The sequence below is a fragment of the Dermochelys coriacea genome, chromosome 12, assembly GCF_009764565.3.
Source record: "Dermochelys coriacea isolate rDerCor1 chromosome 12, rDerCor1.pri.v4, whole genome shotgun sequence".
NCBI lineage: Eukaryota > Metazoa > Chordata > Testudines > Dermochelyidae > Dermochelys > Dermochelys coriacea.
The window spans coordinates 38,112,109-38,381,809 of NC_050079.1; the positions used below are offsets into that span (position 1 = coordinate 38,112,109).

Sequence of the window (269,701 nt, forward strand, 5' to 3'; positions counted from 1 at the left end):
AGTGAGCAGGGGGGGCCTGGGAGGGGGTTAGTGATGGGGGGGAACGATGGGACACGTGGGGGGGCCTGGAGGGGATTAGTGGGGGGGGAGAGATGACAGGACACGCGGGGGGGCCTGGAGGGGGTTAGTGGGGGGTAGATGACGAGACAGGCGGGGGCCCGGGAGGGGGTTATTGAGCGGGGGGGGGGGAGATGACGGGACAGGCGGGGCCCGGGAGGGGGTTAGTGAGCGGGGGGGGGGGGGGGGAGAGATGACGGGACAGGCGGGGCCCGGGAGGGGGTTAGTGAGCGGGGGGGGGGGGGAGAGATGACGGGACAGGCGGGGGCCCGGGAGGGGGTTAGTGAGCGGGGGGTGGGGGGGAGATGACGGGACAGGCGGGGCCCGGGAGAGGGTTAGTGAGCGGGGGGTGGGGGGGGAGATGACGGGACAGGCGGGGCCCGGGAGAGGGTTAGTGAGCGGGGGGTGGGGGGGGAGATGACGGGACAGGCGGGGCCCGGGAGAGGGTTAGTGAGCGGGGGGTGGGGGGGGAGATGACGGGACAGGCAGGGGCCCGGGAGGGGGTTAGTGAGCGGGGGGTGGGGGGGGAGATGACGGGACAGGCGGGGCCCGGGAGAGGGTTAGTGAGCGGGGGGTGGGGGGGGAGATGACGGGACAGGCAGGGGCCCGGGAGGGGGTTAGTGAGCGGGGGGTGGGGGGGGGAGATGACGGGACAGGCGGGGGCCCGGGAGAGGGTTAGTGAGCGGGGGGGGGAGATGACGGGACAGGCGGGGGCCCGGGAGGGGGTTAGTGAGCGGGGGGGGGGGAGATGACGGGACAGGCGGGGGCCCGGGAGGGGGTTAGTGAGCGGGGGGGGGAAGATGACGGGACAGGCGGGGGCCCGGGAGGGGGTTAGTGAGCGGGGGGTGGGGGGGGGGAGATGACGGGACAGGCGGGGGCCCGGGAGAGGGTTAGTGAGCGGGGGGTGGGGGGGGGGAGATGACGGGACAGGCGGGGGCCCGGGAGAGGGTTAGTGAGCGGGGGGGGAAGATGACGGGACAGGCGGGGGCCCGGGAGGGGGTTAGTGAGCGGGGGGTGGGGGGGGAGATGACGGGACAGGCGGGGGCCCGGGAGGGGGTTAGTGAGCGGGGGGGGGGAGATGACGGGACAGGCGGGGGCCCGGGAGGGGGTTAGTGAGCGGGGGGGGGGAAGATGACGGGACAGGCGGGGGCCCGGGAGGGGGTTAGTGAGCGGGGGGTGGGGGGGGGGGAGATGACGGGACAGGCGGGGGCCCGGGAGAGGGTTAGTGAGCGGGGGGTGGGGGAGGAGATGCCGGGAGACGCGGGGGGGCCTGGAGGGGGATCAGTGGGGGGGGGGTGACAGGCGTCCGGGGCGACGCGGCACCAGGGACCCCGCGACCCCAGGGCGCCGGCAGCCGGGGGAGGCCGGGCTCCGCGGGCCGAGCAAGCGGGGCACGCCGCCCTCTCGCTCCCCGCGGCCGGGCGGGGGAGCAGGCCCGAGGGGCCGGGGAGCTGCGGGGGGCAGGCCGGGGACGCCGGTCCAGGCCCCCGGGTATCAACGGACGGAGGGCAGCGCCGCGTCCCTGCCCCGGGCGGCTCGGCAGAACCAGGCCTCTGGGCCGCTCCCCTCACGGGGCGGCTCCTTCCCTCCGCCTCAGCCCCGCTCGCTCCATCCTCCGAGGGGCCCCGCGCCCCCTCCGCGAGCCTGGTCCTCCGGCCGAGCCCCGCGCCGGCTCGCCTCCCGCTGGCTCTCCGCGGCTGACGAGCGCCGCCCGAGCCCGGCCGCCCCCGCCGGCCTCAAGCGCCCCCGGCGAGCCCGAGCCGCCACCACCGCGACAAATAATCCCCGCCGGCGGCAGCAAGCGGAGCGGAGGCACAGGGCACTGTGCGTGCAAGTGAGCGGCCGGCGGAGGAATCCCAAGCCCGGATCGGGAAGGGAGGAGGCCGGAACTCACTCCCCCCTCCCCACTCACTCGCGGCCCAACCCTACGCGGTGCCCCGCCCTCTTTCCCCTCCCTCCGCCCACGGACTGGCCGAGTCGGCCTGGCTGCGATTGGCTTCTCCCTCCGGGCGGCCAACCTCCCGAGGGCGGGGGATGTCAATCATGCGTCTTAGTCCCGCCCACCTCCGGATGACTGGCCAAGAGCGACAGGGGCGGGGCGAAGTAGGAGGCAATCGCGGGTGGCTGCTTCTTTGACTGCCCCGCACGTGCAGCCTGGGAGCGGTGCGGGGCCGGGGCCGGGCTGCGGGGGATGGGGGCAGGCTGGCTGGGGGGGGGGGCTGCTGGGCCTGGGGGGGGCAGGCTGGCTGGGGGGGGGGGCTGCTGGGCCTGGGGGGGGCAGGCTGGCTGGGGGGGGGGCTGCTGGGCCTGGGGGGGGCAGGCTGGCTGGGGGGGGGGCTGCTGGGCCTGGGGGGGGCAGGCTGGCTGGGGGGGGGCTGCTGGGCCTGGGGGGGCAGGCTGGCTGGGGGGGGGCTGCTGGGCCTGGGGGGGGCAGGCTGGCTGGGGGGGGGGGCTGCTGGGCCTGGGGGGGGCAGGCTGGCTGGGGGGGGGGCTGCTGGGCCGGGGGGGGCAGGCTGGCTGGGGGGGGGCTGCTGGGCCTGGGGGGGCAGGCTGGCTGGGGGGGGGCTGCTGGGCCTGGGGGGGGCAGGCTGGCTGGGGGGGGGGCTGCTGGGCCTGGGGGGGCAGGCTGGCTGGGGGGGGGCTGCTGGGCCTGGGGGGGGGCAGGCTGGCTGGGGGGGGGCTGCTGGGCCCGGGGCGGGCAAGGCTGGCTCTGGGGGGGGGTGGGCTGCTGGGCCCGGGGGGTTTGCTGCGGCCGAGGGGGCCAGGCTGGCTGGGGGGGGGGCTGCTGGGCCCGGGGCGGGCCAGGCTGGCTCGGGGGGGTGGGCTGCTGGGCCCGGGGGGGTTTGCTGCGGCCGAGGGGGCCAGGCTGGCTGGGGGGGGGCTGCTGGGCCCGGGGCGGGCCACGCTGGCTCTGGGGGGGTGGGCTGCTGGGCCCGGGGGGTTTGCTGCGGCCGAGGGGGCCAGGCTGGCTGGGGGGGGCTGCTGGGCCTGGGGCGGGCCAGGCTGGCTCTGGGGGGGTGGGCTGCTGGGCCCGGGGGGGTTTGCTGCGGCCGAGGGGGCCAGGCTGGCTGGGGGGGGGGGGGCTGCTGGGCCCGGGGCGGGCCAGGCTGGCTCGGGGGGGTTGCTGCGGCCGGCGGAGGCCAGGCGGGTTCGGGGTGGGGGAGGAATTTGGGCTTGCGGAAGGCAGCCCTGTCTGGATCCCTGCCTCTCTTGGGGATCTGGGGCAAGAGGCTGCCCCGCTGCAGGGCCTGGCTCTGGGCTGGTGCTGCACAGCAGAAGCCCGTTATCTGGGGGAGGCGGCGAGGCAAGGAGCCCTGGCTGGCCCCGCTCTGCAGGCTGACGGTGGAGCTGGGAGCGTGTGGCTTTTCACAGGTGGCTGCTCCCCTTCAATAAATGCTAACGAAACAGGGCTGCTGCTGCGTCCAAGTCAAATCTCGTGCAGTCCAGCAGGCTCAGGAGAGGGTTTGCTGCAGGAGTGGATTTTCATGGCATGGAGCTGTTCAATATTAGGGCTGTCTTTTTAATCTAGTGTCAGCTGGCCCTGTAGTGGGCTTTATAACTCCTGCTGTACATCATCTCCCAAAACGATGCCTCCTTTTCTTTCTTTGCTTTTTGAGGGGATTCTTCCCTGATTGTCAGTGAAGTTGAAAAAGCCTCTTTCTGACATTTCCTTATCCCCTGAACATTGGAGTAGATGTTGCATCTTTCAGTTTCAATATTTTCTGTGGCGTATGGATTGGGAAGTCATTCCCTGGGTTTCTAACATGTCTTATCTCCTCTTATTTCTGACAAGGGGGGCATTCAGCAGCATGGAAAATAGTTCTTATAGATTATGATCTCCTTGGATCAGGGACCTTGTCTTTATTTGTCTCTTAATGGAAGAGTAAGAACTACCATACTGATGGGGAGCTCCGTAGAAAAGAGATGAAGTGCTGTCTTCCCTGAGGAAGGTGTGTGCTGCTTCTGTAGCATTTCTAATTCCTAGAACAAGGAGAGGAGTACTTGCCCTTGGACTGACACACTTAAACCTTTTAAGCACCTAATAGATGATGGAGAAAAGCCTCGCGCCTGATCTAAAGTCAATGAAAGTCTTCTTTGACTTTCAGAGTAGCAGCTGTGTTAGTCTGTATCCACAAAAAGAAAAGGAGGACTTGTGGCACCTTAGAGACTAACAAATTTATTTGAGCATAAGCTTTCGTGAGCTACAGCTCACTTCATCGGTTGCTTAGTCTCTAAGGTGCCACAAGTATTCCTTTTCTTTTTATGGATACAGACTAACACAGGTGCTACTCTGAAACCTATTGCAATAAAACCATCCAAGCTGTGCTTTCCAAATGTGCACACTCATCATCCAGATAATTAACATTGGGCAAGAGAGAGAATGCAGGAAATAGGACAGTCTGGAAAAATATAGTTTTGGCGTCTAGTGAACTCAGCTTTCTCAAAGAAACCCTCTCCCACCCCCCATGCATACACACACCATTCGCTCCTCTGAATGACCTTTAGCTGCCGCCTGTTCTCTTGTGCAAGTTGTAATATGAGCTGTTATAACTATGATTTCTCTCTCTGTGTGGTTCTTTGCATTTTCTCATAGGCCTGCCGTGGATTCTTGGTACCATGTTTCTGCTACAACATAATTCCTCTTGGTTTTTTAGGGCCTCATCCAAAGCCCTAAAGTCAAAGAAGAAAAGGAGTACTTGTGGCACCTTAGAGACTAACAAATTTATTTATTTGAGCATAAGCTTTCGGTTGCATCCGATGAAGTGAGCTGTAGCTCCGGAAAGCTTATGCTCAAATAAATTTGTTAGTCTCTAAGGTGCCACAAGTACTCTTCTTTTTATTGGAGTAGTCAATAAACAGTAACTAAACTAAAAGATGGTTCTCTCTCATCTTGTTGTCGTCATACTCATAATCTGTGACTATATTTATATTAAAATAGCACAAACAGGATTGGGGTCCCATGGTGCCTGGTGCTGTACAAACATATGAAAACATGGTCCCTATGAGCCGGTACCAGTTCCTGCCAAGGCCCCAGTCCTGACTCTGCACTGACAAGCACATAGCTGGGAACCAGTTTGGCTCACCAGTGTGTTAGTATTGTTAAAATAGATATTAGAGTTATAAGAATGTGTTTACACTTTATGGGACGCTTGTAGGATGCTGCATGTATTAATCCTACTTAAAATATCTGTATCCTGTGTTATAAGGTAATGCCTAAATGTATGCTCTGTACCTATAAAAATGTTTGCTAAGACTCCCTCCTGATGCCTAGTTCCAATCACCCAATTCCAAATACCGCTCCCAACTGGCAGAGCCGGATTTCCAATTAGGCACTGTAGGCATGTGCTTGGGGCACCATACCTCTTTAAAACTGTGTGTAACACAAAGGTCAGCTGTAGGCAGGGGGCCACTGAAGATGCTGTGCCTAGGGGCACGTAAGGTGTAAATCAGGCACCGCCAATTGGCCAGCTAACACTGCATTACCCCAGGCCCCCCAATTCCAACCTGCCCTGATTCCCAGCTCCCCAGTTCCAGCAGCTATTCCCAACTGCCCAATCCTAACTGCTCTGAAATCCTTTGATGCTAGCATTTTCCCTCACACAAATTCCCTTTTGTATTCTATTCAGGGATGTTCAATAATAATTAAAATAGGCATCACTGTACAATCTAAGCGGTTAAAATCACTGTAGAGAGGAAATTAATGTTATACTATGTTTGCCTCATTATTCATACATACACTGGTTATTTATTGTAGGACTGCTCATGGATGCAGGGCTGTTTTTAAAAAAAAAAAAAAAAGCTTTGAAGCACATGCAAAAAAACTAAAGGATTTTACAAAGAAAGTTAGGCCAAATATTGGGCCTCTAGTTGTGACAGTGTCCCTTTAAGATTTAAAAAACTCCATTTGAGCCAGAGTTGATGTGGCAGAAGGAGCAGTTACAGTGTGTGCAGTTTTACAATATAAAACACCAGTCTGAAGCTGAAAAAGGCTAATTAACAGTACTTTTTTGTGTTGGGGTTTGAGTGCATGTGTGCTACTGCCCTCCAGTGGATGGACAATGTCAGACCTGCTCATGTCTTTAAACTTTTGGATTCCTTTTAATTTGCTTTAGGTAAATGTGTCATGCACAGAAGTGCTTTTCACTGGCAGAAGCAGCTTCAACACACAGCTCCATCTCATCCATCTCCCTCCTCGATTCAGAGTGTTAACCCTAAACTCTCCCCCTCCCAGATTTCCTATGTCAACAAAGCTCCTCATCCCCACTTTCACAACTCTGCCCCGCTTCTGCTGAAATCATCTATTGCTTCTTGCCTTGACTATACTCTTCCTTTTTCTTTGTCCTGTGCAGAATGTCAGTTGCATCTTGCCTTAGTGTAAAGAAACGGCCACATCAACACCAACTTCAAATGCTTCCACGAGTTCCCTTTCCCAATACAATTTTCTCAGGATCCAATCCAAAAGGTCCTCCATAATGTTCATGGCCTTGCTCCAGCCTACCTATGGACCTCATCTATACCCTGCTCTGGCCTCTGTCCTTTAACACAGTGTCATCAGTATTGGTGCAAAAACCTTCTCCTCTGCAGTTACTGCCGCTGGAAAAAGTCTTCCTCTATCTCATTGTCCCATCCTGTGTGTTCCAAATTTTATTACCGTTTCAGCTCTGAATTTCTCTCTACTTCACTGCCTTTTATCAATCTAACTCTGGGAAATATTTTAGGTGACACTATACGATATGCAGTTGTTTTGTAAGAGTTCGTAGCACCCTTCTCCTCTTGTTGAGCTAGTGCAGCTGTTCTCTGAGTAGAGATGCCAGTTATTTTTGGAGCCAAAAGTTGCAAATTCTATGCCACATGTGTCTGGTTAGCTGACAGCTGTAATAGGTGTGTGCGCGCACGCACCTAGGCAGAGGTACCAGGGTCTTTTATTCAGGTACTGAGTCCAAATCCCCACATTAACTTACACAAATATCTCACCATTCTAGATTCATTTACCTTCCACTAGAACTAAAGAATTCCTAGTGCTGGAAACAAGTTCTTCTGCAAATGTTTATTTGAATATTTAAATGAGCTTGCTTTGACTGTGTTCACATCCCTACTGTCTCTGCTTTCTGCTGATTTTTAACAAACATGCTTAATTAGTTTAAATGCTCAAGAAGAGTGAATTCTATGCTCAAATATTTGCCAAAGATGAATGAAAAGTTCTCTTTTCCATTGCAACACTTGAAATTTCTGCTGCATTACTTAGTTACATAAACCATCCAATCTGGAAACTGAAACAATCCCATATGATTTACACCTTCTAACCAAACATTGCAATTATTGCAGCACAAACATCCAACATTTTTCCTGACAGAGTTCACAAAGGAATCGACAGCTACATGACAAAACACCTCACATCTCCTGCTGTTTACTCTCAGTGCATAGCAGTACAAAACACAAAAGGAAACTAAGATGTGCATTGGAATCATAAAAATATTACCAAAATGCCCCACATTCATCATACATGCTTAAGTCAGAAAGCACCCAGCTTGATTCTCAGATCTCAGGTTGAGTCTGTGGTCATAACAACTAGATAAATCATCTCTTCTGATATGAGCACAATTGATCTGATGTCAATGAGACACAATAAACATGGAACTTCATAATGCTTAATGTACAGATCACATCACATAATAGAATTGTATTTCACGGTAATTTAGTGTTGGTAAAAGGTGCTGGATTGACTTTTCTGAAGAGTGAGGTCCTCTGTTTACTCAGAGAAGATGGGACAGCAGAACACAGAAAGCAGCAGAGCAAGCTTCCACATGTTTCCTTCCTAGCTCTTCTCCACACCAAATTTTCAGCACACCAAATTGCTCACAAGGGTGTACAAACACTGTTTGGCGCAGTCTTGGTTCAAGCAAGGCTAAATACGAGGTCATCCTTCACCATGCCTGTCTCCACTGATCCAGTGCCAGTGTAGCTGGTAAGTACTGATAGAATAGCTCCAGTAATATAAGTAGTTTTTCCACTACCATTCGGTAGTGCTTGTCACTCCCAAGTTAGCCTGCCTTGTAAGAACATAAGAACGGCCATACTGGGTCAGACCAAAGGTCTATCTAGCTCAGTATCCTGTCTTCTAACAGTGGCCAATGCCAGATACTTCAGCAGGAATGAACAGAACAGGGCATTTATCAAATGATGCATCCCCCGTCATCCAGTCCCAGCATCTGGCAGTCAGAGGCTTAGCCATCTTGGCTAATGGTTGACTGCCTCTGTTCTACAGGTTCAGGGTCAAGTATTCCAGAAATCACTTACTGACAGATAGCACTTCCCACACCATGGAACTTATTGGCTTACTATTATTCAGCACTAACTTCTTCCCCAGCAATCAACTATTTTATCAGTGTGTCTCAGAAAGCTTCCTGTATGAGTGGGCCAAGCCCAGGAAGATCATAAAATCACAGAATATCAGGGTTGGAAGGGACCTCAGAAGGTCATCTAGTCCAACCCCCTGCTCAAAGCAGGACCAATCCCCAAATAAATCATCCCAGCCACCGCTTTGTCAAGCCTGACCTTAAAAACTTCTAAGGAAGGAGATTCCATCACCTCCCTAGGTAATCCATTCCAGTGCTTCACCGTCCTCCTAGTGAAAATGTTTTTCCTAATATCCAATCTAAACCTACCCCACTGCAACTTGAGACCATTACTCCTTGTTCTGTCATCTGCTACCACTGAGAACAGTCTAGATCCATCCTCTTTGGAACCCCCCTTCAGGTAGTTGAAAGCAGCTATCAAATCCCCCCTCTCATTCTTCTCTTCCGAAGACTAAACAATCCCAGTTTCCTCAGCCTCTCCTCATAAGTCATATGTTCCAGTCCCCTAATCATTTTTGTTGCCCTCCGCTGGACTCTTTCCAGTTTTTCCACATGCTTCTTGTAGTGTGGGGCCCAAAACTGGACACAGTACTCCGGATGAGGCCTCACCAATGTCGAATAGAGGGGAACGATCATGTCCCTCGATCTGCTGGCAATGCCCCTATTTATACATCCCACAATGCCATTGGCCTTGGCAACAAGGGCACACTGTTTACTCATATCCTGCTTCTCGTCCACTGTAACCCCTACATCCTTTTCTGCAGAACTGCTGCCAAGCCATTCAGTCCCTAGTCTGTAGCGGTGCATGGGATTCTTCCGTCCTAAGTGCAGGACTCTGCACTTGTCCTTGTTGAACCTCATCAGATTTCTTTTGGCCCAATCCTCTAATTTGTCTAGGGCCCTCTGTATCCTATCCCTCCCCTCTAGCGTATCTACCTCTCCTCCCAGGTTAGTGTCATCTGCAAACTTGCTGAGGGTGTAATCCACACCATCCTCCAGATCATTTATGAAGATATTGAACATGTGTGTGGACAGTGGGGGCCCATCTACCTTGACAAGAAGATCCAGTGGGAGCTGTGCCCTCAATCCTGAGCAGGAGGAATCACTGCTATGGAATGAATTCATTGCCCATGGCCCATTCATTCCTGAACGCCTCTGTACAGACTGCCAATAACTAGTATCAACAACTGTGGTGCTGCTTTTGTAACATGGACCCCTTAGCCACTAGGATCAGGTCCACAGAGGAGCCACAGGATGGAACTTATTTTCATTCTAAGACCATCATTAAAAAACAAACAAACAAAAGAAAACTGATTGCATGAAAAAGTGTACTTTGAATAATATAGAGCTTCTCTTTTTAAAGGTGGAAACTGCAAATAACTTCTTGATACGTGTTTCAGTTTCTTTTCTTTCCTCTCTCACCACTGTATACAAATCTATGTCAGAACCTTGAAAATAACATTTATTTCTTTCCTGCCAAGTCTGATCTTTTTCCATATGGCAGTCATTTATTTCCCCTTTGTTTCTAATGCAGTTAATATTAATCTGCCCTGTTTCGATTGCATCTTTCTTTGTGTTCTGGTGTCATGGGCAACATCAACACATCTCTAGATACCATGGGCCAAATTTTAGTATCCTGACACACTGAATAGTATCTTCCTACAGAAGTGGGCCCATTGAAGTTAGTGATCCCAATTCAGAAAAGCAGTTGGAATTTAAATTCACTTAAAGTTAGCATGCACTTTAGGGATAGGGATACTGTGCTGAATCAGACCCAGTGGGGGCCACTCATGAAGCAATAGGAGTAAGTGTTTTGAAATCTAGCTCATTGTTAGCTAGTTAACTGCTTTTCCACAAGCAGCAAGCGTTCACACAGTGTTTGTAAGTGAGTTCCACAAAAATGGCTATTTTTAAAAAAGAAAACCATTTACATAAACAACCACAGAGTAACATGTTTAAAATATACAAAGCCTAATCAGAGATTTCACTCAAATTAATAAAATAACCAAAACTTTTCATGGGTAGTGTAAAGCCGCTCATTATGTAATATAGTAACACCCTGTTAAATAGAGAGATCTGGTGACTATAAGACTGTATAATGTATAGCTAAACAAAAGCTCCCTGTTGTAATGATTATTATTTTGTCTGATATTTGCATGGCCAGGTATCTGTAAACCTGTTAAAACTTACTAAATAAATAACTAGTTAAAATACACAGAAAGGGAGAGAGAGATTTACACTGCAGTCCATAATTTCCAAAAATTATAATTAAAATCAATATAAAATTATCCTAATTAAGATGCAGGATCTTATTAGGTATTGTGCATTATTTTTCAGTTGTTCTTTTTCAGGCTACAATCTGAACCAAGTTGTGAACCTCATCTAATTTGTTTCCGTTCAGTACTGATCTTTTTACTTCATTACCACATGCAATTTTGTAATCGTCATAGCTAATATCACAACTATAGCTCTAGAATGTATTTATAGACCCCAGACTCTGCAGAGAGTGCTGGGTCTGTTGTTGCTGTGGCAACGGGGATTCTAAACGTAAAAGGTTTCCAATCAGAGTTTTAAAGGGACATGCTGGATTAATGCACTAGTCTTCCACTTCCAGAGATCTGGGTGCAACTGTGCCTTAAGGTTTCCCGTGAAATGAGGCTGGTGGTCTCAACCAAGTCCCTAGGGGACACTGGTCTACAACCCAAAACCACTTCATGCATTCTGGCACATTGATTTCAGCATGGTTGTCACTCTCTGCTCTGAGACTGGAATAGCAGGGGTACCTGCTGGCCAATCTTGACATGTGGGAGGGGGAAATGGATGCTAACTGAGATGACAAATGTGTGTGGAGCTGGGGAGGGGAAGATGCTGACACTGCAAATCTCTATCTTGCAGTGTTTGCTTTGGATCAGTAGCTGCCTTTGGACTCAGGAAGAGGCTAGAATAGAAATCTCAACACAGCTTGAAACTGGAACACTGGCCTGAATACAAAAGCAGAGCAAAAGCCACATTCAGGATGGAATGGGGACAACAAAAGAAACAGACAGTCAGTGGTAAGGAGCAGAAATCACGATGGTGACTAACACCATTCCCACTTTCATGATTTTGCTGTTGGATGAAGCACAGAAGCCCAAGGGGACAGTGAGACCCATGGTTGGTTCTTCTCATTACTACTGAATATTTATATTGTGGCATCACCGATAGGCCAAGCTGGGCCTCGTTGTGCTTGGCACTGTACAAACACACAATAACTGGCACGCCTTGCCCCAAAGAGCTTCCAGTCTAAAAGAGAAGATGTAACAGGCTGGTGACACAAACAAGCACAGTGAGATTGAGGGGAGCTGTCAGGGACCAGGACGTGGGCTGTCTGGCTTAGTGGTTGGAGCAGGAGTCGGTAGCCAGCAATAGGAGCTCATGATCAGAGCCAGCGTCAGGGGCCAGAGCTGGAGTCAGGAATCAGAGCCAAGGGTCAAAACTAGGTTTACTTGGGGTGAGGCAAGTCTGGGGCAAGGCTGGGACCAAGGCAGGAGCAGACTGTAACAAGGTGGAAGCAGCAGCAATCACAGCAATGGGCAAATGCTTTGAACAGCCACCAAACAGCTGCTGCCAAAGCATCGGCTGCCCAGTGTTCCTAAAACCTCAGCAAAAGCCATATTTTCCCCACCTTTTCTATCCTGTCTCTCCACCACCTTGTGTCTGTTTGTTAAAAACAGGAGAAGTGAATACCCTTCATGCATCAGGACAGGCAGTAAAATTAAACCTTGTCTTTGATTCAAAGAAAGGTGGTTAATAAAAATAAGACACTTTGATATATTGCCTCCAAAATGAAAGAGACTTTAATAAGTTTTAATTAACTTTGTTTTGTATCATCACTCAATTGCAGTATAAATGCTTGTTTTAATTTCTTGGTTCTTGCTCGTGTTTGATCAATAACCTTTCAACTTTAGAATGAATGCTTTGGAGTGTTTGCCAAAACGCCAGGCCCTCTGTAAAAAAAAATTCCAAACCTAAGTATCACTGTTTTAATGTTCAACACTGAACACTGAAACAGTGAAAGAGTTTATAACCACCTTTAATTCTTTTGGTCCTTGAGATCAGTACAACCATACTCCATACGTTATGGAAGGGATGGATTCTGAGGAGAGACTTGGAGGAGAACAAGGCTGAATTGCACTGACAGAACTAGTATGACAAATATTTGCCTGCAAATACCTGGATTAAGTTGGAGTTATTGAACTCCCAGTTTCAACACAATACATTTGCCAAATTGACATTTTTATTTACTTATTTTTTGTTAAATGAAATGTCCCATTCATTGCAATTCAGACTGCAAACTCCTGGATACTGCGACAAATCCACAGGCACCTAGAATTTTGTAATTATCATGATAACGCATTTGTAGCCCCTTGGAACTTCACAGTGGTCAGAAGGCTATGACTCTGAACCTTCTCCTCTAAATGCACATAATTCTACCACCTGAGCTGAAGGAGAATCTCCCTTTGCTGTTGGCAATATAGAGCCTATGACACATACGTTCAAAAATTCTGTCCATCAGAGAAAAGTAGTGTTCACGCACACACACACACACACACACACACACACTAGCCAGTTCATTACAATATTGAATTGTTAAATGCCTTAGAGGACTCATTGAAATTCTTCACTACCTTTTTATGTTCCCCTGTATCAAATCAGAGTTACTCACAGCAAGATGTAATGGAGGATAGCACCAAACTGCAGTCAGCTACTAGAATAGCCCTAGTCATTCTCTGCTTTGACAATATTTTCTACAATGCCAAGTGCTTATTGTGCTAGCTCTGGCTGCAATGCAGCAATGAAGAGACTGTCTAATATAACTTATTAGATCATACATCTAATACATTATATTAGACAGCTCAGTCATCACATGATTATTGTATATGCCACCAGCCCAGTTTTTCTGTGTCTCTCTGAATGCCCTGTATAATCCCTGGTAACAAATGTTAGACAGCTATATGGTGCAAAGGTCTGTGTGCAGAACTTCTTTGCTGATAGCATTAGTTTCCTATGAACAATGAGCTAAATCAGCTGCACAAAGCATTTCATAATTAAAGTGGCATCTCTTCTTAAAACAAACTGCTGTATCTACAGGAACAACCCAAATACAGCAGAATCACCAACAAAGACTGAGATTTTTTTAAAATAGGAGACTAAATTTGGGCTCCTAAATAAGTGACCTGTTTTTTCAACAATGAATTCATTAGTAGCTGCTTGGTACCCTGCACTTTTGAAAAAACAGCCTTCTTTTTTAAAGAGCCTAAATATGAGCTTCAGCGCATAGCTTTCAGCTCTTGTGTTTGAAACCGTTGGTTATAAGTACAGCGTTTGGGCCACATCCACAGAATACTTTCATATTCATTTGTGCAAAGAATAAGGAAAGAAAAGAGCTGCATTAAAGACAAATGTTCCACAGTTAGTCCCTTGCGTATGTATTTAATTCATGATTAAGACACAAAAGGCAGAGCTGATTTAGTTTTTTTTTCATTTAACTCAAGGCAGCAATCTGTTTATGTGCTAATTTCCAGAGCTGAGCAAGTCTGGCCAGACATCCTCCAGTTCTCCAATGGGGCCTTGACATTGGTTCAGCACATTCTTTTGGGCGTGTGTTGGCACTGGGCATCCCTCATCCACCTGGAAGTTATTACTGTGATAGTTAATTAAAAATAGAAATGCAGAAATGAAAAGTTGTCCGTGAAGTGGGGGGGTTCAGTGACTCTTTTTTTCCATTAGAGGGTGCCAGGAAGCTGCTGTTGCAGAGAAGTTGCTACAGAGCCCAGAGTTCACAAGAACTTAAATAAGGGCTTGTCTACACTGCAGGGTATGTCAGTATAACTCATGTCGCTCTGGGGTGTGAATAAGCTACCCCCGGAGTGATGTAAGGTACACAGACCTAAGTGCCAAAGTGGACAGCGCTATGTTGGTGGGAGAGCTTCTCCCACCGACATAGCTACCACTGCTCAGAAAGGTGGTTTTATTATGCCAACGGGAGAGCTCTCTCCTGTCGGCATCGAGTATCTTCACCAGACTGCGCTACAGCAGTCTACGGCATGGGTGCAGCTGCATCACTGTAGTGCTCCTAGTGTAGACTAGCCAAGTGTATTCCAGGGGCTGACTGGGGCTGCTTCATTTCATGTACACCCCACACACACACACACACACACACACACACCAGGCCCAACTTGCTACTAAGTACAACTCCACTGCCAGTATCTTTTTTCACCTTTTGGTCTTAGCCTATAAGCTCTTTAGGGCCTGGACTGTGTTTTCGATATGTACCATGCGTAGTGGAATGGGTCCCTCATCCTGACTGGGTCTCTGGATACTGTTTTAACATAAATCTGAAATAATAATAAAATACTACTGTTCACAACAACAGTAAATAATGGGCTAGTAACTACTGCATGCAATGCATTCTGGGCATTGAAGTTCACAAGGTAACTACTTCTCTGAGCGTTTGGACTAGACTAGAGAGCTTAGAGCAGGGGATGTGAAAGCAGGACTCGTGTGTTCTATCCATGGCTCTGCCAATGACTCGCTGTGAGATCTTGGGGAAATCTCTTAACCACAGTATACCTTAGATTACCCTTGTGCAAAATGAGTCTAATAATGCTTCCCTGCCACACAGAGTGTTAATTCATGTTTGTAAAAAGACCCCAAGGCCCATGGATGAAAAGACTTCTCATATAAGTGCAAAGAATTATTTTAACATTACTTCTTCAGATCTACTGTCAGACATGTCCAAGGTGTGACCTGAGGGCCACACGCAGTTTTCCAGCTCTCTGAATACTACCACAGCCTACCTCCGTCTTATTTCTTTCACCACCCAGAGCCCTCTATGCTCCCTGTCCATCAAATCCCCTCCATGATGGAGTGGCAGCTGTGACTAAGTTGAGAGAGAGGTGTTGTGACCTGGCGCATGGGGTCACAATGCCATTCAAATTTGTGGCAACAATAACAAATTGCGGTGTGTGTTATAACTTGCGGTCTCCGAACAGTCTGAATTGTAATTCATCCTTGTTTTGTGCTACTGTGGACTCAGGCAGGAAACGGCCCTAGCCCAAAGCAGAAATAACAGAACGCTGTGTGCCAAAAGCAAGTGAGAGGGATCACACAGTGTGCAAGAGGCAGGCAAGCTACAGGCCAGCTGTCTACAATGTGTTAGTGAGAAGGAACAGCAGCAGCTCACAGCCTCAGATTGGAAAGGCTGTGAAGCCCAAAAGCCTAAAGTGTTCCCCACCCCCTCAGTGCCTGGGGAGACTGTTGTTTTTTATTGACATTGAGGATTAGATTCTGGGTAGTGAGAATTATCCCTACTTTACAGATGAGAAAACTGAGGAACAGAGGGGCAAGTGAGTTGCCCAAGGTCACAACACAATTCTGCAACCAAGCCAGCAATAAAACCCAGCTCCCCTGACTCCTGGGGCTATATGTTAAGCACAACGCCATCCTTCTTCTCTCTGGCACTTTCACCGGGATCTAACTACTCCAGACCTTCTGCTGTGGGTTTTGCATAGCGAGAACACTCTGTATTGATGAAATGTTACTTCTGTTCAGTTTGCATCTGATCCAAATGGAGCAGTTCCATTGACACCATAATGTCTCTTGGTGTTATCTCGTTGCCCTACTTTGGGGACAAGAAGAAGCTATGCTCTAATCTGAGTCTCCAATTCACATCATATCTTCTGAGCCCTCTGATTTCATATGACAGAAATAGAAAATTGCCAGGTTGTCGTCCTATCCTTATGCAAACTGCTACTGACATGACTGATGGTGTCATCTTACCATTCTGAATCGCCCTCTCATCCCAAAGGATCCCAAAGCGTGTTATGAACGATATATAAACTGGGGTCATTTTTCCCACTGGAGGGGTGGAACGTGACAGCTGGTCAATGGTACACAACAGCACAGCGCCACCATTTAGGACAGGAAATGAAAAAGAATATTACAGTTCGTCCAATTGAAACTGCTGGGGGAATTTAGGTCAGCAGAGTACACTGTACAATAATTAACAAATCTGGGGCTTTCCCAGGAAACTAAAAAAACTTAAATACTCAAGACTGATGAAAGCTATGGCCAATATGCAACAGCCTGTTCTGCTTAGGACAATGAAACAAGACATCTTGTCACTGACAGTCTAGGGGGTGAAATCCTAACCTCAGTGAAATCAATGATAAAACTCTCATTGACTTCAATAAGCCCAGGATTTCATCCCAGATATTTTGTTTTTCCACCTCGCTAGATTAACCCTTTATGGGGCACATTCCTTGTTCCTCCCTCCCCATAACGAAAGACAGCCTATTGAAGCTGTGCTTTGGAGCTTGAATTATAGACTTAGGGCCAGATCCTGAGAGGCGCTGAGTGCCTCCAGCGAGTGTTAAGGATGCTCTGCACAGTGGAGGAGGTGCTCAGAAGCATGGACAATTACTGGGCTCAGAGCTATGGGCCTGCATGGGAGTGTCTGGGTGCTCAGCAATTTTGAAAATCAGGCAGGTGCCTAAACAGAGCTTTAGGGATTAACTTTAGGCTCCTCTATTTTATTTTAAAAATCTTGAGCCAAACGTGCTGTTCCTGTAATTATAAGCCTGTGATGACATATCATTAATATTACACTATAGCCAAAAGATTCAACTGGCCATTCATTCTGAATGCCTCTGATTTGGGGGCACCCTATCTGAGATGCCTGGTGTCTCACGTTGGGCTTCCCCAAATACAAGGCACTCGTAATTGGGGGGGGGGGCACTTACAAATTTTTTGGCCTTAGTCACTATGCTTAGTCGCAGACTATGTTAGCTACACTACAAACAACAGCCAATAAAGAAAACGTTCTCTCTACAGTGGGGGTTAAGAGTAGTCAGAGATTTGTGCAGGCCTGGAGAGGAGCATTTCAAAGAGTGTGGGAGACCAATAGACTCATAGACTAAGGCCAAAAGGGACCATCGTAATCATCTAGTCTGCTCTCCTGCACCTCGCAGGCCACAGGACCTCACCCACCCACTACTGTAATAGGCCCATAACCTCTGGCTGAGTTACTGAAGTCCTCAAATCTTGGTTTCAAGTGACGGAGAATCCACTATTTACACTAGTTCAAACCAGTAAGTGACCCGCCTCCCTCTGCAGCATGCGGCATGAAAACCCCCCAGAGTCTCTGCCAATTTGACCCAGGGGAAAATTCCTTCTCTACCTCAAATATGGTGATCTGTAAGACCCTGAGCATGTGGGCAAGACCCACCAGCCAGACACCTGGGAAAGAATTCTCTGTAGTAATTCAGAGCCCTCCCATCTAGTGTCCCATGTCCGGTCACTGGAGAAATTTGCTAATAGCACTTGCAGATGGGTAAATGAGAGCCTAGATCCTGTACACCAGGCTGGAAATGAAGGAGGGATTAAAAAAAGAACAGGAAAGAGGAAGAGACAAGGAACAGAGAAGGGAAAAATGATGTCTGTGTCCCATCACGCCCAGGGATGGGCCTGAGCAGCAAAGTTTGGATCCAGATCCAAATTTTCCCCAAAGTTCTGGGATGTTCAGATCAAGGTTTTAGTTTGGATCCAACTCTAATACTGTCCAACATTTCCAGGGTCAGTGTCCCACTGCAGCATTGGGAAACAGAGAGGTCTGGGCTTAGGCACACAAATACCCCCCAAGCTTAATCCTCTCCAAACAACCACTCTTCCTCATCCCCAATGTCTAATAAGCTCCATACATGTGGTTTCAGGTGTCTGTAGTAGCTAATAGAAGCTAATGATTTAGGATTCCCATACTTTGATTTCTAGATAGTGTGCTGTTCTATGATTGTGCCCTCTTACTTCCACAGGTGAGCAAAACATGGTATTGTGTTGGCACTTATACAAGGCTAATACTTGTATAAGAGCCTACACAATACCATGTTTTGCGAGCCTCTTCCGGCTTGCTGATTCTGAAATTGTTTTGAATGCAAACTCTAGAATGTGCACTACAGCTCTTCCACTAAAACTTCTTGGAAGCAAAGGGTTTTAATATGTCCATACAGTCCAGACAACTCCTGTGTTGTGATAGTACAGAGTTTTAATACTGCATCTACAGACAGCTGAAGAATGCCTTCCCGCGGTCCAAAGACTTATGACAACTCTTGAAAACACAAACAACATGTACAGAGGAGACACTGTTATGGGAAGCAGCCTTCTTATTTTATCTACCTGAAAGTAATAAATTCAGGGCCAGATTCTGACTTCACAGGACAACTTGTGTAAGTATTACCCAAGTGAATAACATTGCACAATCTGGCCCTCATTTATGCCTCTCCCCTCCCCACCCAAAAAATAAATAAATAAGGGGATTCTGCTGAATAGTTTACATCCTACATTTAGGTTTTGTTTGAAAAACAAAACAAAAAAGAGCTTGGTTGATAAAATCTAATACAAAGAGAATTAATATTTTCAGTGAAACAACTTATATATCTCTATATTTAGGTGTATGTAATAGGGTTTGCAAAACAGGAAGTAAAACTGAATATAAACAAAAGTGAAACTGACCAGTCAAGTTTCATACTCTGAGCTGATGGAAGTGCAAAATAGTAAAGAAAGCAGCATAAATAGTGAAAAATACAGTTTTGGGGTTTTTTTTAAATTACATTTTCATATCTTAGGTATCATTAGCAGAGGTAAGGATTTTATTTCCAGTGTTTGACTTAACTTGATGATGCCCCCTTTAAAAGGAAGACCAGTGCAGAAAGGAAAGAGAGTGGATATAACACAATAAATCCCTTGTAAAAGAGTTGTCAGCAGTGAGGCACAGGTGAAGATCTCTTAGGATGTGCTGATGGGATGACTAGCCCGCTGTGCCCCTATTATACAAAGCCTCTTTCTAAAACTGGAAGAGTACAGCAACTTAAACAAAATGGGGGGGGGGATATGAGTTATTAAAAAAATTAGCTAGACTTCTATAAAAGCAGAGTATTTACTACTAAGCATGTTCATCTAAGGATCTTAAAAGTTCTTTACTAGCACTAACGGGTTAACCCTCCCAGTCCCCTCTGCCACCGTGATGTTTAGGGGATCACCTAGACCACTAAGGGCATCTGTCATGGCCTGCCTTGTAGCTTTGGGTGCCTTAATGCTATGCTGCTGCTCAGAGCTGTGACACCACTAACCTGCCTACAAGCATCAAGGTCTCACCCTGGCTTCCACCAGCCTAGTGACTCCTTGTTGCGTGACCTCAACAGCCCTTCCTGTCCTGAGTCTCCCCAAATCCATCTGCCCTGACACTCGGAATTTTCCCTCTGGTTCATTAACCCCAAAGGAGTGAAACCTGCCCCCAGTTAATGCCAGTGGAGCGACAGTGGTGAGGAATTATGTGTTATGGTTTTCCGTGGGTAAAGCCTTGTTCATGTTTTGCAGAGACAGCACAGAAGCCCGGAGAATGACAGATTTTTTAGATAAAGGAAATGCAGTGGATCTAATTTACCTAGATTTCAATAAGGCATTTGATACCATGCCACATGGGGAACTATTAGTTAAATGGGAGAAGATGGGGATCAATAAGAACATCAAAAGGTGGATAAGGAATTGGTTAAAGGGGAGACTGCAACGGGTCCTACTGAAAGGCGAACTGTCAGGCTGGAGGCAGGTTACCAGTGGAGTTCCTCAGGGATCGGTTTTGGGACCAATCTTATTTAATCTTTTTATTACTGACTTTGGCACAAAAAGTGGGAGTGTGCTAATAAAGTTTGCAGATGATACAAAGCTGGGAGGTATTGCCAATTCAGAGAAGGATCGGGATATTATACAGGAGGATCTGGATGACCTTGTAAACTGGAGTAATAGCAATAGGATGAAATTTAATAGTGAGAAGTGTAAGGTTATGCATTTAGGGATTAATAACAAGAATTTTAGTTATAAATTGGGGACGCATTAATTAGAAGTAACGGAAGAGGAGAAGGACCTTGGAGTATTGGTTGATCATAGGATGACTATGAGCTGCCAATGTGATACGGCTGTGAAAAAAGCTAATGCGGTTTTGGGATGCATCAGGAGAGGCATTTCCAGTAGGGATAAGGAGGTTTTAGTACCGTTATACAAGGCACTGGTGAGACCTCACCTAGAATACTGTGTGCAGTTCTGGTCTCCCATGTTTAAAAAGGATGAATTCAAACTGGAGCAGGTACAGAGAAGGGCTACTAGGATGATCCGAGGAATGGAAAACTTGTCTTATGAAAGGAGACTTAAGGAGCTTGGCTTGTTTAGCCTAACTAAAAGAATATTGAGGGGAGATATGATTGCTCTTTATAAATATATCAGAGGGATAAATACAGGAGAGGGAGAGGAATTATTTAAGCTCAACACCAATGTGGACACAAGAACAAATGGGTATAAACTGGCCACCAGGAAGTTTAGACTTGAAATTAGATGAAGGTTTCTAACCATCAGAGGAGTGAAGTTTTGGAATAGCAAAAGGAAGCAGTGGGGGCAAAAGATCTATCTGGTTTTAAGATTCTACTTGATAAGTTTATGGAGGAGATGGTATGATGGGATAATGTGATTTTGGTAAGTAATTGATCTTTAAATATTCAGGGTAAATAGGCCTAATCCCCTAAAATGGGATATTAGATGGATGGGATCTGAGTTACCCAGGAAAGAATTTTCTGTAGTATCTGGCTGATGAATCTTGCCCATATGCTCAGGGTTTAGCTGATTGCCATATATGGGGTCAGGAAGGAATTTTCCTCCAGGGCAGTTTGGAGAGGCCCTGGAGGTTTTTTGCCTTCCTCTGTAGCATGGGGCACGGGTCACTTGAGGGAGGCTTCTCCGCTCCCTGAAGTCTTTAAACCATGATTTGAGGACTTCAATAGCTCAGACATAGGTGAGGTTTTTCATAGGAGTGGGTGGGTGAGATTCTGTGGCCTGCGCTGTGCAGGAGGTCGGACTAGATGATCAGAATGGTCCCTTCTGACCTTAGTATCTATGAATCTATGAATGTGTTTGCAGAACAGTTTAATTTCATACCTGACCCCAGTGTCGGACTAGAGGAGAGGAGCAGAGGGATGTCCGTTCTCCTCCATCCCCACATGAGTAGGTCCAGCATTAGCTGTAGTATCCAAACCTAAAAAAGGGGGTGGAGGTGGAGGTAGAGGAAGGGAAATAGAAGCTAATAAGTTAGCCACACCAGGTCAGGGAAACGTGCTTTATGGTGCATATCATCTCACACAACATACTTGAAGCAGCAATGCCTGAGACAAAAGGTATCAGCAGTAGAGAGAGCAGGGCTTGACAACTGTTTTGCTTGCGTCCAACAACAATCCTGAAACAGAGCAGATGGGAAAAATGCAAAAAATGTGACCAATCTCTTTGCAAAAGTGAATCAAATAAAAAGCGCTCTTGGCCTAGGGTTTTCAGTGCCTCCTTTAGCTAAGCATGAACACTACTGGCAGCCATTGGATTATTTTCAGTTTGCAGAGTCAGGCCGTATTGCATCGTGTACAGCAATATCCTCATACGTGGCAAGCCTCTATTTGTAGTTTTGGGCCCTGGGACTGCCATTCCTTGTCTGCAGAGTAAATTTCATACTATTTTGCTTTGTTTGTTTCTGTAGAGGTATGTTTGTTTTCTGAAATGGAAATTCTAGTCCACATGGCATCTCCTCTGCAAATGTGCAGTTATTCTATGCAGATCATTGTCACACACCAGTCAAAATTATTTAAAGAGATTATATTACATTTATCTTACAGTCCAGCCCAGATGCCCCAATCGAAATGGGGCCCCCATTGTGGCACTGTACAAACACGGAGTAAGAAGTCCCTGCTCCAAAGGGCTTACGATCTAACCAGACAAGAGAGAGAATGGGTGGGAAGGAAAACTGGGGTGTGTAGAAGCCAAGTGTGCCCAAGATCACACAGCAGGACAAGGGCAGAGCTGGGCTTACAACTCAGACCTGTGCAGTATCCACCACGCCATACTGCCTCTTGCCAAAAGGTGCAACAGAAATAGCAATTTCCTGCAATATCCGGGACAAATTTAGATGAATTAAGATTAAGTGATTTTAGGAGTTCATTGCTTTAAAAATGCAAATGTTTCTGTATTGTTGTGGGATTGTATGTAATGTCTAACATTGGGAAGTGTTATGAGCTTTAAAGGGCTATTTGAAACAGTCAAGGCAAGAATGAACTTTTAAAGTAAAGAAGGTTTCCTAGGAAATCTCTAGGAGGAGAGGTATGGAATTTGGGATCAGGAAGGAATTTTCCCATGGGTCAGATTGGCAGAGACCCTGGGGGGCTTTCATCTTCCTCTGCAACATGAGACACAGGTCACTTGCAGGTTTAAACTAGTGTAAATGGTGAATTCTCTGTAACTTGCACTAAACCATGATTTGAGGACTTCAGTAATTCAGCCAGAGGTTAGGGGTCTATTACAGGAGTGGGTGGGTGAGGTTTGTGGCCTGTAATGTGCAGGAGGTCAGACTAGATAATCACGATGGTCCCTTCTTCCCTTAAAGTCTATGAGTCTATGAGAATACAGTCTTTTGAAGCTTTGCCCTGATGGGTGTGGAGAGGACCTTTTATCTGCTGATCATCTCTTTCATGAGGACAGATCAAAAAAACAAAAGGAAGGCACTCACAGATTCATGGGGGTGCTTGTTCTGAGCTAATAGCTGTTACGAATTTCTAACCACAGAAAACCCTCTTGGTGAGGCTAGGACTGTTCATTGGGTCACTGAGTCCGTGCTGGAGTTGGGATGATCTCTGGTAAACTTATCAGCATAAGCGTAAGGTTTCTAATATGATTTCTCTGTAATGCTTTTACCTTAAAAACGAATGTGGTTGCTGAAAAGGAGCTACATGGTAAGCCAACTGTGGGCAATTACACAGATGGTACACCATCTCTGAGAAGAAAATGAAAGCAGGCCTGCTTAGACAGTCTGTCTTATGTAGGGAATTTACAGCATAGGCAGGGAGCTGTGTAGGCTGGAAATACCCTGCTCAGGAGGAAGAGAGACGCACGTCTCTGCCTAAGAGAGGTGATGGGTGGGGAGCCAGAAGCCTAGAGTAGGTGCCCTTGCTAGACATAGAAGGGGAATATAGGTATAGTTGCTCTGAATTGTGACATAAAGCATAAGCTTCAGGATTTATTTGCCTAACAAATCAGTATTCGGGCCACTATTATTTATGTGAGTCATCCTTCACTCTGAGGGTAGTCCCATTGGGGCTACTACCTAAGGGTGACAAAATCTAGCCAAGAGCGATTTTTGCTGTTCCCTCAAACCTTATTCCCCAAACACATCTGACGTGTAGATTTCCAAATCTTACCAGAGCTCATCTCTCTGGTTGCTGTTTATTCTATTGAACAGCAAGTGATCATGATGATAATTTGATACTGAATTTGTGGTAAACTTTGAAGAAACATTTTTGACAGATTAAGGGAAACCAGCAAAGTATTGGGTTTCTTGCGGCTGTTCTCTGCTCCCATTTTTTTAAATGCAAGATATCTTAAACAGATTTCATATAGACTAAGGGTCAGTCAAATTTATCTTAGTTATCAAATGCTCTGATTCTGTAGGGCATTTATGCACATGCTTAAATGTAAGCATGTGAATAGTCACATTGACCTCAGTGGGATTACTCATATGCTTAATATTAAGCACACGCTTAAATTCCTTCTGAACTGGGGCCTTAAAAAATAAAACTTTGTTTGGGAAAGTACATCAAGGTATGGAAGAAATCTCCATACAGCCATTGATCTGTTTAGAAAAAAAGATTTTTGATTGTTCTTGCTTGATATAATTTCATAGAAATAGCTAGTAAACCTAGTGTAAGTGTAATTTATTGTAATAAATGTGTTTATTCAGTGACATCTTGAGATCAGAATCCAGATTATGGGTACACAGTTGTGCATTTAAATAATAAACCCAATCATATTAGTAATGACAAGTTAATATACTTTTTCAGTTTTCCAATTGCTCAAACAAATAAGTAAAAAGACAGTGCTGAGTTATACAGTCACTTTGCCACTGTCCAAACAATTCTGGGAAACTCCTGGCACCGGTTTTATGAACTCTGTAAAATGTTACAAGAACAGCACTTGGCACTTTCCCTCCTCAAAACACTTTCCAAAAGTCAATCGATTGACTGGACAGAGATAGTTACAGTAGGATCCCAATTAAATGAACCTGCAATCCTCTCTTTCTAACCGAGTGTCAGCATGCCTTGTTGGTCTATTGACACCTGATTATCCATGTTCCTGATTTTCTGAACACACGTAGTGTTGCCTGTGTGTGGTTTTGGGAATTGGACTTTTAAGTGGTTTAGCTTCAGAGACAGGAAGTCACAGGAAAAGGTGCTGCAGTAGCTCTTTTTTCATGAGTTATGTAGAAGCAGTTGGAACTACTCACTGACTAAAGAGAATCTCTCGCAAGTACGTTGGCCCCAGGACGGTTCCCGGACACCACACACTTTGCAATAAGCGAGAGACATCCCTTCAATGTAGGAGATTCCAATTTGGGTTGGAACACTTATTACAAACATTATAGTATGCTACAGTAACAAAACGTAGTTACTCTATTGCAAGTAATACTGCAGGATTTTTTTTCTAACTAAGGGAACCTATTTTCTCAGTCTCCTGTTAAGAGAACTAAACAAAACATTGAGAAGCAGTGAGAACTGAGTGAGAGGCATGGTCTATCAGTTTGGACATGGGAGCGGGAATCAGCAATGCTGGAGTTCTGATCCCAGCACTGAAAAGCTGCCTCCACACATAGGTCTCCGTGGGCCTGGTTGTGCTATAGATGGGGAAACTGAAGCAGAGAGGTTAATACCTACATTGCTGTGCTGTTCTGAGGATTAATTAGATAGTGTCTGTATAGCACCTTGAACAAGAAAAGCACCCTATAATTAGCAGGCATTATGAAAGCGAGTAGCAAAATTGATTTAAACCCCTTTGAACAGATACTCACAGTGCGTCGGTAAATATGCAGATTTTAATTGCTGCAGAGACCTAATATGCTGCCCATGCACCAGTCTGTCCATCAAAACAACTATCTTCCTACTTAGCCAGTGTGGATGTGCCATGCCCCAGTCAAAGTCACAAATGCCAATGTCCTTAGCAAAGCCATACACGGAGACAAATGGTGTTTAACAAATAGAATTTACCGTCAATTCTCTTGTTGTATTTTCTTCACTTGGTGGAAACAAGCAGACTTTGATTTTCACATAATTATTGTGAACTGAGAATAACAGCCCTTATATCGTTTCCAAGGAGGGGGGAAGGTACAAGCAGCTAAACACACAAACGTTCTGTAACAGTCTGGACATTGTGATAGAGAACTACAACTTGACATGCAGAGTAACTACAGGTAGCAGCACATAAAATAGATTGATGCCACTCCAATATATAAAAAGACCTTTTGGAAGTTCATTTAGAGGAAGGCTGGCTGGTGGTTAAAGCACAGTGTTGGGAAGCAGATGTGGCTTCTTGTCCCAGTGCTGCCTTTGACCTTGATCAAGTTACTCCAGTTCTCTGTGCCTCAGTTTCCCCATATGTAACGTGGGGATAATAATAGTGACCCACCTCATAGTTACTTCATGATTGTAAAGCACTTTGAGATCCTCCTATGGAAAGCACCAGAGGGAGCGCCAGACTCATACTAAAGACTTGTAATAACATCACAATGCTGGGTATGCAACCTGCTGAAAGATTTCACTACAGCACATCCTGCTGCTGTGGGATGCTGGCGTAGACTGCTATGCTTTACATCTGCTCAGCAATCTTTCAGATGGCTGATGGGTCAGTGAATCGCTAAAAGTTAAAGCTGCAGTTTCAGACCTGTTTCTCCCAAAGGCCACAGTTCAAATCCTTACGCTGCTAATTGGTCTTGCAGTTCGGTCCTGGGGTCAACTGTCTAGGCCCGAGATTGTGCTAAGGTTCTTTTCCAGAATGTGACAAAAATATAGCTTTTAATGTTCTATGCCCTCCCTCCAAGAGAGGCCATGTGAATCATTATAAAGCAGCAGTCCCCAAACTTTTTCCTGGGGTGACCCGCCAATTGCTTTTTGTCTTTTTTGGTGACCCCCCATTACATATATGTACCCTCCACCCTGGCCCCACAACCATAATCCCAGCCTGGTATGGTGAGGAGGCTCCAGGGTGGGAGGGAGGGGGTTGGAGAGTGAGCCCACCACACACTCACCCCAAAGTGGCAGCTTCTGTCCCATGGGGCTGGGTCCAGCACCTGCTCCAGGCACTGCAACCTGGTGCACAACATTGCTGTGCCAATTGGGTTAGGCCCGGCCCAGTCAGGAATGGAAGCATCAACCCAGGAGAAGTGTCTGTTTGCCTACGCCAGGGCTCCGTGATGGGTTAATCTGGCCCTGAATGTGGCAACCAATCTAAAACCACCCTCTGGGAAACACTGTTATAAAGGTTGCCATATGGGGAGACATAACACTTATAAATTGCCTCCTTTTTTATTTTTAACCATGACGTTAATTGCAGGGCATCATGAGAAGTTAGCGCAGTCAAAGTATGTTATTTGGAACAAATAGACAACATGGATGGCTGAAAACGCCTGGTCCTCCTTGGGACAGTGTTTTGTTATTTTTAATAAATCTTGGAATATTGGAGAATTCCAAAAGACTGGAAAAATGCTAATATTCTGCTAATATTCACAATGGACAAGTGGGATGATCCAGGTAACTATAGGCTGGTTAGCCGGACATCAATCCTAGGCAAAAATAACTGATACGGGATTCAACCAATGTGGAATTAAAGGATGGGGATGTAATTAAATGCCAGTAGCATGGTTTTATGGAAAATAGGTCTTGTCAATGAACATGAGTTCATTCTTTGAGGAGATTACAAGTTCAGCTGATATAGGTAACTACCTAGATGCAATATAGACTTTTACAAGGTGTTTGGCTTAGTACCGCACAACAGTCTGATTTTAAAAAAAATAGCTCTATACAGTACAACTCAATACCAATCTCCATCATTTTAAGAGCAGGTTAGAGAAACACCTGTCAGGGATGGTCTAGCGAATACTTAGTACTGACTTGAGTGCAGGGGACTGGACTAGAAGACCTCTCGAGGTCTCTTCCAGTCCTGTGATTCTAATCATAGAGCACATGTTAAATGGATATAACTGTGTTACATTTTCAAACAATCATCTTTGTGTTTTCTCCTGACCTGCCCCTCACACTTCAGCAGAGCTCCCTGTAAACATCTGAGAAGCTACCTCATTATCCACCTGCTGATCCCTCCTTCAGACTGTCCTTTCCCACGATGCCTGCCATGATGCCTGAACAGGGAGTTTCTAGTGGGTTTCCACAGGGATCAGTACTAGCAAGTCATTATTCAACATTTTAATCAATGATCTGGAGATAAATATACAATCACTGCTGATAAAATTTGCAGATGACTCAAAGATTGGCAGAGTGTTAAATAATGAGGAGGACAGGGCTGTTATACAGAGCAATCCGGATCACTTTGTCAGCTGGGCCCATTCAAACAAAATGTGTTTTATTATGATGTAAAATGGAATACTAATACTGGCCCACCTGACATCTTCAGGTGAAGGATATTAAAAAAAAATCAGCATTGCCAATTCTCACAATTTTATTGAGTGTCATGATTTCTGCTGTTTTTCTTAAAGCCCCAGCTCTGGGATTCATGGGGTTATGAGAGAATTTCAGCTTTTGATATATTAAATAAAAAAAAAGTAAGTTTCTTGCAAACTTGACCACTAAAGGCTAAAAAAACCCAAAGGTAAAGAAAGAGAACTCAAAATGTATTAATTTATTAAAAAAAAAACACCTCATGATTTTAGAGGCCTGACACATGATTTTTGATCACATGGGATTGACAAAGTGGTAAAATGCTAAATATTATAATACAATAAAGTTGCTTATGCTGGGTTTACCATTTGTTGGTACTTTCTACTATAGAATCATAGGACTGGAAGGGACCTCAAGAGGTCTTCTAAGTCAGTCCCCTGCACTCAAGTCAGGACTAAGGGCATGGCTACACTTGCAGATGTAGAGCACTTTGAGTTAAATCAGCCTTTGGAGAGTGCAGTAGGGAAAGCGCTGCAGTCTGTCCACACTGACAGCTTCAAGCGCACTGGCGTGGCTACATTTGTGGCACTTGCAGTGGCATTGGGAGCAGTGCATTATGGGCAGCTATCCCAGCATGCAAGTGACTGCAACGTGCTTTTCAAATGGGGAGGGGGGAGGTGGAATGTGACAGGGAGTGTGTTGTGTTTATGTGGGGGAGAGAGAGAGTGGGTTTTTGGGGGGCTGAGTGCATGTCAGCATGTGGCCTTGTAAATTCAGACAGCAGCAGACCCCCCTCCTCGCCTCTCTCTCTCACACACAGCATTCCACAAAAAGAAAAGGAGTACTTGTGGCACCTTAGAGACTAACAAATTTATTAGAGCATAAGCTTTCGTGAGCTACAGCTCACTTCATCGGATGCATTCCACAGTAATGGTTACTTTATCTCTGAGCAGATAAGCAGCCGGGTGTCAGAAACGGAGCTTTCAAAGGGCATATCCGCATTCCTACAGTGATTCAAAAAACAATGACAACAGTGGCCACTTGACTTAAGGGGATTATGGGACATTTCCGGAGGCTGATCAGAGTGCAGTAATGCAACACCTCGTTCACACTGACACCTGGGCATTTCAGTCAAGAGGCAGCAAGTGTTAATCTTCTTGCCGAGGTGGAGTACCAGCAGCACTGTAGCCACAGAGTCAGAGCGCTCTAAGTGCTGTGCCAGTGTGGGTGGGTAGTGAGCTAGGGTGCCCAGGGCTACTTTAATGCACTGTAACTCGCAAGTGTAGCCAAGCCCTGAGTAGCTCTGGTTGTGAACAGGTTTTGTTCATGTAACCGATGAAGCCCAAGTACATTTTCCAGAGAAGGATTCTTCTCTTCACACGTGGTCAGCCACATAGCCTCACATACAAGTGACAGATGTCACCCTTAATTATCCAAGCATTCCCTCTCCTGGGTCTCAGACAAACACAAAGGAGAATGTCAAGGCTTGACATGCAGGCCATGTTCCATTTGGCTAAGACTGGATACCTGGATATTATTTCCTGGAATCTCTCATCTACAGAGAAATATTACTCTTGCTTTTTGTAGCATCAGGATACAAGTAAAACCTTCACAAGCTGAGAACAGGAAGGAGCAGCAGGTAAAGTGTCTTGGGGGGAAATGGTAGTACTTTCCCAAGACCCTATACTCCTTTCCCCTGTCTTTATTTGTAGGGCTTACAAAATGAGAGGTCTGAGAGCAGTATGGGCAGGGGCTGCCCTCTCCCTTCAGCATCTGGGCTTTGCATGGGGAAGGATGAAAGGAGGGTGTGGGCATCACCAGTTGCTTGTGAGGGGTGTGAACTGACCCCATTTCTCTTCATTGGGCATTAACTCTGAAGCCTAATGGTGCTGCAGCTGGCAACATTGTTTAACCCCTGATCATTTTAGCAGAAATGACCAGCTCCTCTGGGATTATGGGGATAATGACGCTTATTTTACCAAACTTGAGTACAGAAACACCACTTCCCCTACAATCTGACACCTAACTCCTTCACCCCTCCAGAAAACCTCTTCAGGAAGGGTTGCAGCCCTCTAACAGGACAACAAGAGGGGACGGGAGAGGAATTTGCATGTCCATTACTTGTTTCAGACCTGTTGCAGTTTCCAGGCCTGTTAAGCTGACACCTTTCACCAGTATGGAATTCAGTCAGTCATTTTTATTTTTTAAATGTGTACCTGCTACATTCAGCAGCACGGAGGGTGCATCCTACCTGGGTGCACTTTACCAGGTACATTCAGCACCAGTTAAGGCACTCAGATTCTGTAGTGACGTGGGTGGGTGGATAGGCAGATATAGATAAGAGTCTACAACTGTATTTTCACCCCCACAACTTATTAAGGTGGAGGAGGAGGAGAACAATGGCATAAGGAAAATAGCAGAAAGTTTCACCAGCTGCAAAGTTTCAGAGTAGCAGCTGTGTTAGTCTGTATTCGCAAAAAGAAAAGGAGTACTTGTGGCACTTAGAGACTAACAAATTTATTTGAGCATAAGTTTTCGTGAGCTACAGCTCACTTCATCGGATGCATTCGGTGGAAAATACAGTGGGAAGATTTATATACACACACAGAGAATATGAAACAATGGGTTTTATCATACACACTTGTAAGGAGAGTGATCACTTAGATGAGCCATCACCAGCAGGAGGGGGGGAAAGAAGGAAAATCTTTCATGGTGGCAAGCAAGGTGGGCCATTTCCAGCAGTTAACAAAAATGTCTGATGAACAGTGGGGGGGGGGGGGAGAGAAATAACATGGGGAAATAGTTTTACTTTGTGTAATGACTCATCCACTCCCAGTCTCTATTCAAGCCTAAGTTAATTGTATCCAGTTTGCAAATTAATTCCAATTCACCAGTCTCTCGCTGAAGTCTGTTTTTGAAGATTTTTTGTTGAAGGATAGCCACTCTCAGGTCTGTAAATCGAGTGACTGGAGAGATTGAAGTGTTCTCCGACTGGATTTTGAATGTTATAATTCTTGACGTCTGATTTGAGTCCATTTATTCTTTTATGTAGAGACTGTCCAGTTTGACCAATGTACATGGCAGAGGGGCATTGCTGGCACATGATGGCATATATCACATTGGTAGATGCGCAGGTGAATGAGCCTCTGAAAATGTGGCTGATGTGATTAGGCCCTATGATGGTGTCCCCTGAATAGATATGTGGACAGAGTTGGCAATGGGCTTTGTTGCAAGGATAGGTTCCTGGGTTAGTGGTTCTGTTGTATGGTGTGTGGTTGCTGGTGAGTATTTGCTTCAGGTTGGGGGGCTGTCTGTAAGCAAGGACTGGCCTGTCTCCCAAGATCTGTGACAGTGATGGGTCGTCCTTCAGGATAGGTTGTAGATCCTTGATGATGCATTGGAGAGGTTTTAGTTGGGGGCTGAAGGTGATGGCTAGTGGCGTTCTGTTATTTTCTTTGTTGGGCCTGTCCTGTAGTAGGTGACTTCTGGGTACTCTTCTGGCTCTGTCAATCTGTTTCTTCACTTCAGCAGGTGGGTATTGTAGTTGTAAGAATGCTTGATCGAGATCTTGTAGGTGTTTGTCTCTGTCTGAGGGGTTGGAGCAAATGTGGTTATATCGTAGAGCTTGGCTGTAGATAATGGATCGTGTGGTGTGATCTGGATGAAAGCTAGAAGCATATAGGTAGGAATAGCAGTCAGTAGGTTTCCGATATAGGGTGATGTTTATGTGACCATCGCTTATTGGCACCGTAGTGTCCAGGAAGTGGATCTCTTGTGTGGACTGGTCCAGGCTGAGATTGATGGTGAGATGGAAATTGTTGCAAAGAAACCTCTTATCTGTGCAAACATATTTTCCTTTGGCATTACAATTGCTGCAGCTAATACTGTGAAGGATTTTGCAAATCCCAGTCTTTTCCCCCTCACACATCTTTCAACTGCCCTAAATAATATGATGATCATTTTTGCCACTTGAAGGGGCTGTGATATTCTGCCCTGAGTAAGATTTTCAACTCTTCCCCTCTTTTCCTGCTGATTTAGTGACCTGCCAAAACCAGGTAATGACTCATTAAATGCTTGTAGCAGTTATGTGCTTTTTACTCACTTCTATTTTAGACACCAGTCTCAAAGCCCACAATCAGGGGAAAGCCTGGGAGCAGAGATAAAAACATTTCAGGCCACAAGATTTCAGGAAGCTGATGCATCTCTTCAGCACGCTGAAGCCCAGAGGCATGTGAAACAGATGCTGCTTGTTTGCTTTCTGATCTGGTGAGCCAGAGGGAGTGTTTGGAAGATAAAGCTGTGACACAGAAGCTGGGTGGTGGTTCACCTCCCTGTGTCAGCCACTCTTGTCAGCCTAACAAACTCATTACACCTAACACATTGCTGTAATAGTGTTTATCTGTAAGGAATGTTGTGCGAGATATCACATGAAAGCTGGTGACAAACTGGTCATTAATATTGTCATGGAATGGATGTATTAACAGGATCTGAGGAATTAGGGATACTCACTAATATTACTCTTTAAAGACTGTAACCAAACAAAAGAAGAAACAAAGTTTTCTTCCAGACAAGAGGGCAGACGGTTATTCCCCTAGTCTCTAATGTAAATTGAGCCTGGTGATGCCAGGGACAAGGGCCAGTTCATCTGCACTGGGGGTAAACAGGAGCAGCAAATTAGCATGAGGATGTGAAATCAGCATGGGAAGAAACAGGAGCATGAATGTGAGGGGGTCATCCTGACTCTGGTGACAGACAATAAACTTTGGGGAATATAAGGAGAAGCAAGAGATGTTTTGGTTATCCACCCCTAAGGGAACAGAGAAGTCAGCACTCTTTGCATCTATGAATGGTAGATCCCCAGCCATGTGGGTTGGTGACACTAAGAAGCGGCTGTAGGTGAGAAAACTGCTTTAGACAAAGCTTGGAGCCTGCTAAATTTCTGTGTGGATTCTTGGGATTGTTATTCTTTTGTTTTATTTGTAACCATTTTTGCCTTCTGTTGTCTCTGCTTGGTATCATTTAAATCTCTGTTCTTTATTAATAAACATCATCTTGTTTTATTATCAATTCATCTCCATGCGGATATATGAAACAGTTAGTGGTTCCTCCTCCTGGCCATCCTGGGGATTAGCTCTGCGAGGTGTTGCCCTCCTTTGGCAGTGTCGCTACCCATTGTCCTTTCTCACCCACGGGCCCCTCTCTCTCTCCAGGAACTGCAGCCTCCTCTTTGTGACTTGGCCCTCTGGCTGGGTCTCGATGTTGTTCCCCCTTCCCGGGGGGGAGAGGGGAAGGGAAATAAAGTCTTTCTGGAACAAATCATCCCAAGCAGTCCTCTGTGTGGTCTATGCCGTGTCCTCAATAGCTGGCAGGGGAACCCAGGCCCTCGTCTACTCCAGGTTCCAGCTCACGGGCCCTCCCATCATCAGCCAAGGCCTGCACTGTCCTAGCTTGCTGCTGTCCCCCTGACCCTTTCCTACCTTTCTGACTCTCTCCCACTCTCTGGGTTTGCCAGCCTCCCAACTCCCTCCTCTCAGGGAGTAACTGTGGACTACCCTCCATAGTTCCAAACACACCTCCCTCCTTTCTGCTAGCAGCTCCCTGGCTTTACAGAAGCTGCACCTGTTCCTGTATAGGTGAGCTTCCCCTAATTATGACTTTCCTCTCAGCCTTCAGCCTAATAGGTTATTTGGCCCATCTGGCCTCTGGTAACCCCTTCAGGGTGAGGGTGGGGTGGACAGTCCATCACATACACCAAGAATTAATCTGCAAGGCAAAGTCAAGACTGGAAGAATTCTAAGGGGTTTGTTTGGCTGGCAGGGAGCTGCCACACAGTATAGCACCAAGACACCCCTCTTGTGCTAAGGCGTGACTTATGGTTCTGGATGCCCCAAGGAAGTGTCACAAAAGAGGGAAGCAGGGATATAAAGCTGGTGACAGCCCTTCGTTGCAGGCTTTCAAGGCCTGCCCCCACAACCTGTGGCATGAACTCTGGGCCCTAAGTCTGTCCAGATGGGCCCTGAAGGGACAATTCCTAGCAAAGGTCATGAGGGGTGGAAGAGAGACAGGTACTGTAACAGATCTCCCCCTGACCAGCCATATCCACACCTCCCAAGACATTCTACACCTTGGAGCTAATTCCCAGGCCATGCCCTGTTGTACTGCACCTGAATCCCATCTTGGGCTCCTCTCCCTGTTCTGCCCATGTGGTGGGCCAGACCGGGGATGGTGGCCTGGATCAGGAGAGAAATAGATCCAGCATTGTAGGATCAGCAGAAGTAACATTTCTCCATCACAGACAGGAGAGGGGAAGCGAAAGGGAGAGAAATGATGCCCTATATCCCAAGGGGTGGTGATGCCTGGCTTGAGGGGAAAGAGAGGGGGCATATGCTCCCATTTAGTGCTGGGAGTCTGATATCCACATAAACTAAACCAGCTCAAGGGTACTGGAGAAAGATGGTGGCTGCAGTAGGTTAGTATTTCAGATGGTGACTTGAATGTAACCAACCCCCACACCTTTTCAGTTTTTCCTCCCCAAGATGCAAAGCAGTTCAGTAATACCCTGATCAGCTTTGGAAGTGTGACACCCATGTCCAACACGCAGGCATCAGTGAGCACTTTGGGAGCCAGTCCTAAATGCACGTCTCCATCCTACATTCTCAGGGAACATTTCCCATGCAAAGACTGCAGAATCAGTCACTTAATATGGGAGTATAGGGTTTGCTGTGAATGCTTTGATCAGGGAAGGTTTGAGGGAGGGGTGGCTTCCTTAAAAAAAAAATCCACCTGGGACCTGCAAAAAATCGTAGATCTGGCTCACATAATCAGGCATTAAGCTTTCCTCCAGTTCTCTCCTGCTCATGCAGTCCTTGTGTTCTATCCCCTCCCCTACTAGATGCTGTCGGTATCTGATGCTTTACTCCTGAATGGTGAAAAGGCATCGTTGTCTGGGATCAATGCATTGATCAGCAACTGCTATAAGAGCAATGCTGCTCTCTCTCCACAGACCATGGGAACCTCTGCCCCCAATATTCCCAGCCTGACTGCTGGCAGCCAAGAGAGAGAAGTGGTTTGGTCTCATGGTTAGAGCAGGGGGAACATGAGTCTGGACACCCAGGCACTTGGTGTCTTGCATTAGCACTGTTCTGATGGGTTGAAGATCAATGCTGCAAGAGAGCATTCAAATAAATATGAAAAATATGGACATAGTTTGGGGGGAAAGAGGGTGTTGCCCCCACAAACTACAAGCCTCAGACAGGTGTGAAATTTGGCCCCCCCACGCTTGGCCTATTAGCCTGACTGGAGCACCTCCCCACACAGATAGAAGTCAAACAACACCTATGAAAAACTGTCCTTTAAAACCCACTCTCTTTAAAGTCATTCCAATCTCTCTTTAGATTTGAGTTTTGTGAAAGAAGACCTGAATTTTTGCTTTAAACAACTTGACTATGGTCCTTTAAGTCTCTCTCCAGTGATGGTGGCATACAATTCATATGAATCACTTCACATTCAGGAGCTGCTTGGTAAATTGAACAGGAGTACTTGTGGCAGAGACTAACAAATTTATTTGAGCATAAGCTTTCGTGGGCTACAGCCCACTTCATCAGATGCATAGAATGGAACATATAGTAAGAAGATTATATATATATATATATATATATATATATATATATATATATATATATATATATATAAAAAAAACTTTTGTAGTAATAATCAAGATGGCCCATTTCAGACAGTTGACAAGATGTGAGGATACTTAACATGGGGAAATAGATTAAATTTGTTTGATGACCCAGCCACTCCCAGGCTCTGTTTTTTTTTCTCCTGAGGATAATAGCTCATCCTAATTAATTAGCCTCTTAGAGTTGGTATGGCAACTTCCACTTTTTCATGTTCTCTGTATGTATATATATCTTCTTACTATATATTCCATTCTGTGCATCTGATGAAGTGGGCTGTAGCCCATGAAAGCTTATGCTCAAATAAATTTGTTAGTCTCTAAGGTGTCCCAAGTACTCCTGTTCTTTTTGCAGATACAGACTAACAGGGCTGCTACTCTGAAACCTGTTGCTTAGTAAATTATTGGCCGCACAAAATAAGAGTCATTGCAAATACTGCCCCTCAAACCTTTTGGCTGGTTCATACAGTTCAATGCAATAGCTAGGAGCTGAAAGGGCATTCTGGGTATCACTATACAAATGCACCCACCATACCTCCTACTTTCCTTACAATACACCGCTGCCCATCTTGGTATTTATAGGGAGCCCATCAACAGAGCATATGGGCACCTCCTAGTCTACAATGAATTTATCTTCACCCCATCCCTATGAGGCAGGAAATTGCTATTATTCCCAGTCTACAGAGTAAGGAACTGAGTCACAGAGAGATTAACTAATTTGCCCAAGGTCACACAGTGAGTTTGTGGAAGAGCTAGGAATTGAATATAGATCTCTTGAGTCCCAGTCTAGTGCCTTAACCTCAAGGATATGCTTCCTCTTACAACTAATACAGTCACTAGCTTTTTATACTGGCCTGGCATTTACCCAGGGCAGGCGCTTGCAGTGAAGTGAGGCACTTCTGAAAGTGCATGAAACATAAGCGCCCAGATGAGGTCTCTACTGCTCCGTATTCCATTCCCAACCCTCTCCTACTCAATTTATCAAAGTGTTCCTGAAGGGTACTGGATTGAGCAAAGACCTAAGGAAAAACCAATTCATTCTCTCATATGTTAAAAAAAACAGAAAACAACCTTATAAAATACTTCCAATTACCAGCAGAAAGCTTCCTGCCCTCTCTGCACTCAGCTGATCAGGATCAGCTTCTTTGCTGCTGTTTTTGTGCCTCTTGATTTCTACATGGAAACTGGCTCTATTTTTACCCGGATAAAGCAGATCAGATTTGAAGTAATTGGCTGGATAAACAGACACACACTGTACACAGCAAGTTAATGGGATACATTCAGTGACCAGCAAATGCATTTAGCTCAGGCACAACACAAAGAAAACAATCAAGCTAATTTATTGCACACATGTAGCATGGCCATTAACCCTCTATCCCCACACATATTTCCCTGCGGGAGGGGGACACAAGGAGTGTAAAACATTCCCCCATTTTCTGTAAAGCTCATAGAAAAGCAGTATTAAACCCAAATACATGCAAGAGTTTCTCTTTCTGGTTAACCTAGGTCTTGACCTGGGGAGAGAGTACTAGCACTGAAGTGGTTACACATTAAGACAGAAAAATGCTACTTATGACTCACAGGTGGACCTCCTTCAAGTAATAAAATGTCCAACCATTTCAAATGACTTTCCTAACCTGTAATCTACTGGGAGATTAGCAACAATCCTTCTTGTTACAATATCATCCTGTTGTCTTTTGGGTAGATTAGTTAGAGACCAGAGAGATAAGGGAAAGCTTGGGGACAATTGCAACTGACTTTATTCTAATGAAACACGATCAACTGGGGACAGGAAAAGAGGGGAGAAAGTTAAAATGAAAAGTAATCAAGTCTCTGGAGAGGTATTTTTCATTCTGATGTCATTAGAACTGGTAAAATGTAGGCAATTCAGATTGATCAACACATTCTAGCCAGGGTTTGGATATGTAGCCTGAGCAGTCCTCAAAAGGATGCACACAGAGGCCAGAGGCCCCACTGAGATCTGTTTGACACTGGTGTAGCTTCATTGGCCTCACTAGTGTTACTCCTGATTATGGCGTAAATGAAAGGAGTCAGGCCTGTATGCTGCTAAGTAACTTTAATAGACATCTGTCTTGTGAGTGGCAGCAGTCCACACATGGACCCCCCCCATGCAGACAGGGGTCTGCACAATCTGTCTGCGATTGCGTGCAAGTGCATAAACACACATGTCCTCCCTTATCTCATTCCAGAATGCTTCCCCATAGCTCCTATGGCTGAAGGTCAACAGAACAACCTCCCTGAAGATCTGGGGTGAGCAGAAGAGGGGCAACTAACCTCTACTCTGTGTCCCTGCTGCTGGGGAAGGTTGGGTTTGGGTTTTTGTTTTTAAACAGAGAGTGCCCATGGACAGAACTTTGCCTTGAATGTAAAGAGCAAAATTCTCCGCCCCTTCCCTCATGGATAGCTCTGATCCACAGTGTGTATATCTAATGCCCGTTCCATGCACTTGGGTCGTAGACATTAGTGGGAACTTCACATGCAGAGCAAGGGCTTAATATACTATAGAGATCTGCACACTATGGCTCAAAAAGCAGTAAACGTAAAGGGTTACCAAATCAGAGTCAGTCTATACTGCAGTGATAGGGTGTGGCTGCAGCTCAAGTAGCCATACCCATGCTAACTTTAACTTAGCTAGCACAGCTACCTGAACAGCAAAGCCGCAGCAGCGCGCTTCAGTGTGGGCCTGTCCCACAGATCATCACCTAGGGTTCCAGGTAGGCTTGTACAGCCCAGGCTGGAGTATGCATTGCAATGGCTTCTCTGTTCCAGTACCTGAGCTAGTTGGATGAAAGCTAGCTCAGGTATGACTACTTGAGCTGCAAGCACACCTCACTGTTCCCACATAAACATACCCTGAAAGTGAATGAGGACCTTGCTTACAATTAGTTACAACTGTGTAACCCCACTAAATATACTGGTGTTGCACACACATAGCAGAGGGTGCAATCTGAAGACAATGGAGTTCCACAGGGATAATTGAGAACAGAGTTTGGCTCACAGAATCTTTATTTCAGGGGATGATAAGGAAAGACCCCATCTTGACTTTCAGATCCAAGCAGGAGCCTAAAGTTGGAAAAAACACTTTCACTTTTAAGGGCAGCAAATCTGATCTAAAGCATTTGAGACACAACCAACATGGATCCTCACAATACTGTCTTTACAGAGTCACTTTTAAGTGTAGGATCACATGCTAAAGATTTCACAGTTACAGGGAACACAAGAAAACACAGAAAATATAATACATCTGAGGATCTGTTTCTAAAACATGTCTTCTAATATTTTCCATAAGGCACAAATGATGCTAATGGTTTGAAGATACCAGTGAAGAAACAGATATTAGAAAGATTCTCCGGCATTTTTGGTGATTTGAAAATCTAGATTAGACGTCCTTCTGAAAGATCTGCTCTAGTTAAATTTGAGGAAGTTCTACAGCTAGTGTTATGCAGGAGTCAGAATAGATTTTTTCAGTGGTCCCTTCTGGCTTTAGAATTTATGAGTCTGAATAAAATACTAAAACTGCTAAAAAAAACCCAAAAACCCCCCCAGTATTCAGTCAATACAACATCACACTGGCTATTGCTCACATGATATTAAATTAATTTAAAGGTATTTCCCCATTTGCAAAGGTGTAACTGCATTACCTTGAACTGATTGTAACAGAAAGCTAGTAATGACAGATGAGCCCCAACTCCCATGCCATAAAACCTGTTTGCCAAAAGTAAGAGCAAACTGCAGAGTGACTTCTTCTCTGTTCACATGTTGTTATTTACACAGGCCATGCTGGCTCCAGACACACAAAGAACAGCACTGAAATGATGTGAAACATGTCTCGTCCCAGCACAATAGGAACCCCTGGTCATCTGTAAACATGGCACAACAGAAGCAGGCGATCCTTTACCACTGTGGGTTTTGCTTTTTGCATTTCATATCCTGCCTGAGCGTTGGGTAGTCTCCCCTTACCCCTGCTCAGCTGGTTGAGCCATTGGAAGCTGGTTATCACATACTTGTTGGCTTTTTGTTGTATTGTATTATGCTATTTCATTTTTTTTATTTATCTATTTAGTATTTAATTAATCCAAGACAAGATGATTAGTTTCAGAGTAGCAGCCGTGTTAGTCTGTATTCGCAAAAAGAAAAGGAGTACTTGTGGCACCTTAGAGACTAACAAATTTATTAGAGCATAAGCTTTCGTGAGCTACAACTCACTTCATCGGACATCCGATGAAGTGAGCTGTAGCTCACGAAAGCTTATGCTCTAATAAATTTGTTAGTCTCTAAGGTGCCACAAGATGATTAGTGTAAGTGGAAACCCAATACCTTGAGTTAATAACTGTCCCCTTTAATATACTGGGGAAATATGTCAAGATTTGACCAAATGAATGCCAAAATAATTCCTGTTTGCAGTGTTGCTGCAGCTCTGTTGGTCCCAGAGACACAAGGTGAGTGAGGTAATATTTTTTATTGGACCAACTTCTGTTGGTGAAAGAGACAAGCTTTCAAGTTACACTCTGAGTACCTTTCCCAGACCTAAAGAAAAGCTCTGTGGAGTTCAAAAGCATGTCTCTCTCACAAACAGAAGTTGATCCAATAAATAATTCCTGGTATTCCAGAAATATACCCATTCTGGGCCTGATACTGCAGCATTTAGGCAGGTGAAATGGACGTTGACTTCAGCCTGCAGTGTAGTTACAGCTGTGTCGGTCCCAGGATATTAGAGAGACAAGGTGGGTGAAGTAATATATTTTATTGGACCAACTTCTGTTGGTGAGAGAGACAGTTTTTGAGCTTACACAGAGCTATGACTTGAAAGCTTCTCTCTCTCACCAGAAGTTGGGCCAATAAAAGATATTACCTCACTCACCTTGTCTCTCTAATTAACTTCATTGGTAGTTTTGCTACCCCCCCCGGCAAAATGGCTGGATCAGTCATCATCTTACACGGCCTGTGGATTGCTGGGAGTAGGAAGTGATCTAACAGAAAGAGGCTTCAGTGACTTTTCCCAGGTCACAGAGACTCAGGGCCACAAACAGCATCTGTGCCCTGCCCTCATGTGTTTTCGGCCAACGGACCCATGCAGTACCGCTCCCACACCAGCCACGTCTCCCCAGCTCCTCGGGCAGAGCTGTGAAGAAAGTCACCAGAGAATACTGCTCCACAACAAATTTGCAAAGAGGCCATCTCCCCATTGGTGGAACCCCTGCCTTCCAACCAATGGCCCCTGCTCCCATGATTACACTGCCTTCCAGGCTTTCTGCTGCTCTTCTGCTAGCTTCAGGATAAGACTGGTGATGGATTAAGGAAGCCTCCACAGATCAGGGCCTGGTACCGAGATGGGGGCACTGAGACCCATTGAATCAAAGGAGGGGAAGCCAGAGGCAGCATGCACAGGATAGGGAGTCAGGAGGGTTGCAAGCAATTTAGCAAGGGGCATTGGTTGCAAGGGGGCAAGCTTTCCATGGACTGGACTTCATTTAGTCTAAATCCCTCACGGGATTAATGAGCAAGAGAAGTTTTGTTGTGTAGATGTGTCACTGATCTTCACCAGCTACAGAGTGATGTGCTAGCAGATGAGGGGCAGAAACAGCCATGAAGAGAGCATTCATCATTCTTTAATGATGCCTCGCCCCAAAAGAAACTACAGTGCACCATGTGCTGCTCATCTAACGGCACCAACAACAAGTAAAAACAATGACCAGTGATGTCAAAATATGGAAATAAAACATTTACCCAATGCCCTTCCCATTGGCCTCATCTTCTGCAACTATAGATTGAGAATGACAGGGAAATAAATGAAGGTAGAAACTGCCCCTAGCACTGAGGCCACTGAGGTTCATAGATTCATAGATTCATAGATACTAAGGTCAGAAGGGACCACTCTGATCATCTAGTCCGACCTCCTGCACAGCGCAGGCCACAGAATGTCACCCACCACTCCTATGAAAAACCTCACCCATGTCTGAGCTATTGAAGTCCTCAAATCATGGTTCAAAACTTCAAGGAGCAGAGAAGCCTCCCTCCAGTCAACCATGCCCCATGCTACAGAGGAAGGCAAAAAAACCTCCAGGGTCTCTCCAATCTGCCCTGGAGGAAAACTCCCTCCCGACCCCAAACATGGCAATCAGCCAAACCCTGAGCACATGGGCAAGATTCACCAGCCAGATACCCAGGAAAGAATTTTCTATAGTAAATCAGATCCCATCCATCTAATATCCCATCTCAGGGGATTTGGCCTATTTACCCTGAATATTTAAAGATCAATTACTTACCAAAATCCCATTATCCCATCATACCATCTCCTCCATAAACTTATCGAGTAGAATCTTAAAACCAGATAGATCTTTTGCCCCCACTGCTTCCCTTGGAAGGTTATTCCAAAACTTCACTCCTCTGATGGTTAAAAACCTTCGTCTGATTTCAAGTCTAAACTTCCTGGTGGCCAGTTTATACCCATTTGTTCTTGTGTCCACATTGGTGCTGAGCTTAAATAATTCCTCTCCCTCTCCTATATTTATCCCTCTGATATATTTATAGAGAGCAATCATATCTCCCCTCAACCTTCTTTTAGTTAGGCTAAACAAGCCAAGCTCCTTAAGTCTCCTTTCATAAGACAAGTTTTCCATTCCTCGGATCATCCTAGTAGCCCTTCTCTGTACCTGCTCCAGTTTGAATTCATCCTTTTTAAACATGGGAGACCAGAACTGCACACAGTATTCTAGGTGAGGTCTCACCAGTGCCTTGTATAACGGTACTAAAACCTCCTTATCCCTACTGGAAATGCCTCTCCTGATGCATCCCAAAACCGCATTAGCTTTTTTCACAGCCATATCACATTGGCAGCTCATAGTCATCCTTAGGTGCTGCACCTAAAATAATATTCAGTTTTAAAATCAGAAAGCATGCCAAATGGCCTAGCTACAGAAACAACCCCATCACTAAGCCTTGCACCTATAAACTCCCTGCAATATTTATTTGGCCTAAATTTGTCTGAGTGCAGTATTAATAGATTACTGATTGCTTTTGAAAAGCAATTCCATCTTGATTTTTTTAAACAAGGTTTCATTAAATGTTTTTTAATCCCAACTATACATATAAAATGATGGGGTCTAAATTAGCTGTTAGCTGATTAGCTGATCTTCAAGAAAGATCTTGGAGTCATTGTGGAGAGTTCTCTGAAAACATCAATTCAATGTGCAGCAGCAGTCAAAAAAGCCAACAGAATGTTGGGAATCATTAGGAAAGGGATAGATATTAGGACAGAAAATATCATATTGCCATTATATAAATCCATGGTATGCCCACATCTTGAATACTGCGTGCAGATGTGGTCACCCCATCTCAAAAAAAGATCTATTTGAATTGGAAAAGGTTCAGAAAAGGGCAACAAAAATTATTAGGGGTATGGAACGGCTGCCATATAATGAGAGTTTAATAAGACTGGGACTTTTCAGCTTAGAAAATAAACAACTAAAGGGAGATATGATAGAGGTCTATAAAATCATGATTGGTGTGGAGAAAGTAAATAAGGAAGTGTTATTTACTCCTTCTTGTAACACAAGAACTGGGGTCACCAAATGAAATTAATAGGCAGCAGGTTTAAAAACAAACAAAAGGAAGTATTTTTTCCACACAATGCAGTCAACCTGTGGAACTCCTTGCCAGAGGATCATAGAATATCAGGGTTGGAAGGGACCTCAGGAGGTCATCTAGTCCAACCCCCTGCTCAAAGCAGGACCAATCCCCAATGTTTGTCCTGATCCCTAAATGGCCCCCTCAGAAATTGAACTCGCAACCCTGGGTTTAAGCAGGCCAAAGCTCAAACCACTGAGCTATCCCTCCCCACATGTTGTGAAGGCCAAGACTACAACAAGGTTTAAAAAAAAAATGAACTAGATAAGTTAATGGAGGATAGGTCCATCAATGGCTTTTAGCCAGGATGGGCAGGGATGGTGTTCCTAGCCTCTGTTTGCCAGAAGCTGGGAATGGACGATGGGGGACGGATCACTTGATGATTACCTGTTCTGTTCATTCCCTCTGGGGCACATGGCATTGACCACTGTTGGAAGACAGGATACTGGGCTAGATGGACCGACCTAGTATGGCCATTCTTATGTACATGTTATTTAGAGTGAATGTATCCAGTGATTGTGCTATGCATGGCTTTTGGTGTAGATGAGCATACACACTGGTAGGTGATTTCTACAGAGTATGGGACTCCTTAGAATTAGCTGGTGGAATAGAATGGTGGCTGCTCACATTTAAAAAGTAGGTGGCTAACATGAAAATACACACAGGATACTTTAAAGTGGCTGAGGGAAAAATGGAAGTGATGTGATGCATGCTGGGCATCACTCTGATCTCTCTGCTTTTATATTGTATCTGGAGCTGGCAAGGAAATTCCTTTTTCCCCTTGAAAATTTGTGACAAAGTCTAAACCAATTTCATTTTCTTCAAAAATTGTCTTGGAATTGTTTTGGGGTTTTTGTTGGAAATAAAACAAAAAGTTTGATCTTTTGGTTGCCAAAAAACTGAAAAATTTTCCAGGTTCTGTGTTTTTGATGGAAACCCAAAAAGTGTTGATGAAAATAGGCACTTCTTTTGTGAAAATTTCCACTTTGCTGAACTTTTTCTATTGAAAAACTGTTTCAGTGGAAACTGTTCAATCTGCACTGGTTGCATCTCTTTCTCCTTTGTCTATTTAGGTTCCAAGTTCTTTGCCCCTGGGACTGTCTCTAGCTGTGTGTCTGTACAGTGCCCAACACAATGGGCCTTGATCTTAGTTGGGGCCTCTAAATGCTATTCTTATACAAAGAAGTAATTTAGAATAATTAGGAATGAGAGGCTAAAGGTTACCAAACAAATATATTCTTACAGACTAGAATGTAATAAACATTAAAATATATTACTGTACTGGATAGGATGCAAAATTACTAATAGAGATGGACCCGAATGGGAATTCTACATCTGAAACCTCCCCTTGGGCAAATATAGACTCAGGTCTCAGTTCAGCAATCTATCTCTGTTCAGCAGAGCACTTAAGCATTTATTTGTCTTTGAGCATGTGCCCCTTAATTTTATGGATTTGAATGGGGCTTAAGCATTTGCTTAAAGTTAAGCAGATGCTTAAATTTTTTGCTGAACTGGGGCCTCAGATCTGAGTCCAGATCAAAACATAATCTTGCCTCGAGTCCATCACTAATTAACAATAAATAAATAAATAAATAATAAAAGTGGAAAGACTATGCAGTTACCCAAACATGTGGCTAGCAGTCAAAATCTCAAACATTTCCTGAAGGAGGCTGATCCCCTCCCTCCCAGCCCCCGGATTCTGCTTTACCAGGGTCCAGCTCATGTGAACGATATTAAAAAAAATATTTTTTTTTGAAATTCAAAGCCCCACTTTTAATCCATGAAAACATAAACCTTGATCCTGCCAAGAGCTTCAACACATATCTCCAGTGGGAATACTCAGGTGCTTAAATTAAGCACATGCTTTTTCAGGAGTGGAGCCTTATGTAGTCTGAATTCACTGCTGCTGTGACTACAGCTCCACGGAGCATCCTCTTGAGTAGCTACAGTATGTTTATCATTTTCTAGCCGGTAAAATGATTTCAGGAGTGCCTGTAGCATCCTGGTGTGTGTTTGTTGCTGGCTCTTTGCCCTCTTTCACCTTTTTGTGGGGGAAGGATGGTCATGAAGTAAAATGGGGTTTAGGAGTGAGACAGCTTTAATAGGAATTGGACAGAATGGCAAATGGTTTATGAACACAGCTCAAGTTTCAGAGTAGCAGCCGTGTTAGTCTGTATTCGCAAAAAGAAAGGGAGTACTTGTGGCACCTTAGAGACTAACAAATTTATTAGTGCATAAGCTTTCGTAATGCATCCGATGAAGTGAGCTGTAGCTCACGAAAGCTTATGCACTAACAAATTTGTTAGTCTCTAAGGTGCCACAAGTCCTCCTTTTCTTTTTGCGAACACAGCTCAGACTCTGGTGTATGCATTCAACAACCACCACCACCTATAGTTAATTAATAATGTCTTTTTGCACCATCAGTGTGCTTGGCCCTGTACAAAAGGCAGTTTTTGCCCCAAGGCTTGGCAGTGGGGGGGGGTTAACAATATGTTTGGCCCCATAACATTAAGATAAATCGACTCTCCTTTCTTTCAAGCAGGGTCCAGAAGCACAGACTAGCCAGCAATTAAATATGGGGAGGGGGTAGGTGAGGAATGTAGAGGCAGCAATAAATAAAGGAGACAAGGCAGAGGGTTTGTTTTTCCTCTAGGTTCTGTGCTGACAGAGCGCAGCCTGCCATTAATCATCACCCTGCTGCAGGCTAACCCCGCAGCCTGTTTTGTCTGAGATAAGCCCGCTGTGTCCAAGGAGGTAGTGGGTTGAGCATCTGGTGGGAGAGCTCTCTTCTGGGAGTCTCCACATTACGCAGTTCCTGTCTCTTTAAATCCGGGCTGAGCATGGAATCGAGAGCAGGAGCTGTTCTCCTTAATAAGCAAGATTTATAACCACTAGGAAGACAGGAAGAAGGGAAGGGGGGACCGAAGGGAGAAGGGGGAAGCAAGACGACCCCTCTTCCCCCCCCAGACTGGAGATACAAAAAAAGAGACCCCCCCCTCCCTCCAGATCCTTCTCCCCCCACCCCACCCATCCTTCACATTGCTGAAAGCGTCTTTGCACCCAGATGCGGGGCTTATTCCAAAAACCGAGCGGAGGCCGAATGGAGTGAGGTTTGCAGGGGGAAGGAATCAGAGCAGCTCCCGTTGTTTTCTAGGGTGAGGAGTGTGTGAAGTGTGTGTGTGTGAGCGAGAGCGAGCGAGCGAGCGAGCGAGCGTGAGACGGGGAGACACAGACACTGCATTGCTGCTGAGCCACGAGTCTCCAATATGCTGGTGCCGCTTCTGCCAGGGCTGGGGCGTGCTAGTCAGTATCAGCAGCGGGCAGCCCCCGGTGGAGGTCGCGGACGTGGGGCTGAGACCCTGGATTTCTTCTGATGTGAGAAGAATTATTTAAAAAAAAAATTGTTGGCTGTTGGTCTCCCTTCCCCCCACCACCACTTTCTTCTCCCCCTCCCCCTTTATTTCCCTTTCCTGGGCTCTCTGCCTTGGATGATTTTTAGGTGGAGTCGTTTGCACCAAAACCCTATAGCTGCTGCTGTTCTTGCTGCTATTTCCCCCCCCCCCCTTTTTTTGGTGTGATACTGTTTCCACAGCAGGAGAAGAAGGGACTGATCCTGAGGATCCTCCTAAAGAATGAATAACCCCAAGAAATTGACTTAAGCAGCACGCTGGATCTGGTGCACGATTCAGATTTGATTAAATAATTCAGGTTTTTTTGCCATTTTCTTTTTTTCACCTTTTGGGGGATTTGCAAACCGAATTACATGCATGTCCAGTGGGGGAAGGTTTAATTTTGACGATGGAGGCTCCTACTGTGGAGGCTGGGAGGACGGAAAGGCTCACGGCCATGGAATTTGTACCGGCCCGAAGGGTCAAGGCGAGTATACAGGCTCCTGGAGTCACGGCTTTGAGGTGCTGGGAGTCTACACCTGGCCCAGTGGCAACACTTACCAGGGCACTTGGGCACAGGGCAAGCGCCATGGCATCGGTGTGGAGAGCAAGGGGAAGTGGGTGTACAAAGGAGAGTGGACTCATGGATTTAAGGGACGGTACGGGGTCCGCGAATGCACTGGCAATGGGGCCAAATATGAAGGCACCTGGAGCAATGGATTACAGGACGGCTACGGGACAGAGACCTACTCAGATGGAGGTAGGTGATGTGTTAGTATCTTCTGAGCCAGCTCAAGCCGTGATAAAAGGAAATAAGAGGTTAGAAGAAATCTCCCCTGCCTCCCCCATAAGAGGGACCCTTTGCTTAGGCTGAACTCTCAGAGTTCGCAGCCTGCTAGTTGGGAGCGAGTGATGATCATACCAGTTTCCTACAGGATACAGGAAAACCAGCCCAGCACGGCATTATCCCAGCGTTTGCCACAAGCTGCCTCGTATGTTCAATGGGGCTCTAAGCTTTTTCTCCCTACTTAGATGACTAAAGCTTTTCAGAGGAGGGTATGGGAGCAAGAGGGACACAGATCTAATGCGGGGAAGCAGGAGGCAGCGTAGCCAAGTTGAAAGGAGATAGGCCAAGTTGGATTCAGAGTCATTACTGCACCACCATAACCTGTAGGATCTCCACCAAGCCTGCAAAGCAGCCATGGATAGAATGGACATTGCACTGCTGCAAGATTTTGTACGGATATTTGAAACTCTAGCTATAAGAAATAGATGGCAAATGCTCTCAGCAAGGGTCAGATCTTTACATCCAGGTATCGCCTTCCTGTCCCCTCCAAATGCAAACCTACACTTGATAATACCGGGCAAGATAATTTCATTCAAACAGGGTTCTTATGCTCCTATTTCACTACAGCTTAATGCATTTTGTAGGAGCTCAGAGGGATAGAAAGAGCTCTTTTCTCAGCATGGCTAATAAAATGTTGAGGGGAAATGAGGATTAAATAAAAACAAGAAAACTCAGTGAGGGTGACCAAAAATTGTCAGACTAACAGGCTTTAAGGCAGAACAGCTGCATTTCTGCTGCAAGTGACTGTATCATTCCATCTAATCTAAACTGCCACCATAAGAAGAATCAGGCCTATCTGCTAGAAGCCAATGGAATTAACAAGGTTGGCCTGTTGTTTTTTTTGGGTGTGTGTCTATCAAAACTGGGCTTTCCAATGGTGTTCTTTTCCAGAACTCTCAGACTGAGATAGGTCTCATAAACATTGCAATTTTCTGTCTTCCTGGAAGCTGGGAAAAAGCTCTTCTTGGAGGACATGTCTCTGGAAAACAGAGCTCACTGCTTTGTGATAAGATAAGAAGGCAACATTAAATGTTACCTGAAAAAAGCTTTTAGTTTTTCCAAAAGGAAACAGAATGATCTATTTAAAAGTAATAATTTTGCACTGCTTGGGTTTTCCCCAAAAGAAAATACAATTGCAGCCTTCTGCTTCACATAGCTGGAAAAGAATCAGGAGCCCATTTTAAATCTGTTTGGTTTGTGTTGTGAAGCAATCTTTAAATACTGACAATCTTCTGTGCAGAGGTAATCTAGGTTTGGAAATGATTTTTTTCTTATGCACTTGAAATGCTAGGATAGGATCTGGACAGATTCTGTATGCGCCTGACCACGGTACTGCCTTTCCATGGCCCTCATGACATCTAGGCTCTGTTAAACAACATTTTCAGTAGAGACAGACAGAAGTCAGGCTGTAAAAGTCTCAAACTACATGGCTCTGTGAACTGCATGTCACCAGACTGGCCGAGTGTGCATGCATTTAGAACACACAGTCACCAGCGATGCATGCCCGTGACTAATTGCAGCAGAACAGTTCTTTGAGAAGTAAGGGCACCAGACCCAAATTGGGGGCAGACTAGGAGCAATTCTTAGTTCTCAAAAAATCTGCCAGAAATGAAGCTTTCATCCCCATCTAGTCTGTGCTTGGGATTTAAAAAAAAAAAGTGTCATTTTAGGAAGGGTTAAGAAAATTGCTAGGTTAAAAAAAAAGGATGGCATCTGTACCAAAATTATTTCAATTATAAGGGTAGGGAAAAGGATGTGATAGATAACTACATAAAGTGGTACCTATGGTTAGGCCTGCAATTACCAAGAGAAAATACAAAGCACAAAATGTATACTCCAGTGAACTGGTTGTACTCTTTTCAAAGCATAGCTCCTCGTAACATCTCATTCTGATGCTCACCTTGGGACGACTGAAGCCAATAGAAATCACATTTAGGTGAACTCTGCTCCAGCGTCCCTGGGTACCAAGCAGCCATGGTCCCTTCCTGAATGGATGTCGCCACTCTGTCTGGGCAAAAAGGCCAGATCTGGCATCTCCCGGCTTCCTGGCGCTAAATCTAAATGATCATCATGCATTTGGATAATTGGGTTCAGATGTGTGCAGTCATTATATTGAAAGAGTAATTGTCTGGCTAACATAAGAAAGAGGCGGCTATTGGAAATTATGTGCATCTCATTAATCTAGCCAAATTATTAGTTTAGTCGCTTTCAGGTGCATTGCAATCATTGTCCCAGCATCTGTTGCTTGCCACCAATGCTAAACATCAGTCCCTTGCATTGTATGGTAAATCAACTGGTGCTAAATGAGGGATCAGCGAATGGGTAGCAGAGGTTGGAAAACAGGATGCTAGTGAATGAGGGGTTTTGACTTGAAATTTTACTTCTTGAACAGTAGATAGAAAAGAAGCAAAGAATCAGCAAAAGTCTCACAACTACAGTGACCCCTGCCAGTGCTGACTTTGGGAAGCCGTATTTTGCATGGAATAATGCACTAATGTATTGTGCATTTTGCTTGGATTTAGGATATGGCATGCAAAGAATTCAGTTTTGTTTCCACCAGCCACTCTTCCTGTCCTGCTCACAGACATGTGTGTCTTTCCCCTGCCCAACACACACATTGTTCTCACACCTGTCTCTCACACACATCCCCCGTATGCAGATCACAGACTCTCACACCTCCCACAGACACACTCATCACCAGGCACATGCTCAGTCTTGCCATACATACCCACATAGTCCCTCAGCCCCATACAGATGCTCACAGTCTCCCTGACACATCCACTCAGACCACATAATTACATCCCACAAACAAAGAACCACATGCATGTAACATGCACCCACCATGTGCATTTCAAACACACCCTTCCCCATATCACACTGACATTTACACACACACCCCTGCTGCATACAGATACACTCACTTCAATGCACAATCCCATAGATATAACTCCCACACAAACCATATTTTGCAAAGATATCAGACCCCAACTCCTCTGAATCCAAACCCTTCCTGCCCTCTAGCCTGGACTCCTACTTATGCCCATTCATAAATAGGCTTCAAATGAATGATTTACTGTTTGCTTTATGTCGAATTCTGGGCCTGATTTACCACTGGGTTACTCCAGTTTTACACCAGTGTCACTTCATTGAGTTATACTACCATAAAACTGGATTAATGCAGATGTGAATCAGATCTGCTGTTTATGGAGCTACTGATCAGAAATCTTTTGGATAGGCCCTGATTCATCAAGGAACGTTACTGTAGGCATAACTTTAAGCAAGTGAATTGTCCCATTGAGTTCATTACTGAATTGAAACCTCAGTACAGCTTGGTTAAAATGTTAAACAATTTCCCCAAGCTGAACTGGGGGGGGGGGAGAAGGGAAAGAAATTATAAAAAAAAAAACCCCACAAATCAAATAGAAAATATAGTACAGAAATCCTTTAAAAACAAACAAACACCAACTAGCAGGAAAAGCTTTGTATTTTGAAGCACATTCTTTCTTAGTTGCTAAAACAATGGTTACTAAGAGGTGGGGTTGGGGAAATTAAGCAAATATCAAATTAAATGTTGCCAATCTCAGGCCTAAAAATGGCTGCTGAAAAAAATAGCCTTAAAAGCTATTTTCTTTCCTACCCATCTCGATTTTAGCTGCTTCATATTTGGAAATTGAGGCACGTTGGGTAAAGAATACCAAGAACCAGCACCCTCTTAAAATAGCTAAGTGACACAGTAGTGACTAGGCCTGACTGATGTTCACAATTTGAATTACCCTCTCCAAACCTCAAGGGGGGAAATACCCACAGCTCCATCAATCTAGTCTCTGAAGACTGGCTTGTCTCTCTTCAGGACCTTGGAGAGAGACAGTAGCACTGTGCTGAATGGGCATGTCTCACCAAGCCCATGCTGAGAATATCTACTCCTCCGTTCTTAGCGGGACACTTACAAAGGGTCCATGTAGCTCTTCCAGGTCTCTCTTTAACAAACCTCATACAAGTCAACAACCTGGGGGTGAACAGTTTGCATAAATCAAGTGAGCATTCTTTTAACTCCAGAGAACGTGCTCCATCATAAACTCAGCATAGGATGCTTCATGCAATAAGAAATGTTTCTCAGTGTATTCTCTCTCCATCTGTTATCATACCACAAACAACACTAGGGCAGGATAAATGACCAAAAGGAGACCAAAGGCTAACTGCAAGAATGCTTATGTGCCATATGTAGGTGATTTTAGCAGGATTTGTATGGGAGTCTGGTATTTGAAGTCTCGGGGCAAACATCTGAGGTTGTTTGGGCCCCAATAATTTGTATGCCTTATAAACCGCTTACATCCACACAGCCATCCCAAACCAAAAGGATTATCATCAATATCAGTCTTGCAAAGTTCTCCTTGTCCACATGCCTGGGGTGAATAATTTATTTGATATATAAGTGCAATATCATTTGTATTTTCACTAAGCACGGGTGAGCAATTTGATTTTGTGCCTGGGCTAGCAAATTTTCATGACGGTTTTGGAAGACTGCCATAGAGGTGTAGAGTGCTTTGCAACCAGTAAGAAAAAAGATGGAGGTGTCGGAAACTGTCCTGGGCATGGTCAGGCCTAGTGGTCGAAGCCAGACTCAGGAGGCCAGGGTGGGGCTGATGCAAGGCTGGAGCAGGACTAAGGTTTGGGGAGTCTGTTGCCACTATAAGGCAGGAATGAGTTCCAAGCCCCAGAGTGGTGTTGAGCAGACTGAGCTGCTGTTGCCCCGTGAGGCTTCAGTACCTGGTCTGGGAGTCACAAGACCAGTTCCTAGCTTTTGGATTGGCTGGAGCCTAGCACAGGAGTGACTCATCACCACCCCAAGGGGCAGATTGGTTCAGTGGATGGGAGATGAGGTTTGAGGCTGGGAGTCAGGAGGCCTGGGTTCCATACTTGACTCTGCCATGTTTAGCCTGGCTTAAGACCCTTAACATCTCCATGACTCAGTTTCCTCATCTATGAAATGGAGATAGTGATACTTATAATGCTGCTTTGGTTGAATGCTCGGAGATCTACAAACAAAAGGCTTTAAGTGTTGTTATAAGAAAATTCAAAATGTCTACCCTCCCCCACCCAAAAGCCAGAGAATGAAATTAAGTCCTTGCCCTGTAAATCCTATGAACTAAAGGTGTAAATGGATGGGTGCATTAGAGATGGAACAGGAATGTTGGGTGGAGGGCCCACATTTATCTTGTATGTCTACAAATTTAGGGCCAATTTCTGCTCTCAGTTACGTCCATTCAAACCCTCCTGAAGTTAATGTAACAGAGAAGAGGATGTGACCCATTTTCCTTAATGTAGAGGCAATCTAGTTTAAATTAACGCTGCATATAGCCATTAAGGGTGCTTGCAGAATCTAGTGTCTGTGTTGTATTGCTATTTGCGTTGATATTTTTCCACAGGTTTTCTTAATGATGCAAGGAGCCAAACACCCACAAGGACAAATTTACATGAGAACTGTTCATATCCTGGATGGCAGAAGTGCCATGGAAGTGTCAGCTCTCAAGTTATTTTGTTCCCATAAATGGCTTGTTGTAGCATTTTAAAAAGGCAGTGGGAAACAAACACAAATACTGAGGGTTCTTTAAATATTCAGGTTCCTACAGAATCCAAAGGTGAAGACCTAATTGCTGCTAATAAGCTGATTTTAAAATAATTATTGTTAATTTCATTACAATAATAGCTTTATTTATAAAGCACCTAGCTGCCTAGAAGTTTACTGGGTATGGTACATGCTTAAAATACAATAATGATAAGAAGTGAACAATAATTAAAACAGAACAGAAAAATGATCAAAATACTAAATGACAAACATAACATTCTACAGGTTTCAGAGTAGCAGCCGTGTTAGTCTGTATTCGCAAAAAAGAAAAGGAGTACTTGTGGCACCTTAGAGACTAACAAATTTATTTGAGCATAAGCTTTCGTGAGCTACAGCTGTAGCTCACGAAAGCTTATGCTCAAATAAATTTGTTAGTCTCTAAGGTGCCACAAGTACTCCTTTTCTTTTTTATAACATTCTACTTCATTCAAGGCACAGAGAGGTACTCAAGTAGTAGGAGTCTGGCCCAGGTAATAACAAACAAACACAGTAACCCAGGAATTTGCAGACAAGATCAGACTAGTCCAGTGTCCTGTCTCTGATGAGGAGTAACCCCAGATGCTTAAGAGGAAGGTATAAGAATCCTGCATTAGGCAGACGTGGGATAATTTGCCCCACACAGAGACCACAATGAGACCTAACAGTCAGAGACAAACTTGGGGCCTGAAGCACACTGTTTAATATTGCTTCCAAAATCTGTCCTTGTTAATTGTTTAACTCTGGATATTCTAGATATCCACAGAAGTATCCAATCCCTTTTTGAATATTTATTATTATTATAGCAGAGACTGAAGCTTTTATTCAGAAGATCTCAGAGTCAGAGTTCAAGGCCGGAAGGAACCACCAGATCACCTGGTCTGATCTCCTGTATAACACAGGCCAGCACCCCCACACTAAACCCAGCATTTGAAACTAGAGCCAAGTATTACAGCCCAAAGGAAACTAGACTTTTGTGTGCCATAGGCAGAGAATGGGCAGGATAGAGGCACCTGAGACCCCTACAATAGCAGGGAAATGGTGAAGTAAGATACACCTAGATAATCCTGGCAAGTGACCCTGCACCACACGCTGCAGAGGAAGGCAAAAATCAAACTCATGCTCACTGCCAATCTGACATGGGGGGAAATTCCTTTCCGACCCCACACATGGTGATTGGTTAGACTCTGTATGTGAGCAAGAGCCAGGCAGCCAAGCACCCGAGAGAAAGAATGCACAGTGCCACCTCACAATCCAATGACCCATCTGTGGCCATGGCCATCCCTGATGCTTCAGTGGAAGGAGATTAAAAAAAATTACAGCAACACCACAAGACATGGGGGGGGGGAAACCCTTGCTGACCCCCTGCAGGAGCTCAGCTGGAACCCTGCAGCATGACCATTTAGAAACAGAAGACAAAGGGCTTTACCAAGGTTAGAAATTATTTCTATTTTACCAGGGGTGGTGGAAACAAAGTCACAAATAGATGAGGAGTGAATTGCCTAAGGTCACAGAGACCCCAGGCTATAGTGGGACTAGTCACATTTCAGTGGTCCAGGATTGGAGCCATAATGAGCTGGTATCAGAGTCAAGACTGTAGCATAAAACTAGAAGGCAGGTTTCTTGTGCTAAAAGTACTAGCCAGACCACCTCCCTGTCTGCAATATCAGGGCCAAGGAGTGCTGCCATCTCATACAGCATCACAGCTATTAGAGACAGAAAAAGACCTATTAGATCATTGAGCCTGTGCTCTTGCAAGGGCAGGAGACAGTCCCCTGACACAGACTTCTCAGATGTTAAACTGATGCTGCACTTGCTCTCAGCCAAAACTCAGAAGCAAGGAGGAGATTACAGGCATATTAGAGAAGCTGGTACTCTCATTTCCATGGTGCTTCCAAGTATTTTTTGTCAATTTCATTCAGGGATTTTAGATTTTAAAAGGACCAGATATGTTTACCTTAGGGCACATTTTCCAGCAGAATATCAGGCCTCATCCTGCCTCATTTAAGTCAGTGGAAGCTTTGCCATTGTCCTCTAAGGGCCCAGCCCTGCTCCTATTGTACATATATCATTAGTGGGGCTTCGTGGCTCCTTTTTTAGGAGAGGCTTTTCACAAGGATAGAAGAGAACTGGAAACGGAACTCACCTCTTACTCCTAGAGGTTATCCCTTCAAATCAGGGTCAAAACACATGAGCACAGGGTGTTCTGCAGAAGCAGGATGTTGCTAGAGCTACCACATGCAGTGCTGTACCCAGAGAGACCTTCACTGTCTAGGGCTGTTATCTGGCACCTCCCGCCAGCACCAAAACTCACACAAAAAATAATTATCATAGGAACAACTGAAATGGGAAGATTGGAACATCCTTATAAAACAGCCTTGCCATCACTTGTTTATTGTGACTCTTGTGATCTTTGGTGTTTTTCCTCAAAGTCCCAACTTTTGGAATCATGTGATTATGTGAGATTCTCAGCTTCATTTGTTTTTTTTCTAAAGTAAGTTTGTAGAGAAATGCTTGAAAAGGTGACCCTTAAAGGCTCAGAAACCAACTAAAAAGAACCCAATATTTATTATTTTAAAAAATGGTACGGTTTTTAATTCAATCTCATGATTTGGCAGGGGTGGGGAAGAAGAAAGCAGAAACCCATCTCATGATTTTTGAATGTTTGGGATTGGCATCAGTGATAAACTTTTATGTTCTGCTTTACCCTTGACATGACTGAAGAAAAATACCAGAATGGTGTAAACACCAGGGAGGGAGAGGAATTATTCAGGATTGGACAATAGAATAATGGGAGGAAACTAAGAAAGAGGAAATGGTAACTGACTACTGGGGGAAAATAATACTTCCTGACACTGACATATATTAATGTGTAGAATTATTATTAGTTAATTGAATGCTGACATGCTTGGAATTGTACAAACCACAAAAATAAGGAGATGGAGCCTATTCCACAGCTGACTCCAATAGTGTTATGTAAATTTACACCAGCTAAGGGTCTGGCTCAGTCTGGAGGAGCTTACAGCATAACGATGAGATGTAGATAAGATGAGACCCAGACGTTATGTGTTTATAGTGTCCATGCTGTGCTGGAGAGGGTATTACACTGAGGTGTGTATAAGAACTGGGGGTCTCTGTAGGTGGAATTGAATGGGGAGTGAGGGGTTTGATGCACTGGAATGAGAAAGTCAGTCCATGCCTGCAGGACAGCGTAAAAGAGATGACGATGATGGAGAGGGATTCATAGATCCCAAGGCCAGAAGGGACCACTGTGATCATCGACTCCAACTCCTGCATAGCACAGGCCAGAGACCGGCCCCCCAAATCGTTCTTGGAGCAGAACTTTATGAAAAACATCCACTCTTGATTTAAGAATTGCCAGCGATGGAAAATCCATCAAGACCCTTCATAAATTGTTCCAGTGTTCATTTACTCACTACCTGCTAAAAAAATTACGTCTCATTTCCAGTCTAAAAATGTCTAGTTTCAATTTCCAGCCACTGGATCCAGCAAGGATAAGCAGGAAGTTTTGAGGCTGGAAGTGGTGGAAGCTCCTGTCTCTTGGTTTATTTAAAGCTGGACCAAAATAAGCCCTAGCAAATGTGGACACAGACAACGGCCCTAGACACTGGCAAGGAGATGGACGAAGGGGGTTAGTTTCATCCCCAGAGTCTAGGATTTTATTAGTGTGCTTTCTCTCCCCAGCAACTCTCTTTTTCAGCCCTGGGCAGTAGGCATAAATCAGGAGGTAGAAGGCCCAGATCCTGCAAAGGCTTAAGGATGTTCTTAGCTTTAAAACAGGAGTAGACCCATTCAGTTAAGCATGTTCTTAAGTCTTCAGGATTGCCAACCCCCAAGTTAAAAACAACAAATTGCTCCTCCAAAAAGTCATGGGATTGGCCCCAAAATAATGAGTTTAAAAAAAGGGAGATTGTGGGGTTTGGTCTGTCTTTTGATTGAACTCCCTCGCCCCACCCCCACATGGAGTGGTGTGCCAATTGGTGTCGCCAGCTCTCCCAAATGCGCTGAGTGAGTCTGGTCCTCGCTGCAGAATCTCGTGGCTGCTTGAGGGTGCAGAGCTCCCAGCTTCTCCCCAAGCGTCTCGTTAATTAATTGCTGCCCCCATCACCACACACACCTGCCCTTTCTCCAGCCCCAGCCATTCATTATTCAGCCTCTACATCTGTTCTAGCCTTCCCCCCAGGTGCCCCGCTGCAGTTCCCAGGGTTCTTAACCCCACTCCCCCTTCCCAGGCCTGGTAAGAGCAGGAAGCAGACGGATCCATTGTTCACAGCGGGGCAAAGGAAAGCAGAGCTGCTGCGTTCTTTCTGCTCCCTCCTTCCTTGCCCCTGCAAAATCCTCTCAGCTCCTGAGGGGAGAGCTCTGCCTGTCTCCTGATTGGCTGCTCTTTTCCAGGAGGTGAGCAGGTAGGGATGGCAGCCAATTGCTCCCCCCACCCCGCAAGCAATGCTGAAATTAGTGGGAAGATTGGCATTTCTGGCCCTAATGCAGTGGTCCCCAAACTTTTCAGGGTTGGAGTCCCCCTTTGTCTCATTCATGCCACCGAGCTGGGGCCAAGAACAGGGCTGCAGTTTGGAGGAAGGGGAGACAGGGGTAAGGGGGCTGAGGCCATGGCCAGGGCCAGAAGCCATGCTAGGTAGCACCCCCTCTCCATCCCTGTGGGGGTTAGCCCAGATCCAAGCTGCACCCCTCCAAATGGTCCTCCTCACCCCCCAGGGGGAGGCATGCCCCACAGTTTGGGGACCCCTGCTATACTTAAAGCACGTAAAGCACCTTTATTTTGATATATCTGCATCCATACTAAGAAGGAGTGTGCCAGTATAGTTAAAGCAGTACCACCTTTGCATTTAGACAAGCCCTTAGCAACCTGAGACTTTACTACAATAATCTGCTGTGAAAGCTTTGCTGCAAAGTGCGGCAAGATCACAGAGTTCTGAGGAAGATTATAGGGTTGGAGGATTAGCAGAGTGAGAATTAGCCAGATTCTACTGTATTTTGTGAGAGAAGCATATTAGAAATATTAAGGAGACAATGTATTTTAATGCAGTTAGCATCTTACATGCTAAAGCCTAATATGTCGTCCTCCTCCCTGCCCCCCCCCCATCATGCAGACAAGTCCATGAGGGTTCACCCGCATAGCTCTGATTGTAGGCTTGTTGCTTTGCTTTGTTAGGAAGCCTGGACTGGAGCATGCATGCGAGCTCCCTCCAGAGCAGTCAGTCTGTTCCTGGGGACAGTAATGGGTCTTATTTCTACAAGCTGCCTAACTCGCTCAATTCCCACTAGCTTCACATGGAGTTAGCACAACTGAGCAGTCCAGTACTGTCACCCTAAGCATTCAACAATCATTGCAAACCCCGGTCAGGCCCCCAGAATTGTGAGATTGGATTTAAAATCATGATCGTTCCCCTCTCCCCATAAATAGGCTTGATTTGCCTTTAGGGGGATCATTTTCCTCCACCTTTGCTTTGCAAATAGAGGGCTAGAGATTTCCTTTTATAAAATGAAAGCTGAGATTCTCATGACTCCAGGAACTGAGACTTTAAGAAACGCAGCAACGCACTAGAGTTAACAGCCACAATTTTTTTTGAAGGTATTCTCCTCTAAACACTGGCTGGAAAAGGAAGTTACTAATGAAACACACACAAGATTCATGGGGGAGGATGGGATATAGATACAGGGTTATTGGGGTAGGCAGAAAGGCTAAGAATATATTTGTATTTTACGGTACACGGTGGCAAGCAAATTGAGTTTTTGCCTCTCAAAGCATGTAGCCTAAATGCCTTAGAAGCCATTGTCAGGCATGGTCTAAAATGTATATATTAGCATGCAGGGATTCCTCCATCACAGATGTGAGCCTAGCTAAACGTGTGTGTCATTTTCTGGTGTGGCTTCTGCCAAATATTCCTGGGGGGGAATATACCCAACCTGGTTAGCCCACATGGATAGTGGCTTAATACCATGAAGTGCTGGGAAATCTCTTCCCAACTGTGGCCCTATTTAGTATAATCTAGTCATGGTCTGAACACATATAATCAAAGGAAGGGCTGGGAGGAGGTTAGTCTGCAGCTGGCTCCATGTCTACTTGGCATTGCAAAAGCTGTACTGTCACTGAACCTCATCCAGTGCCTCAAGCATCACTTGCGGCTCTTCCTAGACCTCTATGCGACTCCAGTGATAGGTTTAGGTCACCATTTTAGGTGGAGCTCTGCAGCCCTCCTTAGCTGCCCATGTGTTGTTAGCCACAGGCAGTTCAGAGGCATCCCATTAGTCTGATGTTGCAGCTACTGGGCTGTTTATCGCAGGTCAGGTTCTCCATTGGTAGAATGTGTAGTGCAGTTTCAGGCACTGGAGTGACTGCTCCCTAAGTGGATCTATTAGCAGAAAGATCAAAGATCTTGGTGTCAAATCAACAGCTGTGGTTGGTGCAGATATTGGGCGGAAGGTACAAGCAATTGACTGGTGTAATTTTCCTCACTTTTTAGAGTGGAGCAAAGCTCCCTGTGCCCTGTAGGCAGAAGTGACACAGGGAAACTCTTCTTGGGTTTAAGTGACAGTGGTGGGACCACAAGGGGAAGGGTGCCCCTGGGGGCAAACTGCAGCTTAAACACAAAAGCCAAATACCCCCTCACACACACAAAGATGAATGGGGAATCACACTATTTGAGCCACAGTTCAAATTAGATGGCCACTTGATGCTTTCTGCTTCTGGCATATATACATACATATACACACACACAACCACACACACACACACACCCCCCCCCCCACACACACATATATATGTGCACATCCATGGATGAGTAATTACATGTGTGTGTGTATGACTATGAAGACAATTAAAAACTATCCAAAATAGACAACATTTCAAAATGCTTCCCCTCTCTGTTTACCTGCCCATCAACATTAGTCCTGCAACTCAGAACCCAGTTCCCATTTTTGTATTTAACAAACACTGGTACTCTGTCTAAAAACATAATACTTCTGCCCAGCCATGGGGGAGGCTGCTACATGACCACCCCAGTTTGGGGTGCCCCTTGCAATCTTGGGAAAAGTCAGCATTTACTTTTTCCAAAGAAAATGGGTCTAAACTTCAGAAGGGCCAGGCACCCACAGCTCCCGGTCCAGCACCTTGACAATCAGACCCAGTCATCTTAGTGCAGTGCCTAACGCCCGCATCAGCTGGCACCTTGGTCAGCAGCGTTAGCAGAGACCGGACCCGATGGGTGGATGTGGTGACTGAACTACCCCTTTTGCCTGTAGGTGATCACCGAGTCAGTGCTGAGACATGGTGCTGAGGACGTGGAGCAAGGAACCATCATTCTGCCACTGCCTGTGATGTCCTTGTTCTCTAGTGCTGTCTGGGAGTTGACTCACTGCTGATGCACCCCCTCAGGGCTGGAAATGGTCAGCTTTCCTTTGCTAGCATCCTCAGCTGACAGCTGCTCCTGCCCTGCAATTCTCTGCTTGTGACTTACCTCTCTAGCCAGGTCACATTCAGTCCCCGCCACTTCTGGAGCAAACAAAGAGCCCAATGAAGTAAATTCAAGCAATCTTAACTCTTCCCCCCTACTCTGACTCATTCCTCCTGGGCTCTGCAGGGTGGTTGTTCTGCTGTTGCGCAGAGGGATGCCTCCCAGGGCTTTCTTCCTGGTGGCCCAGCGCCAAACTCAACAGTTCTCTCTCCCCTTGTGTCAGCATGGTTCCACACCACGTGAGGGAACCCAGGCCCTTCTTCTCTGGGCTCCAATCCAGGGACCCTGTGGCAGGCAGCTAAGGTCTGCTCCCTCATATGCTTTGCTGCTTCCCTAGACTTCTTCCTAGCTTGGCCTTCCTTCAGACCTTTACCAACAGCCCCTCCCTGAGCTTCCAGTACCTCTGCCCCCTCTAGGCTTTTTTTCCCACTCTAGTCTCCTGAGAGAACTACAAGAGTTTTTCCCTTTCCCAGTTGCTTTTCCTCTGAGCTTCCTCCCTTTAGGGTCACCACCCAGCACCTCCCTGGCCTGAGCTTCATCTTCATTTGGGCCTGGCCGACCCTCCAGGTGCAACCAGGAGCACTCGTTCCTCTATCTCCAGTTAACTCTTTCATTACACACCCTGTCACAAGCTCCTTTTTAAAAAGAAAATCTCACCACCTGCTTGCAAGCACATTGGGAATCTCTGGGCCTGGTTTCCCTCTCCCTGGCACTGCTTTTGGCCTGAGAAGTTCTATCACCTTCCTGATTCATGTCTCCATGAGTAAGAGAAGAATCAGCCCAAGTGTTTCCCACCAGTGATGAACAGAGGCATCTATTGGGATGTTTGAATTGTATATTAAAATGGAGATGATGCTCATGAAAGCTGTTGGGCTGGCAGCACGGGAGAGCAGGGGCCTGTATGTAGCCACAACCTGGGTAGCATCCGTGCAACCTCAGCCCCACTGCCAGCTGCTCTAGAGGAGCCACTTTCAAGGGTGAGGGGAATGCAATCTCCATGGCTCAGTCACTCCTTGGCCCCTCTGCTGAGACTGCCAATATGGAGACGAATTAATGCCAGTTATAAATAATGAGGTGGGTTCTGTGACAAGGCCACCAGCACCTGAGCTGAGACATCCCCCCCTGCTCCCCATCTCACATAAGTCACCCAACCATCAGCAAGTAATGTTTTCTGTTTACTGTCAGCCTGAGCTGAATTTGAACTAATGAATGAGGGGCAAAAGGCTCTGGGTCCTGAAACTGGGCCATGCAGTCTCCTTTTTCTTCTCACACTTCAATTTCCTTGGGATATATTTTCTGAGATGCTAAATATGCTTTTTAAACAACTACATGAATATTACCATAGATACAGCTCCCCAGGCCTCTCTGATATTGAATTGCTGGCCAGTGATATCTGTACAACATGCTTTCTTGTGTCATAATTCAGAAGATCTCTTAGAAGAAGATATGGCAGAGAGATCGTCCTAATTATTGTCGTTAGACTCCTTTAATTAGTATACTACAGAATCTACAGATAAGAGAGAAGGTGAACTCACCAGCTGGATTAATAATGAGATAAACTAATGATTTGCAAGGTACTATTCATTCCATTTGGTTTTGCAATGTGGACAGGCAGTTTGGGCCCTTCAGACCTAATTGCAAAGCCCCACTGAGTGCAATAGCAAGGTGTCCACATTTTGGATTGCTGCATTGGTCTGATATTGTCTTCATACCATGCAAATCTGGACATGCTTCAAATAGCAAATGGAACAACAAAGAAACTGAGTTTTTGAAGCCTGCCACTCACAACCTCTGCAAAGGCCCAAGTACCTATATCTGTCTATCTATTTTAGGCAACCTGAAAAACAGCCAGAATTGTAGTACCTTGCACAGATATAGCCTTGTTAACCTGGCATGCACTGTTACAGTATAGGCCTTCTCTGCACCCCCTCTTAGCCTGGGGTGACACTACAGCACCCTGCCTCAGTTTCCCCTTGTCTCAGAGCCACTTAAGAATTCCACACAGTCCAAAAGCTATGTGAAAAAATTCCCAAGCTGGGGGTTCTACTCTCATACATCCAAAAAAACCCTTAAAAATCTCTTCCCCCCCCCCAACTTTCAGTTGGACCCAGTTCCTCCTACCTCAGGATCTGTTGTTCTCCATCAGCTCTCCTTACCAAGAAACACCACAGTTCTTCTCCCCTGGACTGTGCAAATCCTTGTAACACCCTTCTCATAGAAGGGGAACTTTCACCCCATTCTCAGGCTGGGCCCAACCCCTCCTCCCTAACCAACTGTCTCTTTCTGCTCTCCGATAACTGGGGAACAGGCCAGGCCTGATCTCTCACTGCACCAACTCCTGGCTGTCCCTTCTTTCCTACAGCTCTTTTTGGGGGAGCACCTGCCCACTTCTCAGCTTTATCTAAATAGTGAACACAGCTGGCTGGCCCCGGGTCCTTAAAGGGGCAGGCCACCCTATTACATGCACTAAAAAACAACTGGCACTTAACTGGGGGCTGTTTTTATTTATTTCTTCAACTCAATTTTTGTAACATAGGGAAGGAATATTTTTCTAAATGCAAGATTCTTTTGACCTGACCGTGTCAGAACACCACCACTTAGGACTCGGGTGCCACTCTGCAGCCATACACTTCAAAGCACTTTACAAAGGTATCTATCTCCATTTTAGAGATCTGGAGACTGGCAGAGCTAGGCTAAGGACCTTTGAGTGCAAGTGCTAGGTCCACAAACCAATCAGTGGTGGTTTTTTTTTTTTTTTTCCCCTATCTGAGTGTTTCAGACTCAATCCCTGGAAGGTGTGGAACATGCTGGCCTCAAACCAGGACAAGCACTTATATGCTTAAAGTTAAGTATGCATGTAAGTAGCCCCATGTGCTTAAAGTACAACATGCACTTAAGTGCTCTGCTCACTGGATCAAGGCCAATAAGCTCGGCAACTTGCAAGCTTTTAGAGATGTTTGATGAGCCCGTTTCATAGAAGGAAAAATTTGATGGAAGAAAGGTTCAGCCATTCAAAAAACCCCTGCTCTTTTGTCTATCTGATGGTGTAGACGGGAAGTGCCAGATTTTATAGTCAAATAAATGACACTGCATTTGGTGAATGAAATCCACAAGAATTGTGTATGCTAAGGGATAGAAAGGCTGGGTCTAAACATTTGATTGGGTATAATAGATGAGCAATGCTAGTGCATCAATTTAATGTGCCAGATCTGACATTTTGCTCTTCTACTCTCTATAATAAAGAGCCTGCTGGGCGCTGTTTATTTATTTGAAACTCAGGCTCACCGGGATATCCTCCAGGGAGCAAGAACTTGTTTTTGTGAATTTCCCAGGGGATGCCATTCATACAATCTTACTCCAGTACAAAAACAAACAATAGAAAGCAGGCCACTCAACCTGAAGTAGCAGACAGCAACACTGAACAGTCATTGCAGCATTGCATGTCACATGGCTATAGTTTCATTCATGTGCTGAGTATGGTATCAGTTATTATAAATAAATCTGTTATGTCTCTTCAGCTGGAGGCTGGGAGGGAGAAGAGGAGATGCATTTTTTTTTTTGAATAGTCGAACCTCTTTTCCAAAATGTTCTCCCTCCCTCTCAGTTGATAAAATGGGCCTAGAGTACATCTCTTTACACTCATTTACAGGATCAACTGAATCAATTCAAAATCAATTGAATAACTTTTTAAACTGTGCCTCAGATTTTTAAAGTTGTATACATGATATGGAGCTTGTAATTTACACATGTAGTTCCTATTGATGTGTGCACAGCCATGAGAATGTTTTTGGCTAGTTAGATATTCAACTTCCCCTACACCTTCCCTGTATGTTGTCTGCTTATATGCCAAGCTCTTTGGGGTAGGCACCTTAAGCCACAATTTTAAAGGTAAGGGTGTTTAGATGCTTTCAAAAATCCCACTAGGCACCTAACTGCATCTTTAGGTACCTAAATACCTTTGAAAAATCTGGCCCCTTGTCTTCATATCTGCCTGTAAACTGCTTAGTGAACATTATACCAATAATTAGTGCCCCATTTGGAACCTGGCCAGGGCTTTTAACTTCCCTTCACTTACTAAGTTGTGATGGGATCTTCCATAAAACCTGAGGTCTAGACCACATGTAGTTAAGTCTCACCTGAAAGGCAGTACAGCACCTCCTAGCACCAAGCTAGGGCACTGGTGCAGGACTGGTTCTGGGAGAAACGCACCATCACTAAGTCACCGTTACCACTTCCCATAGTTTGAGCCTTTGGAGGTCAAAGGAGTACAATCTCTAGGTAGCAGGGCTGAAGGAGGGGCATTTGAGAAGGTTGCTTCTCCCATCCACTCAAGTGGAAGGAGGAATGTATGGTTCGGATAAGTGGGACGGAAGGGCAGGGATGGTTTCTGAAATGAGAGGCACGAGGACAGAAAGCAGGTGCCTTTTATTTCCCTGCTGTCACACTGCCTTGGGATAAGCTGTAAAAATACCTTTCCTAAAGCCAGATCTACCCTACAGATTTATATCGGTATAACAATGTCGCTCATGAGTGTGAAAAATTCACACCCCTAAGTGAAGCAGTTATACTGACCTAACCCCGTAGTGCAGATAGCACTATGTCCATGACAGCGTCTCCCTTCAACACAGCTACAGCCTCTCTGGAATGTGGATTAACTATGCTGATGAAAGAAGCTCCCCCATCGACATAAGAGCACCTTCACTTGAGCACTAAGTAAAACAAAACGAATAGAACATTATTCTTATAAAGTCCATAACACGTCAAATCTTTCAAGCACTTTCGAAATAGGAGCTAATCAATCTTCCCAACACCTGTATGAATTGCTCAGGTATTCACAATATTATCCCCACTTTTCAGATGGGAAAGTTGGGGCACAGAGAGATTGTTCCCCCATGACTGGCACAAGGCAGCAGAATAATTATAATAATGCCTAACTCTTCATCAGGAGATCTCATCACTTTAAAGAGGAGGTCAATATTGGTCCCTTTCCAGTTTCCCTTAGCCTTAGTTTCCCTAGCTGTAAAATGGGGATAAGTGACTTGTCCAGGGTCACCCAGCTGGCCAGTGGCAGAACTGGGAATGGAACCCAGATCTCTAGTGTTGCAATCTAGTGCTCGGTTCACTAGGCCACACTGCCTCCCCAAGGATTAGTGCTCTAGAGCCCAGGTTTACGCTCACTTCTATAACCAGCTCTGTGCAAGGTGACCCCTGCACCCATGGGGATCTGCTGGCAGGATCATCACCTAGAGATACATTCTGATCCCTGCTTTCAGAACCATGCTCAATGGATGTGACACTTCAGGGGTCAGACTGGACCCCAGCTCTTCGCTTGGGTGGGTCAGTTCCAAAGCAGCCAACTCTGCCTCTGTTCCCAGCTCCTCACAAGGGGGTGCTGGAAATGTTTGTAGTAGAGAACACATAAGAGGCTGTGGCAGAGGAATGAGACAAAACTATTCACCAGCCTTCAGCCCACCAGACATCTCTGCCCATTAGTGTCGCAATGGGCCCCACCATGTTATTGCTCTCAATACAGCTCACACTTAACTTCCAGCTTCACCCACGGTCAAACCCATCAGCTAGGCTAAACTTGCTGCTAGACCCCCCCACCAGCACCCAACTGATTTATTACGGCCATCAACAGTTATGTCAGGGGTAAATCCTCTGCCCCAGGCCAGCTCTGGGCCTGCATTCAGGAGCGTCCGGTGGTGCTGGAGGTAAAAGAATCCTCCCCCTTCACCAGCAGGCAGTATGGAGCCATTCTGTGCCCACTACGGCAGTATGCATCACCAGTATCTTCCCCATCAAGGATTTGGGGCTCCCCCCCCGGAAACACTTATTGCTCTCCCTCTCTTGGCCATTTTGAATAATTGTGTAACTGGGGTCAACAGCCTCCCATGCAACCCCTCACAGCCTAGGGCCATGCTACAGGCAGTCTACCTCAGTTTCCCCACTTGGACTGTTCAAATAAAGTGTCCCTTCAGGCCTTTTCTTGGTCAACAATACCCCTCTGAGGACTAGGGTTATTAATATAAAATGAACAGCAAATGAAACTCAACATCCCAAAACAAGTCCATCCCTAAGTCTGCACAACACAAGATTTCTCTTCCTCCTCCCAGACCTTCCTGTCTAGGGTCTCTGCAATCCCTCTCCTGGCTGGGCAGGGCCTTTCCCAGGCATCCTTGCTTGGTCTCAGGGTCTTCCTTACAGGAGCCTTTCCTACCTCTGCAAACTCTGCTATGGATTCTAAAGCTTCTCCTACCGCATGGCAGCTTTTTATAGGAGGATCACCTGAGCCCTTTAAGGTGTAGTGCATTCTGTAATCAGGGTTGGCAAGCTCGAGCTCATAGGAGACAAGCCCCACACACACCCTAACGAGCAGGGCCTGCAGTTTGGCATGTGATTTATTTAGTATTTGCTGTTCTGACAGGTAGGCCAACTCAGGGAAGAGGGTTTTGCATTTTGCTTGGAAGGTGATGGGCCAAGTGCATTGAAATCTTTCAAAATTTTGATGAAAGGTGGGGAAAAAAGTGAATGGAATTTTTTCTGACAATAGTTTTTGTCCTTTTTCCATCTAGCTCTAGTGCAGGAGTTGTGGCCTCACAAATATCTCTTCCAGGGGTGAGTTCCCGATTAGCAGGCCAGGTCAGGTGCCAGGAAAGAGATGAATAATGAGGCCCAGCGATGTTACCTTTGCAACTTTCCAGTTCTCAGGAACGTGGAACCTTTTATCCTAGAACTTCAACCAAAAATGATCTGTCAGACTCCACTCATTTCTTTCCTCTTAGCTGCCTGCAAAGAGACACTGTCCATTCAAATTTGGATTTGTGTGAAAAGATTTTACAAAACCTAAAGGCCAATAGAAATGTTTCTAGAGTTCAAAAAAAACCCAACAACTCTGAAACCAGTTGTGAAATAAATAAAACTTTCCCCTAAGGGTTTGGCAACCCAAACAACCAAAGACTATAAACGACAATGAAACTGACCTCATTGACTGTAACAGCTGAAGCTGAGAGAATAGAGCACAAATGGAGGGAAGTCATTTGACTTTTTATGATTCTCCCCATTGCTGTTTTTGTTAATAATGTGGGAAGAGCATTTGTTCACAGTGTGTGATTACTAAGGGTTTGCTCCCAGGTTTCACTAGATTAAAAAATTTTGCCTGACTCTGGAGCAGATCCCAAGGTGACAGTGCCTCTTTAACCTTTGGCAAAGGCTGTTATCTGGTCTTTGCCTTGGGAACTGCTGATCTCTGTTGTTTCCTGTATCTTCGATGCACACCGTCTAATTCTTTCCTTCCCAGAGCAGGAATTAGGATCCCTGCTGCGGGTAGTTCACCATCCTTCCCCTCCTTGATAAAAAGAAAAGCAAAAGAATCAGCCATTTTCTTCTCTCCCCCCACCCCGTGGCCCACAATCTTTTCTTTTTTTACTTCGGGTGAGTCAGTTTCCTCTCTTGCACTCCATCTGGTACGGATGCAGCTGAAGATTTTGCTATCGTCAGGAGGAATATTCTCAGCAATCCATCTTTCAGCATGTCAATTTTTCCCCCACCTCCAATTACCTTCCCAAATTATTTTGGTTCATGTATGTGTGTGCGCACATGTGAGATCTCCTTGTCGGCTAGTTTGTGATTCTCAGAAGCCTGTTGCTTGTTGACACAGGAACAGAGATTGCACAAGCCAGGATTACTCAGCCGTCAGAGGGAAAGAGTTAGAGGGCACTGCAGACAGGGGATATACGGTTATGTTGATCTAGTGGGAAACAAATGACCCCTTCCTCCGTTTTGATGCCATTAGCCAGGGTAATGTTCACCCCAGTGCAGAGACCCCGCACCAACTTTCTGACACTCCAGTCATGTCAAGAAGCAGGGCACTGGGAGGGGCGGCAACCAAGAAGTGGAATGCAAAAGCTTTTACACACATACACACTCTCCTGGAAAACCAGCATGTGTGAAATTAGAATCAGGCCCACTTATTTATTCATTCTGGCCCTGCATCTGCTCCCCCTGAAGTGAGTGGCAAAACTCCCATTGACTTCCATGGCTCTTTTTACAAGGGTGGTGGTTGGGATTCCTTGGCTTGGATTCCCAACTTTCACCTTCTTTCCATGCATTTATTCTTTCAGCAACTGCCATCAAGCATTAGCCCCAACCACATGGCCCTGGTGTCCATGTCCACGGCAGCCTGTGGGATGCTGCTGACCGCATAATGGACACTGCATTTTCCTAAATGCACTCACACCATTACTCTCATGTCGTTCATGCTTCGGGTAGCACTTTGTGTTGCTTGATTATGCAGAAAGTGCTACACAGCAAATGGCTGTTGCTCTAGTTGTATTATCAAAGTAAGTACTGGACTTTTGACAAAAAATGTAGCAAGAGAGCATTTCCTTTCAGCATTCTAGCCCACGGGGCTGGCTCATGGTTGCTCCATTGCCCTTTTGCACTGGATATGCCAGTGCAAAGAGACCACAAAGCAGCCACCTGGAACCCCCAGCGAATGAATAATTCCTGGCACAAGGGCATGTCTGTGGGAACCACAGTGCTGGCAGAGCAACCCCTGTACCCCTCTAGCAGGAGACCCCAGTGCAAGACAGCTGGGGCATTCTTGCTCTCTGGTTAGTCTGTGCCAATGGCATGTCCAATAGCCTGCTAGCAGTGTTGGTTCAGAACTGTTTCCCATACTGCCTTGGGTTGTAATCATGTCAGTTCTCATGAAACATGAGCAGGATTAGGCTAGGTCAATGAAAGACCATCACAAATAACCTGGGAGCTGCAGGAACAGTTGCCAGTAATTCAGTGGGTGGTGATTTATCCTTTATCAATACTGAGCCATTATCTCAGCATGGCAATAGGGGGCTCTACAGGGCCCTGAAATAATCCCGTGGCACATTTTGCAATAGTGGGATATAGGGATCATCCCAGGTGTCCTGCCTTTATTCCAGTCTTGGGTAACGACAGCACATTCGGCATACCTAAAATTCCCCGTGCAGTTTTATTTGGATATAGGATTCTCAGTCCTGCCAACTTCAAGAGATCAAAAATCAGGAGCTGGACTCTCAAAAATCATAAGGGTATTTTTTTTAAAGACCATGTTGTGTTTTTTGGTCTGTCATTTGATTTTCGAACTGTCCCTGCCCATCCCCAGCGCGAGAGACAAGTGTATGAGACAATCCGTGTTTCCCACTCTCCCAGATTTATTGAATAAGGTGATTCTGGCCCCAGCGGATGGAGCTCTCACCCTCATATCTGCCAGTCCCCTGCCCAGCTATTAATTCTGCTCCTCCTTTGCCCCCATACCCATCAGTTCAACCCCCCCACCAGTTCATCTCCCCCAATCCCCACCCCATTAATTCTGCTCCCATCAGTTCAGCCCCCTACCTCCCCTCTGCTCTTTCTGGGGCTCTCCACCCCCATTTCCAGGCTGGGGGGGCAGCAGGGTCCCCTCACCCCCTCCAGGCTCAGGGGGCAGCTCCAGGGGTTCTTCATCTCCCTCTGCCCCTTCCCAGGCCAGGTGCTGCAGGGAGGGAGATGGGAGGAGTAGAGGGAATGTCCTGACCTCCTTGCCCACAGGAGGGCAGAGGGGAGGAGGGGGCAGACCCATGCTAAGCTGTTGGGCTCTTTACTTCCCCCTCCCCTCCTGGGAGCTATGGGGAGGGAGAGGGGGAGAGAGCTCTGCCTGCAACAGCTCCAATTGGCCTTTCTGCCCCAGAAGTCAGGCACGTTGGGTGGGCAGCATGGACCCAAATTCTCTAGAGGGATGGAGCATCTCACATTATTGCGAGAGTGGGTCCAGCCCCGGCCCAAATCCTGCTGGCTTCTTCTCCGCTTCCTGCCCTAATCTACTGGGCAGCATTGCTATGCGCTGTCTGATGGAGGGCACATTCCACCCTAGAGGGGACTGCATGGCAGCAGGAATGATCTGGCATCTTATACATAGGGTGTAGAAGCCCTGACTCACTGATGACGCTCCCGCTTAGTACTGGGCGTGGCACAGCAGCTTTTTCCTCTGTTCGTGCCCAGATGTTGGAATGTTTAGCTGTTCTAAAAGGCTTAGAATCTGAACAAAGAAATGAATGTTCATTTAGAGGGGCAGCTCAGCTCCCCCAAAACATACTCCCGGCCTCAGTTGATTTGTTGGCTCTTTTTCATTAGTGCCATTACATGTTCCCACCCACCAGGCTGATTGAGATGCTGGCAGCTGTGCTTTCCAGCCAATCCCCAGGAGCAAAATCCAGGGTGTCTGTGTCTGTCGGGAAAGGAAACAACCATGGAACAATATATATTTAAGCTACCCTCCGGGGGAAGGGTGATACGGCTTGTGTTTTACTCTCTGTTGCACCAGGAATGGCACGACAGAAGGAAACCATGGGTGGGAAAGCTGGCCTTGTGTCTTCCCATTCTCTTGGGCAGTGTTTCCCAAACTTGGGACGCCGCTTGTTCAGGGAAAACCCCTGGTGGGCTGGGCCGGTTTGTTTACCTGGCGTGTCCGCAGTTTCGGCCGATCGTGGCACCCACTGGCCATGGTTTGCCGCTTCAGGCCAATGGGGGCTGCGGGAAGCGGTGGCCAGTACGTCCCTTGGCCCGCACCGCTTCCCACAGCCCCCATTGGCCGGGCACAGTGAACTGCGGCCAGTGGGAGCTGTAATCAGCCGAACCTGCGGACGCGGCAGGTAAACAAACTGGCCCGGCCTACTAGGGGCTTTCCCTGCAAAAGTGGCGGCCCTAGTTTGGGACACACTGATCTAGCAGTTTGGTTAAAAATGCTGAACCAAACCCAATAAGGAGCAGAGAACAATTGTTCCTGGCCACATGCAGTTCTGGAAATGGGTTTTAAGGGCACACATTGGCTAGGTCATCTCTGGCAAAAGAGGCTGCAGTCTCACTGGGTCCTTCATGTCGATAAAGAAATACACAGACAATTGCTTCTGCTATAACTTGGGACAACCAATTTGCTCCCTGAGGGGCCTCAGAGATTTGCTCTGTCTTTCCCTGATAGTTTTTCATTCTGCTCTTCAATGCAGCCTCTGGTTTTCAGCAAAGACCTGGATTTCTTTATTATTATCTGGCTTAATCCAATTTTTCAGCTGGGGATTGACTGAGATACAGAGAGGTCAAGTGACTTGTGTGGGGTTTGAAACTGAGTCAAGTGACTCAGATGGGAGGGGGAGAGTTCAGAACTTGAGCAGAGAAGCCTACAGCTTGTGTAGCTGTGCCAGGCAATGCCTTATTCCTCCATCCGCCTCTCCGCACTGACAGTGTGTCTGTCCTCCTCTGCACCTGCTCCTGCAGTTGAGAATGTAGGAAGGAAGCAAAGATGGGTCTAGACCAGCACCCGGAAGCCAGGCAGCCTGGAATGTGGAGAAATTAGGATTTCATTTTGCTCTCAATCCTGCTTCTAAGAGGAAGCAGGGACCAGAGGCTATGTGACTGGGTTATGATCCTTAGGGTTGAAAGAAGGGAGTTTGAGGCTTGGGGAAGAGGGCTCGGGAGAGTTGAATCCTTTTTCCTTAGGGTGTTCGCTGATCATGTTCCCCAAAGTTTTCTCTCACAGGGGACAACCCCAGGGAGGAATTCACTGGCAAGACAGCTATGCAGGAGAGAGAGCAACTGCGCAGTACCTGTTCAGCTGTAACTATGAACAGAATTCATATTAGGCTTCTTGGATATACCACTGATACTGAAGTAAGGAGCATTCCTTGATAGCAAGGATGTTCCGGAGGCAGTGTGGTCCTCTGGATGTGGCCGAGGGCTAGCAGTAAGAGGTAGGGTCTTTTCCTGACTCTGCTACTGACCTACTGACCCCAAGAGGCCAATCTCTGTTGTGCTAAGGCCCCTTTACATAATGCTGGTGCCATAAAGGCACCTGTAAAGGGCAGACAGGCCCCAAGAATGCTCCCTGCATGAGGGACCTTTCCCATCAGTGGTGAACAGCCAAAATGAACTGGGGCCTGAGGCTCCTAATCTCCTGCTCAGAGCACTGGCCTTCTTTTCTTCAGCTGTTTCCTGGGGTATGTCTACACTGCTATAAAAAGCCTGCAGCAGTGCATCTCAGAGCCCGACTGAGGGGATTCAGATCTAGACCCCCCATGAGGGGGGAAAGGTCTACACTGCAGTTTTATAGCCCTGCAGCCTGAGTCCTGGAAGCCCAAGTCAGCTGACATGTCACAGTTCTTTTATGGCAGTGTCAACATACCCATGGTGTTGGCCCTGACATGCAGCTTCTCTCTCTGTTCATTGAACCCCCCCAGCCCCAAACACCAACATGAGTCCCTGACCTTTCCACTTTCTCCCTCCCACCTCTCCCCGCACCCATAATCCTGACTCTCCTCCCTCCTGTCCTATACTAATCCAATAAACCCTCAGTAAATCCTCTGTCTGCCGCTGGCTCTTTCCCTGTTCCTTCTTGGAGTAAGTCTGGGCGGGATCCTTTCTCTTGGACTCCAGTGCAGCTGGTGAGGGACTGCTACTTGCATTGCTTCAGTTTTGCTCCTGGCTCAGGCATGCCTCTGCAACAACTAATGTTTGAGCCCCTGGAGCAGCCCATGTGCCCCAGTGGGGGCCTTCTGAAAATGCCATTTGGGTGCACATCCCCCCAGATCACACTGCCTTGGTGCCCTGACAACTTGGGTGCAACCAGATACTAGCTTTGAAAAGCCCTTGCAGGCTCATCTCCAATTGAAACCTCTAACTGGAGGCACAAATGGCTGGAGCAGCTTGTCAGTGTTGGAAAAAAATTAGCATTAACCTTGTATTCAGTTGTTGGCTGTGTGTGTGTTCTCTCTGCGTGCTGCGCTAGCTTTGGCCAGAGAGCCTGTACAGCAGGCTCTGATCGAACTGCCCCAAAGACCACAGACTCGGTTTGTATAGTGAAGGCACTCGGCCAGGTTTATTGACCACGAAGCATGGTCCTAGCTCCTCGGATCAATGTCTACAGTTACGCTAGCACATGCTTGTGACAATGGATGTGGTTCAGTGAATGACGGGACTTTCTATTCTCCACCTTGGGTGGACAAAGACACCTGTGACCCCTCTTTTATATACTGATACAAACAAGTTATGTATTGCCTCTCTGACATGGTTAGTTACCACCCTTTATCTTGTATAAGTAGGTTCGATCAAAACATCTCTATCCAGCACCCTGTCATCCTGACCTTAACTTTCAGAGGGGACAGCGTGTCCCTGAACCATCTTCAGAGAGCGTGTTTATACCATAATCTTGTATCGGGGTGCTCTGCAATGGGTTTACGTGAGTGTCCTGTGCCTAGCACTTCTTAGGAAGGTTTGCATTTTTGCAATACTAGCCCTGTTCTTGCCAAGTTCTGTGAACTTGCAAGTAGGTATGCTTTGTAACAGGGCCTGACTTTAGCTTGACTCTCACTAACTTTGCTTTATATCAGCAGAGCCTGACTACTTCCGTTCAGGCCTTTGGCCTCATACCAGGCCCCTTATACCTGGCCTCTTGTCTCAGGCTCTTTCTTTCTATTACAAATCTATTTGTGCCTTAGTCCAGGGATCAAATGCTTTGAAATCCTTAGATAGAAGGTACCAATTATTATTATTACATATTATTTAGTTATTATATAGAAAATAGATAGCACTGGCTCTAAGGGAAGGACTAGATAGAACTGACCAGACTTTCCCATCTTGAAGTTCTATGTGGCAAATAGCCTAGTAAGGTCTTTTAGAAAGGATGAGCAATATGAAATTACAAGGACTGTTGATCCTCACATGTCAGGGTAATAATACCACCTAGCCCTTCTCTCGCATTTTTCAACGGTAGATCTCAAAGCGCTTTAAAAAGCACGTCAGAATCATTAGCCCCATTGTACAGATGGGGAAACTGAGGCACAGAGCAGGGTAGTGACCCAACAGGCCAGCAACAGAGCCGGGACTAGAATCCAGATCTCCCAAGTCCCAGTTGTTTCAGATAAATCAGCCTGTGGAAGCTCAGAGCACAAACCTGTTACCTTTGGCTCAGGAAAGCAGAAGCAGAAAGTGCATCCAACTTCTCTGGTGACTTTGAGACATACCACAGGGTGCACTACTGTCATCCTTCTTCCTCAGTGTCCTTATGGGCTCTTAAGGAAAGTAAGATCCTGATCCAGCTTTAAGTCAAGTCAATGGGACTACTCAGGTATTTAAAGTTACACACATGTTTAAGTGCTCTGCTGGCTTGGGGCTTTAGCAAGAGATATGGACGACTGCAATGCTTTTAGTGTGCCGACGATATTCAGCCTAATATCTCTGTCTCGTCCAGCTCACAGAGTGCTGCTGAGAATCGAGATAAAAGGGAGGTGATGATGATATGCTGGGAGGAAGCAAGCAGAGAATTTGGCTGAGGTTTATGTCCCTCGCTTGTAACTGACATTCACAGTCTGGGGGGCTGGTTACATTCCCAGCGGCTCCCAGATGAACAAATAGCATCAGTAGCCACGGTAGCTGTTTCCCGTTTGTATCTGGTTACAGCACTGTGTTCTTTTCTTTCATATGTGGGAATCTCATTGCTGAAATCCACTCATCGCCTCTGGATTGGACTACTGCAATGTGCTCTAATTAGGGCTACCCCTGAAATCCACTCACAGGCTAATGCTAGTGCAGAACACATCAGCTCATTTGTTAAATGCCATAGCTCATCCCGATGCCATAGCTCATCCCAATCACACCACACCAGTGCTCTGTGATTGTCACTGGCTGCCGTTTAAGGTATTGGTTTTGTCCTATCAAGCCCTAAATTGCCTGGGACCGTCTGACCTGAGACATCTCTCTCTCTGTGTCACATTGCCCCAATTGTGACCAGCGTAGAGGTGCTCATATTGGAGCCCCACTTTGGTTTATGGGCTTGTCTACATGGGGACATGCAGGAAAATTAATCTGAATTAACTACAGGTGTGAATTTGAAGGGGTTTAATTAAACCGCATTCAATTCCTGTGTGGATGCAGCTATTCAGAATTAAAGCGGACTTAATTTGGAAGTGAATTAAGATAAACTGAATTAAGGCCACTTTAATTCTGAATAAAGGTTGTTCACACTGTGGTTAATGTGGTTAACTAATTCACTTCAAATTCGCACCTTCACTTAATTCAGATTAATTTTCCTGGATGTTCCCATGTAGACAAGCCTTGTAAGGGAGGGGACTGCTGGCAGGTTGTTTCTTATGCGGGCCCCTCCATTTTGGCATTCACTTCCTCTCAGTCCCAAGTAGCCCCGGATCTGCAGCCTTTCTGAATGTGTTTGAAGAGAACTGAGGCGCTCGTGAGAGCGTGGGGGCATTCATTTGGGAGACTTAGGTGTGGGGACGTGACTGGCAGTTATTTTGTGTTCTCCTATTTTGTTTTTTGTTATTCATTTGGATTGTATTTTTGATTAGCTGGAAAGGCCTAAGCAGGTTAGGTGTCTAACTCCCATTGATGTCAATGGGAGTTAGACACTTAACATACTGAGGTGCTTTGAAAATCCCTGTAGGTGCCTAGCAGCATCCTTAGGTGCCTCAATCCCTTGGACAGTCTGGCCCCTAGAGCCCAGGACAGGAGTTTTTCACAATCTGAATGTGCCACAAATTAATAATACCATCCAGAAGACCAAAATGAAAGGATTTTGGTTTGAATTGTTTGAGGCAGGCTGGGCTTTTTGTTTTCCTCGTCTAAAACACACCAAGTAGGCAATGCAAATAAGAGACCTGGCTTCCCCACTCCATTTTCCAACTCAGGCGAACAAATACAGTAGGACAGGACTATTTAAAAAACAATGATGTAACCGATGGCAAACAATATTCAGACTGTAAGGCTTGGCCAAAAGATGAGCAAGAGAAGGTGATAACCATAACTGCACAGACATGTTTGACCAGCGTAGATTTCAAGGAGGGAGCAGGATTATGTACTGAATTTCCAAAAACAGGGAATAAAGGGAAATTTAGATTGCATTTTAGGAAATATGTCCTAGTGGTGTGAGCTGGGGGAAGTTCTATGGCCTGTGATATGCAGAAGGTCAGATTAGATTCTCCTAATTAGCTCTTCTGGCCTTAACAGCTATGACCTATCAGGCTGTACAAGAGTCTTGCATAGGAAGCAGTAGAAGCCCTATTGCTCAGGACACTTAGCACTGGAAAACACTGCAGGAACAACCTTCCACCAGGCACAGGGATGGGCTAGGAAAAACCTAACAGGTCACTAATTTCTGCATGATTATTAGCAAGGGCAAAGAACGTGTCATGCTGTACGTAGAGAGGATAGAAAGACTTTATCAGACTAAGTCCGAGGTCATAATCTGGGCTTTACCGTTTAGTTTCATTTTGGTTCAGAGAGGGGTCACTGTTCCAGCAAGTCTATTTTCTGAAGCCCTTGTGGTGTAGGAGTCAGTATGGTACAAAGGAAGGGCCCAATTTTGGAAGGTGCTGAGTGTACCCAGGGTAGTGCTAGGCAGAGCCCGTTGATGTTAGAAGGACTGCAGGGAGCAGAGCACTTTGCAGGAGACCGTCAGCATATTGATGGATCAGGGCCTGAGAGAAGGGATTTGCCCAGGGAGGTCGTGGAATCTCCATCATTGGAGATTTTTAAGAGCAGGTTAGACAAACACCTGTCAGGGATGGTCTAGATAATACTTAGTCCTGCCATGAGTACAGGGGACTGGACTAGAGACCTCTTGAGGTCCTTTCAAGTCATAATTCAAATTTCTATGAAATAAAAGGTAGATGGCTTCTCAGCAAAATCTTAACTCCTGCCCTACGCACATTATCACTTCATGGCTGGCAAAGCAAGGAGTGTTTACTCATGTTCATAAATACCTCATTGTGCACTCAGTCAGCTTGGAAACTCTGGGCCCTCTGGGCCCAGAAAAGATTAAGCCACTAAGAATTAAGACCAAGATCTGCAGTTAAAATGCCTGAGATAAAATTACAAAGGATGTTGATCCCAGTGGTTCAGGACACGAATGAACATCAGCTCAGGGCGGGAAGACAGTCCTTTCCCCACTAAGTACTGCACACTTACAAATGTAATAAGGATGTTATGCCTTCCCAAGGACTGTTACTTATAGCCCTCAAAACTGCACATACCTTTGCACCCACAATTACTGCAAGCGCCCATGGATACATGTAGACTCCTAAATACCTGTAAAGTAACCCAGGTAAATGCCCATGCAAATGTAGGAGTGCAGGTGGGTGCACATTTCTGAATGTAATATCCAGAGGGGTCCCTAGGCATGTGGCCTTTATTTCTCTATTGCTGCTTCCTTCCACTGCTCTTTGGATGGAAGGTGCTATGGGTATAAGTAAATCTTTTGTAATGTGCCAGCCAGCTTTGATCACTGTCGGAGGCCGGTGACCAAAATAGATGGGATTTCAGTCTGCTCTAGGATAAGAGTTCCTGGGCTCTGTCTCCCTGCTCTCTTTCCTTTCAGTTTAGGGCATGGGTGTGATAGGCAATTCCTGGAGGGATAGGCCCATGTGATGTGGTGCCTTGGCTGTTTCCTATTATTTCCAGGCTGACTCCCAAGGGAGCTGAAATGCATTCCTGAAATCTTGCTAAGATATTTCTTCCTCCTTCCCCCACCAACACACTGGCTGCCCCCAGAAATGAGATGGGCCTGGACTAAGGACACCTCCAGGCTGGGGGGGGGGAGGGGTTGGATCTGGATCTGCCCTTTACTGGGTTCCCATCCTCCCAGTAATGAATCACTCAGAAATTGCTATGCTCCCGTATACAACCCGCCAGGCAGGGCTTTGTGCAGTGCGTAAATCAAGCTCTCTCTGTTTTTCTTCTCCGGCATCTCTGTTCACAGGGACGTACCAGGGCCAGTGGGCTGGTGGCATGCGCCAAGGCTATGGCGTCCGGCAGAGCGTCCCCTATGGCATGGCTGCTGTTATCAGGTCGCCCCTGAGGACATCCATTAACTCGCTGCGCAGTGAGCACACCAACGGCACGGCGCTGCACCCTGACTCCTCGCCCGCCGTGGCCGGCAGCCCCGCTGTCTCCAGGGGCGGCTTCGTCCTCATGGCCCACAGCGATGCCGAGATCCTCAAAAGCAAGAAGAAGGGGCTCTTCCGGCGGTCCCTGCTGAGCGGGCTCAAGCTGCGCAAGTCTGAGTCCAAGAGCTCCCTTGCCAGCCAGCGCAGCAAGCAGAGCTCCTTCCGGAGTGAGGCAGGCATGAGCACCGTCAGCTCCACCGCCAGCGACATCAACTCCACCATCAGCTTGGGTGAGGGGGAGGCCGAGCTGACCGTCGTCGAGGATGACATTGATGCCACCACCACTGAGATCTACGTGGGTGAGTGGAAGAATGACAAGCGCTCAGGCTTCGGGGTCAGCCAGCGCTCAGATGGGCTGAAGTACGAGGGAGAGTGGGCCAACAACAAGCGCCACGGCTATGGCTGCATGACCTTCCCGGACGGCACCAAGGAGGAGGGGAAGTACAAACAGAATGTCCTGGTGAGCGGCAAGCGGAAGAACCTCATCCCACTGAGGGCCAGCAAGATCCGCGAGAAGGTGGATCGGGCCACCGAGGCGGCAGAGAGGGCAGCCACCATTGCCAAGCAGAAAGCGGAGATTGCGGCTTCCAGGTAAGGCATCCCCGTTCTTATGTCTGGTCATTACAGAGAGGAGGGGAGGTCGGGGGAGATGTCGGCTGGCAGAGTAGCAGAGAGCCCATCACATTGCTGTGACTCTGATCTCTATGGTATTCTGTGTGACCTGTGGTGTCCCTCATGGTGGAGGAGAGACAAGGTTTGGCCTTAATGAACAGAACAGGGATCCTTTATTGGGGTTGATGGACACAGACAGAGCCTGTGGTTCTCTCTGGCTCTCCAGCTCTCACGGGCTGATAGTCACAACCTGAGCTGCTCAGTGTCACCCAGGGCTCCTTGTGTCCTGGGCTGGACTTTGCAATAATGGAATTGACTGTTTGACTGCGCTACCTTATTCTAAGCAACAAATGAGGGCCCCCCACCCACCCATCTGAACCAGCACGTTTGCCGAGTGGTCTCCCTTCCCCAGCACAATGCTTTGTAACTGGGAGCCTTTAATTTGCACAAAAAGGGCTCAGTTCTTCAATCCAAATGCAGGTAACGCTCATCTGGATGTCAGGGCTTAGGTGCTGCAGGGTTAGGCCACAAAGCTCAATGTACCTGATTTTCAGGCCTTGGCTTCCCACTGCAATTTTGCACCACCACACTGATATGTGCAGTTTGCTGCACCAGTATGGCACCTGCATGCATTGGTGACAGATTCTAGCAGCCTGTACAAAACTGTCTGTGCCAGGTGGACAGGTTGGGGTGTGACTGCAAATCTGGGCCAGTATTATCAAGGTAAAGAAGTAATAGTTTTATTGGCCATATGCAGCCAGCTTGGAAACTTAACATATGTTCCCAGATATCCTGTACCTGCATAAACTGGGTCTCATATAAAACCAGAGATGGATTCTTCAAGGGCTGTCTCAACATTACTTGTTCCAAAGTCCCGGTCAGGGGTAGGGAGAGGAACTTTCAGGGCACTAAAGCTATAAAGGTGAACAAATGTGATAAGCTAGTTGCATTAAATCAGCCTACATTTTGGCTCTGCATAGATCTCAACATCCCTGTTTGCTAAGGGTGGCAATTGTTTGTGCTGAACTCACGGGATAGATGATTCTCATCTGAAGCCAACTCTGCCCTGAGGTGAAAGGTCAAAGTCACAGCAGCTCAGCCACACCAGAGGCACGTTCAAAGGATGTTCTCAGATCCAGAAAACTGGTGCTGGGTGTCGAATTAAGTGAAGAAAGCAAAACAAAATCTCAGTTAATATGTGAACCCCGGGCAGCATGTGCTACTGTTCTCCCATGTGATGCAGGTGGCACCATCATCCCCTGTGGCAGCCAGGTTCATTTGGTGGCGACGTCACGCCAATACCCAATGAGGCAATATCTATAGCAATACCTACACAGGGGGTCAAAGCTCATGACCCTGTTTTGCAGCATTGCATCGCCTGCTGCAGGACAAAGGCTGAGAAGCTGCAGCTCTGTTTGCAAGCATCTGATGAAGTGAGCTGTAGCTCACGAAAGCTTATGCTCAAATAAATTTGTTAGTCTCTAAGGTGCAACAAGTCCTCCTTTTCTTTTTGCGAATACAGACTAACACGGCTGCTACTCTGAAAACTGGGCATCAGCTGTGATTCACGGTTTCCTGGCTCAGCACCCTCTTAGCCGGTGACTCTTTCAGTCTGGTATGCAGAGATTTAGCTGTGCAACTACCATTAAAGCTAGCAGGAGCCAAGCAGCTTGGTCTCCATGTACTGCATGTGAAATATGCCCCTCACTGTCAATATTGTGACATGGTCTTGGTGTTTAATTTCCTCTCCCTATTTCTTTACCGGTGGCACCACTTGTATGGGACACAGTGACAACACAGCTGTCACTTAGGAGGTGCTGTGTGTCATTAACCCCTCTGCATCCTGTTTTGAAGCCCTGCATTAATGGGGACCATATCGATAATGCCAGACAGAAAGGTTCTCTACAGATTACTCCCCTAGTATTTTCTTGCTGGTCTAAAGCTCAGAGAAACCTCGTGGGTCCGAGCCGGTGCTTATAAATAATAAACAAGATTTCAAAAGGAAGAAGAAACAGATCCCTAATTACAGCTGCAGCTCCGGGAAGGGTTTGCCCTTTGCTAGGCTCTTTTATTCTTCTCTGCTTAGAGAGCAGGGGCTCCATGTACCCAGTGGTGAGCTGGAGCCGGTTCGCACTGGTTCGCTAAAACCAGTTGTTAAATTTAGAAGACCTTTTAGAACTGGTTGTTCCAGAGCTGGAGCACCCACAGGGAAAATTTGATGGGTGCAGAGCACCCATCAGCAGCTCCCCGCCCCGCCTGGCCCCAGCTCACCTCCACTCCGCCTCCACCTCCTCCCCTGAATGTGCTGCCCCACTCTGCTTCTCCACCCCACCCCCGGCTTCCCGCAAATCAGCTGATTCACCCACGGAGTCGGCACCTAAGGTGCCACTTTTGATGTGATCAGTGGGGGGAGCGCCCGCTCCCCTTGCTCCCCCCCAGCTACACTCCCCCGCCCCTAGGAGCCAGAGGCACCTGCCAGATGCTTCCTGGGAGCTGCCCCAGGTAAGCACCACCAGGACTCCCCACCTCACCCCCCGGCAGGTCCCTCTGGCTCTTAGGGGCGAGGTGGGCACCCACTATGGTGGCCCACGAGACCCTCCTGCCCAGTTCTGGGGGCAGTCAGGGGAGGGGGGTGGATGGGGCAGGAGTCTGGGGGGGTCAAGGAACGTGGGGTGTTGGATGGGGCAGGAGTCCTTGGGGGGCGGGGGTGGGCCACGACCCCCTCGTGGGAACCGGCTGTTAAGATTTTGGCAGCTCATCACTGCGTGTACCCAAGGAATTCCTGCATGTCCCAGGAAACCAGCCACTCAGCCTAGAGACTGTCTTCCTGAAGCTCTTCTTATTAACCACAGAGCAGCAAAAGGGACCTGAGGGAAAGACCCAGTTTTAGTTTTTAATTACACTTGGAAATTTTTCTCTCTTTGGGCCTGTGTTTATTCTCTCTAATCTATCTATCCATCCATCCTTTTCCACTCTTTCTCTCTGGGCCTTTGTGTGTGTGTCTCTCTCTCTTGGACTTCCTTTTCCTGTTCTCTCTCTCTTTCCCAATGCTGACCTGCTCTTGGGTACATATTGGCAGATGCTTGCTTGGCCGTGTGATTAAATGCAGAGCCCCTGGACGACCGGCATGCTATGCCAATCACTGATGGTCACAATGCTTTCCATGATTCAGCGGCAGGACATTTCCATCAAAGCTAGGGCAGGAGGGCTGCGCAGGGGGAAGGCCTCACTGTGACCCACTTTCCCTCCTACCCACTCTCATCCTATTTCCCTCTGCATGGCTCACCTGGGTGGCTTAGTGCTGGCCTCTCAGGTACGGGAGCTGCGTGTGCCTTATCTCACGCTTCTCGTAGTGCTGCTATGCTCTGTGCCTGTTCTGTACCACCCACGAGACTTTTAGCAAGATCCAGAGAATTCCTGTCAGTCAAGGGAAAACCCATTCATCAGGGTGAGGCGGAAATGCAGCGTCGCCCACTTGAGAGGCTGCTGGAATGCAGGGACGATGGTCTTGCAGTCACTTGGCTGAGGAAATCTCATCTGGGCCTATGTGCCTCCCCCATGTTCCCCTAGAGCCCCCACCTGGAAAATATCCATCCCAGGGCTAGAATAAGAGATACACATGTTGCCAAAAAACAAACCAAACAAAAAACACTTCAGCTTTATATGAAAAAAATGATCCTATTTTCAGATCTCTGTAAAAGCCTTGGGAATGCTGGGGTTGGGGAAAAAAAGAGTCCTCTCTCTCCCTCTTTCTTTAAATATTTAGAGCCAAATTCTGTTATTATTATTATTATTATTACTATTATTATAAACTGCTTGTATTAAAGTAGCACATAGAGGCTCCAGCTGAAATCTGGGCTCCACTGTGCAAGGCGCTGTCCATACACATAGGAAGAGTCAGTTCCCGCGATCAAAGGGTTTACCGTCTAAATGCAGTCAAAGGGCAGGAGAATCGAAGGATCATTATACCCATTTTACAGCTGGGGAACTGAAAAACAGAGAGGAAGTGACAAGGTCACACAGGAAGTCTGCGGGGTGAATTTTAGAGCTCTTGGCAGTGAGCATGGGGGTGGTAGAGCTGGCTGGAGATGAGCAGTGCTGTACGGGTATTATGCAAGCATGCCCACCCAGCTCTGCTAATGTCCCACAATCCAGACCGATGTAGCACCTGTGCTCTTCCAGCTCCAACACACAGCTGTGCTAATGAACCCTAGTTCTGACCTGCAGCCCCCTTGCTATTCCAGATGTGGGATCCCCTAAAGATCCTCCAATGCCCCTCATTCCTGACCCACTCCACCCCCCTGCTGTTCCAGTCCCGAGCTCTCCTGTGCCTCTCAGTCCCGATCTGCCACTCCCCATACTATTCTAGTCTTTTGGGCTCTCTCCATTTTCTCTGCTGATATTTCTGCATCCTGACCTGCCACCCCTTCTGATATTCTAGTGCCAGCTTTCCTTTCAATGGACACTCAAATTTAAATAAAGTAATAATGGCATTGATTCCCAGCTCATTCAGCAGCCCAGTGACCAGGTAAAAGCATTGGGGAGTGTTATCCAACACCTCCCCTTACCCAGGCTCCTCACTGTTTGAAAAGCCTTGCTAAGTAGCCACTGTTCTAACCCTATGTTTGTCTCATGAGAAGTTCCATTTATTCCTTTCCTTGTGCTAATATCCTCTCTCCCATTCCATTCGTAATAGAAATCTTTAGACTTATGGAAGCTTGGTTGTGGAGCGGAGGTGGGGAATAGGAAGGGATATGTGCTAATGATGTGTTCAGAACAATGTGATCCAGAGATAGATTAAACTATTCTCTCTCTATAGCCAGCTAGCTAGATTTATACAAACGCGCATGACAGATATACACAGCTAACTCACTGCTTCCCAAAATCTACCTGAGAGCCTAATGACTCAGAACCTTCTCCAGGCAAAAGAGAGGAGAACTGGGGAGAAAAGGCTCTTCCGTTGATTAAATGTCCCGTAAAATTACTGCTCAGTTCCTTAAGGCTGCAGTGTAGAGATTGTTTATTACAGCATAGCGTTTCCTCTCCATTTTCTGAGTGAGATTAAATTAATTAGAAAGGAAAGGGGGGAGAAAAAGAAAAGAAGTCTGGTGCCACCCAGCTCTAACCGGATAAGAAACTGTAAGTTTCAATCATTCGTATTCAAAGTGACACTTAAAAACCTTTATCAGAAAGTGGGCTGGATCTCTTATCTGAGTATGAATGAGCTTCCTGGGTTTAATTTTTGGGCATATTTGCATTGGATGATAGTTTCTAACTGGTGTTGTATCAAATTATTGTCAAAGTTTAGAAAAGTAAAGAGAAAATAACTGTAGAACACAAGCAAGTCCAGATCAGTCAACGTGGTTTTGGGGGCCTGGCTGATTTGATCCACCCCCAGGTTTCCAGCAATATCATGTACTATTGCCACAAGTATCGGCTGTAGTACAAAAGCTGTGCCTTTTGTTCTGATAGGAGGTGCCTTATCTGAGCACCAGTGAATTCTTCATCCCTTGGTGATAACTCACTCATAATAGTGGATCGGGGTGTGTGATTGATCTGTCCTGAAAGACCAATAACGCAGGAGTGCTGGAGGAGACATAATTCAGAACTGGCGATGCTTCAGTTAGCTTGTGACATTTAAAGTTATAGCTTTTTTTTTTTTTTTAAAGGAAGGAAGTATCAAACTGGACAAGTGTGCTTGTGTTTGTAATTAGCTCTCCCCCACCCCAAAACACTCAATGCAGCAGAAGTCCAGGGCCAAGAAAATGGGGGATGGAAGGAAGCTTGCACTGAGCTCTGCCCCCGAGGAGCAAGCCCCTCTGGGGAACAAGCCAACCCTTGTGAATGCATGGGATCTGAAGCTGTAGTACCCACAGGTGATTCTCTCATCAGATCTTGCAAAATGAGCTGAATTAGCCCTGGTCAGTGCTCAGCTTGGAGGCTTGCAAGGGAAACCCAGGGCAGTGGAGGAAGGGCTGATGGTAACTCCATAGGTGATCCCATCTCCTAGTACTGAACCAACGCCCCTCACTGTGGGGGCCCTGTATCTTTCAGACAGAGGTGAAAGTAAGTTGGTATGGTCTGGTATGACATACCGGCAAGAGCCAGTACGCTGTGCCAGACTGGACCGGCTTCCCTAGGCTGGTGATTTAAGGGCCAGGGGCTCCGGGCGCTGCAGAGAGCACCGGGCCCTTTAAAGCGCCGCCTGAACCCTGCTGCCGGAGCCCTGGGCTAGCAGCGGTAGGGCTCTGGTGGTGATTTAAAGGCCCTGGAGCTCTGCTGCGGTAGTGGCGGCCAGAGCCCTGGGCCCTTTAAATGGCCCCAGGGCTCCCAGCCACCTCTGCTGCTGGTAGCTCCAGAGGTGATTTAAAGGCCCCGGGCCTCCCAGCTGCAGCTGGAGCCCTGGGGCCTTTAAATCTTGATTTAAAGGGCCCAGGTACTTAAAGGCCACACCTCTTCTGACTGAGGCCACACACCCCTGCTCAGGACTAGGAAGTACTGGTAAATCCTTTAATTTACTTTCACCCCTGCTTTCAGATGAGATGCAAAATTGAGTTTCTGACTTGTCTTGGTCATTAATAGATCCCATAGTATTTCCCCAACAGGAGGGGGGTTACTCTAGCATCCTGGCCAAATCCCAATTTAGGTAACCACATTCTGTCTCCCAACTTCGGTATGGTACTTATTTTTTGTGCAGAACTGTGTTGTTGTTGCTGTGTATTGTTAAATGGCTGATGCATGCCATCCCAGAGGTGGCTGCATTTCAGTAATGGGTTAAGGGAACCCAGTATATACTACAGCTTCTGTAAACACTCCACTTGTAAAGTTTGTTATGCATACTGAGATCTTTGGAGGACAGTGGCTATATATCTTTTAGCTATTTAAAGAGACACCATTAACTTAAAAATCATTTTCTCATCTGAAAATCTTGTACCCATTATTGTTGCACTTAATGCCTAGGATTTCTATAACTGAAAGGGATGAAGGAAAACACTGTTTTCTCTATTTCTGGTTTACTTTGTGCATTTGACAGCACTTTGCATGCAGTCAGTTTCACTATTTATTTGATATTGCGTGCCCTTTCCCATGCTCTGCAAAAGGGGCAGCATCAAACTCAAAACTGAAACTGAACGGGCAGCCAGCAAGTATGCACACAGACAGAGAGAAAGGAGCCAGAATATTTCTGGGAGTGTTGCTTTTGAGTGCACCCCAAAAGACACTTCCAACCATCACAAAAAGGAGTAAACACAAGCCTTTGCATTTATAAAGGAATTTTAACAAATCAGGACACGCCAAGGTCTATCAGAAACTGGTATAGTCAATTTTTTTTAAGAGATTCCAGTTGACAGTACTTTTAATGACAGCTTACTCCCCCTACTCCCTTTAGAGCCAGCAACAGTATCACTACCAGGAGGCCCTGGATAGTCTGATCTCTGCATTCTGAAGGACTGCTCCCTATACCTTTCCCATTCAGCTGTTATCAAGCCTTCTCTTCAATAGGCCCCTAAGAAAGAAAGAGAGCATGGCCTCACTCAGAATTGAAAGCTGTGTTTTTTATTTTGCAAACACTGTTTCTGGCGTGTGAAGACGGCTTGTCTATTGAAGACCCTTGGAGATTATTTAGCCCAGTGTACATTCATTCCCTTGTAAGCAGATAGTACTTTGAAATGTTATGGGCTAAATTCTCAGCTCCATGTAAATCAGTGTCATTCCACTGAAGTATGCTGGAGCTATGCCAATTTTCACCAGCTAAGAATCTAGCCCTGTATGATTTCATTTCTGAATGTTATGATTCTCAGCTTCTACAGTCTTTAAAAGGCCACTCAACTCCAAGATGGTCCAAATTTTAGAGTCTGCGAACAGTTTACAAAACCTAGAGCAATCAGAAATGTTTTCATGTTTTTATCTATTTAAATGTCTATATTTATTACAATTTTGTTAAAATCATCAGCATTCCCCTGCAGCATCTGCAGCTCAGACACTGCAATGTTAGTAAGTGGAACCTGAAAGGGAAACCAACTGTCACCAAAAATGAAAATCTCTTCACTGAATTTCACTGTCCAAATGGAGAGAAATTAAAAAAAAAAAAAAAAAAAAAAGGTAAAAATGCAGCATAACTAGTGACAGGTCAATTGGATTCTCAACATTGTTTCAGTTTTAACAAATCGGAGTTAGTGGTAACATAGGAAAGGAATCAGAGTAGCAGCCGTGTTAGTCTGTATTCGCAAAAAGAAAAGGAGTACTTGTGGCACCTTAGAGACTAACAAATTTATTAGAGCATAAGCTTTCGTGAGTTACAGCTCACTTCTCGGAAGTGAGCTGTAACTCACGAAAGCTTATGCTCTAATAAATTTGTTAGTCTCTAAGGTGCCACAAGTACTCCTTTTCTTTTTATAGGAAAGGAAGTTTGTTTAAAATGTTTTTAACTCAAACTTTGGATAAATAAGAATTAGGGATGGAGTTTTTCCAGATTTCCTTTAATGCAATTAAAATGAAAGAATATGGTTCTAATTCGCCACTTTCTTACATCTATTATATGCTGGTGTAGCTCCAGTGAAGTCAATGGGGTACCAGAGGAAGGGATCAGGTCTTATGTGTTTGGAAATTAACACTGACATTATCCATTGAATTTCATTTTTAAAAAAATAAACATGGAATCCCTCCAAGCCTACTTAGAATGTATTTCCATGGTGCCCAGAAGAACCTTCTGTTTGTATTATGGGATTTTTCATTCACATTTCACTACTTAGCTTTACTCCACAATTCCATAGCCTAGAAGGAAGCAGAACTAGACACCAGACCCTCTGTCACCTAGTGATGGATGGACTCCAATAGGTTAAGTGTACAGGTGGGCCCAAGCAAACAAGATTTAGAGCTGGGTCATGTAGTATCCCTCATTGCTGAAAAGATACAGGACCTGATTATAATGGGTGGGAATTCTTTGCTGGAGTTACTGCATGCCCACAGGCCCTGTAGTTCTCCTTGACTATCTTGTAGCATGAACAACACACCCTTTGCTGCCCACTGTCACCAATCAGGGTCTCTCTAATTCCTGGAATGGACTAGGCAGTCATGGAAGGGACCACTGACTACACTACAGGTCCTAATCCCTTCAAAGACTGGAGATATCCAGCATATAAACTGGTCACATGTCAGGACATGTCTTACGGAAATAATTTTGTCAATACCTTAACCAACTGCTCCTTGGAGCAACAGCTTCTAAACCACTTAATGGGTGATGCTTCTCCCAGGTTAGTCCCAAGTACGGCACAGGAATTGGTTCAAGATGAATTACAGTTGAGCCACTAAGAAAATGACGAGAAAAATATAATTAAGTTTGCCATCCACAGTGGATGAATTGGGCCAAAATCTGTAATAGTGACATACAACTTTAGAAAGCAGAACTTGAAAATAATTTTTTTTTAAAAAGAGCAAGATAGTCAAAAAGAACCGGACAAAGATGAGAATATTAAAATCCTTAGATTCGGCATGACTGCTACTTCAGGGTGCCATAACAGAGTCAAAGAAGGCCTGCATGCTCCAACACAAAGAAGGAAGCCGGAAGGCAAGAAAAATCTCTCTATAGTGTGACGGGGCAAGGCCAGATGGCTATAGAAAAGTAGTGGGAGATAGATATATTAGCTCCAGGCTAAACAAATTCCTGGTACCAGGTTAAGTGAAATGGAAGCTGCTCCAGGTCAATTAAGACACCTGGGGCCAATCAAGAACTTTCCAGCGGGCAGGGAGAAGGCTAGGTTGATTGGGACACCTGAAGCCAATCAGGGGCTGGCTGAAACTAGTTAAAAGCCTCCCAGTCAGTCAGGTGGGGGTGCATGTCAGGAGCTGCGGGAAGAAGTTGCGTTGTTGGAGAGGCTGAGTAGTACACACCATATCAGGCACAAGGAAGGAGGCCCTGAGGTAAGGGTGAAGTGGAGCTTGAGAAAGTGAGGGCTGCTGTGGGGGAAGTAGCCCAGGGAATTGTACCTGTCATGTTTCTAAAAGGTCAGCTATCATAGCTGATACTATTAGGGTCCCTGGGCTGGAGCCTGGAGTAGAGGGTGGGCCTGGGCTCCCCCCCACCCACACCTTTGCCCCCTGATTAATCACTGAGACTGGGAGACAACAGAGACAGCAAGGAAGGATAACCTCTCCTCACCTCCCTCGCTGGCTTATGATGAAAATGGCTCAGTAGACTGTGACCCTAGTCTCTAGAGAAAGAAGGGTTACGGGGAGGGTCACAGTGAGCCTCTGAGGCTAGCGAAATCTGCCAGGAAACATGGGACCCACAGAGGCAAGGACAGAGGTTTGTCACAACTGGTGTGAGAAGTGGGATCCCTGGCAGGCAAGTCAAAGTAGGCCTTTTGGGCCTCTCCACACAAAAAAGGGGTGAGAATGCTGGCCCATTGCTCCTGGGGCCACGCCTCATGCTGAGCAGTGCTTTCGAATGAGAGGAGATATGCCTCTACGTCATCTCCTGATGTCATCTTTGGCAGACAACCATGGCCCTCAGGGTTTGCATCCCGTCGGACTCCCGGGCCTGGGTGGTCAGGATCTTCAGCTGGTCCACCACCTCTCTCAAGAGGGCACGATTTTGGGTCACCTGGCTCATCAATAATTGATTGGTTTCCTGCTATAGCCGCATAGACTCCTGTTGTGCCATTGCCTGAACCCAGGTGGCCTCTTGCTGGGATGCCGTGGCTTGTACCAGAGCTCTTACCACCTCCTCCATTGTGGTACAAAGCAAACAAACAAAAACCAAAACAAACAAACACAAATCCAAAACCCCAGTGCACTTTTTTTTTAAAACCTCTTTCTTCCGCCATGCTGTGAACGAAATCCCACTCATGACACCAGTTGTGACAAAGCTCTGTCCTTGCCTCCATGGATCCCGCGTTTCCTGGCGGATTTCGCTAGCCTCAGAGGCTCACTGTGACCCTCTGCGTAATCCTTCTTTCTCTAGGGACAAGGGTCACAGTCTACTGAGCCATTTTCATCATAAGCCAGTGAGGGAGGTGAGGAGAAGTTATCCTTCCTTGCTGTCTCTGTTGTCTCCCAGTCTCAGTGATTAATCAGGGGGCAAAGGTGTGTGGGGGGGAGCCCAGGCCCACCCTTTATCCGGGCTCCAGCCCAGGGACCCTAATAGTATCAGCTATGGTAGCTGACCTTTTAGAAACATGACAGGTACAATTCCCTGGGCTACTTCCCCCACAGCAGCCCTCACTTTCTCAAGCTCCACTTCACCCTTACCTCAGGGCCTCCTTCCTTGTGCCTGATATGGTGTGTACTACTCAGCCTCTCCAACAGCGCAACTTCTTCCCGCAGCTCCTGACATGCACCCCCACCTGAATGACTGGGAGGCTTTTAACTAGTTTCAGCCAGCCCCTGATTGGCTTCAGGTGTCCCAATCAACTTAGCTTTCTCCCTGCCCTCTGGAAAGTTCTTAATTGGCCCCAGGTGTCTTAATTGACCTGGAGCAGCTTCCATTTCACTTAACCTGGTACCAGGAATTTGTTTAGCCTGGAGCTAATATATCTATCTCCCACTACTTCTCTATAGCCATCTGGCCTTTCCCCGTCACAGTAGTAAAATGGCAAGGTGCAAAAGGTTATTTGAGCCATTCAGGTCTCCTTCAAAAATCCAGCCCGAATGAAACCAACGGAACAGAACACTTACAGTCCAAAACATTCTAAAGCTACAATAAAGTTACTACAGGCAGTACACTGAGTTATAACAATGCTACTTTAGTTCTTTGTAAAGCTTATGCACAGCATCTTATATTTGTACTTATCTGTGCTTACACTTGCACTTAAGGTTTCTGCTGGCTTTTTTGATGCCTCAGGGAGCTATCTATGGGGCTCTTTCTTGAATTTATTCCTACTCCCTTGTGTGTGTGACATCAGAAGTGTCTTTGTAACAGATGATGGCAGAGCAGTGAGGAATCTGAACTGGTGGTAGGAAGCAATGGTCCACGTACAGCTGCGTTTCCTGCTTCCTGTCTTCGGTGAGGAACCATTTGGGGCCAGGGTGGAGGGGAATTTGTTGCTAACAGATTTAAGCTGAAATGGGTCATGGTTAAATATGATGTTGGAAGCTGACTGAGCGTGAAAGTTCAACTTTGAGGAGCAGCAGCAGTGAGCCGTGTCCCGCGCTGACCTATTTTAAATAGTGAGAGCAGCTATTACCTAAAGCAATGAGCACGAGAAATGTGGCCATTCATTATTCATGCTGTAATTGTCTCCTGAGCTTGGGAATAGTGGTGGGAGGGGCACAAACTGGAGGGCATGGCATTGTCCTGGGAAATGACCTGAGTGGACATACATATGTTAATGGAACACAGCCTGTGGAAAGGGACTGGGAGCCACCTGACACTGGGACAGAGCCTGAGTGAGTAGGGGAGAGGTGCGTTCTTAGAGAATGGGGCCTGAGCAGTGAGGGAACTATGTGCCTGTGAGAGGGGGCTAACCATGTGATGCTGTATAGGGATGCCCGTGGAAAGCACGCAGGGAGCCAGGTGTTCCTAAGGATGTGTCCTGTGCAAGGGGGAGTGTCACAGGGTTTGCTCACCACTAGTGCGCCTCCTGCTGGTCGCTCTTGCGGTTAGCTGATTCCAGGTCCGACGCCACCTTTCTGCCCCTCATCACATGCCCTGTCTTCCCTCCCGGCTGTCAGCGAGACAAGATGCACCGTGTTCATAGCTTAGCCCTCTCACCAAGTCACACGTGTCCTCCCTTTCTGGCGTATCCAAATCTCTTCTTACAAACAGGCTCAGGCAGTCTTCCCATTCACTGCCCAGCCAGTGCCACCTCCCCAATGGCTGGCAGGTAGGGATGCCAGTTTTGGTTGGATGTATTCCTGGAGGTTTCTTCACATGGCGTAATCTTTAATTAAAGATTAATCTTTAATTCCTGGAGACTCCAGGCCAATCCTGGAGGCTTGGCAACCCTCCTGGTAGGAGAAGCCAGCCCCACCTTCTACTCCAGGTTCCAGCTCAGGGACCCTCTAATCAGCAGGCAAAGTCTGCACCATTTTAAACCTTGCTGCCTTTTCCCTGAGCCTTTCCTCACCTTCTGGCTCTCCCCCTTCTCTGGGTTTGCCAGCCCCAAAACTCCCTCCTCCCAGGAAGTAACTGCAGGCTACTTGGGCCCTGTAACCCCCAAACACCCCTCTCTTTTCCCAGGAAGTGACTGCAGACTGCTTCCCTGCAGCCCCTTCTCTGCTGCCCAGTTCCTGCCCTTATAAACCCAGCCCAGCTAGCTCCTTCCTCAGCTGGGTTCCCACATTATTCAGTCAGAGGATTACTTAAGCCACCTATTCCCCTCAGCTTTGGCCTGGTTAATTGGCCCTCTCCTTAGCGTTCGTTAACCCCTTCAAGGCAAGTGAGGGGTGGACACCCCAGCAAAGGGAGCCGTGTAATCCTGGGGGTGGGCCCTGTGCCAGGAGAGTGGGAATTATGCCACCTTTCCCCCACTCTGCAGCAGCCCTGGAAATGGTCATTTTGGGGGCAGGTTTCTGAGGCAGAGCCTGGCTTTTTCCTCAGCCAGTAGTGCTTCTATCCACTGCTGATTGGGGCTCTAGGATTCAAGGAGCCGCTCAGTTAGAGGGGAAGGAAATGTCCATGGTGGGGGACAACCTCCTCCCCCAAGCCTGCCGTGGTGACAGCTCACTTGGGCCCCACTATATCAGAAAGGGCCTGCTCCTTGCTCCAGTTTGGGCCTTCTGCCCACCCACTCACTTGCCTTAGGGAATCAGTCAGGGGTTTTCATCTTAAGGGCAGCTTTGTCTTCCACGTTGTTCTAAAACCACAGCTGCTTCTCTGTCCCAAGGATCTCTCCAGTCCAAAAGCTCAGGGGAAATGGCTTTGGGTTCCAAACCCTCATAGGAGACCCATTTCCCTCTCTCTTCAGTCAGCACCCAAAAGGCCCAGAACATGAGGAGCAGGTACAGAGAAGGGCTACTAGGATGATCCGAGGAATGGAAAACTTGTCTTATGGAAGGAGACTTAAGGAGCTTGGCTTGTTTAGCCTAACTAAAAGAAGATTGAGGGGAGATATGATTGCTCTCTATAAATATATCAGAGGGATAAATACAGGAGAGGGAGAGGAATTATTTAAACTCAGCACCAATGTGGACACAAGAACAAATGGGTATAAACTGGCCACCAGGAAGTTTAGACTTGAAATTAGACGAAGGTTTCTAACCATCAGAGGAGTGACGTTTTGGAATAGCCTCCCAAGGGAAGCAGTGGGGGCAAAAGATCTATCTGGTTTTAAGATTCTACTCGATAAGTTTATGGAGGAGATGGTATGATGGGATAATGGGATTTTGGTAAGTAATTGATCTTTAAATATTCAGGGTAAATAGGCCAAATCCCCTGACATGGAATATTAGATGGATGGGATCTGAGTTACCCAGGAAAGAATTTTCTGTAGTATGTGGCTGGTGAATCTTGCCCATATGCTCAGGGTTTAGCTGATTGCCATATTTGGAGTCGGGAAGGAATTTTCCTCCAGGGCAGATTGGAGAGGCCCTGGAGGTTTTTCACCTTCCTCTGTAGCATGGGGCATGGTTGACTTGAGGGAGGCTTCTCTGCTCCTTGAAGTCTTTGAACCATGATTTAAGGACTTCAATAGCTCAGAAATGGGTGAGGTTTTTCATAGGAGTGGGTGGGTGAGATTCTGTGGCCTGCGCTGTGCAGGAGGTCGGACTAGATGATCAGAATGGTCCCTTCTGACCTTAGTATCTATGAATCTATGAATCTATGAGGGCATGTGTGATCCCAGTTCCTTCTCATTTCCTCAAATACCTCAAGGTTTCCAGCCCTCCGCAGCCTCTGTCCAGCCCTCACGAAGTCTGAGATACTGCAGGAGTCTCCAGAGAGATTCCAAGAGGAAGTAAAGAGCCAACAAAGTAGCACCATTGTGGGGAGTTTTTTGTCTGATGCTTCCTGTGGCATTCTCAACTTCTCAGCTAAATCCTTCCTTTGCAGCCTCTTAGTGCAGGGGAGAAAAGAGAGTAAAACCACCAATCAGCCATCTTCCCAAAGAGGGGTCCGACTCCAGGCCAGTCCCCAGGGGGGGAAAGGGAGGGAGTGCCACCCAGTCCTCAGCTCCACTTTGGCCCAGCCCCAGCTGTGGCCCCACTCCCGGCCGTGGCTCGGTTCCTGGCTCGGCCATGGTTCTCAGGCCCCGGCCTTAGCCCTGCTCCCGGCTTCAGCCCCACTCCCAGCCACAGCTCCTGACCATGGCTCCTGGGGGGTAGGGGGGAGACACGGACTGGTTCCATTACAGGTAAGGGGGAGCATGACGGAAAAAGTTTGGGGACCACTGCTCCAGTTCCCTTACTCTTGGTGAATCTCACTCACTGCACCCAAACAGTAACATCCCCTCCCCACCAGTTCCTTCCAGCCCCACGCCCCTTTTAAGATGACGTGTAGGGAGAAGGCTAAAGAGGCTTTCCTGATGGATGACTCCCTGGAGAAGATCACAGAGGGGGCTGGAGGAGATGGAAGGCAGATGCAGGATTCCGTAAGGCCTTGCAGGCAAGCCTGAAAAGCTCAAACTAAACACAGAAGGACAGAGGCACCAGGGGAAGGATCAGACAAGAGAAGCGACATGATGGCCCAAGTGACAGGGAAATCAGGAATTTTTGTTGCAGCACTTTGGAGGGGAATGGGAAGTAGGGTGCTTGGAGAGGAAGGCTATGTTTAGTTGGGGGAGGGAAGAATGGTTCTCTGCACCTTACTATCTTACATTTTAACTGCCACCCTCCATCCAGAACAATGAGCATTTACTGCAGACAGCAATACTTATCGTGCTTTCAGATCCGGTCCCCATGCTGCTTGTCAGTTTCAGGTGAGGGGGTCACTGTGTGTGTGTTTGGTTACAAATGGAAGAGCTGTGTTCGGGCAAATGCCAAGCACAGGAAGTCCTTCAGCGCTGTCTCATTTCTATACTCCGCTATCTTTCTCTCCTCCCTCCCCGCATCACAGCCCACCTCCTACTGACAGGGGGTCAGAAGATACCGCAGTCGGATGTGATTAGGATCAGCTGTTATTCCTCTCTTGTCCTTATAACAAACTGTGTAGCTGTCAGGCTGGATAACATGGGTGCCTTCTGACCCATTGTGCAGCCAGCATGTCCACCTCCGGGCCAGAAAGTTGGATGAATGGCACAGAAAGGCAAAGATCCCCAGCTGGATTCCATGAGCATTTAAGGGATCTCTGATGGAACAATTACATAATCAGCGATTGTTGGCACTCAAGGTCTGCCCTCTCTGGTCAGCATCTGTTTAAGTTCCTCTGCACGGCAAGGCTTATAACTTCCTGCTCAGACCAGACTTAGAGACTATTCTGTGTGGGATCTTAGCGGAAATGCTCAGATTCCGTGGTGATGGGCTCTGTGTACAAGGACCTATCAGAACAGAGCAGCATTGTACTAGCTGTCGCTCTTATGCAGGGATACAGGCATCCTCCTACCCTAAGCCCTTGTGTTTACAAGCCATCTACATAGAATACAGAATTACTGCTGCAGAACACCCCCATCAGTTGCATGGTGAGGTCCAGACTGGCCATCTTGAGTCATGGCCCCTCGGACTCCCATGCACTTAGCCATCTGCATAAGGGCTGAGTTTTATTCCACCTTCTTGGTGGGGATGGAGTGCAGGGCAATACATTTTGATGACTGCACAATACAAAATTTCTTTGCTTATATGCTCAGAAATGAATCTGCTGGAAAATCCTCAGGAACTTTTATATCAAATGATTTTGTTAAAAAAAAACAACCTCCAACAGGAAGCTAAATGCCTCCAGTTCTCTTTGGCTATATCTTATTTAACTTGGCTGTTTAAACAGCTATTATCTTGTTCCTTGTGGTATCTTTCTTTTTTTCTTTTATGGTTATCATGTCTTTCTACAGCTAAACTCCTCTTCTTCTGACTTGGCATTTTCTACCTGTGAAATGTTTTCCACCCACTAAGTAGAACGTGAACTTACACACTCAAGATACGTAGCATTGGTTTATAATAAACAGGTGTTTGTCCGATCATTTACGTCAATTGCTCATTGAAATAACATTGTGAGATCAGAAATCACTATCCTATTGAATCAGGCACTGCCACTGTCCCATTCAGTATCCTGTATATTGATGTGTCTGTGTGCCTCGTCCTTTCCTTTTTCAAGCTGACTTGTCCTATGTTATTCAGTGGAACCATCATTCCAGTCACCCTTTCAATGTTTTTTACTGTGCCAGTGATATATAAATAAAGGAAGTGGGTTGATTACCTCCTATCACAGTTATCTGGTACCAGTATCTCCTAACATAGGCACCAGTTTGGAGTACATGAGCTCTGAGGAGGCCTTGTGCTGTTATATCTCAGCATGCCTGACAGTGATACATACTGGAAATGCCATTTTCACCTTACAGCCAAGCAGCAGAGGTGTAATGAAAGCACAGTAAGGAGTTAAAAGCCCCGGAGGGTCTTTTGTGAGAGTGAAGCTAATGCAAGGGTGGAGACTGGTTAGTGGTGCATGTAGTCAGGGATCGCAGAATGGATGTGTGGGCAAGGCCTGGTTGGTGAAGAAGGAACAGTCAGAAGCTGAACGTTCTGTCCCTGTGCGGCAGTCTTCTTTACACTGGGGCCAGCTGGGAACAGGCAGAAATGACACAGCACGGTAGTGAGACAGGAAGAATCTGAGGGTGATTCATTCCTGGCACTTACCACTTTCAAGGAACTAGGAAACAACATGAGGAGATGGGCAGCATGTGGGATTCAGTTGCCAGCTTTTAGAGAGAAATATAATACCTTATCCTGCACGAAAAGCTGCTGGAGCCAGCTGTATCGTCCTCACCATGTCCTTCCACCTCATCACCACCTGCTGCTCTTGCCTGACAGAGACACTGCAGTCTATCCCAGACCAGATGCTATGTCTGATTTCTAATCCGAGCCCGTGACAGGCTTACAGCACGTATTGAGCTAATAATACCACTGTTCTGCTGGGGACCAGCTCCATTGCAGAATCGACCCTTCCAATTGGAATTTGCAAAATCACTGTAGCCTCGTCCTCTCACCCAGTGGGGCAGCCTGACAGGTTATCACCGCCGTGGCGTGGCTACATGGCTTGGCATGATAAGTCAAGGAGTGCAGGGAAGGCATTAGAAACACAATAACTTCCAGCCTACTTGGACAAACACCTCCCTAATGTTACTCCATTGATGTCAGTGGGCTTACACCAGAGATGAATTTGGCCCACTCAGTATATAGACAACACGGATCAGTGATAGCTCAGAAGTTCCCATCCTGCAACCCTCAGTCCCCAACTGCAGTCAGTGGGACTACCTGTATGAGTGAGCGTCACTCCCATGAGTAAGGGACCACAGATGTCGCCAGCTGTCCTCTCCTTGTTCCTTTAAAACAGTAACTCTCCCTGTCACCACATGGCAGCTACTTGGAGACATTTTACAGTGGCCTTTGCGGCTCCCCTGCTGGTGTGGAGGGAAAAGGAGGCAGGGTGTGTGTGATACAAGCATGTCTCCTCTAACTCCAGGCTGTGCCTCACCAACACACAACTGACTTCCAACGTGGCCAAAACTGGGCAAATAGCAGCCACCTCGCCCCGCCTCTCCTGGGAAGTTTTCAACTTCTCAGGCATCCTTGAGACAGGGATCATCTCTGCTCACCTCACCTGAGGTCTCCAGCTTCCCCCCAGTCTCTGCAGAGCAGGTTTCATATACACCCTTCTGGGGCAATGAGTGAGGCTCTAATGGCTTGTGGAGTTAGGCACACTCCAGGGGAAAGATGCATAGAGAGGGTGATCCAGGACCTCCTTGTGGGACATATTGGTCCTCAGACCTGCCATTGTTGGAGTGTGAATCTTCTCTTCCACAGCTCCTGGAAAAGCCTCTTTTTCTTTCTGCCTTATCGACTCACTGATTTTCTCTCTCTGGACCATGCCTCAGTGCTGGGACTGCCTGTTTTTTCTGCACGTGCTTTATCTACCTCTCTAAAGCATTTTGAGCTATGGGCATTATGTGACAGAAGGACCAGTTCCTCCTCCTGTGGGAGCAAGATCAGGCACCGCAGCTGCATTGTGCTGTGTTCCTTGGCGCACTGCTCGTATCTCTCAGGTGGCTTCTTGTAGCAGAAGTTCCTCACATGACTCCCCAGCTTCCCACTGCTAAAGGTTTTCCTGTGCAAAGGACAGAGACTGCAGAGCTGCTTTTCTTTGTGATCTAGAGGAGAGACAGAGAGAACCTCCCACACCCAGTGCTGTTGGCTTTCGGGCCTCCTGGCAATGGTGTATATGCCTTCACGTCCGACTGTCCCCATTCTTCCTCTTCACAACAGGTTCAGGGAAAGAGCCTACTTTGAAGTACTAGAAACCGGGGATGGGGGTGGGGGCACGCTGGTCTCATTGAGGACCTTATCTCTTTTGTGCATTAAAAATCCCAGACAAGACACTTTTCATGATCGTAGGCATATTAACCTCAGTGTCCTGGCCAATTTCCAACTGGAGCAACCATATTCAGACACCCTAAATTCCCCCTGCAGTTTCCGGTAGATGCAGGATTCCTGTTCTCAGCTGTGTTGCTGAGTGCTGTCAAACAGCTGCCACACTACACCCCAGAAAAAGATGCATTTGGGTGGTGAGAGGTGGGAGTCACTGACAGTTGGTGAAGAACTTTGTGGGGGGATAGGGTACAGAAGGCTATTATGATTTACTCTGCCCTCCCATCCTAAGAGATGCTTCTTTTTTTCCTGCTTCCTTTCTTATTCCCTGCCATGTTTTGCTTTCTGCGGTACTGTTCCCCTCCCTAAATCCCCCACCCACCTTCTTTCCTACAGTAACAACCCAAATACACTGATGACTCTGGACCCGCTTGATTTATTTCACACCCAGAGAGGAGGAGAAGGAATATAAGAAGCACAATATAGATGAAAATGCAGGGGTGTTTTCACAGTGTCTGGGCAAAAATATTTTGCTTGCCAGGAATACTGATAGTTATAGATTTCTAGATCTTCAAGCCAGAAGGGACCATTTTCATAGCCTTGTCTGGCCTCCTGCATTATTATTGGTGGATTTTTGTAGGGCTTGGAGGGAGGTGGAATCTAAGCAGCTCCCATTTCTCCAGTGCTTTGTCTTGTTTAATTTTAAATGGCTTGAGTGATGAGACTTCTGCCATCTCCTTAAAAGACAAACAACCAGTCGATGTGACTTCATAATCCAGGAAATGAAAGATTTTGTCTATAGACCCAGCTCAACAAATCCCCCAGAAAATCCCACATGAATTTACCCATGGATCTGACTGATTATCCCTCTAATGTTGTGACTAAGAAAAGTCCCAAGGTGCTGAGCACCCTCAATTCCCATTGAAGTCAGGGCAGAAGCAACGTTCAAAACCTTGCATGTGGACAGATGAGGTCTCATCCCCTAATCCTTATCATGGGGTATCCAGCAATCAGAAGTACTCACCTGCTGCCAGTTAGGATGTGAGCTTCTTATTGTAACAAAAGTCGAAATCTTTTCCATCCTGAATATAAATTGGCCTTTCTCCCTGTCCAAATGATCAGATCTGACCACAGCTCCCAGGCTTTTAGGAGTTTCTAGTTCTGGACTGGAAAGGTCATTTCATGGCCAAGTCTCATGTGCAGCCTCTGTCTTCAGTGTTAATGTTTCCACACAGGCACCACATCCGTGTTTGTGTTTTGGGCTAGAATGTTATTAATGTACTCAGTTGTTTTACACCCACTTTGCACTCATGTCAGTGACTGTCTGTTGTGGAGAATCAAGCCTATTGCACTAACCAGCTCACTCAAATTTGAGAAGCTGAACTTCACTGGTGTCTGTTTTCACAGGTTATGCCTAGTTTGCAGATGCACAAACAAATATTGCTTGTCCTGTTTGTGTCTGCAAACTAACATCTACTGGGTAGAATCAGAACAGCTAAATTATGAGTTATAAGCCCTTTACCACTAATTGCTATTGCAGCTTCTTCTTTGGTTCCAGTCATAGATGTGCTATTGGAGCAGGAAGATCATGGTTCTCTCTTGGTTGAAGTTCCAAGTGGCCATGGATTTTGTAGAACATTATCAATCCAGAGTCTAACCTGATGGGATTTTCTTTCTAGCATGTGAAATAACATTGGCATTGTCAGGTCAGAACCTAGCATCCGGGCTACTGTTCACTTTCTTTTGAAAGATAGTTTCACGCTTTTTATCTTTAGAAAATTAGTTTCTTTGGTGCAATTAGTGAGACCAGGATGATCATTATGTTTTTTCTCTGCTCTTCGTTATTATTGTCCTGTTGAGAGGCTATTTATTTACTAGAAGTTGGTGGAAACCATGTCAGAATTCTTCAAAAAAAGCGTTGTTTGAAAGGCTTGATTTTAGGGGTTGTGAATACAAATCAGATGTGCAAAATTGCCAAAAATAGACCAAATTCAGCCCTAGCATATGGGGGGGAATAAACTCCTTTGACTGACACTCGTGGTTCTTAAAATTTTTTGTACTGTCACCTGTTGTATTAATTTAGATTATGGAATATGTGGGCTCAAAGAGTCAAAGGTCTTTACATGACCCTGTAACTTGTGCAACACTAAACAGTTTTTTGGAATTTGATTTATAGAGACCCCAGCCCATGGCAAATATATAATTAAAAATCCTTTTAACCTCTTATTAAAGATACAGGAGAAAAATAGGAAAAGCAGTTAAAGCATTTGAAAGCAAAAGTATGAAATAAGGCTGTCCTTCAAATAAGGCTTTTCTGTTTCCCTTTAACAGGTGAGTTTTTAGAAAGAAAATCTCACTTGTTGACAGTCTCTTAGCGGGTCATAACTGCCCTTTTGGGAGAAAGAGAAGTTAGTTGAGAGGCGCTGGAGCTGTTGTTGTTGCGATTGTTAAAGTTTGATCCTGTTTCCTAGAAAGCAAAACAAGACAAACAAAAGGGGAAGGAAAAGAACAGCAAAGATAGAAAATGCAGCTTCTGTCTCTGGTGGAAAAAACACAGGCCCATCACAGGGTCTTATTTAGCTACTCTGGGCACGTCTACACTGCAATCAAAAACAAGCGGCTGGCCTGTGCCAGCTGGCTCGGGCTAAGGGGCCGTTTAATTGCAGTGCAGACGTTTGGGCTCAGGCTGGAGCCCAGGCTCTAGGGCCCTGCAAGGAGGGAGGGTTGTAGAGTTCGGGCTGCAGCCGGAGCCAGAATGTCTACACTGCAATTAAGCAGACCCACAGCCCGAGCTCTGGGAGTCCGAGTCAGCTGGCACAGGCCAGCTACAGTGCAGGTGTCTAATTGCAGTGTAGACGTACCCTCCGAGACCCGGCAAACTTGTACCAGCATCGGGCTATGTAGAGCATTGCTTTTAGTTGTCTTTCTGGCCACAGGCTCACAGCAGTGTTGCAAAATACAGTCTTGGCTGGCTAAGTCAGACTCTTATTAAACAGAAGGAAAAAGGAGAGAGTTAGGAAAGTAAGAAATAAAGTAGGGAAGGAAAAGGACACATTAGAGGGTGGGAGACTATAGATCTCACATCCCACGTGGTATTTGGGATTTAGCTGGAGCTGGTGGTGAGGTCATTTGGCTCCCACTTGCTGGCCCAGTCTGGTCAGGACATCTCTCAGGATTAGCATGAAGAAGGTCTGAGGTCCCAGGAGATGGTGGGGGTAGCAGCCACGAGAATGATGCTTGCTCCTTCCCCTTCTCTTGCCTGTCAGCTATATTCACATCCATCTGTCCATCCATCTTTTCCCCTCCACAGTCTGTTTTTTTTAAGTGCCACAAAAGAGAGTAATGGGAAGAATAGCCCATCCCTTTGTTATTTTGTCCACTGATTAGGCCTCATTTCTAGCACACCAATTTTGGTTGTCCGGTTCCACACGTCTCTTGTTTACCAGGCATGATCTTAACACAGTCTTTGAATTATATCCGGAGACCCTTTTGTTTGTACTAAGTCAGGGTGACCATACGTCCCGTTTTGGCCGGGACAGTCTCTTTTTTAAGCCCTGTCCCCGACGTCCTGACTCCCCCTTCCCCCCCCGCCGCAAAACTGGGCATTTGATCCCCAGTTGGCAAAAACAAACTGGACAAATGCAGTTTTGCCAAAAAAAAAGGGGTGCGACCCCTAGTGGTGCACGGAGGAACATGGGGGGGGCAAGCAGCAACGCCTGCCCTGCATAGGAGGAAAGGCCAGGAGAGCAGCTTGGTCTGGAACAGCCCCGCGCAGGCAGGCGGTGGGGGGGGGGGAGGGCCTCGGGCCGATCCTGCACATGGGGAGGAAGAGGGGAACCTCTGGCCAGCCCTGGGTGGGCAGGAGGCAGGGAGGGCTGGGGGACTTGCGTGGGGGGTGGGAGGCAAGGCCTTGTGCCAGCCCCATGCAGTGTCCCGTTTTCCCTTTGGGAAAATAAGGTCATCCTACTTCACCTTTTCCCACCTACATCCATTGTTATAGGTTTTTGTGACAGACTGAGAACTTTCACTCTCTCCTCACAGCAGAGCTCGCAATCAGGGTAAATTTCTAGGCCCAGTTATCACAACACACACCATGTTGCAAAAGAAAATATGGTTGGGACCCCGTGACAAAGTGACTTAAGAGCCATTGCACTGCCTGGGTGGAGTGCTGCAGGGCTTCCCACGCTGAAACCCCATTGACAGACTGTACAGGTCTGGTGGAGGTCCCTTCATCTTGTGACTGGATTCTCCGGCCAGCTCACATTTTATACTCACCCCTTTTGGGGTACATCAGAGTCCAGTCCAGCCCAGTTACAGTCTAGCAGCCTGGTCATTAGCCTAACCCTAGGCCTGCTAGTCCTTATGACCATTGTCCGGGGCTTTCTCCAGACTGTTCCCTGGTGGCCTGCAGGGGAACCCAACACCTCTCTCTACCCTGGGTTCCAGCCCAGGGCCTCTGTAGCAGGTGATAAAGGTCGGTTTCTTCTTCTGCTTCTTCCCGGGCCTATGTCCTACTGCAGCCTGCCTTAGGCCTTCTTTCCCAGACCCCTGCAGGCTTTGGAGGAAAGGCACCAAAGGAAAAGCACAATCTCAAGATAGTTCAAACATGTCCTTTCTTGAGCTTCTCCTGTTGGGAGATACGAGACGAGCCGTAGCCCAGCTCAAGTGTCTCAGGGCTATTGTGCAGAACCCCCAGGCAGCTCTGCCCTCCGCAGCACTCCTGTCTGGGAGCTAACAGGGAGAGGTTTGTCCACCTCCCAGGCTGGGCCCTTCTGGATTTAGCTTCTCCCTTTTAAGGTTCCTCCTTCAAGACTGGAATGCCTAGTAGGTGTGGCAGGGCGGGTCTGCCACAGCCCAAAGCTGTTTTAACCTTTCCTTGCCTGGTTGGGGGTTTCTACATCCTGTCACATGCCAACCTCCCTTCTAGCCATAAGAAAAGAGAGGGTGGTCATGATCCACCTTGGACCTATTTGTAACCCTCAGGCTGAGCACGCATGATTTACGCAAGTGAGACACTGAAGGTGTTTGCACTGGCAGCAGAATGCCTCATTTTGCTGGAGTCTGCCCCTGAATCAGGTTGTTTTGAAGTGGGTTATTAGATTAGCAAATTAGTTAATTGCCATGGTTCCCCCAAGAAGTTCTTAGCTGCCAGAATAAAGTGCTTTGTGGGACAGGTATGTGGATTCAGAATGCTCACGTAGTGGCTGAACCAAGTAATTGCAGATCAGTACTCACTAGTGAACATACAGAATCATAGAACTGTAGGACTGAAAGGGATCGCAAGAGGTCATCTAGTCCAATCCCCTGCACTCAAGGCAGGACTAAATATTATCTAGACCATCCCTGACAGACCATTGTCTAACCTGCTCTTAAAAATCTCCAGTGATGGAGATTCCACAGCCTCCCTGGGCAATTTGTTCCAGTGCTTAACCACCCTGACAGTCAGGAAATTTTTCCTAATGTCCAACCTAAACTGCTGCAATTTAAGCCCATTGCTTCTTGCCCAGAGGTTAAAGAGAACAATTTTTCTGCCTCCTCCTTGTAACAACCTTTTATGTACTTAAAAACTGTTATTGTGTCCTCCTCCCCCCCAGTCTTCTCTTTCCCAGCCTAAACAAACCACATTTTTTCAATCTTCCCTCATAGGTAAGGTGCGAATCATTCACGGAGGTCACAGCTTCCGTGACTTTCTGTGACCTCCATGAATTTTGCAGCGTTGATGCGGCTGACCCCAGGACCACCCTAGCAGCTGGGGAAGCCTCATGGTCAGCCACACTGACCGCTGCTCCGGCAGCCCCAGGCAGCTAGTCCCTGGCACTGTCCTGGAGCAGTGGTCGGGGCCAGTGGTGATGGGGCCCTGGGCCGCCCCACACCTGGAGTGGCAGTGGTGGCAGGGTCCCGGGCCGTTCCCCGCTCCAGTGGCAGGGGGCCTAAGGCTGTCCCCGCAGCAGAAGCGTCACCTGCACTCCCCTCCCGCCCCCAGCAGCAGTCTTCAGGAGCACTCCCCTCCCAGCAGGTAAGATTTAGTCACAGGTATTTTTAGTAAAAGTCATGGACAGGTCACAGGGCCGTGACTTTTTGTTTATTGCCCTTGACCTGTTCGTGACTTTTACTAAAAATATCCGTGACTAAAACTTAGCCTTACTCATAGGTCATGTTTTCTAGACCTTTAATCATTTAATCATATCCTCAATCCCTATCAAAATCAAAATAGTGCTGTCATGCAGTGTGCATCTCCTTTAAATCGGTTTGAATCTGGTACAGGAGGGAAGCATGCCCTCTGAGGAAGAGTCAACATGGTTTTAGTAAAGGGACATCGTGTCTCACCAATCTACTAGGGGGTCAACAAGCATGTGGACCAAGGGGATCCAGTGGGTATAGTGTACTTAGATTTTCAGAAAGCTTTTGACGAGGTCCCTCACCAAAGGCTCTTACACAAAGTAAGCTGCCACGGGATAAGAGGGAAGGCGCTCTCATGGATTGGTAACTGGTTAAAAGATAGGAAAAAGGTAGGTATTCAGAATGGAGAGAGGTAAATAGTGGTGTCCCCTAGGGGTCTGTTCTTGGACCAGTCATATTCAACATGTTCATAAACGATCTGGAAAAAGGGGTAAACAGTGAGGTGACAAAATATGCAGATGATACAAAATTACTAAAGATAGTTAAGACCCAGGCAGACTGTGAAGACCTACAAAAGGATCTCTCAAAACACGGTGACTGGGCAACAAAATGGCAGATGAAATTTAATGTTCATAAATGCAAAGTAATGCACATTGGAAAGCATAATCCCAACTATATATATAAAATCATGGGGTCTAAATTCGCTGTTACCACTCAAGCAAGAGATCTTGGAGTCACTGTGGGTAGGTTTCTGAAAACATCTACTCAATGTGCAGCAGCAGTCAAAAAAGTAAACAGAACCCTGGGAATCATTAAGAAAGGGATAGATAATAGGACAGAAAATATCATGTTGCCTCTATATAAATCCATGGTACACCCACATCTTGACTACCATGTGCAAATGTGGTCGCCCATCTCAAAAAAGATATATTGGAATTGGAAAAGGTTCAGAAAATGGCAACAAAAATGATTGGGGTATGGAACGGTTTCCGTATGAGAGACATTAATAAGACTGGGACTTTTCAGCTTGGAAAAGAGATGGCTAAGGGGAGATATGATTGAGGTCTATAAAATCATGCCTGGTGTAGAGAAAGCAGATAAGGAAATGTCATTTACTACTTCTCATAACACAAGAACTAGGGGTCACTAAATGAAATTAATAGGCAGCGGGTTTAAAACAAACAAAAGGAAGTATTTCTTCACACAATGCACGGTCAACCTGTGGAACTCCTTGCCTGAAGATGTTGTGAAGGCCAAGACCATTACAGGTTTCAAAAAAGAACTAGATAAATTCATGGAGGATAGGTCCATCAATCGCTACGAGCCAGGTTGGGCTGAGATGGTGTCCCTAGCCTCTGTTTGCCAGCAGCTGGGAATGAGCAACAGGGGATGGTTCACTTGATGATTACCTGTTTTGTTCATTCCCTCTGGGGCACCTAGCATTGGCCACTGTTGGCAGACAGGATACTAGGCTAGATGGCCCTTTGGTCTGACCCAGTAGGGCCATTCTTATGTTCTTATGTTCTCTAAACTCCATATTCTTTTAATCTACCATTTTGTTGCCAAGACTGGAAATATATATGTGTGTGTTTATATAGACCCTACTGCGTTTCAGTGTTTTCTGCTCTGCTCCTGCAGAGCCAGCTGGCAAAAGAAGCACACGTGAACCATCAGTCTCCTTTCCCAGAGCTGTGCTGCTATCATTAGTGATGCTGTTACACAGACAAGAAAGTAAGAAAGCTGAAGGCAGCCAGGCGCCATCAAAAACATAGGCAAAGAAATTAACATTTGCCATAGGGAGAGCAAGAACATTTGGTAGAGGAAGAAATGTTATTTTCAAGCTCCTGAGAGGTTGCTTCAAATACAAGAAGTAATGAGCCAACATGAAAAGTTCTAAAACTGGAATTTGACAGTGTGGTGTTTGGATTTAGATTCATAGATTAAAAGACCAGACGGGATCACCCAGCCTGACCCCCTGCATAACACAAACCACAAGACATCCTTGAATTAATTCCTGTTTGAACTAGAGCATATCTTTTAGAAGAATATTAAACATTTCCAGGGATAGAGAATCTGACACCACCCTTGGTAAACTGTTCCAGTGGTTACTCACCCTCACTCTTAAAAATTTGTGCCTTACTTCTAGTCTGAATTTGTCTAATTTCAACTTCCTGCCATTGGATCTTGTTATACCGTTGTCTGCTAGACTGAAGATCCCGCTGTTATTAAATTTCCGTTCCCAGACAGATATAGACTGTGATCAAGTCACCTCTCAATCCTCTCTTTGTTCAGCTCAGTAGATTGCACTTATAGACTGTGATCAAGTCACCTCTCGATCATCTCTTTGTTCAGCTCAGTAGATTGCACTCCTTCAATCTGTCACTATAAGGCACATCTTCCAATCCTTTAATCATTCTCCCGACTTCTCTGAATCAGTTTTTCAAGATTCTTCTTGAATTCTTGACCAAAACTAGACACAGCACTCCAGCAGTGGTCACACCAGTGCCAAATAGAGGGGTAATATAACCTCTCTTCTAAGCTGGATGAAGCACTGAGCATATGGAAGCCCTTCTCTACTTTGGTCGGGGGCAGTGTCAATGTGATTGCCTTGGCAGTGGTAGACCCAGCCAGTGGCAGGGGCCTGTGCCCAGAGAGCAGGGGGATCTAAGTTGTTACCCCTAAAATCACTGTGGGGTTCAAGTGGCCGTGGCTGGTAACATAAGGGCATGCGCGGAAGCTAGGTAGCCATGGATGGGTTACCCTGTTAATATTAAGAACAGGGGAAAGAGGACAGAAAACAACATAATGACACCTGCCCTGGCGACACTGTTTATCTGAATGTGCAGAAAGGCTTTTTTCCAGCAGTTCCACCTGCTAGGCTTCTGCCTCGGGGAGTGGCAGCAGGAAGAACCAGAGGGGAAAGCTGAAGCAGAAGGTTTGGACCAAGGATGGAAAGCAGGGAGCCCTGGCAAGGAGGATCCATATGATGGGACACATGCTGAGGCGGTATCTCTGTGGCCTGAGTTGCATAAATGACCGCCCTAGGGAGACAGGCTGCAGGCTTCTTCCATTATCTGTCAGTCTGTCTGTCAGCCACTGCTCTCTGATCTGTCTCTCATCAGCATAGCACGGGGGTGAAAGGATCCCTAATTAAAAGCACAGATTTTCTCTGGAAGGACCAGATTCCGCACCTCTCCTTTGCTGAGGGGCCTGCTCTCTGCATGGAAGTTTTTCTTGGTTCTGCCTCAGCGGGCAGAGCAGCCTCTGCCACACTGCAGCCATTGTCACTATGCAAGGTGATAGGTTTTGCGTGGAATTGGAAAAGTGGCACCCAAAAATCAGTGGCCAGTGGGAAGACTTGGGCTCAGCCTGGTCAGTTCTGGCTGTTCTGCAGCCAGAGAGTTCTGCAGCCAAGGGGCCTTCTGCTGAAAACATTGTGCCTCCAACACTGCATTTCCCTTGGGATCATAGTGTCAGAGAGCAGCTGCTGGGCCAGTTTAGTAGGAAGGGTCCACCCCTTAGGTATCCAGAGCCTTGTTCATTGAAGGCTTTAAACAGTGCCCTGATTCTGTTGAGAACAAGTGACAGATGCTGGACTCTGGCATGAGGGTCACCGAGAACATTAACTGGAGATTAGGCATCGAGGGCTGCTTTCCCACTTCTCTGCGCCTGTCTTCCATACCAGGCTTCTGAAAGAATGCTTCTTGAGGCTTTGAATGCTGGAAACAGCATGGGAAAGACTCTGGGGTGTAAAGAACCAGTTCCAGCACCAACATCCTATCCACTGAACCTGTTCCTGGAGCCTCTGGGAAATACAGCAGCGGTGATGCAATCTTATTCAATTTCCTTTCGCCTGGATTTAAGGAATGACCCAGTCTTTCCCCCCGCTCTTCCTTGCCTCCCTTCTCACCTTTTACACATGACAGACAGTGTTTGCCAGGCCAGAAGGGGCTGCCTTCCAGTTACACGCTGGTTGAACAGTCAGAATGCCAGGATTGTTTTTGTAAGAGGGCGTTTGGGGCTATGTTTGGGCTGATGGGGTCTGCCCCCTGCCGCCTCTGTTTTAAACGCAGCGGGAAGGGAAGGACCCAGATAAACAGATATGGGAAAACTGACTCCTTCTGGAGGGGGCCTGAAGTTTTAAGCAGCCAGTGAGCCTGTTGGTTGCCATGGCAACAGCGATGATCTTCCACACTGAGGCTGGCTATGGACCAGCACTTTAACTCAAAGGAGCTCTGGCCAACCCTGTCTCCATGCCTAGGAGAGATCACAGCATGGGAGCCAAAAGGTACAGACCAGCCTTTGTCTTAGGGCCTGTGGGAACCGCATGCTGATTCCCTGCTCCCTCTTCCTCCTGCTGAATCCAGCTGGGAATATTTGTGTCTCTGACAATGATATGGCAGTTTGCCCCCGGGGCTGGCTCAGCCTTCAATTGGGGCTCAGAAAGTTAGGCAAACCTGAGAACAGCAATCCACGCTTCCCGCAAGGAGCTGCCTTCCTTGCATCAGGAGCTGCAAAGACAAGTGGCAGGTGCATCAGTGCCTGCATTAGAATGTAATGCTATACAAACAGAGGATGTTTAGTGACTGTTGCTGTTGCTTGGGGTTGCTGTGATTCTTTGGATGTTGTTTTCCACTGAGATCTCCTTACAGGTTCAGGTTTGAAAGAATTAAAAAAAAAAAAAACAGGAAGTCAAGGCCTGTCTAGATTAGGGCTATTTGTACCTCTGCTTTCAAATTGGGGAATGCTGCATGTTCCACTGGTGCAATGTATCTACGCTGGCTTAGCTCTGTGGGTGTCAATATCCCCTGCATGGGGACTTCAGTCAAAAGAGCGACAGTTCAGCTGGTTTTGTTACAAAATTGTAAAGATGAAGCTATGCACTTTGTGTGTTTTTGATGTGAAAGCACACGCAGGGCCATGGGCTCATTCAAAGCCTACACCAGGCTTGCTTGGAGCCAGTGGGAGTTTTGGAATGTGAAAAGAACTCAGGATCCAACCCTAAATCATTAAAATCGGCAGCATATGCAGCCAAACTAAATGCTACACATGTCCAAACAGGCTGAGTTATGACTGCTCTGGGAACTATAACTCCGTCTTTTTGTGCATTTAAAATCTCTACCGTAATGCTGCACTGATGTGTGGGGAGGGGAGGTGTATTTAATATAGACTATGTAGATCTTCAGTGGATGGCACATTCTCCACTGCTCAGGCTCCTCTTTTTTAGGATTGCTTGGGATTCCTTGGTCAACGTTTTGCCTCCTGCTTACGGGTGCTTTGTAACATGCTGCCTTTGCACGTAGTTGTGGAAGCACGTATGGAAGGGGTGTATTTGAAAGCGGTGTGCATGCAAGCGGTATGCGTGTGTAGGGCTCTCCACACCCCTCTGCAAAAGGCAGTGAGTAGGAAGCAGGTGGAATGCCTGTATTTCACATTTACTCTTTAAGTATCCGAGCCGACCATTGTATGCACAACAAATAGCCAGTAGTGTCACGGAAACCTGCTCTCCCCAAACCACAAGAGCGAGTCAGAAAGTAAGACACAGGCCACCTCTTTTCAGTTCCTGTTCAGACTTCCAAACAAAGCACCGGGGCACTGCTGTCTGGTGCACTGAATCTGCAGCACGGAAGGGTGTGTTTGTTGCACTGTTCCAATGCAGTCCCCACACTGTCGTTGTGAATAATAATACTTACTGCTCCGGGTAAGGCTGTACATTGCCAGCCCTTGCTTTACAGACTCACCACACTCCCATGTGAGTTGGGTATTTTCACCCCTCCACTGCCTGGACGGTGCCTGCTAAACCTTTTCTCTTTATATCCCCAGACACACCCCTCTATCTACCTTACGGTTCTATCCTGCCACCCATCTCTGTGGTATCTGAGCACCTTTCCGGTGAAATCAACAGCAAAGTCTCCGGTGCATTTCATGACACCACTGGCACTTCTCCCTCTTCGGGGTCTAACCTCTGCTCGCAGGGCAGATATTTTGGTGAGCAGGGGTTTAGGGGTGAAAAGGAGTAGCATGCTGTTGAGAACAAAGGCTCTCCCCATCTTCCTCTCCTGTTTATTCTGTGGGGGCTTTGGGGAGCATACAGAGGAGGCTGCTTTCCAGATACAACAGCCTCTCCTTAAAGTGCTCTGTTAACACTACACAGCATTCTGGGCTGCTGCCATGAGCATAGGCGCCTCCCCTTCCCCCTCCCTGTAACAAGCTGCCACTTCTGCTACATAGAGGCTGCAGCCTGCTGGAGTTGTTATGCTGCTAATTGTGGGGGTGGCGGGCAGGGTTGGCATCTCTGGCTCCTTCCAATCAATTACAGCCTCCTGGGAGTGAAACCAAAGCCCATCCAGGAGCTGCGCAGATGCCATGGACTCCATAATCCAATGCCCAGCTCTCTGTAACCCTTTGGCTGCTGGCACCGCCCCCAAGGTGCCCATCCGGTCATGTGCTGTTGGGATTTGCTGTAACCTCTGGGGTCAGTGCATGTGGGGGTCACATCTCTTATTAGCCAGGGAGACTCTGGGTGCATGGGTGAGCAACAGAGCAGCTAGCGAAGGCACCTTGCAGCAGACTGCATTGCCTGCAAGAGCCCATCTGGAAGCACAGGGTTTTCTCTTCCCCTCAGAGCTCTAGCTGTTGCACTGTTAATTGTGCTGTCTGTGGGATGAAGGAGGAGGAGAGGAGTGTGTGCAAAGGGATATTCTAGTAGTGCATGCCACCCCCACCTTATCAGCAGTTCTTTGTGGCTTGTAATACTCCTGCAAGTCAACTGGGGGATGGGGAGGAGACAGAAGGAACTTGGATATAGGCTAAGCACCTTGATTTCCTGTAGCCAAGTATTTCCTGTCTGCGTTGTCTTAGAGAGACAAGGCAGGTGACACAAGGTGTCTTAATCAGTTGGTTGCTTGCCTGGTGCCCTCAATAGCTTCATTAGAAGTGACAGGTGGCTGGAAACACGTCTCTCTCTTCAGACGTTAATTACGTTGCAGTTGGTACATAACATTCCAGTGCTGCTTACCTCCATCCTCTTTGCACTAAGGGGGAAGAGAAATGAAACCCCTGGGAGAGGAGATCAGCATTGTTTCATGAGCAAAGAGGGAAGCTGAATGCAGGTTAAGTTGAACAAGTGGAACTTTAGTAAATCCTGTGGACTGCTCTGTCCACATGCCAGAGTTGCTTCCCGCCCAATTCTCCACATTCCCTGTTTTGCTGCTGTCCCCTCAATAACAGACCTTCCAGGGAACATGGGCCCTCTGATTCCAGTTCCACTGATTGTGATATGTTGCCCCTATTTTTCAAACATTAAAAACAAAGAATTGGCAGCCAGACCCCCATCCTGAGTTCCTTCGGCCTGAGGTTGCTAGATATCTGAGTTGGAAGCTCATCTTTACCACAGACTCAGCTGGTCACATAGTCTTTGAGCTAGATTGGTCTCCTCAACAGGCAACCACAGCACAAGTCTCTGTCTCCCTGTCACCAAGTCTAGAAATCTTGTGAAATCTGTTCCCTCCATGTGGGGTTGGCCTCCAGATGGTTCTGTGTCTCTCTGATCCACGGTGATCTCTGTAGACTCTCCAGATGCTGTGTCTGTTGGCTCATAAGTCCCTCCTGTTCCTTTGATCACCTGTCCTTCTGGCATAGTCACCTCATATGATTTAGGTGCCACTGCACCCCTCAGCAGTCCTTTAGCCCAATCCTCTGGTGTCTAATCATAGAATCAAAAACTGGAAGAGACCTCGAGAGGTCATCTAATCTGGTCCCCTGTACTCGTGGCAGGACTAATTATCTAGACCATCCCTGACAGGTGTTTGTCCAACCTGCTCTTAAAAATCCCCAACAACCTCCCTAAGCAATTTATTCCCATGCTTAACCAACCTGACAGTTAGGAAGTTTTTCCTAATGTCCAACCTAAACCCCCCTTGCTGCAATTTAAGTCCACTGCTTCTTGTCCTATCCTCAGAGGTTAAGGAAAACAATTTTTCTTCCACCTCCTTGTAACAACCTTTTACATACCTGAAAACTGTTATCATGTCCCCTCTCAGTCTTCTCTTTTCAAGACTAAGCAGATCCAATTTTTTCAATCTTCCCTCATAGGTGATGTTTTCTAGACCTTTAATCATTTTTGTTGCTCTTCTCTGGACTCTCTCCAATTTGTGCACATCCTTCCTGAAATGTGGCGCTCAGAACTGGACACAATACTCCAATTGAGGCCTAATCAGAGCAGAGCAGAACAGAAGAATTACTTCTCAAGTCTTGCTTACAACACTCCAGCTAATATATCCCAGAATGATGTTTGCTTTTTTTTGCAACAATGTTACACTGTTGATGCATATTTAGCTTGTGGTCCACTCTGACCCCCAGATCCCTTTCCGCAGTACTCCTTCCTAGGCAGTCATTTTCCATTTTGTATGCATGCAACTGATTGTTCCTTCCTAAATGGAGTACTTTGCATTTGTCCTTATTGAATTTCATCCTATTTACTTCAGGCCATTTCTCCAGTTTGTCCAGATCATTTTGAATTTTAATCCTATCCTCCAAAGCACTTGTAACTCCTCCCATCTTGGTATCGTCCTCAAACTTTATAAATGTACTCTCTATGCCATTATCTAAATCATTGATGAAGATATTGAACAGAACCGGAGCTAGAACTGATCCCTGTGGGACCCCTTTTGTAATGCCCTCCAGCATGACCGTGAACCACTGATAACTACTCTCTGGGAATGGTTTTCCAACCAGTTATGCACCCACCTTATAGTAGCTCCATCTAGGTTGCATTTCCGTAGTTTATTTAAGAGAAGGTCAAGTGGGACAGTATCAAAAGCTTTACTAAAATCAAGATATACTACGTCTACTGCTTCCCCCGTATCCACAAGGATACCCTCTCAGAGAAAGCTATCAGATTGGTCTGACATGATTTGGTTTTGACATGTCCATGCTGACTGTTAGTTATCACCTTATTACCTTCTAGATGTTTGCAAATTGATTGCTTAATTATTTGCTCCATTATCTTTCCGGATACAGAAGTTAAGCTGACTGGTCTGTAATTCCCTGGGTTGTCCTTATTTCCCTTTATATAGATGGACACTATATTTGTCCTTTTCCAGTCTTCTGTAATCTCTCCTGTCTTCCATGACTTCTCAAAGATAATCGTTAATGGCTCAGATATCTCCTCAGTCAGCTCCTTGAGTATTTTAGGATGCATTACATCAGGCCCTGGTGACTTGAAGACATCTGATTTGCCTAAGTAATTTTTAACTTGTTCTTTTCCTGTTTTAGTCTCTAATCCTACCTCATTTTCACTGGCATTCACTACATTAGACATCCAATCACCACCAACCTTCTTGGTGAAAACCGAAACAAAGAAGTCATTAAGCACCTCTGCCATTTCCACATTTTCCATTATTATTCCCCGCCCCCCTCACCCCCCTCAATGAGTAATGGGCCTACCCTGTCCTTGGTCTTTTTGTTTCTAATGTATTTATAGAATGTTTTCTTGTTACCCTTTATGTCTCTAGCTTGTTTGATCTCATTTTGTGCCTTGGCATCAACCTCCCCAAAATTTGAAGTGTCATCCACTGTAATCAAGTACTGCTTTTTATACTGAAGGTAAATAAGTCCACTCCCACCTTTCCCCATGATCAGGTGGGCAGCTCATGGAAAACAGTTTCTTTCTGCTGGCAGTTATCACACATCTAGCAGGTGTCCCACCCTTCTATCTAGGAGTGGAGCTTTGTATTCATTCCTGGCCAGTCAACACCCTCTCGAGCCTGTCTAAGACAACTGTCAATGCCCAGGTGTGAAGCATGTCTTTTTTTGCATGGCATGCCTATGGAATGAGGCAGGAACAACAGCTCAATCCTGCACACTCAGCTCATCTTGAATTTGAAAAGCAGCTGGCTGATGCTGCAAGAACTACAGCTGGTCCTTTCTCTGATGCACCACGCTGGAATGCAAGTGGCTCTCCTGGCTGCAGTGCTTCAGGACAGCAGCATTGGTTATCCAGCGTATAAAATGCTTACCGACGGGAGTCTGCCCAGGCCCACTCACCATCCTGCCTTGTGAACTGAGGTATGGGTTCCACTACTGCAGACAGGTGTGGACAGAACTTTATCATGGAATCATAGAAATGTTGGGCTGGAAGGGACCTTGAGAAGTCATCATCAAGTCCAGTCCCTTGCGCTGAGGCAAGGCCAAGTAAACCTAGACCATCCCTGACAGTTGTTTGTCCAGCTTGTTCTTAAAACCTCCAAAGATGAGGATTCTACAACTTACCTTGGAAGCCTATTCCAAAGTTTAACTACTCGGATAGTTAGAACATTTTCTAATATCTAACCTAAATCTCCCTTGCTGCAGATTAAGCCTATAACTTCTTATCCTATCTTCAGTGGACATGGAGAACAATTGATCCCAGTCCTCTTTATAACAGCCATTAACATATTGGAAGACTGTTCTCAGGTTCCTCCTCAGTTTTCTTTTCTCAAGACTAAACATGCCCAGTTTTTTAACCTTTCCTTATAGATCAGGTTTTCTAAATCTTTTATCATGTTAATTGCTCTCCTCTGGACTCTCTTCAATTTGTCCACATCTTTCCTAAAGTTTGGGATCCAGAATTGGACACAGTGCTCCAGCTGAGGCCGCACCACTGCTGAATAAAGTGGGACAATTACCTCCCTTGTCTTACCTACAGCACTCCTGTTAACACCTTCCAGCAGGATACTGTATTAGCCTTTTTCACAGTTGTATCATATTGTGGACTCATATTCAATTTGGGATCCACTATAACCCCAGATCCGTCTCAGCAGTACTGGTTATTTCCCATTTTGTAGCTGTGCACTTGAGTTTTTCTTCCTAAGTGTAACACTTTGCACTTATCTTTATTGACTTTCATCTTGTTGATATCAGACCAATTTTCTAATTTGTCAAGGTCATTTTTAATGCTAATTCTGTCCTCCAAAGTGCTTGCAATCCCGCACAGCTTGATGTCTTCTGCAAATTTTATAAGCATACTCTCCACTCCAGGATCCAAGTCATTAATGAAAACATTGTATAGTACCGGGCCCAAGGCTGACCCATGTGGGATCCTACTAGATACTAATTACTCTTTGAGTACTGTCTTTCAACCAATTGTGCACCCACCTTATAGTAATTTCATCTAGATCCACATTTCCTGCATTTGCTTATGAGAATGTCATGTGGGATGGGTCAAAAGCCATACTAAACAAAGATCTATCACATCTACTGCTTCCCTCCATCCACTAGGCCAGTAAGTCAACTGAGCTAGGGCTTGGAAATCACCAGCAGCAGAAAGTGAGGCTTCCTCTTTGTTATTCATGGCACCTGTTTTTCCTCTCACTGCAAAGAACCAGAGCAGGTGTCTTCCTCTTGAATAACATCATGTCAAAGGTCATAGTAGCTGCTTTTTCTTCTAATTTAATTTAATTAGCAAAAGTGCCTGATCTGGGGATGGGGAGGGAATAGCACAGAGGTAACAGGTGAGTCAAACTTACATGATAAGCAGGTAACCTGGAATTTATCCACAGCTAGTTAATTGCTGTGGTAAACAGTTCACGCCTGAGTACAGGCACTGTATTACTGCCTTCATAAATCACTGCAGTGCGGCCTAGCAGCCAGATTTCAATAGAGCCGCCCTTGGGATGCAGGGCAGCGTGGCCTAGAGGCCAGAGTTCAACAGAGCCATCGTTGGGATGCAGGGCAGCGTGGCCTAGCGGCTGGAGTTCAATAGAGACATCCTTGGGATGCAGGGCAGCGTGGCCTAGCCGCCAGAATTCAACAGAGCCACCCTTGGGACGCAGAGCAGCATGGCCTAGCCGCCAGAATTCAACAGAGCCATCCTGGGGACGCAGGGCAGCGTGGCCTAGCAGCCGGATTTCAACCGAGTCATCCTTGGGACGCACGGCAGCATGGCCTAGCTGCTGGAGTTCAATAGAGCCATCCTTGGGATGCAGGGCAGTGTGGCCTAGCGGCTGGAGTTCAATAGAACCATCCTTGGGACGCAGGGCAGCGTGGCCTAGTGCCCAGAGTTCAATGGCGGGGGGATGCCCACCAAGGGGTGTGGCAATCCTGGTAGAGGGGCCCAGGCCCACTCGACTCCACCGGGCCCCGACCCAGAGCCCTAACAGTGGTGGAGCAATTTGCCACTGACTCTTTGGGGGGGTTCCTACCGAAACACGCTGAGGTTTCCCGGGTGGGAGGTACCACTCCATCACCCTCCCTGAGTCACTTCCTACCAGTCTCTGCATTGAGGTCTCCGCTAAGGCTTCGGATTCTCTGTGGTCTGTTGTGCCGGTCACCTCCTGTGGCACCTCCTGTCGCCGGGGTTCAAGCGGGCCCAAGGAGGCTCTGGTTCGTGGCGCAGACAGGGGCTGTGGCAGAAAGGGGGGGGGTGGACAGGATTTCCCCACTCTGGGCAGCACCACCTATGTCTCGGCAGTCCCTGCTCTCTGTCAGGCGTCAGCAGCTGAGCAGAGAGCAGCTCCTCCATGTGGCTCCAGCAACAGCTGCTGATCTTCCCGCCTCCCCCATCCCTGGCCGGAGGCCGGTTACTGCAGACAACTGGACTTTTGGCATCCGGTCGATGCTGCTAGGTTCCTTTTTCAACTGGACATTCTGGTCGAAAACCGGACACCTGGCAACCCTAATTTTACACACCTGTAAGCAATGAAATAAGGCCATGGAGAATCAGGTCCTTAGTGTCAAACTTTCCAGTACATTCCCTCCCTTAGCCCCTCCTTGCTTGACCTCACACTGACCCTGTCAGCGAATGGCCTTTGGACAGACAGCAAAACTGAGGCACAGCTAGACAGAGATGACCCTTGACTGCCGATAGCAGAGCGAGGTGGGGTGCAGAGTGAGGGCAGTTGGCTTCAGTAGTGTTACTGAGCTTGCTCAGTACAAGCTGAGCAGCAAATCGGGGTGGTAGGCACGTAACTCCAGATGCTCCCCCACGCCTCGCCTCTGACACAGCAGGAGATCAGATGACTGGCTTTAGGTCTCCCAGGGAGCCAGGGCAGACCCACACCTTTTAACTCCTAATCCTGGGCCCACGCCTTCAACTCAAAGCCATCGTTCCTCCCACTTATGGTCCTGCCGCCAGAGATAAAGACTGAGCTGCGGATAAGGTTTTGAGGTGCAGTCAGAGTGGACTGCAAGGTTGAGCTGCATTTTTAGGTACAATTCTTATTGTAAGAATTACACTCCACTTGCAGTTTACACTTCGTATGAGGCACGTCCCTCAGCTGGGCCAGGCTGTTAGCCATTTCATGATGAGCCTTTGTAGACAGAAGCATGATCTTTATGTCCAAGGCATTAGAACTGGACTGAGCAGACAGGATCCTCAGGGCAGGGGAGGAGGCAGCAGACCCTTGGGTCTGTACTGTAGCACCAGAGGAGGAAAAGGGTTGAGAACTGGTTGCGGACACTCAACAGCTCTATCCAGGAAGCACACACACTCCCCGCCCCGTGTCCGCTCTGCCCGTTCCCCTGGCTGTAAAGCTGCGAGCTTTTCTGGAATAGATTCTGCCTGTGCTGTGAATTCATGCCCATTAGCACCTCCTCCCTCTAACTGTTATTCCCTGAAAGGGGCTTGCCGATCTCTGGGCAGCCGGTTTCAGGGTGTGAGCCTCTGAGAGCAGCTGGGAAATGTTCACAGCGCAGGAGTCATGGGGGAGAAGAACAGCCGTGAAGAAGATCAGGAGGAAACAGGGAGGGATGGCAGGAGTAAAATGGAAGAAGGCTGGATGGTCTGATGGGCCTACTGGCAGCTCAGTGCAAGGGGTCTGAATTTGGATCCTCACCCCACAACCGCTTCCCCAGGGCCAGTAGCCTCTGGGAGTATTAGGAAGGTGGCATGCTGAGTCCTAGGTTGCTTTTGAAGTGGAAAGAGTAGCTCATGTTGCTCTGGAAAACCTCCTCCAGCTGAGCCAGGAACAGTGGAAGCCAGTGCTGGAGGAAGAAGCATCCAGTGTCCTCAGTCATAGATGGGCGGGTGGACTCCCAGATGAGTTCACACACTACCCTAAAGCCATTGCAGGGAGATCGTCAACAGTGCTGAGCTGAATGGGGCAAGTGCCTTGACTTCAATGGAGTTACACCAGGGATGGATCTGACCCTGTATCTATAGCATAGTCTATAATGGTAGCGTGTACTTTTCCCCTTCATGGAATCTCCCTTCCAGCCCCAGAAGCAGGAGATGCTGTAAATAGAAGGAATGAACTACAGTTATTCATCAAAAGGGCTGAAGAGGGGTACGGACATTTGGCTGATGATGGCCTGCTCATTTGAAGGTACCTGTGAGATGGCTGCAGGGACTGGGCATGCACTAGGGGACAGAAGCATGTTGCATGGTCCTGGCAGGTATCTGCAGAGCAGGGCGGCGTGACCAGGCTAGGGAGCTTCCTGCTTTCTCCTTCCCTTCCCCACAAAGGTGCATTTGAATTAGCTGCTCCTGCAGCCAGAGGAAGCCAGATGGCTGGAGATGGAAGCCAGGCAGTCTGCAGTGGCTATTAATAATTCAGTTCCAGTTTGCACCGTCTAATGCGAGTGCGGAGATGATAAAGCTGCCATCCCAATCAGTCCTCAGTCGCTTCCAGACAGAACCTGAGAACAGAAGGGCTGCTACTGAGCATTGCCATAGGCAGGCAAAAGCCTTCCCAATGGCTGTCTGGACCTATTGATTCTAAGCAGGTACCTGCTGCAGTGTTTCTCCTTCATTAGCTGGTTTCTTGGATAAGCAGATACCCTTTGGAGAGGGTTACGTCATGTACACAGCCTTCACCCTAGTCCCTTCTGCTGAGGGATTCATTTACCAGCTCTGAGCAGAGACTTTTGCTTTTCATTTTTTGGTGCTTGTAGGTTTGATGCATTTACGGCCAGATTCTGCTCTCACGTACACTGGTGTAATTACAGAGTAGCCCCTCTGATGTCACTGGGGTAAGGACTTGTCTATATCAGACAACTGACCAGAATGTCTATTTCAGAGCAGATCCCTATGTGGAAACTCTTACTCCAGAATAAGATTGTTCCCATGGAGAGTTATTCTGTAATAGCTATTGCACTTTAGGTTTACACTCTACCTTAATCCAGAATAGCTTTTCCAGATAGATGAGCCCTAATAGTTAGACTGTCCTCTCAGTTACACTAATGTAAATCTGGAGGAATCCACTGAAGTCAATGGAGTAGGAGTTGGGTTCTGCTCTCAGCGTACACCGGTATAAATCTGGACTAACACCACAGAAATTAGATATTTCCTCCCCGTCTTCCCCCTCTCATTCTTTATTTTCAAGAGATAACTGCAGGAAAACTGGCTTTGGGTTTGGATCCTACAAGCTTCTCTGCACCTCTTGCTTCTTCCCTCCCAAAGGCATCGCTGTTATCCAATGGCAACAAACTGTGATATCCTACAGATGATTATGACTTCAAAAGGGACGGGGGTTGTCTAGTGAAAGGGGAGTGGCCTACTGACTGAGGCATGGAATAGTGGCCTGCACATAGGACTGGGAATCAGGAATCTTGTCTAAATTGTCTCAAGATTGTCAGCTTCTCAAAGAAGGGATTGTATCTTCCTTTATGAACAGCACTAAGCACACAGTCAGGGCTTAATAAATAACACTAACAACCCTGGCTCTTGCAATGAGTCCTGTCTGTAGCCTTGGACAAGTCATTTCACAGCTCTGGGTCAATTTTCCCATCTGTAAAATGAGATTCCCCTTCCTCAGAGGACATCAAGAGTTCGTCAATATTTGAAATCACACTGATGATGAAAAGCACTACATAAACGTCAAATTTTAAGCAACAGGATCAGATGAACTTGAAGGAACAAAACTATTTTCATGGACAAGCCAATAGAGACAGATGCAAAATTCAGACCTGGGCCAAGATCTGAACTTCCCCAAAGTTTGGGAGTGTTTGGTCCCTAGGAGTTAGACATGGGGATGATCCCCTGATGTTCCTGCGGTTAAGGAATTCAGGAGATCCGCTTTCTATTCCCAGCTCTGCCATTGGCCTCTTATGTAGCCTTGGGCAAGTCACGTCCTTGTTGGTGACTCAGTTTCCCCATCTGTAAAATGTGGATAATCATAAGTGATCCTCCTTTGGAAAGCACTTTAAGATCTCTAGGGGAAAAGCTCTGTATCAGAGCTAAATATTATTTGTATCTGACAGTCACTCAGGAGCTACACCATAGAAAAATCTGCATAATCAATTACCAATAATGAACCAACAGCAGGAGAATACACCACTTCCACACTTTTTCCTGCTACAAAAGTGGCATCCTCACTGACATATGAGCAGAGTTTTCCTGGTTTGGAGTGCAGGTTTACTCAGCTAGAACCTCTTGGATATGGATTTTTCCCCCACAGTTCCCCCAGAGAGTTGATAAATGTGGTAGAACTTCTATCCAAGCATTCCATACACAAAGGGTTTATGGCTATTTCTACCCTTTTGTGTAGCTAGGACACCTAAAACTAGCACTGATCTTAAAATATGAAATCCAGCCATGTGCTAGGATTACTTTGTGGTATTTCCAGGGGAAAAGTATAGATATTAAAAGCCCTAAAAATGTTGCTGCTTAAATTTCCTTAAAAACATTTCTTACACTTCATATCTAAGAGAATATTCCTGTTTTTTTTTTAAATTAGAAAAGCACATGAAGAGCCACGGAATGGAGAGAGAAGATATTCTCTTCCCCTTGGATGATAAATATGCATTTAAAAAAAAATGGCCTGATTACATATTGACCTAATAGATTAAATCAATCCAGTGGAGCCAGCCCTGGCCCCTTAGGAAAACTTGAGACAGTTCCTCATCTGCCATGATGAACCCACTTGTTTCTTAACTGCTTCATTGCTGGTGAATATTGCAGGTCTGAACAAGCAGGAGACTCTGGCATGCTGCTGAAAATGCCAGTTATAGCCTAAGCCAGACAGAATGCATCAATCATATTACTTAATGTCCCACGTACATGCTGGTAGAACGCACTTGCCATATCAGTGAATAGTGCCACTGTGCTGCTAAATGCACCAGCCTGAGTTCTTGATAGGTCACAGTCACTTCTTGCATCTTTGCCTCAAGCTTTAATTAAACCAGCAGCTTTTCATGGCCGGAACCATATCTTTGTACAGCACCTTGCACAATGATCCTGGCTGGGCATCACAACTCTTAAATAATGGATACAGTTTTAAATTTGGGTGCTTAACTTTAAGCACCCAAAGTCACATTTAGGCACCTAATAAAGGTGGTTTGATTTCACAGATGCTAGAAATTGGAATTATGGGTGTTTGGCACCTATAAAAGTTCAGACACTTTTCTTATGTACTTACATTTAGAGTTAGGTGCCTAACTTTAAGCACCCAAGTTTGCATATTTTGGCCCATAACAATAAGGAATCTAGCTTTTTTCTCTGTAAACATTATCTGATACATGGTGAGGCTCTGTTAAGATTCTTCTTCAAAAGTGACTTTGTCTGTTGCAAGTAATGACTCAGGTACTTTTCCTTTATTTAATCCTTTAATTCAACTGAGCACAGCATCATTGGATGGAGCCACAAAGCCTTTGCTACAGAATCTGATGCTTCAATATGCTACACAGCAAGAGACCCATGAGGGAGCTCCCCAGCACAGCAGGTGCTTTGCACTCCTTTATGGGGAATTAATCTTAAATATCTGTTGCCAGGCAGGGGCTTGCTCTCAGCTTTCTAAGCCCTGAACAGTGAGATCAACTCTGAATCAGAGCTAAGCAAGTGGAAGATGGGGAGAGAGGGGGGAAGCGAAGTATAAAGATGATGGAGTAGCTCGTGCTCTCTGTGCCCCTAAGAACCTCTCAGTAACAACTGGCAAAAAATTCACTTTTCTGTACTGGCTGTGTCTGTCAGTCCTGACAGATTCACTACACCTAACACACTGCTGTCATAGTATTTATCTATCAAGGGTGGCATGCAAGGTATCAAATTAAATCATAGTAGTCATCATAAGCATTGCAAGATGAATATATAGTGTGTGTGGAAGGAGTTGTGTACCCATTAAAAATATGTTTTAAACCACATAACCAGGCAGCATTGACATACAGGTTTTCTGCCAGACAAAGTGTGTTTATTCACCTATCCCTGCCTAAGGTGAATTAAGCATTGTAAAGCCAATGTAATGGAAGCCTCATTTACACGTGAAAGTCATCAGGAAAAACATGTGGATGGGGAGGGTGGGATGCTTGTGGAGCCAGCACCCAGTAGGGTTGCCAACTTTCTAACTGCACAAAAGCAAACACCCTTTCCCCGCCCCCTTCCCCGTTCCTTCCCTGCCCCTTCTCTGAGCCTCTGCACCCCATTCACTGCAGGCCCCACTTCCTCCATCCCTCACTCTCCCCCACCCTCACTCACTTTCACCAGGCTGGGGAAGAGGGTTAGGGCGCGGGGGATGCGGCTGGGGGTGTAGGCTCTGGGGATGAGGGGTTTGGGGTGAATGAGGGGGCTCTGGCCTGGGGCCAAGGGGTTTGGAGTGCGGAAGGGGGCTCAGGGCTGTGGCAGGAGACTGAGGTGCAGGAGGGGGTGCAGGCTCCAGCTGGAGGTGTGGGCTGTGTTGTGGGGACAGGGACGAGGGTTTTGGGGTGCAGGAGAGGGCTCCAGGATGGGGCAGAGGGTTAGAGTGTGGGAGAGGGTGCAGACTCCAGGAGGGAGTTTGGGTGAGGGTGGGGATGTGGGCTCTGGGAGTTCTGACTTCAGACAGGAGATTTGGGGTGCAGGCTCCGGCCCCGCAGTGCTTACCTCAGGCAGTTCATGGTCCGTGGTGCAGTGGGACTAAGGCGGACTCCCTGCCTGCCTGGCTCCACACTGTTCCCGGAAGCGGCCGGCATGTCTAGCCCCTAGGTGGAGGCGCGGCCAGGTGTCTTGGCACAGTGCCTAGGTGCTGGGGGCAGCACACGCAGTTTCCACGATTGCCCCTGCGCCTAGGGGCCAGATATGCGGGCTGAGTCCAGGGAGCTGCGCAGAGCAGGGCAGACAGGGAGCCTGCCTTAGCCCCGCTGTGCTGCCGACTGGACTTTTAATGGCCCAGTCAGCAGTGCTGATTGGAGCTGCTAGGGCCTCTTTTCGACTGGGTATTCCAGTCAAAAACCAGACACGTGGCAATCAGACGCCAGGGACATCCTGTTTTTGGGGAACAAAGCAATGAAAAGCAAGAAGACAATTTAGCAGCCATTTACTGAGGAAATCTCGTAAAGTGGGTGTGGTGTTCCTGAAATAACCAGGAACCTGGTTAGGACTGAAAACCAGTAAGACCTCTAGACTTAGGATTGCATTTTGGGTGTGTAACCAGTTCTACTTCCAGTATTCTTACTCACTACCCATTTGAATCTCTATTCTTCGCTAATAAACTTCTTGTTTTTATTATAAATGCATCTCGCTGCTGTGGTAGTAAGCAGGGACTGGCAGAGCCCTGAGAAAAGTGCTTGAGTGGCTGACAGGCTGGCAATGTCAAAGAGCTGACATCCAGCTACTCTGAGAAAGTCTCCCTCACACTGGAGGGTAACAAGGTGACTTCCAGTCCTACATGCCCCGAGAAAGCATCACACCCTCATTGAAGTCGATGGGAATTTAGCTATTGACTCCACAGGGAGCAGGAGTGGGCTGTAGGCACCTAAATGTCTTTGAGAATCAGGTCAGTAGGGCCTGGTTCTGCTGCTGAGGTGAACCCCAGGACTCAGCAAGGTACAGAGAATTGTATCAAAGTTAGAGGTGGGGTTTTGGGGTCTATCCCCTCTTTACTCTTTGGCAGGTTCTAGACTGATCTCAATACATGGTGGGAGTATTTACTGCAGGAGTATTCATACAGCACTGACTCCAGATATACATGACCAATAAAGTTCAGAGTTTTGGACCTTGTTTGCAAGCCTCAGTGTCCTTATGAAGGGTCTGTCTGATAACACCCATATGTACTTTTGCTTTGGGTTTGCTTGGGTTCACCTTAGGGATAAGGAAAAATAAAAATGTTTGTTTGCCTGGGAGGTGCAGAATCACATGAGAAGCGTGGTCCTTTAATTTCATGTGATTTTGCAAAACAGTATTTCACCCAATGCAAAATATTTGACCAAATGGCTTTTTCCTCACTTCAAAAGTGGGAAAAATACATCTTACTTCCTACTTTTAGCATAGAACCAACTCATTTGAACACAGACCCATTTTTGCTCAGATAATGTGTTACCACTGCAAAAAAAATTTTGGAGACAGGTCTATTTTCCATTTGGTAACAAAATGCAAAGAAACCAGAGTGCAAGTCTTTTGCATGCTTACAATTCTCCCTCCCCAAACTCTGCTTTTGCCCTTCAATTCAAACCAAGTCAAAACTCCAGATCTGCTATAAAATCAACCTACGCTGGCAGATACCCTAATCCTTTCACACAAAACCAGGGCAGAGTTTCAGATATAAAATGAACATCTTGACTGGCTCTTTCCCCAAACAAAGCCCTGACTGACCTGTGGGCATTCCTGAAAGCCAGACTCTTCCTTTCAAATCAGTTTATTCCATCTTCTTATAGCTTAGGCAGAACAGATAAGCTTGACATTACAGTCCATTCTTAGCTGGTATCCCTTCATCCCTGTTAGCGTCAGCCAAATCACAACAGATCTGAAAAGATCTGCAGAAATCTGTTTGGTTGTTATTTTTCCCCCTGCCAGTTCTGCCTTCCAATTTGACAAGTAGCCCAGTAATCAGAAATAAGTGAATTGCTTCGGGGGAGGGAGGGGACGGGGAGGGGAGAAGAATCAGAACCAGCCCCAAATTTGGCTCCCCTGTCTTCCTCAACCAAACCAGAACTGTCACTCCACCCAATTGTGAGTGTTCATATGCGGGATGACCTGGACCTCCAACCCCAGCTGCCCTTGCCAGCTCTGCCCCAGCCAAAATCCCTACTACAGACGAATGGCTTGATACTCTACAATTAGCTTTAATATTTGGAGCCATTACTATAGTGTTATCTTATTTTTTATTTGTCATGTTAATATTATGGTAGCACCTTGGAGGCCCAATAGAGGTCAGGGTCCCGTGGTGCTTGGCACTGTCTGAAAACCTACTAAGGCACTGTCTGAAAACCTGTCCAGAAAAACTTAGGGACTGAGTAGGAAGAAGAGGCCACAAGTGGGGATAACAAATGGAGGAGGAAGAGCAATGGTAGCCAATGCTTATCGGAACACATGGTCACGTAACCTAGCTATGTGCATGATCAGCAGCTTTTTGATCGGAGTTAAAGATATGGATTAACAGGAACTATTCATGGTTAGGAATTTCTACAGTTTCATCTCTGTCCATTTATATGACCTTTCCTCCCCTGCTGCCCCCTATGTCTTTCTCACTCAGCTACCACATCCCACACTTAGCTCTGTCCCCAGTCCTTTATTTTTAAAAACAATTCCCTGCATACCTGATGCCAGCAGCTCCAGCCCAACACAGCAGCTGCTGTCAGAGTTACGCTTATACCAAAGGGAAAGCTTAAACCTTATTTTTATAGTGGTTTCTAGGAGGTTACAGGGTGACAGTACAGCTATTCCAGAGCACATTCCAAAGTCAATGCAGTCTTGTAACGCAGCAAGTCCCATTCACAAAACAGCAGAATGCGATGCTGAAACTGCTGCGTTGATGTTCAGCTGGGGACCATGTGTTCTTTGTAATATATACAGAGTTCATCTTTTTACACGCAGCTAGCCCCAGGTTACTTAAAGTTAGACTCAGCCACGTGAGGCAGGAGAAGAGCAATTAAAATGTGTGTGTGTGTCATGTAGGAGGACTTGCTTTACAAGGAAATAAAAATCAAGCAATTAACTGGGGAATTAAGATCTAGTGCACGCTATAGACAGCATGCATATATAAAGGAGACAGCTGTTAAATATAGTGCCTGAGATACTCAGGCTAGCACTAACTGGATTACTTGCACTTATTTGGGAATACTTATGTATTTTGTTATGCAATGTATGGATCATCATAATTCTACTTTTTGCTTCAATGCCGCCTTCCTTCCAAGCATCTTAGAGCGCATTACAAACAATTAAGCCCACCCATGCCTCTGTGCAGTGATGTGCATTGTATCCATCTTGTGGGAATTGGGGATATTTTATAAATGGAGATCACTTAATTAATATCATTTATTTTTACTATACCTGGGCCAAATCCCAAAAGCGGCTGAGCAACCACAGCTGCCTCAGGCCCACCCCGGATACCCACGTCAAGTTATCATCCAAAGCTCATTGTATTCAATGGGCAAACTCCTGCTGACTTTGGTGGGTCTTGTATTCAACCCTCATGGCCGGACATTCCCATCTGCTTCCGTGAACAGAGGGAAGCCTGAGCATGTGGATCTCTGAGGGGGGAGTAGTGTATAGAACAGGGAAATGCTGCCCTTCTTCTCATAGGGGGTTCTGCAGTAGTCTAGCTCTATGGGTTCAGAGGGGTGTAAGAGGGACCAGGCTGTGCTGCATTCTCCCACCCAAACCCTCAGGTCAAAGCAGTGCAGGTTATCATAGACAGAGGGGCCAGATCCTCAGCCCAGACAGAGCTCCTGGACCTGTGATCTCCCTGATGGAGTGGAATCCCACAGTGACATAAAGCTGGTGTAGCTGGTTCTATGCCACCCATTCTCCATCCCCTCTTCTATGAAGGGTGTGTTGTGGGACATGTCAGGGGAATAGCTGGAGCACACTGTGCACTTGGGATTCTGGCTGGTGGTAGCCTTGAGGGCTTTCCACCTGGCATTAGAGCATCCCAATGTATGTCTACACTGCAGTTAGACACCTGTGGCTGGCCCGTGCCAGCTGACTCAAGCTCCTGAGACTTGGGCTAAGGGGCTGGTTAATTGCAGTATAGATGTTCAGGCTCAGGTTGCAGCTCTCCCAGCTTGCGGGGTCCTAGAGCCCTGGCTCCACCCTGAGCGTTTACACCGCAATTAAACAGGCCCACAGCCCCGAGCCCAAGTCAGTTGGCATAGGCCAGCTGCAGGTTTTTAATTGCAGTGTAGATATGCCCTCAGTGTCCACTTTGACTGGCATTGGTTTGGCCTGTTGGGTCAGGGGAGCAGAAATTTACCATAATGCCACCTCTGCACCCAACTCCAGGTGCCCCAAGCAGAGCCCCAAGTCTGCAGTCCTCCATGAGTCTTCCCTTCCATTCTGTGGGGTCCCCTTGGAGTGAATGGGAGTCCCCGAGTGCTCTGATGTCAATGGGCATCACGCAGAACTGGTCCAAGACCCTGCATTCCCTGGCAGTAGCTAATTGCAGACACAATGTAATTTTACTTAAACCCACTGTTGTGCCTGAGTGTTTGCTTGAAACTAATATAGGTGTGGTTGCGAAGAATGAATGGAAGCAAGACCAGGGCCCAGATTAAATTCTCACGGGCTCTCGATCCCGCCTTTAATTTACTACTCTGTAAAACTACCCTCTCCTAATTTAGACAATTATGAAGGACACAACAGCAGGACAAGAGGAGAGGCCTTTTGGGGGGGTTTTAGTCTCAAAAGATTCAGGGGACAAACAATAAAACAGAATGTGCTCTGAAAACGTCTGTAAGTAAAGTGCAACAGTTCTCTCAAGAGATGCAATGGAGTCGCAAACTGTATATTGACAATTGTGTGTGGCAGGCAGGTATAAATTCTACAAACCTTAGACCTCGCCACTAAGAAGAGTTAGAAGAGAGGTGAGTATGTATATTTAAAAAATATTAACACTCTGGACAAATATAATGGAACTAACAAGTGCCTTGTTAAATTTCCTGGCTGAATCATCTTCCTTTGGTAGCATCACATCTGCACTACGAGATCTTTGAGGGAATAGCCATGTCTTCAGACTTGTCTCAACAGTGGTTGGCTCACAGTTGGTGCTATAGAACTAATAATGATTTAATAAATAAATATGATTAATAAATAGCAGCCAAGGTTTTAGGGCATAAGGAAAACGATTGCACCTTGGACTGAAAATCAGCCTCCAGTTGTCAGTACAACTATGGGCATTTTATCCCAAGGCTAACCAGACACCATCAGCCCACAGTGTGATATGACAATCGACTACAGGGCTGATCCTCACCCAGTGTGAATTGAAACAGATCCTTTGTGGAGGTATCATGAATTTGGATCAGCTGAGGATCCAGCCCTTTGTATGCAATAGGTCTGTTACTTATATGGTAGCTCTTTTGGGCTGGGACCAATAGGTACATAGGTTATAAGTACAGTGCCTAGCACAACAGGGTCCTGGTCATGGACTCTAGTCAGTACTGTAATAATAAAAGTTAAAATGATGAACTTTACTTATTATCAAAGACTGGTCTCTAGTCCTTATTTTCTAACATAATAGTGTAAGTTGATATATTTATATCTCACTTCAAAGGGATCCCAAATGTAAACCACCCAATATTCACACTATACCCTTCATCTACCACTGCCAGGAGTGCAGGGGACTGGACTAGATGACCTCTCGAGTTCCCTTCCAGACCTACAATTCGAGGAGACTCTTGAGGTATGTATACACTGATAAAAAAAAATCCATGGAACTGAGTCTCAGAGCCCAAGTTAGCTGACTCGGGCTTGCGAGGCTCAGGCTGCGAGGCTATTAAATTACATTGTAGACATCCAGGCTTGGCCTGGCACCTGGACTCTGAGACCCCTTTGGGGGGGAGAGTCTCAGAGCTCAGGCTTCAGTCTGAACATCTACACTGCAATTTTTAACCCTGCAGCCTAAGCCAAAGTCAGCTGATCTGGGCTCTGAGGCTTGGTGCCGTGGGGTTTTTATCACAATGTAGATGCACTCTTTGTCTCAGGGGTTTGGTTTATACAAGCCTCTGTCACATGTAGTCCTTTCTCCAGGGAGAGCCTGTGTGGATACTTTTGGGGATGATGTGCTGTGTGTTTTTATTCAAGATGTGCACCTTACATTTGGAATGCAAAGTGGAGGTGTCTGTGGTGGTCCTCAAGAAGCTCAGTCCACACTTTTGGACCAGGACATTATGGAGTACTGGTTCAATACTGACACAGACAGAAAAGTACCCAAATAAAACACCACCACCATGTATATCAGACAATGGCACCTGGGAGTTTCCCTACCCAGGCAGCTACCAGAGCTGACCAGTATCCTGACTGTAAGCTAGATCTAGAATTGTTATTTTTTGTGAATCTAGCAGCTAATATTGAGGCTTATATTTTAGCTTTTTTAAATTTAAATTTCACAGTTGCAGGAAATTATGAGAGGGGGTCAGATAACCTTTAGTAACAGTAGATATTGTGATTCAAACAGTTAATGCCTTTTAATGATTAAAACACTACTTGTCAACATCACATGTCAAAAATATACAAAGTAAATATTGAGACTGATTTAAGGATAAGTTCTCAAGTAGCATTTTTCTTAATTTTCCTGTCAATGTCTATTAGTATAGATGGAAATGTTTTTTCTCAGTTTGTGTTTGTACAGCAAAATCACCATTTAGCAACATTTACTGAGAAAAAGCTAATCCTTCCAAGCCTAGCTATAAGCACGTATGAAATCCCAAAGGGACCCATCCAAATAGGGTGTGATTACAGTTTGCATGTTTTGAACTCTGAATTTGTCCAGTGTGCTGAACTGAATTCCTGCTGAATTCTAAAAAGAAAAGGAGTACTTGTGGCACCTTAAAGACTAACAAATTTATTAGAGCATAAGCTTTCGTGAGCTACAGCTCACTTCATCGGATGCATCCGATGAAGTGAGCTGTAGCTCACGAAAGCTTATGCTCTAATAAATTTGTTAGTCTTTAAGGTGCCACAAGTACTCCTTTTCTTTTTGCGAATACAGACTAACACGGCTGCTACTCTGAAACCTGCTGAATTCTAGTCTTCCAGCAGGTGGCTGGGCTCTGCCTGGAGCCGGCTTCCTTTCTAAGGCCTGGCACCAGTGAAGGAGAAAGCTTGCTCATTGTGCCCTGCAGTTTCTGGAGCAAGACCTCAGCTGGCAATGCCCTGCTGAATTAGGCTGTGTGTGGAGTTAAAAATGGTAATCTTGACAATGTTGAGCTCTGAGACAGACAGGAGCCCAGCATCTGCTGAGCTCTGCACTCTGAGCTCCTCTGGCGCAATCCCTTTGGAAAGGAAAGCAGAACGTTGGTGATCTTTGCACACATTCTGTCTGTGTCATCTTTACTCAGTTGATTGCATTGGTTTTGCCTCCTTGCACCCTGAGGTCAAACTAGCTGATGAAGTCAAACTGTCCCCTGTCTGTTTCATTCACCATCACTAACAGGCACCAAGAACAGACTCATTCTTTGGGTGTCTTGCTTGCTGTCTCGAGAATGTTGTAGGAGGCAGAATGTAAAATGCTGCACTCGTCAAAGCAAGTTAATCACTCTTTCAGAGACCAAAGGCCAAGAACGTTTGTTTTCTTCTACAGCACTTTTTAAAAGGAGTTTATATATTTGAGAAACTGTATGGGAATTAGCCATATGCAGATTATCAGAACTACTGCCGCTGCAGCACCTTAAATTGGAGAGCGGTCAGAGAAGAGCCACAAGAATGACCTAAGGATTCAAGTACATGCCTTATATTGATAGATCCAAGGAGCTCGATCTATTTAGTTTAAACGAAGAGAAGGTTAATGGGTGCCTTGATCACAATCTATAAGCACCTACACAGGTACAAAATAGTGATTATGGGCTGTTCCATATAGCAGACAAAAGGTCCAAGAAGATCCAGTGGGTGGAAGTTGAAGCTAGACAAATTCAGACTGGAAATAAACCACAAGTTTGTTCCAATGGTTAATTACCCTCACTGTTTACCAGGAGTTTTGGTGGATTCTCCATTACAGAGAGTTTTTAAATCAAGATTGGATTTTCTTTTTTTTAAACAATCTATGCACTAGTTCAAACAGGAATTAGCTCAGGGAAGTCTTATGCCTGTGTCAGACCAGACAACGGTGGTCCCTTCTTGCCTTTTAATTTATGAATCTGTGGAAAATAGCCCTTAAGGAACTGGCCATAGTGATGCCATCCATGCACCAGGGCTTTTGGGGGGGGGGGGGTAGTGTGTATAGAAGACAAAGCCCCTGCTATCGGGCTGGTCCTGATAATAATCGGGACATCTGGTCTCCCTATATCAGTGTCATCTCCACTACTCTCACACTGCTACCTTAAATAACTCTTTAGGAACTAGTCATATCAATTCCATCAGCTACTCCAGCGAAGCCAATTTATATAAATTTGGCACTTGCGAAAGAAACAGAACGTGTCAACAAGCGACAGGTCCGTACTGCTTTCTGCAGTTATGCATCATGCTGATATTATTACACAGTACCCTGTTGTTACAGAATGACTGCAGATGTAGTTGCATAGTAATAGTACCTTCTAGCCTGGACTCAAATAACTGAGCACACACAAAAAAACCCCGACCTTTATTTTGAGTACACTTAGTACTTGTTTTTTTAAACTATATTGTGTAGAATGTATCCTATTGCTATTCTTATTTTCCAGGTATATGAGTTTGTCAGAGCACTGCACTCAGTTCTGGGCACTTGCAGTGATAAACAGATTTGGAAAACTTGGAGGGAATTCAGAGATCAGCAACAAAAATGATTGAAGGAGCTGGAGGGACTGACTGGGGTGTGGGAAAGAGTCAGTCTATTGGCAGTGCTCCCTTTACCCGAGTGTCTAGGCACTAACATTTTTTAAGGATACATCTCTAGCTTGGCTAAGGGGGGCGTGGTAGGATAATGGTTTACCATTAGTGAAAGGATGCATACATCAAGGACAAGGAGGGATTGTAGAAGGGCAAGCGACTCCAAGCAATGGGATGAAATTAAGAAAAATGTAAGCTACCGGGAACACAGCAAGAACAATTAGTCAATAGAAAAGTCCCCCAAGGGAAGGAGTGTTATGTCCAGGACTTGAGACTTTAAAAACATGGATTGATAATGACCTATAAAGAGGTACAGTAGGTAGGGCTGGTTGAAAACTCACTGTCAATTGCCTTTCAGTGGAGATCTGTGTTTGATGAAAACTGCTTTTCATGGAAAATTTCAGTTTTTCAATCAAAAGTGAACTTTTTGATCGTTTTGGCCAAAGCCCCCCCTCCCCCAAATTGATTCAGAAGTGCTGCCTTGGTGCCTCATGGGAGTCGTAGTTTGTGTGCCTCGTGCCCCTAATCTTTTTTATGGGCGAGATTCCCCAGCCAGACTACATCTCCCATGGTGCACCATGGCCAAGGACTCCATATTGACTCAAGAGAAGAGACCATGGGAGATGTACTCCAGCTAGAGAGCTCAGCCTATAGAGAATGGGATCCTGAGTAGAGCTGAATGAATAATTATTACTTTTTGAAGAGGCTTAACCCTCTCCTGCCCCCCTGCAAAAACAAACAAACAAACAAACAAAAACCAACAACCCTAAATGAAACAAAATGAAAATTGGGAAAAAGTTCATTTTGGGTCAGTGTTGTCTTTTGTTTGACCCAAAACAACTTTCTTTTTTTCTCCCCCAGCTGAAACTATTTGGCAAATTCAACCCAAATTCAAGGAAAACTACCTGTGACCTAAACTGAATTTTTTTGTGAAATATATTTGTCCAAAAAATTTCACCTAGCTGTTGTTGTGCCGCCACCCTCCAGCTACAACTCCCACGAAGCACCATGATGGCATCTCCAACTGAAACTTTGGTTTTTCCACTAAAATTTTTCAGCTGACAACCTCAGTCAAAGTTTTCCACAGGAAGCACCTGTTTTCTAACTAGTGACTTCAGGGGATAATTCTGGTCAGGCTGAGGTGACCCATGGGTTCTGATTGGGAGATGAAGGAGTTTTGGTCAGGATTGTGCATCAGCGTTACTGCTCAGAATGCTCATTAGCCAGTTGATTGTCTGTTTCCCAACTCAGCATCAGCCCATCTCTTTTAGGAGTGGCAAGCACTGAGTGCCTCTTGGAGAGGCTGAGTATGCCCGTCTTTTCCGGGCAAGCTGAAGGCCCTTTGCATGGCCTGGAGTTCCTCAGCACTTCAAAGGACCGAGTTCTTAGTGCACATTTAATACCCAATATAATACCCAGACTAATTTCTTTGCTGCAAACAACTGCCACAGCCAAACCCTGACAAAGGGTTACAGCGGGGGCTGTCTAAGGGGAAGAGGTTCCCATTAAAGCGTGGCTTTTGTAGTTCCAAACGGGGCTGATCTGTTTGCCAGGCGAGGTCTCTTTTAAAGAAACAGGTTCAAGAACACTGGACACCCACAGGGCACTGAACAGTCTCAGGGCTGGTGCCTAGACCGGAAGAAAAGCTTTGTGTTTAGCTAGGTAACTAGTCAAGGTGGGGGGGAAGGGGGCTCTGAGCTAGGATGGCAATGATCATTGCTACTGCTGCAGCTCTTTGAATGACACCTCTTTCCCCCTTGAATAACTGAGGTACCTAATTAGTCTTTGTCTCTCATTCTCTTGCAGGACTTCCCACTCCAGGGCTAAAGCAGACGCGGCTGTGACAGCAGCGCAAAAAGCTCAGGAGGAAGCTCGGATTGCCAGGATCACTGCCAAAGAGTTTTCGCCTTCCTTCCAACACAGGGAAAACGGTCAGTCTGCGCTGCCGAGCCGGCCAGTCTCCATAGATGACTTCATTGTGTGTGTGCGTGCATGTGTTGAATGGTACAATGCATAGGGGCATTGTGGGGCTTCTCGGGGGCAGGGCAGCCTGGGGCTACAGGGGGGCAAAGAGGAAGTATGCCCCCACCCCAATAACCTTCAAGGGCCCCCAAACTAGCCAAAATATGTACAAAGTTAGTCAGCATTAAGCAGTAGAAGTGACAGTGACAAAATATTGATACAGTAGCCAAATTTTACTTTTTAAAACTCTTATAATGCAAGATTTTTCAGGGATCTAACTAGTCCCACTGACTCCTGGAAGGTTGATTGTTTTTTAAATTGCAACATCCTGGGCCCCCAAAATACCCACTTGCCTCCACATACTGGGATCCTAGAACCAGCCCTGCACCTGGGGTTTATGTCAATTATTGATCTTACTCCCATGCTCCTGTTTCAGCACTGAGCCAATCCTTACATGCCTTTTCCTTTCAACTCCTTGAACCTGACCTGCCTTTTTAGGTATTCCAAAATGTTGTTCCACCCAACCTTGCTCAACTCAGATTGTGATCCAATGTGAGGACGGCCAAGAACAGATACAGCTTTTTCCCAGGTTTCAAAGACCTTAGACTTGTGCTGCACCTGGTTCTGGGGTTGTCTGCCCCTCCCAGCCCTGTGGGAGTCACCCAGTCAAAGCAGACTCTAAAATGATAAAGCCATAGAGAAACAAATCAACTAGGAAGACCCACCCATGGGCTTAGACTTCACCCCCACCCCATCATTGATGTGTGAATCTCAATGCTCTTGTGAGGATGCAGCTGTTCTCCACCTGCATTCAGTGGGGTGCCACTTTTGTGTTACCAACTCACAATTTTATCATGAGTCTTGCAATAATTTTACTTAAAACTCCAGCTCTTGGAGTCTGATGATCATATGAAAATTTCAACTTTCATTTAAAAAAAAAGAAGTAAGTTTCTAGCTCAACATTTATTTTTTATTTATTTTTTTTTAATCTTCTGATTTTTAAGCCAAGCTCATGTTTCTGGGACCTGACTCATGAGGGGCTGGGAACGTTGCTGTTTAGTTTAACTTCTTCCTTCTTTCCCTGTAAATATATGGGTTGGAGGATGGTTGGGTTCACAGGTGAATGATCATGTGCATCATAGGTAGTGTAGTCTAGTGGATAGAGGCATTAGAGTGGGAGTAGGAAACTTGGATTATATTCCTGTCTGTTCCTGACCAGCTGGGTGAGTTTAGGTAACTCACTGCTCTGTGCCTCAGTTTTCCCATCCATAAAATGGGGAATAAGGATACTGACCTCCTTTGAAAAGTGCTTTGATATTTACTGATGAGAAGCATTATAAAAGGGCTAGATAGTAGTATTGCATGTGTGTGTCCATTGGTGACTATGTGTAATTGTGCATTTGAATCTGTGACAGTGGGTTTGTGTATCAGACACAGCAAAGAGAGGGTTTGTGCATATAAGTCTGTATGTGCATGGAATGTGGTTCCTCATTTGGTGCCTGGTCTGAGGCTAGGAGCAGAAGTTCTGTCAGAGGCAGTTCAGCAGCCAGCATGATGAGGGAGCATCAGCTCAGCTTACTGTAAAACCAGGCTTGAAAGCAGCTTGTTTTCCTCTGGGCGCTACTTCGCTGCTTGATGTTTTGTCCAAAGTTTTACCCACCATAGTATGAAATTTGTCAGGACTGTGAAACTACAGAGTGTTTTTGGACAACCAGGGTTGATCTCATGTAACGTTCATGGAAAAGCAAAGCCAAGCCCCAAATAAAAATAAAGCCAGGCAAGGCTATATTAGGTCACAAAAGTTCCAGAGGCAGATCATTCCCTTCGAGAGAGAGTGTGTGTGCGCGCGCGCGCACCAGAGAGTAGGAGGGGGACAGGTATAAGTGGGAGTAGTTGGGAAGTTCTAAAACTAAACTGCATTAATTAACTGATGTGAATGGTATTATTCAAAAATTTTAGCAGACTGCACTCTCCTTTGAAGGCTGCTACCACCAGTTTTTCTCAAGCTCTTCAATCAGAGGTTACTCATGCATCCTAATTGCTTCAGTGTCTAATGTTGGTGACTCATTACATTGGTGCTAGTCTCCCTGAGTCAGTGCCCCAGTGTGGCATTAAGGGGCTGTACCATCTTCAGGATAACATGTTCTATCCACTTGTTCTAGTCATCAAAGATCCATGGTGCTTTTCATAAGTGTTGGGACAGCTAGTTGTTGTATCCTGGCCAAATTCAAATTTGAGTACATATGTTTTCCTAAGTTTTCCTATGTTCTCACATTGTTTCAGTTGGATGTGAGATTCATCTTCACTTTCCATTGTTGTTGCGAGCTGTAGAACAGCTTACTTGTGCCACCCAAGAGGAGGCTGCATTTCCCTGGTGCCTGATATGATTCTCATATAGAGAGAAAAAGCTGAATTCATCCCTTGTGTGATTACGCTGACTCTGTAGAGTTACACTGGGAATGTCTTTTGCCCACACTAGGTAAAATTTGTGACTCCTTTGGCATGCTTAAGCATGAGCTACACCATATAAATGTAGAATATTATCCTTGTTATTATACTAGTAACAATCAACAGCCACAGTCCCTTTCCGCAGGGAAACTGTCCTGATGAGCGCTCCTTGAAATCACATGTTTGGCTACCTTAGATGGCCCCAAGAAGCCCTTCCCAGTGCTATCTTGCATCAGTCTATTAGAAGGACATTACATAAAACATTTCAAAGATTAGTGTATTGGAAAATCCTTGTATGGAAGGAAGATGGACTAGGGATGACCCCAGGAGGACTTTTCCAGCTGAGGATGGAAATACATTCACAGGCATGGTGCTTGCTGGTTGAGGGCAAGGTGACAAAGGAAATGTTACATAACCCAAGGGTTATATAGACATAACCATTAAGGTGCCCAAATCTGAGATTTCTCCATTGCTTTGGGGCTAAGCATTAGCTTAATGCACTCGTTATGTGGAAAATTCTATAGAAATTAAGATGGGACTTTAGGCCTCTAGAGAAATTTCTATAGAACCCCAATTGAATTTAAAGGGGCACCATCAACTTAAATCACAGTGCTGCCTGAAAACATTTCCACCTGCTATTGTTACTGCTAATCTCTCAAATGACCATAACCAAAAGAAATTAGAGCGAGAAAATATTTTTTGTATTTTTAATGTGGTCACGCTGGGCATTTGTACATAGTCTGTTTCTTTAGTCACTCTGTTGTTTCACACAGCAACAAGGGAGATGGAGACATTTTTAAAAGCAGGCAAATGGGGTTGTAAACCCACAAAAGTTGTCAGGGATCTCTGATAGCGATTTTTACTACTTTTTAAAATAGATATATTTCAGGTTAACTGTGTCCCTTTTATAGAGATAACCATAGCCAACCCATATGGCAGGGTGCAACAGGGTTACCACCTCCAAGTCTCCTTCCCCCCCCATGGCCTGGGGTGGCCCTACAGCATCTCTGCCTCAGTTTCCCCACAATGATTTGGCCGTTCAGCTAAGGTATTAACAAAAATCCACCCCTTCCAGGGTATCCAGTTCCAAAAACAAAACAAACTCCTTGCCCCAGTCTCCAGCAAGGCCCAGCTCCTCTTCCCCAAGGGGGCTGTCTTCTCTTCTCTAATTCAAGCACTCCTCTGAGCACACTTTGGACTCAGTTTATATCCTGTCCTTTTCATCCTCCCCTCAACCCCTTGGGGTTGCTCTCTCACAAGTAACCCCTCCCAGGTTTTCCTGCCTAAAGTCCTCCACATGCCTCTCTCTGCCTGGCTTGTGTTTGCCTCTGACCCTCTCACCACCATCTGCTCCTCTTTTTAGCCAGCTGGCCACTGCTGGGCTTCCTTTTAAGTCCCACCCTGCACAGGTGTGGCAGGGCAGGGCTAACAGAGGTAAAGGGGTATCCCTGCCATCTGTTAGACAGGGATATAGTTCTCTACCAAACTCAAACGGAGGATTTAAAAACCCGATTTTCATTTTCAGAGTTCCCCATAAGGGATCAGGAGAAATACACAAAGAGACCTACAGCTCCCCCCCCCCCCTTAAACATTCCCACATTATGCTGTCTTCTTCCTTCCATCACACGTCAAGGTTAAGTCTCAGGTTGTTTCCAGACCCCATTGGTTATAAAATAAACTATATAGATTTAAAGCTTCACAAACCTATGCAGTATGATTAAAAAGTCTCTGGGCTTACCCTGCCCCTGTATGAGACTCCCATATTCCAGTGAGATTCTTTGTTTGGCGTGGTGATACCAGCAGGGTGGATATTGGAGTGTCCCTTCGGAGTAGGTTAGTCTGGAACTGGAAAAGGAGGGGAAGAAAAGGACCTGTTCAGTGCCGCCGGCGCCACATCTCCTGTACTCTCATGCAGCATGGAGTATTCAGCTGGTGCTGTAGGTCTAAGGATGGCTGTCTGCTTTGCCTGGTTTCCACTGAGCGCAGCAAAGGGGAAAGGAGACCATAAGGGGGCCAGTTGTGGCTCCCTAAACCAGGGGCTGTTCTATGCCAGCCATGGCCCAGAGGGGCTCCTGTAATATATGCTGGCTGACGTGAACCCCTGGGAGTCATCTGCTAGCTGGGAATTGCTGAAGCACAGTGTGCTCTAGCCACAGTCTTCTCCTGCCCCCTTCCCAAACCCAGCATGCCCTCTACACTAGGCACCACAGAAAGGCTGGCACGGGACCCAGCTACTCTGGGGGAGGAGGTCCATGGTTGGAGAGATGCAGACAGTTTCCGAGCCCTTTGTGCCACCAGAATGGCACAGAGGGGATGCAGCCGTTCCGAGAAGCTGACCCTAGAGGTGTAAGAATTTTTTCCCCTCCAAGTGTTGACTCTACTCATGGTCTCCTCGCTGTCCCTGCTTTTCAAGTTCAAACGCTTTATTTTTGTGCTGTTAAAAAAATCCCTCCTCCTGCTCCACCCCCACCCCCACCCCATTGGTTCATCTGTCAGATTTGCTGAGCAGTGGATTTGGCTCGGACACATTTGTAGTTTGTAGGATGGGGCTGGCAATCAGTATCTGCTTCTCACTTAAGTACAGCAGGCATTGGATCATTCACTCCCCACTGTCGTTCCTTTGTTCTTACTGCATGCATGTGTGTATCTGTCTGTCTTTGCCCTGAAACATTTCTGACCATTTTCCTCTCTGTCTTTCCAGGAACCTCCCCCACTACCCCAGGTTTACACAATGTCAAGCCAGCATCCTTGACATCTGTACCCCTCTCCCTGTATCCATTCTGTACATTCCATACGCTTCCAAATGGCAAGGAGCATGAAATAACCTCCTAGACCTTAATTATGGATGCCAATCTGCATGTCTGTAATGAGCTCATATGAAGTCCCTGAATGTGGGAGGTGGGGTTTGAAATCTGGATATAAATCTGACCAGTCCCAAAATCGGAATGTGTTTAGTTTTAATCCATTAGTAAGATAGGTTCTGGATCTTGTGTCCCTTGCTATCCATCAGAGGAGTGAGGTTCTGGAATATTCTTCCAACAGGAGTGAGGGCAAACAACCAAACTAGTTTTAAGATGGAGCTTAATACATTTATGAGTGGGATTATATGAGAGGATTGCCTGGGATAACAGGGCCTTGATTGGAGGACCTAAGAGGTCCCTTCCAGTCCTGTGTGCTGGGGTTATGGGCCAGACCCACCCTGACACAAACACACTCATGCCTGCACCCTGAATATTTGCCATGGTGTATTTCCCTTTGCTAGCCAGAGAGGGGCTTGCATTGTGGACAAAACAACTTATAAAGTAAGCAAGAAAACTCAGTAAAGGACCATGTCTGTTTTGCAAGAAATGCGGATCTGACTGAAATATCCCTCCGGGTTATCACTTCCTTTCAGAGTTGCAATTCGTCTGTCAGAGAGCTGAGCTTTTTAACAGGTCTTCCCACTCCCAGGGGCTTTTTCAACCCTGAGATATTCAGTATCTACATCTCCTATTGCCAAGAGGCATCTCCTTTTTAACATTGCCTCTTGAAAAAAGACTTTTTAGGTAATAGATTTTTTTATTAGTTTCTTAGCAGGGATCTGCTGTTTGATTTGTACTGGGGTTTGTGTGTCTGCTATTGGGGTGTGTGTTAGTTTCCACTTAGACCGCATTAAAAAACACACACACCCCCAACCAAGTTCATGCCATGAACTATATGGTATGAAACCTGGAAGTGTCTGCTGAACAATTCAGGCAGATAAAAGCCAGGAGCGTACATCTCAGTCCGGCTACTTGTCCTACCTGCAGTTCTGTAACCTCAGGGTGTGAACTTGTCAGCATTCACAAGCTGAGCGGGGTCAGGCGTTGGATGGCAGTCCTCAAGAGAAAGCCAGGTGCTGCAGGAGGTGATGTTGGTAGGGTTCCTTGGCCCTGTAATATTGGAAAAAACATAAAATGGAAGGTCCCTTACAGGAGTGCTCATTAAAGAGCCCACTGCCCTTTTCGAAAGAGCAGGCAGGCAGTGCCCTGGCCTACTTCTAACTTACATTACATTCTCCTGAGAAGTCCCCCTGCACTTCCAGAGGGACCTGGCATTCTACTCCACTTCATGTCCCCGGTTGTGTAAAGTGTTGTGTAACAAAGCCACTGTGAAACAGCTGCCACATTCTACCTCAGCGGTAGCTGCATTCCAGTGATGCGGTGATCCCTCTATTTACCCTGGGCTTTGGGATTCTTTGAGGTGAAAGGTGCTACAGAAATGTGTGATCTTATTTGTTATTGTCTGAACTGAACTTTTTAAATACAAAACAAAATATATCTGTAAAAAGGCTTCCCTCCCCTTTCTACAGCTAGCCTGATGCCTCTTCTTACATTTCCCCTCTTCTTTCCCTTAAAAGTCCAAAATCACTGTCACTTAACCCAACACTAGAGCCCTGCCAGGCTGTTTTCAGGCATCCACGGGAATGTGGGGTCACAGCATCGGGGTGTGATTTTGGAACAGCCATGGGGGCAAAATGAAGCAGCTGGCTTGGGAAAAGGGGGAATTGCAGCAAAGGTCCCTAGCAGGTGAGTGGATGGGAGACTGGCAGGCTGCAATTGTCTCATGGGGTTGCTATATAGGGCTGGGGAGGAAGGAGAGCTGGCATGGAATAAGTTTCTATGGGAAAGCAGATCATGGCAATTGTTATGTGGGTAGGTTGGATTTAGTGAGGAGGTCAGGAATCTGTATTGTGGTAGCATCAAATGAACCAATCAGGACCTTGAAGTGAAGGGTTCTGCACAGGCACACAGGAGAATGGGAGAGCTTACAGTCCACTGTGGGACAAGCGAGCGTGACAAGCAGCAGAAGGGATGGAGGAAAGGGAGATAAGGGTGATGACGAAAATGTCATACGGGTCCATAGGAAGCTGCAGACGCCACAGGAGCGGTGGCTCTGGGAAGTGATTTAAAGGACAGAGCAGCTGGGGGAGGATTTTCAACACTTCAGCGGTGGTGGGAAAGAAGGTGCCAAGATGCTTGTGGGTGAAGCAGATGAGGGGGTTGAGGAGGCTGGGCAGGGACAACTCAATGAGCCACAAGAGCAGATACACAGAGAGGGGCCCAGGGTAAGGGCAAGAAACTTGAGTTAGATACGGTGGGAAAAGGGAGAGCCAGTGGAGGGATTCAGGGCAGGGGGGTAACAAAGTAATGATCTCAGCAGCTGGGTTTGAATGAACTGGAGGAGGCTATGGGGGTGTCAGAGCCAAGGATGGGGCAAGAGCCAAGACAGGGGATGATGTGGGCATGGATGAGGGGTTTGGTTTAGGGTTAGGCGACAAAGAGGACACAACTGGGGCTGGGGGAAGCCCTAGAATTTGGGATTAAGATTGAGTTTGGGGGTGGGGGAGAGGGAAGGAAGTTCCCACCCTTGAGAGCCACCCAAGGTTGAGAGCCACCTCTCACTAGATCTATTGATGTAAAGAGACATGGAAGTGAAGGGGATATTCCTGGGCTGTGAAACCTCCAGAGACAAGGCTGTGAAATGGTACCAACTGCTCACTTATGCCTCCAAGCATTGGCGTGGGAACCGGGTCCCTCGCTTGCCCCTCCCTCAAAGCCCAGCTTCTGCGCACGGCATTGCTGGTGTGGCAGGACACCTGGTCACCTCTCAGGACTGTGAAGTCCCAGCACGTGACTTGATGCAACGCAACTTAACTGCAGCGTCCTCCAGTCAGTCACAGGCGCTTGACAGATGGGCACATAGTCTGCTACAGCAGCCTAGAACGTGCCGTGGTGCTTCCTTGAGAGAGGAGGCCGCAGGCTTCTGTATAGTTAAAGCGCTGTAAAGTATCACAGAATGTTAAACAAATACATCCCTGCAGCCTGCACAGGAGGGGATGCCCTTTCTCCACCCAACAGCACGCTCCCCTCCCCGTCCGTTTGGTAGTCTCTTCCATCGCCCCATGGCTCTCTCTGCTGTTACTGGAAGTTGTGAGTGACATGGCTGGTGCTAAGACCAAACTACGCAGGGCTTTATTATACCTCCCTGATCTAGGCCAGCTGGGGCTGAGCTAGTGAACTTGAGGTGAAATGCCCTTTATCCTTCTTGTAGGCCAGCATTCAGTCCCCATGGTGGAATTCCTTTCAGTGTAGCTAGCATCCCTTAGGATACTTGATCAGCAACCATTAGAAAGTGTGGAAGGCATCATTTTATTAATAAGTGAAAGCAGTGCTGGTCAAAGGTGCCAGGTGGACAGCCTTTTATGCACGTCCCATCACAATGGTACCTGTCATAAATATAAAGGGAAGGGTAACCACCTTTCTGTATACAGTGCTATAAAATCCTTCCTGGCCAGAGGTAAAACCCTTTCACTTGTAAAGAGTTAAGAAGCTAAGATAACCTCGCTGGCACCTGACCAAAATGACCAATGAGGAGACAAGATACTTTCAAAGCTGGGGGGGAGGGAGGGACGACAAAGGGTCTGTCTGTCTCTGTGATGCTTTTGCCGGGAACAGATCAGGAATGCAGTCTCAGAACTTCTGTTAGTTAGTAAGTAATCTAGTTAGAAATGCGTTAGATTTCCTTTTGTTTAATGGCTGGTAAAATAAGCTGTGCTGAATGGGATGTATATTCCTGTTTTTGTGTCTTTTTGTAACTTAAGGTTTTGCCTAGAGGGATTCTCTGTGTTTTGAATCTGATTACCCTATAAGGTATTTAACCATTCTGATTTTACAGAGGGGATTCTTTTACCTTTTCTTTAATTAAAATTCTTCTTTTAAGAACTTGATTGATTTTTCATTGTTCTTAAGATCCAAGGGTTTGGGTCTGTGTTCACCTGTACAAATTAGTGAGGATTTTTAATCAAGCCTTCCCCAAAAAAGGAGGTGATGGGCTTGGGCGGTATTTTGCGGGAAGACGTCTCCAAGTGGGCTCTTTCCCTGTTCTTTGTTTAACACGCTTGGTAGTGGCAGCATAGGGTTCAAGGACAAGGCAAAGTCTGTACCATGGGGAAGTTTTTAACCTAAGCTGGTAAGAATAAACGTAGAGGGTCTTTCATGCAGGTCCCCACATCTGTGCCCTAGAGTTCAGAGTGGGGAAGGAACCTTGACAGTACCTAAACAACTCCTACATTTATCCTCCCAGTCCCCATCATGCAGGGAAATGCTATTAACCCCTTTTTACCCATGAAGAACTCAGGCCAGGTCTACCGTTAAAATTTAGGTCAACGTAGCGATGTGGCTCAGCAGTATGAAAAATACCTCTGCCGACCTAACCCCCAGCACAGACGCAGCTAGATCCATGGAGGAATGCTTCTGTCAACCTAAATCCTGTTGTTCAGAAAGGTGGTGTTCCTATATGGACAGAAAAACCCCTGCCATCGGTGGCACCTGCATCTCCACTGCATGAGTTATCCCGGCACAGCTATGCTGGTAGAGTCAATCCTTAAGACTCAGAGATCAAGGCCCAGATCCTCCAAGGTATGTAGGCTCCTAACTTCTATTGAAATCAGGAGCCTAAATACCTTGGAGGATCTGGGCCTAAGTGACTTGCCCAAGGTCATACAGGAAGTCTGTAGCAGAGCTAGGAATTGAACCCAGGGATTCTGAGTTTCTGTCTGCTCCCACTGTATTCCCAGAATGGGTACAGCACAGGCAATGGCAGTACAAGGTTTTGCCATCCTACCCCTTTGCCAACCTCCCTTCATCAAGGCTTGGCCTCTCCAGGACCCATAACTTCTCTGCTGAAACTGCAACAACCAAAGGGTTAAATGTCACCTGACAGGAGATGGCCATAGCACATTTCAGTGCTTTGCTCATTGGCTTTAGCTATCAATGCTAGCTAAGGATGCTTCAAGTCCGCTAGCACATTGAAATCCAGACATAATTGTTGTGTGTTCTCTTTTGCAATTTCACAGTGGTTCTTCCAGGAATACCACATGCTCCAATGCTAATTTTAGCTTATAATAATTGTTGAACATTCTTGGATGCTGCAAGCAGGCAACATTGTGCAGCGCTGCTATCAAGTTTCTTTTAAAGGCAACACCCGTATTTCAGAGAACAAATGAATGCTTTTACCCAGGGTGGTGGGTTAATATTGACACAAAGTGCATCCGTCTGGCATACTGTATATTACATAAGGGCTAAAGATGAGAATATCGTATTAAGAAAAGAGACCTGTCTTAAACCACTAATCAAGGGACTGAGAAAGAGCAGTGGCTTAACTGAGCTAATAAAAGGGCTTCAGAATTATACTCAATACAGGAAAAGATATATTAAGGCCATCTCCTAAGACGGGAGATTGCTTATTAAGCATCTCTTGCATAGTTTTTCATGGGTGCATTCACTGTCCCCCCCCTTCCGGGGTATAGTCTCAGGTTTTTTCTCCAGCCCTGGTAAGGAGCCATACCTCTATGGGTTCTTCCCAGAGGCCCTGCCTTCTTCAACAATCCAACCAGGACCCATCTGGTACCCACAGCTGGTGTCCTTTCAGCAGCCCTCTGTCTGCTCAGTCTCACTGCCCTCAGCTGGTCAGGCCATGTTCTGGGCTCAGTCCTCCAGGCTCAGCCTGACCACACTGACCTGTCCACAGTCCTGCTGCTTATTCAGCCAGCCAACAATGCACCCAGTCCTCCCTCTTCAAGCTCCAGGCAGGAACTACACTGTCTCCACACCTGTTTGACTTTTATATGGCCCTTCTGGCCCCTGATTGGTCGCTCCAGTAGCCCCTCCGATTGGTTGGGTCTCTGCAGCCATTCTAGGCTGCCTGAAGGACTTCTCCACTACTCTATTCTGGGGCAGGGTGATGCAGAGCTGTGAGGCCTCCAGTAGAGGGCCTCCACACCTAGTCAACCCCATCCCAGGGTGAAAGCCACTATTTACTCCAATGCAGCAGGCACGGATGTCCCAAATGGACCTCCAACTTTACAAGGAAGTTTCAAGTCCACCTCAACCTCCCACAAGGGGCGGCAATAACCAGGCAGCTTGGATGTGCAATACGGAGAACATTGTTTAGGCTTGGCCAGATAACCCCCAACCTCATCTAAACAAATTAATCTGGACGCTGGGTGGGAGAGGGGGGTGGAAGCTTGCTCAGTGGCTTGGCAGACTGAGGTGGGTACAAGCTCAAGGTCTCAGAAGGCCCAAGATTACGTCTTTCTGCCACACTGATCACCTGTCCTTAAAAGATGCAAAGAAGCAGTAAGGCTCTCAAAGGAAACTTATTTGGGACAAATATTTTAAAAGTTGAGAACAATGGGGAATTCCCATCCCTGACTCCCCCCCTTGAGAAACAATGAGGAATTCCTGCCCCCGCCTTGCCCCCCTTTGAGAACATTGGGGAATTCCCACCCTTGACTCTCCTGGAGAACACTGGGGAATTCCCATCCCCCACTCCTCCACTGAGCGCAATGGGAGCTGCTGGATTCTGGAAATCTTGCCCTTTGTTTTAAGCTTTCTCTAGAAAAGGATGTTCAAGAAGCACCCAGCAGGGGAGATAGGGGGTGCTTTAGAGTTTAGTCAGGAAGAACAAAGAGGTTAGGGTAAAAGTTAATTCCACACACTCAGACTGGTCTCTGTCCCTGAAGTGGAGGAACCCATGTTTCTATGCTATAGATGCACCCATGGTAAATTCAGTTTGGTGAGAGAGATGCCCCGACTATTCTCAGGAGCTGTACCCTTTGGAGGCCAACAAGGGGAGATTCTACGAAATTAAAAAGACCAAATGCAAAACCGATAAAAGAAAATACTTTTTCACTTAACACATTACTAGTCTGTGGAACTCACCGCCACAGCAAATTGTTGAGGCCGAGAACTTAGCACGATTCAAAAAGGGGCTGGATATTTATACAGACAACAAGAATATACAGAGCCGGAATAAACAAAAATTCTGGGAGGAATAGTAAATCTCCTGCTTCAGGGTTTAAGCCAATGTCTAACTATGAGAGACCAGGATGAGACGTACCAGCTACTGCAGGGTTCTTACACCTTCTTCTGAAGCATCTGGTGCTGGCGCGTCTCAGCAACAGGATCCTGGATTAGATGGACCTTCGGTCTCATCGAGTCTGACAATTCTTAACAGCAATCTGAAGGGACTCCTATGTGAGATGTACATCCTCACTCTCACTGCATATGGGGTCAACCCTGAGCTCCCCACTCAGTTTTAACTCAAGCAAATTCTCACAGAATTCTCATGAGACAGAGTAAGAAGGAAGGATATCAAAGGGAGGTTAATGCCCTGGACTAGAACTTAGGAGAACTGGATCCAATTCCTGATTCTGGCACGGCGTTTTTGTGGGGTCACTTAAATCTGTCTGTGCCTCAGTTCCCCATATGTCAAACAGGAGTAATAATTTGAGCTGGCAACTTTCAATGAAAACTCTTAAACCAAATTATTTCAGGGAACATGGGAATTGTCGTTCACTCCTCTTGTCCCCGTTCTCTTCTGAGGGCTGGGATTCCCAGCTTGACTATATTTCCCATAATGCATCGTGGTTCCCCCCTCTTCTCTGGGGGAAGCGGTGCTTCAGAGTCCCTGTTCATGGTGCATTATGGGAGATGTAGTCCAACTGGGGATCCCAGCTCCTAGAGGAGAACAGGGGCAAGAGGAGCAAACTGCAACCCCTATGAGACACTACAGCTCCCATTTTCAGCTGAAATATTTCAGTTTGCAGCCATTTTTCAACAAAAAACCATTTTCTGTGGAAAGTGGACACTTTTCACAAAAGGCATCATTGAATTGAAAACCCAGGTTTCCATTGCAAACCGATTTCAACAGAAATTTTTTGACCAGCCCTTGTAATGATCCTTCCTTTGTCTTGTCTTTAGATTGCAAGTTCTTTGAAGTAGGGACTGTCTCTGATTTTGTGTGCGTACAGCATCTAGCACAATCGAGCCCTAGTTGCAGTTGAGGCCTCTAGGTGCTATTGCAATAATAATAATAATAAAAAAAATAAGATCTAAGCAATATCATGATTTGGATCTGGGTACATTGTGGATCCAGGTCTGTGCTAAAAGGGGAACCATGGGCTCACAGGTTGTTTGCTTTGAGTTGAGCTAGAGACCACTTGATTCTTCCCCCAAGTCTAAGCTACGAAATAAGAGTGCCTTCCTTTTGTTCGGGTGAACTCACATGGCACTTTTTTTGTTTTTTTAAACTTTTTATTAAGACAAGGTTACAATAAAATGTTAACATACTACATCACTTATCCAGGCTCAGGTTAATATTCCCAAGAACCTGGCTAAAGATTCTGCTCTGGAAGTAACCTCTGCTTGGAGACATCTTTCAGGAAGATAACTTGGATCTGGGGTATGGTTGAGTCTAGTGCAGTACTACTTCAGAGACAGCAAACAGACTTCCACTATTTCCTGACCATAATTTCTTTCCTGACTTGCCTTCTTGAGGTAGAGTCTCTCTCGTGTGCTTGAGGAGGAACAAGATGACACAAAGCAAATTATCCAGCAGGATCAGGCAGAAATTAAAGCAGGCATTTCATGGCGTTTATTTTTAAACCATAGCAAGAAAATTGAGTTCTTCCTTTTTGAGACTCATTTCTCATCTAGCCATAGCAATTGCAATTAGGTGCATTTGAGGGGTGTCAGGCAGTTAATATAGATATCAAGTCTTTCATGTAACTTAGCACGGCTTTAGCTGGGAACAAATATGCTTTTGGTGTGTTAAACGAGCATTAAGAACCTTTGGCTTTCACTGCTTCCTTGGACTCACTGGTGTTTGTTAAGGGATTAATAAAATGCTGCTTTCATAGCCGAGTAATCAGCCTGACATGTGAATTTTATCTTGCTGTCCCATCACACTTGACTAGGTCCTATTGGAAAATGCAGTCACCAGCATAGCCCAAGCATGGCAAAGTCACATTTTCCCTCTTGCTGTACTGTGCGATGTTGTTGGTTTTTCTGAGAAGCCCACTGTGAGAGCAAGCAGAGTGCAAATGTGCCTGTCAAAAATGGAGGCAGCAAAGTGACATTGGTAGAGCAGGAGATGGGGAGGCAGGACACCTGGGTTCTAGTCTTAGTTCTGCCACTGACTCACAGCATGACCTTGGCCAAGTCACTTAATCTCTGTGTCTCAGTTTCCCCTACTGCAGAACTGATATAATAAAACTGGGCACGTCAGAAGAGTTATGAGGCTGAGTTAACTAATTTGTGAGGGGCTTTGAGATCCTTAGATGTAACTACAAAGTATTATTTTTAATATAACTAGCCAGAGTACTGGTTCAAGCAAACAACTTAAATCAAAGACACCACATCCTTCCACCAGCAAATAGTAGGGTTTGAAAATTTGGAATGGGGAGGGAACCTGAATGCTGATTGGCTGATGAGGATGTGTGTAGGATGCAGATGCCATGCAGAAATGCACTCTGCAGGATACGCTGTGTGGGGTGGCATCAGGGTTCACTCTGCTCAATTCCTCATAAACTAGATTCAGAGGGATTCTCATGGAACGAGAACAGGCATTTCATCCTAGTGAGTCTCAAGTCTCCTAGGTACTCAGGGCCACCATGGTGCATTGCTTTGAAAGCACAGTATGCTAGTCATGAACTACTGCCCTGCCTATAAGTCTATAATAACAACCAGCCCTTCAAAAAAACTGGGGCCAGTTCCGGGGGTCCAGTTCTCAATAAGAGTCTTGCCTCAGTCAAAAGAAAAGGAGTGCTTGTGGCACCTTAGAGACTAACAAATTTATTACATTTGGCTCCAGAAGCCTGCAACTTTAGAGTATCTTCAGAGTAAAGTTCAGCTCAGAATCCTGACCCTAATGCTCTCAAAGTGCAGGGATGTTTGGATCCATTGTAGGGACAGGGGACAACTGTCAAGTTCAGATCTGGCTCTGAACTTTCCCGAAGTTCCTTGCTGTTTCAATCTGGGGGTTTGATTCAAGCTCATCTCTAGTCCTGCCAGTTCCAGACAAAATGACCTTTGTATTGTCAAACCAATTCAGGTGGGTAGCCCACTTGTCTAGTGGACTTCAGTCCCACTGCTGGACGTGTGGTAGTAGGGAAGAGAAAGGGGTGTTCATGTACACATTGTGGATGAGATGCTCAGCGGTACGGGCAGAGAATGGCCACATGGCTAGTGCACAGGACTAGGATCGGGGATCCAGCCACAGTTTTTCCCTGGGGGCCTTATAAACACCATTGGCCTCTCTGTGTCTTAAGGACCTCAAAGGGAAGAGAGCAAGGACAAAGCATCAATGTTGTTAGAGTGCCCATCTGTCCATCACGGGTGAGTTGGCCAGGCAGAAGAAGGTATTTTGAAATGCCTAGCAGATCACCCGAGCGCCCCAGCCAGCACTCCCGCACCCCACACCAAGCTATGACATGAGCCACTGCAGAACACATGTGGTGCCTGCTGGGCCTGACTGCATGATCCCTGTCCTGACGGGCTCCAGCTCGTCGTAACATGCAGCCCTTCGGATGCTGCGAGCAGTATCAGGCACGGTCTGAAACCAGCCGAGTCCATTCTGTCGGTCTCGGAGCAGGGAGAAGGTTATTGTCATGGGCCTGACCTCTGGTGTCCGATACTGTCAGTCCTGTTCTTTACCCTGAAAAGCCCTGTGATGCTCTCACAGAATAGCAGTAACCCTTTCTCTCTCTCTCCTCATTTAAAAGGGCTCGAGTGCCAGAGGCCAAAGCGTCAGAACTCAAGTGACGACATCGAGGTCCTCTCCACAGGGACCCCACTCCAGCAAGAAAGCCCAGAGCTGTACAGGAAAGGCACCACCCCTTCTGACCTCACTCCTGACGACAGCCCCCTGCAAAGCTTCCCCGCCAGCCCCTCCTCCACTCCGCCGTTGGGCCCCACCTGCAGGACCAAGAGCGCCCATTTCTCCAGACAGATCTCGGTAGACGAAGAGAGGGGTGGGGAGATCCAGATGTTGCTGGAGGGACGAGGCGGAGACTACTTGAGACCCAACAGCTGGAGCGAAGACAAAGCAGGCGGGACGCGTGGCGTTAGAAGCGGGACCCTGCGCAGCAGTCATTTGGGGTCTGCCTCCATCCCTGAAGATTACAGAGGCCGGAGTGGAGGGCACAAACATATGGCCTCCAACCACAAGCAAAGAGAGAGGTGGACAGATTTCCCAGCTACAGTTTCTTGGACTTCCCACCACCGGTCCCACAACCACAGCTCAGGGAGCGCCAAGCTGCTTGAGCTGGATGAGGAGAAGCTGAGCAATTACGAGATGGAAATGAAACCCCTCATGAGGATGGATTCTTATATGCAAGAGATTCACACCCAAAAAAGACACTATAGTAAAGCAGGCCCCTGCAGGAGCCTGGCTGAGGACCACCGTGGGGAAGACCGGGGCTTTAGGGTTCAGAGACTGAGGTCTAAGTCCCAGAACAAAGAGAATTTCAGGCCAGCTTCCTCTGCTGAGCCCACAGTGCAGAAACTGGAAAATCTGAGGTTCGGGGACAAAGCAGAACCCCGGCTATTAAGGTGGGACTTAACCTTCTCCCCGCCACAGAAATCCTTACCTGTTGCACTAGAATCTGAGGAGGAAAATGGGGATGAGCTCAAATCCAGTACGGTAAGTAGACAAACTTGTGTCATTGAATCTGACTCAGGAAGCGGACGCCAAGGCAAACCTGAACTGGTTCAGAACCGTTGCAATGTTAGAAAGGTGTGGAAGAAAATTTACAACATGAGAAAAACTGCCCCCCCCCAATCAACCAACCCCCTTTAGTACCTTAAATTCCCCCCACCTCCCATTCTACACAAGGTATCAAGTACATTTAAAGGTGGTTTTTGCAGCTTGCTTTACTGGCAAAATGTCTCTGGGGAAATAGCAAGTTTTCCTACATTGGGTGTGGGAGGGTATAAGCAGGGAAATGTGATTTATTACAAGATAAAATTTTGTGACAATTAAATCCCAGCAGGACTCAGACTCGATCAAATGTATGAATCGTTGCAAACCACCCTCCCTCCACCCAATAAAAACCCAGCACCCTCAGAAAGGACAAAATAATTTCAGGTTCCTGCCCATATGAAAATTCACCCAGCAAAAAAGTGCAGGATCATGCAGCTCTTGTTGATACCATTTTATTGCTAGGTCTGACAAATCCTTGTTCTGAAATAACCAGTTGCAACATCTCTGTATTTGAATCTTTACCTCATGCCACTGCAACAATGTACAGTGATGTTATGTCACTGCAGCACAGAGTATCACCAAGTGTGATGCGATGTTCTTGTGCCATAGTGATGTTGCATTGCAAAGCCTGAAACAAATGGGATCCTTTAATTGTGCTATACGACAGTCATGGAAGAGGCCCAAGAAAATTAGGACTGTTCTCTGAATTTCTGGATAAGGGATGATCCAGATTCTAGTTTAACTCCTGGGAGTGAGCTACAGAGCACTAAATGCTATGGAAGTCACTGGGAGTGCGTAGGTGCTTTGTCTGGCCCTAAATATCTGCAGGGAGCGAGGCCTAAACAACTGATCTGTTAGCACCAATGCACAGGGCTCTGTCACAGGAGCTAAAGGTGAAATCCAGCCCTTGTTGTGGGCTAGGATCTAGCAGGTGACGTTACTTATGCACACAAACCCAGTACATCATATACTCCCCCAGAGTTAGACAAGCTTCTGCGGTTCACAAGAGTTGAACCCAACCTATGTGCTGGAGACATAGTTACTATATAGATCACACACACACACACACACACACACACACACAGGGAACTGGCGCTCAAACCCTGGCTTCAGATCTAAACAAACATTATTACAAGACAGTTATTACTGACTAACTAGCAGGCACAGCCTGCATGTAAAGATGCACAGACAAGCCATTAGAATGCACATCATATTTCTAAGTGCTATAACTGTGAAGCAGCATGTTCGGTTTTCTCACATTCATAACCAAGGGTGGAACAGATGGCGAAGGTTTGAGTTGAAGTTAATGAAATACAGAGTGATAGATGATATGTGGATTTAAATAACCCATGTTGCTGGCGACTCTTTATTCTAGAAAGAGTTTTCGGCATTAACAGGGTTTGGTTCCAGTGGCATGGACAGGGAGGGAGTAATCAGAAAGAGCCTGTTGAGTGAGTATATCTAGGACACAAAGCATCACCCATCCACAGCATAACAACAAGACAATGTCGCATACATATAACATGTTGCACCTTCAAGGATCTCCAAACACTTCACCAACATTAGTGAGTTTAGCCTCACTATACCCAAAGGTAGCCATGTGTGATTAGCTCCATTTTACAGATGGGAAAACTGAGGCACAGAGCAGTTAAGCTCCTTGTCCAAGATTACACAGTGAAGCAGTATCAGAACCAGGAAAAGGACATAGCACCTTTTAGTTCTGTGCTGTCAGAGCCACAGGGTTCATGAGGGGGAACCCCAAACCTGTGCAAAGCATTGCCGTTCTGGATTTCTCAGACAGGCATTAAGTTTTTCAAAGCAGGTTTAAGTCCATCCAGCTTCCCCAGAGCACAACTTAGAATGCCAGTTTTAGACAAGCCTTCCTATTTCCAGCAGGCTGCCTCCAGCACGCAGGCAACCCTGATTTAGAGCCTCCTGGCGGAGAGGTTTTGCAAAACGCAAACCACAGCTCCCGCAAAAGTCTGTGCGCTCCCACATAGCGAACAGCTTGCACAGCAGCCCTGCTTTCCTGCCATCCCCAGCATTGTCGTTTGTGAAGCTATTTGCTGAAAAGGACATTTCTCATCTCAAAGAGAGCTGGGTCGCTTCCGAAAGTGGAAGAAAGGGAGGCTGTTAGCTAGGCAGGTCTATTTTTGACCTACCTGGAACATGCTTGAACATCACCCTTGCAGGACAAGCGGTTTTAAAAATAATCGACCATAAACCAGCTCCACACGAGCCACTAATGAAACCAGAATACCGGCTCCTAGTTGCAGTAGCCTCTCTCCTCTGGGTGATCAGTCCAAATCCAGCCCCAGCTCAGTAATGACCACAAGTAATGACCGTCCAATAGTTATTGTGTGCCCTATATGAAGTGAACAGGGTGGGTTCAGGTCAGTTCCCAGCGAAGCCATTATCACAGCTGGCACTAATCCCACACCTTGTTATTAGCGTTATAGGAGCGCCCAAGGCATTGAAGTGCTGTGGAGGCTGTGCCTTCCCTCTAGATGTGATCCCTCCAGGCCAGGGCTGAACAACTGGGGAGGGGAGGAAGAGGCTGGGAAGCATGCACTGCTTTGGCATGTGTTTTCTGTGGGTAGTCAGGGGATTTCAGCCTTCAGGGCTCTCAAGCCAGTACTCAATTCATATGAAAAATTTAAAATAAAGTTAAGAAAAAAAACCTTGATGTTTCTGTGTGTGTGTGGACCTGCACATCCAGAACAAACTCACATCAACATGCAGTGGCTTGCCACCATTTGGGCAGAGGAATATGGACATGGATGGGCGAGTACTGGCACCTGTACTGTCAGGTTGGGGGGACCGTATGATGCAGAAATCTGTCCTACGTTTGAATGGTCCATAGCTTTCTGTAGCCTCTGGACCAGTCTTTGAAAAAGAGAACTAATCTTTGGGGAGGTATGGAGGAAGAGAGTCTTTAAAATGCCAGCAGCCCTTTTACTCATCAGCACAAAATTCATCATGTTTTTAGGGAGGGGACAATAAATACATGACTTGAGTTGCAAAGGGGCTGAACATCTGCATCTCCGAGGCAAGCTAATGAGTGTTGTGGGACCTCAGTGAGGCCAGAATTCAGACATGAACTGATACCAAACAGTTTCATTAGATTATCATAATTTAGCAGGAGTGATAGTAGAGAGAGGGATAGCGCAGGGGTTTGAGCATTGGCCTGCTAAACCCAGGATTGTGAGTTCAATCCTTGAGGGGGCCATTTAGGGATCAGGGGCCAAAAATGGGGATTGGCCCTACTTTGACCAGGGTGTTGGATTAAGATGACCTCCTGAGGTCCCTTCCAACTCTGACATTCTATGATCACATTTATTTAGATGAAGCACTTACAGGGACAAATTCCGGTCTCACTGAAGTCTATGACAAACCGCCAGTTGATTTCAGCAGGACCAATAGTTGGTCCTTTGACGTTCTCCTTTCACAGATGTTCATTAGTAAAGCCCTGTCCACTTTTGGTTACAATCCATGCTACCAAAAATCTGTGTTCACCTCTAACACATTTCCCCTCACCCTCAGATGTTGTCAGATGCAGGTTTGGTTTTCTCAGTTATTTGCTAAAATCCTGTCTTATTTCAAACTACTCAAGGACAACTCCTGTGGTCCTCAATGGAGCCAGATGCTCAGTGAAGGTTAGGGGAGCTTTGTTTGATTAGACCACAGAAATGTCCCTGTTCAACTTCAACGACCGGCAAGGCACTATAAACAGAAAGAGAACAAAATTCCAGTGGCTGCCAGGTTTTGTTTTTTTGTTTTTTTAAGAGGCACATTCTCTATTGAGATATCCTAAGCATGTTTCACTGTCATCAGGGAAAGTGAAAGGGAGCCAGCCAGCCTGTAATTAGCATGCCTCTGCTAAGATATCACAGTGGAAGTGATGAGGGTGTTAGCGAAGGCTGCTTGGCCAGGTATTGAGCCAGGGGGAGGATACCTGAGAGAAGAAGGTGGTATGAGTCAATGCTTAAAGGGGGAAGGAAGTGGGGCGGATGACATCCAGCAGCTCTCCCCAGAAATAGAACCTCCCAGCCTACGTAGCTGACAAATGTTCCTTTCTTGGCTCTTTCAGGGGCTTTCAAAGTATTTTAAAGGGATTGCACCTCAGGATGGAGAAAATGTAATCACCTTGAGTCCCAAAGAATATGAAACAAGTGATAAAAATAGCGACCGGTTGCTGCCTCCGTAATGAACGAACACCCACTCCCTGCGCCAACAGAGACTCTTTCCACCTGACATTTAGGAAGACGGGTCACTGAGAGTGAATCTCTCCTAGCGGCTGCTCGTAAAGGGCTCTTCCCACCCCCAGCCCCTGCTGTCATTTGGCAGGTTGGGCTGGTCAACGCGAACATTGTTTGGACTCTGAATGGCTGTTCAGTTCACTCACATTTGTATCTCTGCCTGGGCCTGATCCAATGCTCTTTGAAGTCTAGGGAAAGACTTCCACTGACTTCCAGGCCCTTGGCTTAGGCCCCTTATCTGCTTTACACTGGTGTGAATGGGGCTTATCTGCATATCTGGGCAATGGGGTTCCTGGAGTCTTTCCACATTCAGGCCTTGATCTTAGCTCTTCCCAGGCCTCCTGTCTCATCACAGCCTTTTGCCACAGCCCTCTCTCAAGGCTACTTCCACAGCACCACATTTCATGTCTGAGGTCTTCCTCCCTAGAGACACTCACAACAGGTCCAATGTCTCCCTAATCACTCTCTTTACTGACAATATATATATAGTCCAGCAGCCACTTGATTCCTGTCATCTGTTCCTGAGACCACCACGTATTAGTCCCGTTAGATGACATCCCCCAGAATGCCCTGGTTTAGGGCTGAGCCAGGACTGGGCCATGCATGCCTATCACCTCTCTTTAAAGCCAGTGGATAACTATGTCACAGTGACTATACACAACAAACTGTAAAATTATAAAATCACAGAAACATAGGGAGGGACCTCAAGAGGTCATCTAGTTCATCCCCATATGCTGAGGTAGGATTAAGGGTATTTAGACATCCCTAACGCATCTGCCTAACTTGTTCTTAAAAACCTCTATTGATGAGGAGTCCACACTTAACTTGTTTCACTGCTTAACTGTCCTTAGTTAGAAAGTTTTTCCTAATACTGAATCTAAATCTTCCTTGCTGCAAATTAAGCTCATTACTTCTTGTTCTCTCGTCAGTGGGCATGGAGAATTATCCACAAAACTATCCATACACTGCCTCTGCATAAAGTGCTGTCAAATGCACAGAGCAAACGCATTTGGGGCTTGGTAGGCGGGAAGGAAATACTATTTTTTCCTCTAATCTCTTTCATGTACAGCCATCAGGAATTACTTGTAACAACTCTAGGTAAATAGTTTTCAGACAGAAGTGTTATGTTCAACTTGACATTGTCCTTTTAAAACCCTTTTGATAACAGGAGGCCTTTGATGTAGCTGAAGGATTTAGCCTCATTTTTATTGTCATCCTGTATGTGTTTTAGTCTTTTTGAAGTGAATATTTAAAGATGGGCCTCACCCAACTCCCGAACTATGAACACTCCCCACCACCACTGCAACTATGCAATAATTAGGATCAAAATCTGGATCTCAGCTTTGTGGCTGGCTCCCTCTCCTGATAATTCAACCAACTAAAATCCTGGATCACCCCCAAACTTTGGAAACGTTGGCATTTGGATCTAGAACCTGCAACTCACACCCAGCTCTGCAGCTCTTCATAACATAGGCCCATAAGTCATGCTGGCAGAATGTGCAGGTGCACTAATACATATAACCCTCCTAAGTAGGATGGAAGTACATTATGTCTGCAAACACACAGACACACAAACTTCACAGGTACAATTTAGGAATGTGTGTTTGAAAATGTAGCCCCTTAATCTGTTCTTGTTTTATTGTAAAATCTCCTGACTGGCTTTCTTTAGCTAGGCATTATGTAAATAAAATGTATTCTCACACACACACACACACACACACACACACACACACATTATATTATATATAAATGCATATTATGTAAGGCCCTTGTCCTGTGATGTGCTGACTTCATTGGGACTTGAGGGTACTCAGCACCTTGCAGGATAGGTCCCCAAATAAATATAAATAAATATATATATATATACACACATACACACACACACACGCGCGCGCGCGCGCACACAAAATAAATAGCTGTCATGGCTCCAGGGCTTAATCCCTAAGGGCTGATGAAAGTCAATGGGAATTTTTTCGGAGTGAGGACTGCGTGATGAGGATCAAATTTCTATTGTCTCTACATTCTGACTATCAGCTTCCACTACTTACACTGCACTTGTTACTTCTGGAGAAGCACACCGATTCACCATACCCCAGCCTTCACATATAGCCCTTCCTGTAACCAGGCAAGAGAGATGATGCAGAGACTCCATGAAATACACAAGAGATCTTGCTATGCCAAGCTATTAGTCTGGGAGGTGCTCAGACATTAAGGTGATGGGCATCAGTACAAATCCCAAAGAACAGCAGACAGTGTTTCTTACCAAGACCATAAACCACAATGGATCCACTTGCCATCTAACTACGCCTCGCTGCAGTATTATATGGCTTTTCAGTAATGCTCTATTTTATTGTGTACTGGCACCAAGTGACTGCTTCTTTTATGTAACTACATTTGGGGCCAGATTCTCTTCTTGGTTACTCCTGTGCTCACTTATTGGGGTCCCTCTTTGCACGGGTGTTAATGAGAATTTACCCCCTTGTTTTACTTGGTAAATGCTCTTTACCTATTTAGCAGTGACATGTTCCTATAGATTGCATGGGGTCTACTATTCAGCAACAATGACATCCAGCTGCTGATTTTTCAGCATTTTCCCAGTGCTGAGGCTTTCTGCTGAGCAACATCCTTGATAATTACACATTAAGAGATCCCAGAAGGATTCCTAGGTAACCACACTACAGTTTCCATGGCAGAGATAACAAAGTTCGGACTCTGTGATAACAAACAACAATGGATTGTTCATATTTTAAATTAACAATGCTGTGGTTTTATTTGTGAGGTACACCTCCTTGGCCCCCCATATTCCTAATAAGATACTTGGGTTGCTGTATAACAGTTAGACACAAACAGGATAATGAGACAGCAATTATGGTGCTTAGATACTACAGTGATGAGATTACTACTACATTGATACTAGAGACAGATTGGAAACTACATTCAAAACATAAAGCTTCCCAAAATATTTATGATTAATTATTATTTCATAGCAGGGGTCCATTTTATTTCTTACAGAGCCTCACTCTTGATCCACATCCCCAGTGTCTAGGAAGTCATGAATTTAAAAGCCAAGGACCTGATTGTCACTAAGGCCCATTTATACCTCTCTGGCAATAATATAATTTACCCCTCCTTCCATACCCCTTTACACTGCCAGAGAGAAGTAAAGAGGCCTTCATATAAGTGAGAATCAGGCCCCTGAACTGCTCAGCTGCTTCTTGCTGAAATTTACTGTCCCCAGTGTGGAAAGGCGAGTGAGTGAAAGGAGGATCCATATAATAATTCCCTTCTGAGGATGTGGTCAGCCAGCTATTCACCCTGCATGTAAAAAGAAAAGGAGGACTTGTGGCACCTTAGAGACTAACAAATTGATTTGAGCATAAGTTTTCGTGAGCTACACCTCACTTCATCGGATGCATTCAGTGGAAAATACAGTGGGGAGATTTATATACATAGAGAACATGAAACAATGGGTGTTACCATACACTGTAACCAGAGTGATCACTTAGGTGAGCTATTACCAGCAGGAGAGCTGGGGTGGGGGAACCTTTTGTAGTGATAATCAAGGTGGGCCATTTCCAGCAGTTGACAAGAAGGTCTGAGGAATGGAGGTGGGGGGGAATAAACATGGGGAATAGTGATAATCAAGATGGGCCCACCTTGATTATCACTACAAATGGTCCCCCCCCCCGCCCCTCTGGTAATAGCTCACCTTAAGTGATCACTCTGGTTACAGTGTGTATGGTAACACCCATTGTTTCATGTTCTCTATGTATATAAATCTCCCCACTGTGTTTTCCACTGAATGCATCCGATGAAGTGAGCTGTAGCTCACAAAAGCTTATGTTCAAATAAATTTGTTAGTCTCTAAGGTGCCACAATTACTCCTTTTCTTTTTGCGAATACAGACTAACACGGCTGCTACTCTGAACCCTGCATGTAGTTACACTGCTGCTTCATGATAGAGCAGAGTCTGGAAATCTGTGCATTGATGCTGGGCTGTGAAGTGAAATTTTGAAACTGTGCCCTGACTTTACAAGGGATGGGGACTGGAAATTATAAACAACCCCTTGCAGCTCCTGGTGTCACTGCCTAGAACCAGCACATCTCTCTCTACCGTTCTGCGCAGTGGCTCTTTGTAGGCACTGGGATAAAGTACTCTGCTCTCAAATGACGCGAGAGCCCTAGCTGCAAAACAGCTCAGGCTCTGGAGTCCCATCCCCCCCGAAATCTGCAGGCGTGTCACTCCCAGGTTTTGATTTGGGACTCTCTCTAAATCGAATGATCAGTTACTGGATAGCTAAAGTGGGGCAAGAATTAATTAAAATGCCATTGAACGGCTAGAGCTGTGTGTGGCATCTCAAATCACAGGGCCTCAAGGTAAAAGGGATTTTTTTTCTTTCGTCTCAATGTGGGTTTCCCTTGTTAAAGGTCCAGCATGGTCTACAGTGCAGTGAAGTCACTTTATCTGCTGGTTCTAAAACATTCACAGGAGTTTACCAACCTGTTGCCAGCTTGAGGACAGGCCTGAATTTCCTCCAGGGCTCACTCGCCTCAGAATGTTTCATCTTCCTCCAGGGCACCAAAGAGGAATCAGGAAAAGATGGCACATATCCCAGGACAGTCAGCTTCCTGTGACTGCAGGGGACGGGAAGGGGATGAGTAGATCTTTAGTGGAAGTTCAAGCACAACACTGTCAAATCAGAAGCCCAGGTCTGAGCAGCATTTAAAAGTTTACAACTGGAGCTGAAGCAAAAGCCCTGAAAGGTCATGAAGCTTTTTGTTAGATTAGTCAGCATATTATCAGAAATCTGGTCCCTCTGCTAAGACATTCCAAGGCCTTTACAATGGGTGGGCCATTCCCAGCAGAGAGATCACTACATGCATAGTCCTCTTTGGAGTTAGCTCAGGAGGGGCAGAGAAAGGGCAAATGTGAAAAGCAAAAAGAGAAGCTGTAGGCTGAAAGAATGTCAGACATCAGCTGCCCCTTTGCAAGGAATCCCCAGAGACCACTGCACCTGCAGAAGTAATTTTTAATCTCAGCTTACCTGTTCCACAAGATCACAGACCTCTCACGGGCATGACTTTGGTATCCCAGTGCACACGTTAAGGGCCTAATCCTGCAGCCTCTACTCGGGTAAAATTCCAGTCGACTTTCCATTGAACTCCATGATTGCCATGGGAGTTTGGTCTCAGGAAGGACTGCAGGGTTACGTTTTCTCACATTTAAGAGGGGAAAGCTCTAGTGATCAGAGAATTAAGAAATGCTGAGGCTAGCCACATCTGTTCCTGTTCTACAACTCTGTTCAGTGATGAGACAGAAGCACACAGGGGGTACCACATGCCATCTGCCTGAGCAGCATTCAGGCTGGCTGGCATGTAAGTTTGCCTCCTGTACGTGGTTAATTTGATCTACTAGATCGAGCACATGAATAGGAAAAGAGGCAGAAACACTGTCACTTGGGACATTTAAATGGCGACTGGACCAAAGGCTAGAGAACGTGCACTAGGGAGCCATCCTGCACTGGATGATGGGTGGCTGAGACCCAGTGGGTTTTTGCATCAATGTGCTACCCTGCCAGCAGAAACAACCAGATTGAGAACCATCAGCAACCTATTATCCTATCGATCCAAGGGGAAAGCATGTGAAACCCAATAATCTTTTGAAATGGAGCTAGTACAGTGAATAACAATCTGCATCACAGTATTTAGCCTCGCTCCAACTTGTCAGAAGCAGAGAAGGAATTCAGCACCCAAAAGGGTTGGCTACAGGCAAAGAGATTTGCACAAACCAGTCCAGAGCAGCTACCTGGCTGCTAGGAGGCTCCCTCAGAAATCCTTCCATTTGGTTGGCTTCCTTTGACCTCGTTGCTATGCAACAGCATATGCCTTTCCAGCAAGCTTGAGCTTTTCAAAGGCAGAGCCCCATCCTCCCTGTCCTCCTTCCCCTGGGCCCCCGCCTCCCCTAATGTGAAATGAATCAAGCAGCTCCAGAGGAGAAATGATCTATTTAAAAACCTTCCTTGCGAAACAGAGATCTGCACAGTGGTACAAAGACCGTCTTAATGAGGGCGTCCACCCCTGCCTTGTTCCAACCGGAATGGGCAGATGAGCCTTGTTATAATGAAGAAGGGAGGGAAGAAAGGAGAAGCAGGGAACTAATTGCGCCATTTCATGAAATAAACAAATCTGTATAATTAAAAATGACAATGAATGGGGGCAGTTCAGGGCCTCTGGCTTCCCTACTGTGTATCCCATTCCCTGTGCTACCCAAACGGCAGCAGCTGAGACAAAGGTGCCGGCTATTCCATCCAGGGCCCTACCTTTCACTATTGCACTCTAGCCTGCCCCAGTACTTGGATTCTTCCGCACCATATTGGTCGAGGCGAGCAGCAGTGCCACACGGCAGTCCCACTCAGAGGCTTAGCATTAAAAGAGGGAGCAGCAGCCTAGTGTGCCAAGCACAGAAGACTGATGTCCAGCACCTCTAGGGTGCGTTGCACCCTGCACGGGAGCTCACACTTATTAGACAACCAACTCTCCGAAGAGACCACCCCAAAGTTCCCCAAAGCATAGAATCATAGAATCATAGAATATCAGGGTTGGAAGGGACCCCAGAAGGTCATCTAGTCCAACCCCCTGCTCAAAGCAGGACCAAGTCCCAGTTAAATCATCCCAGCCAGGGCTTTGTCAAGCCTGACCTTAAAAACCTCTAAGGAAGGAGATTCTACCACCTCCCTAGGTAACGCATTCCAGTGTTTCACCACCCTCTTAGTGAAAAAGTTTTTCCTAATATCCAATCTAAACCTCCCCCATTGCAACTTGAGACCATTACTCCTCGTTCTGTCATCTGCTACATCTGCATACATCATCTGCATAGTGAGTACCATTCTGTGCCATCTTTTTCCTCATTGTCACCTCAGATAGGCACCTGGTTTTAGCTGGTCCCTTAAGGCAAGATTCACTGTGTACATGACAGGAGGGAATCCAAGCTCAGGTGCTGCCCTCACTTACTGATCCACCAGGTATAACCTCTCTGTCAGTCAGTCAACCTCCTGTCATGGTCACAACTTGGCACCAATGCCATGGATTGCTCCAGTGCCCCTCTTTGAGAACCAAATGAGGTGCTTCATTCTCTATCAGCTTTGTTCTCACTCCACCGTAACAAGGATAGGACTACCGGGGGCTGCATCTGGCCCGTGGGGTGCACAGTGAGTGCCCCTAACTGAACAGAATTGGTTTATTTTGCAAAGATGATGACAACGAGCTCCTCTGAGGTCTCAGAAGCTGCCTTTGCACTGAACTGTGCACGGACAAAAGCCAGGTGGGGTAGAGATCCTATGGTTAAAACAAAGGCCTAGGAGTCAGGACATCTGGGGTCATTTCCTGGATTTGCCACAAAACCTGCTGTCTCTCTCTGTTTCCTCAATGTAGAATCCTTACCAGCCTCAAAAAGGTGACAGTGAAGCAAAATTCACTAACAGTTGCAAAGTGCTTTGAAATTCTTGGATGGAAGGTGCTACCTAAGTGCAAAGTACTACTTACCCCTCCCTCAACCTGTTTTGTCTCACGCATAGAGGTGCCCATAGCTTCAGTGGAAGTTACTGGTGCTCTGCACCTCAGCAAACCATGTCTTGCCGGGTTATGGTATAATTATAGATTCTGACCCTTCCTATCAACAGTTGGCTAACCACCAAATTTCGACATAGTTTGTAACTCCTTTCCTTCTCTCTCTCTCTCTGTTCCAGGGATCGGCTCCCATTCTGGTAGTCATGGTGATCTTACTGAACATTGGCGTCGCCATTTTGTTTATTAACTTTTTCATCTAACTCGAGACTGTCTTGTTTGAAAAAAATAAGAGTTACGTGTACGAATGGGGGAAAAAAACAAACAAAAATCAAAAAAAAGGGAAAGATCATAACTTGAACCATCCTGTGACAACTTCCAAGTCTTTTCACAGAAGAACAACAAATGATTGAGTCTCACTCACAGTTTGCCTTTTTTTCCTGGGTAATGTTTTTTGGATTTTAGCCAAAATTCTTTGCTTGTACAACACTATGCTGTGTGGCATGGCAGAACGCTAACAACTCTCTGACCCTCCCAGCACCAGAAAGGATGAGACAGGATCCCAGCAAAATAAGAGTCAGTTATTTTTTCCCCTCCAAAGTAAATAAAGAACAAAAATTGCAAAATGGAGGCAAGAGTGTGGGCAGATGGAACAGGGGCGCAAAGGGGGTTGAATGAGTCTCTGGTAAACACTCAACCCCATTGTTGTGAAGCTGATGGAGGGGGGGAATCCCCTTTCACCCATCCTCCTCTAACCCCCCCGCCACAAAAAAAAACAAAACCCCTCATATTTTTCTTCCCTTCTCTGCTACCAGAAAAAACAAACAAACAAAAAAAAAAAAACAGGAATGAGGGGGAGAAAAGGAGGTGCTTGGGGAGGAGAAGAGACCCCCCTGAGTACAGAGGATAGAGGATGAAAGGAAAGTGGCCCATTTTTTGTTACAGTTTAAAAAAATTCTGAAGCAATCAGCATTTTGCTCAGTTCTGGTGTGGTGGTGGGGATTACGAGGTGTAAATATCGTACCTGCTGGCACCCTCCCCTCCTCACTCGGCCAGAGCAAAATTGCCCAAAGCCACTCTCTTTCTGTTCAAAGCCGATTTCTCCTAGCTACAAATATGCCCTCCCCCCCACTCCTCCTCACCCCATAAATTGCCTGGTAGCTTATTACGGCCCAACTCCCCCCCCCGCAACCCCTCAGGAGCGGTGATACTAAAACAATCACCAGCTATCCCATTCTGAATTGCAACACATCTACACAAACACACCAGCGCGTACAGAGAATGCAAGGAAGCTGTCTGGTGGGAGATTCGATTCTGATCCAGCAAAGGACATCTGGGGAGGAGCATTGCAACAGCTGCAGGAGTGGAGGAGCGCAGCTGGGTATGCCTGTTACATCTTGCCATGGACCGCTTCAGACATCATGCTTGGGCTCTGAGCATGTCGTATTTTTGCACTTTGTATGCAGGATGTATATTCCAGCTTCCGACATGTCCCTGTAAAAAAATGTCATTGGCAACAGCAGCCTCTAAGGATGTATTCTTTTCTATACGCCACTTAATTTTGTTTGTTTTAACATCTTCATAATGGAAGTGGCCTACTGAGGTGCCTTCCTGTCCTACCCTTCTATGAGTCTATGCCTGCCTTGATTTTTTCCCCACCCCTTCCTCCCCGATAATACACATTCATTAAAGATGCAGTACCCCAGTCCTGAGCTGTTATGGTGGCAATGACAAGAGCATGGTTTTAGCTCAGTTGCTTGGAAATTCCTGAAGTCCTGTTACATTCCAAAAACAATTAAACCATTTTCCCTATCCACCTCCATCCCCAAGACCACATGCAGTCTGTCCTTGCCAGATATGTCAGCTGTGCACTTCAAAAAGTTAACTGCCTCTCTCTGATACACTACATATTGGATCCCTATCTGACCCACAATTACACCCAAGGCAAATCCATTGGATAAAGGGGCAGGGGGAGGGGGGGAGTCATGAGGGTCAGATATGGCCCGTATACAATCCTCTAGATTTTATCTGTGACCAAATCCGTCTCATCATTTTACATACAGAGTGTTGGGCACAACCCTGACTTGTGGACTTGGCTTTGCTTTGCTTACATTTTATCTGTTTCTCTGCTACCTTTTCAGCAGATTTCTTTATTACACTGCACTGGATTGCTATATTTTTAACCAGAAATAAACTAAAGATTAGTGCATGTGCCAGTTAAATTCAGTTCTTTTCCTTAAACTGCCATGCTCATTCTGTCTTACCGTTTTTTTTCTCTTTTTTTTTTTTTTTGTTTGTTTTCCTTTCTGGGTTGACGGTGTGGGATGGAAGCAATGAAAGGCAGATAATGCAAGCCTAGTAACCTTTCTGATAATTTTGTTTCCAGGGAAACAGTCCATCTTTTTGGTCCATCTTCATTTTTTCCCCCATTCATCTTTTTTAATATTGAACGGTTGCTGCAGACCTTAAGTGAACCAAATAACGACATAATGTAATTGCAGCCCTAGGAAATCATACATGCTGCGATATGTGTTTTGTAATTCTGTTTGCAACTCTTTGTAAAGATTCTAGAGAACTTTTTTTGTACATTCCAGTAAGTGCATGACACACAGATACCTACAGAAGTAGGTTACATATTTAAATGCAAACACAGTACAATATTTAGATATGTATAAAAACAGCACAAAAATGCATATCATTATCAAATAAAAGTACTAGTGGTTTCATGACTAGGTTTCTCACACTGGTGACTGACTAGTTATTACTGCTTTTCTTGCAGACCTCCAAGGAATCAATATACGGCTACTCCAAATTCAACCCAACTCCATTTGTCTTTCATCTCTTGGTTTCTCCCTTTGAAGCACCTGGCCTTGGCCACTGTCAAAGACAGGATGCTGAGTTAGATGGACCATTGGTCTTACCCAGTATGGTTGTTCTTATGTTCTAGTTTCCATGGGACTAAAAATTCAGTCAAGCAAAGTGTCTAAGATTCAGTGGGTCTGAAAGACATCTGAAGATTAATATTAATTGGTTCCCAAACAATGTGATTAAAAATAATGATCCCTTGATTAATCAAAGTGAGTTGAGCAATTTTTCTTAGCTCTGTGCTTTCACATCCACCCAGAGCCAAAATTATTATTGACAAGTAGCCCATTGTACTCATTGTACCTCATAAGTACTCTGTTCACGACGGCTCTCTCCCTCTCTCTTCGGCATATCTAAGACATGCATCACCATAGTATCTAGACGCCACATTCACATATACTCTCTCTCCACGCTGTTTTACATGTATACTCACATGTGTAGCTAGACAGATGCATGCAAGCAGCTGTGTGATTCTGAAGACAATTGACTTTGCTTTTCAGTCTTAGGGATCTTCTCATTTTCCCAAGGAGAAAGTTTCAGCTACTTATAACCAATCCAACCTCATGTCCTGAGGGCTGGTTCCAAGTGTGTTGTACTGGTGACCCCCTTTCACACAGCAAGCCTCTGAGTGCAACAGCCCCCACCCTTATAAAATTAAAACACTTTTTTTATATTTAACATTATAAATGCTGGAGGTGAAGCGGGATTTGGGATGGAGGCTGACAGCTCATGACCCCCCAGGTAATAACCTCATGATCTCCTCAGTGGTCACAACCCCCAGTTTGAGAACCCCTGTGTTAGAGGATAATTGGTTATCCTGTAACTGTAACGTCCTGTATCTGTCAAGTGTTTTAACACCACTGGCAATTTTTAAATCACGATTGGATGTTTTGTTAAAAGCTCTGCTCTAGGAATTATTTTGGTGGACGTTCATCTGGTCTGACCTCCTGCATAACCCAGGCCAGAGATCGCAATGGTCCCTTCCAGCCTGCAAGTCTCTGAACAGGATCTCCTTTGTCAATGTCAAATATACACATGCACACTCTCACTCTTTTCTGGGTGCTACCCTTGATCTGTATGGAATGGACTTCTGTTGTGCAGATAGTATGGAATGCAGGACTACGCTACACTTTCCCGAGGACAAGCTGACATTGAGTTAAGGAGCTCCACAGCACTGAAGTGAGAAGGTCTGGCCTTCCAAGGAAGCGGACACTGCAGTGTTATCCTTTAGCTCTGGTTTCTTGCCTTGTGTTGTTGTCGAGGGGATGCTGTCTGAGACACTTGAAATCAAACACAAGGAGTAGATTACTTGGCATAAGGACAGAGATGCTGAGAAGCGCAGCTAATGCTGGTTTACTGCAAGAAAGGTACCATCGCTAAGCGCAGCCGCAAAAGCAGATGTGTGAAATCCCTGCACCACAGCCGTGTGACATGAGATGAAGACACATATCAGAGTTGGAGTGGGACTGGAATGCACAGTGTGGCCCAAAAAGAGCAGACACAAGGACAAGTCAGGGGGCCAAAAAGCAGCATGTGGTTTGCAGCCAATAAACACTAGTGAAAAGGAAGTGCTAACAGCACAGGTGGAAGAAGAGATCTCATTCAGATCTGAGGGTCAGCAAGGTAGCCAGACAAGCTGAGGAGATAAAACATTACATGGTGCTTGAGACATTCAGAAAGAGCACTGAGCATCATGGAGGTACATGTGGGACAGCTGAGGCAAGCCTTGCTGTCAGTGACCTAAGTTACAGGGAAACTAAGTGCGCTCCAGCAGTGCAGCCTCGGTGGCAGGAGGCGCATGCTTGATCATGCACTGAGCGCTCGCTCCATCACCCATGACCCTAGGATGCCACTTGCCAAGGCATTATCGGGGGCTGATTGTCAGCGTGAAGTCAAACGGTGCCACATGAAAAATCAGTCCCTTCCTTAGCATGCAGGGCTTGTAGGAAGATGATGACGGAGAGAGATCAGGAAGGAAGGTAGGACTGCAAGGAGAAATGATCCGCAGGACTTCGCATCAAAGGACATGTAATCTGACACCTACAATGTGGCAGAAGCTGTTGGGGACCCATCACTCAGAGGTTCTGGTCTGGATGGTTTACATCGCCATGAAGATTGTCGATCTGTCTGTCTCTCACGCACACATGCCTCTGACTGCGAGGATGATGCTGTGTGCCTCACTCACTTCCATACATCCAAGAGAGAGCATGGATGTATAAGCTCCATCAATATATTTCTATACAGTGCAATACAAAATACAGATGCATCTACCTGATGACTTATCTCCCAATTTGGATGAAACACAAAGCCAAGGTCCTGATCACTTGTCATTAAAAATCCTTCGACCCCATTTTCAGGTGTGTAAGCACCAGTGGCTTATCAAAGCACTGATTCCCCTAGATTGACTTGTTTTAACTGGATCTGGTTTTATTCTTCGCTTCCTGTCTCTATCCTGCTGCATAACGGCAGCTGTGTCTTGCCCCAGAAGTGGCTACATGTTGGTGCCAGGTAAAGTGATCCTGCTGAGACTATAGGGAAAAGCAGTTTGAGGCTTGGGAAAGGCACCAGTGAATCATAATTGATGGCACCAGTAATTCCACTGTTGCACACTAGCCTCCCCACCGCTCTGCATATTGACAGCATCTCAGAAAGCAATTCTCTTGGTTAGCTGTAACGCTGAGGCATTCTGATCTAGTGATGAGGGTCAGGGCAGCCACTGGGCCCATCTCCACCTAACAGGTTGATAATAAGCAGAGCTTCTTGACATGAACTAAAATAGTTGATGAGCTTCTGCAATCCGAGGCCTGCATTTGTGAAAACCTGTGTGTTCTCGTCCTTCCCTTCTTGCTGAGAGGCATGGCAGCTCAAGGTTTTCTCCATTCGACACATACCAGCAGGGCCCATCAGTGGTACTCAGTGCAGGCAGGAGGGAGGTCAATTCTCAAAAGCCTGCACGTGGAAAATATGTCCAGATTCAGCCCAGATGAGGTGGGTGAGAACCAGAGCAATACAGCCCCTGGGGCCAGGAAATGCCAACAATGTCCCTCTGCAGGAAACACCACACAGAGGGAAGGAAACACCTGTTGAATTGAGCTAGTTGGGAATTCTCCACTGAGACTTTGTTTTGCCCATAAGAAAATGCTGATTTGTCAAAACTGAAACTGTTTGCCGGAAAAGGTTGCTTCTGACAAATCTTCCAACTGGAAGAAATTTTGGTTTCAGAGTGGTCAAAACGGCCTATTTTGACATTTTCAAAGTGAAAACTTTTGAAATGACTGAAGCAAAACATGTCAGCTGACCTTATCCAAACTTTTGTTCAGATTATGGCTTCATGAAAATTTTCTAGATTAATTTTTTGTCATGATCCTGGAACGGAAAAAAAAAATTCTCATTCTCTAAAATTCGGGTGGGACAGGAAAACCAGGTCCTGCCCAGCTCTAGTGCTATGAGATATACGTCTCTCCTGCTGTCATCGTGCATGGCACAGCCAAGCAGCAGGGAGAGTCGATGGGTGGTGAGCTGGGACACACACCGCTGCAGACATGCAGACCTCTTGCTGCTCATCCATGAACAGAAATCCAATACTTCTGTCATCCCTGCTGGACTTAATGGCTTGATTAGTTTAACTGCCATTCCCTCACACTGATATCTGCCTTGCTGCTGACACCTCTGCTATCTGACCTCTGGAACCTAAAGCCACTTGGGGAAACCTAAACCTAAAGCCACTTAGATGGTCATCTGATTAAACTTTCACCACAGTTAATTCCTCCAGTGCCAAGAGCACCTGATGACAAGGTAGATACAGGCAGGGCCTTTGCTAGTTTAAAATGAGGAGTGGATAGCACCTGCGAGTACTGGGATGTGAGGTGTTTAGTGCTAGGTCACTAGTTCAAATCCAGGTCATAATGGCAGTTGTGTCTTGCCCCAGAAGTGGCTGCATGTTGGTGCCAGATAAAGTGATCCTGCTGAGACTATAGGGAAAAGCAATTTGAGGCTTGGGAAAGGCACCAGCGAATCATAATTGATGGCATCAGTAATTCCACTGTTGCACACTAGCCAGGTCAGGCCATTTGTGACTGAAAGCGGTTATCTGATGGCAGCTGGAGGGCCTATGCAACACAGATTGGTGGGTCTCAGTCCAGTTCCAACCGGGCCCAGTAAACCACCACTACTGGCAGCTTCACCAGAGAGACCAAGGACTCAGCATGCCCTGTAGTGTGTTTCACTCAGGGGTCAGCAAGCTTAGTGGGCAAGCTGTGGCTCGATAGTTCTTCTGCCCCCACAAAGTCCTGGGCAGGGCTGTAGGGGGACCCAGGTCCTCCCTCTCTAACAGGGCCCAAAGGGCCCAACGGCCCAAAGCAGAGAGAGAGTTTCTTGGTCGCCTCTTTGTGGTGCACCTGGCAGGCCTCCCCTGGGCTGCATCCTACCTCCCTGCTCTCTCTTTGGCTTGGAGGTGTGGTATCAGCCCCCTCACCCCTAGCACTGAGATCCCAATCAGTCCCAGCAGTTCACTCTTTAACTGGATGCTCGGAAGACAGCTGTTTTCCCTCTGCAGGGAATGGGGGAGGGAAAAGGGTCAGGCCCTTACCCTCCTGGTTGGGATCTTACCCACAGTCCAGACACTTCTCCTCTGGATCGCTTTGCCTCCAGAGGCTGCAAATTGGCTTCCTCTCTTTGGACAGCCTCTCCTTCACTCACCTCGGGTCTGACTGTCAAGTCCCCCTTTGAGCAGGTCCTCCATTTATTTGACACATGCTCTGCTCTGCAGCTGCTGAGGGGTGGGGCCCTTTTGGCCCAGTACAGCTCCTTCCCTTCGTTAGGCTCTGTGCGGGGTCTGTAAACACCATCATCACAGTGCCATAAAGATCAAACAAGGTCTTCACGGTTAGAGGAGGTTCCTTGAGGAAGGGCTGAGGCATGTTGATTGGGCAGCATGCGTGTGAGAGCCGCATGTTACCCATACTTGTCCTGTGGGTAAACTTCAACCCCCAGGTTTCTCAAGCTGGCACCTGACCTTTCCCAAAAATACCCATGAGAATCAGAAATGACTGGGCAGTTGTTCAAAGCTGCAGAAGGGACCCAGTCACAGAACAACATCGCTTTCTGCCAATACACACGGAGCTGGTTCGTTTCTGGATTAGCCAGTGCACTTCATTATCCCAGCTGGTATCCAATAAGCTCTTATGTCAAGTCTTGTTCATTTCTACCTATTAACCACCCACCCACAAAGAGATTCACATCTCAATTAATAAGGATGAACAATCTTTTTTGTTGTTGTGGGCTACAACCCATGTTAACCTTTAACTAGACATGAAACCACTAATCTTTACATTGTTGCCTTTTGTCTGAATCCTGAAGTAAATGCGAGTTTTCAGTCAGCATCTTCATTTATTCTCCATTTTTCCCTGCCTGGTGCATGCCAACTGTTTTCTGGTTACAGTGCAATTATTGTGTGTGTGGACTAAAAAAGGAAAGGGAATGCTGAATATATTCTTATCTTTCTCATACATGCAGTGGCGAAAAAGAATTGCCTTGGCCTTTTCTCTTTATTTTATTTTGGGTAAGGGGATGAAAGCAGCTTGATTATTTACAAAAAAATAAAAATAAAAAAATTCTTTCCTGAATGTAAATGTTTAAATTCTAGCCTTTTTGCAAAATGAGCAACATAATACATTTAAAGGGACACTGCCAAGATAAAAATCACATAAAACATATACACACTAAAAAGGCACAACCCTTCTATATGTTGCTCCTTACCCCTTAAATCACTGAACATTGAAAAAAATTGTTTTTTTGAGAAACCGTGGGCTCCAGTGGCTCCACTGGCCAGGAGACCTGGGTTCTAATCTCAGCCCTGCTCAACCTGCGGTATGACCCTGGACAAAGTCATTTCATCTTTCTGTGCCTAAGTTTCCCCATGGGGATAACAGTATGTACCCTTTTTTTTTTTTTTGTAAAGCCCTTTGAGACTTCTGGCAAAATGCACTATGGTCCTGATCCATTGTCAGCTGAAAGGCTTCAATGGGCTTTAGACTGGTCCCCAGAAGAGCCAGGCATGTTTATTGTTTGACATAATGTGGTCACCAAATATGCTGTTTATATTGTGCATTTCCCTGAGCTTGAGCAATAAAACCAGACTTGTTGGCTTTTCTTTCTGGTTTCACACACAGCTGCAGGTGCTCAGTCCCTCTGACAATCAAGCTATCCATGCAGCTGTGGTTGGGATTCCAACTTGGCAAAAGACTGTTTATAGTTTTTTTAAAAAGCTTTCTTTTAAATAATAAACACACATTAAAGCTTTTCAGTCCATTTCAGGGTCCTGATCCCACAGTTAGGCCCATATGGACAGATCCTTGCTCCACTGCAAAGCTTCACTGATTTTCATAGATTTTAAGGCCAGAAGGAACCATTGCAATTCTCTAGTGTAATCAGCTGCATAACACAAACCATAGAACATCCCTGCATTAATTCCTGCTTCAAGGCCAATAACTGTGGTTGAAGTAGAACTTTTCATGGGATTCCATGTGGTTTAAGGCTCTAGCCATGGGGTACCAATAGCAGGATTAAGGCCTAGTTTTGAAAAGCTGTTTGTTTTTCCAAAAAAAAAACCCCCCAAAGCCTAAATTTTGGGGCCTAAACTACTCGTTAGCACCCTTTTATCACCACCAGCAGCAAGGTATTCTCATGGCCCAGGGGCTCTCCACAAGTATTCCAAATGGGTCAACACTGTTAGATTTTCCTTCTGGCTGGCAGGCGCACACGTGCGCGCGCGCACACACACAGGCTCTAATTTTAGCTTCTTTGTAGTTTTTGTTTTAAGTGAATCTCAGCAAACTCTCCTTTACAGAATATTTCTCTCAAAGGACAGAATTGCTCAATATATTTATTCCCATAAGAAAAAATGTAAAGACAAAGAGGGAACCATTCCCATCTCACGTCCCCACCCCCCCATTCCAGTGAAAAGCTATCTTGGCACAAACACACAGAACTACATTTCAGATTCAGCCTTTGAAGAAGAATAAAGAGGAAAAAGGAAAAATTCAAACCACTGTCACACACTTTCTAGCGCATCTGCTGCATAAGGCTCCCTCAGCAATCTTACCCAGGCAGTATGAGAAAGAGAGAAAGAACCCTCCCTGATACAGCTGCTAATGTGCTTCCCTTTTTTATTTGATTTTTTTGCCCATCAGCTAAAGAACCAAAGGCTACGGAAAGATGCAAAAATAATAAAATAAACTTGGAAAAAAAAAAAAAGCATGCTACCCAATCTGTTTCAAAATCCGGAAGGGAACACTGAAATGGAGTCCTGCTTCCAGACCCTGCCAATTTTAAATTGCTACTTTCTGACAATAAAAATCAGCAACATAGCAAAACTGCAGGTTCTACGAATCTTTACGCACGACCACGGATGGGACACAAAACGGACCAAATGGCAGTGAGATGAAGCCTTGTGAACTAACCCCACTGACAAGACAACAGACCGCTTGATGCTTTTAATGGAGCGAGTGCTTTTAGATTCCTTCCCTGGGTATCCACAAACACTGTGTTTTCACTTCTCCCCTGCAATTTTGCATGCAAGGTGCTTCCTTATCAGCTATGTTTTTATCTTAACAATTAAATAGTATGGGCAGCTTGTTTTATGGAACCTTGTTTATTTATTCTCCATTTTGTTCTAATTAGCCTCAAGGAACCTAATGCACTCTCCTGAGAGCCCCATTCCCTGGTGACATCCCCGCAGAAGTGATACACAAAACAGTCTAGGGTTTCTCCGCACCAGGGGCGCTGGCTCGTTACAGTGTTGAATCGAGTTGTTGCTGTTGTTTGCTGTAACTGAGATACCCGCAGGCCCTCCGTTATCCCTGTGGGTGACAGCAACACTCTGGGCACAGTGGCTGTTTCGGGGAGCAAGGGCGTAGGCAAGCAATTCAAAATGCTCATGCCCCTGTCCCCCTCTCCAAACCCAAGAGGTAATAGTTTCCCAGGGTAGAACATTTTGATACGCAAAACAGGCCTGGTTGCTCTCACATGAATGAGCACAAGAGATGCAGAGGAATCACTTTCCCCACGCCCCTGCCCTTGGAACAGCGAGGCTCCCAGGGCTCTGGGTGTACAGCACTGTTAGTTACTAGACACCTCACAGGGGTGGTGGCCCTCACCCTCCTTCTGGCAGGGGTATCACCATGGCCCTTCCCTTTTAAAGGGATATGGCTGGAGGGAGTGCATGATGTATGAGAGAAAGAACCCTTCCTGATACAGCTGCCAATGTGCTTCCCTTTTTTACTGCTGCCCCCCCCTCAACCACCACCATAGGCAGTCTGTTTGCCTCTGGGCTGATAGCACAGTGCCACCACCCCACTCCTGATGGGGTGGTATATGCTGGCCCAAGCCAGCTGTAATATAGCCGCTGCCCTGGAGGGCTACCACAGAGGGTGCAGTTGGACATTTTCCTTTTCAAGAAAGCAGGAGGCAACACAGTTCAGTTGGGCAGCCAGGAGAGCTGAGTTAGAGTCCCAGCGCTTCTACTGACTGTAAGCGCCTCACTTCCCCTTGCTGTGTCCAACAGGGGCAGTGATGATGACCTTCCTTCATAGTCTATGGATGAAGAGCAAAGAATTTTTGGCATGAGGATACCCACAGAAAGTCTTGGGAGTTTTGAACACTTCGCACCCCTAACATCCACAGCAGCCAAGTCAGGAACAAGTTAGGACAACAGCAACCAAGTTACTTAATGTGCTGGGGGAATTGTGATGTTTTAAGCCAAGGATTGCTGTGGAATACATGTGATTCCCTACTGAAACCCACAAATTCAGGCCATCTCGCAAGTTGCTCAGAAAAAAACCCAAAACAATACAAACCAGGTCACAAGTACTGCTTGAGGCTGATCATCATCTCAGAACTAATCCTTCCACACGGGGCCATAACCTGGGCAGGGCAGCTACCCAGAGTGCAAAGCCACAAAGGTGGAAAAATGGGGTGGAGAAATGCCCCCACCCCAAAAAAATGGCAGGGGGCACAAATATGCATGCTCACCCTGGGCACTAAAATGTCTAGTTACAGCTCTGCTTGCACACCAAGGACGTCGGCAGTGAGTGGTGTCTTAACATGGAGGCAGGAGCAAGGGGTTAATGTGACGACAGCACTGAGTACAAAGATCCTCTCCCCAGTGCCAAGTGTGGCTTTTACTCCCGCTCAAAAGATGCAGGGGCGCAGACCCTTGGCAATGGGCCCTGCAGCCACCAGTACCAAGGGCGCCACTTTCATTTGTAGCTCTCTCCCCTCAGAAGAGTAGCAGAGGCCTTCTTGGAACTCCCAGCATCCACTCATTTATTTGGCCTCCCAGCTAGAGAGACATGGGGGTGGCTGGCGTGATGCCAGCACTGGCAGATGGTAGCCACTGTAAAATGCTTTTGTCTTAACTACTCAGCAGGCTGGGGGATTTTGGGTAGTGGATAGGCCCCAGCATCAAACACTGGCTCTCTCTATCAGCCTCCCACTGACAGCTGGTTCAGCAGGCTGAGTACTCTCCCCTTCTGGGCTTAGCATTTACTCCCACATCTCCCATCTGATGAGCCAGTCAGCCACTCTCATTGCCGTACTTCACCATGCTTCAAACCAGGTCGACCTAAACTTGGCCCTAATTCCCACCTGAGCTGGCTACGTCCAGAGCTTTCATAGAATCATAGAATCATAGAATATCAGGGTTGGAAGGGACCCCAGAAGGTCATCTAGTCCAACCCCCTGCTCAAAGCAGGACCAAGTCCCAGTTAAATCATCCTAGCCAGGGCTTTATCAAGCCTGACCTTAAAAACCTCTAAGGAAGGAGATTCTACCACCTCCCTAGGTAACGCATTCCAGTGTTTCACTTCAGATCAGCTCTAAGGCTCAGCTTCTAAGGAAGTATTTCATCTCAAAAGGTGAAATCAATGGAAGTTAGGAGCCTAAATACCTTGGAGGACCTGGGTCTAAGCTGTGCAGTGCTGCTGAAGGTGAGCAACCGAATGAGACCCACCTAAGTCCCGCTGCATGTGAGAGTCAGCAGAGAATTCCGTACCTCCACTCAGTGGTTGATGTTTCTCACCCGAGCTTGAGCAGCTCTTCCAAACAGGACCCTAGAGCCTGGCCCCTGTTCCCTCCATCAGGCATTCCTGTGATGGGAACTGTATGTTGGACAGCTTGTGAGGACACATTTGGTTCACTCATAGACATTGAGACTAGAAGGGACAATTATGAATATCTAGCCTGCCCACCTGCATAACATGGGCCATATAATCTCCGTCAGTGTATAATTTTGGCTTCCACCCCACATGCTACCTCAAGATTTGGGCCCGTACCTCTGGCACCATAAGCAAGAGCCAGGCTAACTCTCCTTTGGTTTTCAAACAAAGCCTCGTCCACTCATGCCATGGGGAGGGCTACCATTAAGCCAAAAAAGTGACCCTCCAAGGCAGCTACCCTGGTACACGTTGCTGTCGCAGATAAAGTCATAATGCCACCAAGCAACTGATTACATATCAAAGAGCTAATGTCATTCCAAGCTGACAAACCACTGACGAAGGCTTGCATACAACGTGCCCCTTCTGCTGAACTGTCCTGGATTGTGCTTTAGGGTAATGGAGTGGACTACGCCAAGACGTATAGCTCAACCCTGCTTCCTTTATCCTGCCATGACGAAATGTGGGTGGAGCTACTAGAGCTGGCAGTTTTCCGAGGCAGCAGGGCCAGATTCAGGGGAGTCAAAGACTTATGCTAGATGTGAATTTGCTTGTGTATTCAATCCTCTGTGGGGAGGCTGACATTGCTGATAAATTAAGGGATGGCATCAGCTCCATAGTGACTCTTATCAGGCCTTTCCTGGATAGAATATCCCCTTGCTATAAAGTTGTGGTGGTGCGAATGACACAGGGCACCCATCAAGAGGTAGACAAAGGATCCCTCTTCAAAAAGCCTTCCAGGGATGCTGGGCATTTTTATGTTGATATTTCTGAATTAAAATAAAACCTTCAGAGATGGAGGCAAATGCAAGAGCTGGAGAAAGGTCCTTAGAAATGAGCATATGCAAGAGAGGGACCCTGGAAAATACAGCTCCCTGTTCTATCCTATGGTTTATTTATAACGCACTGTCCCTCGAGATCCAAATTTCTTCCAGAAATAGATGCTGAGAAAAAGTTAAACGTGGCTAGGTGATCCTGCAGCCCAACAGGGAAACAGGCTGCACAATAAAGAGCGGCAGGTCACAGCAGGACTCCATAAAAACAATACTCAGAAACAGGAGCAAAGGAAGGGAGGGTGCCTTCCCTCCAAGAAACTGTAGGCTTGTAAAACTGCCCCACCTCTGTCCTCAATCCACCGGTCAGCTCTTGTCGACACCAAGAGAACTGTCAGCCCCGTAGAGAAACAGGACTATTAGCGACTAAGCAATCTAGCCATCAGGAGGCTTTCCACTTCACATTGTCCGAGTACTTGGGGACAAGAGACTCACTCCAGGAAAGAGATCTTGGTTAAAACTGAAGAGGAGTGAACTTGCGTGGGTCCTAAATGGAACTGCTTTGCATTTGAACCTTAATTGGATCTATAGATTGTTTTGCCAGTAAGAAAAAACAATGATTTCAGTGGGGTGATTAAGGGGATTCTGGTGGATCCAAAGAGGGCCCCCCAAAATTTCTTTTGCAAAGCAAGAGCAAAGGAATTAAACTTTAGGAGGGTTAATTAAGGAAAACACAAAATAACTCAACCAAACAACTTTATTATGAAAGCACTGAGAAAAAAATCATATCCAGCCCCTGGCCAGATGAAGGACATTAGGAACCTCAAGTGATGTTCTGATTCTATTAAGCAGTCTGTCTGCAGCCAACTTAAACAGCTGTCAACAAAATTACAGTGTACATTCCAATCTCAGCAGAACACATTCCCAGCCAGCAATCCTGTTTACTAAGGCCCATTTACAGGGTGATAATGGCAGAAATATACTGTGAGCAGCTAGGCACGCCAACCTTGGACTGCCCAAGACATTAGTGTGTAGCAGCCAGGGGCCTTTGGAACCTATAGTACATACCAGGTAAGAGGTACATCAGGTTTAGATGGCTGGTTCAACTGGCTGTTGTCCCAGTGAGGCGTGTGCTCATTCTCTGCAGCACACGCATCTAGACCGAACCTTCATAAAAAGTCTTTGCCATCGCATGTGCCAATTTTGCCACCTTCTTCTCCTTTGCATCAGGGCCCATATTGTGGCGGGCTAGTTTAATCCAGTATTGCTCAGTCCTGGGCAGATAGTCTGTGTATTTCTCATCAAGCTGAACAGATGGGTGCCGCTCCTCTTCTAGCGCATGACAGGAGGGAAACAGAAAGGAAGAGAGAGGTCACAAACAGCTGATGAAAGCAATCTGCTTGCCCATGTGCCAGGCTGGTTGAGACGATGCTGCAGCGATAGTTTTAAATGTGATAGTTTAATGAATATCAATAGCTAGGGAAAATGTTTTTTCTCCTCAGAACACAGGCAAACATGGAACAGAATGTACCTATGGAAATATGACTTCTTTTGGAAAGCTCAACTTGCTGCTGGATTTTTACCTTTTTAAATTAAAGGACTAATAGCGCTGGTTGGAAAGGCAAACAGACTTATGTGCAATGCAAACATACTATCTCCAGTACCTCAGTTCAGATCTGAAACATGCCCTCTCCCCACCCTGAGCCCACGCGTAGCTGTGTCAATGAACCTCAACTCTGACCTGCGAAACTCCCTGCATCTTTTTCTGAGATAGAGGTGGGAAGTAGTGGTCTGAGCACAGGACAACAAAGCCAGTGGATTTCTGACCCGTGACACCACCTCCCTCCCTGAGGGTTTAGTGAGGACTGACATTTGTAACTGTACCCTGAAGGTGAAAAGCACTGAGCCACTACCTGTTCCTAAATTCCCTGTAGCTTCTTATTGCAGGAAAATCCCAGTGGGCTCAAGCTGTCATTAAAAGCTGGCTTGGATTGCTAATAAAACACAACAGTTTCAAATTCTAAAGCCACCTTATAAAATCAGATACAAGGCTGAAACCTCTAGAAACATTACAAACTGGAGCAAGGCAGCCAAAATTGCAGATGTGGGGCTAAAAGCACCCCAAACAACTACCAATCCATGTGTTCTTCTCACTCCTTTTAGCATAATTACCTTCATCATCTTCACTTTCTTCATCAGAGTCCTCCTCCTCCTCCTCACCTCCCTCTGCACCTTCCACATCATCCCCCTCCTCGTCGGACTCGGACTCTTCCAGCCACTCTTGAGTTTCTTCAACAGTTAAACAAACATATACAATGAAAAAACAAAACACAATAAACCCTCTTAAGGCGGCGGGAATTGTTACAGGGAAAATGAGACAATCAGACAGGTGCCCTGTCTTTCTGAGCCAAGCAGTTGTCACATAGCCACTCTGCAGCCCAGCCACCATTAGAGACCAAGTTCTGAACTATTGATTAGTGCTTATAAGCATTCATGAAACAGAGAAGGGGAAAAAAATGACAGGTAACAGCTATGGAAGACAGCATGGTTCAGAGCCAGGGTTGACCAAGAATGAGGACACCTAAGTTCAATTCCCACTCTGCCATCTGCCGTGTGACCTTGGGCAAGTCATTTCTTCCATCTGTGCCTCAGTTTCCCCTCTCACCCTTTGTCTGTCTTGTCTATTTAAACCGTGAATTCTTCAGAGCACGGACAGTCTTCTGCTATGCCTGTACAGCATCTAGTACAATGGGGCCTCAATACTGGTTGGAAGTGCTACCGTAGTACAAGTAATAAAAAAATAATAAGAAGAAATACGATAGGCGCCTGCCCCACAGTCTCATTTAACTCCTCAGGGCAGGAGGCTTGCCTTCACAAATGCACCTCAAACAATGCTGGCTGCTATACCAATAATAAATGCATATGAATAAATGAGAATGCTGACAATACTGTGCAATGCCACGTGGGATGGGAATTCAAGGGCTCAGCTTCCATGCTCCCAGTTTCCCTCCTACAGCCTATTTCCCGTCCTCGTCCACACAAAAGCAGCACAAAGAGGCACTGAGCGAACACAGGAAGCTATGGAGCTGCACAACAAGGCCACTGAGGGAGAGGAGAGAGAGACCAATAGGGGGAAGAATAAGGAAATTCCATCCAGATTATCTCGTTATACAGATGTGAAAATGGGAGAGGAGTGAAGAGACAGCGTTACCAGAGAACCTGTTCCCTAAACTCACCTCAGAATCGCATGCCAAAGATATTCAGTGAGAACCAAGGACCTGGCTTTTAAAGCTTTACCCTCAGGAGCATTTCTGAATCAATTTTACTGGGAACACAGGGAAGCATCATCAGTGGTTCTGGCCTTTCAGAGGGCCATAGGTACTGAGGTGGATTTAAGTGAAAGCTCAGAGTGAACATGCTGTAGGTGGATTCATTAGGGGAAAGACCTGGATTGACTTTCCAGACACCATGCAGAGAAGCATCAGTCAGTATTGCCTGCCAGACACTGCCCCACTCCACTGAAATGTGCTCAATTCTTGTCCTTTCTGCTGACTTCAAAGTGACCCCATTGATGAATTTATCACCTCCTCACAGCTCACCTGAAGTGGAAGCCCCTTTATTTCTGGCTGTGGAGTACCACTTCCAATAGGAAGCGAGCAGACTTGGGTCATAAGATTTCCCAAATTCCTTATCCTCTCTGCATTCACCCCAGGCAATATTTGCTTTTACACAAAAAACACTCAGGGCACAATGCAGTACCATTATGAGAGGCCGTAAACATTCTTTATGACAAGGGGATTAAGGGAAGAATTTGTGATCCCACAATAAATAAGGTCAGTCGACTGGAGGTCATGAGGCCAGGGAAGGTTCTTGTATGGATTAATCTATGCCAAATTTAGTTCTGCTGCGTGTAAAGGGAGCCTGCTGCCAGCAATCTAAAGAATACAGCCCCGCCTGAAATCTGCTCTGCAATGATTCACCTGTTTCTGTGTGGCCCGAAATAGACCATTATTGAAAGATTGTACGCTTAGGTGAGATTTGTCCCCAGTTACCATTAGTGCTGGAAAAAGGCTAACTCTGACTGTCCTTAAAGTATCAGGTGCTGTGCAGGTGAACTCTAGGTTGAGATTGAAAGCAGGCAGGACACTGGATGCAGAGACCCAGGTCATGTGCATGAACTCAGACTGTGGCTTTGAGAACAGGATTTTATGTCAGAGCTGTTCCAGTCTGCCTGTCTGGGAGAAAAAACAAACCTGCTTTATCATCATCATCATGACTGGTGCACAGCATAGTAGCCGGAGCACAGGAGAGGGAGTCAGGAACCCTTGAGTTCTAAACCCTGTGTGCCCCACAGACTTTCACTGTGGACTTAGGCAAATCACTTAACCTCAACTGACTTAATTTGTTCATTTGTGAAGTGAGGATGCTGTTTCCTCTCTTGTCCCACTGTCTGGCAAAGATTCACTTCCCTCCAAAGACAGGAATGACAAATGGCTAGTTTGGAGACTGCATGTGAATACACGAGTGAGAGGAAGGATAATGTAGTAGTTAGGACTTGGGAAAACTTGGTTCCAGTCCATGCTCCACCACAGACTTCCTGTGTGACCTTGGGCATGTCTACGCTGCAATTAAAACCCCTCTGCTGGCCTGTGCCAGCTGACCTCAGGCTCACGGGCTCAGGCTGTTTAACTGCAGTGTAGATCTTCAGGCTCAGGCTAGAATCTGGGCTCTAGGGCCCTGCAAGGTGGGAGGGTCGCAGCCTCTACACCACAATTAAACAGCCTGTTAGCCTGAGCCTTTTAGCCTGAGTCAGCTGGCATGGGCCAGCAGTGGATGTGTAATTGCAGTGTAGATATACCCTCAGGGTACATCTTCACAGCCAAAAAACCCCCACAGCAGCGAGTCCCATAGCCTGGGTCTACAGACTCGGGCTCACAGGGATCATGCTACAGCGCTAAAAATACACTTGTGGACATTCTGGCTCAGGCTGGACCTCTGGGCTCTGAAGCCTGGGGAGAGGGGTAGGTTTCAAACCGTGAAGCGGAATATCTAATACCTATTTTTAGTACCGTAGTGCAAGTCTCGGAGGCCCGACTCCGTAGACCTGGGCTCAGAGACTCGCTGCCGTGGGGGTTTTTCGCTGTGGAGGTGTACCCTCTGTGCCTTGGTACCCCACCTATAAAATGGAGATGGTAGCCCAGCTCTGCCTCCCGAGTGCTGTGCGGATCAACATATTAAAAGACTGTGAAGCGCTCAGATATTATGGTCTTGGGAGCCTGTTGTGATAACTGGGCCTAAAAATTTACCCTAATTGTGAGTTCAACCGTAAAATGTATGTGAAAGTCAATAGATGCCACAACGACCTCCAACGAGAGACGTTGATGGCAAAAGGCATGAATGGGAGACAGAAGAACTGCACTAGTCCAAACAAAAAGACCACAAGGGCTGTGTTAAGATCATGCCTGGTGAACAAGGGAAACGAGAGACTGGAAATCAGTGAACCAAAATTGCTATTTTGGAAACCAGGCCTAACTGGTGGACAAAATGATGAGGGGTATGGGCTATTTCACCCACCACTCCTTTTGGGGTCCTTGAAGGAAATGACTTTGGGAGAAAAACTGACTACTGGAGGGAGCTTCACAATTATGGCTGCTATCCCGACTGTCTCGAGGACCCCGGATCTTCCTTGTCCTAATCCTGAGAGATGCTCTGACCAGACCAGGCCAGAGAGAAAAACCAAGATGACACCACCACCTTTTCTGGCTATAGCTGAATCCCAAACACCACCTGGGATGAAACGGGATCAGACTTCAACAGCAACAACAGCTGCCACAGCTCCAGCTCCACTCAACTAACTTCTCTTTTTCCCCCATCGGACAGTTATTACCATCTTTGATCCCATCTAAGAAACTGTCAGACAAGGGTTTTTTTCCTTTTAAAAAACTCTCTCCAGCTAAAGGCAAAAGGAACAAGGGATGTTGTTAAAATGAAAGCCTTAGTGAACACTTTACATTTCAAAGGCTTTAACTCTTTTTCTGTCTTTTCTGTATCTTTAATAAGAGGTTAAAAGGATTTGTACGGATGTGTTTGCCATGGTCCTAAGGAGGCTGAACTCTCTGTATAGCAAACCCTGAATTTTGTTTAAGGCCATTTAATGTTGGACAGTGATTAGGTTCCGTTAACACCGTAGGACCACTTATTCCACCTACATTAATATAATGGGCTGGTATAAGTACCCTAGACAGAACAATGAGATATGGGGGAAAGGTTTTACTCCGGGCTTCTCCACTCATGAGCAATACAGCCATTCCAGACCCACGCCAATGGAATCCATATAGCACACAGCACCATGCGTTCTGTTCATGCCACAATAATCTGACTGAAGAACTATTTCTACAGTGATTTCGAGAACTTGATCACTTCTTTTTAACTGATATTGTTTGTAGCCCTCCAAAGATCAGCTCCCTAGTTTCAGAAGTCCAGCTGTACTGCCCATGAGAGGAAAGAAAAAAAACTTTCAATAAGAGAGTTTAGAATTCTCTACAACATGATCTAAAATAGCATTATTTGCATATGATAATGCTGTGATTTTAAGGTGTGATATCCTGCTGTCTACCAAAGTGGAGTATATCATGTTGGACAGGGAGATTATTCACAATTCCCCCTCTTTTTTTTTTTTTTTGCTCTGATGCTTCATGGGATATTGGATCTTAAACTAGCAGCTAGTCCAGGAATGAGTTTTGCCCGTCCGGCACCCTTAAACAGCACATATTTGGGAGGGAGGCTGAGAAAGAAATGTTCTGTGGGAGGGAGATGGCAGCGATCTGAGAACTGCTCAGAGGTTTAGAACTTTAGAATACATCTTTCGGGAGATGATTTAAGGGGCAGAGTGCAGGTGGGATTAAAGGAGCAAGATAAATGCAGTTAGTCACCTGGCTATCACCACTACCTACTGTCTGTGGTATAAATATTGTAATTAACTGGTGTGTGCACACAATTACACGTGTTTGCAAACCACTTCCCTCTACTGGATAGAATCAGAACTACATACCCATGTACCAAAGGACTTATATTGCTATCAGCTAACAGGGATTCTCCTTCAGTTTAAATGTTATGGGCATGCGTTTTCAAAGCAGGAGGATCTGAGTTCTGTCCCTACCCTCACCACAAAGTCCTGAGCAGCCCAAGCAGGCAGCATGGCAATAACTGTGAAGTGCCTTGGTGCCCATGGATTTGTACCCTCCCAAGCTACTGTCTCTCTGGAAAATGCCAGCATTCGAAGAGTTAATTTCAGCTATGGAGAAAGCCACTCCATTTTTTCATGGTGCTGCTGAAAACCCTACCTGCCCAATCGCCCTCTTGGGAAATGCAGGTGCCGTAGCTGCTGGAGTTGCTACTTATAGGGCTGGGCACGCCGAGTGGATGCCCGCGCTGAGTATTCTAACTGCCTGAAATGCACAGGAAAGGATTAACCCGCGGCTGTAACTTACTTGGATCCATCTCCACCAGGACCTTCCATTCCTCCATCTTGTGGAGGTCGATGCTATAGAGGTCGTTGAGGGTGAATTGGCGGTCTCCCACCTCGAACATCCCCCCGTAGACGTAGAGAACCCCATGCTTCACTGCCAGCATAGCGTTTGAACGTGGGCATGGCTCCACCTGCTGGCTGGAGGCTTCATCACCAGCCTCCTCTTCGTCTTCCGATTCGGACCTCTCCAGCTCCACTTCAGGGGCAGAGACCACCTGCTTGATCGTCGTGACGGTCCCATCCTCTGCCACCACTTCTTTGACGATCTCCACTGGGCCCTGAGGGTACTGGTCCTCTGCCTCTCCATCCCCTGCGCCCTCTGCCTGAGCCTTTTTGTCTCGCCTACGTTTCTTCTTTTCAGATTTAGGTCCCTATTGATAGGGAGCACATTAGAAAAGCCGTCAGAGAATACTGTACACAACTGTGAATCTGAACAACACTGATGTACAGCATGGCTAACATGCCATACAGTGGTGAACACAATGCACTTAAATGCAATTTGGAGATTCAATTAAGGTTTGTTGGTGCCATAATTCTCAGAAGATGGGCACATGCTTCAACCAAACACACAGTGACTGCTCTACTATCTGTGACATGACCAACAGGAAAATCTGTGGTGTGCAATTGTTGCTTCTATTAATACAGAAGTGTATGCTGGGGCAGGAAAAACACAGCACACTCACTCACACATACACACAGAGATCTCACTAGTTTGTGGTTGGCGCAAAATGGCATTGACCCACCATTGTGAGAAATCAAAACACAGTTACTGAGTGCTAAATTACAGCACATTAGTGGGAAGAACTCCAGGTCTTTCAGAGTGCTGTACCAAAGGGCTGGAAAACTGTTTGCCAGGAAATAAGAAGCAAACTCTCTCATGAAGCTTGCCTGTTATTAAGTGACTGATTTTACCTCTTTCAGAACAGACTAAGAAGCACTGGGGTCAGGGGAAGGAAGTTGAGTCAGGTCATCTGGACCTCATTTACTCCTTGAAAACAGTTGGAGTAATGCCAAAAATCTGGGGCGACAACTCTGAAGGTTTAACATTCGATCTCCCCCTTCATCAGCCAGCTAAACACTATGTTTTCACTGCAAAAAGAGGCATGTTTTTATATCAGGTTAGCTATCTCACTGTGAAATCACTATTGTGGTTTTTACCTCAATGTAACTAGTCCAGCTCAACCATATCTCTCTATATCCTGGAGTTCACCTTAACTAGCTACACTGAGATAAAAGCTACAGTGCTTTGTTTCCACAAGGATTCTATAATGAGATAGCTCCCGCAGTGTAACAAATATGCAAAGGAGTTGTGATGTGTAGCTATACTCTGAACAGAATTAGATTTAAAACCATAACGAAGTCATAAATCAGAGAAACTTCAGATTCCATGGGTGAAGATAAAAAGGGAGGATTTATTGTAAATATTTTTCCAATACCTTAAGTTGTCCAGGAAACCAGCGGTTCTTTCCCATGTCGTAGAAATAAATATCACTGAAGAAGTCTCCTTCAATGCATTCTTCCTCTTCTTCATCATGCACACCTCCGAAGAGAAGGGACCGGTTATTGGGGCCTATTGCCACAGAGAAGCCAGACCTGGGAGTGGGTTTCACACCTGATGGGCTAAGCCGATTCCATACCCACTTGTCTGGTAACGGAAAAAGAGAAGGAAACAAAGAAAGTCAATTCACACAGTGGGTAGCTGAAAATTCCAGCTGCTTCAAAACGTTAAAGGCCCTTCAATTCTATAGCAATATCAGCAAGTATCTCATTGACCTATTTTGGTTTCCTTAGATATTTCACAGTGTCTTCAACAATTTCTTTAAATAATGTTAATCATAACGATTTGCATTTGCCAGTTTAATCACCCAGCTAATCCATATGTTCCATTTTCCATTCTTTACCCTTAGAAAGCAATTGTGTATGCAAATAAAAATTGTACATCTGCTCTTTAATACAGAAAGCCATCTTTGAGATATGCTTTTCTCAGCGGGGCAGGAGGAGGACGGAAATCATGAAAAGCACGTGCGTGTTTAACAAAAGGAGGATCTCATTTCTGTTCATAGCACAGGTAATACATTGGCAAAGTCGGACTTAATTCCTCTGTTTATTTGCAGGCCTAGAACGCCATAAGCGGCCACAATGCAAACTTTACCCACAGAGTGCATAGCAAATAGGAGATTAGCCATGGAATACAAAAAAAGCTGTCTCTAGGGATGACTGGGAAGCATGCCTCATTCTGGTACCTTTCCCGGGTCTCTTCTACCAGCAGACTAGGCCTATGTTGCCAAAGTCTATGTTGCCTTTTAAGTGCTCTAGTCCTCCAGGAAAGAATACCAGGCTCATTCAACAGAGACTTCAGGTCACGCTTAAAAGCAGTATCCCAGGGTGGAAAATAGCCTGCATTCCAAGTCCTCCCCCTCCAAACCTTTCTAACCCAAATTTTTAGCAGCTCCATTCCAGCTCTGAAATGCAAGACGCAAGTGCCATAGCCTACATAGGATTGAGTGGGCATTGGTAGCCATGCACACAATACAGCAGTGGGTCACTGAAGAGTAAACATGCCTAATCTGTGTGTTTGGGAACAGAACAGGGTTCATACTGGGACCGGCAAGCTGACAATTGCTGAAAGATGCGCAGAGGAAGAATTAAGCCTTGACTTGTCAAACTGACAACGCTATCCAGCTTCCTCATTTGGTTATAAATACAGTGCTAGTGGATATTAAACAGGAAAGATCATAGTAGGTAGAGATGGGAAACACCTACTAGATACACAAGTCATTCACCCTATATGCACAGGACACAGATCCTGCATCAACAAGAAAGCAAGCGAGGGCCAGGTTTTCAGAGCTGTACATATACTGTTCTGGGGAACAGACATTCCAAAATTTTGTATTCAGAAAAAAAAAATCCCAACAACATTTTGGTTTGACATGAACGAAACTTTTCAGAGGCTCAGAGCTGCCCCAAACCCCACCAGCCTGTGAGGTGGGGAGCCTCGGAGCACATGCATGCCAGTTTGAACACAGCCCTTCCCTTCCCCTCAACTAGTCTAGGCCTAAGCCTCCCTGTGGGCAGAGAAAGACAATTGGGAAAAACTGCACAGGGGTTTTACTGCATGCACAAATGAAGACTCAGATAAGCAATCACCAAACCCAACAGCATGAGGACAAGAGCTAGCATTTTACACTTTGGTCTCCAGGACTTGAAAGTGTGGCCTAACCAGAGGCAGGCTTGAACCATAGCAATGGACCTCCCTACCTCATTGTAATGGAGGCTGGATCCAGAGCCAGATCTGAAGGCAAACATTGCTACCTGGAGCTGAGTCAGAACCAAATCTGTATGTCACAGAACACTGGAGAACTTTGGATTCAGTCCTAAACTCAGATCTGAGCCAGATCTCAAACTCATCCCTAGGCCTAACCCAAACCCACTGGGCAGGCTATCTCACGCTCCCTACATACACTTCACAGCTAGTACTAATCACAGCTCCAAAACCTATATTAGTATTTGGCTTGGGTTGTGTGCAGAAAGGAGTAGCAATGACACATCCTACTGCATTCCCCTTCCTCAGCTGAATTGGAAACCAGCAGCATTAGCATCATTCGACCCTTTCTCTGCTCCAATCCCAGCTTTGCTATTGCACTGACTAAGTCACTCTGTTTCTCTCCTGTCCGTCAACAACGTGCTTTAAAGGAGTAAATTCTGTACCGCTCCTACGGTCTGAACATCAGTGACCCAGTATGGTTCCACTGCTTGGAGGGGGGCAGCACTGGAGGAACCTGCACAAAGATCACACGTCCTCTCTGCGCCAGAGATCCCATCCCTGTGCCAGAGATCCCATCCCTGCAAGGATTGCCGTGCCACTGGCATGTGGGGTAACAGGCATAGGGGAGGGCAAGCATGCCATAGGATCAATCCCTTACTGAGAGGGGGCACAGCAGTTGTGAAATCTACTGCAGTTCTACTGCACAGGAGCAGAGGCACCCATGGCTATTCAGCATAAGAATTCTTTCTCCATTGTCCTCTACAAAGCTGCCTGCATGCATGGGTGGGGGAAAGGTTTGTCCCTAAAAACCCCACATATCACCCAAGGAAGGGGAGCAATTCATCTCATCTTCCCATTCAACTTGTATTTTCCATTTTTAAGCAAGAATCCTGGTACAAATCCTCTAGCTGCTCCTGGAAAGAAGAGAAATTCAAATCAACTTGTCCTGGGGAAGCAATCCATCTGGTCCGCTTAGCATCAAGGCAGATCTAGCAACATGGTGGTTTTCATAATTGGTGAAATTTCATTCTGGGTAGTTTTCTTTTTTTTCCTTTAAATCATCATGCAGAGGGAAAGAGGATTGGCATATTAAAGTGTCTCAGCATCAACCATAACCCGGCCCTGTTCCCTCTTACAGTCGCTGAGTGGCAATCCACCTTCCTCCTTGCCCACACCTTCAGCCTTCAGCAGGAACATGTCAGTGTGCAGGGTGCCTTTGTCAACATCTTTCTTAATTCTCTGCAAAGAGGAGAAGTATAAAAAACAAAATAAAACACATTGCAATGGCCCAGCAAACCTGATTCTCCATAGCCTTGCACCTGGCAGTCATCTGTACCAGACTGGTAGCACTTTACACCTAGTTTGCACAGCTGCAATTGACAACACAAGGGCCAAGGCAGTAGCCAATCAGGCCCAGTATCCATGCATCCCAACCTTTAACTAACTTGCTCCAGGACTCCAATGACTTCCTTCCCAGGTTTCAGAGTAGCAGCCGTGTTAGTCTGTACCCACAAAAAGAACAGGAGGACTTGTGGCACCTTAGAGACTAAAATTTATTTGAGCATAAGTTTTCGTGAGCTACAGTCACTTCATCCACTGAATGCATCCGATGAAGTGAGCTGTAGCTCACGAAAGTTGATGCTCAAATAAATTTGTTAGTCTCTAAAGTGCCACAAGTCCTCCTGTTCTTTTTCCTTCCCAGGGAGGTAGTTGTCATGCAAGACAGAGACAACAAGAAGGAAGTAGCTTTAAGTGGTAGTGACAAATTTTATAAAGACAGAAGGAAGGGCATTACTGTGGCATCAAGAAACCCAAGATCTATTCCCTAATATTCCACAGACTTCCTGAGAGACTCTCAGGCAAGTTACAAGCTCCGTGCCTCAGTTTCCCCATCTGTGAAATTGGGACAATGACACCTATTGCACAGGGGTGTCATGACCCTAAATTCACCAGCATTTGTAAGGTGCTTTGGGATTCCAAGTCAGAAGGCACAGCAGAAGCTGAAAGTATTATCACTTTATGGTTCAAGTTCCCCTGAACTTCCATTATTGCTCTCCCAGGTCATGTTTAATTACAGTTGCCACATGATCACTCAGATCCCATACAGGGCCACGGCCAGTTATAACAGGAACTGATGTGAGGACAGCTTTCTGCATGCTGCACCTTGACTACGTTTGTCACTGTAAGCATTCAGAGGTCTTGGGAGCCTTTGGCTTTCTCTGTTAAACAGAATAAAACAAGGGGCCCAATCCCGGTCTTACTGAAGGCAGCAGCAAAACTCCCACCTACTACAGTTGGAGCAGGACCATGCCTCAGCAGATGTAATTAGATGCCTGGTTTTAAATGCCATTCTACTCCCCCACTTTTGTTTCTTATCCTATGAATTCCTGTACTTCAGCGTTCATAGCACCATGTGTTATTTGAAGGTAGCAGTATGCAATGCCACCATGGGAGGTTTCTTAATAATGTTATTAGCCACCCATCCCTCAGTTTGAGCTCCCACTTCTCGTCCCCCCAGGAATGGTGGCATTCAACATTCTGCACGCAACAGATTAAATCTGCAAACTGGATCCATTGAGCGCAATGGGAAGTGGGCCCATGCCAGGATGGTCTCGTCCAAAATTCAGGAGTGTTCAGATCCAGGATGTTGACTCAGGCCTGTCTCAGAGAACACAACCAATGTAACACAACTCCATCTCTTACAGCATCTTGCATACAAAACATACTCAGATTCATGGAATCCCAAGGACAGGAGGGATCATTGTGATCATAGTCTGACTTTGTGCAGAACATGGGAAAGAGAACTTCCCCCAAATAACTCTTACAGCAGATCTTTTAGAAAAACATCCAATCTTGATTTAAAAATTGCCAGCAATGGAAAATCCACCACAACCCTTGGTAAATTGTTCTAATGGTTCATTACCCTCACTGTAAAAAGTACACCTTATTTCCAGTCTGAATTTGTCCAGCTTCAATTTCCAGCCATTGGATTGTGCTACCTCTTTCTACTGAAAAGCCCAGTATCAAATATTTGTTCTTCACACAGGTACATACGTGAATTCAATGAGACAGTTACAATAACAATAATACATTCATAATAGTATATTATAGTATGATTATTGTTATAAGGTCAAATGTTAAACTATTGGGAGAGAGAAAAGATGAGAAAGGCAGAGACAGAGGAAAGGGAGGCAGGACATGTTTCCAGATGAGGTTTGAAATGGGAGATGGAGTGCACAGGGAGGCTGCAAGGATGCTATGGAGAGATTCAGGGCAGCTGGTGGGAGAAGTGGAATGAGCTCTGGCAGGTTGTTTGAAGGAAGATGGAGGACGGTTTTTTTAAAAACCAAAATGCCAAATTCTGCCCACAGGTCTATCCACACCAGATCCCGCTGAATTCAGTGGGAGCCTCACACGTACCCGTAGGCGGAAGTTGACTCTAAGGGGCCGATGCGAATACCACTGGAACGAATGAAAATCTTTCCATTGACATCAGTGAGCTCTAGACCAAGAGGCCAGCTTGAACTGCGGCATCTTAGCCCAATGCATCCCTGTTCTTCCCCTGAAGTATTAGGGAAAAACATTTTGCATGTGGGTGAGAGAATCATTGTTTTAGCTCCTGTCCTCAGAATTCTCACCACTGTTGGGACACTGGGATTTCACCACCTCTCCCTCTACTGCAAGAGACTCCCAAGAGCACTTTTGTTGGAAATGGCACCCCACCCCACCAAAGAGGCCTAGAGGAGTCCCTGGGATGCAGAAGACTGCTAACAGCCTTTGATCATGATTCAGCTCCCATTGACTCCAGTGGAAACAGCGCTGGTGTCTTGATTTCTAAACAGAGTCTGTATTTTTTTTAAACTATGAGCGAGTATTAGTGTCCCTGAGGGTGAAAGGAAAGACAGCAATGTGCACTGCAATCCGGCTTTGTTACACACACGTAACAGTCTCACAGCAGTTGCCAGCTGAACCTCCGCCCAAAGGCCAAAGAAGGCACTCCCTCCAACAGCGAGGAGCAGATCAGTCTCCAGCCCCAACTTAGCCCCTGGCCTCTTCAGAGCAGGCAATGTCAATTTACACATGGGCTGGGATTTTCAAAGCACTCAGCACAGACTGAACTCTGTGGTGAGAGTTTTACCACTGATGTCAATGGGAGCAGAATTAGTGATTTGAAAAATCCCACCCAGGGTGATTATGGGGCATACGCTCCTGGCCGCAAACTCATGCAGATCCTCAAGACAGATTTGAGCCTTGATTCCAGATGCTGAACAGCAAGTATTTTGTCTGCTACTATATCCCCTACACCTAAATAACTGCGTGAGAATAAAGAAATTGGTCACTCCCAGGTGTTTAAGAATTCCTGTCCAAGAAATGCACTATGCTCTAGATTCAGAAGGCCTTAGTGTCCCCTACCGAATTTCAGCACAATAGTAGAAGTCTCCCAAGAAATACAGGTGTACATTTGGCATCCGAACCTCTTCTTGCCTACCACATGCACTGGTGCTCGGACAGCACACCAGAAATTGTTTCATTTGCCAGAAGTGCCGCATTTTGTTGGTGCACTGAATGGAAACACTGCACTGGAAGTATTCTCCTCCTTCGGGGTGGTGCCCTGTTGGCTGCAGTGCTCTATATACAACAAGCATCCAGCCCCAAACACAGTAGCCATTAATCCTGCTGCAGAACTTGAGCTGAGCCAGATAGGAGCTTTGGGATGCTGGGGGTAGAAACTCTGTAAGAACAAACATCGATGACATTTGTATCTTAGGAGAAAGAGGGAAACAGCACGAGCTCTTTATGTCCACATCGGCTCTTATTAAGAGAAAAAAACAAAAACAAAATAAAAACAAGCAACATAGCACATTTCGGATTTGATGTATATTTTTTGGGTGCAATTAGAGGAGCTCTGTGCTGCAGGTATCAGCATGCAGAAAGCTGGGAGCGTCCCGCTTTGGACAGTCTAGTAACCATCTCCCTGGGAGGAGCTTCCAGTGCAAAAACAAACCCAAAAAAAGCAAGGAGAGAAAATGTTCCCTTCAAGGAAACACCCTGCAAAAACCAATGCAATTAACACTGTACGTGTCCACATCAGCATCTAATTACAATAAATCATTCATGTTGTTTTCCCTACAATCCAAGCTATATTCTGGCTGTTTTATTCACATAGGAGCACAAGAGTGTGTGCGCGCGTGTGTAGGGGGCACATAATGATGAGGGGTGTAGATCTGCTAACAGCACAGCTGTTAAGCACAGCGATCTGAACAGCGCGGGGGGGAGGGAAATTACGTGTTCCGAGTGCTGTCTGCTCCAATATCATAAGGGCTATGAGGAAGAATTACATTATTTCTCATCTGAAAACCATGTGGCTCCCTGTAGTAAACACACTGTGTATGAAACATGATAATGCTTCATGGACTGAAAAAAATCGATGAGGTGGAGTGACAGTTACAATTCCTTGTTTTCAAAGAGATGCCTCTCTCTCTCTCACACACACACACACACACACACACACACACACACACACATTCAAATCGCTGTTTAAATGCACAGAGACCAAGCAAGATTCCAGAGCACTATTATTCAAGAGAAACATACAGTTACCCTCTGACCTGGCAATATTAAGCACCTTCCTTATCACACAGAGGTCCACATTTTTAAAGGGGCTTCCACACTCACTCTAATTTCCCACCCACACCATTAGATAATGTTGGCATCCAATTCCTTGTTTCTCAAGCACAACTCAGAGTGTTAGATCTCTACCTTATATTGGTTGCATCTACAATTCATAAATGAGCTCTTTCCAAATTCTAAGTTCTTTGCAAGCTTTCACTAATGAATACTCACCTCAGCCCTAATGTAAGAGTTTCATCTCCCTTTGACAGAAGGGGAAACTCAGGCACAGAGTGATTAAGTGGCATGGTCACAGTGTTTACAGCTGGGATAAGAATTCAGGGCACTCTACGGTGAAGTCACTGAAACTCAACTCTGTCTTAATTGATTTCAAGGGGAAAATAAAAAGACCATTGTTGAAAGTTCAACCCACAGGAGTCTTGGCCAGGATGTGGGACAGAACCTTTTGAAATTCATGAGACTCAGCAACTGATGATAACCACATTTCATCCCTGTAAGCATTTCAGCAAGTGAGAGCCTAACCAAATCTGCTTTTTAAAAAGAGGCATTAGAAAGTTACCCCTTAAAATGCCCTATGGCACACTTTGGTGCATTCAAAAAAATCTCTCCCCCGCAAGGTGCCCTAATGCGATTTCTAGCCAATTTTCACAGGTGAGGTGTAGCAATATAGCTTCCTGACATCCCCCAGCTGCATTCAGAGTTCTAGTCAGGCACACTCTGCTAAGGTTGCCTAGCAATAGCACACTCTCATTACTTTAAACAGCCCGAGATGCGGTAGCTACAGAGCTCTCGTTCTCTGACACACACAAAAAAAGAAAGCCCAAAAAATGGGAATGTCTTAAAACTAAGATCAGTGGGTGAAGAATGAATATAAATTATCCAATGGGATTTTTTTTTGTATAACCAGAAATAGCTGATAAGATCCCCTTAAGTTACTTTTCGAGGCATGAGGATGACAGCAGCCAAAGTAGCAGCCCCTGCTATTTTCAGCCTGCATGAAAATGAAAGAGAACATTTGCTAGAATATACCTGAATAGAGGGACACCGTGAAGATATATAGTACATATGCAAGAGAGTAGGTATATTGTTATCAATAACACTGGGAACATCGTGGATTAGTAAGGCTCAAAGAATTTTGAGATTCATATTTACTTTTCACTATATACCTCCTGGCTATTTGCAATCTGCAATTCACTCGTCTTGGAGCAGGAGTGAAGGAGCCAAAGGGTTGGAACAGGGGGCTGAGAGTCAAGAGCCTTGGGTTCGAGTCCTGGCTCTGTCACTGACCTCCTATGTGGACTCGGACAAGTCACTTCATCCTCTTTATCTCAGTGTCCCCATAATACTTACAGCTTAGCTACCTGACAGACTGGTCGTGTGGATCATCAGCTGTATTTCAGATGCTGTGCATCATATACACACCACAGCAAACAACATTTAGGCTGCAGCTAGAATCAAAACAGCAACAGGATTCATCATCAAGGCTAAAGCTGTGTGGTCAGCTCCCTGCACTGTAGAGGCTGCTTTAAACCCACAGGTCCTATACTATCCCAGGGCCCTGCAGAATATACACTTCTGGCCCTCCAACCCAAATGCCATCTAATGCTAACACCAGCAACACACGGCATAGACCAAACTCCCTCCCTTGCTGCCTGCGTCCAATGCCTGCCCTTCCAGCTCACGTGGCAGGCTGGGTGGGACAAGAAGACGGGCTGAGGGGAGAGAAGGATCTTCTGGGGAGAGAAACGTTCCTGATCAAACGTGGGAAAATGAAAGATGAGGTGACTTCGCTTAAGGCTCCACAAAGCTTGTGTGGTAGCGATGGTATAGAGAAGGCTGGAGCTCCAACCTTAACAGTGAACGTCCTGGTTTTGAGTCAGATCATTTTCCCCCCAGCAATGCCTACTAAGCCGCATGGCTGAGCTGTTCGGAGACAGCACTAATAAGGAGAAGCTATTACAATTGATACTTGCTTTCTTGAAACATGATATGTAACCTCCACATTGGAGCTGGACCCAGAGACTCCATGTAAATTTCACCCATTTACACCACCTCTGACCTTGGCCCCAAGAAATATCTCCTGCTGACTTTGTGAATGGAGCTCCATTTGGTCACTTGGCTTGTTACACATGCAGACTGCAGAGCCTCATTCTGTCTAGCTTAAGTTTTTTCATAGCTCTCTTCACTGAAGTTTCTCTTGCTCAGTAACTGAGGCAGGAACCGTGTCTTGCTCAGTGCTTGTCCAGCTTCGAATAAGCCATTGGTTCTCAGTACAGCATTTCCCCACCCAAAACTGCACCCTTTTCATTGTCTCTGGGAGCCTGTACTCAAATTATTCTAAACAATACACAGTTTGCTGATTGACTTCGCACTACATCTAGAGAGACTCAACTCCATAATCTGCTGTCAGCAGAGATATCAAGTACTAAACAACCATTCGCTGTTATTTTACCTAATCTTAGCGAATGAAACGATCAGGACAGCTCTGAGAATTGTCACTGTGACATCTGCTGGCAGCTATAGGCCACACAAATTAATTCTGTCCAGTGCATTGGGTTACATTTTGCGGCTAAGATACAACAGGTCTTTGGATTTACCCACCAAGTGTGAAACTTACCCATGCTGTGGGGGACACATGCAAGGCCCCAGGTATCACTTAACGCGGAGGGATGGTCTCTGCTCCCATCTGGACTATACAGAAAGGGGTTCCATGACAGTTATGAACATGGCCGTGTGCCCTCTGAAAGCCTCTGGATTTACCAGCCCAGTACCTCACAGATAGTGCGCAGAGCAGCAGTTACCACTGTTTTAGTCTAAAAGCTGTCCTTTGGGTCCATGATGAACTGCACTCTAATCTAATCCTTGCTTAGCACCCTGCACAAAGGCCAGCTGTTTGGGCTTTAACCAGGAAGGTTGGATGTCAGCCAGACATTCTCTCTCAGCTCCTAACACTATTCATTTCCCAAATTCCTAAAAGAAAAGTAACCCGGGAACATTACAATGCAGCTCAGCTTGGTACAGCAGCCAATGGTAACAAAACAAAACGCACAAGCTTTGATTTCCATGGGCTGCAGCACACAACCCAATCCCAGCTGCCTTCGGTGGCCTGCAGAACCACATCTGACAAGCAGGTTTTGCTGCTCTCCAGTCTTCAGAGCAATTGGGGAAGAAAAGCAAAGAGCAAGACAAAGCCTATTCAGGTGGAAAATCTGCCATATTGCTATTACTACTTAAACAAATGTACGTCCAAGAAGACACAGCCATGAGCGCAGGGCCATGAGGAGGCACAAATATTTCTAAATTTAAAGACGGAATATTTTTCCCTCTCTTCTTCGCTTATTTATTCAGATCGGAAGAACAGTGCATCCTCCTCCCCCGATGCTGCACTGCTGGAAGAGATGCCTTTCTGCTGAGATATAAAACCCAAACCCTGCTGCTACGGTCTGCATTATAAACATTAAAAGTGTTTGCAGGAGCCTTTTGCTACTGCTGCCAATGAAATGTTTACTTCCTGCCTCCCAGCATGGAGACAGGGACACTTGGACAATGAGGACATATGGTCAACAGGGCTGGCTTATATAAATTACCTTGATTAACAAGTAAAGAAGCCATGCAAAGGAAGCCTGGTGCTGATCAAAGGTCTCCTTTTGGCTGACTGAGTTTGCAAACTAGCTGTTCTCCCTTAACCCCTTCAATATTGTGAGAAAGTACATGCATGCTGGCAGCTACTGCCTTATTGCCATGAGTGCTGGAATGTAGCTGTCTTAGTGGCAATGGGGCCGAGCAGAAACACTTTCCTATCTGGGTTCAGGAGGGCAAGACATTCTTGGGCAGACTGGGCATTTATATTCGCTTTGGGGTGGCATGACAGGGCCAGAGGGTATTATCAAGAAAGAACAGCCTATCTGCCACAAGCTGAAAAATCATGGGAAATATTGGTATTGATGCCTCCTATATTCTGCCCTGTGGCCTGCTACTAAGTCCCTCAACTCCAATTTTGGCAGCTGTGGCCTTCAGTGTGATTGAGACATGACCTGTTGAGGGCCAGTGAACTCCCAGATGCTGGCTGTTACCGGTACAAGGCAGGAAAAGGCCATTTATCAGACACTGGCCAGCTGGCCAACAGCCACTGATGATACTCTATTTAACGATAATACACCGGAATTTATCAGACATCGCCAGCACACTTTGGTTCTGGAATCCTATGGCTCCAGGCCCAGCAAACCTGGTCTCAGAAAAACGCATCATTTTATTTACAGAAAACACCACAGGAGCTGCCAGATCGTTAGACCCCAGCCACTCCAGTGTCCTGTCTCCAACAGTGGCCAGTACCACACGCTTCAGAGGGAAGTGGAAAAAACCCTACCGTAGACAGTTATGGGATAACCTGCCTGAGGGGAGGTCTCTTCTGAACTCAGGCCTGTGAGTGATGGCATATGCTCAGAGATTTTATCTCCAATATTTTATCTACCTATTGTAGGTCCTTATCTGAGCGTCATTAGTGTAATATCTGAGCACCTCACAAGTTCTAATGTATTTCGACTAACCACCCCAGGGCAGCGCTATGATCCCCATTTTACAGAAGGGGAACTCACGCACGCAGAGTCTAAGTGACTCGCCCAAGGCTACACAGGCAGAGCAGGGAATTAACCCAGGTCTCCCAAGTTCTAGCCAAGGGCCCTAGCCAGTGGGCTATCCTTCCTCTGACTGCCCCAGTTCACCAAGAGGAGCCTCTTACCTGTTTGGAGTAGCCACCATAGACAATTATATTGCCCTCTGGAGTGGTAGCCATTTGGCAGCCTGACCTTGGAACAGGGCCAGTCCCTGATGGAGACAGCTTGGTCCATGTGAAAGTGTCCAGGTTGAAGGCATACACATCGTTGTAATACACATAATCTCTAGTTAGGGCACACAAAGACTGCCAGTTAGCACAGGGTAAAATGTTACTTCAGGGACACAATGGGGACACTCTGAAGATTTAGCCCCTTGTGGGCCACACTTTTTAAAAGCAGGTTCATTTCCTCTGCAGCCGATGAATTTATGACATGACGTACAGTGTAAAATTTGAATTTGCATGGGCAAAAATTACAAGTGCACAGCACCAATGTACAGCTGACAAAGCTATTTTACCAGATGGCAAAAACTTCTTCCAGTTTCTCTGCTCTGTATTAATCATTACTTCCAAACTAGGCCCAGCAGCTCCAGGCACACAGTAGAATCCCAATTATTTAAACCAGAAAGAAGGTGGGCAACAAAAGAACTAACTATTTTTTGAGATCAAAAAAGAGTGCAACACTCAAAACACCCTATTCTTCATTTAATTTATCTAGCTGATCAAAGAGGAGGTTGATCATGGTCTATAAGTACCTGCTTGGGCAGAAGATTTCTGACGGTAAAGGGCTCTGTAATCTAGCAGGCAAAGGCATAACAAGATCCAGCAGCTGAGAGCTGAGGCTTGGCAAATGGAAATACAGTCTTAATCTTGAACCGTGATGGTAATTAACCAACCAAATAATTGACTGCGAAATGCGATGCACTCTCGATCACATGGTATCCTCAAAACAGGACTGGATATCTAAAAGATATGTTCTAGCTCAATGACAAACCATTGGGCTTGATAAAGGAATGAATAGGTGAAATTCTCTGACCAGTGTCATGCTAGAGGTCAGACTAGGTGACTGTCATCAAATCAGAGAATCATAGAATATCAGGGTTGGAAGGGACCTCAGGAGATCATCTAGTCATGATACCTCTGACCTTAAAAAAAAAAAAAAAAAAAAAAAAAAAAATCTATGAATCCTGGAGCAACCAACCTGGCACTCTCATGGAATCCTCCAAAGATGATTAACTGTCTCTTGCAGGCTACCATTCGGTGTCCACTTCTTCCCGAGGGCCCCCCTGTTACCCTGAAAAGCAAGTGATTGCACTGATCAGTGAGGGTTCCTTTTACTGATTTCAGAGTTCATTCTTATTTAAAGATATTGGCAACAGTTGGCTGAGCTCATTCAGCTTCTAACGGCAAGGAGAGCACGGAGAATTTCGCTACCTTAATAAAAATGTACATTTTCTTGCAAAAATGTGTGTTCTTGCACCATTCAGTGTTTGCATAATAGGTATTCTGCAGTAATCATTTCATTCCTCATGATGAAGTCATCTAGTCTTTGTGCTACCCAAGATCTAGAAGCCTTCTCAGTTATGACTCAAGCAGCTAATTTTCCAGGGGAGTTTAATGAATAGCAGCTAACTCCCACGACTGAGATAAAGACAGAGAAAACAACATGGTCTAATGATCTGAGTGCAGGACTGGGAGGCAGAAACTCCTGAATTCTAGTCCTGGTTCTGACACTAACTCCTCTCTGAGGCCTTGGGCAAGTCACTTATCCTCTCTGCCTCAATTTACCATTGCTATTCTTCAACTGGCATTATATAGCTATAAAGAGCCAAGGTAGATTTCCACAGATGAGAGCAAATTAGCCCCAAATTCCCCTCACAATGACAATCTCACATTATTCATAATAAAAAACCCAATCAGAGGAGTAGCGTGTAGGTAAGAAATGAATTAAAATTGCTTTCATGTATTTTTATTCTAGCAGGAGGAGGTGCAGTTTTCTAGGCTTTTGTTGTTAAAGGCATCTTCCATTTGATCATGCATTAATATCACTATTTTCTTTCTCTCTGATAAAGAAATTGCCAGTAGATTTCCCCAGAGCATGGTGCAATTTATTTATTTATTTTTAAAGGGGGGTTTTAAATCAATGTTTACAATAAAATAAAACCCAGCTTTCAAGGCAATTTTGGTCCCATAGATATTCTAGGTTTCTACTGTCAGTGTTCTCTTTGAAGCCAATTGCTATTTCTGAATGGTAAAAAGCTTATTCATTGATTTTCATGACTGTTCTTAATAAACAAGCATACACAACTGAGCAATCAACTCCATGTTTTCCAAACAATTAATATTCCAGCTGGGGGCCTGACCCAAAACCCAGTGAAGTCAACTGAAAGACTCCCATTGAGTCTTTGCTGTGCTTTGGATCAGAAGATTTTTCATCCCCTCCCTAAAAGTTGCAATTTAGAATGCAAAACAGATGCTAAAATGTGGTTACTGGAATTAGCAGACAACTTGTTGAAATGAGCCTTAAATTAATGTCTACTCTATAACATTTAATGTAAAACAGAAATCCTCCTAAGATACAATCCTTATTTTAAAAAAATATTTTTATCCTGAAACTTCATGTGTGGCTCCAAATCCCACCTCCTCAATCTCAACCTCAAAACATGGCACTGGAGAAAGTGAGGAATGAAATAAAAACAAAAACAAAACAAACCATTCTCTTCCATTTAAATTGCAAAGGGAATCTGCAAAATCAGAGGCAGATCCCAAGGGAGAACAGCCTGCAGAGAGATTTTCAAATAAATTGGTCCCCACATGGATTTCTGCATTTAGGAGTCGAGATCTCTCCGAGCTAAGATCTCTCCCATGCTCAACAAGATACAGTATTATTTAACAAGATGGCAAGATGTAACCCCAAAGGAGCAAAATTTATCGGTTTAAATTGAAAATTTCACCCATCTTTTATATTTTGTAAGGGTTAAATAGCACTTTGAATAAGCACAAACACCCCTCTAAACCCTGGACCAGTCATATTTATATAAAGCCCAATAATGTTCTATAAATTTCACTGACATATGGGATCTCTCTAGTCTATGTTTTTTTTTTAATCCAAGTTTCCCACCATTGCTAACACCAGAGCAGCTCCAAAGTGAGAGCACTTGTGTAGATGAGCCACTGGTGTTTTAACCACTGTATCATCTAACCCTGCCCAGAATAGGTCTAGACAGGGCAATGTTAAAATCATCAGTTTCTATGGAAGTCTTGTCAACACTAGTACTATCATCACCAGTAGTAGGAATTTTTTGCTAGGAAACTTAGTGCATCATAGTAAGAAAACTCTCTTGTCTAAAGAGTTTATAATCTAAATAAGGCAACACACAAATAAAAAGTAGGAAAATCCCACTCAGCTCATGATTAACTTTCAGTTTTTATCCATTTTAAATCATTATTTTCAGATAAAACCCTGGAAAGATCAAAAAGAAAAAGCTCAGAATCACCTAAAAATGTACCTTTCTATAGAGACAGAAGGTTTAACACGAACCAAACCACCAAACAGGAAACTTCATACTCTGGTCAAGCAACCCTGGCAATAATGTAAAATATTGTACCCTATTCATGGCCCAGAAATGCATTTCAGAGACAGGCTGAGCAAGTCTATGATTAATGCTTTGTTTCATGGGCACTGATATCAGAATGCAGCCAGGTCAGAGGGAGCTGTAAATTCTCAATGCTTTTATCAAAACAGGACCTAATCTAGACACTGAGAGTATGATTCTAATTCAGTTACACTAGCGCAAATTCAGAGGAACACCACTGGCTAGTCTTACTCCTTCCCTCAGAAACTGACTGGTAAATCTTGAACAACATGTTTCAATTATACAAATGACAATGACTTCTTGGGAGGTCTATATGCCTCCCATCCAGAGGATCTCAGAGAGATTTTAAACACTAATGATCCTAGTTTCACAACTACCCTATGAGGCAGGAGATATTTACCTCAATTTACATAAGGGGAAAACTGAGGCACAGCCATTCAGGGCCTGATATTTGCAATGTAAACCTTTGAAAATGTGCACAAAAGGCCTGTTCATTTTCACACACAAATACCATAACTGTGGTCACATCCATAGATATTGAATGCACAAGTAATCTGTTAAGTATCTAATTTATAATTTGCACATGCAATTACCACACTGATGTACAAAATCACAACATTTGCACACACAAATTAGGTGCATATTTGTGTGCTTACTCTATTGAAAATCAGCCCCTCAAGTGACTTGCTTGTGCTCACAAAAGACATCTGTGGAGAGGTAGACACAGCCTGGCTTCCAGTCTACACCTTCACCACAAAACCATCCTTTCACCTATCCTTGCGGGAACTGGGCCTTCTGGCTGCAATCCCGTAGAGTAGTGCATAAGCAAGGAAAGCTGTCATTCAGACAATGCCACACTGAAATGCATCCTAAACCCCAATGACTGATTCATAGATCCCAAGGCCAGAAGGGACCATCGTGATCATCTGGTCTGACCTGCTTTATAACACAGGCCATAGAATTTCCCCCAAAAAATTCCAAGAGCAGATCTTTTAGAAAAAAACATCCAGTCTTGATTTGAAAATGGTCAGTGATGGAGAATCCACCACAACCCTTGGTAAATTGTTCCAATGGTTAATTACTCTCGCTGTGAAAGAGACACACCTTATTTCCAGGCTGAATTTGTCTAGCTTCAAACTTCCAGCCATTGGATCATGTTAGACCTTTCTCTGCTAGATTGAAGAGCCCATTATTAAATATTTGTTCCCTGCATATACACTTACAGACTAATCAAGTGAACCCTTAACTTTCTGTTTGTTAAGCTAAAACAATGGAGCTCTTGGAGTCTACCACTATACAGCATTTCTCTAATTCTTTAATCGTTCTCATGGCTCTTTTCTAAACCTTTGCCAATGTATCAACATCCTTGGATTGCAGGCACCTGAACTAAACACAACATTCCAGCAGCAGTTGCATCACTGGGACTGCTCCAGATTGCTTTGTAAAGGGTGTTAAGCAATCGCTCCTAAAATGTGTCCTGAAATATTTAAAGCATCATATTTCACAAAACTGTCCGAGACATATCACAGTGCTTGTTAGCGCTCAGGTGCTCTAGTGAAGGGGGCCACAGGTTAGACAGATTGCCATATAGGGAAATACCAACCCAGCTTTTGGGGGTTCATTGGCTCACTTTGGGGTGTTAACTGGGCCACACATAGAGAGCTGTTGGCCTAGAAATGAATGCTCTCTCCAGGAAGGAAAGGTGCAAACAGATTAAAACGTTGTTCTGCTGTAGAGTGGGCACCAAAATGTCTGGATTGGGGCCTCTGGGCACTGCTGTACCACAAACAAACAAAACAAACAAGGTGGTTTCAACATAGCTGCTGGAATTTTAAAACGTGTGTGCAAAATGCAAACAAGTAAAAATGGCTGCAATAGTCACATGTCCAGTAGTGAATATCGCTGCTTTGATCTGTGTGGTGACACACAGCAATGGCATGAGGATCATGGGCTCCATTTATCCCTCACCCTTCTGTGGGGCTCTGTCTTTGCTTATTTCTAAACGATCAGAGTATAGATTAGACCACACGTCTCAAGCTTCCTGTGACGTAGCTAAAGGCCCACTAACACAAACTGTTAGGTTTTAAATCACTAAGCCATTCTTTCTGGCCTAAGCTCCAGGACTGAAATAACTAGATTTCCTAGAAGCATAAGTTCAAATCCCAGCAGGATGATCTCAACTGTTCACCCTACACAGGTTCACACATACAAAACCTTGTGGTTCTTTCAGTTGGGACTTAAAAGACTACGGTTTTGCCTACACTGCCTCTGTACCAGATGCCCAGATATGTCTTTGTGACACATGCCAGAAAGGTTAAACATCCTGCAGGATAAATGACCCAAATTCAAACTTGAAAGACATACTGGCAGATAATGTTTGTGTTTTTGTGTGTTTACATATATATTGTTAGAAGTTAACAATGTAATCAAACAGTTCCTGTCTATGCTGTATTCAGTTAATGAACTGGAAATATAGTGATATCACTGTATTGATCTCTCTTTGAAGTATATTGCAAATCACTCGCGAAAGGTGGAAAACAGGCAATTGCCTTTTGTTAATCCATGTAGCTAATTATTGGTGATGTTTAGGAAATAGGTCTACTTCAAAGTCTCGATGATTGCCTATTGTTCGCCTAAGGACTCCGAGCTGTCAAGAGAAGGCCTGGAACTGTATGAAGGTGTCTTGGGTCCTGATCCTTTTTCATGTCAGATCTGCTTGATGCTTTATGTAAGGGAAGCTTAAGTCATAAGACTGAGATCTCCAGTCCCACCGGGATCACCCTGAATATGAACATTGGACTATGGACTAATTTCAAAAGGACTCTTTGCAACTACAAAGCTCACCCTCTCACAGGACCCCACAGTATGCCAACATTTTTATGGCTGACTTAGAACAACGCTTCCTCAGGACTCATCCCCTAATGCCCCTACTCTACTTACACTATATTGATGACATCTTCATCATCTGGACCCATGGAAAAGAAGCCCTTGAGGAATTCCACCAGGATTTCAACAATTTCCATTCCATCATCAACCTCAGTCTGGGCCAGTCCACACAAGAGATCCACTTCCTGGACACTACAGTGCCAAGAAGCGATGGCCACATAAACACCACCCTATACCGGAAACCTACTGACTGCCATGCCTACCTACATGCCTCCAGCTTTCATCCAGACCACATCACATGATCCATTGTCTACAGCCAAGCTCTAAGATACAGCCGCATTTGCTCCAACCCCTCAGACAGAGACAAACACCTACAAGATCTCGATCAAGCATTCTTAAAACTACAATACCCACCTGCTGAAGTGAAGAAACAAATTGACAGAGCCAGAAGAGTACCCAGAAGTCACCAACTCCAGGACAGGCCCAACAAAGAAAGTAACAGAACGCCACTAGCCATCATCTTCAGCCCCCAACTAAAACCTCTCTAGCGCATCATCAAGGATCTACAACCTATCCTGAAGGATGATCCCTCACTCTCACAGATCTTGGGAGACAGGCCAGTCCTCGCTTACAGACGGTATGTATACTGATCTTTAACCAATACTCTCTCTCTTTTCTATTTTAATAAATTTTAGTTTAGTTAATAAGAATTGGCTGTAAATGCGTATTTGGGTAAGATCTGGAATATTCATTAACCTCATTAACGGAGGTAATGTGACCGATCCTTTGGGATTGGTAGAACTTTCTCATATGATTAATAAGATTTTCAGTAACCCTCATCATATATGACTTGGGTGAGATCTAAGGCTGGGTTACTTCAAGGGAGCTGTGTTTTGGCTTCTGGGTAACTAACCAGTAGGGTATTAAAGAAGCTATTATGAGGCTAACTTGGTGGATCCAAGTACTGGAATGACACCAGCTTTGGCGATTGTCTGCCCCATTCTTTGCCATTTGTCCGAATTAAGTAACCTCAGTATGGCTCCCCCGGGACCTGGGTCACAGTCTTATAATATCTGACTCTTATCTAACACATTTTATCCAGATATCTCAAAGTGCATTGTAGATGACATCAGTATCATTATCCTCATCTTACGGATGGGGAATCTGAGGCATGGAAGAGAGGGTAATGGTGTTACCATGTAACCTTCACTAAAATTTCATCTCCCCCGCCACTGGTGGCTAATTTACCATGCATCAGTCTCCACCCCAGAGGTGGCTGCATTCAATAGTGCGGCATGTATATTGTAGTAAGTGAAGGGCTTTGGGATTATTTGTGACGATTTGCATTACAGTCGCACCTAGAATCTAAGAGCAGAGACTGAAGCCCCACGGTGCTAAGCGCTGTACCTACACATAGTGAGAGAGCCTCAAAAAGCTTGCAATCTAAATAGACAACACAGAAAAAGAGGGGGAGACAGGTAGTATTATCCAAATTTTCCACATGGGAAACCGACTCACAGATTGAGAGACATGCCTACGGTCACAGATGAAGTCTGTGTAATCATTACACTTTATTCACTCAGAAGTAAATATTCCAGTTTGAAATTTCGAGGAAGCTTTGAAATAAATATATGTAAGAAATTATTAGGACTCTAAACACAAATCCCACACAAGATCTTATTATTATTCGCAAGACCTAAATCAAATTCAGGCCCCATCATGGACAGTGCCTGCCCCAAAGACAGGACAGAGGAAAGTGAAAGAAAAAGAGCAGCATTATCTCCGTTTTACAGATGTGGAACTGAAGTACAAGGAGACTGAGTGACACCCAGGGTCAGACAGGAAGTTTGTGACATAGCCAGGAATTGAACTCAGGACTCTTTAGCCCCAGGGGCCTTATATAAAAGGCTATTATTGGGAAGGATGAAAAGGGTAGAAATCAGGTGCTCCAAGATGGTTCCAGGAAGCCATGCAGTCTAACAAATACTGAATGCACCTCACACGCAATGGACTGAACTGTCAGTGTGCACTTGCGGCACCTGAAACCACTCCACGTTTCAAAGCCCGCAGCAGGGTAATCTCAATATATCAATTTCTGGCACCATTTGGAAATTTCCAGCCATTTCTTTGTTTTTGTTTTAAGAGGAATACACAGAAAGACTGGAGAAACAGCTGTTCAAAACAGGGGTGGTTTGTTGCTCAATGCTTTTTCACAGCAGTGCTCTCGCAATGCCACCTGCTATCCCAGTGGCACGGATTAATCAAATCAACAGTGTCAAGGTGCTGGCAGAAGGCGAACTTGTAATCTCCCATACGCTGGGCTCTGCTGTTTCACTAGATAAATTTGCCCACCGCATGTACTCATCTCCATGCAGGCTAGACAGTGGGTGTGTTAAGCTGATGTTGCACCTGCTAACTGAAGCCTCATAACACGAGAGTTCATAATGCAACATGACTCCAATGTAGCCGCAGTGGTCCAGCAACTCCACAACCACCACACTCATTCTGGTTTTTTATATGCCACTCCAGCAGGTATTCAGATACTCTGCAAACAGACTCCAATAGGTACCGGCTTCTAGTAGCAATGGATTGGTTATGCCCGGCATCACCCATCCCCACAGGAACAATAATCCCAACAGGTAGCCAGCATCTAGGCCTCAGTCCAGCAACCACTTAAGCAGATGTGTAATTTTATTCACAGCAGCATTCCCATAAACGTCAGTGGAAATACTCTCATGAATAAAGCTACACACATACAGGATTGAGGCCCAAGAGAGCAGACAAAAGTTCCAAAGAAAGCAAGTGCAACATGTTTCACACATCCGACAAAAACGTAATACAGCAGATTTGATCTGCTTTGTCCGTCCTTCCCCACTTCCTTTGCAGGCTGTAATCAAGATGCCACATGAAACAACACAAAGACAGCAGAAACTTGATTTTTGCACTCAGTCAGGTTAGCATTAAAACAAAGACGTCTTCCCCCCCTCCCAGCCTCCTCCGTGAAATCTCTCATTAACACAGATCTTGGACCTCTTCCGAAATAGGAGGCAGAGATGCTCTTTGTTTTTATTTTAACATCAGGAGCATAGCACATATGCTATCATGAAACGCAGACCAGACCGAAAGACAGGCTTCCAGCAAGCAAATCGCCTGCAAAACAAGGGAACAAATGGACACAGGGTTGCAAGCCATGTGGCCATGACGACATAAGATCCCAGGGAAAAGGTATCCTGAATGTTAAAAGTTTCAGAGCTTGTTAAATGTTAATAGGATGTAATGATTAGCCCCATGCATAGAAACAGGAACATTGGTTTAATTATGAAATAGCTACATCTCTAATTATAATCATATATTTGAGGGCAATAAACGTAATCACAACCAAGTGAATTGCAGCAAGACCTCACCACAAGCAACAAAAAAGAGGAAGTACTTTTTTCACACAACGCACAGCTAACCTGTGGAACTCATTGCCATAGGATGATGTGATGGCCCAAAGCACAACTGGGTTCAAAAGAGAACTGGGCAAGTTCGTGGAGGACAGGTCCATCAATGGCTATTAGCCATGATGGTCAGGGATGCAAGCCCATACTTGGGGTCACTTGGGGTGATCACTCCAAATGTCCCTGATCTGTATACTCCCCCTGAAGCACGAGTACAGGCCAGAGAGACAGGAAACTGGGCAAGACAGACCATGGTCTGACCAGCTGTTGTTTTCTTATATGACAATTTTTCTTCCCAGCAAGAAGAGGTACCTAGTACTTCTGCTCATTACCCCTGAAAGCTGGTATTTCAATATGGGCCCAATCCTACACAGTGCTGAGTGCCCTCAACTTCCATTGGCTTCAAGGGAAATGTATTTATCATTATGCAAAAACTATATTCCCCCCCTTGCCATGTTTGTTGATCATAACCATGCACTGGAAGTTAAAAACCAAGATCTCTTTCCACTGGATGATTTAGTTGGAGATTGGTCCTGCTTTGAGCAGGGGGTTGAACTAGATGACCTCCTGAGGTCCCTTCCAACCCTGAGATTCTAAATTCTATTCTATGTGCAGTGCACATGGGTTTATCATTGTGAAGCTAAGCATCAAAGGAAAAGTAAATACAAGAGTAGAGTCTGACCCAGCAAGGTGCTGAGGACCTTCTGAAGTCAATGAGAATTGAGGGCATGTACATCTGGCAGGACTGGGCCCCTAATGAAATGCAGACTTTAAATTCATCTCAGCAGTGTGCAGAAGCTCATGCTGGGTACCTCCTGTGGCAGAGTCAGATACACTTGTTGGGTACTGCAGGCTTGTCCTGGGGCTGCCCACACAAATTACTTAGGAACCCCAGGCTGCTTCCACTGACTTCATCTTACCAGAATAGTAACGCATAGAAGCACCTGGATTTGGGGAGGGGGAACGGGGGGGGGGGTGTGTCACCTGCAGGGCAATGCACATGCATAGATTTTTCCAAACTCATATGAGCAAGATAGGTAGATCAAGGACTAACTCCCTCTCAGCCTCAGTGGGCTGTTGAAAATGAGAATCACTTGGTTTCTGATTGAGTGGTCAAATGTCCGAAGCCCATGCCGGGAATCCCCCATAACTGTTTCTTTGCATTGTCATTGACAGCCTCTGCATGTCACGCACCTTCCATCTCGGGTTTTATAAGGGCTACATTAATACTAGCAACTTAGGCCTCCGACATCCTCTTAGGAAGCAGGGAAGTATTCTTACCCCCATTTTACAGATAGGGAAAACAGGGACGGTCACCCAGCAAGTCAGCTGTAAAATCAGGAGAGAAACAGTCTCCCGATTCCCAGTCCTGTGGCTTAACCCCCGTCCTACTATAAGTGTAAATATATTGCAAGAGACGGTCCTTGCCCTGAGGATCTCACACTCAAAGCAGATAAGACAGACACAGTAAGGATTATCATCTCCATTTTACAGATGGGGAACTGAGACAAAGAGAAATTAAGTGACTTGCTCAGGATCACGGAGAGGGTCAGTAGTAGAGCCAAGGATTGAACCCAGAGCTGCTCTACCTCAGTCCATCACCTTATCCTCAAACCACCCTCACCCTCTCTTGTAAACGCATCTTTATATTTTTTTATATATATAAAAATTAATTTTATAAATAATAAAAGCTAGCAGCCAAAGTGCAGGGAGGTGCTGATATGCATAAGACCTCAGCTATTCTACCACTGGGCCTCTCTGGGGCAGTGATTGCTAACTGTATGCAAGAACTTTACTCTGTGGCCAGGTATTTAAACATGTTTTTAAACTCAAAATAGAGAGGTAGGGTTGAGTCTCTTCAGTTCCGCTCTGGCGTAGTCGTGTGGCTTAGCAAGGAGGCCTGCTCCTCCCAGGGCTGTACCATCACTCCAAGCAAACTCAAAACCAAGGTGAAGCCTCTCCAAGAGCCTAGATGGATGGAGCAATGAAAGGGAATTGCATTAAAATATGATAGATGTCGCTGTCCAGAGTGAGAGGGGAGAATAAGCCACACAACAGTGCTGGTCATGAAAGAAAACGATAATGCAGAAGAACAGCTGTGCTGCAGAACTTGTTCGATAACAAAGGGCTACAGTTTTGCCCATTGAGAGCATGTCTCTTATTTTCTGTTGATTCCTGGATGCAGGCCCCGTGGGAGTCACAGAGCATCTCCACCTTTTCTAGCACATGCACCATGAGAAATAATCAGAGCCCACAAAGGTAGACCTGAAGATAGCTGGAAAATCATGCAGCCACACAAGGGCCTGAGCAAATGCAGCTCCCACAGAAGTCAACAGGGTTAATTTCAGAACATCTCACTTACTTGATGTGCTCCCAAGTCTTGGTGGCCAAATGCAGAACCCAGAGATCCTTGTAGTGGTAAAACTGCTCTCCGTCAGGAGAGGCAAACTCTCCACCAAATACCCATAGCTGTCCACCCCCCTGGGGCACCACTGCAGCCTGCCAGAAGAGAGAGAAAGAACACGTCATATTGCCTTTAAAAAGTCTGAGGCTCAAGAATTTAATCAGTCAAACATGCAGCTGCTTCTGGAATACAACATTGCAGACAAATAGCAGCAACTGTTGCGGCATCATTTAGCTATGGTAGCTCTTAAGGGATGGAAGGACAAGAAATCTGGAGATTAAATTCAAAATTGCTTATTGTCTATGGTGGATTTCTGGTGCACCCTTCGCTGCAGCATCATGCTGCCAGGTCTGTTAATCTGGCTCACACTGAGAAAATTCATTGGGATTTATCTTTCAAAAGAAATGTTTAAAGTGTCTCCCCCGAGAAAAAGGGGAAGCTCTCTAGACTATCGTGCCAGAGATTGGGGTCTGGCAGCAGCTCTCCGATCGTTCAGCTCTCGCCATGCATCCCATAGGCAACACACAGGTTGGCTGGGGAAGACACAGTGGCATACAGAAAGGGGAAGTTCCTGCCTTCTTACTTGTAGATAATGTACCACAAAAGGGCAGGCAACCTCATGAGAGGAACAACCATGACAGGAAAGATGGTCCAGTGGCCTGAAAACCAGCCTATGACTTGGGAGACCCAGGCTCAATTCCTTGCTCTGGGTCTCCCAAGATTTGGGCATAAGCCTAATTTATACCCGCTGAGAGATAATGCATACGAACATCATGGATTTGCAGGCAAGTATGTTGTAACGTAGATACCTAACTGGCTCCGTGCTTGTGCAAACATATGATTTCCATGGGGGATCTAGTATTTGCAAACAGAAGCTGGGCAAGTACAAAAGCATGTATGTCATTGTGTGCGCACCACTTTGAAGATATGGCTCCAAATCAATTGCAAAGCCAAGATCCCAGATTCACAAGTACTTGGTAGCATTTGTTTGGGGCCATTCTCACCCAAAGCCTATTGGCTGTAAGGTGGAACAGCATGATGTCATGCCAAGGGGAGATTCTGTGTCAGAGGCTAGAGCTAACAAACGAGGCTGCAGATATGCACAGATGATCCAGAGATGCACTTCTGTTTACTCTAACTGCTAGCTAATGAGGGACGTGCTTTACAAACAAAGTTGCAGGGAAGGCAAGAGATTAGTCAGTTAACTGAGCTGAATTTTCTCCCATGTAACAGTAATTAAATATCAAACAGAAAATACACCGCAAAGCGCTCCAGGTAAATTAAAACAAAAAATGACATGAGCAGTTAGTTGTCTGTTGCAATTCCCTGGTATCAGAGTAGCAGCCGTGTTAGTCTGTATTCGCAAAAAGAAAAGGAGTATTTGTGGCACCTTAGAGACTAACAAATTTATTAGAGCATAAGCTTTCGTGAGCTACAGCTCACTTCATCGGATGAGCTGTAGCTCACGAAAGCTTATGCTCTAATAAATTTGTTAGTCTCTAAGGTGCCACAAATACTCCTTTTCTTTTTGCGAATTCCCTGGTAGTCAGCCTGGTAGTAAGATTTAATTGTGAGAGTGCCACATGCTGGACACTGTCACTTCAAACAGCCAGGATTAGCAGTGCTTGTATAAGCAAAAAGGATCTCCTTTTAACAAAAGAAAACCCTAACTTCTGGCTATTTAATGCATTTGTTCTACCACATCATATTCCATGCCTATTTAAAATTATTATTTGAAGTTACTTTCCCAGACTTATCTTGTGGTTTATCAAAAATGCAGCAGCTAGTAACTATGATTAATACCACGCACATGAATGATGCATTAATTTAGATCCTAGCCCATTTGGAAAAGTAAATGCTTTGCCTGCCTATGTTTGGTTAACAATTTTATGTACTCATTAGTTAATACTTGTCACATCTACCATCTGGAATATACAACCTTAAATACTCTAATACCTTACCTATAGATTTCACAACAACAACGTCTATTTTAAGATTTTTCTTAGGAGATTTTAAAGTTGTGTAAATACAATTCGCTACAAACAGCTTTCTGTCTAGTGTAAAGATTCTGGGAAAACAAAGGGCCCAATCCTGCAAGCACTTACTCCTGGGTGAAGTACTTACTACCATGAGTAGTCCATTTGAAGTTGCTGGGACAACTCACTGTAGTAAGTACTACCACACTTAGGAGTGAGCATTTGCAGATAGGATCATTATATGTGAAAGGAAACTTCCAAGAAACCTGAAGACTGATATGAATCTTCCACCCATCCTTGATACTTCTGACTGCAGAAAATGCTAGAGTACTTATCACAGTGCAAAATGGGAACTGAATCCGTGTTTTAGAATCCTGTTTCCCTGCAGCTCTTTCACCTGGTGTGGAATTTCATCACAAACTCTTGAGGCAAGGATCAAGTCTACCTCTATATTAGTACCACAACCAGCACAAAGGGGCCTGATCCTGATTGGAGCCTTTGGGCACTACAGTAATATAAATATTAAATAATAAGAATTTCACAAGCTTTGCAAAATTGGACTAGGTGAAGACCTGAATAAGGAACCCAGGCACTGCGGGAAACGGAGTTGCCAATTCAGCAAGTGGCGCTGTTCCTTCAAAATCAGTAGCTGAGTCTGCCGTGAAACCTAACAGAAATTTGACAATAGTTTAGGCTGCTGGCCTGCTGAGACCACAGCCTGTCATGCTGACCAATATTGCCTCATGGTTTCCTTGTACTCTCCCCTAGGTCGGTTTGCCTCCATCTGTTGTCTCTTCTCTTATGCTCAGATTCTAAGCATTTTGGGACAGGGACTATCTTTCTTCTGTGTTTGCATAGCACCTAGCACCAAAGGCCTCTGGTCCATGACTGGAGCTCCTAGGTGATTCTATACTACAAATAATAATACCTGATCCAACATGCCAGCATGATGCCAGTGGTACCGTGCTGCTGTCTTTCAGATGAGACACACAGCCAAGATCCTGACCTCTTGTGGCCATCCATCAGAGATCCCTTGTTTGTTTGGGTTGGTTTGTTTTGGTAAAAATCAGGTATTTTACCTGGTGTCCTGCCATATTTCATACAGATCAGTAACATTGATCCTGTCTGAATTCCATATTGTTTTCACTTCCTGTCCTAAACTGCTCTGCGCATGTCAAAAACTGCCCCACCATCGCAGTGGATGCATTTCAGTGACATTGCAGACCCTTTACCTAGCTTGAAAATCGCTGAGATCCAGCTGAAGGGTGTTACAGAAGTGCAAGGTTTTATTAAGCAACAGTGGGTTCTTTAAATCAAGTAGTATTCATTGAAAAGCCCCTCCCCTAAGACCACTCATGGTGTATCAGAGCGTCAGGGGGATTCTGTCTTTACCAACAGGGGGAAGAGAACATCAGAGGAGGCTAGGTTAGAAGAGAAAAAAAGATATTACTTTTCTAATCGCTGTGAAAAAACCTAACCCATGCTGATCATCCCACACCTATGCCCCCAGTTCTGCACTGTGAACCCACACCAGCAGCCCCCCCTGAACTTAGTGGGGGTCTGTGAAGAGGTTACTCAGGCAGCACAAGCAGAGGATTGGGGCTTTAATCCGCCTCATCACGCTTAACGGGGAGAATTTAGAAGTACCAGAGGAGAGACATGGACAAGGTGGAGCAAGTCTGGAGGCTAGGTTAGCTGTCACGAGGGTAAATGAAAGTTGGATCCGCACCGCAGAGCATGCATGTCACTGGACAACTGTCTCTGGGTGTTACTGCAGATTGAGGAACCAATGTTCTGATTCTGTGTGACAAATAACGTGTTCCTAAGGCAACTTTTTAAACCTACTGGGCCAGATTTTAAACCTCCGGCACCAAGATCCATCCTCTACAGAAGGCAGCCAATACAGCTGGCCTGTGTGAAATGAGTTGGGAGAGGGCTCAGACTAGTTCCCAGGGCACTGCTGTTTGCATAATAAAAACCACAACTGGCACTGACAAGCAACCGTATTGGCAAATGTGCCAGAGGAGAGAAAGACTGAACTGCTCTCTCACCTAACTTGAGCTGGTAACTCAGAGGTGAAGTCTCTACGTCCTCGAAGGAACAACAGAAGCCTGTTGGGTGGAGTATCTCGGAAATTACAGAATAATTGCCTCTGCAGAATGAGGGGAAATTGTGTGTGATGGATGTGGCAGCTTCCTGCCACATCCTTGGGAGACTTTATTGAATTAAGTTGAAGTATCTTCGGGGTCCACTGTATTAATTGTATGGTTTACATTCGACTGTGTCCTACTCCATGGGGGAGGGCTGCCACAGCTCCTCCAGGAACCAAAACCATGGGTGGTGCTGAAGGCAAATCACCCAGATTGCAACCCCCAGAGAAGTACCATATCCTGGGAAGGCTTGCATGTCCTCATTCCAACTGCATTCTCCAGAGACCAAGGGACAAAAGGATTTTTGGACAAACAGCCTCATCTTAAACTGACTTGGGGCTCTTCTTCCTGATCCAGCGAATGCACAGGATTTTCTGCCCAAGGGGGCCCCAACTCTTGCGGAAGGGTTAGAAAGACTTTGGCCTCCTAATGCCATTACTGTAGCATTAGAAGGAGCTGTGTGGTAACTTGTAAACTGCAAGCAATACACTGGTCCTAGCCCTCGGAGACAAAGCAAGGAGCAGAGACTGGCCATTTTCAGCAGTCTGGCTTCCTGGGAATATCACAGTGAAAGGCAGGGAGCTGTACAGCCTTAAAACCCCCTGGTCAGGAGGGAGACAGACATGTGTCTCCACCCCAGAGAGGTGACAATCACCATCACTATGCCAGTCAGGTGGTCAGTAGCATATTTCTACTGCTATACTCTTATTATCATAGAGATTCTATGGAACACTTTGATTCATTTAAGTCACAGTGAAGGATCAATCCTCTAATTTCTCAGCACAACGAGCCACAGTTTGATCACAATGTTGGCAATGCATTGTGACTAGGATACTAAGAAGTCCTAACCCCTTGGAAACTCAGCTGTCTATTACCATAGCACCTTGAAATACAACGTCAAGAGTAATTCTAAGTGCTGTTCCATTGCCTGGGAGGCCAAGTGCTTTACCTGATGTGCACAGCGCCTGGGAGGAGGATTTGGGATATCTACTTTAGTCCAGCTGTTCTTCCGGATGTTGTAAATGTACAGCTCATTATACAGGAACGTCTGTGGGAGGGAAAAGGAAAATGGGTATCACCAGAACTCTCCATTTAACTTTACTCAACAGAAGCGTGTCAAATTCTCAACCTGCCTCTACCAGAGGCTGAAAGAATGCAACAGTCCTTTTCTACTAAGCAAGAACAAGACAAGGCCAGCCTGCTGGGTCCATGGCATCACTCTGCTCTCATGCTAGGGGATCAGAGTGCCATAGGCAGGATTGGGTTTGCAGCTTGCCGGGCCCTATGCAAACACGCGGATGGAACCATTTGTGAGAAGGTCCAACTACCATCTCCCTGCCGGCAGTCACCTCAGACGGCAAAGAGCCTCCACACACAGCTTACATGGGCCAAGAAGCCAGGAGGTGCGGCTGAGGAACAGCTTTCTAAGTCAAGGATACTATTTAGGGAAGTCAGTCTGCAGCACAACCTGCTGGTGCCTGGGCAAAATGGTACCACTGTGAGGAAAATCAGGGATGGTTCCCTGGCTGGTAGACTGGGTGCATGTTTGAGATGTGAAGCTCCTGAAAGGTGGAGCCCAACACAGCTGCACAGCCTAAGGCTGCCCACGATAAGGGGGTCGACAAACATGGGGACAAGGGTGATCCAGTGGATATATCCACTTGGACTTTCAGCAAGCCTTTGACAAGGTGCCTCACCAAAGGCTTTTATGCAAAGTAAGCAGTCCAGGGATAAGAGGGAAGGTTCTCCCATGGATGTGTAACCAGTTAAAAGACAGAAAACAAAGGGGAGGAATAAATGGTCAGTTTTCAGAATGGAGAGAGGTAAATAGTGAGGTCCCCCCCGAGGTCTATAGTGGGACCACTGCTGTTCAACATATTCATAAATGATCTGAAAAAAAGGGGTAAACAGTGAGGTGGCAAAATTTGCAGATGATACAGAATTACTCAAAATAGTTAAGTCCAAAGCAGACTGCGAAGAGTTACAAAGGGATCCAACAGAACTGGGTGACGAGGCAACAAAATGACAAATGAAATTCAATGTTGATAAATGCAAGGTAATGCACTCTGGAAAACGTAATCCCAACTATCCATACAAAATGATGGGATCTAAATTAGCTGTTACTGCTCACAAAAGAGATCTTTGAGTCATTGTGAATAATTCTCTGAAAACATCCGTTCAATGTGCAGCAGCAGTCAAAAAAACTAACCAAATGTCAGGAACCATTAGGAAAGGGATATCTAATAAGACAAAAAGTATCCTAATGCCTTTACATAAATCCCAGGTATGCCCACACTTTGAATACTTTGTGGAGATCTGGTCGCTCCATCTCTAAAAAGATGTATTAGAATTCGAAAAGGTACAGAGAAGGGCAACAAAAATGATTAGGGGTATGGAATGGCTTCCATATGAGGAGAGATTAATACGACTGGGACTTTTCAGCTTGGAAAAGAGACGACTAAGAGGGGATATGATAGAGTCTATAAAATCTTACCTGGTGTCGAGAAAGTAAATAAGAAGAAGTGTCATTTACTCCTTCACATAACACAAGAACTAGGAGTCACGCAATGAAATTAATAGGCAGAGGGTTTAAAACAAAGATAAAGAAGTATTTCTTCACACAACGCACAGTCAATCTGTGGAACTCATTGCCAGAGAATGCTGTGAAGCCCAAAACTTAAGAGGGTTCAAAAAAGAACTAGATAAGTTCCTGGAGGATAGGTCCATCAATAGCGATTAGCCAGGATGGGCAGGGATAGAGAACCACGCTCTGGGTGTCCCTGGACCTCCGATTACCAGAAGCTGGGAGTTGATGACAGGAGATGGATCACTCGATAATTGGCTTGTTCTGTTCATTCCCTCTGAAGCATCTGGCCACTGTCAGAAGACAGAATACTGGGCTAAATGGACCATTGGTCTCACCCAGTCTGGGCATGCTGATGGTGGTGCTCAGCTATGACAGACTGAAAGCAAGGGAAAATGACTGACGTGAGTGGAGCTTGTTAACAGCCAGCGCAGGCTAGGGTAGTATTGAATCAAAGCCCGATGACTATAAACAGACTTGAGCTTCCAGGAAGCATAAGGAGCTTCCCGCCTCCAGGAATATGGTAAATAAGTTCAAGATTTGCAGGCAGGAACTGTTGAGGGACCACCAGTGCTTACCCCTTCTGGGCTAACAGAAGCATCTCACTTTCATGGTGGGGCAAGTGCGGCGAACCCACAGTACATCAGGAACCAAAGATGAGGGGTAAATATGGTCCATATCAAGTCTAGAGAAATTATGATGCCCTGCAATATTGTTGCTTATGCAATCACTCTGACCCCTTAATGGACCGCAGTGCTCCTTGATCCTGCCAACACAGCTCAGCTCAGGTGAGAGACAGAATTAGCATGGAATTAAAGGCTATTTTTCTCTTATTCTGGGAAAAATGTATATTTGATGACCTCCGCTTGGAATTTTTGCTCCAGATGAAACCCATACAAATTACAGTCAAGGCAATGGGGGAGGGAGGGGAAGGATAGATAAATGGAAGAATACTTTACTTTTTGGCCATTGAAATATTCACCTCCAAAAAGGATCAATTCGTCTCTCTCGGGATGAGCAGACAAGGAGGCGTTCAGCCTGCGTCAGAAAGAAAGATGGGCAGACATCAGCACATAACAGAACCATTTGTAACTCAGCTTGGAGGCTACTCGCTACAGTTCTGGATGCATAATTTAACAAGCGCAAGCACTTCTCCCCTCCAGGCCAAAGTGCCTCTCCATCACCCGCATAGCTATGAGTTCCTGATAATTTTTTTTTTTTTTTTATTTCCAAGCCAAAAACTTTCTGAAGAAATTAACTTTTTGGAAACTTCCAGAAAGGCTAATCTGAAATCCTCTTCTATTTTAGGAACACACATTACATTGTCATTTACTACGGACTTTGACATGATTTTAATTTTAATGCTGATGGATAAGGAGCAAAGATTAGCTTCATCATGAAACACAGCTACGGCTCTAATTGGGCTGTCTCATTTAAAGTTATCTGCACCATTCTTCCATAAATACCGCTGTTCACTTCAGGTTCCCCCACCCTGTATGTAACAGGAGTTGACAGCATCTAGCACTTCACGGGATCAGACCTCAAAAAAGCTCATTGTTAACTGATCCGCCCAACTGCTTTCTGAGGTAGGCGAGTATCATTACCTCCTCCTTACAGAGGGGAAACAGAAACAGAAAGGTCAAGTGTCATTCAAGGCACTGAATCAGTGGCAGCTATAGGTCTAGAACCTTGCAGTGCCAGGATACTGGTCCTGTGCTCCGGCCACTAGCCCACTGTATCTTGCATCTCACAAGGCATTTTCATAACAAGTTTACTGGTAGCATGCCCTCAGCTTTCCAGCCCAAGTCACAAGGGTCCCCTTCATTAATCTATATTATACCACCCAAAGCCCTCAGATCTAACCACCAGCTTTGATAAGATTCCCCACTTTGGCTCTTTTTAGCAGGCTGAAGGGAAGAAAAAAAATAGCTGTTAGCAGAGAGGTGTTGCTGGTCCCTTTGATGCTCTGAGGACTGAATACCCTATACATTTTTCATCTCTCCATAAAAGCATTTTAGCCTGATACTACATCCTCCACTCTCAGGATACAACTTAAACCAGTTTCATTGATACCACCACTTGCTGAATAATAACAGTCAAGGTTCCAGGTGATCTCTTACCTTGGTGAGGGTGGGGGACACGCTGTCTCAATTATCTGGGTCTTTTTAGCATCTAATGTCTGGAATTCTGCTATCAGGGCTTCAAGATCCTCCTGAAAGTAAACAGTCAGTCGGGCATGATTTTTTTTGACACATACTGTCATCAACATACCATGAAAACCTACCCTAGCCACTAGTCTGATTTTCCTATTTTCCTTACATTTGATTAGATTCACCTCATTAAACTGTGAGGTATGAAGGTCATATATTTTTTCATCCTACACTAAGGGCTGGTCTCCACCGCTGTATATTGCTGAATTTGTAAGCAGGTTGTACCACAATGCCATGGCTAGTGCATAGTTCCTACCCCTACAGAGGTGTTTCATCTTTACTGGTAAGCAGTTCTGTAGCACAATTGGTAGTTGAAACTCAAGTCATAGCACAGGGCAGCTGTTTCAGCATTTGTGAAACTGATGTGCAGATATAATCCGACAGATGTTAAAACCCACTGTTGTTCTTTCTTGGCCCGACTCCTGGGCAAGTAGAAAGATAAATGTGTTTTCTATTTCAAATTTATACTTCATCTGGAGAGACAACTTCATGTGTTATCTTTTATTCTCCTTCAGTTTCTGTAAAGTAAAAAACGGAGTACACAACCCCAAAGCCCCCAAATTATGCAAGAGTCAAAGAAAATCTCTTCCCCACTCCCCCTTCCTCTTTAGATAAGAGTTGGAAAGTTATAACCATCCATGTGCCCTAACAGTACTGGGAATGGAAAAGGAGTACTTGTGGCACCTTAGAGACTAACAAATTTATTTGAGCATAAGCTTTCGTGAGCTACAGCTCACTTCATCGGATGCATTCGGTGGAAAATACAGTGCGGAGATTTATATACACACACAGAGAACATGAAACAATGGGTTTTATCATACACACTGTAGGAGAGCGATCACTTAAGATGAGCAATTGCTAGCAGGAAGGAGGGGGAGAAAGGAAGAAAACCTTTTGTGGTGATAATCAAAGTGGGCCATTTCCAGCAGTTAACAAGAACCTCTGAGGAACAGTGGGGGGGGGGGGGGAGAAATAACATAGGGAAATAGTTTTACTTTATGTAATGACCCATCCACTCCCAGTCTCTATTCAAGCCTAAATTAATTGTATCCAGTTTGCAAATTAATTCCAATTCAGCAGTCTCTCGTTGGAGTCTGTTTTTTACGTTTTTTTTTGTTGAAGGATAGCCACTCTCAGGTCTGTAATCATGTGACCGGAGAGATTAAAGTGTTCTCTGACTGTTCATTCTTTCTTGGTCCAACTTTCTTTTTTTGCTATACTTGCGATCCCTGAGTAAGACACTTGAATCAATTAGTTTAAACTTTCTCATTCTGTAGCAGCAGGGTGGCTGGCAGTAAAGCGACACTGTCTCAAGTCAAATTTAATTTTTTTTTTAAATAAAAAAATCAATTTGACAAATTCTAAGAGCAATAGAAATGTTCAACCATAAATAAAATACATTTCATACAATCCCTTTCTTGTTTTTGCCACCAATCAAGCAAATAAGACAACTGCTCATACAAGTGAAACATTACCACTACAGAATAAATATTTTAAGTTTTGAGCCGATGAGGCAAAAGACTTTTGGGTCAAGATTTGAGATTGCCATTTGAGAAATTATACAAATTATAAAATACCAGGTAAGTGGCAAATCTTCAACCTGGCCAATCTTTAGTCTGGCCAGACCCATATGGGCAAAACCATCTGTACCTCTCAATACCAGCATCTCTCTCTTCCAAATAAGCCAACTGAATTGTTTGAAAAAGGAGGGCTCTCTAGTGAAACACTTAAACACGTTTAACTTTAAGCATGTGAACAGTCCCACTGACTTCATTAGGAGTGTCCACTTGCTTAGCTTTAAACACGTGCTTACATCTTTCACTGGATCAGATAAGAGTGCGCCGTACTTTGCAAGACAGAGCCCATAACTTCTCTCCCTCGTTGGGTTTTACACCCTGAAAATATTTGTAGAGGTTACGCCACTTACTTACTTGTGATTTAGCCAAGTTATACTTATTTAGGTCTTGGATAAGCTCTTTCATAAATTGAAACTAAATAAAAGCTAGTTTTTTTTCATCTGACCCTGTAACTCAGCCTTTCTGATCCAAACTATTTTTATTTATTGCTCTTCTTTGAGTTCCTCCAGTTAGTCAATTCAAATTGAAACATTTAAAAAAACAAAAAACCTCCCCCTAGCATTTGCAGCTCAATCCTTGGAGCACTCCAGGAGGACCTGCACATACTAATCTTCTTTTATTGTCTAGACTGAGAGCAGTGCAGATAGCAAACAAACAGCATGGCAGGTGGCCCAGATCCTGCAATTTGCTGTATGCCTGTAGCCTGCTGACCTTGCACACAGGCACAAGAAAACAGTGAGGCAGAGTATAGGCACAGCTGTCCATCTGTGCGCAGCGAATTGCAGGACTAGGAACCTCAGATTTGCAGGATTCTTTCAGACTTTAGAAACGCACATTGCTCTTTGTGACATCACTAAGTAAAATGCATCATTTCTCAATACATTTTTTAAACTGGGCAATGTCTTTTAAAACACCCCTTTTTTGCAGTATTGCTACCATTGGGATTTAACTTTAAGGGCTAGATTAGCAAAATTTGTCAAGTCTGTGGCAGCCACAGCTTCCAAGAAGAGTTTTCAAGAAGTGCACTGACAGCTTAATATCCACAGCTTGCTTTCACAAACACAGGACACTGTGTGGAGGAACACACGCTAGGACATCTGTGATAACATGAACAAGAGAGGCCTTTAGCTTTCAAGAGAAACTTTTCCCTTAGGCATGGCTTGTTTGAAGCTCCCATTATAGGGAAAAGAGCCCAGAGAGAATGAGGATAAATGCGACGGTTCTGTGTTGAATTTCACTTGTGTGTGTGTTGCTTGCTGTATCCTCAGAGAAATCCATGGGGAGAATGAATACATATTGCATCTGCAAGCCAAAGGGTTAAGCATCTCACACGCACACCCAGGGCAGGATGAGATTGGCAGGCGTGAGCTCTTCAGAGGAAGGCAGCTCTAATAAAACACCATGTGGGAAGGAAGTCTTTTAGTTAGTCAAGACCAGGAGCTATGGCACAGAGAGAGTGTGTGTGTTTGCTGTGTTAGCAGCCTGCACGCTTTGTTGGGTGGGGGAAGCAATCCCCTGCTACCTGACCTGCCCCAACACCGCCACTCACCTCCTCCTTCTTAGCTCTCTTGGAGACTTTTTTCTCCATCTTAGCAGCTGTTTTCTCTGCCCCTTTCACCTTCTTCTCCTTCTTGCTTTTCTTACCCATGCTTGCAGCCTGGGTCACTGCCAGGATGCACTGTGCAGGGGGCTCCTGCAGAGCTCACATGGGGAACAACCCAGCTGAGGCCAATCACTTCCTAGGCAGTCAGGGGTGATTTCCTGCCTGGGGTGGACAGGAAGGAGCTCACCAAGTGCTGTTTTCAATGCCATCTGGTGGGCTGGATGGCTTCTCACACCAGCTTGCTGCCTTGCTGGGCAAAGCCGTGGTGCAGCTGTGCTAAGAACAGGCTTTGCTTCCTGTCCCAAAGGGAGAGGTACGAGGCCAGCCCAAGGCTTGTGCAAAGAACAGCACCCCATGCTTGGGGGGGGGGGGGTCACTTTGAGCATGCCCGAATGCACCCAGGGGTTCACCCACCCACTAGCTCACTGTGAGCCCGTTTTGACCAGTGCCCAAATTATGGGGAAAAAGTCGGGGGGGCCCTGACTGTCAAGTGGCTTACTTTAATTTGAACAGTCGTGTGACATAAGACAAAAGGCAGGTAGCCCCAAAAAGTAATAAGGGGGCCCCCCAAAAAAACTCCCCTATAATGACAGGTTTCAGAGTAGCAGCCGTGTTAGTCTGTATTCACAAAAAGAAAAGGAGGACTTGTGGCACCTTAGAGACTAACAAGTTTATCTGAGCATAAGCTTTCATGAGCTACAGCTCACTTCATCGGATGCATTTGGTGGAAAATACAAAGGGGAGATTTATATACACACACAGAGAACATGAAACAATGGGTTTTATCATACACACTGTAAGGAGAGTGATCACTTAAGATGAGCTATTACCAGCAGCAGGGGGGGGAAAGGAGGAAAACCTTTCATGGTGACAAGCAAGGTAGGCTATTTCCTATAATGGAAGCCCTAGCTTTGAGTTCCAAAACCACTGGTCTCGAAAGAAGGGCAGTTTGCCCCAGGCACGCCCCCCAAACCAAGTGACGTTGTGACCTGGCACATGGGGGTCACAGCACCACTCAGGTTTGCCCTCCTTTGCCCCTCCATAAATGAGGAAGGAACGGGCCAAACCTGAATGGCACCGTGACCCACATTAGCTACTTGAAATGTTAGGAGGTGTGGTTTGCCAACCCCAACCGTTCAGGAATCATGAGCCAGGCCTCAACAAATTATTAGACTTGTTTAAAAATTATGAGATTTAATAAAAAACAACAAATGTGGGGTTCTTTTCATTTGCCTTCCTGTTTCTTTAGGGGGAACTCAGGTCAGGTTTTGAGCTGTTCTCTACAACCCTGAGGGCTAGAAACTCACTTTTTCTAAGCCAGTCTCATGATTTTGTGGGACCTGACTTATGATTTTTGAAAACTTGGGGTTGGCGATACTCCAGTGCTCTATAAGTGTCCCTTTGGTGATAAGGACCAACTAGTAATTATTAGGATTGCTATTAACTACGTGTTTCACACTGATATTGAGCCCCCGTTAGAATCTCGTCAAACTGTAATTGGAAAAGTGATCATTTTGACTTTGAGAGTATATTTTCTTAAATTAAACCAGTTTTGAACACTGTGAAAATCAGTTTGAGTTTAAATCCAAGGAGGCATGATTCTTTTCATTAGGTTCCACTGTAAAATATGCTTGTGTAATTGTTTTCCACTTCCAGAAAAAAAGTAGAATTATTATATTTTCACTGAAAATAAATAAAAAACCCTCCAAGAACGTGAGGCTGGGCTGTCTTCCACCAGTGCCTAATTTATCTGCCAGTGTTTTTTCCATAGTATCTGTCCCGGTTATATCTAAATGCTGACACAGTTGATAAGCTAAGTACTTTACGCCCATACCCTAGAAACTGAAGGATCATTCAGATTTTTTTAATATCTGCCTAAAATCTGAATCTCAGCTTTTTCAAGATAATAAAAAAGCAGAGCAAGAGCTGTAAAAAATCGTTAGCGGTGCAGACAATACACATCCCACTAAACATTTGTTTGGCTGGCAGTCTTGAAAATGCCAGGGTTATAATTAAGGCTAGAATGAGTCATCAATAAGTTTATACCAGGAAAGTGAACCGAGAACTTAGGAGAGTTTAGACGGAATGAATGGGGCAAATCCTCAGCGGGCATAAAGTGTCATAGCTCCACTCAATAACTCAGACACAGGGACTTTTCTTTCTCTCAGAAAGAAACCCGTGGGTGAAATCCAGGCCCCCCTGAAGTCAATGAGAGCTTTTCCCCTCAAATCACTGCAGTCAGACTTTCACTTAATATATTTTAGGGAGATTTTAAAGGGAAGAAAGACTTGAGATATTTTAATCTTTGAGGTATTATAAGACAGGCAGCTGACTCCCCAGAGCCCCCTTGTGGCCAGAGGTTGCTCTACAGGCAACCAGCCTCGATTTCCCCTCTTAGGCTACTCAAAAACTTAACTTCAGGCTTTTTCTTGATCAACAAAGTCCCCCTCCTTGGGGGACTAGGCTCATTACTACAAAATAAACAGCAAATAAAACTCAATCACAAAACAAAGTCCATTCATAAGTCCCCACAACCCAATGTTTCTTTTCTTCCTCACAGGCCTTCCTACCTGGGGCCACTGCATTCTCTCCCCAGTTTGAGCAGGGTCTCTCCCAGGCCACCCTGCCTGGGGAGTTCTGCTCACGCTTTTCTACTTCTTGAGCTTTTTCTCCTGTTGACTCAGGGCCCTGCAGAACCTTCTTACTCCCTACAACAGCTACAGCCGTAGCTGAAGTTTCCAGGGCTTCCTCTTTTCACCTCAATTACTTGCTCCTTTTGTACTGGGAGCACCTGATTCCCCTCCAGTGTGGCTCATCCGGTGATCAGGGTTGGCTTAGCCTCAGGCCCTCCAGCCCATGGGCCAGCCAGCCAGCCTGTTGCAATGTCTAAGAAGATCTTTATCACCCACAACTTGAACTGGCATTCTCAGCACCTTTTTGCCCCTATTTAATTTCTGTAGTAGCTTCATAGGTTGAGATGAGGAGTCACGGGTCATTTGAAATTAGCCACCACAGGGGGAACTATGGTGGGTAGAACATTCAAGGTGCAAACTGTCCTATATCTGATATTGTGTTGTAAGTAATATACAAGAAGTAATTCTTCCGCTTTACTCTGCGCTGATTAGGCCTCCAACTGGAGTATTGTGTCCAGTTCTGGGCACCACATTTCAGGAAAGATGTGGACAAATTGGAGAAAGTCCAGAGAAGAGTGATGAAAATGATTAAAGGTCTAGAAAACATGACCTATGAGGGAAGACCGAAAAATTGAGTTTGTTTAATCTGGAGAAGAGAAGACTGAAAGGGGACATGATAACAGTTTCCAAGTATGTAAATGTTGTTACAAGGACGAGGGAGAAAAATTGTTCTTCTTAACCTCTGAGGATAGGACAAAAAGCAAGGGGCTTAAATTTCAGCAAGGGCAGTTTAGGTTGGACATTAGGAAAAATTTCCTAACTGTCAGGGTGGTCAAGCACTGGAATAAATTGCCCAGGGAGGTTGTGGAATCTCCATCATTGGAGATCTTTAAGAGCAGGTTAGACAAACACCTGTCAGGGATGGTCTAAATGATACTTAGTCCTGCCATGAGTGCAGGGGACTGAACTAGATGACCTCTTGAGGTCCCTTCCAGTCCTACAATTCTGATTCTATACAGGACACAGGTTTATAAAAAAAAAAAAAAAAAAAATCTTACTGTTTTTTGACAATGCAAAGCGCTATGTAAGAGCTGAATGGTTTTATCAGCCATCTGCTTCAAGGCATAAGCTAGGGTGACCAAGTGTCTGGTTTTAGACTGGAACACCTAGTCAAAAAGGGACCCTGGTGGCTCTGGTCAGCACTGCCGACCGGGCCATTAAAAGTCCGGTGAGTGGTGCTGCCTGGCTAAGGCAGGCTATTCCCTACCTATTCTGACAGCACGCTGTGCCCCGGAAGAAGCCAAAAGGTCTGGCTCCTAGGTGGGGTGGCCACCGGGCTCTATGCATTGCCCCGCCCCAAGCACCAGCTCCGCACTCCCATTGGCTGGTTTCCGGCCAATGGGAGCTAGGGGAAGGGGTTGCCTGCAGGGGAGAGCAGCCTGCACACCTCCGCCTAGGAGCCGGACCTGCTGCTGGCCACTTCCAGGGCACAGTGCAGTCCGCGATGCCAGGACAGGCAGGAAGCCTGCCTTAGCACCCCCGCTGTGCAGCTGACCGGGAGCCGCTCAAAGTAAGCCCACACCTCAACCCTGTGCCCCAATCCCCTGCCCCAGCCCTGAGCCCCCCTAAAACCTGGACCCCCTCCTGTACCCCAAACCCCTCATCCCCAGCCCCACACCAGAGCCCAGAGCCCCATTCCAGAGCCCTCACCCCCACTGCACCCCAAATCCCTGCCCCAGCCCAGAGCCCCATCCCACACCCTGAACCCCTCATTTCTGGCTCCACCCCAGAGCCCACACCCCCAGTTAGGGCTGTCACTCCCTCCCACATCCCAACTCCCTGCCCCAGCCCAGTGAAAGTGAGTGAAGGTGGGGGAGAGCAAGCCACTGACTGAAGGGGAATGTAGTAAATGGGGTGGGGTCTGGGGGAAGGGCCAGGGAAGGGGATGGGGCCTCAGGGAAGGGGCAGGGCTAGGGTGTTCAGTTTTGTGCGATTAGAAAGTTGGCAACCCTAGCATAAGCTGATGACCAGCTGGGGATCAAGGAGAACAACCCCCCCCCCATGTTATATTACATTGCACAAAACTCCAAGTGCAATAATGATGGTGACAGTATAGGATTTGCCTTCCTTGAAAAAGTCTGTTAAAGGCCACATCTGGAAATAGGAGACAAGAATTCCAGGGTTCCTGTGCTAAGAGCCCAGGCTCTCTGGAATTGTCTTGGGATGAGATAAGTTCTTTGCACAAACAGGCCCACTCTCGTGCACCCCAAGCACATGCTTGAGCAGTCACACCCTCCACACACACACACACACCCCCCAAGCGTTCACTCAAAACACACACACAGATGGCAGCCAGATGTGCATGCACAAACACTGCCAGACACAGACATGCACTCACAGATGTTCCATTACATAGATGCCCACCCCATCGTCTTTTTTTAGTTGACAATCTGCTGACAGGGAACATTAGAGGCTTCAGTTTGCCAGTGTTTGCAAATTTCCTTTTATGATGTGAGATGCTCTGTACTATCATATCTGGCAGCCTGGCCCAGACTGGCCTGTAGAAAGAACTTGCCCTTTCACTTTGTTATTTTTTACTGTCTGGAACATGGTCATTCAACAGGATGGTAAACGCTGCTGCATCAGCAAAGCAAAGAATAACCCACATGGAGCCTTCATGCTTGGAACGTTTTTCATAACTGCACTGAAGATGAGGGGTCGCCCTAGCTTGTTCCCCCGCAAGTCACCTTTGTGTGCGCTAACACTTGGCTTATTTTCCCTTATTAAAGCTTCCTAGAGCCTGTAGCAAGGAAGAAGTTGATGTCACCAAGGAAGCAGAAGGACTGTAAGTCATTTAAGACTGACAACAGGGTGGTGCAATGAGTGTAACAAAACTAACCCCACCTTCCCACACCTGAATGGGTGGATTGAAGAGAAATACATTCGAATCAGGGTTTCCTAGAGTTTATTTTAGGGAAATGTGGGGATGATGATAGAGCCAATAAACAGGGGTGAATGGGGACTGATGAGTGGGGGAAGCTTAGGGTTTTTTTAGGAACCTGGATAAGGTCATTTATTTTGGTATAAACCTAGAACAATGTCCTTGCAGAGCTAGAGAACCAGTGAATGCAGCTGCAGAGCAATATAAAGTCCCTGCACATTAACACCACAGTATTCTGATGTGGCTGGAGAAAATCCTCATTGTTCCAGTAGCTGAAGGTTAGAGTCAGGGTTCCAATAAGGGCTCAGATCTAATTACGATATCTGCATTGTGAAATGCCAATAATGTCATAACTTTTTTAGATGCTCTCTTCTAATGTATCAGGTTCCCTATCGCTCAGGGAGACAGGGCAGTCGTGGGGTTAAGGCAGGGGACAGGGAGTCAGGTGTCAAGGGCTCTATTCCTTACTATCATAGACTCTGTAATTTTCCCAGTCAGTGCCTCACTTACGCCATCTGAACCCTGCAGGCCTTAGAGTTTGATCCAACAGGTTGCCAAGCGCCCTGAGCTCCTAATGACCACACTTTTCAGGATCAGGCTCATAGGGTAGATTTTTCAGAAATGTTCGAGTTATGAGCCCAGGTTAATGGAACTTGTGCACCTTAGGCATTTTCTAAAAATTCCTAACCTAGACAAATCTTTCAGGTGAGTTTTGCTTACATAAAAACTACAGGATTTGACCCTATATGCCCACAATCCAGAAGGGGACCGCCCAGCACCAGTTGACCAGGATGAGACGACTCTATTCAACTAGCTGGCCTGCTCCTAATTCAAAGACAACAGTTTGTTTCATTCAAACTGATTTATACAGTTGATGGCTGATAACATCTCACACCAACATTACAGCCATTTCATTTGCCTCATAATTTCTGTACTTTGAAATAAAGTTTTAAAGCAACAAGGACTTTTTCCATAGAGAAAAGCATGAACCTTTTTACAGACATGTAACCCACAAAAACCCCATTTAGGTCCATTAGCAAATTTGTCAGTGTCTAGCTCACAAATCCTCTTTAATGAATCAGCAAAAGCCCTTTAACTCTCAATTTCAAGGTAATTTCACTGCTTCTTTAGTGCTTTGCAATCTAATTAGACTTCAGAGGAGAGATTGAAATGCAAGAAAAGGAATCAAACAGAGTGGCTTTAACATACATATTATTTATGGTTTCCAGCAATGTTGCAGACATTTTAGGAGGTTGTAGCTGAGGATGGAGCAGTTTAGGATGACCGATAGACCAAGACATTTGGAGATAGGCAGTAGATATAATGAAATAAAATCCCAGCTGAATTCCACAGCAGTCTGCAAAATGGGAGACATAAGTTAACTCAGAGTCTTTTCCATCTGTAAGGGTCCAATGGGACCATTTTCAAATTTGGATTTTTAGTATAGGCACCAAACTAAGTGTTAGGTGCCTTGTCACGGGTCAGGCCCACAGTCACAACTGTACACCCACAGGCTCAGGGCTGTGTGGCCTAGCTGCCAGAGTCAGTCACTGTTAGGATGGGGTGCCACCTCAGTGGGGGGGGCAGAAGCCAGGATGGGGGACCCAGGTCCTCCCTCACCACTGGGTCCCAATCCAGGGCCCCCTCAGTGGCAGGATTGCCTGCCACCAGCACAGCAGAGCAGAGATCCAGCCGTAGCACACCAAGCTAGCCTCCAGTTGTCCAACCAGCTCCCCACAAAGACTTCCAGGGTTACCTGCTAACCGCTTCTTATGGCTTCCTAGTTCCTTCTCCCTCAGTCGCATCCAGCACCTGGGGCTTGAGGGTTGCTCTCAGCTGGCTAGCCTCCGCATCATGAAGTGGCCACAGCCCTTCAACAAGGGGCCAGTAGCATAACTCCTTCCCCTACAGCAGTCCACGCAGACTGAGCCACGCTGCTCCCTCTTATACTGGTGTTGCACTTTGAGCATGCCTAATAGAGCCGTGGGGGTGTGGCTTCCTCAGCCCACAGTGAGGGGTTAACCCCCGCAGTCGGATGCAGGGCATGCATTCCCCGTCACATGCCTACAAAAGGGATTTAAGTGTCTTTTGGCCTCAAAATTTGAAAATTGAGCCTCTAATTTCTATAATTCTGAAAAATCTAATCTGCCTCAAAATGGCCATATTTTGTTAATTTTAAAAATAATTTAGTGCATGTGGAAGGTGCTAGAGTCTGAAATGTTTTCTTTATCCACAGAACAGGTTCTGCATGGGCAACACCAATACAAATTTCCCTGTGCAGCCCCTGCATAACGTCTGCAATATCTCTTCACTCCAATCTGAAAAGACCACATCTAATTTAAGGCTGAGCAGGGAGTTTCATTTTCCATCTCTAGCATAGAAGGTGAAACACCTGGTCACACAGGGCAGGAAAGTGTTAGGGGCAACAAAAGGCATGGTAATTGTTTGTAAGGGGGACTGCAGATAGAATTTATGGTTTTAGGTTTGTCTAAGGCAGCAAAACTCCTCCATCCAGCCTGGGTTCCCATGGCCCTTTTAATCCTTGACCTTTCTGCTGAGGTGAACAATAAAGGGGCCTTGTCAGGGCAGTTTTCATGAAGCAGACACCTCCTCTAAAAAGTCGGGGGAAGCCAGCAGCTTATTTCAGATGAGCAATTAAATCTCGCTGTCAGATGGGAATGACTTTTCATCTCTGCAGATTGCACTGATATTTGAACTTGGCTCCAAGGTGATAAGCACCTGAATCCAGCAATTCCACTTCAAAGGCAGGCATTACTAGCTTAAAGTGAGCTCACCTATATATAGAGAGAGAGACTTTCAGAAGAAGCATGGTTTTAACGCTATCCAAGTGTGCTACATAATGACCACAGCAGTTATTAATATTCTAGAAGCCAACAACTGCAGTTTAATTACAGAGTAGCCAAACCTAGTGCGGTATCAGTTCCTTTCTAAGCAATTAGTTGCCTGTTCCCTTTAAGAGTTTGCAATACAAGAACTGCCACACAGACTGCAGTTGTGCATTTGTCTCTGCCTGTGGTGAGTATTTTCATGACAGCTTCCATGTTTGTGCTATTTCAACCTGTCAGTGCGCTGTTACTGAGCCACATCAATATTTGTCATTCTTCTTATTAAAGCCCTTCTGATTAAAATATATATATATATATATATAGCTCATCCCAGCAACCACACAATTTCTGGCTATAAGTCTTCATGTTACAACACCTTCTAACACACAGTTGTCAAGAGCCATTGTACACCAGTTTCCAGAATGAGAGGGAGAAACCAGATATTATAAAGAGACTCATATCTGTAATGCACCTTCTGTTACATCTTAAAGAAAGGGCTAGGTACTGAAGTGCACTTGCTTGGATCTCTAGGGAAATCACTCCAAGTTCTTCATTAATCAGGCTTATGAGCCGCTAACTAGGCTACCTAAGCTTCTTTAGAGGCATTTAATCTTCACTGTATAAAGTATTAAGGTTCAGAATATCCTGGGGCACAACAAGGCTGATATCAAATGAAAGTCATTTTCATTTTTAAATAATTAGTGGGGAGGGAGGGTTGTTGTTATTGTTACTGATGCACATTTTATTCACAAAATGTAAAACAATGAATCAGAGGCACCATTTCAAAAATATAGTGGGAGTAAGACTGTCAGAAGTAGGAGCCTGAAGTTAGATTTCTTAATCCATACCTAGGTACCTAACCAAATGGCCAGAATTTCAAGAGCGCTGAGCAGTCATTTGTTCCTAATGATACCAGTTGTCCAAGGCGTGCTCAGCACTTTCTCTGAGTGCCTAGCACAGTCCATTTATTGAGGTGCTTAAAGCAGGATTTAGGAGCCTAGCTTTAGGCTTCTGTCTTTGAAAATCTTGGGCCAAAAGTCTAAAATGCTACAGTTTACCTTGACGTCACTCGTGTGCATGGGTTGGCTGTGCAGAATGCTGTACTTTATATATGACTATATATATGATGTGCTGCAGTGTCCTGAATTAGTTGGGGTTGAAGTGTTGAAGACTTCAAGACCAGGTATATTGCACTGCTGTAGTACAGGAAAGGGGTGATTAAGCTGCCAGGATGGGATGGAGTCTCCTTGCCAACTGGAGATGGTGGGGTCTGGAGGTCTAAGTATTTTGCAGATCAGGCCTGTATTTGTCCGAAAATCTCTGTGCAATTTCATGCAACTCTAGTGCATGGCTGAAGGAGGGAATTATCTTTGCAATAAAAGTCCTTATTACTAGAACTGAGCAAATAATTTAGGGGAAATATATACACATAAAAACATTTAATTCAATTCAACCTAAAACTGATTTTTTTTTGTTTTGTTTCAAGTCATTTTGGGGTGTTTTTCGCCCTTTGTTTTATTTTTGTTATTTTTTGTTTGTTTTAAAGTTAGCTAAATTTCTAAGCAAAACACCATTTGAAAAATGCTGAAAGAGACAAGCTTTCGAGCTTGCACAGACTTGAAGAAGAGTTCTGGGTAAGTTTAAAAGCTTGTCTTTCTCACCAAGAGAAATTGATCCAAGAAAAGATATTACCTCATCCATCTTGTCTCCCTAATATTCTGGGACCCACACAGCTACAATAACACTGCAAGTTGCTAATATGATGGTGCATACAACTAGGAATGTTTCCAGTTTTCTTGCCTTGGCATATGAAACAACAGCCTATAAAAGGAGCCATTTGCAGGGGCCTGGAGTGGCAAATTCCCCACAGGCCTTTAAAAGATGGGAATGTCTTGATCTCATTGCTAGTAGAATCCGTTAACATTAGTGGTACCTCACCCTGTAGAATCATCTAAAGCCTTCCCCTTTCATTTCTCCAAAGAGCAGTGGGGACATACATCACTGTCCTTTTGCATCAGCCCAACTGACTCAATTAATACAGGGGTGCAAAATGCTCATGTAAAATTCTTGCTTCCAAATGAAGCAGGTTGTCCTGCATCTTGTAAATACCAAATATGTGGAGCTTCGCTAATGGGTTCTGTGCCCAGAATCTGGGGGCTGTGGGTCCAGCTATGCCCTAGTCCATGGCTACTTCATGCCCGTTTGCCTGAGTTCAGTGATGGTCTTTTGTAAGGGATGGCATTAGAGATGGGCAGAACCTGCAACATTTGGATGTGGACATTCAACAGCAGGGGTTTGGGACTGGACCATTATATATCACAGGGCTACACATGAAGTCCACAGCTGGACCCAAGTTTCCCCAAAGTGTGAGTCTGGGGTTTTCGCTCAGACCTGTCTCTCGTTAGTGCTGTACCCATTGGGCCAAAATTAATGCCTGATGCACCTCTATTATTATCAGTGCGCCACAGATACATTTGGCCCACTGTATACACTTGTATGCTGCAGCCTAGGAAGTCTTTAATTAACACAAATTAGGTATTAGAGGAAGGAGTTATCAGTTTTGTGGGCTATATTGCTGAATATAGATGTACAGTAATGTATCCAGTATATCAATCTGGAATTAGCAAAACTTCCCAAGGGTTCTGTCCAGCATATGGTATCTTCTTTCTGACTCTTGCCTTTGGCTCTGTGCCAAGTACGATTCAAACCATGTGACTTCTCTTGGCCTGTTATAAGATAAAATATATCTGTCCCAAAGATGAGCAAGACCCTGACAGAAGCCCTCTAACAAGAACCATGCTTAAACATGGGCTTTACTTGCACTGTTCTACCACAGTGTGGACACGACCTTAGATAAAGCAATTGCCTACTTTCCTCTTTTGTTAGTCTTGATTTCATCTGATTCTGCCTTTCACTCCCTCCTTATACATACATTTTGGCAGTTATACGATGGATTATCATCAGTTGTATGAGTTGGGGGGGAAAACTCACTACGTGGAAAGTTTAAAAAGCAGGAAGCATTCAAACCACATTGTTTGTAACAGTGTTGTAACATTCCCAATACTACAATCAAATCGAATAAGCCTGTCTTTCTTAATTAACATGAGTGTTTGCGACGGGCTTCCTTGTTCCAATAATTTATTAAAACCCAGCAATTGACAGCATTGAGGTGACTTGCAAATATCTCTGCTACCCCCTGTTTCCTGAATTTGCAACGGCACTGTCCTACCCATTAGGTAACATTTACATCATGTGTCTCTGCAGAATGGTTTGAGAAGCTAGCACATAACCGCTCACAAGGGGGGCACAGGGATGGTTAGTAAGCTGAATGATTTTATTAGAGATGGGCCTGCAACAAAACACCTCTGATACTTTTTCAGATCTGGAGCTTCGCTTCACATCCAATTCACATCTCTACAATCCACTGAACAAAAACCCTGAATCTGGACTTTGTAGAAGATCAGATCCAGATTCAAAACCAGGGGCTTGGGTCCATTTCCAATTTATACACTGTCTTTGAATCCACTTTGTCATTTAAAAATAAAACTGTAAAAAATGTAGGTGCACTAGTTAGAAAATAAACCCCAGTTTCAAGGCTGACTGAAGGGAACGCTGTCTGGGAAATGACCAAGTGAAAGAAAAGGACATATTGCTCATAAGGACACACCAGCCAGAGGTACCTAATGAAACACCACCAGATTTGTCCTTATTAGTCAGGTTCTTAGGCTGATGTAATCAAGACGGGAATGTGGTGAGACCTGACAAGCTGCCGTGGTCTCCATAGCCCACCAGGTGTCAGCACTTCAGCGGAGAAGAGCCACAAACTGCATCCACATCCTCTTTAGGACCACACCTCCTCTCCCCCCCCCCGTCCCCCCCTGCCCGCATATGGTGCAACAAATGCTGAGGCATTGCATCATGTTGCAAAGTTGGGGGGTTTATTCTTCCTAGGTGTTAAATGATCAGGAACAGGATTATGGACCAAGTGAAGAAGAGTTCATGTAGGTTAAAAAATCCGTTTTAACTGTTTCAGGATCTCCAAACTTCATTGACTTGCAGTCAGGGCCTCCTCGCCCTAAATCCATGTAGAACACAAAGGAGATGGTTCCAGCCAGGACAAAAATATTAATCCTGTGTTTACTTCTTGCTCTATTAACCCGGGAAGCCAATTATTCAATTAACTACCTGAAGAGTCCATGCTCAACTGCAAGGTTACCAGTCTCCAGAGGCAAGAGTAGTGCAGAGCGGGTTTCACATTCTGCATTTGAGGCTTTTCACTAAAATCAAGAAGGTGGTGGGTTCTCTTGGATACAAAGAACAGGGTTATAAATGCAGTTTTAGGGGCCTAGTCTCCATTTGATAGACAAGTTTCACTAGTTAATATTGATTGGAGTTCCATTAATACATTATAATACTGTGCTTAGAGCTTATTGTAGCTTGGTTCATCTCCGGATCTCAAAATGCTTTACATAGGTGGGTGCTTTACTGGCTTTAACAAACGGGTTAAGGCATGGAAGGGTGAATGACTTGCCCAACATCACAAAGCAAGGCAATGGGAGACCTAGGTCTAGAAACTTGGCATGCTGGTTCCTACTCTGCTGGTAGAATCAGCACACCAAATGGTGAGCGCAAATACACCCCCTTCTAAAGTTCTGAATATTTTGATAGTCCATACAGGAAGAGGGCTTTTTGAAACTGGTGTCTTACCCACCTTGCTCTCAAACTCAATCACATCTGCAAAGATTCCCTCCCCTCTGTTCTAGTGCTGGGCAGAATACTGACATTCTCGATTTTCAATGAGAAACCAAAATTTGTTTTTGCAAAAATGTTAGTTTCCCACCCAGCTCTGCTCCAAGCCAAACTGTTTACCTCTCTGTTATGAAGAGCCTTTTCATTCACAACTTAATTAACAGCTGCACAATTCACCTAGCCAGAATGCTTATTTGGGATTCACTGTTGGAATTTAGAGGTTTCAGAGTAGCAGCCGTGTCAGTCTGTATTCGCAAAAAGAAAAGGAGTACTTGTGGCACCTTAGAGACTAACATATTTATTTGAGCATAAGCTTTCGTGAGCTACAGCTCACTTCACCGGAATTGGAATGGTTGGAATTGTAAGTAACCACTGTTTTCTCATCCACAGAAGAGGTACCGTATGGGCAAGCTACCCCCCACATGAAAGCGCATTATTGTGCTCTGCAGAGACTGTCAATAGGGCATCCGTCAGTACCAGTTGTGAAGGTGGTTTTGGAATTTGCATACTTGCACACTGCAAAATGGACAAAGCCCATGAACACATTTCAGATAGCTACCAAACAGCCATCAGCTGGAAGCAGATTTTGGTCACTACCCATATGGGACAAATCTGAACTGGTGACCTAAAAAAGGGACCTTAATCCTATTACCAGTCTCCTGAGTGCCGGGCCTAATTTGTTAGGTATTTAAAAAATTGACAGATATCTTAGCCTTGCAAAACCATCATGAACATTTACTAGCCCAGGCACAAAATCTACTTGCCCACCTTTGTGGTGAAAGCAGTTTAGGACAAAAAGAAAAGGAGTACTTGTGGCACTTTAGAGACTAACAAATTTGTTAGTCTCTAAGGTGCCACAAGTACTCCTTTTCTTTTTGCAAATACAGACTAACACGGCTACTACTCTGAAACCTGTCAGTTTAGGACAGAGTGTCTTTTCACATTTGTTTGTATATAGCCGAGCTCATTTTGCCTGCTGCCACAATAAAAATAGTGATCATTATTGGCCCCCATAGAGTGGGCTGAATTACTTCCATTTTTTCTGTGGGCAACACTATGACAGATATCAGAGTAAGATCAGCTGGTTAATGCCTTTTTTGCTTCAGTCAGCATGGTTTGAGCAAGATTTACTAGTCTGTGCAATAAATTACTGAGGGATTTAGTCTGTTGTCACACACAGGTTCAATCTGGTTCTCTTAGGCCATACAAATAATAGGATAACCCCCAAATGTGCACTTATCATGCTGCAGACCATAAACCTTTATCCCCAGTGAAATGATTAGCCCTGCAAGGTTTCCTGTGTCTTTGCAAAATAAACATGAATTACTTATTTATTCTTATAAATCTCAATAGGTGGACTTGTGTGTACCATGCACTTCTTGATTAATAGGAATTTATGTTTCTCTGGAGTATTAGAGTATTTGAATGGGGGAAAAGGAATTTATCTTACAGGATTTGCCTATATTCATTTTTCTGTTACTGCACATATGTGAAGGTTGAATTGGCTCATATTGGTTAATGGTAAGAAACATGCTGTAGACCAGCTTGCAAAAAAGATGCGTGTTTAATGGTGAATGGCACAGGTTAATAATGAATCTGAGCCCATCATTTTCTGATGCTTGGTGATGATCATTAGTAATTGGGTTCCTTTTGCACTCATGGCATCTCTAATTCTAGCTAAAGGATATTCGCCATTTATTGTTAACAATATACAGTCTATGACACATAGCTGAAATGTTCTCATTCCATCCAGTAAAACTGTCATAAGTACTCACACCTGCTAGTTTACCACAATACTATACTGTTTAGTTAATTATTAATTATTATTATTATTTGTGTTATGGTAGAGCCTAGGAACTCCAGTCATGGACCAGGACCCCATTGTGCCAGGAGCTGTACAAACACAGAACAAAATGACAATCCCTGCCCTGAGGTGCTTCTAATCTCACTAGACAGGACAGATACAAGATGGGGGAAGGAGCATCACATCCAAGCAGAGTGAACAACATGATGGTAGTAAAGTCAGGGTAGTTCCATGATTTTTTTTCTGTTTTGGTGTGTTTAGGAAGGAGGGGATTGGCTAAAGGGAAGAGGCACTGAAGGGAAGGAGGTAGGGAGGCAGGGAAGAGGGTCAGAGAAGTGAGGTTGGGGTGAAGAGATTGTGAAGGAAGGTAGAAGCAAGCAGCCAATTAGCCCAACACAGAGCAGACAAAGTCCAGTCAACACCGCAGAAAATTGAAGGACCCAAAGTCCCTGCTGTGGCTGTTTCTGTTCCTACTGGCTGGGGTCTCTGGCTGGCTCCTCTGCAGCTTTCGCCCAAGCAGGGGGAGGGGAGACACCACCTGTGAAGGGTCCCCTTGGGACAGTGCTTGAGTCGAGGAAGGAGCTGGGGGGAGGGGTGGCCCCAGCTGGACCTTGTTTTCTCCTCTCCCCTCAGGTGCAGCAGTCCATGCTTTGGCTGCTTCTGGAGTCCAGGTCCTTGCATATGCCCTTGGACTACCTGTTACTCTGACTCATCTCTAAAACAATAGCATCACATTTCTAGAACACTGTTTTTCAATCTGTCTCGGGGCGTTTGTACAGAGATGATGCACCATATCTGTGTATCAGCCACTAATTAATCTTTAGCATGGAAGGGTTTTGTTTTAAAATCACAAGCTGAAACAGCAGTTCTGTATTAATGCCTGTCAGCAGCTTGCCCACATCACAGAACACGTTGCCCTTTTCAGAAGTGCCTGGTATCTCGTGTTTCCGACCTGTGATCTCATTCACCTGATTGGAAAGGCAGCTACACAGCAAGTACATAGGCAGATCGTGGAGCTAATGTCCCGGCTCTTCCTATTCTGCCTCTGGCTAATTACCACAACTGTCAGTGGGACTGAAATAAGCATTGCTTGCTTCATGATTAAGGCAACCACCCAAGATTCAGTCACGCACGTCACACAAACTGTCCATTTTAGTAATGAAAGAGTTGAGAATTACATTCCATTCAGAAATAAATATTTGCTTGGCTACCTGCCGTTTGTTGTGTCACAGTGTGTACCAGGGATCAGATGTACGATTCAGCTTTCCATAGTGGCCATTCAAATTCAACACAGCTTCTCAATTTCCCAGGAGATAAATTATGATGTCGTGGTGTGGCTGTCTGGAAACATCCTAGCTTTCATATCAGCTAAGGATGGTAGCTGTACCACGGCCACTTGAACTGTAGGACAATGCTTCTCAGTACTTTTCACCTTGGGAGCACTATAAACATATCTGGCATTTTGCAAACAGGATCTACCCTTTGGAGACTCTGTATGCAAGCAATTTTATCCCAGAGTTACAGATTGGGAAACTGAGGCATGTAGGTTCTATGATTTTCCCATGGGCACAGAAGGACTCTGTGTCATAGAATCATAGAATCATAGAATATCAGGGTTGGAAGGGACCCCAGAAGGTCATCTAGTCCAACCCCCTGCTCAAAGCAGGACCAAGTCCCAGTTAAATCATCCCAGCCAGGGCTTTGTCAAGCCTGACCTTAAAAACCTCTAAGGAAGGAGATTCTACCACCTCCCTAGGTAACGCATTCCAGTGTTTCACCACCCTCTTAGTGAAAAAGTTTTTCCTAATATCCAATCTAAACCTCCCCCATTGCAACTTGAGACCATTACTCCTCGTTCTGTCATCTGCTACCATTGAGAACAGTCTAGAGCCATCCTCTTTGAAACCCCCTTTCAGGTAGTTGAAAGCAGCTATCAAATCCCCCCTCATTCTTCTCTTCTGCAGACTAAACAATCCCAGCTCCCTCAGCCTCTCCTCATAAGTCATGTGCTCTAGACCCCTAATCATTTTTGTTGCCCTTCGTTGTACTCTTTCCAATTTATCCACATCCTTCCTGTAGTGTGGGGCCCAAAACTGGACACAGTACTCCAGATGAGGCCTCACCAGTGTCGAATAGAGGGGAACGATCACGTCCCTCGATCTGCTCGCTATGCCCCTACTTATACATCCCAAAATGCCATTGGCCTTCTTGGCAACAAGGGCACACTGCTGACTCATATCCAGCTTCTCGTCCACTGTCACCCCTAGGTCCTTTTCCGCAGAACTGCTGCCGAGCCATTCGGTCCCTAGTCTGTAGCGGTGCATTGGATTCTTCCATCCTAAGTGCAGGACCCTGCACTTATCCTTATTGAACCTCATTAGATTTCTTTTGGCCCAATCCTCCAATTTGTCTAGGTCCTTCTGTATCCTATCCCTCCCCTCCAGCGTATCTACCACTCCTCCCAGTTTAGTATCATCCGCAAATTTGCTGAGAGTGCAATCCACACCATCCTCCAGATCATTTATGAAGATATTGAACAAAACGGGCCCCAGGACCGACCCCTGGGGCACTCCACTTGACACCGGCTGCCAACTAGACATGGAGCCATTGATCACTACCCGTTGAGCCCGACAATCTAGCCAGCTTTCTACCCACCTTATAGTGCATTCATCCAGCCCATACTTCCTTAACTTGCTGACAAGAATGCTGTGGGAGACCGTGTCAAAAGCTTTGCTAAAGTCAAGAAACAATACATCCACTGCTTTCCCTTCATCCACAGAACCAGTAATCTCATCATAAAAGGCGATTAGATTAGTCAGGCATGACCTTCCCTTGGTGAATCCATGCTGACTGTTCCTGATCACTTTCCTCTCCTCTAAGTGCTTCAGGATTGATTCTTTGAGGACCTGCTCCATGATTTTTCCAGGGACTGAGGTGAGGCTGACCGGCCTGTAGTTCCCAGGATCCTCCTTCTTCCCTTTTTTAAAGATGGGCACTACATTAGCCTTTTTCCAGTCATCCGGGACTTCCCCCGTTCGCCACGAGTTTTCAAAGATAATGGCCAAGGGCTCTGCAATCACAGCCGCCAATTCCTTCAGCACTCTCGGATGCAATTCGTCCGGCCCCATGGACTTGTGCACGTCCAGCTTTTCTAAATAGTCCCTAACCACCTCTATCTCTACAGAGGGCTGGCCATCTCTTCCCCATTTTGTGTTGCCCAGCACAGCAGTCTGGGAGCTGACCTTGTTAGTGAAAACAGAGGCAAAAAAAGCATTGAGTACATTAGCTTTTTCCACATCCTCTGTCACTAGCTTGCCTCCCTCATTCAGAGTGTCAGAGCTGTAATTAGTACTCAGGAGTTCCTGGTACTCAGATAAGTACCTGAGTATCAGAGAAAGTATCAGCTCTTCAGGCCTCTGAGGACAAGATCATCACCTACTGCCTCAGTTTTACCGAATACTCTATCCTGAGCACACCAACACAAAGCACTGTTACAATGCCAACACGTACTCTCCTGGCCCAAGACCATCCCAGCCAGGGCCTTCCTTAGGCATACGCAGCAAACGCAGCTGCGTAGGGCACCTGAAAATTTGGGGCACCATTCCCCTCGCTGGCCATGGCTGGAATCCTCTTGTCTCCGCCCCCAACTCCTTCCCTCCCTTCTCAGCCAGCTGGCTGAGGGCCCCAGCCCTGGGGATCCCAGAGTGGCACGGCTGGTCACTGGCGGCACGGCGTCCCAGCGCACCGCCGCCCAGAGCGGAGTCCCTCCGTGGACCCTGCCTGCTTGCGCCACTCTGTTTCCGGCGCGGGCTGGGTCGGGGCCAGGACAGGAGGAGTGAAACTTCCACGTGAGTTGCGGGGGGGAAGCCAGCCTGGGGGGGAGGGCTTAAAGGTCTCTCACACTTCCCTAGCACATGCACACACACACACACACACACTGGCTCTCTCCAAAGTGACTGCCGTTCACTAGTGTCTCAGATTCATGCCCTCTGAGAAGGAGCCCCCATGTTTGCAGTGCTGAGTGGCATCTTCCTTGTGCTTTGTACAGTCTGAATACAATAGTTTCTAAAGCACTTTGACATCCTTTGGAAATAAGGATGCTGAAGAGCCCATATCCTGGAGGCCTCACAATGCAGCGACCTCCCTTTTGACTGATGTGGGCTGGAGCAAAGTCCATCAGTGCTTCATCTTAACCAGTCAGAGGGATTCACTATTCAGCAAGGTGAGGTGCTTTTTCCTGGAGCTGAATGCCCTGACTCTGCAGTGCCCGCAGACCCTGCTTGTCTAGGAAAGAGGAGCCTTCTCTCAGGAGTTGAACCCCATTTCTTTGCATGACAGTACAAGCACCTCTATCCAGAACTAGTGGGTCAGTTCAAAACCTTCTTCTCCTCCACTTGCTCCCTCCACCTTCTCCAAGAATAGAACTGAGATGGAGAGCAACCACTATGGGTTACTGTGACTCTGAATAACCTGAGCTAATGCTGAGATGTGTTTGTAAAGAGCTGATCTTGACTCAGCTGCCACTTGTCAGAGCAGAATAGGTTTCACATTTCTGAAAAATAAACGAAGGGCAGAAGTGCCATGGAAGCCTCTTTCCCCGTTCAACTGTGTTCCCATGTTGCATCTGACTTCACCGAAATAAAAAGGCACTTATTCGCTTCCCTTCTTGAAATACCAGGCTGATATATAATTACCAGCATAGTGATCTGTCTTGAAGATTATTTCTTCTACACAGAGCTGTTCGCTCACATTAATTGTATCATGGCTTCTTATTGGTGCAAACAAACCCAAAAAAGTGGTAGCTCTGAAGTGTACAATAGCTGCAAGGAGAATCTGAAATCTTGCCTCAGGCAGCGATTTGCTTTGCAAAGAACTCTCCTGGAAGTGGGTGCAATCTGCTGATGCCTCCCTGACAAATGTTGCTTCGCTATCATTTGAATTATCCAGCTCTTCTTTATCCTTGGTGGAGGCTTGATGATTTCTCATCAGGCTGCATATGACAGCAACTCCTTGTTCATTCCCCAGAACAAGAACAACAGTCTTGAAGCAAACCAAAAGAATACGCCATAATAAAGCTTGAAAACCGGCCATAGGATCGACAGCCCTTAACCTGCAGGGCACTGGAACAAATGTGGCCAAAATTGGTGGCGGCATAAAGTCATCATCATCTGGTAGCAGCTGGGAAATGACATGGTGGGCTCCATCCCACTGACACATGCTCATGTAATAAACCACTATATCTGGGCCTCTCTGGCAGTCTTGAGAAAAAGGCCAAGGACTGGATTGGTCATGGGAATTCAGTCCCCACTCATGCCTGTCTAGAGGTGACCTCAGCTTGGCAAATGAGGAATGGGGTGCTGTTTGATTTTATAGCCTCCCATGGACCCTCCGTCTCCACCTTCCTTTTAAGAGTAATGCACACAGGGGAGTGGGGGGGTCTGTGTCCTCTTCTAGTAACTGGTCCACATAAGAAGTTTATACATTTGCTACTGCTCCTAGGTAATGGAATTAGCTCAAACAATAGAGCTTATGCTTTTAGCACGGAAGGTCCAGGCTTCAGACCCTGCTGTCAGCCCAGGGGGTGGTTAGTCAGATAAGCATATACCACCAGCTCCCCACCTAAACACCGTTATTTCCTTGCCTAGACCAGCCTCTTTCTAGTTCCAAACCAGCCATGCTACATCTCTTGTGGGGATGCTATTCCCAAGCAACCTTTTTCTTTTTGTGCAGCTGCATAGGTGAGCCCACTCTTTCTCCAAGGCCTCCCAAGGCCTGTCGCTGTGTTAACTGGCCCATTCAATATGATGGAATTATCTCTGATTCTTGTCTCTTCGCATTCCCTTTCTTCAGCCTCAGTGCCTCACCTGTACTATTGCTGAATCACCCATATTTGCCGTTAAACACTGCTCATAAATCCAGCTTTCATCTCCTCTAATTGCCCTCAGCAGGCGGCATGAGAGAAGTTCCTTGTCTCGCTGTTTTGACTTTCAACTCCGCTTTCACGGAAGCTTCGACATGTAACACCTCTGGGTTAATAATTAAAGTCCTATGGGCCAACAGCCGTTTCTGATGCAATGAGGTAGCCAAAGTGATATTGTGTGGGAGTTTGAACACGCCTCCTTCCTTAGCAACTGGGCTGTTGGCGCTTGGAGCATGGCAATCATGAATCAGCCTCAACTTGCACTGGTGGAGAAGAGCTTGGTACCAGACTTTTGTGCCCAAGGAAACAATGGCAGATGATCTAGGAAGTCCACTGTTATGTAACTATTTGGGTTAACTTAATAAGGGTAATAAAATCTTATGAAGCTTAATGAAGCAACAAGTTTTGGACAGGATTGGGCCATCCTGTACAAACTCTTTCACAACCCTCACATCTCTTGTCCAGCCCATGGGTAAAGAATAATTTGTCTCTGCAGCTGAAGCAGTAAAGGCCTGTGTTTACGGAGCAGGAGGATCAGTGTTGTATCCCTGTTGTCCCTGGGAAGCTCAGAGTGGCGATGGCTGCACAGTGACAGCTATGAAATGGCTCTGGCTATGCTCTTGTGATATACTGGCCCATAAAAGGCTGTTACAAATAAGCAGTAGGTCAGAATGTAGGAGGCCCAAAGCTAACTTCCACCCCCCTTTCCTGTGCCCAGTGTAAGAAAGGATTAAGGGAGAATTTGGCCCCCAAAGCCAAACAACAAAAAGAAAATGCCACATAGAGTATTTTACAAATTTTTTCCCTTAAATTTAGCTTAATACTGAAAGAATGGCAAAAATTGTTGACTCTTCCTTGGGGGTTAGCAATTAGTATAGCTGGTCAGAAAACGGTAACTATTTTCCATAATACATTTTGAAATTGATTAAATGTTTTCAGTTTTTTCAAAAAAAATGTATTGGTGGTTTCCTTTCCCTCCCACCGCCCCAAAAATTAACCAAAGCAACTGAGAAACATAAATTGGGTGGGGAGGTTGGTGGCTTTCACTTTTCAAAAACTTGAAAAACTTTAGGTTTTCAGTATTTTATTAAAAAAAAATCAAAAAATGTGAAGGACTTGATCTGGAATGGGTTACCTAGGGAGGTGGTAGAATCTCCTTCCTTAGCCCTGGTCTACACTAGGAGTTGAAGTCAAATTTAGCAACGTTAAATCAATTTAACCCTGCACCCGTCCACACGACGAAGCCCTTTTTTTCGACTTAAAGGGCTCTTAAAATCTATTTCCTTACTCCACCCCCCGACAAGGGGATTAGCACTGAAATCGGCCTTCGTGGGTCGAATTTGGGGTACTGTGGATGCAATTAGACAGTATTGACCTCTGAGAGCTACCCCAGAGTGCTCCATTGTGACCGCTCTGGACAGCACTCTCAACTCAGATGCACTGGCCAGGTAGACAGAAAAAGGCCCGTGAACTTTTGAATTTCAATTTCCTGTTTGACCAGCATGGCAAGCTGCAGGTGAGTGCAGAGCTCATCAGCAGAGGTGACCATGATGGAGTCCCAGAATTGCAAAAGAGCTACAACATGGACCGAACAGGAGGTACGGGATCTGATCGCTGTATGGGGAGAGGAATCCGTGCTATCAGAACTCTGTTCCAGTTTTCGAAATGCCAAAACATTTGTCAAAATCTCCCAGGTCATGAAGGACAGAGGCCATAACAGGGACGCGAAGCAGTGTCGCGTGAAACTTTAGGAGCTGAGGCAAGCCTACCAGAAAACCAGAGAGGCAAATGGCCGCTCCAGGTCAGAGCCCCAAACATGCCGCTTCTATGATGAGCCGCATGCCATTTTAGGGGGTTCAGCCACCACTACCCCAGCCGTGTTGTTTGACTCCTTCAATGGAGATGGAGGCAACACAGAATCAGGTTTTGGGGATGAGGAAGATGATGATGATGAAGTTGTAGATAGCTCACAGCAAGCAAACGGAGAAACCGGTTTTCCCGACAGCTAGGAACTGTTTCTCACCCTGGACCTGGAGCCAGTACCCCCCGAACCCACCCAAGGCTGCCTCCCAGACCTGCCAGGTGGAGAAGGGACCTCTGGTGAGTGTACCTTTTAAAATAGTATACATGGTTTAAAAGCAAGCATGTTTAATGATTAATTTGCCCTGGCATTTGCGGCTCTCCTAGATGTACTCCCAAAGCCTTTGCAAAAGGTTTCTGGGGAGGGCAGCCTTATTCCATCCACCATGGTAGGACACTTTACCACACCAGGCCAGTAGCACATACTCGGGAATCATTATAGAACAAAGCATTGCAGTGTATGTTTGCTGGCATTCAAACAACATCCGTTCTTTATTTCTCTGTGTTATCCTCAGGAGAGTGATATTCATAGTCACCTGGTTGAAATAGGGTGCTTTTCTTAAGGGGACATTCAGAGGTGCCTGTTCCTGCTGGGCTGTTTGCCTGTGGCTGAACAGAAATGTTCCCCGCTCTTAGCCATGGGGAGGGGGGAGGGGCTAGCCACATGGTGGTGTGAAGGCAAAATGCGACCTTGGAACGAAAGCACATGTGCTATGTATGTAATGTTAACAGCAAGGTTTACCGTGAAAGAGTGTACCATTGTTCTATAAAATGTGTCTTTTTAAATACCACTGTCCCTTTTTTTTTCTCCACCAGCTGCATGTGTTTCAAGGATCACAGGATCTTCTCCTTCCCAGAGGCTAGCGAAAATTAGAAGGCAAAAAAACCACACTTGCGATGAAATGTTCTCTGAGCTCATGCTGTCCTCCCACACTGACAGAGCACAGACAAATGCATGGAGGCAGACAATGTCAGAGTGCAGGAAAGCACAAAATGACCAGGAGGAGAGGTGGCGGGCTGAGAAGAGTAAGTGGTGGGCTGAAGAGAGGGCTGAAGCTGAAAGGTGGCAGCAGCGTGATGAGAGGAGGCAGAATTCAATGCTGAGGCTGCTAGAGGATCAAACTAATACGCTCCAGCATATGGTTGAGCTGCAGAAAAGGCAGCTAGAGCAGAGACCGCCACTACAGCCCTGATATAACCAACCCCCGCCCTCCTCCCCAAGTTCCATAGCCTCCTCACTCAGACGCCCAAGAATGCGGTGGGGGGGCCTCCGGCCACCCAGCCACTCCACCCCAGAGGATTGCCCAAGCAACAGAAGGCTGGCATTCAATAAGTTTTAAAGTTTTAAACTTTTAAAGTGCTGTGTGGCCTTGTCCTTCCCTCCTCCACTACCCCTCCCAGGCTACCTTGGCAGTTATCCCCCTATTTGTGTGACAAATTAATAAAGAATGCATGAATGTGAAGCAACAATGACTTTATTGCCTCTGCAAGCAGTGATCAAAGGGAGGATCGGAGGGTGGTTAGCTTACAGGGAAGTAGAGTGAACAAAGGGGCGGGGGGTTTCATCAGGGAGAAACAAACAGAACTTTCACACCATAGCCTGGCCAGTCATGAAACTGGTTTTCAAAGCTTCTCTGATGGGTACCATGCCCTCCTGTGCTCTTCTAACCGCCCTGGTGTCTGGCTGCGCGTAACCAGTGGCCAGGCGATTTGCCTCAACCTCCCACCCTGCCATAAATGTCTCCCCGTTACTTTCACAGATATTGTGGAGCGCACAGCAAGTAGTAATAACAGTGGGAATATTGGTTTCGCTGAGGTCTAACCAAGTCAGTAAATTGCGCCAGCGCACTTTTAAATGTCCAAATGCACATTCTACCACCATTCTGCACTTGCTCAGCCTGTAGTTGAACAGCTCCTGACTATGTCCAGGCTGCCTGTGTATGGCTTCATGAGCCATGGCATTAAGAGGTAAGCTGGGTCCCCAAGGATAACTATAGGCATTTCAACATCCCCAATGGTTATCTTCTGGTCTGGGAAGAAAGTCCCTTCCTGCAGCTTTTGAAACAGACCAGAGTTCCTGAAGATGCGAGCGTCATGTACCTTTTCCGGCCATCCCATGCTGATGTTGGTGAAACATCCCTTGTGATCCACCAGGGCTTGCAGCACTATTGAAAAGTACCCCTTGCGGTTTATGTACTTGCCGGCTTCGTGCTCCGGTGCCAAGATAGGGATATGGGTTCCGTCTATCGCCCCACCACAGTTAGGGAATCCCATTGCAGCAAAGCCATCCACTATGACCTGCACATTTCCCAGGGTCACTACCCTTGATATCAGCAGATCTTTGATTGCGCTGGCTACTTGCATCACACAAGCTTCCACAAGGCTATTGCCACTCGCTTCTCAACTGTGCGGGCTGCTCTCATCTTGGTATTCATGCACTTCAGGGCAGGGGATTGCAAGTCACAAGGTTCCATGACAGTGCCCTTACGCGTTCGAAAGTTTCGCAATCACTGGGAATCGTCCCAGACCTGCAACACTATGCGGTCCCACCAGTCTGTGCTTGTTTCCCGGGCTCAGAATCAGCATTCCACGGCATGAACCTGCCCTATTAGCACCATGATGCCCGCATTGCCAGGGCCCGTGCTTTGAGAGAAGTCTGTGTCTATGTCCTCATTACTCTCGTCACCGTGCTGACATCACCTACTCACCCGGTTTCGCTTTGCCAGGTTCTGGTGCTGCATATACTGCGGGATAATGCGCGTGGTGTTTAATGTGCTCCTAATTGCCAAAGTGATCTGAGTGGGCTCCATGCTTGCCATGGTATGGCGTCTGCACAGAAAAAAGGCGCGGAATCATTGTCTGTCGTTGCCCTGATGGAGGGAGGGGCGACTGACGACATGGCTTACAGGGTTGGCTTACAGGGAATTAAAATCAACAAAGGGGGTGGCTTTACATCAAGGAGAAACAAAAACAACTGTCACACAGAATGGCCCCCTCAAGGATTGAACTCAAAACCCTGGGTTTAGCAGGCCAATGCTCAAAACACTAAGCTATCCTTCCCTCTGGTATTTCAGGCAGGACTTCACAGAGGGAGAGAGGGAAGGAGGGAGGAGCAAATGAATACAAAACAAATCTGGTCTATTTCTTGTTTTGATCCACTCCATCTATCTTTTACATCTTTGGCTGGCAGCAGACGATGCAGAAGGACTGCAAGCCATCCACATTTCCTGGCTGCTCGGCAGAAGATGGTGCAATAGGACTGCCAGCCATCCTCATCTCCTGGCTGCTCGCCAGAAGATGGTGCAATAGAACTGCATGCAGGACTGAAGAGAATGATCTGGTCGAGTCACTGCTAATTTAGTCCCTGCATCCATATCTGCCCATGCTCTCCTGACCGACCTTACCGAGGCAGCCAGCAGCACCTCGGACATGATGAGGATGGTTTTCAGGCCTATTGCACCATCTGCTGCCACAAGGCAATGGGTTGATGCTGCTGTGTAGCAATGCAGTACCACGTCTGCCAGCACCCAGGAGATATATGGTGACAGTGAGCTGAGCAGGCTCCATGCTTGCCGTGGTATGGGGTCTGCACAGGTAACTCAGGAAAAAATGTGCAAAATGATTGTCTGCCATTGCTTTCACAGGGGGAGGAAGGGAGGGAGGGCCTGATGACATGTACCCAGAACCACCCACACCAATGTTTTTTGCCCCATCAGGCATTGGGATCTCAACCCAGAATTCCAACGGGCAGCAGAGACTGTGGGAACTGTGGGATAGCTACCCATAGTGCAACACTCCGGAAGTCGACGCTAGCCTTGGTACTGTGGAAGCACTTTGCCAAGTTAATGCACTTAATGCACTTAGAGCATTGTGTGTGGGGGGACATACAATCGACTATATAAAAATGATTTCTAAAAAACAGACTTCTATAAATTCGACCTAATTTCGTAATGTAGACATACCCCTAGAGTTTTTAAAGGTCCAGCTTGACAAAACCCTGTCTGGGATGATTTAGTTGGTCCTGCTTTGAGCAGGGGGTTAAACTAGATGACCCCCTGAGGTCTCTTCCAACCCTAATACTCTGTGATTCTATGATTTTCCACAGATTTTCTTTACCAAAAACAAAAACAAAAACAGGGGGTGGGGGGGTGTTGTCCCAAATTATTTTTTCATCTGAAAAATTTTGACTGGCACTAATCATTTTCTGTTAGTCACAAGAAATGTCCTATGCCTTGATAACTGAGACTTTAAATATTGTTTTATAGGACCTGGCACTTTTATTTGAACACTGACTAGTTACAAGCCTTCTAACTGAGCTGCATGTCCTGGCTTTCTTTTCTCACATTGTGTCATAAGGAGGGAAGTATATCACTCTGTCTAATGGTGTTTTTTGAGTTCATGGCACAACAGAACACATCATGTGAGAGCGTAAGCTGCTTACATTTTAAAAAGTCATAGGCAGTGTTGCCAAGTCTCATGATTTTGTCATGAGCATCATGATAATTATTGTTTTCCTTAAAGCCCCAGCTCCTGGAGGCAAGTGGATAGGTGATGATTTCAGCCTTTCTTAAAGAAAAAGCAAGTTTTGAGCCCTTGTGGATGTGGAGAAACCTTCAAAATGTGACCCCAGCGCACCCTAAAGGCTCAAAAAGCAGAAGGCAAATAAAAAGAATACCAAATCTATCATTTTAACATATTCTCATGATTTTAAAGCCAATCTCATGATTTTGGGGGGCCCGATGCATGATTTTTGGACATTTGGGGTTGGCAATACTGCATAGGCTATTTACATTTTAGGTGACTTTATCTACCTAGGATATTTGTAAGGTCTCCATCACCAGAGTAGTTTAGTGCTAGAATTTAGCACTAGTGAACAGTGCCAGATTTGAAGCCCAGCACATCCTCTAACTGTGTAGGTGGGCAACAAAGTAGAAGTGATTTGACTGCAAGGCATTTCCAACAGGACAAAGGCTCCAAAGTATTAATTAAATATGAAGGCATTTTACAGGTATTCATGGAGATCTCTGTTGGTACAGCATTTACCATGATGGGTCTCTAATCCTGAATGGAGCCTGTGGGGATTACAGCAATATAAATACATCACAATTAACGGGAAGAGAGTACATTTCTCAATACAGCTGTTTGTAAACAAAGGAATGGGTTGGGATAGGAACTGAATTGCACTGGTTTGAACATGTGTCCGCCTGGAGCTATATCTATGAGAAACCAAAAACACAAAATGGAGAAAATGCAGTCACTGTTTCTAAAGGTTTTCTTCTACTACCCAGCTTTCCCATCCCGCTGCAGTGCAGTGGCTACACTACAGGGCCTACAGCGGTGCAGCTGTACCAGTGTAGCTGCTCTAAGCTGACGGGAGAGAGCTCTTCCGTCTACTTCATTAATCCACCCCCACCGAGCGGTGGGAGCTATGTCAGTGGGAGAAGCTGTCCATGCCGGCGCTTAGGTTAGTGTAACTTACATCGCTCAGGGGGGTGGCTTATTCACACCCTTGAGCAACATAAATTATATCAATCTAAGATGTAGGATAGCCGTAGCCTGGGTCTTAACTCTGCTAATTTAGAAACTTTCAGCACCTACCAACCACCTCCATTGTTCTTTGCTCTACTCCCAACCCTCATTAAAGCAACCAGTGTTAGAGGGTTTATGTTCTTGTTATGGGCTGCATTAAACCTCATTGAAACAGGTGGGTGTAACCACTGCTCTTCATTTTAAGATAATTGTAAGAAGTCTTTAAGCTCCTTTATGGAAGCTGGTAGCTGAAACAATAGGAGTCTCCATCCAAGGGAGAGGCTCATGTCACCACTCAAAACAAAAGCACACCCAGCACACAGAAATTGAGCCAAAATCAGGCCTGGTCTACACTGCCAAGTTTTGTCAGCAAATGGCAGCTTTTGGCGCTGAAACAGCAGAGGTGCACACACTGCAAAGCCACTTTTTTGCGCTGAAACTCCTCAGTTGCAGCACTGTAATAAAACCACCCCAGATGAGAAGCGGGGGCAGATGTCAGGGTTTCTCTGTTCCCCTGCTTCAGGACAGGTTGCTTCCGTGGCTGTCTGGATTTAGGAGATAGCAGCCAACACGCTCACTCTCCACAACACACGCTGTCTGTTCTGTCCCCCCGCCACATGCTCCCTGTCACACACTCCCCACACCCTCATTTGAAAAGCCGCTGGCAATCTAGTAGGATGCCCATGGAACAATGGGATTGAGAAACCTGCATCACGTGACTCTGTACCTTCCCCATGCGGCATTGCAAAACCTTCCCAAAGTACCCTGCAGCCAGTTGCACAGTGAGATACCTGCCCACTGTGCACTTGCAAAAGCTGCTAGTGTGGATGCACTCCAGCGACACAAGGAGCACAGTGTAGACATGCAACAGCGATTTAATTACAGCGCTTTAATAAAAGTGGTATAACTTTTGGTGAAAAAACTTGGCAGTGTAGACATAGCCTTAGTTCAGCCTTGTGGGCAGAGGGGTTTCTCTGGATATTGTTTGGTGGCAGTGTCTCTGTGTGTGAGACAGAGAGGCAGGAAAAACAGCAGAGAAGCAGCAGAAAGTCCAGGACACAGCCAGAACAACCACTGAGAATGTGGCCCTGAGAAAAACACCCAGCGAGAAGGAGTCTTAGGGCTGAGTCCTTGCTGAAAAAAGACTTGGAATTGTGAGGAACTGAGAGTTGTTTGATTCCTGCTATGATCAGGGGAAAAGGACTTCGTACATTTGTTGTAAATAAATAATTGCATTGAAGCAGTACCTAACATCAATTTTTTGTCCGAGCTGAAACAACCTGGGAGACCCCAACTTTTAGCTAACTGCTTGGGTCAAGGAGGAGTAACACTATTATATTTTAGTTAGTGCAGCAGCAACTACAGGGTTAATTATGAGTGCTGCATCACTAAGTGCCTCCATGTGTTGTTTTTTCATTGGAAGTGCATGGGCAGGGACCAACTATGACACATTTGAAGTCAGTGGGAGGTTTGAGCACCAAGCATTCAAACAGAGTGTCCAAAATAAGTAGCCACTTTTGAAAATGCAGGCTTTAATCTCTTTGGGCCTGATCCAGCACCCCTTACACTCAATGTGTGCCTATTGATTACAGTGGGAAGTGGATTGGATCCTAAATGTCTGTTTCCCCAACTGTAAAATGGCCTTTTGACACTGACCTACTTCCCAGAGAGACTGTAAAACTTAATTGTGAAATATTATCTTTGGGGCTGATTCTGGTCTCACTAAGGGTCTGGTCCAAAGTCCATTGAAGTCACTGGGAGTCTTTCCATTGACTTCAGTGGGCTTTGAATCAGACTCTTAGGACTTGTCTACATGGGGAAATTGATCAGAATAGCCATTCTGGAATAGCTCCTCATGTGGATACTCTTATTAGCTATAGCACTTTAATTGCTCACCCTACCTTATTCCAGAATAATTTCCACAATTACACAAACCCTTACAGGAGTGGAAATCAGCATCTCCTTTGAAGAAGTAGAGTTATATTGGTAAGTGAGAAGAGGGTCAGACCTATTATTTACAGTATTATAATGCCCTCAAACAGTGACAGAATACACACTGATGGCCATGAGATTTCTAACAAAGTGCCAGAATGAGCAAGCATCTTAGAGAGGTGATTAAGAAGAAGCAGAAAGCATACAGGGAGTGGAAGATGGGAGGGATCAGCAAGGAAAGCTACCTAATTGAGGTCAGAACATGTAGGGATAAAGTGAGACAGGCTAAAAGTCGAGTAGAGTTGGACCTTGCAAAGGGAATTAAAACCAATAGTAAAAGGTTCTATAGCCATATAAATAAGAAGAAAACTAAGAAAGAAGAAGTGGGGCCGCTTAACACTGAGGATGGAGTGGAGGTTAAAGATAATCTAGGCATGGCCCAATATCTAAACAAATACTTTGCCTCAATCTTTAATAAGGCTAAAGAGGATCTTAGGGATAATGGTAGCATGACAAATGGGAATGAGGATATGGAGGTAGATATTACCATATCTGAGGTAGAAGCGAAACTGAAACAGCTTAATGGGACTAAATCGGGGGGCCCAGATAATCTTCATCCAAGAATATTAAAGGAATTGGCACCTGAAATTGCAAGCCCATTAGCAAGAATTTTTAATGAATCTGTAAACTCAGGAGTAGTACCGAATGATTGGAGAATTGCTAATATAGTTCCTATTTTTAAGAAAGGAAAAAAAAGTGATCCGGGTAACTACAGGCCAGTTAGTTTGACATCTGTAGTATGCAAGGTCCTGGAAAAAATTTTGAAGGAGAAATTAGTTAAGGACGTTGAAGTCAACGGTAAATGGGACAAAATACAACATGGTTTTACAAAAGGTAGATCGTGCCAAACCAACCTAATCTCCTTTTTTGAAAAAGTAACAGATTTTTTAGATAAAGGAAATGCAGTGGATCTAATTTACCTAGATTTCAGTAAGGCATTTGATACCATGCCACATGGGGAATTATTAGTTAAATTGGAGAAGATGGGGATCAATATGAACATCAAAAGGTGGATAAGGAATTGGTTAAAGGGGAGACTGCAACGGGTCCTACTGAAAGGCGAACTGTCAGGTTGGAGGGAGGTTACCAGTGGAGTTCCTCAGGGATCGGTTTTGGGACCAATCTTATTTAATCTTTTTATTACTGACCTTGGCACAAAAAGTGGGAGTGTGCTAATAAAGTTTGCAGATGATACAAAGCTAGGAGGTATTGCCAATTCGGAGAAGGATCGGGATATTATACAGGAGGATCTGGATGACCTTGTAAACTGGAGTAATAGTAATAGGATGAAATTTAATAGTGAGAAGTGTAAGGTTATACATTTAGGGATTACTAACAAGAATTTTAGTTATAAGTTGGGGACGCATCAATTAGAAGTAACAGAAGAGGAGAAGGACCTTGGAGTATTGGTTGATCATAGGATGACTATGAGCTGCCAATGTGAAAAAAGCTAATGCGGTTTTGGGATGCATCAGGAGAGGCATTTCCAGTAGGGATAAGGAGGTTTTAGTACCATTATACAAGGCACTGGTGAGACCTCACCTAGAATACTGTGTGCAGTTCTGGTCTCCCATGTTTAAAAAGGATGAATTCAAACTGGAGCAGGTACAGAGAAGGGCTACTAGGATGATCCGAGGAATGGAAAACTTATCTTATGAAAGGAGACTTAAGAAGCTTGGCTTATTTAGCCTAACTAAAAGAAGGTTGAGGGGAGATATGATTGCTCTCTATAAATATATCAGAGGGATAAATACAGGAGAGGGAGAGGAATTATTTAAGCTCAGCACCAATGTGGACACAAGAACAAATGGGTATAAACTGGCCACCAGGAAGTTTAGACTTGAAATCAGACGAAGGTTTTTAACCATCAGAGGAGTGAAGTTTTGGAATAGCCTTCCAAGGGGAGCAGTGGGGGCAAAAGATCTATCTGGTTTTAAGATTCTACTTGATAAGTTTATGGAGATGGTATGATGGGATAATGGGATTTTGGTAAGTAATTGATCTTTAAATATTCAGGGTAAATAGGCCAAATCCCCTGACATGGGATATTAGTGGATGGGATCTGAGTTACCCAGGAAAGAACATTCTGTAGTATCTGGCTGGTGAATCTTGCCCATATGCTCAGGGTTTAGCTGATCGCCATATTTGGGGTTGGGAAGGAATTTTCCTCCAGGGCAGATTGGAGAGGCCCTGGAGGTTTTTTGCCTTCCTCTGTAACATAGGGCATGGTTGACTTGAGGGAGGCTTCTCTTCTCCTTGAAGTCTTTAAACCATGATTTAAGGACTTCAATAGCTCAGACATGGGTGAGGTTTTTCATAGGAGTGGGTGGTGAGATTCTGTGGCCTGCGCTGTGCAGGAGGTCGGACTAGATGATCAGAATGGTCCCTTCTGACCTTAGTATCTATGAATCTATGAATGTGGCTTCAGGACAACATATGGACCCAAAGTGTCAGTAGATAAAAAGGTGCAAAACCAAAATAAAGTTACAATAGTTGAAGTTTGGCAGCATTAGTGAGATTTGCTTCAAGCCAAAAATCAGCATTTGTTGCTGATTTTGTTATGGATTGGGCCAGTTTGGGGATGTCATGTTGCTTCCTATTCCCCCCATTACTTCTGACATCTTGCAAAGTGCAAAAAGCAATTTCCACTGCTCCTGATTCTCTGGAGCTTGCTGTCAGCACAGTATGTTCTCTTGGGATCACTGAGCCTTTTTGCAATGATCCAACCCATTCCTATTGGACAAATACCTGACCCGTGCCTCACAAATGCACAATCGGTATGAACCCCTTGGTTGCCAGTGTCAATGGGAGGATAAAGAACAAGGCAGGTCATAGAGTTTGAACTTTCTTTTCCCCTCTAAAAGTCAGGTCTTTCTTTTGCATCTTTATCTGGGATCAAACCTTGCCAAGGCAGGAGGATTCTTCTACAAACTCCTGTACATATAATAATGTAGCTGCCTGATTTTCTCATTGGACACAAACTCTTGACTGTATAAAGGTTGCACACCATTTTCTGTCCCTGGACGACGACTTCTCCTCTTTTACGTATGTACTTAGTTTGCCAACATTTGTTTAATGAAAGCAAAGGGCCAGCAGCAGTACTTGCATGCCTGACCCTGTTTTACTTATTTTCTACCACGCAGCACATTGTGGGGATTGAGTCACTCATGATTAGCAGTAGCTTTCTCATTTGTGCAGCACCTGGCTGGGGCAAGCTCAGTCCTCAAAAGGAAACATTTTATACCAAACTCACGTCTTTGTTTGCAGTGTAGTTACGCTGAGGATCTGCACCACCACGCTCATGTTTCTCATCACAGTGACAAGCCTCCTGAATGCTTAAAATGCTCATGCCTGATTTATGCGCTTTTGTTAGCCCAAGTCTAGGAAGAAAGCGCTATCAACAGAGCCTCAGAGGCAGGACCTGTTATTCCATCAGGCAGCAGTTACACTATTTGATTAAACTGCATTGGTTAGCAGAAGAGGCCTCTACACAAATTCTTCTCCTCACATCCTAAACGTCCTCCTAAGAGCATTAAAACCTGGAGCCTTGCCTGCTAAATTGACAAAACAAACTGGCATTAAAACATGCTCAAAGTGGGTAATGTTTTATTTTAACCAATGCATAATTAAGCTGTTAGGGTTTTTTATAGGCATAGGGCCTGTTCCTTATCATTTTGTCATGGCACGCAGAGAGGCATTTCAGCATGAGCATCTATACATGTAATTGTTATTCTTACCCTGTGAAATGCACTATTGTACACTACCTTGGAGGCAACCAGCTTAGCAACTTCAGAAAGGATACGACAACTACAGTATAGGAATGATTGTTTAGAAGTCTGTTTTCTGAACAGAGTCCTGTTTGATGGTATTGTGATTCATTTTCCATTTGAACTGAGTGATGGACCTAGCACAGGATATAGGCAGAACTGACACATTAAAATATAAAATAAATAAAAATAACTTCTACATTTACACAAGTGAAGTGAAAAATTACAAGAGCCCTCAGTCCCCCCAAGTGAGGTTCTGTGGTGACAGGACGCCCTGGTCCCCCTGCCTAGGAGCCACTGCCAGAGGGATATGCCAGTCCCTTTCGGGAGCTGCCCAAGGTAAGCACTGCCCAGCTGGAGCCTGCACCCCCTCCCGCACCCCAACCTCCTGCCCCAGCTCAGAACCTGCACCTCTCACTCCATCCTGCACCCAAACTCCCCCCAGAGCCTGCAACCCATACACCCCCACGCTCTAACCTCCTGCCCCAGCCCAGAGCCTGCACCCCACACCCAAACTCCCTCCCAGAGCCCACACCCGCTCCTACACCCCAACCCTCTGCCCCAGCCTGGTGAAAGTGGGGGAGAGCAAGCGATGGAGGGAGGGGGGATGGAGTGAGTGGGGGCTGGGCCTCAGAAAATGGGCATGGCAGGCATATGGCAGGGGCAGGGAAAGGGGGTTGGGTTTGTGGGTTTAGACAGTTGGCAACCTTAAACTGGGCACGATAGTCTATATGGAGGAGAATAACAACCCACAGCAGCAGATGAGAATAGGCCATACTCTACGTGTGCCTGGAAATTTCCATTCCTCTCATGTTTTTCCAGGGCACAGGAAGAGGGATACATAGTTATATGGACTTAGTGTCTCCCCTCTCACTCCAGATCTCTCACGGAGCCCTCTGGGATTTGGGTATGAACTCCCACAAAACCTGATGCCCAGAGACTGGCTTGTCAAGGATGGGAGGTCCCTGTGCTTTACCACACTAGCCAGAGGATCGGTGTTTCCCCCAGAGGTCCCAGCCTAGCCCTAGGGCATCAGAGAGGAACTCTTGGGAGACTTGTTATTGAGGTGGCAGCAGGAGGAAGGGCAGTGTCTGAAGTGCGCTCATGCTTTGGCAGTGCCCAGTGCCCTCCATTGAGCTGCCTGAGAGGACATGGCATAGGCTGAACTCTGCCGTCTGGAGCCTGGATGCTGGTGATAGCTCTTGGGACTTAGGTACCATCTTACCTCTGGATTGCTGCCCTCCTGGTGTCACTCCCCTCACGGAGATGAGGGACGGAAAGCCATTTGCTGCTGAAGCTTGTTTTTCCAATGCTACACAACGTCTTTCCTGCCCGGGGGATGGCGGCTGAGGTGACTCCTTACCAGACTGTGCAGCTAAGACAATGCCAACCAGAGCCAACTTCTCAATTCCTCCCTTGCTCCTTATCTACCCAAGGGAGAGGCAGCAGAGACAACCCTTCCAACACAGTGAATGGTGAGGGGGACAACAGCATTCTGTCCACAGTGAAGGCCTTAGTATAGGGAGGCAGACTGGAGACTTTCCTTATGCCTGGTGGGCCTCCCTCAAGCCCGCAGGGACATCAGCCACTACAAGATGCCTCAGACAGGGAACTAGAGCTAAGGGAAAAACTCCCCCAGATGCAACCACAGCCCTGGGGACACAGCCGGGATTTATTGAGCCAGCTTGTTAGTCATTCTGAATTAGTCAGAAGTTTGGAAACAAAAGATTGGAATTTTTGTTCCAGGGAGAACTGGGGGAGCTGCCTGCCTGCCTGTCGCCACAGAGATGCAACGCAACTGCTGGGAACGCTGGAGGACATTTCCCTGCTGCCAGTGATTGACAGGACTGGTTCTGGCCCCAAGCTGCAACCTGTCTAAAATACCTGTCGTAACAGAGCCATGGATCTTAGGATGATGAAGGAGCATTATCACTCACATACTGCTGTAGTCCCTAGAGGGCTCATCCAGATCAAGCCACTGTCCTAGGCAAATAAACACACACATAAGGTGGGATTTTCAAAGGTACTGAGGTGCCCAAAGATGGAGATAGGCACCTAACCTGCTTAAGCGCTTTTGAAAATCCCATTAGACACCTATCTGCAGCTTTATTCTCCTAAATACCTTTGAAAATCTGGCCCTAAGTGGGTTAAAAGCATCTGTACCAGTGACTTGTAATGGGACTTGCGCCCTTAGGCATTTTGAAAATCTCACCTATAGCATGCAGTAGAAGCAGTGGCGGATTAATGATTTTGCTGCCCCTAGGCCCAGAAATAATTGCCACTCCCCCCCGCTCACCTCCCCTCCGCCTCCTCCCCTGAGCGCGCCGCTGGGTCCTGCTTCTCCCCACTCCCTGCCAGGGCTTGTGAGCAAAACAGCTTCACGAAGGAGGGGGGAAGGGGGGGAAATGCGGCACGCTCAGGAGAGGAGACGGGGCTGGGGCGGGATTTGGGGAAGGGGACCAATAGGGGCAGGTAAGGGGTGGAGTTGGGGTGGGGCGAGGGGTGCAAACCGGCACTGGGGGAGCAGCCTCTGGCTGCTACTATAAATTTGCCGCCCCTGCAAATTTGCCGCCCTAGGCTTAGGCCTTGTCAGCCTAGGCGTTAATACGCTGGTGAGTAGGAGAAGTCTTAAAAAGACCAAAGACCAAAACTTTTAAGTCATCTAAGCTTGTTACCCCAGAGAAGATAAAGGTAGGCTCTGGTATAGCTCCCATGGCTTATGCCTACTTAGGCTATGTCTACACTACACAGCTTTTAGACATATGGCTGTGTGGCTACAGCCGTGCCGCTAAACGTCGTGCAGTGTAGCCAGTGTTTGTCAGCTCTCCTGCTGACAATGCCCCCCCGGCCCGAGCGCCATTTGCACCTGGCAAAACTTTTGTCTTTTGGGGGGAGGGGTTAACACCTCTGAAAGACAAAAGTTGTGTCATTCAATTGCTAGTGTAGACATAACCAAGGCTTCAAAGCAGATGCAGGCAATTTGTTTAAAAAGGGTGGATTGCAAAAGAGCTCTTTATGCAAAACAGAAGTTGGTTGTTTTCTTTGAAATCATTCACAAATACCCCCCCCCACACACACTTTTAACATATCCTAGCACCCTCCTTTATCCCACGTTGTTCTAATGTTAATGCTTACCAGGTAGCTTCTGATTCAAATATCTGTAGGGCACAACAGTTGGAATAAAGTAATGGATAATTGGTGGTTATTAAGTGGGGGTATTGGTGGGGTTTCAACGGATCTAAATCCAGAAACAATTTCCCTACAATGCATATTTGAGCAAGGCTCTAAGACAACAAGAGTCATTATACACCCCAAGGCAAAACGTGAATCCAATTTGACTTTCAGGGACAATACACTGGCAGAACTCATTTCACTTGAGAGTGAGGTTCCTTGCAAGGTAGTCCATTAAGGAGGAATTTAGCTAAAAAGGCACTTAAATTAGGGGTCCTGGTCTCATACACAATATGTAAGAGTTAAGATGCTTACTGAGACTAGACTCTGCAGCTATGGATTTCATCTGGTAACATCAAAAGTGAAGGTTTGATGAAGTTTTCACAGTGACATTAACACCACCACCACCTAGCTCTTAAATGGCAGTTTTCATCTGTCAATCTCAAATATGTTAGACTGCATGACCCCGAGAGGAGAGACAGTGATTTTGTTCTAGGTTTGTGTAGCACCTAGATCAATGGGGTCTACAAGAATCCTAGGCACTATGGTAATACAAATAATAAACAATGCTTTTACACAAAAGGAGTAGGTATCAATTCATGCCTGGGAAGTGCCTTGCCCAGTAGCAGAACCCAGCTCTCCTGAGTCCCAAAGTAGGGTGCTAATCACCAAACCCCACTGCCTTCCTCTAAAAAGTTATACCTGTGTCTGTTATTCTGAAAAATGCACCTATTTTCCAGTTACTTCCCTTATATTTTAGCACACTCCCATAATACAGGGATTTTGGAAATTAACAGCGGGCAACGTTTTCACATCATGGTCCATCTGCAGCCTGCTCACCACAAAAGCATGGGGATATATGATCTTCTTATGAGATTTGTTTCCATGTGATGGAGTATAAAGACAAGAGATTTAACTGTAAATTAAACACAAGATATTTCTTGTGTTGATACATTGAAAATTGCCATGTATGCACAAGAGACACTAATGCAGTTATTTCGCCTTAAGCATGTACCAAACAAAGCTTCATCCTCTCCTAAACCTCCCACTTAATTATTCTGTTATACAATGTCTTCATATGAAAGAGGCCACTTTGGCTTAAAATGTCAGGGGACAATTCCCACAAAGGCTTTGATGTCTGCTTTCAGAGCCAGCACTACCATTCAGTCATGCTTATATGGGATGGACAGTTACTAATGGAGGAGAAGTCAAAGGTGACCTCCAAATAGAAAAATAAACTGGTCCCTATCCTTTTATGCTTCTTTTAAGTATGATGCAGAAAAAGGTGTGGAAGGTTTATGGTCATTCCTTAAGAACATAAGAACAGCCATAGTGGGTCAGACCAAAGGTTCATCCAGCCCAGTATCCTGCCTACCGACAGTGGCCAATGCCAGGTGCCCCAGAGGGAGTGAACCTAACATGTAATGATCAAGTGATCTCTCTCCTGCCATCCATCTCCACCCTCTGACAAACAGAGGCTAGGGACACCATTCCTTACCCATCCTGGCTAATAGCCATTAATGGACTTAACCTCCATGAATTTATCCAGTTCTCTTTTAAACCCTGTTATAGTCCTAGCCTTCACAACCTCCTCAGGCAAGGAGTTCCACACGTTAACTGTGCGTTGTGCGAAGAAGAACTTCCTTTTATTTGTTTTAAATCTGCTGCCCATTAATTTCATTAAGTAGCCCCTAGTTTTTATAGTATGGGAACAAGTAAACAACTTTTCCTAATTCACTTTCTCCACACAACTCATGATTTTATATACCTCTATCATATCCCCCCTTAGTCTCCTCTCTTCCAAGCTGAAAAGTCCCAGCCTCTTTAATCTCTCCTCAAATGGGACCTAACCAAACCCCTAATCATTTTAGTTGCCCTTCTCTGACCCTTTTCCAATGCCAGTATATCTTTTTGTTATTACCTTTTGACTTTTTGGCTAGCCGTTCAAACTCCTTTTTGGCTTTTCTTATTACATTTTGACACTTAATTTGGCAGTGTTTATGCTCCTTTCTATTTATCTCACTAGGATTTGACTTCCACTTTTTAAAAGATGCCTTTTTATCTCTCACTGCTTCTTTTACATGGTTGTTAAGCCACGGTGGCTCTTTTTTAGTTCTTTTACTGTGTTTTTTAATGTGAGGTATACATTTAAGTTGGGCCTCTATTATGTTGTCTTTGAAAAGTGTCCACTCAGCTTGCAGGGATTTAACTCTAGTCACTGTACCTTTTCATTTCTGTTTAACTAACCTCCTCATTTTTGCATAGTTCCCCTTTCTGAAATTAAATGCCACAGTGTTGGGCTGTTGAGGTGTTCTTCCCACCACAGAAATGTTAAATATTATTATATTATGGTCACTATTTTCAAGCGGTCCTGTTATAGTTACCTCTCGGACCAGATCCTGCGCTCCACTCAGGACTAAATCGAGAGTTGCCTCTCTCCTTGTGGGTTTCTGTACCAGCTGCTCCAAGCAGTCATTCCTACCCTATCCTTCCTACCCAATTGTTGTCCACATTAAAAATTCAGGTCTTGTGAACCCTGGAACATAATGAGGGTGATAGGGAACCAGCAAAATGATACCACCAAGAGAGAGAAATCTGCACAAATTTGAGAAGCAATTTTATGGGACTGTCTAAAACTGTTTTGTTTAGTTTTGTCTACACCTATTTAGCTTCAACACCCAAGGAACACTGGGTTGAAAGGATGCCTTGGTTAAAGATTCAGTAGCCCCACCCTTTCGATTAAGAGCAGACAGTGCACATGCCTGGAGATCCGCAAGTCGTTCTCCAACAAAACCAAGGACAAGTGGCCTGGAGAGTGCATACTTATCTGCATGGCATTTCCAAGGGCCCCAAAGCAGGAACCATCGTTATTTTGTGTCTTGCACCCTACAGATGGACGACATAACTCATTTTTAAGAGTTTTGTCAAGGTTAGCTGTAAGTGGAGCTGCCATCACTTTCCTTGAGGCACCTGCCGCACAGCCCAATGTATCTCACTGAAAGTTTGCCAGCCTCAGCTATCCCTTTAGTAAATTGCATCATCCCTATATTTAATTATCCTTGCACTAATTTATTCAGCACTAAATTATCAGCACTAGTTCCATCCTTGCGAATTCCCCTTTCTCATTAATGTTCACAAACTTCAAATATTTGTAGGCTGGTGTCATGACCTGCTTTCCTTGTCTCTTAGCCAAGCTATACATATTTAGCACCTTTAATCTCACCGCATATCTTCAAGCAAACTTAACTCTTTTTTATGCTCTTCTCTGAAATTCCCTCCAGTTTGCAGAGATTTCTGCCACGGTCTATTACTTCCCAGCTGCAGGGCACCATCCTTCTGTTTATGCTGCCCAAACATGCAGAGGGGATTTTTATGGGGTGGGGTACTTTTATCACATGATAATCTGTCTCACTGCAAACCTAGGTCTCTTTCAGCATTAGTGCTTTCCAAATTTTTCCTGCCCATTGACAAGTCTAGCCCCATCTCTCAGAACACACAGAAATGAACAACAGTCATGTGGTTCAAGATTCAGGAGTTACGACATCTGGGTTCTTTTTCAAGCTTCAACAGACTGCACTGGCTTATCCCAGGCCATACCACTTCTCTCTGCTTTTGTTTCCCCATCTGTAAAATGGGGCTCATAATACATAGTTGACAAGGGAGTTATTAGAGGACAAAGCCTCATGTCTGTGAGGAGCTTTGAGATCTTCTGAATGAAGCGGATATGGAAGTGCAAATTATCTTTGTTACATGATGTTACTATGCCAGCACCCATCTGCAAGCGGAACCCTTGAAAATGCAATTCAGAGATCCATGTCAGATGACATTAGGTTTGTTTTTCTTTTAAAAAAAAAAAAAAAAAAGACAAAGCAGGCAATTTTTTGCAAGTAAAAGTTTTCAAGGCAAAGTCCAGCAACAACAGTTATAATTCATATTTCTTTAATCAAATAAAAACCAAGATATTTTAATGCAACAGACTTGTTAACCAGAAACAATAAAAAGAATTGAGAAATACTAGAGAAAAATAATACATTGCATTAGACATCTCATTTTACAAGGCAATTTGATAGAACAGCACTCTAGGACTATCTTGGAATAGCCATATTGACAAGAACGCAAACATTGTAAATAGCACTTACTGTAGAAATATTAAAATTGAAGATATTTACCCACTAAAGTGAACAGAAAATAATCTAGATCAACCACAAAATTAGTAATTTTTTTTTTAAAAGCAACCAGGTGTAACAAAATCCTAACCTATACCTAGGTTTTTTATTTGTTACAAAAATTAAAACAACAAAAAACCTGTATATCTTTAATCTTTTATAATCTTTAAAAGAAAGAAATTCCTAAAAAGTCAAATTATTCACTAGGTGCAAAATTCACCTGTTTTTGTTCAGAGGGCCAGCATGAGGACTACACAACACTTCAAACTCCCTATTTTAAGGGCTTAAATGGGACTTAAGTCTTCACGCTGTCCTTCTGAACAAACAGGGGGCAAAGTTCTCCCTATATGCGAAATTCATCACAGTGTAGAAGACCCAAACCATCTGCATCACTTGGCCCCTCAACATGGGACTGAATACGGCACGCAGGACATTGTGCAGAACCTCTGTGCTGGGGTGAATGTCACACTAAGGGAATAATTTAGATATAAAGTCTCCCTCAGACTTTTCCAATTAAATTCAATATTTAAAAAAATATTTTTTGTATTAAACACTACAACTGGAGAGAGAGAGACATCCTTTCTAATGCAAGGAACAACAGTGATAAAGAGCAACTAAGGGCAGAACCTGTGAGCAGCAGGTCTCTAAAGGACCATCATCTGACACTAGGGACATCTAAATATTCCTCACTGTTAAAAACAATGATTCAGCTCTACCAGTACTAGAAACCTGGAGAGCCCTATTAGATGGGCTGCCAGTTGCCGCCGTTACCTTGAGCACCATCACCCTGTTCAAAGCAGGTCTGATTGACATCTTGCTTAGACCACCAGCAGCAGCCAGTGCCCATCCATCTACACTACAGCTCCCAATGCTGCAGTGGAGAGAATGGTGAGAAATCCCCCTAGCATGGACCGAGCCAGAGTGAGGCTGAACACTTGTGACTCCCAGTGGAGTCAGTGAAAACTGAGATGAGTTAAGCATCTTTCATGATCAGGCCCCACAAACCCTCTTGCTACTGTTCTCATGCAGGCAAAATTCCCACGAAAGTCAAGAGACCAAATTCATCACGGCCACAACTGGGTGTGCAGCCTCCATGAAATATTCAGCAGCCTAGGGAACTTTATAACTTCCATGGGAGTTTCACCTAAAGGAGTGTTGAGGTTTGGCCTGAAGTCAGTATCTTGAACTCCATTGTCCCCCACAGGAGGATGCCACTTCCTGCAGCTGAATAAAGCAGATACTATGTGGGCTCCCAGAGTGAGTACAAGGCTGTCATTGACTCCAGAGAGTCCTGCTGATGTTAAAAACGTCAGACAGCTCAATGCATGAGCTTCAGCAAAGGTCCTGGAGGAAATTAAAGCCATCTCACTTCTGGCCTGCCTCATTTCAGCTCTAAACGAGGACTCAAACTTTAAGTACATTGTTTCAATATATTTTTTTAAATTAAAAAAATCGTAGTGGTTCAACAGTTTTTAGCCTTCCCTTTGATGTCACTGAAAGGGGAGTTACGCAACCCTTTTACAAAAATACAATGGTGCCTCATAGTAGTGGCTCTTTGGTGTTTTGTAAATGGTAGTGTTTGGAATTAATACCACTGAATACAATCTATTTAAGGTTTCAGGGGGGTTTCCACAGACAAAAGGGAAAAGACCTCCCAGTGACACCACTAAATAGAAAATGACCCTGTCACGTTCAGACAAACCTAAATATGGATTCCAGAAATATCTTCAAATCATCAGGTACCTTCTTCCTTCCAATCACTGCCAATGGCCAAGTTATTTATTAATCTGTAGCTTCGATTAATAATCACAGCCTGTTCCACCTCTCCAGTCTTTCAGTTTATGTCACAATCAAGCAGTGGAGATAAACTGACCCCAGGAAAGCCACACCAAGGAATTTCAGTTACATTCCCATCTCAGCTGTCAGCATTGCTTGAAGCAGGGAAGAACAACAGAACAATTTAATATGGGTTTCAATCAAATTGGATGATCTTTAAAGTTTGCTGGACAGCAACAAGGTATGTACAGTGGGTGCCACTAAAAATAAAACCTTTTACCACAACATGATATTCGAAAGGGGAAATGCTGCACATACTGCAGGAAGTTTAATTAGCCAGGATATATATATATATTTTTTTTTTTTAAAACACCACCACCTACTGTATTTCACCTTCCCTCCAGAATTGACACTGAAGTCCCATTTAAACCCGACACCATCTCTATGAAATCCCAGCTGGCCTGGTTTCCTTTGCATTATTTTGCCTGATGGATGTGGGCAGTACTCTGGAAGGATGCAGAAGGGCATAGTCTCATTTCAATTAGGGTGGATGTTTATGGGTTAGGGGACAGAGGAAGCCCTATAATGCACTGGGGAACATGCCCATTGAATCAAGGGCCCCTCTCCCTTACCCTCTAGGTATCAATAAGGGAAGGTTGCCATGAACATTCAGTGACAATTATTTCCCTGCAATTAATCCTAAAAACTAGTTGATAAGGTCCCATACACTCTATTCTATTAACACTATAGTAAGTTGCAGCTGCTGGGGTCACAACTGGACAACACTATGCTATAAAATGCGTTTACAAGATACTTCCCTGATTGGGGAAATTTATTAAACGGCAACATCAAATAGTCATTAGTATTTTACAAGTAACAATGACACTTTCACTGTGGTTTTGTTTGAGCATGTGCAAGGAGAGGGTTAACCTCTCTCTTTTGGGTCACCCAGAACATACAATAGGATGACCGATCATGGGGAAAACCATGTCTCGTCTAGATGACTTATATGCAGTCTCTCCAGACCCACTCTCAGCACCTCATGCCCCCCCATCAGCTGGCACATTTCACCCTGCTTTTTGGTCAGTAAGGCAGCAGAGGTCTTTCACTGGATGTACTCTCTCCTTCCACACCAAAACTTTAGCTTAACAAGTCCAGCCTCAAAGCTGGTATCTCCAAGCTTCTGAATGATAGTTATGCACCTTAGCATTGGGATGTAGATTCTGCTGAGAGCATCTATATTTGTAACAGCAATTTCTTCTCTTTGCCAAAACTGCTTTCAGCTTTTTTTCTCCCCAAACAAAATTCATTCAGTTTTACCCCTTTACCCATTCCCTCTCCAACCCCCAGAAATACATACATCTAGGCCACCATCCTCTGGATGAAGAGGACTACCTGGGATTCCCTTCCAAGACAATCAGTCTGGTCCCTGAAAGATGAACTTGCACACTGGGAAAACTCAATGAGATTTCAACCTTGGCCTACCAGATACTTCTCCTGCATCATCCTGTGATGATACAGCAGTTCTGTTTTTATGATATGGTTATTGCCATAGAAACAATGGTGATGTCATAATGGAGCGTTGTGATTTCACCACAGGAGCACACAGACTGATACAAGAGAAAATTTTTCACCGTTAGTGGATGTCGGGAAGGAAAGTTATTAAAGAGAAACAAGCAGGTGGAAGTTTTAATTAAGACTTGTTAAAAAAATAAAAAACTAACTCCCCAGTGTGAAAATCCTTCTTTACACATAGGTCTTAAAGGTTAAACAAGAGGAAATCCATTTTCATCTATTCTTCACCCCCTGAAGTCAGTTCAGAGATGGGTTCAAACCAAGCAACGCCAGAACTCTGTGGAGGTTTGGAGCCACATCTGAACTTTTTGTGGCTTCAGCACAGCTACTAATTTACTTCAGCTTGGGGTGGGAGAGAGATGAAAAACCCTCTCTCCTGCCCCCCCGATAATTCTGCAGTTGGCTACATGGCACTTAAAGTCCCTGCCAGCCAAGGGAGCTAGAGCCCAAGTCAAGAAATTCAAGCCTGGTACCCCACGTGACTGGTCCTAAGAACACTAAACTCTAAAAGAAAAGAAAATCTAGCACTTGTGAAAGGAGTCGGATTGCCTGAGGTACTCTCTCTGCAGAAGAGGTACTGACTGTGCAAGCAGTGGCAGTGCAAGTTTCCCCTTGCTGTTCTGCCAAAGCACCTCAACCTTGATCTGGAGGAGGAGGCAAAGAGGAGCTCAGATTCCCTGGCCCATGAGTTGTTCACCTGTCCACTAGGAATGGGTCTGAGACCTACCAACTCACTGCACATAGTTCCCTTCAACAGCTATTGGCTGTCACTACCGACCCAGGTTGGATTGGAATAGGTGACCTAGCAATGAGATGTTTTACAGGACAATTGAGCCATCCACTCCTCCAATCATACTTTCTAAGAACAAGGAGAATTTTTTTTTTAAATTGTCAGCAACAGTGCTGCTTATATAACTTGTTGATTTAACTACAACCGTTGGTCATTTTCTCCAGATGGTCCTAGGAGATGCTGCTGTCTGGAATTGCTACAAGCTGCCTAGCCTCCCGGCAACACAGCTTCATGAAAGGACAGTGCATCGACTAACTGCTTCAATATGCTTATTGCCTCTCTTTCCAGAAATCTTCCATGCTGACAAAAGAATGCAAAACAAAGCAGACAAACTCCTGACAGAGGCAGAGTGCTACGCCCCTAACTCTACAGGGTTACTACTACAAAACATCTTGCTTTACAAAAAAACAGTACTGCAGGGCACAAGTTTAATTATCTTTTTCTAAGGGATGGGGTGGCCAGGCAAAAGCATAAAGGAGACTCTGGAAGTGACCAGAACAGCTCACATAAGGAAAATATGCTTTGCTTTTAAAAGAGAACACCACCTTTCACCCAGATGAGTTCAGGGCAATTTGTTACAGAATTTGGGGCCCTGTGTCCTGCTAAAGAGACAGATTTTTTAGGTAAGGAAGCAACACAGTCCTTAAGAGAATGACCCTGACTACACGGGAATGTAACAGGTTACAGCACTCTGCACACGAGCATAAGAGCCTATATTCAAGTTGGAATGGGAAAGTTGGTTCCCTATAGGTTTCAGGGTAGCAGCCGTGTTAGTCTGTATTCGCAAAAAGAAAAAGGAGTACTAGTGGCACCTTAGAGACTAACAAATTTATTAGAGCATAAGCTTTCGTGAGCTACAGCTCACTTCATCGGATGTATCTTATGCTCTAATAAATTTGTTAGTCTCTAAGGTGCCACAAGTACTCCTTTTCTTTTTGGTTCCCTATAGTCACCCAGAAAACAGCGACAGTCACATGGTCTGAAGAACTGCAGATGCTGTTCGGCATCCAAAGCAGTGCCACCCTCTGGGAGGCAGAACGTCCTGGAAAGAAGGTCTCATGCCAGCCAACCAGAATCTGGTGCTGCAGTTTTACGCGAAGGAGCACTTTTCCAGTGCATCGGTTCTAGGAACGGTGAGAGAAATAGAACATCAGTCAAACTGATGGTAGACGGGTAGCAAAGTGACCCCAGAGGCTCCCCGTTTGGGGACACTCATGTTTACCTCCACCCCAGACTTACTTAGTCCCATCTCCTCTGAATACACTTCTAGAAGAATCAGTGAGTACTGCATTAATAAAGACATCACAGCAGCCAATACACTCACATGCAATCTGTGAGAGTGAGCTAGGAGAATCCATTCCAAACATTCTCTGTATGACTTGTTTAAGAGCAAGCATCAATTACACTGAATGCTGATGGAGTGTGCCACTTGTTGGCATGGCACTCAGCTCTGTATGTGCTTGACCCGAACCAGCCTTCAGGATAATGTAGAACGTAGCCATCTCACCACCTGGCCTTCTGCTAATTTTTCAGAAGGCAGCTTAAACTTACCATGAAACCCTGCTCTTTGGACCCTCACCTGTACACCAGTACTAATTTACAGGAGTAGATGATATGCATTCTGGGTACTCAAGGATAACGATGGGACTAGTGCAACTACAAAAGTAGCCTGGCATGCTGGCCTAATA

The 269,701-nt window shown here is 45.8% G+C and overlaps 2 protein-coding genes and 2 long non-coding RNA genes across 9 annotated transcripts; 1 reads left to right on the forward strand and 3 right to left on the reverse strand.

Moving 5' to 3' along the window:
* Positions 1 to 46,192: 46,192 nt before the first annotated feature.
* Positions 46,193 to 163,964, forward strand: JPH3 (junctophilin 3). Its single transcript, XM_038368903.2, has 5 exons — positions 46,193 to 47,441; positions 78,403 to 79,180; positions 134,193 to 134,317; positions 150,382 to 151,301; positions 163,366 to 163,964. Exons 1-5 carry the CDS (start codon positions 47,060 to 47,062, stop codon positions 163,444 to 163,446), a joined length of 2,286 nt encoding a protein of 761 aa, XP_038224831.1. The 5' UTR covers positions 46,193 to 47,059; the 3' UTR covers positions 163,447 to 163,964.
* On the reverse strand, positions 82,447 to 91,864 carry LOC122456255. The gene is made up of 3 exons (XR_006275043.1): positions 91,766 to 91,864; positions 88,390 to 88,506; positions 82,447 to 82,618 (listed from the first exon to the last, which is right to left on the reverse strand). It is a non-coding gene; the product is annotated as an uncharacterized LOC122456255 (long non-coding RNA).
* LOC119841445 lies at positions 137,421 to 145,404 on the reverse strand. Of its 2 annotated transcripts, none has more exons than XR_006275042.1 (3): positions 145,337 to 145,404; positions 140,579 to 140,707; positions 137,421 to 138,641 (listed from the first exon to the last, which is right to left on the reverse strand). It is a non-coding gene; the product is annotated as an uncharacterized LOC119841445 (long non-coding RNA). The 2 variants fall into 2 exon arrangements; XR_005288548.2 differs by having other exon boundaries at positions 145,164 to 145,393.
* Positions 163,965 to 177,771: 13,807 nt separating the features above from the next.
* On the reverse strand, positions 177,772 to 229,976 carry KLHDC4 (kelch domain containing 4). Of its 5 annotated transcripts, XM_038368683.2 has the most exons (13): positions 229,825 to 229,976; positions 229,278 to 229,425; positions 219,225 to 219,316; positions 218,087 to 218,142; positions 215,470 to 215,568; positions 210,353 to 210,489; positions 199,270 to 199,362; positions 198,195 to 198,354; positions 188,962 to 189,064; positions 185,997 to 186,205; positions 184,523 to 184,931; positions 179,205 to 179,321; positions 177,772 to 178,364 (listed from the first exon to the last, which is right to left on the reverse strand). In XM_038368683.2, the coding sequence occupies exons 7-13, from the start codon at positions 199,323 to 199,325 to the stop codon at positions 178,189 to 178,191; spliced, it is 1,230 nt and encodes a 409-aa protein (XP_038224611.1). In that variant the 5' UTR covers positions 199,326 to 199,362; positions 210,353 to 210,489; positions 215,470 to 215,568; positions 218,087 to 218,142; positions 219,225 to 219,316; positions 229,278 to 229,425; positions 229,825 to 229,976; the 3' UTR covers positions 177,772 to 178,188. The 5 variants fall into 5 exon arrangements, with proteins under 5 accessions (XP_038224611.1, XP_038224613.1, XP_038224610.1 ...); XM_038368685.2 differs by lacking the exon at positions 229,278 to 229,425; XM_038368682.2 differs by lacking the exons at positions 229,278 to 229,425; positions 229,825 to 229,976 and adding an exon at positions 222,441 to 222,662 and having other exon boundaries at positions 218,064 to 218,142.
* Between the last annotated feature and the right edge of the window lie 39,725 nt (positions 229,977 to 269,701).

Bases quoted from the DNA above. Each gene is read 5' to 3' on its own strand.
- JPH3 (XM_038368903.2), top strand. From the start codon at position 47,060: ATGTCCAGTGGGGGAAGGTTTAATTTTGACGATGGAGGCTCCTACTGT. The intron at 134,318-150,381 runs GTCAGTCTGCGC...CTCATTTAAAAG, and splicing joins CTTCCAACACAGGGAAAACG to GGCTCGAGTGCCAGAGGCCA. The intron at 151,302-163,365 runs GTAAGTAGACAA...TCTCTGTTCCAG, and splicing joins ATGAGCTCAAATCCAGTACG to GGATCGGCTCCCATTCTGGT.
- KLHDC4 (XM_038368682.2), bottom strand. From the start codon at position 222,539: ATGGGTAAGAAAAGCAAGAAGGAGAAGAAGGTGAAAGGGGCAGAGAAA. The intron at 219,317-222,440 runs GTGAGTGGCGGT...GTTTACTTTCAG, and splicing joins AGAGAGCTAAGAAGGAGGAG to GAGGATCTTGAAGCCCTGAT. The intron at 178,365-179,204 runs GTAATTATGCTA...GTCATGCGCTAG, and splicing joins AGAAAGTGAAGATGATGAAG to AAGAGGAGCGGCACCCATCT.